Source organism: Phascolarctos cinereus, unplaced genomic scaffold (assembly GCF_003287225.1).
Source record: "Phascolarctos cinereus isolate Bilbo 61053 unplaced genomic scaffold, phaCin_HiC Scaffold_4;HRSCAF=312, whole genome shotgun sequence".
Lineage (NCBI taxonomy): Eukaryota > Metazoa > Chordata > Mammalia > Diprotodontia > Phascolarctidae > Phascolarctos > Phascolarctos cinereus.
The window spans coordinates 437,033,670-437,322,027 of NW_027555847.1; the positions used below are offsets into that span (position 1 = coordinate 437,033,670).

Below are 288,358 nucleotides of genomic sequence, written 5' to 3' on the forward strand. Positions count from 1 at the left end.
TGTAAGGGAAAATTTCCTAACAATCAGTGCTATTAAGATGGGCTACCTTGAGAGAGTGAGACCTACCTACTTTACTAGGTCTCTCAAATGTAGACTGGATAACCACTTGTCAGAGATGTTGTAGAGTATTTTAAATCAGGTTGACATAGATGGCCTCTGTTGTCATTTCCAATTTCAGCTGGCTATATAACATAAGAATCTTATTGGCACTGTTTTGATTTTAAATAGATGCTTTATTGATTTTTTTTTACATTGCTGTCACTTCTCAATAATCCCTTCCCCCACCCCAATTTACCCCTCCATTCTAACAAATAAGCATAGTTAAGCAAAACAAAACGACACATCAGCCATATTTTACAACACAGGTCTCATTTCGTATATAGGGTCTATAACATCCCTGGAGAGAGGTGTGTTTCACAGGCAGAACTCTGCATTGCACTGATCAGACTTCCAGTGTCTGCTGGGGTACAGTCATTAAGCATTGTCTTCTTTTCCTTCTGCATCAATTCGTGAAAGTCATTCCAAGTTTGTCTGAATTTTTCATACTTGCAATTTCTTATGGCACTCTAGTTATTTCATTACATTAATATAACAAAATTTGTTCAGCCATTCCCCAATTTGTGGGCACCCAGATTGGAGTATTTTTGCTATCAGAAAAACTGCAGCTATACTATTATTTGTGCATCTGGGATCATTCCTTTTTGTCTTTAACCAACTTGGTCTATATGCAAAGTAGTGATTACTGGGTCAAAAATTATACAGAGTACAGTGACTCTTCTATCACGATTTCAAACTTTCCCAGAATGGCTGGTTGGACCAATTCACAGTTATACTACCATTACTTCAGAGTGCTTTTTCCTCCACATAATATCCTCAGCATCACTATTTTCATCTTTATCAAGTGGTGAGGTACGAAGTTTCAGAAATATTTTAATTTACAGTTCCTCATTAAAAATAATTTGAAGCATTCTTTGAAATGGTTGCTGGTAGTTAATCTTTATTCTTTTGAGCACACAGCTATTGGGGAATGGCTTTCAAGCTTTACTTATGTGCACCAATTCCTTTCACTTCCTGGACATCAGACATTTATCAGGAACATCTCATGTTACATTTTTTTCACATGAAGATTCTGATATGAAACTTTTACACTTCTCCAAATCTCAGCAGCATACAATATAGAGACAGAAGCTGAAAAAAGTCACAAATAGTACAAGGAAGAAAAATGACAAGGACTAGAGAAAACATGGTTCTACACAGAACTAAGAATTATTCCTTGACACATAGCAGGCTGGTTTTATTTTCAAGACACAATGATACATAGGGACTCAGTGAAAGCTTCTGCAGCTCCACATATACTCTGTTCCCTAGGTGTCTGGCAAAATATTCCTGACATTCACTGCAGCCCTTACTAATACCTGCCAATATAATATAGAATGGGTGATTTTATCAGTGTAAGTGCTCCATCCACTGACAAATTTCAAAACTCTCCTGTAACATAATGGATGGTCCCATAAGTTGCTACCAGGCAAAAAAAAAATATATCCATTACCTGGAGATCAACCTTCAGGCAATAAGCCTCCTTGAACTTGACTAGGCTGGTCCTCAGGCAACAGATCAACAGCCTGCTTTCAGCTCATAACTGAAGCCTTTACAACTTGGTAGAACCTGCCCGAGGCTGTGCTCTGATGGCATAACCATTAAAACTCAGGACCACCTCTAGTCAAGGAGGAGGCATTACATTAGAACTTAAGTAGACAATAACTTAGACATATACACAATTTGTTAAGGTGGAAAGAAGCATACTTTAAGAGTCTGGTAGTATTAAGTAAACTTATGACTCTCTGATGCTCCAACATCACAAAGGTTGGGATAGGATAATTCCAATTTCTGTACTTGTATTCAATTTTTGGTGTGATACAAAGAACTGAGTACAGGTCTGTTGTCTTATCTTGGTGTTGGAGGGTGATCACACAGCACTCACTTCTCTGGGCCTGTTTCATCACCTGTCTAATAAAGAGATTGGACTATCTGATTTCTAAGGTCCTTTCCAGTTCAAATATTCTATAGTGAACTCTATTCAATACTGTCATAAAAAAATAAGCCACTTCTACCCCCTCCCACAACATAGAAGGCACTTTGCTGTGTGTTTTCTCCAAAGATTTTGTAATATGAAAAATATAAAGACAAATAGGCAGAATTAAGGGCCAAGTTTTAAAAATAGCTTGTTGTATTTTCTAAAGGGTTATAATTTTGCATTTTTGAAAGTAACAAATAAAGAAAAATGGGGATCTTTACTCTGGAAACAGGGACCAGGAATAATATCTTTTCTTTTTAGGGGAGCCTTAAAATACTTTTTTAACCTTTATTAGACACCAATAAAGTTAACTTAAAAACACTATTTTCAAAATCACTTTTAAACTATTTAACTCAGTTTTTACTACCTTTTTTCCCTACTAAACTCTCAAAGAATATATGTCCACTCCAATGACACTGGAATATACAGATGTCTTTTTCCCCCCTCCCTTTTAAGCTTATTATTAGAGTCTCCTTTCTACAGAAGACAAACTGCTTAGAGAGAACTGGCTTCCATGTCCATCAGATGTTTTCCAAAGTATAGCTGTCTGGCATACTGTAGACCAAAATTTGGTTCACGGACTTAATTCTTCACGTTTCACTTGTATGTATGGTGTTACCACCTGAGACAGAGAAATAGGGTTATATTCCTGGAAGGACATACTTACTGGATTCTATACTTAAAAAGAACAAACAATTAAGAATATTGTATATAAGCAAGGTCATCAAAGTATTCTTCAAAATGAAGAGAAATATAATATTTCCTAATTAAAAGACAGCAAAAACAGATGAAAAAGCCCTTAGGATAACAACTTGACTTTGTATTTTATTTCAATGGGTACACTTCATTCATTGTCTGCATGAAACTAGGTTACATCTCCAAGGGCCAAAGTCATTGTTATTAAACAACTAAATATGCCACTGCTTCCATGCCCTCCTTTATCTCCTTACTTCGTCAGTCTCATCTGGCTCTTTCTCCTGATGCTCTCTTTCCCACCTCATTTCTTTCAACTCTTGTCTGTATTTCCGTTCAATGAACCGCTTCTGATGGGCCATCTGGGGAAAGTTATCTGACACAAGGAGAAATATTTTACATTTAATAAAAAGCAGCCACCAGTGCAGAGAATACTTCAAATTGCTTTCCCCCTCTCTCTTTTGTAAGGAAAGGAGAAAAAAGCTAGTTTGTTATTTTCTCTCATTCATTCAGCACTCAAACAAATTGGGAAGTCCTGGATCATCCAACCATGATTTTAAGATGACTTTAACATCTGCTACTAACTTTGAGTATGAGAATCATCAAAGCAAATAGAAATGTTAAAATGCACAGGCACAATTTGGGAATTTTCCCTCTCACATGCTTTAAAATCACTCTTGCAACAACAAGTGCTTTACAGGGAAGATTAAAGGGCACACTGAAGTGGGGCTGTACACACGGTATTGTGAAAGACATTCTACACTAAAATCTCTGAAAAAATAAATGGCTCACACTATCATGCTGTTATCTTTGGAGAACTGGAGTTTTTGAAAAGAAAACAGCAGAAGAGCTATTTGGTTAGTTAGTCTGACCACAAAAGCTCACACTAACTAGCCAAATAACATGAAAATGAAAGAATACATCAAGATGTAAGTAAAAAAAATATCATCTTTTACTTTTGGAAAAAAAAACAGGAATAGAGTTCATTTCCCTGAATACTACAGTATAGCTCTATTTCAGTGGCTGTCCAGCCTCTGCCTGAATACCTTCAAGAAAGGGAAACCAGCCACATCTCATACCACATTGGGACAGTTCTAATTGTGAGGAAGTCTTCCTGGACATTAATGCTAAAGCGGTCTTTTTGCAACTTCCACCGACTGTTCCTGGTTCTGCTTCTGGGGCCAAACACAACAAATCTAATCCTTCCTCCAAATGATAACCTCTTTAATATCTGAAGACAGCTATCTCCCAGAGGGACAGCTGTCCTCTTAAGTCTTCTCTTTTCTAGGCTAAACTTCCCTGGTTCTTCAATTGACCTTTGTATGATACAGACTCAAGGCCCTTCATCATCTTGAGCATCCTCCTCCAGACACTCTCCAGCTTATCCAGCTTCTTAAACTCTGGGGCAAAGAATTGAGCACAATATTTCAGATAAAATCTGATGAGAGTAAAGTACAATGAAATGTTCACTAACCTGTTCCTGGAAGCTATGCCTCTCTCCATGTCACCAAGTATTCATTACCTGTTTTGGCTGTCTTGTAACACTGAGCTTATGGTCTACTAAAACTCCCAGATCTATTTCATACAAAAGGATAACTATGTCTCGCCCACCTTAAACTTGTGAGGCCGATTTTTTGTGTCCAAATATAAAATTTGCATTTATCCCTACTGAATTTCATATTACTAGATCCAGTCCAATTTTCTAGCCTGTCATTTTTGGATCCTGACTCTTATTCAGTGTATTGACTATTCCCTCCAGCTCTGTGTTGCCTGAACATGATATTTCTACCTTCTACATCTTTATCCAAGTCACTGATTAAAAGTGTTAAACAGTAAAGGGCCAAGCACAGATCACTGCGGTAGGTGCTCCACTGGTGGTCTCCTGGAATACTGACACTGAACCACAAACAACATCTTTGTGAGTCCATTTCTTCAACTTGTTTTGAATCCATCTAAATTGTCTAGTTCCTATGTCCAAACGGCTATAAAAATGTGCATAACCCTTTGACCCAGCAATAGCACTTCTAGGGCTGTATCCCGAAGAGATCACAAAAATGGGAAAAAGACCCACATGTACAAAAATATTTATAGCAGCTCTTTTTGTGGTGGCAAAGAATTGGAAATTGAGAGGATACCCATCAATTGGGGAATGGCTGAAGAAGTTGTGGTACATGAATGTAATGGAATACTATTGTGCAATGAGAAATGATGAGCAGGCAGACTTCAGAAAAACCTGGAAAGCCTTGTAAGGACTGATGCTGAATGAAGTGAGAAGAACCAGGAGAACGTTGTACACAGTAACAGCCACACTGTACGATGACTAGCTTTGATAGACTAAACCCTTCTCAGCAATGCAAGGATCTAAGACTTCTCCAAAAATCTCATGACAGAAAATACTATCCACATCAAAAGAAAGAACAATGGAGTTTGAATGCAGATTGAAACATATTATTTGCTATTTTTTTCTTCTGTTTTGTTTTGTTTCCTCTTTCTTGTGGTTCATCTTATTGGTTCTAATTCTTCCTTACAACTTGACTAATGTGAAAATATGTTTAACAGGAATGTATATGTATAGCCTATATCAGATTGCATACCATCTTGGAAAGGGAGAGAAAAATTTAAAACTCAAAAGCTTATGGAAGTGATTGTTGATAAATCAAAAGGAATTAACAAAAAATTAAAAAAAAATAAATTGTCTGGTTCATTATCTTTCCATCTTCTGCCATGAACTATAACAGATGTTCTATTAAAAGGATCCAATTGTCTATAAGCCAGGTCTGTCTTCCTTAGATCACAGGAAATATTTCCATGTTTGAGGATCCTGTGGTTGGGCACTTACAGTTTCTAAAAATTTACGTCCTGCTTCATTCAGTCTAAGTTTTTACAACTAATGAATCTGGGTTGCAACTTCATACTCTGAAAGCAGATCTAATACACAAGATACTTTACTTAGGCTGAGCTATTTGAAACCTAAATTAATTGGGCCTATAATTTATCAATTCAATTTAAAAATCTAAAATTTATATATTTAATTAGAAGAAGGTAGGTGACTCAGTGGACAGAGTATTAGTTCTGGAGCCAGAAAGACCTGAGTTCAAATCAGAACTCAGATACATTTTAGCTGTGTGACTCTGGGCAAGTCATTTAACCTATCTGCCTTAAACCACTGGAGCAGGAAATAGCAAACCACTTTAAGAAAACCCCATCGACAGCACTGGTATGTTATGGTCCATAAGGTTATGAAGAGTCACTCACGACAGGACAACAACAAATATTTAATTAGAGTAGGAGATACTTACGTATCTATGGATCAACTCTCATGTTTATTGTGGTACAGGGAAAATATATCATTGTGTAGTCTCAGAAACCCTTTTTGGAAGGAGTAATTAAATCAATTTTATCTTCCAATCACCCTATCTCAGGGCAAAGCTGATTCAGTTAATGGCTATACTGTATCAGGTTCTTAAGGCATGTAAGTAACAATCAGAAAATATAAACCAAAGTTGGTTGATTATTACACTATGTAGGCCAAAACAAATTTTTACAAGATCACGTTAAGAAAAAAATCCAGAATATGCTTTAAAAAAGCATGCTAGTATTAATACCGACTACTTTAAGCCCATACTTATGCAATTTCAATACAAACAGTTATGAAGAAAAAAGTAGGAATATACAATAATATTACTATTTGTTGTTCTGTTCTCTGCTTTCCTTTCTATAAAACATTAAGCATGTTGTGATCTTATAACACAATAGATATGGGGATCACCTTACATTTTTCAAGGGCATCCATTGCAGCTCCCATTTCTGCTTGCTGAATACTATCAAAAAAGAAAGAAAAGTTGAAGTATTATCTAAAAATTAAATAGTATTTTCTGGAAACATATGTATAGTTATAAAATAACAATAATGGCTTTCATATGTAGCTTTTGGAATTAGTTACATAGGATATAAGCATGAGTGTGTGTGTGTGTGTGTGTGTGTGTGTGTGTGTGTGTGTGTGTGTAATTTACAGTTATATAGGATCAAAGAGCTAGAGCTGGAAAGGACCATAGAAGCCCTCAAGTCCAGGGTTACATCTTTTATTAACCTCAGACATCTGCAGGTACAATATTTTCTAAAATGATCTACCATTAATTTGCATGTTGCTATTGTAACTTATCCTCTCCACTGATTTATGGTCTCATTTTCTCATTCTCAATTTTCATTCTCTAGTTCAGAGTTGAGGCTCATTGGTCTAATGTCAAACAAGAAAGCTTAGTCTGCAATCACGCATGCCAAATCTATTTAGTAGTTAAAACATCAAAATTAGGTCTCTTGAAGATGGAAAGGCGATTAGAGGTCATTTATATTTATCCCATCCCCATATTTTATAACTGAGGCAACTGAGACCCAAAAAGACAAAGTGCTATTTGCCTGGGGTCAAAAACAAATTAGTTGGAAAACTGAAGCTAGAACTCAGGTCACCTGAGTTCGAGGCTAGTGCTCCTGGACTACACTGTGTAACCCCTAGAATTGTTAACTTCGGGCTTCTCACATAAAAGAAAGGTCTTCAAAATCTAAAAGCCAAAACCAAAAAAAATTATTTTCTCCCTACCTTGGGCCTTTACCACAGCCTATTCTTTCCCCTTTGAAATACACAGCCACAGTATAAGTTCTTGCATGAGATGGCCCCACTGTCTGAAGAGTCCTGAGAAAGAGAGATATATTATTTTTAGTAAACTAGTCTCTTCCCAATTGGAAATTACATAGTACTCCAAGAGCAAACAACTACTCAGCACCTAGGTGGGGTGGGGTAGGCAGCAATAAGAGTGCTGGTGAAGGAGTAAGGGTTAAAAGTAGGTATTTGTAGGGCAATAAATTAACAAACATTCAGTGTTTTTAATATGAAATAAGAAAAATTCTGTTTGGAATGCTTTTCTCCCCCAAACTAGATCTTAGGAAATATCTCTCTTAACCATCTGAAATCCAAGATACACAGGAAATAACATAAATATATAAAACCAAAAACCTACTTCCAAATTACAAGTGGTCAAAGGATATGAACAAATAGTACTCAAAAGAAGAGTTACAAACTATTAAGAATCATAAGAAAGATTATTCCAAATCATTAATATAAAAGAAATGCAAATCAAGACAACTATTAGGTTTTACCTAACACCCAGAACTCTGGCAAAGATTAGAAGGGTCAATGTTGGAAGGATGAGGGAGGAAAAAAGACACTCTGTTGGTGGAACTGTGAATTGTTCCAACCTGCCTGGAAAGTAATCTGGAATTATACTAAGAAAATAATTAAATGGCCATACCTTTTGACCCAGAGATCCCACTGCTAGGCATATGCCACAAGAAGGTCAAAGACAGAAAGCAAATTCACATATATATCACATATTCATTCACAGCAACACTTTTTGTGGTAGCAAAGAACTGGAAACAAAGTAAATAGCCATCTACTGGACAATGGATGAATAAACTATGGTACATAAATGTAATGAAATATTATCACACAATGAATATGACAAATACACATAAAATAATGCCAGATGAAGTAATCAGAACCAAGAAAAGAATATTCACAATGACTACAAAAATAAAAATGGAAGTAACAAAATCAAACTAAATGCAGAGTAATTATAACAGCCAAGGTTGGCCATGACAAAGAGATGAGCAAATGTACCTTCCTCCCCTGCTTTGCAGAGATAGGAGGACTAATTCTGAGGAACACTGCACAGACTTTCAGACCTGGTTGCTTTACTGGTTATAGTTTTATTGAATGTCCTTTTCCATCAAACCCTGGCTGTTTTTGTTTTTTTTAAAAGCTTTATTTTTTAAGAGAGATGGCTCACTGGGTACAAGAAAGGGGGGAGATATATTCAGAAACGAAGTTGTTATAAAGACAAAACATAGCAATAAAAATTAGCAAAAACAAAATATATTAAAAAACCAAAGTTAAACCAAACAAGCAGACACAAAAAATTGAAGTTGGAAGCAAAATAGAAGAAAGAAATTCAAAATCATAGGATCACAGATTTAGAGCTCAAAGACAGGCCATTATAGATCAACATATTCATTACACATGAGGAAAATGAAGCCCAGAAAAATTAAATGATTTAACAAGATTACACAAGTACTAAGTGACATAGGCAGGATATAGTTGCTGTTTTTGAGTTTTGCCTATCAGGTGTTACATTTTCAACAAAAATTACTTTTTTCAGTCTATTTGTAAAATGTTAAATATAGGCCATAATTTTAGCAGAAGAGAATTCATTAGTAATATACTTTACACCTCTTCTGTATGATTTCACTTCCTTCTAAGGTTCTTTCAACTATCAGGACATATCAGAAAGATCAAAAAAATTTAACTTCTGATCATCTGATAACTTTTTAAAGAAAAAAAAAACAATGGCAATTCAACACATAAAATAAAACCTAAAAAAGACATAGCGCAGATTCCAAATGCAATAGAAAAGATAAACTGAAGGAGGAAATTAAAAGTAGTTAAAGAAAATAACAAATATAAAATGATCTTGAAACTCTATTCATCATCTTGATAAAACTGAATCATATCTTTTATTTTCAACACGGGGGGATTTGTGAGTAGGGATAATTTTCTTTGTGTTTATTCATGCTGGAGAATGAAAATGGCAAGCTTTCCCTGGATAAACAAAGAAAAAATGGATAAGGTCTTTAAGGCATATATTATCACAACATATTTCCATTAAATGTGATCACTGATTCAGAGCTAGAAGAGACCTCAGACACCATCCAGTCCAGTTCTCTCTTTTAGAGATGAGGAAATTGAGGTCCAGGGTTATGCAGACAATAGCTGCAGTGTAGGGATATTAACCCAGATCCCTACACTCCAAATGCAGCTTTACCAGCTTGCTTTTATGGAATCATAATCATCACTTAAATGAGAAAACATTTTAAACTTCCTATGTCATACTTTGTACTATCATTACATTCACTAGGAACAGCTTAGTTTCTTTCCTTTATCCTCAGAATAAATCAAACCCTCTTTCATAGGGACAACTTTCTGATATTGACATCCGGATTTCATTTATAGCGTATTGGTAAATAATTTTGCTGTTCTATCTCTGTACCTCAGCTTTTTCTTTATAAAGCAAAGGTCAATTAGCCAGTTAGTATAATCTTTTGTAATATCCAAATGAAAGGATATTCTATAAGTATCTTAGAGAACAATTTAAAACCCACAGATGAAGTTCTGAAATGAATTTATTTAAGCCACTTGGAGGTCTTATGGTATTAAAAATTAATGTGGAGTACTCTCTACACAAATATATTCTATTTAAGTATATAAGTTCTAGTAAAATAATAAAAAATGCTTTTAAAAAGCAGGCACACTTTAAAGTGCTTCTGTCTTTGCTCAAAATTTTTCTGGATTTTCCTTTAGAGCTTGTATATGAGCCATAAAAAGAGATCAGTCATTACTTTATAATCACACCTTTTTTTGACCAAAACCAGTACTGTGCAGTTTAAACAACAACCCATTCAAAAGCCCTGCCTTTTTTCTTTTTTCACAAAGAAAATTCACCCCAAAGGAAGAAAGATTTGTCGTCACTGAGGATGTCAATAGTTGAAGAAAAAGGAACAAGTTATATTTGACATACTCTTCTAAGTCTCAACGGCAACTGAAGAGCTACTTTAAAGTAGAAGATGAAGGCTGATTGGGGATAAGACTAAGGTTAAGTAACTGACCCACAAACCTATAAACATCTTAATAGTCAAAATAATGTGCCACAAGCCCTGAAAGTAATTCCAAAAGAAGAGTTCCAAGGATGCTCTCTAAACAACAGCAGCATCACTGAACCAGTACATGGCTTTCAGATGGGCTGAAGAGAATAATCATTATCTGGATGTATAAATTCAGCTCTGTGTGTTAGACCTGTTAAATTAATTTTATAGTTGCATCTACAATATACACAGAAGGCAAGTGTCTTTTTTTTAACCCAAGAAATTTTTATTGTTTTTATTTTACAGCCATTTATGCCATGAATTCATAGGGGATCGGTCCCAACAGCTCACGTTCCTAGCCATTGGTTCTCACAAAGTGTGCTTCTCTGGGTGGGGCAGGCTGGTGCTTCAGTTGAACCCAAGTGCCTTTTTCTTTGGCCTCCTTCTTCTTCTGATCATTTTCCCTTTACCCGCTTCAGGAAGCTATCTCTGCTCTTGGAATGCTTAATATGTTCAATACGCACATTAATTCTCTTGGCTGGAATCTTGCCCTTAACCTGTTTGTTTACAACAATGCCTACAGCGTGTTGAATAACATTATAGACCCGTCCAGTCTTGCCATGGTAACATTTGCGGGGCATTCTTTGCTGAACTGTGCCCATACCCTTGATATCTACAATATCACCTTTCTTTTATATTCGAATATACGTAGCCAGAGGGACAACACCATGTTTTTGAAAGGGCCTAGAAAACATGTATCGAGTCCCTCCCTTTTTTCCTTTTGTGTTCGTCATTTTGGCAACTCTTTGGAATATGGTGGAACCGGCGGAAAGGAAGTGGCAAGTCTCTTTTAATAAATATACATGTAATAAATAGAAATTATATGACAGTTTATAGTCTAGCAACAACTAAAAAGAGTGCAATGGAAAAGATTATCCAAAAATTAACTGGAAAAACTACATATAAGATTTTCTTATCTCTGAGAAAATTAGTTTACTGATTCAATTATTAACATATAAGAATAAGAGAATTTTAGAACATAAAGAGAACTTTAAAATCATCTAGTTCACACCTTCATTTTACCCCTAAGAGTATGGGTCAGGTCAAAAAGGTTAAGTGAGTTGACAACCACGGCAAGATGGGCTGGAGTCAGAACCCAGGTCTCTAGACTGTCCTTTCCACTGAAAAGTGACATATGATTTTACCTTGGTCACATGAAATATTTTCTAAATCAGGATAATCAAGTCTGAGTATACCATGTACAAAGACCATGGTCTACAGGTGATAGCTTACTTACTTATAGAGAGGAATGTCGGGCTCTTTTCCCTCTGTTCTAAGGGTCAGGCAGCACTGCTGAAGTTGAGATTTAGGATCATTCCAATCCTGATTCAAAATGAACTCCTGCAGTAAGTCCCCAAAAGACTATTCAATAATGGTTTTGGCATCACTGACTATTAAAATAACAAACTAAAAGAATATCTAGAGTTAAAAGTTTTTTTAAGAACTAACCTTTAGCCTTGGAAAGAAGCATACATTCATGAAAGTGTGAACGTATTCCAAATCCTTATCAATGTATAGTGCAGCAATAAATGCTGAAAAAGAGAATATTTAAAAAGATCTTTTAAGTAAAACTATGTTAACCACCATCAATGAGTCTAGATCATTAAAAGAAAATATAATAACATTCAAAAATTCTTGGCTCTCTTTTTCCATTGATGCCACTTCCTATCTCTTAGAACAGAAAGCAAGTCTGCCTTTTAATTCTAACTACAAGGAACAGTAGCATAGTTGGAGAGTGTGAGGAGTGGTTAAACCTACTCCTGTAAAAACCACCCTAGTGTATACTAGTGAAGAAAAAGGAACAAGTTATATTTGACACACTATGGGTCTCACAGCAACTAAGGAACTATTCTAGAAGAGGAATGATATTTGGGGATAAGACTATGGTTTAAGTAACAGATCGGCAGATCAACAAATATATTAACAAACATCTTAAAGTTGTCCTTCAAACCCTCATGTATTCTAAAATAGTAAGGGGAATTTATGACACTAAACATTTTGGGGATGCAAACAGTGATATTAAAGTCATTTGCTTGCTCCAGGCTCTAACTTTTCTGTTTAAAGACTATATGTAGAAATGCACAATCAATAAACTAAATGCAAACAAAAGCTTGACTCACTGATTAAAAATAAAACTAATCTTTAAAGTACAGCAATTTTACTGGTTGAAAAAATGACTTTAAAAATCTTTTAAAATCTTACCTTTACAGAATGAATATTTTATTTGGGAAAAGTAATTTTAAAAACATCTTTCACTGAGCTAAGAAAAACAGTGACAATAACTTTTCCAAATCAGTAAAATTTTAATTTTATTTAAATTTAATTATTTTTTGGCTATTTGTTTTTTGTTTTTACTTTGCAAAAGAAACCATTTCTTTTTGCGGTCCACGACATATTGTTAGTTTCAACTGTTAGCAAATCAGACATCACAAAGATACAAGGATCTCCTCGGTTCAAGCAATACTTCAAAAAAGATGGAAATCTGGCATAATGAATTTAAACAGCACTGTCACTTGAAAATATAACACAATATAAATAAATAATAAAATATTTGTTTTTTGCTCATTGGATACAAATTGCTATAAAAGTTCATCATGAGATTTTCTACCAAAATAACAATTTATTGATCACAATGTATCAAGAGGCTTCAGAACTTAGTGAATAAATAAATATTCTTTGGTGCCCTATGATGAGAACACAAATAATGATTCTTCCAGTGCAAAAGGATTATGCTTTAGAATTCTAAATCTCTATATTTTCTTACCCAACTTTATATAAAAGTGAACAGATCTAAAAAGAAAACCACACTGAAATTGTGACATGCATGATTAACATATTGTAATTCCAAATTATTCTCTTTCTAATAAACACTATGGAAAAAACATGATAAAAAACACAAGAGCATGAAAGATTATTCTAGCCATATCACCCTAAAAACAGATTACATCTGGTTTAACCTTTTCAATCTGAAAAATAAAGGTTAGATGAAAGGTTTCATTCTGAGGGGACTCACATTCCAAAAGATCAGCCAAGGTCTTAGTGCGTAGAGCAACAGGTCTCTTGGTCTTGTCATTGGTGATGGCATATTCCTGCATGCCCAGCTCTTCTGCTACTTTTGCTTGTGTTCTGTTATTCACCAAGGAGCTGCGTAACAGCTGTCCCAAAAAACAGAAACAACTTTAATGGACAGAAATATTTCTTCTTTTTCCCTTTAAGTCTGTTCTCTTATTGTCATCTTGGCCCCAATCAGCACAGTAGCATCAACGGACTTTTTGGTTGTTTTATAGTACAATCCTGACTTCAGATGTATCCTGAACACCCCCAACTTCCTTCTAATTATTAGGCTAGAATTCCTAAATCTATTTAAACTTACTTAAATTTTCAGTTTATTCCATTTACTTCTCCAGATTAACAAGCCTTTTTGTCATCACTGTGTAAAATGGAATCATCTGCTTATTTTTAGTAACAGTAACCCTAAAAACTAATTTTTAATACTACTTTAAGATTTTCTTGAGGCATTGAAGATTTGAATTTAACTGTATTCATTCTTAATGTGATGTGAACTAAGTTAAATCTTCTGGGAAGATATTCAGTGGACAAGACGTTTTTAGGAGAATTCCTAAAGGGAGGTACTTGAAGTAGGAAGAACAATTACAATACTCTATGTAAGAAGTAATGAGGACTTGGCCTGCTAAAGTAGTTTGCTGTGTGAGCAGTAAGAAGGGGAAGGATGTGAGAGCTGTTGTGGAGACAAAAACAGAAAGAACTGGGAACTGATTGGATATTAAAGTAGGGAAGAATGAAGTATAGAAGAAAATGTGGGCATCATGAACATGGGAAACTAAAAGAACGTTAGTACCTTCAACAGAAATAGGGAAATGCAGTAAGGGTATCAGGGTTTTAAAAGGAAATGAATTCTGTTTTATACATGCTGAATTTGAGAGGTCTCCAGGATATCCAGCTTGAAATGTCTAATAAGCAGGCAATGATTCAGGTACAGAGCTCAGGAGAGACTCAGAATGAATATAAGAGTCACCTAGATGAAATAACAATTAAACCTATGGGAGCTGATGAGGCCATGAAAAGAGCAGAGGTAAGAGGGCCCAGGACAGCACCTTAGATACTTCCACAGGGAGTGAGCAGGATGTGAAATGACTGTCCAGCAAAGGAGTCTAAAGACTTCTGATAGGTAGGAGGACCAGGAAAGACTGATGTTATAACAACTGAGAAAAGATGATAACAGTGTTAAATGAAGAGAAGTCAGGAAGCCCAAGGAAGCACTGAGAACTGACCATCAAATTTGGAGGGAGAAAGAGAGGGGAAAGGGGGAGAGAGAAAGGAAGAGACTCACGTGGTATGTGTGTGGGGTAGAGTGGTGGGGTGGGGGTTGGTTGCTGAAGCAACAACTGTAGAAAGCTTTTGCTAGGAGATTGACTGAGAAAATGGAGGAGATATTAGGTGATAACTAGAAGGTATGGTAAGATCTACTAAAAGATAACAGAGACTTGGACATGTTTGCAGGCAGTAGGGAAGGAACCAGTGTAATGGAAGAGAGTAAAGGCAGAGGGGGACTATTAAAAGGGTAATCTCCTAGAGAAAATGGGAAGGGATGGAATCAAAGTCACATGCAAAAGTTGCCCTTAGTAAAGAGAAGGGCTACCTCATTTTTAGAGACTATAGAAAAGGAAGATAGTAGAAAACGATGTCAAAGGTTTCTGAGAAGAGAAGGGGAGAAGGAGTTCACAGTAAATGGTTTCAATTTCTTTTTCAGTAAAGTAAGGAGAGCTCAGCTGAGGATGGAAGGGGAAGTATGGAGACTTGAGTAATGACAAGAATAGCTAACATTTATATAGAGCTTACTAAGTACCAGACACTATGCTAAGCACTTTATAAATATTATCTTATTTGATGCTTGCAACAATCCTGGGACATAGGTGCAATTATTATCCCCATTTTACAGATGAGCAAACTGAAGCAAACAGAGTGATTTGCCCAGGGTCACACAGCTACTAAGTGTCTGTGGCTGGATTTGAACTCAGGTTTTCCTGACTCCAAGAAAACTGGACCCCCTATTCACTGCATCACCTACCTGCCCTACAGATTCAGAACAGTTTTTGTGGGAAAGGGAACCAATTAGGAAAGAGTAAGGATTGCCTTGACGCAGTGAGGGCCAGGCTGAGGTTAGATAACACAAATTCTGGTTTGATACCCTGGTATGCTCAGTTGTATGACTTCTTCCAGCTCCATTTAGCAATATATACTGTTAAACTTGAGGTTTCTTTCTGTTGGCACCCTATGGTATCTATTTCAAATAGACTTGCTTTTGGTAGCAAATATTTATGGGGATTTTTCTTGTATTCTTTCCAGAAGTATGTCATTTCAGACTTTTATTTCATGATGGTTTAAAGAAAGATTCATGATCCTCAGATTGTGTCTGTGAATTCTATCTCCAAAGCCAGTCACCCTGGATTGCATAGAACTCACGTCCTTCAAATACTGTATTTTGATTTTGCCCCATCTCTTTAGTTTTGAGTTCCAAGTCTCCCACTCTTTTTCAGAGTAGCTACTGTGGGGGCAGCTAGGCGGTGCAGTGGATACAGCACCGGCCCTGAAGTCAGGAGGACCTGAGTTCAAATCCGGCCTCAGACCAAACACTAGACACTTACTAGCTGTGTGACCCTAGGCAAGTCACTTAACCCCAGGCAAGTCACTTAACCCCAACTGCCTGAAAAAAAAATAACAACAAAAAAACAGAACAGCTACTGTTCAGTGACTTTAGCTGACATGTGTTCTAAGTTGTCTATATTCATTTTAAAAAAAAATTCAGAGCTTTAATTTCCACACTAATTTCAGTCTTTGTTTCTTTTAATTCTTTTATTTCTCCTATGAACCTTCCTGCAGTTTCTTATTGTTCCATTATTATTTCTGGTGTCCCACATTTATTTCCTCGCTTTTTTTTTTTTACTCTATATAGTCATTATAGTGTATCCTTTCTAGATTGCTCATTTTTCCTTATCAGTCTCACAGTTAGTTTGTCTGTGATGCCGTTTTTGTGGTATCTTCTCCTTTTACCCACCCCCTTTTAGCTTCTCTGATACCTTTTCAGAACTGTGGGTTTATGCCAAATCTCCCTTTTAGCCTCTTTGTTCAGAGCCCCTTTCCATTAAATTGTAGATAGAACAGCTGGGCCCCTTCTCATCTATGTTTAATTGACAACTTTCATCCATACAGACTATAAAATTAACTGTTTTAAAAAAAGCAAGTCATGAGAAGCTTAAAGATAAAAAAATAACATTACAGGATAAATATGTTTTAAGTTTCAAAAAATAAAAGGTACTCAAATAAAAAGTTTACATGGATAACTGATAAAGTAAAAGAGACTATCATGGAGGGGAAAGGTATGTTCTGAAAATTGAAATATCAGAAAGCTAGTTGGCTAAATAGATAGAACTGTAGACCTGGAACCAGGAAGCCCTGAATTTACATCTGGCCTCAGATGGATTCTGTAACCCTGGACAAGTCACTTAACATCTGATAGCTTCAGTTTACTCATCTGTAAAATGGAGATAACAATGGCATCCTAGGCTTGATGTAAGAATAAAATTAGAGAATAGTTATCAATTACCTTGCAAACCTTAAAATCACATACAAAGGCTAGGCTTTATTACTCGTAAGAGAGAAAAGTAGGAAAGCCTATAAAGTTTAGTAGGTCTGGTTAAAAGTTAGGTCATGATTTCTTAATCCATTTTTGTATCACAGCAGTCTGATAAACTTATAAACTCCTTAGAAAGTATTTAACTAACTGAAGGAGATGCTAAATTTCAGTTAGTAGTGAAAATGAAAATGTAATCCACTCCCACATCCCTCCCTCCCACATATATGTTCATACACTCCCTAAAATTTATTCACAAGGGTCCATGGACTCTAGGTTAAGAACCTTTGAATTAGATGAACCAAAGAAAAACTTGATAGATACCACCCTACAAAAGTTAGGGAGAGGTTAAATGTCAAGAAACCAGCTAAAAAAAAAATCAATGGAACCACTTATTAATAACAATACAAAGGGTATATGTATTGTACTATATTATTTATAGGTTAAGAGTATGGGAAAGAACACTTAATTTATAGCTAGAAGTTGAATCTTACCATCTGTGTAACCTTAAGGAAAGAAATTTCATCTCTCTCAGGGCTTTTTTTTTCTTCACCTGTAAAATGAGACTGGCTGGATGATCTCTCTGGTCCCTTTCTAGCTCTTAGGTCATATGATACTATGGATCTTATGCATAAATTTATATTGATGACGAACTACTTTCATTCTAACATTCCAGCTATCTCTCAACTTCAAGTCAGAGGGTTCTTAATCAAGCAATCAAGTAGTAATGCAAACAGAAGAGGAAAAGGGCTTTTGAAAGGGCTTATTTAAGCAAACCCAAGGATATACCAAAGAGCAGAGTCCCTGGGAGCTGGTGTCATATAAATAATTTTTCCCATAACTCAACGATTGGCTCCAAAAGTCAAGTGAAAAGGAGACAGAAAAGTAATAGTTAAATGAGAACATCCAGCAATGTCTCACTTCAAAATAAATCTTCCTACTTAACAAATAGAGAACAGAGCCAGGAAAACATCATGATAGGACAGCAGTATATTTCATCTCCAGAAGCTGATATTATTAAGATCCTATTTAAATAAAAAAAAATAGGATACTGATGTTATCAAAAAGTTAGAAAATATATTAGACAGTAGTTAAGACTCCTAATTGAGGGTAGATATTCGATATGCAAATACTGTTCTAATTATACCAAATACACTATTTTGGGGGAATAAGAATGATAAGAATACTATTAAAAATTGAAATTTATGCAGTGCTTTAAGTTTTGCAAAACATTTCATATATATTATCTATAAAATGAGGAGGTTGGAGCAAATGATCTTTGGAGATGCATTTCAGGTCTAGATCTACAATGCTATGACCTCATTCTGATGCTCATTAACACCTTCCTCTGACACACTTTGAGAACTGAAGCAAATAATGTAACCCCTCAGTGGCCTAGACTAAATTGTATGATTATAAATTGCAGAACAGATACTGACCTACTAAGCTCGTTGAAGCCCCTTCCTCACCAGATAATCTCCTTTCTGCAGATGAGGAAACTGAGACTCAAAAAAAATTGTGATTTGCCTCACAGCCAAACAGCTACTCAGTATCTAAGGTGGGATGTGAATTCAGCCTTCCCAACTTTAAGTACAGCCTCTATTTTATCTCCTCTACAATAGTCTATCCAGACTAGGTGCTAGAGCTGTTTTTGAATCAATATTAACCAAGTATTTAGGGCAAACATGTAACATCGTAAACAACAGCCCACTGTTTGCAAGTGTCTCATTTTTTTATAGCTGTTTCAATACTTCTGATTAAATCAATTAGACTCAAATGTGTTTGTTGTTCCTTAACACTTGTGATATCTTTCTCCTGCCCTCAAGCCTGCCTTCTTTCTCTCTCGGGGGCTGGGTCTCTTTATCTTGTCCAGTCTGGAAAGTTTCTGATCAGCACAAAAGCTTTGCCTTGTCTCTGACTTGAGCCAATGTGTCTCCCTCCTTCAGCAACCAGATGGTCTCCCACTCCCTAGGGGCTCACTATATTAATTATGTTAAGCTTAGTGTGGACACCTGACTGGCTCAGCCCATGGCACCTCAGAATTCCTGAGCTCAAAATAACCAACAGCTGAAGCCTCCCAAGTAGCTGGGATTACAGGTATGTGCCACAAGGCCCAGCTTCGTGATCATCTTTTAACTAAGGCCTACCAATTTTGACAAGAAAGGAAAACTGAAAGGAGAGAAGAATGGAACTATATAATTAGGACTAGAGCAGGCTAGGATACAGGAAGCTGTTATGATAGATTCTTAGAAAGTACCTCAAATATTTCAAACAATAAATCCTAAATATGAGAATAAAGAAACATTTTTCGTGTGTGCACATGTGCGCACACGCATATGTGTGTGTTTAGTAAGTCTAATTTAAGAAAACAGTGGCATTCTTCCCTAAATTTCTTTGTGATTTCTGCTGCTAAAGAGAAATGAAAATTAAATCCACCAAAGAGGACCATCTAGTGTAGAACATGAAAACTGCATATTATAATTTGTAAGTTTGGAATCGCTAAGGAACTTAGCCCCCTAACATTATAGTTGGGGAAACTGAGGCACTAAAAGGTCACAGCATTTGAAGTGAATGGAGATCCACCCATCACCACCTGAAAGAGATCCCAGAAGGAAAACTTACAGGCACATCATAGCCAAGTTTGTTAAGGACAAAATATTGGAAGCAACAATAAAAAAAAATTAAATATAACAGAGTTACAATAAGAATTACAGAAGACCTAGCAGCTACTACATTGAAGTACTGTAGGTCTTGGAATACTATATTCTGTAGAGCAAAAGAGCTAGGGTCATGACCAAGGTACATTTACCCAGCAAAGTTAAGTATAATCCTGAATGGGAAAAAAAAAAGGGGGGGCATAAGAACTCAAAGACTTTCAGTTTTTTTGTGACAAACACCCTAGAACTTGAGGGAAAATTTGACATATAAGAAATACAAGGTAAACATTAAAAAAAAATTATGACTCAACAAAGTCAAACTGTTTACTTTGTACACATGAAAATATTAGCAACACTCTTATGATTGTCATTATTTGGGTAGTTTGAAAGAAAAATGTGGGTGGAGCTGGGTATGATGGGGTGATTCTAAGAAAATAAAACCGTGTAGGGAGAGATAAAAAAGAGTAATTATCTCATGCAAATAAGGCATAAAAGGAAAAACTGATACAGAAGACACTAGTAGGGGGGAAGACGGGTAGCGCTGGAACCTTACTTTCATTGGAAACAGGTTAAAGAGGGAACAACATATTTATATAAAAGGGTATAAAAATCTTCTAAATTCAGAGAGAAATAAGAGGGCAAGAGGATAGCATGGCAGGGTGAGAGGATAAAAGGAGGGACTCTTAGAGGGGTGGGTAGGCTAAAGAATAGTAGGCAAGCTTATAGACAGAAGTAAAGCAGAGCAGTGAGAAGGATACCGAGGAAAAATTGGAAGGAGGAAAATACACAAGTAATTGTAGCTTAGAATGTGAATGGGACAAATTTACCCATAAAACAGAGACAGCAGATTAACAATTTGAATCCAACAATATGTTGCTTTCAGGAAACATAAAAATGAGATGCACGTAACGATAAAATAAAAGGCAGGAGGAGAATTTAGTATGTAAAAAAGGCAGGGATAATAACCATGACCTCAGACAAAGTTAAAGTTAAAAAAGATTTAATCAAAAATGAAAAATAGAGAAACTACACTATGTCAGCCATAGTATTCAATATTGTTTTAGACCATTTAAAATACCTAGACAGTATAAAATATCTGAGTGTGTCCTGCCAAAACAGACACAGGAACTATATAAGCAAAAAACATTAAACACTTTAAGCTGATATAATCTTTAAAATGACAATTTTACCTAATCTATTCAATATCATCCCAACTGAAGTACTAAAAAAAATTATTTTACTGAGTTAGAATAAAAAATAACAACATTCATTTGGAAGAGCAAAAGGTCACAAACTTCAAAGAAACCAGGGAAAAAAGATATAAAGAAAGTAGATTTGGCAGTATTAGACCTTAAACTATATTATAAGTTGAGAACATTGCTGAAGTGTAAAAAGGATAATTTCGATTATTTTAAATTAAAACTTTCTTGTATAAATAAAACTTACATAGCCAAGAACAGAAGTAATGAAGATGATTAGGAAAAAACTTTTATAGACAATGCCTCAGATACGATGTGACCAGGTTGAAATATTGCTGTGGTGTAGTAAATGATGAGCTGGTTGATTTAGAAAAAACAGAAAAGACTTGGACTTACACAGGAAGATGCTATCACTTTCAGAGAAATAGATGATAGGAGGAAATAAGCCTAGTATGGTATTTCATATATGTGTATGACTGTATATGCATATATATATATATGTATGTCTGATTATAAATATCTATGTACATATATCCGCATTGAATTGTATCCTTCTTTGGGGGGAAGAATAAAGTAAAAAGTACACAGCAGAGAACAAAAAAAAAATCAACAAGGAAGCAAAAAAGAAAAGCTGAGCAGGTTTGAAAACAATGTGTAGTATTTATTATATAGGTTTTCTTGAACTGGAAATTTATTCTTTTATATTGAATCCTCTCTTATTATCTGCTGTGTACATGGCAATGTTTTTTTTTCTTCTCATTTTGTATTTAAGTTTAAAATAAAAAAATTTTACAAAAATAAAGGAAATAAAAGGAGAATATTAAAGTGAAAGTTATTTATCACAGAAAGCAAGTTTTCATACAAAGGTTGTTTACTACATCTTTAATAATTTGGAATCATTCAATAAATGCTTGATAAATAGATAATGGGCAGCTAGGTGGCTCAGTGGATAGAATGCCAGGCTTGGACTCAGAAAGATTCATCTTCCTGAGTTCCAATCTGGCTTCAGATACTTAAGAGCTGTGTGACTCTGGGCAAGTCGAACTTGGGTTGCACTTAACCCTATCTGCCTCAGTTTCTCATCTATAAAAAAAAAAAAGAGCTGGAGAAGAAAATGACAAACCACTACTCCAGTATCTCTGCCAAGAAATCCCCTAATGGGGTCATGAAGAGTCAAACCCAACTGAAAAATAACTGAAGAGAAGAAAGCTCATGCACGTGGTATAGTGGAACATCCAGTGAGTTGTGAGACAGAAGACCTATTGTAGAAAGGAACTTTAGTTCAACCTTTTCATTTTATAAATGAGGAAAAAGAGGCCTAAAAGGGTTAAGTGACTTTCCCAAAGTTATATAGCTAGTAAATAGCAGATAGAAGATTCACACCCAGATATTCTAGCTCCAAATTGAGTATTCTTTCTACCACCCATAGTATGGTATCTACATAGCTACACGATTAACAATGACTTAATTAAAGGTACTTTATTCCCTAAATCCATTTCTCACATCAATCATACACCATCAAACAATACTGTCTCTGATGGGACAGTAATCTGAAATTGATTTTTATTTACTGGAAGTACTATGAAGTATTTGAAATGGGGTATCATCTAACTTTGTAAAAGTACTCTGAAATTTACAAGTATTCAAAAGTAGTTTAGAAAGAAGACAGTTTCTTAACCAACTAAATATAATTCATCTAAAAATTTAATAAGTCATATATCTTAGGGGTTTTTAAGGGCAGTATTATTCCAACAATGTAAAGCACCACTTTGGTTTCTCTGACATCTCCACGTACTTTATTTTTGAAGTCATGAGTGGTGGGAAAATAAGTTCTGACCCCAAATTACATAAAAAATGAGTCCATGTTTACAATGAGTCTCAAAGGAATGACAATTCCAGAAATCAAGAAGAAAAAGTACTGAAAAAATCTTAAAGTGCTGCATCATGTCTTCCCCTAGATTCCTTGACCAACAGATTCTCTATCATTTTAGTAAGGATCTTAATACAAATGCTAAATTAAAAGTGAAAATCCAAAACCTATTGCAGATAGGCTTTGATATGGTATAACTGGCTACCCAATGTATCTGGTTTCATCAGTCCTCTCCAGACTTCATTCCTTCACTCCACTTCTCTACAATGCCAGATTCATGCTCCTCAACATTCATGTTCATTCTACCCCTGGACTTCTTTCTTTTCTTGGAAATACACTCTGCCCCTGTCTCCTCCTGACTGGGTGGTTCCTCCAGGATGTACATTTTAAGGAAAGGCACCACGGAAAATAAGGCCTTCAGCCTATATTCCAGATTCATTTTTATTTTTCCTAATGCAGCCTCCCTTTCTTTTATGTATTAGTTTCCCCCATTAGAATGTAAACTCTCTGGAACTAGGGATTATCTTTCTTTCTGCTTGTATTTGTATTTCCAGCACTTAGCGCAGTCCCTGGCACATGGTAAAGTGCTTAAAAAATGTTAACTGACTTGATTTGACATTACTGAAAAATCCTATGATTCCTGAAACAAACAAAAAAATCACAGAAATATTCTATTGCTAAGTGTACAATTCCCATATTAAAATTATCAAAATCTTATTAGAAGTTACCACAGCTAATGTTTAAGCCATTCATCAAATGGAGACTATACGTCATTAGCTACTTTCTTAACTCTTATTTTCTGTCCTGTAGTTGCCTTACTTAGAAATGATTTATCACAAACTCACCGTTAAGTGACCTTCATGATGATCAGGAAAATGAATGAATAAGTACTCTGTAGCTACCAACTGCATTATGGAGTCACCCAGAAATTCCATTCTCTGATTATGGCCTCTGAAAAATGAAACATCGTACAAAAAACATCAATAAGCACTTGCTATGAAAATAAAGATAAGAGATAATTTAAGAGTAAAAATGTACCTAGTCTATTTTGAAGCATAAATTGATAGTTATTAATTAAAAGAAAATTATGTTCTAGAATTTCCTAATTGAGAAAAGAATGAACTCTGTCTTTTTCTCTAGTAGTAGCTGACATCTGGAATGGAAATTTGTAAAAAAGAGAACAAACAAAACTATTTTAAAATTTAGCCAAATTCTAAAATACAGACCTGAAAATAATGTAGCTAGAATAAAAGTTCTTAACGTTTTTTGTGTCATAGACCCCTCACTGGCAATCTGGAGAAGCCTATGGATCCTTTCTGACAATAATTTTTTAAAGGAATAAAATAAAGCATGTAGAATTATAAAAGAAGTCAGTTATAGTAAAATACAGTTATTTAAAAAAAAGTCACACAAGTTCACAGATCCCAGGTTAAGAACCCCTCAGCTAAAGGAGGTGACCACTTACTTGAGAAATATACAAGAATGCAAATAAAATTTGGTGTCAAAGTTAAAACTAAGAGTAATTAAGCACATCAATTTCTTAGTCAATCATTCATTAGAATAGTTCTTAAAAATCCAGACTCTAGCTCAAAGTTAATACAGAAATCCATTAAAACAAATAAAACTTCACACTTTTTTTTTTGGTGAGGCAATTGGGGTTAAGTGACTTGCCCAAGGTCATACAGCTAGTAAATGTTAAGTGTCTGAGGCTGGATTTGAACTCAGGTCCTCCTGACTCCAAGGCCAGAGCTCTATTCACTGCGCCCCCTAGCTGCCCCTAAAACTTCACACTCTGAAGGGAGAATTACACATATAATTTTAAAAAATATTCCAAAATCTGCTTACTCCCTTTAAATATCTCAAATTCTGATGGTTATACATTGATTTAGCCTTTAATGAAATTTCAGATATGTTCTACCCTTTTACTAAAAATGAACAGATCAGAAAACAAAGTGACAAGTAAACTACATCAGTCAGGACATTTCACATGGTAACAGTCTGATGCTGCTCAGTGAGCCTTATGGTATACTTTGTAATTTATTCAAAGGAAATACGCAAAGGCTGAAGTCTACATTATCTTACTAGGCCTGCTAATGCTACTCTCCACTGAAAGGCTACTTTCAACTCACAGAGTCAGATGATTAAATCCCACAGTTCTCAATGTAAATGCTCTTGCCAGAAGTCGAACATGAGTAAAAATTACTCCAATAGCTTCCTCGAACTCTGTAAGCTTCTGTAGTACTGGAGAGGTTTCAATAAGTTGTCGATCAGTATTCGGCTCTTGTAGCTTCAGGAAAAAACAAAACAAAACAAGATACATTATATAAACTGTAGAGCATTAAAGTGTTTTGCTTGCTACTCAATCATACCTACTGGTTCCAAAAAACAAAACTTCTTTTAGAATAATTTGTATGTGTAAATCAAGCAGAAATATTTGAAATCTAAAAAAAATTTTAATTCTTCCCCACTATCCCTCAAATCTTTATTTAATAATAAGAATGAACAGATCTAGTATTTAAGAAGGTTCTACGGTAGTACTTTTCAATTCCTTACCATATTACGGGACCAAGTACTATACAAAGGGTACTCAAAATCCCAAGTGTTGTACTGGCCCTTCTGAGTAGGTAGGGTGCATAACTGCATCAATGCACTGGTCCAAGAGCAGCAGGAAGATACCATGTGACTTGCCTTTGGTAACCACTGTAGGTCACTTAACTACTCTGGGCCTCAGTGTTCTCATCTATAAAATGAAGAAGTTTGACCAAAGGATCTCTAAAACTTCTCCCAACCCTGTTATTCTACAAATAACAAGTCTCTTTCTTAGTGACCACATATCCTTGGGGAACTGAAAAAGCCTAGACCCTGCTCACTCTAAAGAGTACTAGTATTTTGTATTCAGATAGAAATCAGTTCTAACAGCGAACCTTCACCATCTGATGAAGAGAAAATATAAAAATCAAAATCAAGATTCAAGTTTTTGCCTAATCCATGTCATGTTGGCATCATTCATCCTTTGTCACTGAAATGTTTTTCAAGTACTCTGAATCACTGATAGTTATTACAAAGTCTATGTGTACCTGTGTGTGCAAAATAAACAGGAGCTAGTTTCATGAGAAGCTTTACAACAATAACCAGCATTAATCCAGAATGCTTAGAAATTTTTAATTAGATTATGTGTATACCAAAACAACAACAAAAAAAATCAAAACATCAAAGATTCTAAAAATCGAAGTAGGAAAGATGTACTTTTTATAAACAACACCAGAAGGTCCTACAGATCTCCAATAAAAGTCATTATACTACCTTATGATTTTAATTTAGCAATAATCTTTCAGCACCTAAGTTAAAGACTTGACTTTCTCAGATACAAATTAGGTAAAATTTAATCTTAAATTTGATTTACTTATTTTTCCATAAAACATATTTTCCTTATTCTCTTATCCTATACAGCAGGCAAACTGGCATCGAAATGATGTTTTAATATCACCTTGCTGCCAAACTCTTCTATATAACAAGTTATATTTGCCTTATGAAGAGGAGAAAAAGACACAGAATAGGTAATATGGTTAGCATTGTTCAATTCATCACTTAATTTCCAATACTGTCATGACAGGTGAATTTCATATCTTTGAGAGAATCTAAGGATAAAAACCCCCAAACCCTCAAATTCTAAAATAAAGCAAAACCACTAAATGAGGCTAAAGAATCACTTACTTGGAGTGGGTGTAGTGGATAATTAAGCCACACTTCCCGGAGGTCCTAAAAAATTGAGAGAAACTTTTAATTTTCAAAGGATTCATCTGATAAATTTCAGAATGCTAAATAAAATGCCCTTATTAAAATATTGAACTATTTTAGATGCTGACTGTGATTACTGCAAATTCAAAATCGTGTTGGTAAATGAATTCTTTTAAAAGTATATTCACTAACAAACTGAAGTGTCTCTAGTTATCTTGTCAAAAACAAACCAAAAAAACCCAATGAAATAAAAAAACCCCTAATATTTAAAAAGTTAATATAGTTGCTTAAACTTTTTAAAAAAAATTATTTTTCTAACCTACATTTTGTAGAAAACTTAAAATGGCTATAGACACCTCTATATAATACCTCAATTTAAACCTTTTCATTTGCAGAACTCATTTACAATTTTAGAAACCATATTAATAAGTTGGAAGGTGTCAAACAGAATGGGAAATGGCCTTGAGATCAAGCACTCTGGAATGATCTCTTGTCAAGAAAAAAATTTTTTTATATAAAACAGGAAGTCAAAAAAAATGTTGAAGATGGAGCTTGATCCCATACAGCTGAACCAGGAGTAATGAGTGGAAATCAGAGGGAGGTAGATTTAGGTTTGAAGTAAAGAATAATTTCCTAACAAGTAGTTAGCTCCTAAAAAGTAAAATAAGCTGACTTGGGAGGTAGTGATTCTCCTCTCCCAAGAGGTCTTCAAGTAAAATGCCTCTTGTTGGGGAACCTTACTCAGGGATATGTTGGTTTAAATGATCTCTGAGATCACTTTCAACTTTGCTATTTTTAGCAAAGTTTGAGGATTCCCAAGAGTGAGTCTATAGACATTCTATATGTATACTTTTTAAAACAACAATGAATCATTACTTCTAAGTCTATAGGCTCTTGACTGATTTCCTCGTCTTGTCTAATTTCTTCAATTCAACCTTCTTATAGTTGTCAAAATCATCTTAATTACAGAGAAAATATTTTCAATGGTTTGCCTCTATCTTGAGGATAAAAGACAAACTAATTAAGCTGCCATTTAAGGGTCTAGTCCCAACCCACTTTTCCAACCTTATTTGATTCTACTCCTTTCAGGAATAAAACACAGCAGCTAAACTAGACCATTAGTTATTCCAAGAGCACATTTTGTTTTCTCTTTCCTGTGTATTTGTATAGGGCATCCTCCATCTCTAGAATGTACTCCACAATTCTACTTAAATTCAAGGTCCAGATCAGAAACCACCTGTTCCAAGATGACTTACTTGACTTCACCTTTTCCCCACTCCCAATATTTTTTATAGTAATTTGTTTAGAACTACCTTTTGGGAACACATTTTACCTTTATCATACTTATCTGTTATGGTCTTATTCTACCATTATACTTCTCAAATAAGGGATTATGCCCTATTTTCATCTTTGAATCTCCTGCTTCAAGTACATTGGTCTTCACAAAATAATCACTTAATGTCAGTTTATTGAACCTGCCCTTTCATTCTAATTCTACTGTCACCACCATAAATAATCCAAGCCTTCAATATCTCACAGCTGGGTGACTTTAATAGCCACCTACCTGCCTTTTGTGCTCCTATTCTCTCTTCATTCTAAACTACCGTATACTTTCAGCTGATTAAAACTTTCTTAAAAATTATACTTTGTCATATCCTTCCTTTGCTCAAAAACCTTCAATGGTCGCAGGCAAGTCCTATTCTTTAGATAAACATTAAATAATCAATTTCTATTTTTCCCCCGATATGAATTCTCCACTCCCATCAAACCAGTGAGGTCACTTCACTGCTCCTCAAATATTCCACACTCTTGTCTGCTTCTTTTACTTTTTACTCATGCTATTCTTCCAACTGGAAAGTCTTCTTTCCACCTGTCCAAATTCTTTTCTTCTTTCAAGGTCCAGCTCATGATACCAATGTTATTACTAGTATTAATTATATGGACCATTAGTTTGGTCTATATTCATTTTTTCCTCCTTTGAAGTATTACATATAATGCTTTACCTAAACCACTAATTGAAGAATGCATACATGCAAGACATTGGGATAGGTGTTGTGGAAGATATAGACAAGAATTAGAAAAAAATCCCAGCTTTCATGGAGATAACAGACAACAATAGGAGACCCAGGGCATGTACACAAATAACTATAACATGAAAAGTGAAACAGGTGAGGAACTAAAAGTACAAGGTTTATTCAAAGAGAAAGATTACTTTTGACAGGGAAAAGGAGTAAGGAGAAGGGAGGAACACAGAAAGTATATTTCATTGAAGAGATGGAATTTGAATAAAACTGAAGAAAATGGAATTCAGAAGCTACAAGGAAATAGCAAACAGCCTAATTTTTCTGGTGCATTGGGGTATCTAAAGAAAAGTAAGAGGTTCTAAGTTTAGTGAGGTAATTTGAGGCCAAATTATAAAAGGTACTTAATTCTAGGCAAAGGAATTAGGTATGAGAGCCACTGAACAATTCTGATCAACAGGATCACAAGACCAATATTAAACACTAATCTAACAGTGATGTGAAAGATGGATGTGGAAGAAATGAAGATCACTTCTGGGGTTACTGAAATAAGTCTAGGTTAGAGGTTAAGAAGGTAACTACATAATAGACAGTAGGAGATGATTATAAGAGTTACTATGAAGGTAAGAATAACAGGATTTCACAACTGATTGGCTAAAGGAAGTAAGGAAAATGGATGGAGTCACCAAAAAATAGCTGAAGTTTCAAGCACAGGTTGACTACAAGGATGGCTGTGCCACTGACAGAAAGAGAAATCAAAAGTGGGAACTATTTTTTTCTGGAAAGAAAAGATAATTAGTTTTAAGTGTAGACTTTAAATTTGAGGTGCTGGCAAGACAATGATAAAAGAAAAAAAGCATAAATCTGGAGCACGGGAGAAACACTGGGCTGGAGACAGATCTGGGCATCATTCAAGTAGCAGTGATAGTTGTAGCAATGGAAGTGGATGGCCTGTCAATAAAATATATAAAGAGAAGGGGAACCACAAAGAAGACTGCTAGAGAAAAAGCAGTAGAGAACAGTCACAAAGAAGAAAGGTAAGAGCAACACTGAAGTGTCACAGACATGAAGAGAAGAAAGCCCAACCAAGTCTGAATGTCACAAAAAGCAAGCATGCAATATACCTCTAAGCACCTGGGCTCTGTTCAGTTTCACGAAAGACCTGCACTTAAAAACCAAAAGCAAAAAACAAACACCCGGTCTTCAGTAACCCCATTTATAAAGCTGCAGTAAGACTGTTGGACACTGAAGCCAATATAAAAGTATAGTGTAATGATTGATATTAATTAAAAAAGTTTCAAGACTGAAGAAAGCCATAAAACAGTTTCCTTCTGCAAAACAGAGACATGTTTAAAAATGTCTATGTTATAAAATGTTTATATATGCAGGAGGATGTGTGTTTCCTTCACAACATTTCCTAAAGGATGAAATACATGAACTAAAGATCTATGTATAAAAAGTGCAGGCTACTTTTTTATACTACTCATTTTTTTTTGAAGTCTCAAATATAACAGTAATGAAAAATACCAGTAAATATAAAGGGGTCATAAGGGTTGAGAACACAGGCCTACTACACATTTTCTTATAGTACTATGAAGACTCTTATAATAAATTATGATAACTTATTTCAATATGAAGTATATCCTTAACTTTTTCTTTAAATGTCATGTTAATTCTTCAGTTTGATTATAAAAGAAATATACCTTTTACATCAAGGATTAAAGACCTCTCTAGCAATACAAAATTTCCAAATATAACAATTTGCTAACAAGACTACTTTAGAATCTAGTAAATGTCTCAAAACTAAAAATTCTTCATTTTCTCATCTTGTCACGCAAAGCAATTAAATGATTACCTTTAATACAGGGTATCCCAAAAGACTCAATGCTTAAAACTTAAAGATTTATATCGAAATCAGAATGATCTGATTTCCTTTAACTCTATATTAACATGTACTAAAACAAACGCATTTTATTTAGTTGACCCCATCACTCACTAAAATATAAAAAGTTTTACTGAATTTAAAATCTTATGAAAAGTGACAATTAGGAAGGAAGAAGAAAGCCAAATGATTCAAGTTAAAATACCTTGTCATTAAAAAGCAAGCGCCCAAATAACTGTTTAGCTTCTTCAAGGCTTCCCTCCAAATAAACAGCTCCTACAGGATAGGAACAACATGTGGAAAGGAAGAGTTATATTAATTCGGAGAAAATTAGAAATCCCTGTAAGCCCTAGCCCACTGCCAAAAGGAAAAGACCAAGACCACCACCACTACCACCCACCCACCCACCCACACACACTCCATTTCTATAGCAATTTGATAGAAGTGATTATTTACAAAAAAAAAGTTTTCCCTCTAAGTAATATTTTATACTACAAAACTGACCTAAATTCAAAATAAAACTTTTCTTTTAAAAAGTATTAAAATTGGGCAAAATAAGATGGAAGAAGTACAAAATTTCATGAAGTGATGATATATTTGAATCTTATAAAAGGAACTGCAAGAGCATCAGCTTCAAAAATATAACCTTTTGTTTCTCTTTTTAATGTACACTTCAGAGAAAAGGTGTGCATCTAAGATAAATCAAATGAAAGATTAAGTAAGAAAAAAACAAAAGGCTACAGCAAATACATTAGAAATCATCAAGTCATGGCTAACTTTTCTTCAGTTTGAAAGAACTAAATGATAATAATGATACCTAATTTTATACTTCATTTTAATATTTGCAAAGAAGCACATTACATATATTATCTCACTTGAATCCTCACAACAACCTGTGAGGTAGATGCTATTATTCCCATTTGGTAGATGAGGAAACTTAAGTTGACAGAGGGTAAAATGACTTTCCTAGTAGGTGTCTGAGACAAAGTATCAAGTTTTCTTAAAAATTTATAGCTTGAAGTCTATTCAGATGAAGAGTCAGAGGCTGATGAACATGAGCCTGGGCTCAGGGGCACAATCCTGCTGTTCAACATAAACTGGACGATAAAAGTCTTAAATAAGTGTAGGAGTTCATGTCTATACAGTAACTGTTAAGCAAAGCGTTCACAATAAATATTAAACAGAATTAAGGTGATTTCTACTACTTCTAAAATACATCTTATTTCAAGGATCTGTGATATAATCAGTGTGAATGCTCCCTCTATTGATAAGGATCAAAAAGTCTTTGTGGTTTAAAATGCTCTTAAGTATAGTCTTTATGAATTGTTATGGCTGAAAAAAATTCATCATCTAATGGCCACCCTTCTGGTGATGAGTTTTTTCTAATTTCGCTAGGCTGGACCTCAGACAGAGTTTGTTGTTAGGTTTATACCCTAAGCTTTTCCAGCTCTGCAGTAAAAGCTGAAATTGGCAGTCCTGTTCAAGCTGGCAAATGCCCACCAGTCCCTGGCCTACTACAATAAAGCGTCTGAGGAGCATTGTGGTGGAAAACACAGACCATCAAACATTAATCTGTTTTCCAAGGGAGTAAGTAAAAATTAAAACATAAGTACCAAAACCTCTGAAATGTGGTCATACACACTTGATATTTATCTTACAATTTTCCAATTTTTCATTTAATGAATTACAAAAGATAAATTGATTTTTAAATATTTCAAAGCTTTCCTCATCTATTTTAGCATTAATAACCTGAAAGCTTTAGATAACCACTGATTAACTGGTACTCATGTTTTCCTGTAACTAAGGCCAATTTTATTCTGCTTATGTGAACAATGGCTTCCTTACTGTCTATCTACAGATTTTCAGACTGAGAACTTTTAAAACCCTCCATAACTTTTCCAGTCTTATTTCATATTTTTCCCTTCTACACACTTTCTGCTCAGGCTGAACTGGTCTGCTAGCTATTTACCATAAATTACTTCCAACTTCTATATCTGTCCCTTTGCACAGGTTGTCCTCCATGTCTAAAATTCACTACTTCTTCATCTTTACCTCTTACTTAAGGATTTTTAGGATCTCTCTCAAACTCCTATTGTTGAAATTCTCAAAGTTTTATTTTTATTATTTGGGTTATACTTTATATTCACGTATCTCTTGTATCTGTCCTCCCCTCCCCACCCCACTCAAAGACAGTGAGTGAAAGCTCATTGAAGACAAGACTAATTCATTATTATCTTCGTATTCTCAGAGCCAAACAGCCCTTGCTAATAGTATGCATTTAATAAATATCTGAATGTAATTAGATTCAATACAATTTAGCATTTTATATCTGAAAATGTATCTATGAACCAAAACTTTGCAAGAAAGAGCCTGATTTGTAATAAGAGATATTACCTATTAAGGCCTCAAAACAATTTGCCATGGCATGGCGAAGATCTGATTCTCTACAGAGGTCAGGTCCGTGAGCATAAAGCATGAATCGGTCCAGTTCAAGTTTCTATAAATATCAAAATAATGTAAAGTAAGAAACAAATAAAAAAATCAAATCAAGCAAAATCCATTATAGCAATCTGACACTTACAAAGTGTCATTACAAAGAATTATAAAATCTGTCACTTACAGAGACTATAGTCAGGTCAGTGCTACTGATGTATAAGGTCTTTTTTGAATGTGAGTCAGTCCTGAACCTCTTTCTCATGTAGGCTATCAAACCTAAGAGGAAGTATGGGAACCATATCTAACCAGGAACACCTCAGAAAATGGAACCGAACTACTGGGAGCAGATTAAAACCTTTAGGATGTCATAGGATTTTAGAGTCAGAAGAGACCTCAGAGGACTCAGGAAGTTTAAGTGTTTTACCCAAGGTCATGTAGTACATGTTGAGAGGTGGGATTTGAAGCCATGTACTCTGACTCTTTAGCCAGAGTTTCATCCTCTATATCATGGTGCCCAGAACTCATCCAATTACTTCCACAACACCCACGCTGAACCACAAATGACAAATTTTACATGGAATCCCTGAAGACCCTAGCCAACCCCTGCCCCAAAGTATTCTTAGGGCTACAAAATCAGTCTGGGATTCAAAAGGTCTATTCTCTTCTTTTCTCAAGCATGTGGTGCTGATGGCCTCTATGTTGAACTAAAGGGGACTGATGTATTCAATGTTAGGTTGTACTTAATGGAATACTTCAAAATGTTCTTTTCATAACATCAGCTCTAGAATTAGGACTTTGGAGAACCTTCATTATGCAGATGAAGAAACTGTGACCCAACAGATTGGATAACTTGTCCAAGATCATATGGAAGACTTTGGCAGAAAACAGCAAAACCACAAACCCAAATCTTACCTTGTTGGTTTCCCTCAGAATCAAAGTAGTGTTTTTTTTTTTTTATTAGACCAAAAGTCACAAATCTTTCCATTATAAGTAAAAGGAACAAATATTACAATTCTAAATTTTAATATCCTATGCTTCACTATTACATAACCTACTTTAAAAACTAAGTTACATAATAATATTGTTTAACAGCCTCTTCTAGTTTTTAAAAATAAAAGTTAAAATTAAACATTTATTAAGTGCTGACTTAGTACAGAGAGATATGCCGGGTACTTGGTGTCCTACGTAGTTGATACTAAGTAAGTATTTGTTAAGGGAGGTAATATGGCATAACTGATAGAGGTGGCAGTCCTGCCTATGCTATATATTAACTGTCTGACCCTAGGTAAGAAACTTAACCTTTCACTGTTCCCTAGAAACTATCTAAGACTATGTTATAAAACAGATGTGATCTGGAGCTTCTTTTATATCAATGACATCACAGGATCCATCCAAAAGCTTGAAAAATAAAAACAAAGTGTCTACTGAAGAGGGGACAAGTCACTAGCCTTTGAATCACCCAGATATAATATGACCTACCTCAGTAATTCCCAGTGTAAGTCATACTAAATTCTTGGAAATTACCATAGAAATGGTGATAAGTTGAAAGGAAGTAGAGATAGTGGCAATAAGAAGTGCACACTGTTGTACTGTTTCAACTCTAGCGATTTCTTAATATCTCAGTTCACCTTTTCATATGAAAATTATCACTTAGAAATGAAGCCACATGAAACAAACCCATTTTTGCCACTTCCAGAAAATAAAATCTAATCCTAGCATGTCATGGGCTACACTACATAATTTATTCTCCACTTTACAGTACGGAAATGTTTGCCAGCTCCTCCTGAGTATTACTTGGGAGAAGTGGATTTACTGTTACGTGAGGCTCATGAATTTCCTCACTTATGGACACATTCTTCCCTCCAATTTGATTTTTCCTTCTTTTTTTACTCTAATAGGAAAGATTTATGTGTTATAAAATTATGTCTGAGTTAATAATGGCTTTCCCCTACTGTATATCAAAGTTGTAACACCTAATAATTTTCCCTTTATCCCCTTATTTAAGAGGCAGGCATATAGAAAGAAGCATAAGTTAGAGATATATACTTAGAAATTAGTTTCAATATTTTTGGAAAGTGATGTTTTTTCACAATGCACAATTTTGTGCAAACAGATTCTCTCTAAAGGGATCATCACCTACCCAGTTAAACTATGGCAAACATGCGGCAGGTAGACTTCAGAGAAAATTGCAGAATACAAAATTCTCAATGACAGAACTATTTAGTAATTGGAAAAAATGAGGTCTACACCTGAAAATCAATAGAACTGAATCAATAATGAAGATTTAGGGGATTAGTTGCTGTGATAGTATTTGCTTTAACAGCAATGGTAAAGATCTATAAAATACATACGTCAAACAAAACGCAAGGGTCCATCGATACCAGAGTCTGATGCTTTATTATATGAAATGAGGTAATATTTGTAAAATGCATGCTATCATACCTAATACGGAAGATGTTTATTTACTTCAAATAACAAATTACCATTTTCAAGATGTTAAATGTTTACCTAATGCATCTAAAAGCTTAATATATCATATGTTTCACACAATCAAAAATAAAATAAAGATCTCAGTTATAAATCTAGTTTCCTCTAACCTGGAAAGAACAATTTTCATTTTCAATTTCTATTTCCCAGCCTGTAGCACCTATCAACAATATCACAGTCAGAATGGAAACTTCATACTTTTAGTGGTTTTAGACAACACTTACTGTACCACAGAACAGTTTCAATTTTTATGTTAAGCTAGTTTCCCATTCTATGCCAATATTTCTCAATAAATAACTGAAGAACAACTTTAAAATAGCTGTATATTAATGACAAATAAAGGAGACATATATGTAAAATGTCAGAAAACATTTAGACAAATCTTTCTATTAAATATTAAACTTTTAACACAGAGATCATCAAAAAAGTAAAAGCATTTGTTGTCACGCTGCTGTTTCTTCTTTTTGGCCGTTAAGGTAGTAGCCCCAGTTTGCAAGTAAGGATGTTTGCAGCACTAGACTCAGGGTTTTTTAGATGATCAAATAAGAAAATGAACATTAAGAAGTTAGTGAACCTTTAAGTACTGTATGTGGTACTTGTTAATCTTGCTGCTATTCCTAGTAAAAATAATTTAAAAACAAGAATGAAATAAAGCACTGAGCCACTATGCCACAATATCATGGAGAAGAATAAGTAATGCTTTGGCTAAGTCAAAATAAAAAAAAATCACAGTAGCCTATCATCAAGAATTAAATATTTTGTATCAAATTTTAACCTTTTTAAATGAATGAAAGTATTTTTTTCTGAAGGCAATATTCTGCTTATAACAGTAAAAAGTAAATGTAATACAAACACTAAAGTAAACTGTACGAAATATTCAATTTCTCCTGTACTTTTCTCAAGTTTCTATATCCCAAATGCTTAACTCTCTGACTATGTACATCTGTTCAATTATTTCCTCATCTTTTATTAAGTCAACTCACTGTGGAATTCATTAGCTGGTAGCTGAACTCACAAAGATGCTCAGAAGAGGACACAATTCAAATAAGAGCTGAAACTCCATTCTGGACTACAAATTGTTATTTCCCCCAAAGAACTTGAAAAAGGCCAAAAGAACTGCTGAAGAATTAATGACTGAGTTTCTCTTACTCAAATGCAAAACCAGCAACAGGTTGAAGAAAAAAGTATGACAGACAGCACTGTAAAGTGAGCTTAATGCTTAAAGCATTTTATATACCTTTGCTAACATAGCAAGATGTTGGTTCTGAACAATAGCGGTGCGATAGGTTGCTAATCCTCCTTCCTCTAGGCTAGGAAACAGGTAGTAGAGATGGACACTAGAAAAAATATATATATACACATATCATATATAAAATAAATACATTTCATAGATTTTATAGATTTTGAGTTGTTGCTTTAATTCACAAGGACCTGAACATAATATTTGGGTATAACTTTTAGGAGAAAAATGTTTTAGGAATGTGCCTCACAATGGTTATTAAACAGGCAAATGACAGACTCACTGGTAAACCCACACACAAAAGGACGATTCACATTAAAGGCTTTGGAAAAACTTGGGCCTGAAAAATCCCAATCACCATACTTTTTAGAGTGACAACTCCATTTGTGATAGCTCCACTGACAGCAAAGCTAGACCTTACACATGGCTCCACTGTAAGGAGACTATGGAGCTATTCCAAATCCCTGCATGAAGACAGAAGCAGGACTAGGCTTTGGGATTGGCTAGAATAAGAAAATGGAATGATGGGGAGAAAAACTTGAACCGTGAACTATTATAATTTTTTATATTTCCTAAATTTCTAAGCAATTTTTCAAGCCCTTGTCATCAACTGTTTGTCCATTGGGATTTGAATGAAACTGCTTCATACCTTGGAGTGGCAGAGTATATGTGGAGAGAGCTCAGGATGGGCCAAAGAGCAGTAGGGGGTGATTCTTTAAAAGACATTATATTCAACTTTTTGTTCGAGGGGCTCTATGATTTCATTAGTAATGTAGATGCCAGGGAGGAAACTTCTCTACCAATGCAGGTTAGCTCCTATACTGTAATTTGTCTTAGAACAGTGGTTCTCAAAGTGTAGTCTCAGAATAATTAGGAATTCCTGCAGCTCTTTCAAGTGGTTCTATGAGGTCAAAACTATTTCCAAAATAATAAGACACATTGATTTTTTGCACTGATTTATAATATAGTAAATATCAATGGATATAACCAATATGAACAAAAGTTCTGGGGTGGGGGATGGAGAGGGGGAAATTTAAGAGTATAAAGGGGTCTTGATGGAAAACTGATGTCTTAAAAGGCATCTTGGCCACTGAGAGGATAAGCAACTCAACCAGGGTCACATAGTCATTATGTGCGAGAGGTAGAACTTAAACCCAGATCTTTGACTCTAAATGCTGTCTCTTTTCATAAAGTACTTATCATCACTGAACTTTAGAAAGTGAAAGGAAAACCCTTTCCCTTCTCCCCATAAAAGTTTATAAAATACTTTGTAGCAATGAAGTTGTATTTATATATTTAAAATATAAAGGCTTTAAGACAAATAATTTTGAAGTGCTCCATTTAAAAGAATTACTCAAAATTCTCCAATAGGAGTAAATTTTGAAAAATATCCCTACCATAAGTGGTATAAATGCTGCATTATGTACAGTGAAATGTGTATTTGTTTTCACTTATAAACTATATGATAAATAGCAGTAATAAATGCAAAGGTTAGCTAGGTGCACAGTGAATAGAGTGCCAGGCCTGGAATACTCATCTTCCTGAGTTCAAATCTGGTCTCAGACACTTCTTAGCTATGTGACCCTGGGCAAATCACTCATTTAGTCCTGTATGCCTCAGTTTCCTCATCTGTAAAATGAGCTGGAAAAAGAAATGGCAAGCCACTTTGGTATCTTTGCCAAGCAAACCCCAAACTGGAGTCACAAAGAGTCCGACACAAATGAAATGATTTACCAGCAACAACAATTTATCATCAATACTAGTTGTTTATATGATATACCACTATATCAGTTATATTAGCTGTTCAGTCGTGGCTAATTTTTTTCTTTGCATTTTCTTTCCACACTAAAAACATTTTCAAATATTCAGAGTAAGGCTTCTTAAAAAAAAAAAAAAGAAACATCACTTCACCACTCATAATCACTTATCCATATTTCCCTTATGACTGGAAGGGTAGGAGTTGATAATGAAGATAAATCAGAGTAAAAAAATGCACTTAAAAATATCTCTTCCTCTACAAATCAAATCTAAGCTTGAAGGCACCTAGTCTAAGACAAGCTGATGTCTTCCAGTTGTGAGGAACTTTAATAAGAATCTGACAGAACAGACATAGCCTTTTATCTTGTAATTTTTATCATACCATCAGTAATAGCGAGGTACTAAGGCAATCAGTAGGAGAAGTGATGCTTTTTAGCTTCACTGAGGATAGAAAAGACTGAACTGTCAAAACTTGCTATTTTATTTCATTAAACTAATTGCAAAGAAGGCAATGTATGAGATGAGTACCTGGAAACAGAATTAATGGGAAACAATAGAAAAGGACACTCACCTAGTTAGAAATTCAACAACAGCATCCCCCAGGAATTCCAAACGTTCATTGTGGTTAATCCTGTACAGAGAGGATCATTTAAAGTAGCATGTATGTGCATACCTATGTATAAATGTATATGTATAATACGTATGCTTAAAGAAAAGAAATATAGGGTTTAGTTCTTACATAAGAAAATACTCCTACTTGGCTATTTCTCAAAGACACAATGTGATTAAATAGCTATTCTCAGCACTGAAGGTAGTATATGGAATATAATAACAATATTCTGGCATAGTGAAGGTTTAATTTCATCTTCTTATCATCTGGAACAGTTTTCCTTACTTGTGAACATCCCTAGAAAACAGAACTTAAAGGCCTTATCAACTTAAGACAGTTGGCGTGGTACAGTTGACAGAGCTTTTCATCTGTAGTCTTAGGTCCTGAATTCATATCTTTACAACCTGTGTGATAGGGGACAAGTTGTTTAACCTCCCTAAGCCTCTGTAAAATGAGAAGGTTAGCTTACGTCTAACTTGGAGATGCTATGACCCAACTGAGAATAAATCTTTCCACCTAGAAGACTAAAGGTATACTTTGATGCATTACATGTGCTAAGAATGACTATGATCACATCATCAGAAGGATCCTGGCAGTCACCTTTCTGTTAAAACAGAATTTTATAAAAAAAATAGTTCCTGGAAGCTTAGAAAGTGGACCATCTTTTCTTGCTTGCAAAATGTTATAGTCATAGAACGTTTCCTTGATAAGTAGACATCAAATAAAGCATAAAAAAGACCAACAATGTCATATGAGCAAAAGCGTGTTAAACTATAAGTCATCGTAATAATTTAAAATAATAAAATTGATTTTAAAATTCAATTAAATGGGCACAAATACACTGTCCACATTAAACAAGGGACCCACTGATTATTCAGTATGTGTACAAAAAATATTAAAAACTACTAGCATATTAAAAACTAACTTTACCATATCATATATTTGACTAAAAACAGCAATAGCTGCTATACTTAGGCTCTTTGAGGGTAGGAACTGTCATTTTTGCCTTTTATAACACCAGCACTTAGTACAGTGCATGACACACAGTAGGCTCCTATAATGTTTACTAATTATATACGGTATAATAACACTTATTGCTTATATTTCAGAAATACTTTATGGCTACAAAGAATTTTCATAGACATTATCTCACTTAATCCTAACAATTACTCTACAAAGTAAGGAAAAGTAACAAGAAAGCTATTGTTGTTGTTATTTTATAGGTGAGAAAACTAAGATCTAAAAGATCGAAAGGATGCCTCAAGGTCACAAAGTTAGGAAATGGTAGGACTAGGGGTGGACATAGGACTTATCCAGTGCTCTTTTCACTTTAACAGGATAACTTTACAAGTAATATGCCATGAAATTAATTTCAATGTCAATAATTCTGCTTTTCTACTTAGAATTTAGATGGTATTTAGGGAATGATGTAGAATATCCTGTTCTTCAAAAGTAATGTGGTATAGTGGACAAAACTCTGGCCTTGGAAATAGGAATCATCTGTGTGACTATCAGCGAGTTACTTAACCTCTCTCAGATTCAGGTTTTTTTTCATCTTTAAAAGGTGGGTGTTACGAAGCAGCTGGTTGGCGCAGTGGATAGAGCACCGGCCCTGATGTTCAGGAGGACCTGAGTTCAAATCCACCCTCAGACCAAACACTTGACGCTTACTAGCTGTGTGACCCTGGGCAAGTCATTTAACCCCAATTACCTTTTTTTTTTTAGGCAATTAGGGTTAAGTGACTTGCCCAGAGTCACACAGCTAGTAAGCGTCAAGTGTTTGGTCTGAGGCCGTATTTGAATGCAGGTCCTCCTGACTTCAGGGCCGGTGTTCTATCCACTGGGCCACCTAGCTGCCCCTAACCCCAATTACCTTAAAGAAAAAAAAAAGGTGGGCGTCGAACTAGATAGCCATTAAAGTCCCTTCCAGCTCTAAATATAGGATCCCACAGAATCTGAACTTCCTATTCAAGAAAATCTGAGCACCTCCTTTTTCTGTGGATGAATTTCCTTATATCAAGGGGTATCTGGAAATTATTCCACTGATTTTGATTGTTCCATTTAGAATTTGGATTATTCCTCTCAAAAAACAAAAAATGGATGCCCTTTCCTTTTTGTTTTTTTTTACATAATTGATAACACTAGTATATAAGTAAATGTGCCAATGTTCTGAAACAGTAAAAGGTAAAAGATGAATAGATACCGTAGGTTCTTTATTATAGTTGTTTCTTAGCTCTCTCTGCTTCTCCTAGTGGATGGATTAAAACTAAAGGAAGAAAAAAATCTGGAGGCTGATGGCACTCCCCTGGCATGCCAAACCTCTACTATGGCAAAGACACCTGAAATGAAGTCTAAATGGAGAATGGAAGTCATGGTGGATTGTCTTTTAGGCTAAGGTGCTCTGAGCTGCCTATTTAAAAAGTGGTGTTTCACAGGAACTACAGCTAAGCCTGTTCATTTCAGAGATCAGTTCCCATTACTACAAAGTTGGCCCTTGACTCAACAGCCCCCTTCAACTTCCCTGCCTTGACCCATCTTTTTGAATATGTGACTACCTGCCCCTTATGCTACTGTCTGACTTCTTCACTTCAAAAAAAGGAGTTAAGCCTGACATCTTCCCCAGAGCCTGACCTATCGTCACTCTGCCTAAATTACAAATTCCTCTAGGGCTGAGACTATGTTTTTGTTTCTTTTATACTCTCCACACTGACTAAGACTGCAAGCACTTAGCAAGCCCTCATTAACTACTTGTTGAATGAATGAGGAATCCAGGCTACCAGTAAATGTAGGAATAATAGTTCATTTTCTCACTGCACATTTCTTATCTGTAGCAAACATATCACTTCCATTTTTTTAATTTTAAGGAAAAATAATTTTAACAGGAAAAAATGTTCTGATGATTTTAAATGAGACCTTTTTGGAACATTTTAAGTAAGTCCAAGAAAAAAGTTATCTAAAAATGCCTTCAGGAAAAAGCCTCAGGGCTCACAGAAATGCCTCAGAAACATATTTTATCAGAAATTCCTATAAGCTGCTTACCATCTTTTTGTCCTATTAAATAAAACAGAAGAAACATCTTCTAAGGTAGAATGGAAAGATTGCTGCCTCTGAAATCAGAATATCTGGGTTCAAACCCTACCTCTGACACTCTCCATGTGACTCAGAGCAAGTCACAATCTCCTCAGACCTTAAGTTTTCTCACCTATAAAGCTGAGGAGACTGGACTAAATGGTTTATGAGGTTCCACTCAGCTTCAGATTTATGGTCCTATAATTAATCACCCATGTTACCACAAAAAATAAACCAAAAAAGGGTAAAAAAGAAAGAAAAAGTCAGCCCATAAAACCATTAGAATGACTGCACCGAAGTTTGAAAAGAGTGACTATTACTATAACATCAAAGATTGAGTAATAAAGAGAAAGGATATAAGTTTTTTAAAAGAAAGGAAAATTCTGTTTTATGGAAAATTTTAACAATCTAAACTGTAGGGGGAGAAAGGGCTTAGAAAACAAAAAAGTAATACTTCCAATTAATCACTTTTTGATTATACTGTAATTTTATTCAACAACTATATAATACCCTAGAAAATAAAAAATGACTTTGAACTATACAGTATTTTGAATAAAATCATATTGACTCAATAAGATTTTTATTGTGATCTGTTTTCATAAAATTTGGGAGGGTGAGGCTTTAACCAAGATCTTAATTACAAATATAGATTATCATTCAAATTATTAAAATACAGTCATGGGAAGACTATCAGAAAGTAAGAATTTTTCCTTTTATCAGAATATACACTCTACTGTGTCGCTGTTCGAACTAAACTTACAAAAAGATCACAGTAGTGAATTAATTATCTCAAACTTTATAATTCTGTTGAACAATTTTTAAGCTTTTTGGGACTGTTAGTCTTTGTTAAGGAATGTGCTCTGCTCTTCTGTCCCATGTCCACGGGTAAGATTATTTTTAAAATCACTATCTTTAGATGTTCTAATAGGTTTCTGATAACAAAGGTCCTAAACAAACCATTACATTGTGAAAACAGGGTTAACACAGAAGTTACCAAGTGAGACAATGTCAACAGTAACATTTACAGGGTCACTGTACCATTTACCAAAGAATAGAATTTAGTATTAAGGCCAATCTATCTTAGAATCCATTCATGTATACTTAGGTATTGAAGCATAAAAACCATGTAATCTGAGATTCCAAGTTGTAAGGGACGTTAGAAATTATCCAGTTCAACTTTCCATGCAATGTAAGAATCCGTTCAGTATTCCTAAAAAATGAGTATAAGGGAGTCTTCTCTGCAAGGTGATAGAACCTCTATAAAAGTTCTGAGCAATGAATTCAGCATTTATTAGTACAGTCACTGACCCATAAACATACACAATTTAATATGACAAAATTTTATAAATCTTTTGTGTTTTCTTAATATGTTAAAAAATTTTAGTACACATTCAATGGGCATTGGCAACATTCCTTTTTGGGGAAAAAAAGCATTATGGCTAAATTATACTAATGAATAGCTAATTTCTTCATGTCACTAAATTAGACACTCAACATTTTAGTCAGCAATAACTCATTCAATACAAAATAGGACAAATATCTGTATTACTGTTTTTTGTGCACCTCCTTTCCAAATATCTAACGTATATATAGATTACTCTTGATATATTTTTTAAAGCCTCAAACCTTAAGAGACTATTTTTAAAAGACAAAATTCCATCTTAATTTGCAAGTTAAAAATAAAAATTCAATTGAAACAGATGTGGTTAGCTTCCCTCAAAAGGCTTTAAAAATCAATGGGTAGGAACATTATTTGGTCACTGAGATTCTAGCTGATACACTGTATGAGAAAATGATTTATGCTATTCCAACAGGTAACTGGACTGACAGCTGTTAATCTTAAAAGTCTCCAACAATTTTTTTTAACTCCTTGGGATCCTAAATGAGATGTAAGAAACTAGAGATGATATATTCAAAAGATATACATTACAGTCATTCTTCCCACTCACCTGGTTTTTCTAATTCCCAATCAATAATGTCATTTTGGAACATTACCATAAAGTTAAATACCAGTTAAAACTTTTAAAGAGACCCCACTAGCTTTAACATTCTCAGGGAAAAAAAAATCACATGCAGCAAGGAATCCCACTTTTCACAGGTGCCAGTGTACAGCAGCCGTTGCTTTTGGCAGCAGGTATGTATATTTATGATTTTGTAGCATTTACTGTAAGACCTCTGAATACCTTCTGTGTTATTTAATCCAATTTTACAATAAGAAATCCAGTAACAAAAAGGAAAGAGTGAATTATTTAAAGAGAATTCACTATTACTGACAAAACAAAACAAAACAAAACATAGTAGGTAACCAACCGCCTCAAGATTCTTAACACCCATCAGACTTCCTTTGAATGAAGAATATAAACTGTGAAGGATAGTTCCAGTGTGGCCTTGCTGTGGACTGCTGAGGAACAGCAGAAGACAGACCAGCCTGGTACTTAGCCACTGAACTGAAGGTCTTTCTGAGAAAAGGCTTTGGGCTAAATCCTGCAAATAACAGCAATGGCCACAAATCAAAGAACAGTTAGAAAAGACCACTTGTTGTCTTGGAGATATCACCTTGAAATGAAAAGAGATGAAAATAGCAGTAATCTTTGGATTATAGTACTTGTAACACATGCAGCTGTAACTGTTTGCTTTGAAGGTAAGAGAAACATGAAGATCCTGAGACTTGTACAATGCTAGAAAAGGTATAGCTGAAATAGCAAGTTAGATTTGGGAAACATCAAAAAGCATTAACTGAGTGCCAATTGCATGCACATCACTATGGTAACTGCTTAGCTTAACTTTTAATATCATTAAATTATCAGCAATTAAAACACAAACTGGTCACACAGAGGTTTTCCATAATAACAAGTTTGAAAGAATCATAGTTCACAATGTCCCAGCGAGCATGAGTTGAGGACTCTGTTAACTGGATAATACTTGTCTCATTTCAGAATATTCTGGTAACCACAGTAGGAAGCTGTCTGATCACCTTTAATCTCAAGCTTTAAAATGAGATTTTGGTTTGTGATATACCTCTAGAAGATGTGGGACCAGGACAAGCCAAGTACAGAAAGATGCAACACATGAGGAAAGAGGCACAAGGAGTGGGGGGGGAAGAAATCACATTACCTAAGCTGGTAAAAGAGGTTATTACTGCACTTTGCCAGCTGAAAAGCACTTTTCATCCTAGCAGTGTAAATGTCACCCTTTGCCTCACCCCATCTTTCTTTTTTTTTCCATGCAACCATTACTAAACTACTATAAGCACTTCTCTTAAATAATCATTCTCTATAGCATGTGCTGTAATACTTTTGGAAAACACACAAATACACACACACACACACACACACACACACACACACGACCCCTAAGGCAATTTTCTCTCCTTTCCCTCAAAAAATAACACATTGTCCTTCATTTACAAATATGATACACTGTACTACTGAACTCCTCACGGGATATCACTTTCCAGTGGTGGTGACAGATTTGCGCTGATCCATCCATACTCTCCTCACCTGATCTTCCTTGCACTCAAGGGCACACATTTGTGAGACGGCTTGCTGGAGTTCGGGTTCAGTCTGTGGCTGTGGAACAGAATGATTCTAACTGGCCCCCATAGGTATTGAATGAATGACCTTAGTTGGCCTCATTAGCATGTGTTCTAACCAACTGAGCTAATCAGCCACATACCACATAACCTGAATCCACATAGTATTCCACAACATTTAGAGAAGGGGGATAGATGCTTACAGAAATGGCAGCTATTACATATGTGACTGCAGCTGAAGATCCAAAGTGAAAGAAAACAATTGGGGGAGGGGGGTGCAGAGGAGGGGAATCAAATTTTACATGGAAAAAAAGTTACACTAAACTAAAATATTATTTGTTTTCTCATATTCCAAGAAAGAAAAACAATAATGAAAATATTAAAATTGATAAAATACTGCTTTTTGTAGGTGTTTTAGAGTACTCTGTAAAAAAACACACACTAACTTTTCAGAGTACTCTTCTATAAAGTACATTTATAAAAGCATGTTTTAAAATGATACAAGCAGGAAACCAAAAAACAAGGTTTTTGTTTTGTTTTGTTTTGTTTTACCTGGAAGGAGTAGGGTCATCTTGACCAAGGCGTGACATGATATTTATTAAGGTGTTAATTCCTATTTTCAAAATAAAGAACAGAGAAAATACAAACACACATGCAAACACTGTTTGAGAAACAACCAAAAATTTTCCATCATCTATTTTGTGCCAACTTAATTTTACGATGCTTCATAGTTGTGGAGCAATTTGACAAATTTCTAGAATTATAAATGAATGCAACAGCTTATACTTATTTCTTTGTAAAATACAAAAAAAATCTCCCCAAAAGAAAAAACAAGCCAATGAAATTCACTTATTGGGAGAGAAATCACTAAAAAAATAAATAAATAAATAAAATAAAAATTAAAAAAAAAATCAAGCCTTATTATAATACTCATTTAAAAGGAACATTACCACTTTATGAGGACCCAGAGACACTAAAAAATGACTTTAAAAAAACTACAAAGTAGATCATTCCAGATTGAGATAATAATCCAAGGCCTCTTCCCTTCCCAAGATCCTTGAAATAACAGTAGAGAGCAAAGGCGGAAATACTAGCAGTGGAAGAAAGAACATCTTGAAAATAACCCAAGCAAACCTTTTTTCCTCATGTGCATGTGATGGACTTTTCTGTCTCCATATTTGGGTTGACGTATGCCACAGTTGGATAAAGAGTTACGAGCATGATCAGGATTCATTCCAAAGTTTAGGTGATGACTGGGATGAGTCATTGCTAGCTAAAATTCAGATCAAACAAATTCACTTTTACAGTCTCTGAACATAAGTATCATGTCTGTCCTTCCAAGTCTTTCCCCTAAAGAATGAAAGGGCTATTCTCTTGGTGCTGTTCCAGTCACTAGTCATGTTACAAACCCTGATGATTCCCATTCCCCAATCCAAATTTGCATATCAGAGTATACACAGGACAGATCTTACATTTAAGCATAGCAGTTTATCAATTTGGCACAATTTCAGGGGTAACAGGAAAAACTCTCCTTTTCAAAAAATGCCTCTATCCAACTAACCTGAAATTCTAAAATTAGAGATACATTCTTTAATGATTTCTATTCATAAGGTACTTTATAAGTTTACAAAGCATTTTCCACACAAAAACCCTGGTGAGTTGGCAATACATTATTTCCATTTTGCAGATGAGGATACTAACCCTTATATAATGTAAACTTAACCTGCCCATAGTCACAGAGCTAGAAACTGTTCAAACCCAGACACAGGGCTCAAAGTCCAGGGTTCTTTTTATTACAGCAAGCTTCCTTTCAAATGCCAAATGCCTCTAAGTGATAACATTAAGACTCGCCCAGTGAGTTTTATACCTTAGTAGGAATGACTTTCAGATCTTTTCAATTCACTGGGAACAAGAACACAAGAGTAAAAGGGATAACAAATGACGAAAAGAGTGATTGGGATCAAAAATAGGTTAACATTAATTATTTAATGTTATGGCCATTGGTGGGCTTTAGTTATGAAAGAAAGTATTTTAAAGTGCCAAACAGAAATATAAGATGGAAGATAAAGAGTTAGATTCTAAAGCAAGGTTATTATAAACCTTTTTTTCCATGGACTACTACTTTACCAGTCTGATGAAGACTATATACTCCTCAAAATAATATTTTTTAAATAACTGAAATAATGCTAAATTTCAGTTAAGAGTTGAGAAAAATAAGTAGAATTGGGTTCCCACTAAAGTTTATAGATCAACTGAAATCTTTTAACCTTAGGCTAAGAAACTATGCTCTAAAGATCTCCTCTACCAGAGGAGAACATATAATAAACTGTGTTCATGGAATGAGAAAACACATTGTCTTTTAGATAAGGATGAAAAGAAATGATTCTCACCTGTAGCAGACAACGATCTTGGAAAGTATAGCCAATCAACTTGTCCAGATGCATCAAGCACTGGTGGTAACGGATATGATGGGTCAAAACAGGAAGCATCATTGCATGCTAGGAAAAATACATAAAACCTTTTAAAATGTGATAAGTAATACTTGGTAAAAGGAAAAATTTTTCTTGCTGAGAACTCTTAATACAGGGGGAAAAAGAATCAATTTAAGAGAACCTACAGATGAGCACCAAGACAAAATACACCCATGTTTCAAACTCCAACACACACACAGTGGTTATACTTAATTTCAATGACAAAAAAATTTCCAAGTATCCAGGAGAAAGATAATTCTATTGGGTAGGGACAGACTACAAAAGAATGGGATGAATACTGGAGGACAGAAACAACGGGAAAAGAAGGTTGGGGGGGTTTACCCTAGGAGGGGGATGCTGTTAAAAAAAGATTTCCAGGGGAAAAGGTGTTTATCCGAGGGCAAAAACAAGTACCCTCTGGTAAGCTTAGTTCAGAGAATGAGTATGGAGAGGGTGAGGTTTCACAATGAAAGGCCACTATCTTTGGGAGTGTTGTGACTCCACAGACAGCATAGAGTAGGTACGAATGAGTCCCAAGGGGCAGCTGGCATCCAACTATTGGGAGGAAGGGATTATAGAACCAGAAATAGAATGGCATGGCTATTGGGATGGAGGCCATAATAAGGTAAGGAAAGGGGGTGGGATTTGGCTATATGATTTGGGACAGGAGTTAACTCTTACTTTTCAGCACTGTCTCCATCCAACTTTGGTTCTCTCATAAACTCTTATTTCTTTCATTAATTTTCAACCCCTCCCTAACTACAAGTTCCTTCTGTACTGCCTTCAAACATGGCCTCACATCATTAAACAAAAAAACCTTTCACTAGATCCTACTGTCCCCTATATATCTCTTCACTTTCTCAGCCAAATGCCTAGAAAAAGCTATCGACATTTCCTCTCCTCTCACTCCTTCCTTAAACTTCACAAACTAACTTCCTACTTCATAACTTAAATTACTCTCTGCAGTCAATAATGATATGCTGTCAGATCTTTACCCAGGCCTCATTCTTCTTTACCTCTCCATTGCATCTGACTCTGTTGATCACCCTCTCCTACTAGATACTATCTCTTTTCTCTGGGTTTTTGGGATGCTGAACATTTGGTTTGGCAAGCACTTTCACTCTCTTTTGCTTCAAAAATCATGGCTTTCTATTTTGGTCCTCTTTCTTTCCTTCTCTCTCTATGATCCTATCAGTTACCATGAGTTTAATTATCTATCAAGAACAAGAGATTACTTCTCAATCTCCTCCCAAACTCCTCCCAGAATGAGTGTTTAAAACAATGAATAGACTTTGATGGACTCTTAAAGATACAGCAACAGTATCTATATATATATGCAAGAAGCTAATGGAGCCAAAGTTACACAAAAAAGTGGTCTACAATATTAAATATTGTTGTTTTGTTTGTCCTTTGTTCTCAAAGAGGACCATGACATCAGGGAGATGATGACATGACTTGCAAATGACTTTGTTTTGAGTGAGGGAGGGCTATGCAAGGTCATCAGCCTCACTTTCTCCTCCAGAGTCATCTGGGTCCAGTGGCCAGATATTTATCAGGACAACTGGAGATAGCTCAGGATGCAATGGGAGATCCTGGCCCTTTTAAGCTAAGGTCTTTTCAGGTTCTCACTCTGAGTAAGGCAAAAGCCCATTCAGTAAATAGGTCTCTTTAAGAAGTGAGCCAAGCAGCTAGGTGGTACAGTGGATAGAGCGCCAGCCTTGGAGTCACTAGGACTTGAGATCAAATCTGGCCTCAGACACTTGACACTTACCAGCTCTGTGACCCTGGGCAAGTCACTGAACCCCAACTGCCTCACCAGAAAGCAAAAAACAGTGAGCCAAGGGAGAGTCCCTTAAAAAAAAAACAGGGAGAGAGAGAGAGAGAGAGAGAGAGAGAGAGAGAGAGAGAGAGAGAGAGAGAGAGAGAGAGAGAGAAATCTAGCCAGTAGATTCCAAGTTAAATGGGCAGCTTTCAGCCATCAAAATTTACAGGGGAGAGGAGGCAAGAGGAGAGGAGAGTCAGAGGTGCTTTTAAGGTCAGGGTTAGAGTCAGAGGCATTTAGGGTTAGGGTTAGAAGGTACAGAACGGGCAGCTAGGTGGTGTAGTGGATAAGACTGGGTGCAGGGCCTGGAGTCAGGAAGACTCATCTTTCTGAGTTCAAATCTGGCCTCAGACATTTACTAGCTGTGTGACTTGGGCAAGTCACTTAATCCTGTTTGCCTTAGTTTCCTCATGTGTCAAATAAGCTGAAGATTGAAATGACAAACCATTGCAGTATCTTTGGAGCTCACTGATCAGAGGGTGGGGTGACATGGTCAGACCTTTACTTTAGAAAATTCCCTTTGGTAGCTGAGTGAAGGATGGACTAGAATGAGGAGAGACTTGAGGCAGGGAGACCAGCCAGAAAATAAGTACAGTAGTCCAGGCAAGAGATGATAAAGTTCTGACCTAGGGTTGTGGTTATGAGTGAAGAGTGAATGTCTATGAGAGATCTGGTGAAGGTAAAAATGGAAAGATATGGCAGTGGACTGGATATGTGTGAGTGAAAGTGAGGAATTAAGAATGTGAACTTGAGGATCTGGGAGAATGGGCATGCCCTCAACAGTAATAAGCAAATTTGAAGTAGAATAAGATTTGGGGAAAAAGATAATAAGTTCTGATATGGATGTGCTGGGTTTGAGATGAGTACAAGGACATCCAGTTTGAGATATTCAACAGGCAGTTGGAGATGCACGATTTTAGCTCAGCAAAAAGACTAGGGCTAGATATACAGCCTGGGAAACATCTTCATAGAGATGATAAATGAACACAGCGGAGCTAATGAGATCAACAAATGAGACAGTATAAAGTGAAAAGAGAAGGGGGATCAGAACAGAGCTTTGGGGAACACCCAAGGTTAGTGTACATGGCATGAAGTACTAGCAAAGAAAGCTAAGAAGCAGTCAGAGAAATAATCAGTCAGAAGAACCTGCAGAGACAAAAGTCATGAAAATACAGAGAACAGAATATCCAGAATGAGGTGAACAGCTTTGTCAAATGCTGAAGAGAAGTGAAAAGGATTAAGATTAAGAAAAATGCTATTAGTTTTGGCTATTAAGTCATCAATGCTAACTTTGGAGAGAATAGTTTCAGCTTAATAATTAGACTGGATGCATCAAATATCTCTGATATCTGACATATAAGATATTAACATACATATAAGACCTAGAAGGATGCCACAAAAGATAAGTGATAAAGCCTGAAGAGGTCTCAAAATAACTGCAAATTATAAACTACTACATGAAGACTGTTCCAAATTCCTAAGAAAAATACAAATTAAAACAATGCTATATTTTCATCTGACATTAAACAACCTTGCAAAGATAAAAAAGCTAGAAATAGTCAATGTTGAAGAAGCTGTGGGAAGTGAAATACATTAACATGTTGGTGGAATTGTGACCCGGTCAAAATATTCTGAAAAACAATTTGGAACTGTGCTAAAAAAAGTGAACAAAATGTCCACAAATCCCATTAAAAGACCCTAAAGTATTCAAAGACAGAAGACCCAATGTAAACACAAATATATTCATTATAAGAGTTTTTGTGCTACTAATGTACTAGAAACAATGTGGGTACCCACTGACTGGGGAATGACTAAACAAACTGAGGTATAGGAATGCAATGGGATATTATTGTGCTATCAATAACAACAAATATGAGGAAATAAGAGAAACACTGGAAGAAACAAATTAACCATGAAAAAGTCCCTCATTAAAAATGATAGCAAGAAGGGAACACAGTTTGTTTCTGAAAATCACAGGGGTCCACAAGAAAGAAGGTAATTCTAAGATAATGCTAAAGACCAAAGCCACCTAACCAGAAGTCTGATAAGTGTTTTGTGGTTTTTAATTCACAACAAAACCAACCACAGTGCTAGTTAAATGAAATTTTTCTCTGCATAAGCTATTAGGAGGTTTAATAAAAAAAAACAAAAATTAAAATAATGTATTTTGGCCCAGATATTAAAATTGGTCATTAGATTTTGTATTGTCATCATCAATTTTCTCTACTAAGTCTTTCTCTGAAGTAAAGAATTGTGTTATTCTGTAATTTTAGGTGTTTTCCATTTAATAGTCATTCTGCACAGCGGTCATCTTGCTGTGTTTTTTCAAGTGCTTCTATATGTATTTCCAAATGTAGCAACAATTCAAAGTTTTGTTTTTTTTAAATCCCATGAAAATTACTGTTATTACTACCTCCATGAAGCTTTCCTGCATTCCTTCATCTAGAAATAATCATTCCTTTCCCCCTAATCTTGCATGCCTCTCTGACTCCTGAATGTACTGTTCTCATTCTAATTTGTATTACATTTATTTATGCTCTTGGAATCACCCTATACACTGTCTCAAAGTAGAAATTGTGAAATATTACCCTTTTCAATTCCCAATATTGAGCAAAGAATCTTACAAACAGTAATGCTTAAAAGATTTTTTACCGAATTGAACTGAAGCCTACCAAAAAATGGAAACCATGTTTGGTATAGATTTCCATCAATCCCAAATCAACAAGTCAAAAAAACTACCAGTTTTCAGTATGAGGATGTTTTTAGGACCCAGGTACCTGATAAGAGAAGAGATGTAAACCTAATTTTAATTTCAAAAGTATAATTACCTGGCAAACATCAGAACGGATGCCAGTTTTCCAGAATCCTTGGCTGCTCAGTTCCACTGTCACCTCTCTCCTCATTGTATTCTTCTGTCGAATTTTCTGCAGAGCTTCCTAGAAAAGAACTAATTATGAGAGCAATTCAATATTTCTAAAGTATTGTTAAGCCAGCTATCAGGCATTAAGAAATAAAATGGATTCATTCAAAACTACACTTAATCCAGATACTCGCCTATTTTCACATGAAAACTATAATACCTGGAGCACCTGAGAAACTAGGATGTTCAAAGCATCATATGACTAAATCATTCTTTCCCAGTAAATACAGAAGAGAAATCTAAGACAAAACTTGTTCAGTCAAATATTTACTTTTGGAGAATGAAAAATAAATAAGTGAAGGGCTATGATTTTAAACTTAATAAAATACTTTGTCAATATTTTCTTTAACATCATTGTGAAACATGTCAAGATTTTTCTCAGAGCTAAATGTCTTAAATAAAGCAATAAACATCCTTCTTAGATTCATGAAGCAGACAAAACCAGTAATCTGAAATATGTAGCTAGCCATGGAATAAATCTGCAGTCTCTAAAAGAAATGGCTTGGGGGCAGCTAGGTGGCGTAGTGGATAGAGCCCTGGAGTCAGGAGGACCTGAGTTCAAATCGACCTCAGACTCTTGACACTTACCAGCTGTGTGACTCTGGGCAAATCACTTAACCCCAACTGCTTAGCCAAAAACAAAACCAAAAACACACACATAAAAGAAATGGCTCTACAAACCACATCTTTCTAACATTCAATGGTACAAGATTCATTGTAAGACAACTCAAAAACCAAATGCATACTCCATAACTCCCAACAAAGTGATGAAATCTGAAGAATCCTTTTGTTTGAACATGAGATGAACTTCAGCAATCTCACAAGGCAATAACCTATCCATTCCACTTCACTCAATAACTTATTTTTGAATTGTAAAAAAAAATCAAAGATAAAATCATTTTCATTATAGAATGTATTTGTTCTTAAAACGGAAGTAGAACCAATACATCAGTACCATCTTTTTACAAGCTTAAAAAAAAAAGCATCACCTATTGGGGGATGGGGGAGACCTATAAATAAATCTACTCTGGTGGACTGTCAAAGGTATTGGAGACTGCCTTCTGCAATATAAGACAAAGGAGCAAGCTGGTAAAGTACAACATTACAGGAAGCCACTTTCATGTAGAAAACCTGTTTGGGCACTCAAAATATCAAATAGGCAAAACTATTTTTTTCTTAGAAAATATATCTGTCCCTCAATAATAGTAATCACATAAATGCCTTAACAGTAATTATGGAGAATAACGTTCTCTCCTTCAGGAAGCAAAGTAAAATGAATGAAACACAACGGAGGAAGAAGTGGGATGGCATTAATCATGGATGTTATTTTTTCCTTAGAAATGCTACAATACTACAACAACTGACTAATTCACCATCGTAAATCTTACATCCTTAATATACCTCTCTCTGTGCCAGCTTTTGCTTGTCAGCTTGTTTGACCTTGGGGCTGTTTGCCAACAGGTGACGGAGCTTCACATAGCTTTTCCATAGCTTCTGATACCTAAAGAAATTGGGAGACAGACAGATCACTTGGTCAGCATGTCAGAACTTAGGAATCCAAATTAAGGTGTTAGAACTGGAGGGGATCAAATCCAGCTCAAGAATATGAAGTGACCTGTGCAAGGTCACTGACAATTACTAGTCACTTTGGCAGGTTATACATTTATTCCAAAAAGGTAGCATTGCTCAAAACATTTTTGGGGAGTTTCTCTTTTGAAATCTTATTCAGAGCTTGAAACAAATTCTTTTGAATATCCTAAATGGTACCAAATATTTATCCTTTGTTCTGTTTTCCTAAATCAAAGTGATCCATAAAATTGCTTAGCCTAATCTGGCTAAAAAAAAAAAAGTAATCCTAATTTTGATACCAAAAAATTTTTTTAAAAAAAGGAATGAGTATGTATGTGTGTGAGTGAGTGAGTGAGTGAGCGAGAGACAGAGAGAGAGGGAGATGCTTAAACTGGCCCTGTACGTGGTTTCATAGAAGATTTAAAAATATTTTGAGCTATAGCAGTATTAGTGGAATAAAGGTAGCCTAACAAATTGACTACTTTAAAGGGGAAAACACTCATACGAATGGGAAAATGATTTTATGTTCATTACAAAGTCAATATGATTAGTTTATAATCATAATACTATCTAGTCTAAGAGTAGGATATAAGTCTCAAAGGTAGTAGTGCAGATCAATTATACTTAGACGCAGGTCATATGGCTATTATTTACATTACAACTGAAAATGATGCACAAAAATCTATGATTTTCAAGACAAAAGTAGATTCATGAATAGGCCATTACTGAGTGACCAAATACTTATCAAACCTGATCCTCACTAATGAAACTGCCAAAACTTATACTAGGAATCAAAGTAATACATGGTCTTTATAAATTATATCAATTGTCACCCATTTAGGGATCCATGAAAATTCTGTTCTATTTCACTATGGTTTCTCTGATAAAGAGGAATGTTCAAAAAAATAGTCCTCTGATACCAAGTCTTCATTTCCTTTAGTTAAAGCTGTTCCTCTTAACAAGGGGCCTCTATTATCAACAACTTCATGTGGTGTAGGGGAATTGATGCTAAAAGAAGACTGGGCAAAGTACTTTATACTTTAAAACAACAAAATGTCTCTGTTCTCCTCCAGACTGTCATCGGTTTTAAATTTTTAAACTCTCCAAAACCTTATTCTTCTCTCATTTTGACCACCACATCCTTGCTGTGTTTGATAATTTCTGCCTACCAAATACCAGTGCAGCTATCTTCACAACTAAGTGACAAGTGTGCCATGACTGTGAGGACCTAGGAACCTTCTACCTCCTCACAGGTGAAATGTCTATTTTAGTCCAAGCTACTGGCAAGTGCATGGACCTAGGCAGAGTTAAGATCAGCAAAGATTATCAGCACCTAAGACATTAACAGAAGCAGCAGGTTCTCTCATTCCCAATTACCCATTCTGAACTAAACATCTCATACATCTTGGACTAAAATTTTAATTAAAAGTTTGAGACGCAGTTAAGATGTCTCTGTGGTAAATGCCACATCCAGCTATGTATACCTATCCTTCTCTCCTTCTGTCTGGTTAGGGAAGCAACCAACCACGATATCATAGTAGATCCATTTTGTGTTCTCTGCAATCAGTTTGAAATTTAAAAAAAAAAAACTGTGGACATTTTATACTACTTTAAAGTTTACAAAGCACTTTATACCAGTTCTTTCATTTGAGCCCTGTAAGGATACAAGTCTTAACCTCATTTTGCAGATGATGAAAATGAGGCTCAGAAATTAAGTGACTTGCCCATGGACACACAATAAGGAATATACCAGAGGTCCTTAAACCCAAGTCTTTCTTACTCCAAGTCTATCTTTTATCTATATTCTGCTGCTTCTCTAAAGGAAAAGCAAGACACGCAGGAAATGAAGTGGGTTCCTTCTTTTCCCCTCTAAGTAAGTTAAACAAGTTTTGATGGTTCTTAAGGTCCCCATTCTCTGCTCCTACAGCCCAAAAAATGATCCTCAAGTTATTTTGGTACCATTATTAAGAATTTTAAGAAATTATCATAAGAGATTTCACTGTAAGAGTCCTACTAATTTCAATTAAAGTGACAGGTTCTGCAATTTCAAAAATTTTGAGTATTGAGTTAAAAAAATCAAAATGCTATACAAAGCTTCATTTCAAACAAAGAAAAAATCTCTAATACTATATAAACTAATGAAATTAGGATAATAATGTTGACAGAATTCTATAAAAAGAAACAGGACTAAGTAAGCTAGGAATTCCAAAAATGTTAGAATAAAACTTCAAACAGCTGAACATGTAGAAAACGGACTTATGCCGGTGATGTAACAACACATCAATCAACAAGCATATATTAGGTGCTTACTATGTGCAAAGCACAAGGGATACAAACAAGAAAGACAAAAACAGTCCCTGCCCTCAAGGAGCTTACACTCTAACTGGAGAGACAACAGGTAAATACAGAGGTACATACAAGATACATACAGAGTAGATGGAAGGTAACCTTAGAGTGGTAGGCTCTAGCAGCTGTGATGACCGGGAGCAGTCTCCTGCAGAAGGTGGCATTTGAGCTGAGTCTTGAAAGAAGCTAGGGATTCTAAGAGGTAGAGGTGAGGATGGAGAGCATTCCAGGCATGGGGGACAGACAGTGCAAAGGCACAAAACAGGAAATGGTGTGTCATGTGTGAGTAATAGCAAGTAGGCCAGTATAGCTGGGATTGTGGATTGCGTGGAGGGGAATAAAGTGTAACAAGACTGGAAAGGTAGGAAGGGGCCAGATTGTGAAGAGCTTTGAATGATAAATGAAACTGCAAATGTAGAAATAAGGTCTATTTTAGACAACTTTTTAAAAGGAAGGGGGAAAGGGGCAAGGCATAGATATAAAAGTCTCTCTTTAGTGGAAAGTGAAAAGACTAAGACAAACATTGAGAAGGATATCTTACTGAGGGTCTCCTGCATAACTCAACTGGGCAGGGCGTATCCCAAAGTGGACAATAATTGGAAAAGTAATCACATCAGGGTTGAATTGTTCCCGATCCAGTTGATCAATGCGTACTGAACTAGGTTTCTAGAGAAAAAAATCAAAGCTGATTACTCTGATGAGAAGTCTCACTAATAAATCATGACAGAAGGATGAGGATTGCAAATGAATCATTTTTTTCCCCTAGAAATTCCTAAATTTCCAAAAAAAAAAAAGATAATGTTATTCAACACTTTATTCACAGAGACTGAACTTTATCTCTACAAGTGAGTCAATACTATTTGGTATGATGAATGATTTTGCCCATTTTAGTACTCCACGGAGAAAGACATCTTTTAAACGTGAAGATTTCAAAAGGGTAGCAGCCAGCCATAACTTTTTCTTAACTTCTTCAGAAATTAATGATAAGTAAGAAGTACGTTTCAGAAAACAAAATACGCTGACGCATCTGCTTTAATTTCACTTTATATATTTCCAGGTTATGTACAAGTGGGAGCATGCACAAAAAATAAGCTCTCCCTTAGCTTTCAGGCTCTTTCCCACTCACAAATGAGGTGTTATGGGGCAAAAGTCAGCAAATTCAATTTATATTAAACTGTATTTATGGCATTTTGTGAAAAGAGGCTTTTTTTCCAGAAAAAAAATGAGATATATTTGTATTTTTACAGAGAAGATCAATTTTTTCCTGACAAAGTACAAATTAACCTTTAAATCACAAGAAAAACCAAGAACATTTTTTATTCTATTGTTTCTAACTCTCATGTTTTCTTTTAAAAATTTCTAAAAATTGTCCAAATACTACAGTGTCAGATAATCAACAGAAAGCATGAAATACAATTAATTTTTAGCACAAATGTAATTCCCTATGATAACTCTAAATCCTGTTATTTTTGCTAATTAATATAATAATTAATGGGGGAAATGTTAAGAAAGAAACAGAAAAGTATTTAGTTTCTAAAACCAACATTTCTTCCTTTTACAGCACATTAAAAATTGGGGAATATGGTGGTAAAGTATCTTAAGGTGTGAAAGCATTTAGGCAACCAAACATACCATGCCAGGATTGTTAACAATCATCCCTTTGCATTCCTCTGCATATTTCTGCCACTCAAGTTCTTCCCACTGGAGCATGTTAGCAATCTCCTCTTCAGGCACCAAAGCTTTGTTACATCTCAACAAGTAGAGCAGAATCTGATGCATTGATAGCACTTCCTTTCCTCCATCTTGCAAGGGAAAAGGGAAGAAAGACAGTAAAGGCAAGAAGAATTTTCATAACACCAAAGCATTAAATGGTATAGGAAAAAAAAAACAGGTCAAAAAGCTTTTTATAGGCAGTATACATTTTCAATTGCTCATCCAGATGACATATAGGAGGAAAGACATTCATTTAATTAATAAATAGTGCTCATAAACAATCTGATTTATTAAAATGGTAACATTATTAACAATTAGAAACTTTTATTTGTTAAGTTTCAAATAATAAAAACAAATTTTCTTCTCAAAACAAATTTTCAAGGAGCAGCTTAAAAAGCCACATGTCATACTTCCCTGTTATAGATTATCCCATACATACTTAACCATTCTTTTTATTACAATAGTTAAAAACCCTTTGCAAGTTATAGCACTTTGTTAAAATAATGCAAGGCTTTTATAGGACATTTATGGATGTAGTCAATTAGCTATTGTTGTGTTATGGACTAATTCTTTGTGCTAATTTGCTGAACCTGCCACAATGAAAAGAACCAAATGGGTTTATACTCATACCACTGTGTCACCATTCTATGAACTAAACACAGGAGAAAATCAAGTATCGAGTTGTACAGAAACATAAATTACCATGATCAAGCTTGCTTTATATTACAGAAGGAAAAAGCACAATAAAGGTGATACATAAGGTACTTCAGAAGAGTCAATTTAATAGTGGTGGTCTCAATATAAAAAGATTAATCAGTGTTACCCTATAGAGGAATCTTGACGACATTTTCTCTCAAACTGTGAAGAGTACATTTCTTATTGAGGAACACATCAGAAGGGGATAAGAGAAGGGGGGGAGGGCCTGCAGTGATAGAAAGGACAGCAGATTGGGGGAAGCTGTAGTCAGAGGCAAAACACTTTTGAGGAAGGATAGGGTGAAAGGGGAGAGAAAATAAAAGAGAGTAGGGAGAATAGGTAGCAATCATAACTGTGAAAAAAAATTGTGAAGCAAGTTTCTCTGACAAAGACCTCATTTCTCTAACATACACAGAATTGTGTCAAATATATGTTAAAAAAAAGGCCATTCCCGAATTGATAAATGATCAAAAGATAAATCAGTTTTCAGATGAAGCAATTAAAGCTATCTACAGCCATATGAAAAAATATTCTAATTCACTACTGATGGGAGAAATGCAAGTTAAAACAATTCTGAGATACCACCTCATACCTATTAGAATAGCTAATAGGACAGAAAAGGTAAATTGTCGCCCGCAATTACGTGAGGCACCTCAAGGCAGAGTGTGAAATGAAGAGATGTGGGCCAGGCGGAGGGTCCAAGTTTAAACAGTAAAGGCTAACAATCAGCCCTGAGACATTCCCAGGAGTCTTACATGACTAACCCCAGCCCTAATGCGCTACTTTAATTATACACACCTGCTTGTTATCAAGGTTCAAGGATCGGTCAAAGTGTTCTAACACCTCCCTGGCAGGGGAGATTGGTGAGCCAAACATTCTCAGCAAGTGAGCCCTTAAGGGTAGGAAAATGAAAGAGTTAAGCTCTGACCTAAATTCCTTATCCCATATTAGACTCCTCAGCTCTGCCCCTCAACAGTACATGACAAATACTGGAGGGCATGTGGGAAAAATGAGACATTAATGTACTACTGTTGGAGTTGTGAATTGATTAAATCATTCTATACAGCAATTTAGAACCTATGCCCAAAGGGCTATAAAACCATGCATACCCTTTGACACAGCAATATCAATACTAGGTCTGTATCCTAAAAGAGATAAAAAAACAAAAAGGAAAAGGACTTATACATACAAAAATATTTATAGATCTTTTCTGGGGGTAAAGAATTAGAAATTGAGGGGATGTACATCAACTGGGGAATGGCTGAATAAGTTGTGGCATGTAATTATGATGGAATAATATTGTACTATAAGAAATGATGAGCAGGATGTTCTCAGAAAAACCTAGAAAGACTTACATGGGTTGATGCAAAGTGAAATGTACTGGATACAAAGCAAACATTGTAAGATGATCAGCTGTGAATGACTTAGCTATTCTCAGCAAGACAACGATCCATGACAACTCTGAAGGACTTAGGATGAAAAATGCTATCCATCCCCAGAGAAAGAATTGATGGTGTATGAATACAGACTGAAGCAACTTTTTTTTCCACTTTATTTTTCTTGATTTTTTTTGTCTGCGTTTTCTTTCATAACATGACTATTGTGGATATATTTTGCATGACTACACAAGTGTGGCCTATATGGAATTGCTTGCCTTTTCAGTGAGGGTGAAGAGGGAGAGGTGAAAAGAATTTGGAACACAAAGTTTTGAAAACAAATGTAAAAAAAAAAGAAAGAAACCCATCTATATAAATAAGAAAGGCCATAAGAAAATTTCATCAAAGAACAGTGTCAACTATTATTTCACCTATACATTTGAAAGTATGCTCAACCTAATGAATTCAGATATAGTCTAGAGAAAAATAAGTTTGTTGTTTCTAGATACATTAGAGAAATAAATAGTTAAAAACACTTCACATTTCAAGGAATCACAGGAAAAAGCTACACAAAACACACACACAAAAGATCAAGACTATTCTTTAAATATCCTGAAAAGAGGCAGTTCATAACTCTAAGCCCTAAAAACAACCCACATTTGTAGCATTTAAATCCCCGCAGATGAGAGTTGACACAAAACTGTTGATTCTTTTTTGATGATGTTAACTAAAAAACAAACAAACAAACAACAACAAAACCCACAAGTCCATGAGATGTGTTACAACTGGCCCTGAAGCCATCTGTGACCATACGTAATTCTCTCAAAATATAACCAGAAAGTAGTATGTGATCTTTCAAAAGACTAAGCAAGTCAGAACTCACATTTGCAAAATGTTTCCATGTTAGGTCTGGGCATGTACAAAAGCAAGGTTCCATTATTTACACACCCACACCTGCCCACACACACATACCCACACCCCAACCTTTAAAATCTGGTTCCCTTCAAAGGAAAGCGTAAGGCTATACACACGTGACTCCAAAGATGACACAAATGCTCAAAAACATTTCTGAAACTCATCTTTATGCAATTTTAATTATGCTGCATTCTTGTGAATAATCTCAGTAGTGAAAAATTTTTATTTTTTGAGAGATTTCATTTTCTGAAGCAGTCAAGACATTTAATCAATTAATAAACATATATCAATGACCTACTATATGCCAGACATTGTGCTAAGTGCTAGAGATAGAAAAAGAGACAAAAGAGAATTCTTGCCCTTAAGGAGCTCATAATTTAATGGAGAAGACAACAAACATACAAAAACATAAACAAGCTATATACTGGATAAATAGGAAATAAGTTAACAGGGCACTAGAATTAAGAGGGAATAGGAAAGGCTTCCTGTAAAAGATGGGATTTTAGTTGGAATCTGGGGAAGCCAGTAGGCAGAGCTGAGGAAAGGTAGAGTGCCAGGAATGGGGGATAGCCAGAGAAAATGCACAGAGACAAGAGATGTAGTGTCTTGTTTGAGGAACATGGAGAAGGCCTCAGGTGTCACTGGATGAAAGAGTACAAGGTGAGGAAGTAAGGAATGAAGGAGGCTAGGTCATAAAGAGCACTGAATGCCAAGCAGAGGATTTTGCTGATGCTGGAGGCAAAAGGGAGCCAGTAGGTAGTGGAATGGAGTGTGTGTGTGATATGGTTGGACCAGTGATTTCAAAAAAACCCACTTTTACTGGCTGAATGGAGGATGGACTGGAGTGGGTAGCAAAGCTGGCTTGCCAGAAGACTATTTCATTAATCCAGGCATGAGGTAATAAGGACCTGTGCCAGTGGTGGCAGGGTGATAAGAGAGAAGATGGTACTTTTGAGAAATAGTACAAGGACATTTACAGACCATATTGAGTAATGTAGTTAAACAAAATATAGACTGTCTTTTGCTCAAAAATAAATTATGGCCATCAAGAAATACTGGTTACCTAGTTATGTATTATGAAAAAGTTTTGGACAATGGCAACACTGTTGAAAAAAAGATATTTAGCCCCTCAAAGGAGACTGCTTTTGAGGAAAACATCTAAAATATAAAAAAAGTCTAGCACATTTGTCATTCAAACTTCTTATCCCAGGGTTCTTTCCTAACAACATTCTTTTTATATGTTCTATTTAATAGATTACTTTTAAATCAGTAAAAGATTAAGTCCAAGAGTCTGAGAATTTAGACACGCTATCTCCCTCTCCCTTCCCCACAAACACTAATACTGCTTTCAAAGCTTACCCCTCGCAGTCACTGTCAAAGGCAGTAATCACTGTAGAGATGAAACTAAGCAACTGCCTCTGAACACGCTGTGGCCCAGGGCCTCCTCAGCAGCCATAGCTCCAGAAAATAAAGTTCTCTCCAAATTCCTTGGCAATATAATGGGTTTAATATATTTTTCTCCCAATGGAAATGACATTAAAGAAGATGAATTACTACTTGCTTTACTTTTGTCCCCTAAGTACCACACTGTGCCTGGACATCTGACTTACAACTGATAACTCCTACGTGTGTTGCCTTTCCTTCCCTATTTGAACATGAGCTCCTTGAAAGCAAGGCCCATCTTGTTTTTCTATTTTGTATGCCCAGTGCTTGGCCCATAGTGTTTAACAAATGTCCTTCATTCATACATTCATTCAGTAAAGAATCTATAGAGGAAAAATTAAATGAAGCAGGATTATGTGAGGAAAGGGCTCTGATGCTATTTCTAAAAAGATAAATAATCTAGGACCACTGCGGCTACCTCTAGGTATGTGTAAGAGTCCAGATTCATCCCTAGTGAATGCTGGTCCCAGAAAATAGCACCAATCTTTCTCTCTCTTAATACTTACCTAGGCACCAACAACCCTCTCTTTTCTCCCTTCCCCCAGCAACTACCCTAAGGACAGAACCAATAATATAATCTCTTTCTGCTTTTATTGCTTTTCCTCCACAGAAAGAACTTAAACTTTTAAGAATAGTTGAAGAGCTGTGAGGAGCAGTGAAACACATGTTCATCCTATTGGTTTATTAATTCATTGTCCCAGATGAAAAACAAAGGGAGAGACCTGTTTCTTAATCCAAAAGGTTGCACATTTAACTGATGTAAAAAACTTCATTAGAAGTAGCTTTAAATATTGTTTCTTGAGTCTGATAATAGTGTTCATTATCAGACAATCACTGCTAGAGTTTTGCAGCAATATATGCACCAGGGGAACTTGGCCCTCTAGCTAATTCAATAATCAAAAAGATGGCCCATGTTAAACATATACAGAAAGATATCCTACAGATTTTTAGTACCTATCTATAATCTTGGTGTCATGGAAAGAACATACAATTAGATAATAATTAGGGGATCTCACTCATAATTCTAGCTCTCTCATTAACTTGCTGGCACCAAGACACTTCTGGGCCTCAGTTTTTTCACTTGTAAAACAAGTTAGATTTGCTAAACCTCTTAAGATCTCTTATAGTTTTGAAATTCTATGATCCTATGAAACAATGCTTCAAATTATAAAACTGTTTACAAAAAATAGCTAAATTTATCAAACCAAACCTAAGAACAAATTTGCTTTTACCATAGATATGAATTCTACATGCACAACTATATTACATTTTAGTTCTTGTTTTATTACATTTGGGATTTTGTTTTGATAGGGAGCTTAAACTGGGCTATATATTTTTTATTTCAGTTCCAAACTAGGCAAAAAAGCTTAAGTGCTCAATATAATGTGCGACTGAATCTCAGAATTTCAGAGTTGGAAGCAATCTCAGAAGTCATTTAATAATATAGTATATATGTGATTAGGATACCTCCTTTATAACATTCCTTAAGAGTGGTCATCCAGTCCTTCAAGTCTGAATACTTCCAGTGTACTATTTCCACATGAAAACTCTCTCTACTTTTGGGCTTTTTTTTTAATGTAAGGAAAATTCAGGAGGAAAACTCACTACGCATTTTTCTATAACTGTCAGAAACGTTTTCCTTACTTTAATCCTCAATCTGCCTCTTTGCAACTTCTACTTACAGCTATTAGTTTATCCTTTTGGACCTAGTAAAACAAGTCACACTTGTATGTAATAGCCCTTCAAAAATTAAAAACTGCTCTCTTGTTCCACCTTTCTCCTAAGTCAAGTGGTCTTAACCCTAGAGTTAGTGAATTTTTCTTTAAATATATATTGATTATGACTAGTTTCCTGTGTAATCCTATGTACTGTATTTTATGCATTTAAAAACTTTCCTGGGAGGGAGTTCCAAGGGTTTCATCAGATTGTTAAAAGGGTACATGATACAAAAAAAGGTTAAGAACCCGAATTGTGTTCCTATGACAACTGCCAATTCTCTTCACTATTCATTTTTGCCCTTAGTGTCTGGATGGGCTCTAATTTGACAGTGTCGTTCTTAAAATACAAGTATCCACTAAAATTCAAAGTAACAAAAATTAAAACTACCCCGAGGTATCCATTTCAAGCTAGCAGAGATGGGAAAAAAAACGGGAAACCTACTGTTGGAAAAGCTGTAGGAAAACATAAACACTAAATTCATCATTATGGAGTTGAGAAGTGGTACGATCATTCAGGCAAACAACTTGGAATTCTGCAAAGAATGACCTAAGTTGTTCTATCCTTTGACCCACAGAATCTACTATTAGGATTACACGCCAAGAAATTTAATGATAGCAAGGAAAGATCTACGTGCAAGTCAGCATTCATGGAAGCATAACAAAAAGGAAACAAGATATGTGCTTGACAATTGGAGGGTGACTGAACAAATTATGGCATATTAATGTAATGGAATATTTCTGCTCCATAAGAAAGGAAAACTAGGAAAAATTCAGACAAACTGGAAGACTTATAAGAGGTGATGCAAAGTGAAGAAAACGTCCAAAATTAGACACAATAACAACCACAATGTAAATAAAGTCAACAATGAGAGGCAACAAAACCCAGCACAAATGCATTAATTGTTACTTTCATATTTTCATAGTTAAAGGACATAGCCCTCTCAGTAGTCAACATACTGATAAACTGATTTGAGGGAAATGTACATGGTAGGGAATATAAGTATTTCTTGGGAAACATCAAAACATGCCTAGAAATTTTTAAAAATTTAAATACAAGATGTGGTAGGTCATGATACACTCTAATGCTGCAGATATAGTCACAGATCAAGGTAAAAAACACAGTAGCTGTGTTCTGAAGATTGTTCAGACTCAATTATTATTACATTGTTGTATAACATCACAAATACTATATGGAACAATAAATTTTAATTCATTTGACAACATATATTCTTACCTGGAAGAAATCTTACAAAACGTGGCATGAAATGAAATCTTGGACAGCATGAACTATTATTTTCAAATGAAGGGCCTAAAACAATTGGAAGAGGAAAAAAAAAGTCTTAAAAAACACTCAAAGTTACTCAGTCCCTAGACTTTATGGTAACAAACAACAACACTAGAAAAACATGTATCTGTATATGTACATACACACATACATAGAAAAATGATCACAATTATTTCCAAAGATGAATCAATCACGTGTAACTTATATGAACAGCCAAAGACTAGGACAAGGAAGGATACCAAAAAAATAAGAAAATGACAAAATTCCATTTCACCTCCCCTATCCACCATCAGATATGTACAATTAAAGCAACGATTTTTTAAAGTCTACTTTACACAATAAAATTACTGTCAAACAACACAAAATACATTCTTATATAACATGCTTATATTTCTGTTTTTATCATTTTGTCTTTCAGAAATTTATTAAAGGACTATGCACCTAACCTTTAACAAATAATTGTTGTAGTTTAGTTTGAAAATTAACTCTAATGGGCTCCTTTTCAAAATAAGCACACAATGCCTGAGAGACATTTCCCGAAGAATAAAGTGCTTATCAATGAGAAGAGATAAATGTTTTTTAAATCTTGATAGTCTCCCATGTAAGCATTAGTATACCTGCACAGGCAAAGACAGAGAAAAAGCATGGCAGTGGCCAAGAAAAACATATACTGGTAATCATTTTTTGTTTTCTACACTTAAATTAATTATGGCATTTTATTTTTATAAATTTAAGAATTAGAAGGTTTTTGGGGGGTTTAATATAAAATTTTACTGATTTAAAATATTAACTGACAGGACTATTGTTAATGAAATTTAACTAGCTACTCTTAAAAATGAACAAGAGAACACCTTCTTGAGGCATAATGGGTACTGACATATAGTTTTATGTAAAAAGCATTTTTAAGAACCTGCTGGTGTCTAATCAATAGTGTTTGTCCATATCAATGAAATGAATTCCTATTGGGTACTTTTAAGTGACAGAACTATTTTTACTCAATTCTTCGAAAAATTTTTTTACAGTCAAATTTGGTTTAAAATCTTCTGCAGACTCTTAAATACAAGCATTATCCTTTTCATTACATCCCTATTATGATTTCCTTAATGGAGAGCTAGGTGGCTCAGTGGATAGAGCACAGGACTTAGGAATCAAGAAGACCTACTTCTAAATTCTGCCTTCATGTACTAAATAGCTCTGTGACCTTCAGCAAGTCAATTAATTTCTCTGTGCCTTAGTTTCCTCAACTGTAAAATGAGGGTAACAGTAATCTCTACTTCACAGGGTTGTTGAGAGGATCAAACGATTTAACATATGCAAAGCACTTGGAAAACCTTAAAGTGCTATATAAATGCTAACTATTATTATTACAACTTTACATGAATTTTCTATTTGCCCCAGTCTGATCTGCACAAGAGGTACATATTAGTCATCCTTTGCTGAAGTACCATACCTGTAAGATTCCAATCATAGAGTTCCAAAATGTCTCTGAATAAGTACAAGGAAAAGAGCTCAAGGCCTTTCACACAAAAATTCTGAAAAACAATAAATATTTTAGTATTGTATTCCACAGACCACAAAGACTGATGTTTCACTGTGGGGTGGCAGTGACTATAGGTTCTCAGCAGCTCTGCCAGCAGCTTAGGCTCTAGCAGGGCCCAGAAAATTGGAAAGTATTAGAGTTTGGGTCTGCTAAATTGTATGGTCAGAGGTTCGTTCAAATATGATCAACTTTTTGGCAATAGCAACAAAGTAAAACCATCAAGCAAGCCCTAAAATGGCCACAACCAGCCTTATAGATGTCTTTTAAATATAAAGTAATAAGTTTGCTATTTCAAAATAATTTTAAAACTGTAGAAACCAACTAAATAGGAGTTGCTCAACATTATTAACTTGCTAATATAATAATGATACAACAGGACAACATTGCCAACAGGGATAGAGCACTAGCCTTCGGTGTGGAGAAGGCCTGGCTTCAAGTTCTCATTGTGACGTATGCTGCCTGGTTACTCTGGGTAAGTCATTTAACCTTTCCAGTTGACTCAAGAGAACTTTCAGAGACTCACATTAATTTGGTTTTGGGATTGCATATCTCTTGCTGATACAAGTCTCAGCACAGTTTTAAACTTTAATAGCTTAAGTACTGCTGGTGGACAGCAACAATGAAAAGCCAGGAAAAAAGGTATTCAGATGACCAGTAACAGAATCTATTGCTTATACGAACTACATTAGAAACAGATTTAAAGTTACTGTTAGCTGATAGAACATGAAGAATGATATATTCAAAAAGAGATAAAGTGACTTAACAATGGCCCACATTTTACACTATAACTTCTACCTGCTTCAATAGTCTGTCAAAACATAATGCTACCAGGTTATAAATGTAGTAAAAGTTCCAATACAGACATTTCAATACTTTAAAAAAATAGAAATTTCGAACAAAAAAAGAGAAATGCCCCAAGGTGTTCTGTTAAATAATTATCCCCCTTACCTCAGGCATCATCTCTTCAATGAAATGAATTGTGTAGTCTATGTTAAATCTAATTACTTTACACAGAGGAATCTGTAATAACAATAAGAGAAGTTTAGTTCTTACTGTTCTCTAAGTGTTTTTCTACCTGATTTAAAAAGTAATAGACATATATGAAGTACAGTGTTTATAATTCTACCAATTACCATTTGGAGGTATATACTGCAAAGTTATACCATGTTGGGCAGGTTGTAAAGCTAATAAGCAGGTACTAGGTCTGCTCTCTACATATATAAGTGTACTGGTAATGATTTAGTAACAGAATTAAAGGGAAAAAGCATTAAATCATCTAAAAAAATTCCTTCACCTCAAAAGTCACTATCAGCAGAAACACAACATAACAAATTTCCTAAATCTCTCCCCTAGTCTCCTGCCATCATCCACTGCTCCCAGTAGTTTTCTTGTATATTTCAGAGAATCCATAAAATCAGAATCACAGTGGTACTTTCATAAACTATGGCATTCTTAAGTAGATAAATGACATAGAATTCAACTAAACTGCCTACATGGATAAAAAAAAGTAGAATTTAACTTCAATGGGCTACTCAAGGTTAACAATAAGCTGAAAGAAAATGGGATGAGTTTTGACCTGTTCCAACAAAAAACTGTCACCTCAACTAGATTTGGTAGGGAATTTGAGGAAAGTGGTCATCTCAAGAAGGTATGTCCTATTTGTATGACTGTAGCATTCGAGTGGACACTAAATGATCCCTTGGGGCGAAAAAAGGAGTGGAAAAACAATTCTACACCTGAAGAATTCTTAAAATTATGGTTATTAGGAAAACCATGATAATTCATGTCTCATGCTTTCCACAACTATGAAGCTGATATAATGGCAAAATAGTCTGCTAGTGCCATCTACTGGAGAAAGAATTTTGTTCGAGGAAAATACGTTACTGTTTCCCAGAAAAAAAAAAGAGTAACATTAAAATTAATTTTATACCAACTTCTACATTAATAAAGAAGGATTTTCATCTTTTGTCCAATGAACTGTACAAAGACAAATCACAACTAAAGGTCACTGCCATTTGCAAGTTCCACATCCCCATCTATCTCATTTCACTTGTACATGATCATCAGCAGACAACTGATTTTCTATTAAACTGAAATCATTATTCTCAATTCACTTAATTTTTTTCTCTTGATACCTTCTTTTTTATCCAAATATATACCACTGTACTATATACTATATTTTATCAAAGGATACATGTACTTGTCTTACACACCTGCCATGTTCTTCCTTAACTATTTCAACTCTGCATTTCTGTTGGAGTCTTAAAAGATCCAGGCTGGAATGACTACTTTAGGTTACTTCATATTGGCCCATTAAGTAATTATTTTATACTGGGTTCAAAAAGTGGCTTCCAGCCAACATTAGTTTAGGAAATAGAGATACATAACCATTTTTTTTGAATAAAGATTACTCTACGGAAAGCAAAATCAGATGAATTAAAAATCCTGAGATCTAGTCACTATTCATTTTACTCATCTTCAAAAACACAAAATTAAAAAAGATACCTACACTCAAACCTCTAAGTCAGGGTATATACTCTAAACCAGTTCTCTTTAAACTATGGGTCTTGACCCACAGTTTAAGAAACATTTTAGGGGTCATGAGTGGAAAAAGTTTAAGAAACACTGCACTAAACCACAATTTATCCAGATAGTCTTAGATTAAAATTATGATAAAGCCAAAAGCATTCTGGGTATAAAGAGGTCTTTATCTCTATACTGGGTATAAACAGTGGGTAGAATTAAAGGTCTTAACTCTCTGATCTAATCAAAGCCTAGTTCTAGCCAAAACTAAAACTGAATCTGAATTCATGGTAATTATCCTATCATCTATTAAATCCACATTCTTCAAAGGCTTTCAAAAGGATATGCACTAAAGGATGGCCTTAATGAATGTTTACAATCAATGTAGTTTAGCAAAGAGGGCTTATGTACTAGATAACTACTAAAAAAAGCACAGTGGTTTTTGATGATTTTTTAGCAGATGATGGTCAAAATTTCCTTTCATTGTTTAGAAAGTTCAATAATTTCCTCAATACATGGTAACCCTAAGTATGTCTACAAAGCTAACACTATCATACTGATTTTCACATTTATGATGTAGACAACTTCTCAAAGGGAAACTTTGGACCAAAAATATGACTGTAAAATAAGATAATCATCTTTGTCAAGCAGTAGCATCATAAATAATTACCCTAAGTACTGAAGAATGCAGAAAGAGGCAATTAAAGACTTGTAAAAGGTGGAGGAAAGAAGAAACTAGAGGCAGATAATTTCTCATCAATTCCTAATTCATTTTGTTTTAGAAAAAAATTTCACACTATGTGGGGACACCATGTATTGGTTTTTTGTTTACCTAATAGCAAAAGACTTTCAAATATACAAATCAGGAAAGAATTCCATTTGGCAGTGTTTTTGAACCAAAGCATATGATAGATAGATGGTAGAATTGTTATATTCTATACTCCAGAACACATAAGCAGCTATTTCAGCAGGTTAATATAATGAGGCCAACTGAAAGAGTAGAATAAATTATTCAATCACTTAGGTTGTCACATTTCCACAACACAGTGTTCCTTCAACTGAAATTTAGAAATTCATTTTGAACTTAGTACCAAACATGTGATGTGAGGAGTAATTAAAAAATTGACTGATTCTGTATCTCAGAGAAAGCTTCTCAAAGAAGGACAGATCTTAGGACACAAAAATAATCTGGTTTTGCTAAAATTAACTCAGGCTTGAGATGTTCTGAAGGGTTTCATTTTTTTTTTTGCACAGTTCAAAGTCTCACTCCTTTCTAAAAACTTTCTTAAAAAGAAAACTCAAAATAGCTTTAACATGTTGATCCATGTTACCATTTCTTTTCAATCTTTCACATCTTAAAAATGTTACTGTAACATTTATATATAGATATATGAATTCTTATAACCCAAACCTGGGACTCATTAGAAATAATATCACCCTCTCACACACTCTGCCAAAGCACACAATATCCTGAGGCTTTTTTAGCAATACTACATGATATCAGAGAATTCTAAGAAAAAAGGATATATACTTACATTGGTCAGAGGAGCATGTGCAAACATAGAAAATCCTTCAAAAATATATTCGTGATCATCATATTCTATAACAGTTGGTCTATCAGTCTAAGAAGCAAAATTATTAAAAAGTATACATCACATACAGGCTATGCAAAATTTGCTAGCATATACTGTTCCAGAATTGTTTCTCAATGAAAACTCAAGCCCACTAGAAGTAAAATGAATTCAACAAACGTTTACTAAGCAGTCAGCCAACCAACAAGAATTTATTAAATAATTACTATATAGCAGGGACTATGCTAAGGACTAGGGATACAAAAAAAGGCAAAAAGGCCCTGCCCTTAAAGACCTGACATTCTAGTGGAAGAGACCATATGCAAGATATATATAAAGTAATCTTAAAGAGAAAAGGCATCAGCATTAGTTAAGGTGAACTAGGAAAGACTTCTCGCAGGAGGTAGGATTTTATCTGAGACTTGAAGGAAGCCAAGGGAGCCAGGAGGCAGAGATGAGAAAGAAGTACAGTCCAAGTATAGGGGATTGCCAGTGAAAATGCATGGAATTGGGAGATGCAGTATCTTATGTGAGGAAAAGGTAGGCTCATATAAAGTGGAAATAGTAAGTAATAGAGAAAATTGGAAGAGAAGGGTTTTGGGGGGGTTTTGGGAGTTCAGTTTTGGACATGCTGAATTTAAGATGTTGCAGGTAAAAGTGTCAGTGCTGGACCACTGACAATTATTAGAACCAGAAAGTTTTTCTCTTTTAATAGAATTTCCCCCCAATTATATGTCAAGACAATTTTTAGCATGCATTTTTACAAGATTCTGAGTTCCAAATTATTCTCCCTCCCTCCCTTCCCTCTTCCTAAAATGGCAGGCAAGGGAGGCGGAGCCAAGATAGCACAATAAAGGCAAGGACTAGCCTGAGCTCTCTCCCAAACCCCTCCAAATACCTTTAAAAAATGCCTCTAAACAAATTCTAGAGCAGCAGAATCCAAAAAAAGATGGAGTGAAACAAATTTTCAGCCCCAGATAATTTGGAAGGGTGGCAGGAAAGATCTGTTGCACAGGAGTGAGAGAGGAATGCAGTCCAGTGTAGACTGGGCCTGATCAAACTAGAAGCAGACCTTGGGGTGGAGTGGGATAGAGACCACCTACCCAAATAAAAATTCAGAGGTTTCTCTCAGTAGAAACAGAAGGTTTATTCTAGAACGTCTCGCTCGAGAATTGGGTATCACGTACCCAGGGTGGACTGGAGTAGGGAGGCAAGGTACAGGCAGCAAACAAGCAGTTATATACCCTTAGACAAACAACTCTTAAGAAAAACCCTCCCCAACTTGTTTACCTCAATCTCTTTATCCTCATTGGTTGAGGTGAGAGACCTTATATTCTACCCAGGAACTAAGAGATACATTTTACCCAAAACAAGCTTGGGAGCTAGAAGATTACTTTATTTGGCAAAGATAAGGCTGGGGTGGTGGTTACAAAACAAGGGAGGGGGTGGGCAACACATGTATGACCTGATCACATGATTTACAGGAAAACGAAACTTAGGCCCAGCTAATGCTAAAGCCTTAACTAAATTTTGGAGCATAGCTTCCATTTCATATGAGAAACTTTCACTTGTCCCACACAGGGTGAATGACTCAGTGGCAGTAGTGGCAATTTCCAGAACTCTCAGCCCACAGGCACCAAAGACAACTTAGAAGGGCAACAGTAAAGATCTGTCAGACCTAGGTAAGGGTGAAATGCACTCCGACCCCAAAAAACCAGGAGCAGGCCTTGGGAGTCACTGAAGCAGTAGCAACAGTGGCAGCGGCTGCTTCTGGAGCTCTCACCCCACAGAGAGTAATGGGATCAAACAACTGGTCAGAAGGAGTTTATAGGAGTCTTTTTGCTAGCAGTGAGGCAAGACTCTGTTACTTTGTCCATACTTAGATCTGAGTGGCAGTCCTAGTTGACAGTCCCACCATGAGAAAAAGCACTAGTATAGCAAAGCTTGTAGCCACAGTGGAGGGGAGACCCTTCTCACAGTTCCAGGGCACAAAACAGTGCTTGTGGTCACTCACAGACCAGAGCACAGGCTAGCTAGGAGAGTAGCAAATACCTCTCCTTAGATCATACCACCTTGGAAGAACTGAAAACTAACAGGTCCCTAGAAGTATCTCTGAAAACAGCTGTACAAAACCTCTGAAGCTTGGGAGATTCTACTTTAACAAAGAGTTAAAAATCGAGTAACAGGCTGGGAAAATGAGCAAACAAAGGGGATAAAACTGACTACAGAAAGTTACTATGTTGACAAGGAAGATCAAAACACATACCCAGAAGAAGACAACAAAGTCAAAGCTCCTACCTCCAAAGCCTCCAAGAAAAATGACCTTGGGCCCTGGAAGAGCTCATGAAAATCAAGTAACAGTAGTAGAGGAAGAATTGGGAAGAGAAATGAAAGTGATACAAGAAAATAATGGAAAAATGAGTCAACAGGTTGGTAAAGAAGACACAATAAAATTCTGAAGAAAATAACATCTTAAAAAACACACTAGGCCGAATGGTAGAAGAGGTCCAAAAAGCCTATGAGGAGAAGAATGCCTAAAAAGCAGAATTGGCCACATGGAAAAGGAGATCCAAAAGCTCATGGAAGAAAATAATTCCTTAAAAATCAGAATGGAGCTAATGGAAGCTAATGACTTTGTGAGAAATCAAAAAATAATAAAATCAAAAGAATGAAAAAATAGAAGACAATGTGAAATATCTCATTGGCAAAACAAATAATCTGGAAAATAGATCCAAGAGAGATAATCTAAAATGGTAAGTTGATATAGGTTATACATGTGCTATCATGTAGAACTTATTTCCATATTAGTCACTGTTGTGAAAGAAGAAACAGATCAAAGGCGGGAAAAAAAACCTCAAAAAAGAATAAAGTGAAAAAAGTATACTTTGGTTTGCATTCCTTTGTAAGCTCCATTAAGAGGTTGCAAAAAAATAAAATGACCTTAGTTGCTGAGATTACAGGGATCAAATCACAAGGAAAATAAGAGAGATAGAGCCCTTTATTTTTAAAATCATATAAAGTATAGAAGAAAGCAAAGTGTGAGAATTACAGAAATGGATTCTACAATACATTACCTTATTAAATGGCTAAAATATGTTTAAGTACTTACTAAAAAGTTTGTAGGAGGTGAAACTGTAATTCGATAGTGGTAGAGTCTGCCAGCATTGTTGGTCATAGGACGACAGGGTTTGATGGGCTTGAAAAGAAAAAAAAATTATATAAGAATAATTTATTAAGAGTCAACTTCTGAGAAAGGGGGAGGAGAGGGTGTATATATGTTTTCTGGAAAAAAGTAAGGAAAGCAAAGTCTCAACACATCAAAGTGGCTGGTAACCTTAGACAAATTACTTAACCTCTATGAAACTCATTTTCTTCTGTTCTCTGACACTGCTACCACTCTGATAAAGGCCCTTATCACTGCATATCTAGACTATTCCAATAGCAGGCTGACTGATCTCTATGTCTCAAGCTTCTTCCTATTCCAATCCATCCTCCACTCAGCTGCTAAAGTGATGTTCAAAAATAACAGGTCTGATTATGTCACCCTCCCCATTCAACAAATTTCAGTAGCTCCCCTTTAAACACCAGGATCAAATGTAAAGTCTTCTCTTTGGCTGGTCTCTTCCTACTTTTCCAGTTTTCTTAAACCTTACTACTCTCTGACTGAATGACACTGAACTACTAGCTGTACTGGCTCCATCATATTCCCTCTCTTGACTCCAAGCCTTTACATTGGCTGAACACCGCTCTTGGACTTCTCTCCCTTTTCATCTCCATTTCCTGGCTCCCCTGACTTTAAGCTCCTCAAAAAAAGGACATTTTTTGCCTTTCTATGTATCCATAGTTAGCACTTCACACAGTTCCTGGCACAAAGAAAGTACAGTCTGATGGGGGAGACAACAAGCAAACATTTATTTCAAGCAAGATATGTACAGGATAAATTGTGGACAGCCTGAGAGGTAAGGCACTGAGGGTAAGGAAGACTGGGAAAGGTTTCTTGCCACAAGTGGGACTTAAGCTAAGATATGAAGAAGTCAGGGAAGCTTACCCTTTGCCTCTTTACAAAAGTCATATACATATTTTAAAAATAATTATTGTCTTTCAAAAAAATTCTTTAGCTACTGACAAATTCAAAGGAAACTTGAGGTAGAATTCTCCTTCAAAATAACTGTTCGCATTTGCCTCACCAGCCCACTGGCCTGGCACTTTAAAGACTAATGTTCCAAACCAGTTACCTCTTCACCAGGATAGATGCTGTGCCGGATTCCTGTGCGCCTCGCTTTTGCACTGCATTTACAGAGAGGGCCATCATTCATCTGTCAGAGAAAGAAGAGAATTTCATTTTCATTGGGAAAGGGGGAAAAAAAAAACCCATACAAGATGATGTCTCAGAAATGGTTTCAGTTTTCACATCATCAATTCCAAAGCCCCTGAGCGCCTGTCACGGACAGAAGATTAAAAGGAGGCTCTAAAACCCATAAAGCTGCAAAGTATCCACATATAGTCTGATAAAAGAAAGCCAACAGCAATATTAGCTCTGAGTATTATTTGGGCAACCAAGGAGGAAATACCAACGTCAGTATACTTCTTTGCCCCCATTTTACTCTAAACCTGTCTATATATTTCCACAACAACTTATTTTTATGAAAAATGTACTTTTCCACAAAGAACTAATACAATTTTGACTCTGGAACAACTAGAACATTTTGAAGGTGACCTGAAGATTTTAAAATCTGAATCACTTTCAACTAGAATTACGGATGTACCTTTCAGAACCAGAGAAACTCTGAACGTATTATATGGTGGTTGTTTTTTTTTACTCAGAGTTGGGACTTACTGCTATGCTGGGAGTACTGCCTTCTGTGTTCTGGCCTACTACCAACTAGCCTGTTTTACCTATTACTTGGAAGCCCAAACATTCAGTTTTCTAAGGACCTTCCCAGATAAGAGATTCTCATATCTAAGGCAATACCCTTCTTCGATCTGTTGGGGGTTTTTCACTTAAATTTCTTTTACTGTTTTAACAACATAGTTGAATCTTATTAAGATACTAATTTCAAAACACAAATCTTTTCCACTTATACAGAACTCCAAGTGGTAATGACCCCAAAAACTGAATAATCCTTATCAGAAGTATTGCTGTCAATTGCTATCTTTATCAATGACGCAATATGAGGATTTCACTGGTTTTCCTGTACGGATATTTGGGGATGACACTGTTAATTTGAGTGGCCATAAAACTGATAGAATTTTCACCTTATTCTTCATGCTCTTTTGGTTAAGGATCTCAGATCTTTTTTTCCTTTTTTATCACAAACGCATACTATACAATAATAATCTAGGTCTGATCTCATAATAAAAATCTTATTTCTTTTGGGTTTTTGAAATGACTTGCACTAGGTCCCTATTTTGGCCAAGTTCAATGATATCTGAGCACAAAGTGCCCTCAGACTCCAAAGGCCATGTCTGGGAACATCCTGAAAATCACCATGCGTATTATACGTTTTAAACTTATGTTTTATCTTCCAGTCTTATTTGGCAGGTAGTTTAACACTGAGCAAGGTCATTTGTACACTAAATGTTTCTAAGACTGTTGCCCGCAACCAGAACGGAAAGGTGCGAAATAAACTTGAGACGTGGGCCAGGCGGAGCAGTAGGAACTGATTCATTCATCTAAGGGTACAGGATATATAGAGAAAATCCATCCTAACTTCAAAGAGTCCTCCCCATGAGACACTCCCTGAAACATCTGCTAAGGATGTGATAACATACATTTCCTCCTTATCAGAGTTCCTAGATAGGGTTGTAAATTCCAAGGCTTTTTCCTGGCACCTGTATAGAGGAGTGAATATGTAAATCTAAGGTTCAAAGAGTGGGAAGGAATGTCTCAGAAGCCTCCTAGCAGGGAGAGATTTGGAGAGCCCTGCTTCTTAATTATTGAGCCCTTTGGGTTAAAGCCTGGGCAAAGGTCAAACTCTATCCTGGATCTTAAACCCATATCGGACTCTTAAGGCTGGCCCTCTACATGAGACATCCACTACATGTAAGGCACAATGCTATATCTACAACATATAATCTCTGTCCCCCTGAGAGTTTGTAATTTGGCTAGACAAACAAAACACAAACATGGGAAAAATTAATAAATTATTAACTGTTCTGATCATGATTATTTTCCAAAAGAAAGTTATGGAGATATAGCAATTTTGTCTCTTCTAGTTCTAAATGTATAATCCTACAAACCAGACTTCCTAAGAATTCTTTCTTTAGTGTCCATAAGGGGTTATCTATCTTCTGCTTTCAGACATGTGATTGATAAAATATTAAGTAAGGACAAGCAATGGAGGAAACTCACCAACTCCCAAAGCAACCTCCTATTTCATTTTTAGATAGATTTAAATATTAGGAATTTTTCCTTACACTAGAACTAAATCTCAATCAATCTCAAGCTCTCTCTCACATTTCCACCCACTGCTCCTAATTTTGCCCTTTTCTTTCCATCTCAAAAATCTAAAATATGATGATTCTAAGTGTAATCCCTCTTCAATGATAGTCCTTCAAATATGTGAAGACAGTATAAAGCACTTTCCTACCCACTAAGTCTTCTCTTCTAGAGGCTGAACATCCCTGGTTCTTTCAAACTATACTCCTATTCAGTTCAGTTTTTTTTTTTCAATCATGCCCAACTCTTTGTGACCCCATTTGGGGTTTTCTTGGCAAAGATAATGAGGAGAGTGGTTTCCTATTTCCTTCCCCAGCTCATCTGACATATAAGGAAACTGAGGCAGAGAAGGTTAAATGACTTGCCCAGGGTCACACAGCTATGAAGTATTTGAGGCCAAATTTGAACTCTGAAAGATAAGTCTTCCTGACTCCAAGCCTGCAGTATATCCCCTGCATCACACCTAACTGCCCTGTCCTCCTAGAATATGTTCTAAAATCTTTCTATTTTATCATTCTCACCTTCTTTTAGATATGTTTATGTCTTTCCTAAATTGTGGTACCAGAACTGAACACAATACTCCAGAAAGGATGTGATGAAGGCAGAGTATAATGGAATTATATCTGCCCTATTTCTGGACAATATATCTCTTAATATTAACTAACAGTCCATCATATCAGAGTGCTGACTTATGCTGGATTTACAATCCATTAACAATCCCAAATGTTATTCATAGCCACATCTCTTTTATTTATGTTTTATTTTACATTTATAAAATATTTTATTTATAAAATTATTTATAACTTATATTTATAAGTTTATATTTATAAAATTAACATATAAAATTGCAGACCTTTATACTTGTTCCTTTTAGCATTTCCACTTATTTTATATGATCCATTTCTGTAGCCTGCTGAGAAATCTTTTTGCACCCAAACACTGTAGTTGAAAGTGTTTGTCACTCCTCCATGGCTCATGGTATTTGCTATTTTGGCAAAAATGCCTTCTCTGCTTTCAAGTATATCACTGATAAAAATGTTAAACAGGGATAGGTCAAGTACAGATTCCTAAGATATGCTGCTAGGGACTTCCACCAAGCTGACTGTGGGTTCAACCTTTCAATGGCTTTTGAGCGTAATCACTGAACTAGTTCCAAACCTACCTAAGTCATACAATCACTTAGTATACACTTCTATATCTTGTCTACAAAGAATGACTTTGTCAACTGATTTGATGAAATTTAAATATACTATATCCCCTTATAAATGAATTCCTCTTATACATGAATCTCTATTGTAAATGAATCTATGTATTCTAGTAAAAATATAAATTAGGTTAGTTTGACATAATCTTTGCTTTGTGAAGCCACCGTGTCTTTTAGTTATTACTCCTTCCCTAAGTCTTTATAAACTATCGTGTTAATAATACATTCTAGATTTTTGGACAGGAATAGAAGTCAAATTAATTGGCCCACAGACTGCAAAACACTAGCCTCCTTTCCTTGAGACATTTGTCTTTATCCAGTCCTTGAGTCATTTTCTCAACTTCCAAATTCTTTCAAAGCTCCCTAATCACACTTTAGTAATTACTGCCAGCTCTTTCCAAACACTAATATGTAGTTTTTCTGTGCCTAGTGACTTTAATACACATTAGCTATATGCTATCTAACCAAGTCTTCACCTAATCTGGGCTTCTACTAATTGAGGAATAGTTTTCTACTATTCTTCCAGTCCAAAGATCACTCTCTATGAAAGAGAAAACAAGCAGATTTGCTTCTCATCTAGTCATCTCGTCATTGTACATTACCTTCATTTCATCCACCTCATGTAGTGGTTCTCTCTTCAATTATCCTTTTGCTCCCAATCTAGATAAAAATTTTCTTGACCTTGGCCTTCATTACCAGGCTTGGCTCCTTCTGGACTTCAACATTCCTAACATAATCCTTACAATACTTTTGCATTTATCCTGAGTTATTTGACCTTGTTTATATTTTCTGTGTTTTAAAAAATTCTCAGTTGGGGAGAACCTTCTGGCAAGACAAATGAGAAAGAAAATGGCTCTTTCCTCAGCTTACTTCCCTTCATCCCTTCAAAATAATAAACATGCCAAATAAATTAAAAGAACAACAAAAAGCAGTAAAAAGGAAAAAAAAGTATTAGGAGGAAATGCTTAGAGGAAAAAAAGCAGCAAAGACAATAAAGAAACAGGTAAATAAAAAACCCTTCAAATGTGAAGAAATAATGAGGTAAAAAGTATGAGCAGAAATCTGTAGAAGATAACTCAGTAATGACTGTAATCAGAATATTAGAAAAAAAATATAAGCTACTAGAACCCCTTGTTTGAAAACTCCAAAAAATTAAAGGAAGAGATAAAAGAACCCAACAAGCACAATCCTCCTCCCCAAAACAAAGTGTAACAAAAGACTGGATACCATATTTTTGGAAATCACAAAATAATTACACTGAAAAATTGGTATTAAAAGCAAAGCACAGATACACAGAATCAAAGCTACAGAAAGTATCTCTAAGTTTCTCCCAAGAAACGTAGCTGCCAAGCCCAAGACAAAATATTATAAGCAGCCAGAAGATAATTTATCTACTAAGGTACTTGACCAAAGTGTCTTCAAAGACAATCTAAATCACGTCTCTGCACAGTTCAGCCGTGAGCCAAATTTTGAAGGCAAAAAGACAAACAAGCTTTAAATAACATATGGCATGCCGGAAGTAGAATTTTGTCTGCACTGCTGAGTGTCCTTTAATCCAAGCATGCTCATCAGAAACATGCAGAAGAGAATAGTCACCAATCACATCAAAGCCCTCTAGTTTAAAATAGTTTCAAAATAAACATACAAACCTGTCCTGGGTCATTATACCAGAGTTCTTCATGAAGTCGATCAGGGTGGGCTTTTTTGCGTTTGATTTCAGCAATTACATCAAAAACATCAGAGTCTGAGCTGCTGGAACAGCTGCTATCATCATCAGAGTCACAGTCAGATTCGCTGGAGCTATCTAATATAACAATGGGGGAGTGGAGAAGGGTAGCCAAATAAGAGGAAAGAATTTTTTTTTAAGTGTAAGAGACTTCCAAGTGACTGAAACATCTAAACTTTAGATTTTAAAATAACATTCAATAAATATTACTGAATTCCCACCATATACATAGTACACATAGCACTATGTTAGGTACAGTGATAGGTAATACCCAGTCTTATTTCTCTCCGGTCCATACTCTTGTGGAGCCTGCAATTTAGTTGCAAAAACATGATTCATATGCATAAAGGCTAAACATAATAAAAGAGTTAATGAACAATTATAAGAGATGATTAAGCAAAGCTATGGGGCACAGTCTACTCATTTGGCATAAAAAATGGTATAGAATAGAATTAAAAAGCAAAACAAAAAAAAACCACTGTATCTGGGCTCAGAAAACCTAGATTCCAGTCTTAGAAGTATACTTAGACTAAAGAATAGAAGCCTTAAAAGGAGACATAATAGCTGCCCTCAAATATCTGAAGAGCTACAGTGGGGTCCTGATTAGTGCGAATAATGAATCTCATGAAGTACTTGCATGATCCAAATTTGTACTGCATATTTCCATTGAGTTGAAACTAATTATCATATTTTACATGATTTATCACTTTGAATAGCGTAGATTTGAATATATGTAACCATTTCAGAAGATTCATTATTCACACTAATTGGGACCTAGTTATATTCTGTGAGAGAAGAATGAAACATACTGTGCCACTATACAGGTAGCACTGGGAACAATGGGCATAATTTTGTGCAGCCAAATTTTGCTACAATGTAAGAGAACATTCTAACAATTTAAGTTGACTAGCAAAACACTATATGTATTCAATCAAATGCCAGGTGGCCATCCTAACAGTGGTGTTATACAGGGGACTACTATTCATTACTTACTATTTTAAATATAGTAATAATCAATCAAGTGTTTATTTAGTGCCTATCCAATGAAAGACACTGTGCAAAGCAAAATGGGATATAAACAAAATGAATGAAGGAGACAAGAACATATAAAAAAGTACAAAGCATAAATAACAAGTAAATGGCTGTAAATATACGCAAAGGAATTAAATATAAGGTAGTCTGAGAAGGAAGGCACTAGTTGTATTAAAAACAGACATTAAAAGCTTAGAAAACAGACTTCATTATAATTACAGATATTAATCTGTAATAATCTATAATAATCTTATGAAGTACACAGTTAGTTATTACGCCCATTTTACACATGAAAAAACTGAGGCTCAGAGAGGTTAAAGTTGCACATGAGCACACAGCCAGTATGCCACAGGCAAGATTTATATGCAGTTCTGAGGGAGCGGATTCTGGGAAGATGTCGGGGTAGGTCAGAAAATTCCAAACTCTCCAGATTTCCTCCACAAACAAGACAGAAGAACGCCTCAGGGTGAACATACAGCAGCAAAAATAATCAAGAGTTGGGGCAGAACAGTGGTCTGCTTAGGACAACCAAAGAAAATACAAAGATTCCAGGACAGAGGTTTGGTGTGAGTGAGGTGGAAACAACTCTAGGCAGGCTTAGCTGAAACAGCAAGTGGCGAGCCCTGGGGGCAGCTGGGTTGGGAGGTAGCCTCCACCTCAGCCACAGGAATTTTCATCCTAGACAGTGTGGGGAGTTGGGGGTCTGAACAGGGCAAGGGCTGTGGGAACCTTTGCTGACAAGGGACGCCAGGCCCAGCTGTGCTGCTAAGACGTAGTCCTGGGCAAGAAAGAACCATCAAATGACTGGTGAGTACAGAAGCAGTGGGGCAGGGATGCTGCTGGCTGTGGACACTTACAAGAGACCTAAGTTACTGGTCTCAGTTCTAGGCCAAAGGGGAGAACGAAAGGTTATAACCAATGGAGGGTTCTTGGGGATCTAGAGCATTTCCAACATAGTGCACTGGGGGGGCGGGCACATGCTATCTGTGGCATGGAGGGGGAAAGATGTGCAGAGGTTGGGCTCAGGACAAAGCTCAAAAAAAATCACAAGAAGAAACTGAGGCCAGAGGCACCATCTTCCACACCACAGGATTAGAGGTGATTATAATAACAAGCTGCTAAAAGCTGGAAAAAAAAAAACCAACCACCAAGCAGGCAAAGGAGAAAGAACCTAACCACAGACAGTTACTATGGGAATAGAGAAGATCAGGGTTCATGATGTTCAGAGGAGGATACTAAAGAAAATGAAGTCTCTCCTACCCCAAAGAGTCACATCAAACAGTCATCTGCCCAAAAGGAATTCACAGAACTCAAAAAAGACTTTAAAAATCAGAGAGACTGAGAGAAAAAAACAAGTAAGAATAATCCAAGAAAAACAAGATTATGAAAAGAAACTCAACCAACTGGAAAAAGAGAACCAGAATCTTAAGGAAGAAAATGACTCATGAAAATTAGAACTGGGCAAGGGGGAAGCCAGCAAAGTTATGAGACCAAGAAATAATAAAATAAAATATAAAGAATGAAAAAATAGAAGAGAATGTGAAACATCTCATAAGAAAAACAAATGATCTGGAGAACAGATTAAGAAGAGAAAACCTAAGAGTAATTGGACTAGGGGCATCTAGGTGGTTCAGTGTATAGAGCTCCAGCCTTGGAGTCAGGAGGACCTGAGTTCAAATCGGTCCCTGAAAGTTAACATTTACTAGCTGTGTGACTCTGGGCAAGTCACTTAACCCCAACTGTCTCACCCAAAAAAAAAAAAAAAGAATTGGACTACCTAAAAGTTACAATCAAGAAAAGAATCTTGATACAAAGATACAAAAAGTGTTAGCATAACAGGGGAAAGTAGAAATAGAAAACGGAAATAGAAAAAAATCCACTGATCACCGCCTGAAAAAAGAGATCCTATGAGGAAAACCTACAGGAATATCATAGCCAAATTCCCAAACTCCCAGTTTAAGGAGAAAATAATACAAGCAACAAGAAAAAAAACAATTCAAATATGGCAGTCACAGTTAAAATTACACAAGACCAAGCAGCAGCTACACTAAAAGACCGCAGCCGTTATTAATGATTTATCAATAAAATGTTAAACTGAATGGACTTTTCTGAATCCCCATCTTCCTTTAACCTCATAATGTTTTTTGACAATACTAACACTCCTTTCCTCTTGAACATCTTTCATTCCCTGGCTTCAGGGATACCATTCTTTACTGGTTGTCTGACCATTCCTTTTCAGCTTCCTTTGCCAGAGCAACCATTTTTTTGTTCGTGAAGAAAAGAGAGTATCCCCCAGGACTCTGTCCTGGACCTCATTCTCTTCCTTTTCTCCTTTCTGTCTCTCTCGTTTGGTGATTTTCTTTATCAACTCTCATGAAATGAAACTTCTCTAAACAGATGACTTGCAAATCTATAAATCTAGCTCTTTTCTTTCACTTTAACATTAGTCCTACACCACCAATTCTCTGTTGGACATTGCTACAGTGATGTTTCTCAGGCGTCTCAAAGTCAACATATCTAAAACAGAACTTACTAACTGTCCTTCTAAACCTATCCTACCTCTAAACTTCCCTACTTAAGATGAGACCACCATCCTGCTACCAGGCACAAGGTTCATAACCTCAAAGGCATCCCTCCATTCTTTCTTCCTCCTCACCCTTCATAGTCAATCAGATGCCTAGTCGTAACCATTTTAGTTCCACAACATCTCATATATGCCCTTTCTCTATACTCAAATGGCTATCATCCTTCTTAAGGCCCTCATTACCACTTACTTTACTGCAGTAAGTATTACTACAATAAGTTCCTAACTGTTCTTCCCGCATCCAGTCTCTTTTCTCTCTGATACATAAGCCATACAAGGAACAGTTCCAGCAACACAAGTCAGATACTACAGTACTTCCCTGTTCAAAAACTTCAGTGGCTCCCTACTACCTCTAGCACAGAGTACAAACTCCTAAGCTTGGTACTTAAGGTCCTTCCCAATTTGATTCCAACCCACCTTTCTTATTTCCTCCAATTTCTTGGACTTTTAAGTTCCAGAGAAAATGACTACTGAATTTCACATTTTATTTGTCATCCCCATGGCTTTACGTAAGGTAAAGTGGAGCATACTTGTTCCTCACATCTATTTCTTAGAACCTTCCTTCAGGGTTGAACAAAGGTTAATCTTTTCCGTGAAGCCATCCCTGACCACAGCAGATATTAGTGGTCTCAAATGTGCTAGTTTTTATCTCCCAATATATTGTGAAAAAAGAGACTATTTTACTCTGGACTTACTATTTTGCTGTTATAACAGCACCTTATACGTTAGAGGCACCTAAAGGTTTGTTAAATGTCGACTGAATTTTGTACCATCTCTTATAGTGTTGTTCTGAAGTAAGTATACACTATGAAATGTAATCTATTACTATTATCATTAATAATAAAAAAAATTCTCTCAATTTTAACATTAAGAAAATTTTCAAGAATTGTAATAGTCTGTTTTAGGTTTAAAAAAGATACTTTCAAAACTTCAAGTACAAATCCTTCCCAAGGACTTACCTAAATCCTCATCTAGTTTGGTCTTGGGTGGCTCCCATGGGGGTCTCACAGCTTTGGCTTTTGCTTGCCTCTTCCCTAATTCTTCTTCAAACTTTTCATACAAGTCTCGGAGCCTACTTGTCCCAACAACTGTAGAATCTCCCTTAAACATATACCAAAAAATTGGTAGTATTAACAAATTAACTTAGATAATATAATAGACCTGTTATGTGATACCAAAATATCACGGTTTCTACTTTATAAATTTAAAAACAAAATATCTTACTTCTGATAATTTACTGCTACTATTTTCTTTGGGTGACAAATATAGTGAAAAACACCAATCCTGTAAGTTATCTAACAGTGATAATGAGGAAATGCTTTATCTGTTAAAAAAAAATCTGATAAAGAGGGATAAAGATTAAAGTAGAAACTTTGGTATTGCCACCCTCCTATTCCCTCTTAGGATTTTAAAAGTTGATATACACCCAAGAGCATTATAGACGAATACATGGAAATGTCAGGAAACCAAAAAAGAAAACAAAAGTTCTTCCTGTTAAGCTATTTGCTCAGACTTTGAATTCTGGCTTCCCTGACAGAGATTCAAAAAATAACACATGAAGAGAGAAGGACTTGGGCTGAATTAGGAGGGGGGTAAAAGCACTTTGGACTTGTGAAAACGACTAGGGATTTAACTTGGGGAAAAGAAATGTGGAAACATTTGGGGGAATTTGAAAAGAAGCTGAAAGAAAACAACCCGACCAGAAGAAGAAAAGGAATTAGGATAAAGGACCTGAAGAAAAACATATACAATATCCAGGGAAATCATGGGGGAAAAAAGGGGGCTGAAGGAAGAATAGTACTTCTAGACTTCAAATTATAAAGCAGTGGGCATCAAAACCACATTGTACTGGTTAAAAAATAGAAAGACAGGGGTAGCTAGGTGGTGCAGTAGATAAAGCTCCAGCCTTGGAGTCAGGAGGACCTGAGTTCAAATCCAGGCTCAGACACATGACACTTACTAGCTGTATGACCCTGGGCAAGTCACTTAACCCTGACTGACTCACTAAAAAGCAACAAATAAATAAATAAATAAATGAAAATAAAAAGACAGACCAATGGAACCAACTAAAAAAGAGAGAATAAGAAACAATGTTACTCAATAATCTAGGGTTTGCTATCAATCAATCAATCAATCAACATGTATTAAGCAACTTCTATGTGACATTGTAGTAATCAATAAGAATATAAAAAGAAGCAAAAGATCGTTCATGTCCTCAAGTCAGGCCCTTCTAATAGGGAAGACAACATGCAAACAAATATACACAAAGCAAGCTTATAGACAGGGCAAATAGAAAATAATTAACAGAAAGAAAGCACTGGAATTATGAGGGGTTAGGGAAGGATTCCTATAGAAGGTGAGACTTTAGCTGGGATGGGACTTAAAGGAAGCCTCCTTACTCCTCAACAAGCCCTCTTCAATGCAGGGACAGTAGTGTCTTGGCTGTTACATGAACAAGACATTCCATCTCTCAGCTCCAGGCATTTTCTCTTAACATTTAAGGAATATTAAGGGGTTCCCTAAACAAGTCTTTTTGAGTTGTCATATTTTCCAAGAAACACTGGATCTGGAGAATGCAGGAGGCCCTGAATGGGCGAAGGACAAAGTCTCCCTGAGCTGACATAATTTGTTGTTTGCACCCCATGCTGAACTCTCTGTGTGTCCTTGAGAGCCAAAACAGGCACTAGTCAGTCACTAGGCTGAGAAACTGCTTGTGCAGCTGCGACCCTTTTACATAAGCAGACCTTTACATCTTTGCGGTCTAGCAGTTCCCAAGGGAAAAGAATGCCACTTTGGCCATCTTCTTGTTCTTCTCCTTTGGGAGAGGTTTTGTCCTTTTCCCACCTTTACTGCACCTTTCCTCCTCCCATGCTACTCCCTTTTAGGAGGGGATTTCTGTTTTCACCTCTTTTCTTGGTTGTACTGTCATAAATATGCAAACTTCTGTATGGATTGTAAATTCTGCTCTGGCTTAGAGTTCCACGTGTATGTTCATTTCTCTTATAATAAATCTAATGGCAACATAGTGTCTCCTGGTCTTGTGATATCGTTTTTTGTTAACACCTCCCTGCCTGAAACTTCCTCATTCTTCCTACTACCATACTGAAGAAAAATTACTTTGGCAGTAGTATATAGGACACACTGGAGTGGCTGAGAGACTTGAAGCAAGGAGACCAATTCAGAGACTCTTGCCAAAATCTAGGTGAGTAGCAGAGAGGAGAGATGGGAGATAAAAGATGGGAAACTGGATATGGCAAGGGATAGTGGAGTACAGGATAATGCTGAGATTACAAATGTGGGAGCCTTGAAGGATGGTGGTGCTTTGATTAAAATAGGAAAGTATGGAAGAGGAGATGGATTGGAGGAAAGATGATGAAACCCAGAGAGGACAAAGTATCTGGAAGACAGCGGTTAACACTATCAAATGCAGAAAACAGGGAGAGGAAGATTAAAACTGAAAAAAGACCATCAGATTTGGCAAGAAAGAGATCAGTAGAGATCTTAAAGAAGAGTACTTTCAGGTGAGTGATTTAGAGAAAACTGCAAAAGACTGAGGAGTAAGAGGAGAAATGGAAGTAGCACATATAGTGCACTGTTTCATCTTGTTTGTGCCCCTAGAAGTTTGGTTTTGAAAGAGAGGAAAGATATGAGATGATACCTTGAGATAGTAAGGCCTCGTAAAGAAATTTTTAGAATGGGAGATACTGAAAACTGTTTGAAGGCAATAAGTAAGGAATGAGTAAACAGGGAAAGGTTAACGATAGAAGAGAGAGATATTGCAATTTTCTGGACAAGACAGGACAGACAGAATCAAATGCTAACACAGAAGGTTGGCCAAGAGAGGAAGAACCATTTTTGTTTGTTTTTGTCAAAGACTGAGGGAAATGGGGGGAGTGCAGAGGATGCTACCCCAGGATTTTGAGATGAAAAAGGAGAACTGCTATGGGAAACTATTCATTATAATTTTCTTGTCCATGATCTAGTTCTAAGAGACAAACTCTTATTCTTCCTCAAGCATCCACTTTGGCAATTGTTCTATAGTTATTCTTATACAGGAAGCTGTTTACAAAATGTACTGAGGAAAAAGCAGGATTTCTCCACCTTCAAAATTATGAAATTAAGAGGCTGTGGGGTGGTGGAGAACACAGAAGTCTTTCATGTGTTAATGCATGTAAACCTTAAAATGTCTAATTCTCAAGTCTGTCTCTGGAAAAATGGCTTCTTTATAACCATCATAAATGCTTAATATATGCAAAAACATTCCCACTCCATTTTAGACATACCACTTGATCCATGGGGTCATTAGAATAGTAACTTTCTGAATGAGTACAACGAATCCAGACTGGTTTAAGCAGATCCTCTTCTTCTTCTTCATTTTTGTCAGGCATGATCTCCTCTGGCTCTTTGTCCTTAATTGAGGTATAGCTCTTTTCTTTGCCAGAATTCTGATTGTCAACCCATCGATCTCTGTCATCTTCCCATCGAGTTCTCTTCTTCTCTCTACTTGGAGATCGGCTTCATCAAGAAAGAAGGAAAAAAAAAATCTTTTGTTGTCAAAATTAACAGCATTCTGTACATTTTAAGAACTACATACTTAATCTCAGTTTTGTAAACAAATGCTCGTGGTTGTTCACTGATAATTTTGCCCTTAAACTGCCATCCCTCTATACCCCTACATTTCCATTAGAGATTAAGCCACAACTCTCATTAGAGAGAGACATTTTAAGAGTATTTAGTAACTACCACTGATTAATACCATTTTAATGCAGGTAAATAAGGGACTTTCAAAGAGGGAACAAATGCTTTACTTTCAGAATTTTCATAACAAATATTCATCTGAAAAGTTTTAAGACCATTATATTCTGATGGTTAGAGATCTCCAAAATTACTAGTTGTTCTAGGTCTTCAAAAACACCTTTGTATAGATTTTAAACTTGGACCTAATGTTGGGTTATGTTATTTTATAATATCACAAATCTAGAGTGAAAACAATTAGGTTTTCCTAGCTTATTACTGATTCCAAAGCCAGCCCCTTTAGTCTTACCTGCTGGTTCGCTTGTACTCTTTTTTGTAGGATCTGTCTGGAGATGGGGATCTTCGGCTTTCCCGGTGCCTGTGTCTGTCCCTGTCCCTGTCCCGTTCTCGCTCTCTTAAAGGGTTTAACACACACAACTGTTTTTGATAGAAAAGCTTAAAACCACCATCACATTTGTTGTTAACAATGTGCTTCCACACAGAGACCTCACTTCAGCAATTTTTCTAATTTTGCTTACCAGAGGCTTTTGCTATTTGCCATTAATTCCCCAAGAAGATAAAGCAATTTTTCACTTAACAAAAGAGTAAATCTCTTTCGCAATGTTTACTGGAGATGAAAATTTATTACTAATTCTCATAAATAACACACCTGAAACCCTAAAAATAAATGAAGTTTGATCATGGTCAATTTTTCTCAAAATCTTCCAATCACCATCCTTACTAATCTAGTCTGTCAGGTAAAATTAACATACTTCCCACTGCTGCATGGAAACACACCATTCTATCAAATTATAAGTAACTTGAAATGTAAAATTAAGAAGTATACAGGGTTGAGGTTTTACTAAAATTTATCCACAATTAAAAAAATGGAATTAAATGTTGAAGAGGATGTGGGAAAATTGGAACGCTAATACATTGTTGGTGGAGTTGCGAAATGATCCAACCATTTTGGAGAACAATTTAGAACTATGCCCAAAAGGGCTACAAAAATGTGCGTACCCTTTGATACAGCAATAGCACTTCTAGGGCTATATCCCAAAGAGATCAAACAAATGGGAAAAGGACCCACATGTACAAAAATATTCATAGCAGCTCTTTTTCTGGTGGCAAAGAATTGGAAATTGAGAGGATGCCCATCAATTGGGGAATGGCTGAGCAAGTTGTGGTATATGAATGTCATGGAATACTATTGTTCTATAAGAAATGATGAACAGGCTGACTTCAGAAAAAACCTGGAAAGACTTATATGGTCTGATGCTGAGTGAAGTGAACAGATCCAAGAGGACTTTGTACACAATAACAGCCACGTTATGTAATGACTAAGAATGCTAAACTGAACCCTTCTCAGCATTACGAGCATCTAAGACATCTCCAGAGGCCTCAGGATGGAAAATGCTGTCCACATCCAAAGAAAGAACTATGGAAGTCCAATCGCTATCACTTATTTTTACCTTCTGTTGAGTTTTGTTTCATCTTTCTGATGGTTCCTTCTATTGGTTTTAATTTTTACTTACAACTTCACTAATGTGAAAATATGTTTAATGGGTATGTAAATGTACAGGGTGGGGGGGAGGAAGGGGGAGAAAAATTTTCAACTCAAAAGCATATGAAAAAAAACAAAAAAAGAAAAAGAAAAAAAGAAAAAATGGAATTAAAGTAGCATTAAATCAACTTATTAGTGAAATCCGGTGATGTTAAAGTGAATAGATATATTTTAACTATACCTTAAATGAATATTTGGAAGCAAATTTCCAAAATGAAATTCAAATCATCAGAGGACTCTTGATTAGAAGATACCTATCAAACCAAGGGAAATAACCAAATGATTCTGCAAAGTGGAATGAGGGCTGAGAAAAGCCATGGTCTCTTTAATATAGAAAGTATAGACCTTAAAAAGCCAATAAGATTTCATCAAGAAAACACTGTCAGCCTTTAGTTTCTAATTAAGAATTCTGTGACCAAGTAATAACATGTTTCACTTTCTAAAATTCAGAACTTACAAAACAGAAGAATAAGTGGTCAATGTTTTAATATTAAAAGAATTCTTTGTTTAAGGTTTGTTACCGAGGAAATCTTTTAAATATTATGTCCCCCTGGTGAATTCAATTTGTAGAAATCTGCTTTACATATAACTTTTCAGTAACACCTATTGAACAAGAATACACTGATGCATTTTTAAAAGATTTTTCTAGTTTAAAAATGGTGCCCACCAAAAGAAGAGCATGAGATGTTAGGCTCTTTAATGTGACCCTGAAAAATTATAGCTCAATTCAGTTCTCTTGCACTATTAATTCTATATTAAACATAATAAAAGATTTCTGTTGAAAAGAAAAATACCATGATTTCTACATAAGATATTCCAAAAAGTCATTTTAAAATCACTAAAAAAAAATTGATGGAATTTAAATTTAAATATGCATTTAAAAGGACACTGATAAACCAGAGATCCAGAGGAAACTAACTAGGATGATAAAGGGCCTTGAGAACATGAGACTATGCCATACAAAGATCAGTTAAAAGAACTGGGCATATCTGGCTTAAAGTGCTTAATAACCTACAGGTCTATTCTCTGAAAAAGTATGAGGATATAAAGTGCTTGGGACCAAAGGGCACAACTAAGTAACAAAAGATAGAAGTTACAAAATGACAAATTTAGTTTGAAGTAGAGAAAAACTTCTTAATAATTAAAGCTATCTAAAAGTAGAATGTAATACTTTGGGAGACTGTATATCCATTTGTTGGGGATGTTACAAAGGGGAATTCTTGTTTGAAATAGGTTAGATTGATTGGCTTTTAGGTCCCTTCCAAAGATCCTGCAACACTACTGATACTAAATGATGTGGTCAGTTACAGTTGGAAAACCAGATTAAGTAGTCTAGTATATTTAGTTTAAGCATGTAAGCAATGTTTATGGTACTTTTTCAAAATCTTATTAGTAGGGCAAGATGTAAGCTTTTAGAAATAAAGTTCATCTTAAAATCTGTCTACGGGAAATCCTTATGGGAAGTGGAAAAGTATATATATTTTTTTATTTTTCCTTTTTTAGGCAATTGGGGTTAAGTGACTCGCCCAGGGTCACACAGCTAGGAAATGTCAAGTGTTTGGTCTGAGGACAGATTTGAACTCAGGTCCTCCTGACTTCGGGGCTGGTGCTCTATCCACGGCGCCACCTAGCTGCCCCAGAAAAGTATATTTGTAAATGAAAATGATATAAAAAAAAATTACATCAATAATTTTTTTAATTGGTTAAGCCCATTTTTTCCTTGCTATTGTTGAACTCTTGGTTTAAAAAAGAAAGGACACTTTGTGAAAGAATGGATTATTTTGTACTATACTTTCAAATTCTACTAAATAAAGGCAGAGAAAGGGATCATATGAAACTTTAGTTTAATTCATTAAAATACAATCTTATTTCTATATCTGCAAAGTTGTAGTGTTGTCTAAACTGCTTTTAGAAATTACACTAGAATTTTAGATTAAAGAGAAGTGTAAGGTAGGCCCCATCCAAGAGAATCAAATGGATTTTGTTATAAGATGTTATCTAATTAAAGGCAGTCTTACGGTGTTTTTGAGGTTATTATGTCCCTATATTATGGCACTACTTTTGTATGTATATACAAAGATATGTATAAAGAACAGCAATAATCCAGGAAGTTGTCCCATGACAGTAAAAGGAAAAAAAGTTTAGAGCAATTATGTAATGAACAGATTTTCTTTCAGTTTAAAACGTACTTACTATCCAGATATTCCTAGGCTATAGCACATCTTTATTGTCCAAGACAAGCTCAAAACAAAAACTAAATCTGTATTGCAAGTACTGAATGTTGATAAAGTGGCTTTTAAGAGTCCATCTAACAGCTTTACAAAGTAACAGGGGAAAAAAATTATCCAAAGTGTTCAAAGTCTCAGTTAAATGTTTTCCCTAAAGATTATAACATGAAATCATCTAAAAATCTGGAAAACATAATCCAAGGTCTCTGTACTACGGAAATGAACAGACATGACTGGATTCACTGATTCTTGCTGAATTAAAAAAATAAAAAGGGTTCTTATTCACTATCACTCTGTCTCCAGCACATTTCAGACTGCTAACCTAAATGAAATCCTTTGTCTCCTTATAAAAAGTCTTAATCACACTAAGGCAGTGTCCAATTTGGTGATGCCTATTGCCACCTTTTCCCATTTTTAGGTGTTTCTTTACTATTCATAGGGCTCACAGACTAGATGAATCCAGCATACATTGTAATTCTTGCATATACATACATTTTCCATAAAGAGGAAATAGACAGAGAACCTCCCTTCTTTCCTTCACTGGTGCTGTTCATCCTCTTAGTGGCAAAGAATGGCTATCATCCTTTAATTCCAATATGTTCAATAACAAATTGACAGAGTGGTGCAATGCTTATGTAGAAACAAATCTAAAAGGGTGATTTGTTTATTGGACAAACCAAAAGAAGAAAAGAATATGCCTTTGTGAGGACCTGCAACCTTTACTGGGGATATAAAGTATATTTTTCAGTGTGGAAAATGGTACAGAAAAATGAATTTAAACTACAAGGGAGAGGAGAAATAGAAGGAAGAATGGAAACATATTAGCATGACAATGAGAGTAAATATCAACCCTATCAACATTATAATAAGGCACAAATAATGTAGTCATTTTCTACTTACTGTTTTCTGCCATTTGTTTTTCTTGTGTTTATAGATTTTTGATCTTATGAAAAAGAAAAATAGCAAGTCTGGAACACAGTAGCTTGAAGAACAAGAATTTCTTCATTACAAGTAAGAAAAATTCATTAACATCATAGTAAAAAGACCTTAAGACATTTGACACAGGCAAGTTGCTTTTCAATTTGCATTACTTACCACATTTACTCTAAAACAAACAAAAAACTATGCAAAGGAAACATACAATTAACTCCCATTTATCCAGAATGGTTTGCAGTGAGAGGAAGTATGTTAGTTTTAACTAAAAAAATAAATGAAAACTATCATATCACTAATCATATTACCAATTTCCAAAGAAGGCAAGTAATACACACTTAACCCTAAAATTATACTGATACAAATGAATTTTTCTTAGATAAGTCAAGGTACTTAAAATCTTGCATTATCTTGGGGTTATTATCAGGCATATCAATGATCATTTTAGAGTACTATAAGAGCAACAGGTTACTGTTGGAATGAGATCTGAATGAACTGTGACTATCTCTAGTCCTGTATATCACATTATTTGCTTAAATAAATCAATCCCTGGGAATCAGTTTTATCCATTGATAAAAAATCCCATGTTTCAATTTTCTAGCTTAGGTTCATATAAATGGAAATTTACTTGTATATGGATCTTTGACAAATTTATCAAAAAATCCCAGACATCCTGCTTACCTGCTATGCTCATAACTTCGGTGACGAGGTGGAGTCCTCCCTCTGTCGTAATCCGATCTATGTCGGCTACTTTCTTGTCTCCTCCTGTCTGGACTTCGGGTTCTGTCCCGCCGGTCTCCGTGACTATCTGACCGGTGTCGGTCGCCATGTCCATGACTATGTTCTCGATGCCGGTGGTCATCATAGTGCTTACTCCTTTCTGGGGACCTCCTTTCACTCGAAGGCTTCTCTACCTGATACTGAGTTGGGTGCCTAAAATGGCTACTGCTGTTATTGTTACTGCTGGTCTGAAAAGAACTAGAGTTATTCTGGTAACTAAAATTAGGAGGCGGGAAAGACTGCTGTGAATAGGTTGTGGGATAAACTGATGGGTAATTAAGTTGTGGTGGTATGACTGGGGGTGGTGGTGGCAGGGAAGGAGGTGGCATCATATAGGGAAAGGTAGTTTGTGTAGCAGGTGTTCCAGGTACTGAAGTGTTAGTAGGAGTAGGTACAGGAGGAGGAACAGGAGGAAAGCAAGGTGGTACTGGAAAAGTTGGCCTTACTTGATGGTTGGGGAGAGGTGGCCTGAGAGGACACTGGGTAACAGGAGTCTGTGCTGTTGGAGGCACAGGTGGGGGGTAGGGCACAAAATCTGGCCTGGGTGGCAAGTAGCTTGTAGTTGGAGGACCTGTGAAAGTGGCTGGGGGAGCAACTGGTTGTTCATACTGGTATTGCCCAGTAGGCTGCTGAGGATGAAGCTGTCTCAAATTCTGAGGCCGGAAGGTTTGAGTCGAAGCTCTTCCACCAGATCCTCCTCGTCCTCGGGAATTGCCTCGTCCAGAGTGGAATGACATTCTTTGACTGAAATTTTAAAACAATAAGAATAAAATAAATTTCATCATATAAAGCCTTGTTTCACAATAACGTAGCCATGCAGTTATCAAATGACAGGACCCTAATCAAGCTACTGAAATGTTCACTGCCTTGCTTTCTATTCATCCCCCAAAATCCAGTTCCCTGTGCTGTCTCACTAATACAGCAAGACTACATTAGGCAGCACTAAGCTCTCCTTCTAATCCAGTCAGAACCTCCTTTGGGCTCCCCAAGCTTAACTGCTAGGAGGTGTCCTTAGCTTTCTTCTTTTTCTAGCCTTCCTGGAGATTCAGGTACCACCCCTACACCCTGTAATAAAACACTCCCCCTCCCCCATCCCCCCATTATAACACAGACACACAGGGTTCCTGAGACTTTGAGGAGCTAATGTTCAAATGTCTTTGTGCTCCTAAAAAGCAGCTGAGGCTCCAGCTCACTTTTAAACACTAAGTAAATTTGATTCAAGTCTCACTTCAAACATTTCATTAGGAAAGTCTCTCTAATGGTGTTTGATGGTAAATCTAAGAAGCAAAGGTAAGAAAAGTTAACCCTAGGGTCTGAAGACCATCTGTGCACAGGGAGAGAAGTGGGGGAGGGAATACCTATGCAACAGAAAGAGGCTGATTTGTCTGGAAAATGAACATAAAGGAAGGTGAAAGGAAGGCAGGTTACAGTCAATTTGAAAGGATTTAAATGACAGCTTAAACATTTATATATCATGCTAGAGAGACTACAGAAATTAAGATTTTTGAACAGGAGGTGATATTATCTCATAAAGTCGAGAGAGAGGCAGTATAGGATAAAGCCAGTCTAAAGAAAGCTTGGCAAAATACGCCACTAACTAAAGTCATCTCAGTGGCAGAAAGACTGTTTTAAGAGCTATGTAAAAGATGGAATTGGACCCCTCTCATTATTATATGACAGTTTCAGAAATGACAGTCATAAAAGTAATACAAGGTGATAAAATTAAGGGTATTAATAGCAGAAGAGACAAAATTATCCCTATTTGCAGATAAGATGAGGGTATACTTGAAAAACCTTAGGCAATCAGTGAAGAATATGAGATAATTAACAGTTACAGCAAAGTAGCAGGATATGAAATAAATACACAGAATTCATCAGCATTTCTAAGCCATACTAATAAAAACCAGGAAGATGGGAGAAATTATTGTCAAAATCACTAAAAAATGCATAAAATATCTGTGAATTAACCTACCAAGGCACAGGTAAATTTTAAATAAATGCCATTATAAAACATCTGACAGAAATAGTGATGACAAATAAATGGAAAACTAGTCACTATTCATAGTTGGATTATACCAATATAATAAAGATGACAATACAACCTAAATCAATTTACACATTTTAGTAATTTACTAACCAAATTACCTAAGATTACTTACTTCTTAGGACTAGACAAAAGAACAAAAATTCACCTGGAAGACTAAAAGATCTAGAATCTCAAGGGGAAATAATGAGAAAAGATATGCATGAAGAAGGCATAGTATTACCAGACTTAAATTATGCTATTAAGAAGTAATCAAAACTATCTGTTACTGGCTAAAAAGCAGAAATGTACATCAATGGAACAGACAAGAGAGGCAAGAAAAATAAAACTGAAAACTACAGCCTAATGTTTGATAAACCCAAGAACATAAACTCTACTGAGGAACATAACTCTACTGAGGGAAAGAAATCCTTTTCAGAAGAACTGCTGAAAACTGGAATGGTATATGGGAAAAACCTACATCTTACACCACATACTACAAAAAGTTCAAAATGGATGCACTATACAAATACAAAAATCATATTCAAACAACTCCACTGGCTTCTTGCTGCCACCAGGACAAAAACTAACCTCAACTTCTGTTCTTAAAGCTCTATATAACTTGGCCCAACCTATCTTTCCAATTTCACTGGACATTACCTCCCCTCCTTTATTCCATGATCCAGTCAATTGGCCTTCTCTCATTTCTCATATATGATACTCCATCTGTCTCCTTGCCTTTGAACTGGCTGTCCCTATCCATGGAATTAATATCTTTTCCTCATCTCTGAGTTCTTTTCTTCCTTTAAACTGCAGCTTGGGTACTGCCTTCCACATGAAGCCTTTCTTGATCCTCCCAACTGCTAATATCCTCCTTCCTTTCAAAAACTACTTTGTATTTAACAACTATGTATGTGTGTGTGTGTGTGTGTGTATGCACACACATATACACACATATAATTGTATTTCTATTATATGTATACGTGCACATAGACATAACACATAATCTTGTTTCCTCTATTAGAATACAAGCTCCTTGCAAGCAGGAATGGTTTCATTCTTTGTACCTGTATCCCCAACGTATGTAGCACAGGGCCTGGCACCTAGTAAGTGCTTAATAAATACATGCTGACTTATTTTCTTAATTGAATAGAATACCAGATCCCTTTACAACTATGGCTAAGAGGAGAGTTCTTAAACAAGGAATAGAAGATCACCGGGGGAAGGGGGAGGGAAGGGGGAGGAAGAGAGGGAGGGAGGGGGACAGGGGGAAAGAGGGGGAGTGAGGGAGGGGGAGAGAGAGAGAGAGAGAGAGAGAGAGAGAGAGAGAGAGAGAGAGAGAGAGAGAGAGAGAGAGAGAGAGAGAGAGAGAGAGAGAGATCTGGTACAAACAGTACAGATATATTTACTACCTCACTTGGTGATCTCATTAGCTCCCATGGATTTAATTATCATCTTGTTTTAATTACTAAAACTTAAAATAAACAATAAGAAAAGAAAAAGAAACTAAAATATCAGAAACTTAAACACTGAAACATACACAAAATAAGGGGGAAAAAAGCATGTCATGTGCACAGAAGAATGTAAGAGAGGATTCAAAATATATAGCAATAAATTTCCATTTTCAAGAAGACCTATATAATAAATACTATGTGTTGTGTTGACAGCTGTCCATCTTTTCTTTGCTTCCTTTTGAGTTTTCTTTTCTTCTCTGCTGTGCACTTTTCACTTTGTTCTTTTTTCTCCCTTCCTCCCCCTCCTGAGAAGGCTATAATTAAGCACAGACATACACACATACATACATATCCATAAATATACACACACATATATATACTTTACCTAACAAATTCTACTTTGATCTTTGTTTTTATATTTGTGCATATCTCTTATTTCCCATCCCTCCTAATGCCTTTACTTTATTTCTACTTGCTACCTTGCCCTATTAATCTACCCTGCCTCCAAGGATCCCTCCTTTCTCCTACCATTCCCATAAATCAAAACACTCTTCTATACCCTCTTTTGACCTATTCCCTCCCCTTCCCTCTAGAGATCCCTCCCTTATCCTCTCCCCCATCCCTATCCCCTTGGAGTTTTACTTCTTTCTGAATTTAGAAGATTTTTTATACTCTTCTAGATATATATATGTATTGTCCCCTCTTGAACCCATTGGGTTTCCAGAACAGCCCTTCTCCCCCATCAAATTCCTCTGTGTCAGTTCTTCCTCTCATACCTCATTTGTAAAATTACTGTTTTTAGCTGTTCCTAAATGGTTTTACTTTTTAAAGTCATATCATACTCAGGTCTACCCCCATCTTTCTTACAAACTACCCAATTACTAATAACAATTTTGGATATGTGTTTTACATTTTACATACATAAAAGGTAAACAGTCTGTCCTCATTGAGTCCCTTGTAATTAGTCTTTGGTATGCAACTTATATTTCTCTTGTATGTCAAATCTTCTACTAAGTCCAGATTTTTTTAAACAAAGTCTAGAAAGTCTGACAGCTTATTAGATGTCCATTTTTTTTTCCATTTAGGATTATGCTTAGCTTTGCTGGATGTATTTTTGGACAGAATCTCAGTTCTTTTGCTCTTCAATATATAATGTTCCAAGACCTGCAGTCTTTCAGTGTCGCTGCTGCTAGGTCTTCTGTGATTCTAATTGTGGTACCTCCATATTTACATTGTTTTTTTCTTGTTGCTTGTAATATTTTATCCATGAGCTGGGGGCTCTGGAATTTGACTATAATATTCCTCTGTGTTTTCCTCATAGGATTGCTTTCAGATGGTGATTGGCAGATTTTTTCCCCTATTTTCACCCCTTGTTCTAATGCTTGAGGTTAATTTTTAATTATTTCTTGTATTATTATATCAAGATTCTTTTTTTGGTCCTTTCAGTGGTCCAATTTTTCTTGCTTTCCCTTCTTGATCAGTTGTTTTTCTTATGACTGTTTCATATTCTCTTCTATTTTTTCATTCTTTATATTTTGTTTTTATTATTTTTTGATCTCTTATAAACTTTCCTGGCTTCCCCTTACCCATATCTGATTTTCAAGATGTCATTTTCTTCCTTAAGATTTTGGATTTCTCTCTTTTTTAAAATTAATTTATTTAGTTTTAGTTTTCAACATCCACTTCCAAAAGATTTTGAGTTTTAAATTTTCTCCCCCTCCCACTTCTCTCCAGCACCCAACCCCCAAGATGGCATAAAATCTGATATAGGCTCTACACATACATTCATGTTAAACATATTTTCCCATTAGTCATGACATAAAGAACAATTAGAATTAATGGAGGAACAATGAGAATGAAGTAATAAAACAAAACAACAAAGGAAAAGGATTGCAAATAGTATGCTTCCATCTGCATTAGGACTCCATGTTTCTTTCTCTGGGTGTGGACAGCAATTTCCACCAAGAATCTTTTGGAGTTGTCTTAGATACTTGCGTGGCTGTGAAGAGTCAAGTCTATCAGTCAGTCATCCCATAATGTGGCTGTTACTGTGTACAACATTCTCCTGATTCTGCTGATTTCACTCTGTATCAGTTCATATAAAACTTCCATTCTCCAATTGATGGGCATTCCCTCAATTTCTAATTCTTTGCCACCACAAAAAGAGCTGCTATAAATATCTCTGGATCTCTTTTTCTAATTGGTTAACTTTCTTTACATAATCTTCTTGTTTTTCTTGAATTGTCCTTTTTTAAGTTTTCCCTCAATCTGTCTCATTTGATTTTTAAAGTCATTTTTGAGTTCTTCTAGGAATTTTTTGGGGGCAAGTGACCATTTGATGTTCTCTTTGGGTAGAAGGTTTCTCTGCTGCAGTATTCTCCTCTGAAGACAAACCCTGGTCTTGCGTATTCCCATAGTAACTCTTCATGGTTGGATTCTTTCTCCTTTGTCTCCACTTTTTTTGTTATTTGTAATCTGCAGTTTTTGAAATCACCTCTAGTCCTGGGACGTGGGCGTTGGTACCTCTGGCCTCAGATCCTCCTTCAATTCTCCTCTCTGTCCTGGAACTGAAACCAAATCCTCCAGACTTCTATAAGTGCCCACAGGTAGTGGAGTCCCTGCCCCATTACTTCTGCCCTCTCCAGGCACGTGCTAGTTCCTTCTCACCCCTGATGTGTCTTTGAAGCACAGCTGGGGCTAGTGTTCCTTATCAGCAGAGGTTCCCAGATACCCAACATCCCTCACTGTTCCAGGGGTAAAAGTGTCTGTGGCTGGGGCAGAATCAGCCTCCCAACCCAGCTAACCCCAGGGCTAGTCACTTGTCATTTAAACAGTCCCTATCCTGGAGGTGTTTACTCCTCACAGGGACCAAACCTGGCCATGGCATTTTTCTTCAGATCAAGTGTGACTATCCCAGGAAGACTACAGTTCTATTCCTACTCTTATTTATGTTTATCACTTTATATTTGACCTGAGGCATTATTTTATTTCTTTGTGGGGTAAAACCTTGAGGGCGTGGAATTTTCTGACCTACTCTACTTCTTCCCAGAAGCCTCTCTCTAATCATCATCTCCATGCTGTTCATTCGCCTATCTACCCATCTATCCCTAACTCCTCTGCTGACCTCCAGTCTCATATCTTTAAGTGCCTTTCAGACATCTTCAATTCAACATACCCAAAAGTGAACTCATGAACCTTTCCCCAAAGTTTTCCCCCTTATAAATTTACTTATTATTGCTGAAGATGCCACCTAGTCCCTCAGGCTCAAAAAAACTGAGTGTCATCCTGGACTCTTCACTATTTCTCACCCCCATACCCAAGGCTTATTTTCACCTTTGCAGTATTTCTCAAATATTTCCTCTTCCCTCTTCTGACACTAACCACCATTGTATAGGCCCTCATCACCTCAGGCATGGACTGAGAGAAATGATTATAATAACTAAGGATTCAGGGAGATGCAGACCTCAATCTCAGAAAGTCAAGTTAAACATCCTCCATCTGACCCAACCCAACTCTACAAGAAATCTCTAATCTCAGGTGAACTCTATTCGATCAAGTTTGGATAGAGATAGATCCTTTTGTCTAGACAGCCCAAAAGGGGCTGGTGGAGGTGGAGGTGGGGGTGGGGTAGAGAGTAGTATGAGTATAGAGATAGTTTCTTCCTCCAAGGGTGACATGATGTCATTCTCAGTCTATCATTTTAATATAGTTCACCTACTGTGTTGACCAACCAGAGTTGACTGCCACTCCTCTTGCAAAAAATACACAGAATCTCTGAGCCCACTGCCATGACTGTCTTTGGTCTAAGAGAGATGGACAAATGACCATCCTTTTATTAATAATTTGCTGGCCTTATTACATTTACCATGACCAGTATTCAAAATCCTTTGTAACCTATCCACCTTACCACCATCTCCCCTTCAATTTTTCAGTCTTCTTATACCTTATAAGTGTATTCTAGGATCCAGTGACACAGACCTCCTTTGCTGTTCCATATACAAGACACTCCATCTCTTGGCTCTTGTTCACTAGCAGTCATCCATGCTAGAACTGCTCCCACTTCATCTCTTCCTCCTGGCTTCCCAGGCCTCTTTCAAAAACCAAGTAAAATTTCACCTTCTACAGGAATCCTTTCACAATCCCCCTTAATTCTAGTGCCTTTCCTATGTTAATTATTTCGTATTTATCCTGTATGTACCTAATTTGTACCTATTTGTCTACCTGTCTCTCCTCATAGGATCAGACCACCACCTTGTGCTTTAGGAATATCAACTCCACAAGCAACATTTTGTTTAAACATCTAAAGTTTATGCCACTTTTTAGTTATTTGTCCAGAGCAAAGTTGGAGAGTGGGTGGTATTCTGGCTTTTCACAGTGGAAAGAACCCTGAACTTAGAATCAGAAGATCTCAGGTAAGTTCTGCCGGTTACTTTCTCTGTGATTTGCTGGTTGACCCAAATGCTCTCTATGGTCCTAGCTAGTTCTAAATGCTATAATGCTATTCTTTTTTTTTTTTTGGCTAGGCAATTGGGTTTAAGTGACTCACCCAGGGTCACATAGCTAGAGAGTGTTATGTGTTTGAGGCTGGATTTGAACTCAGGTCCTCCTGACTCCAGGGCTGGTGCTCTATCCACTGCACCACCTAGCTGCCTCCTATAATACTATTCTGACCTTCCATTTTAACATTTACTGCATCTGCTTCATTGTTCCTTCAGTATTTCAATGGATACATCTTTTCCCTCCAAAGAGATGGACCATGTTCCTTAAGGGCATAAATCTTTTTTGCTTATTTGATATCCCCCAACAGCATCTAGCATACTGAGCAATGAAGTAAAGTGTTTGCTAAATTGAAATGAATTAAGATTCAAGACCCAAACTAATGCTAACTTATTAAATACAGAGACTCAAAAATATGAAAGGCTTAGATACATGTTCCTGTGACCAGCAGGCTCAGTAGGTAGAAGTAGCCTCCTTCAATGAAGAAATAAAGACCCTAAATTTCTCATGCTATCTTTACCTCTAACTTGCTGCAAGGCTCTGAGAAAAATGACTTCACCTTCCTGTGCTCTAGTCTTCCTCCTGTGTAAAATAAGGACATAAATCAAACAGTGAAGTTATATAATCAACTTAAAAATAAAGTGTCATGCCATTTTTTAAAAATTGGAGGAAAATGGATATAAGTATCTTGTGTGACTGAGGGAAATTCTTAACCAAACAAGAGATAGGCAAGATCATAAAAGCTAAAATACATAAATTTGATGACATAATATTAAAAAGCTTTTGTGCAAGAAAAATTAGTGAAGCTAGAATAAGGAAAATAGTTGATTAGGGTTATATATTGAAGATATATGTAGGGTATTAATTCACTTCCCAAAGATTCAAGTACCATCAGTATACAGATGAATCCCATTTCTGTAGACATCATTATTCTCCCCCTCCTGGGTTCTCTTCCTGAATCACCAACTTCCTATTAGATATTTCAAATTAGATGTCCATCCGATAAGTAAATCAAACTCATTATGTCCACAAGACCTACTCTCCCTTCTACAATCTCTTTCTGTGAAGGGAAACATCATTCTTCTAGTCACTGACAACTTGTATCATTTTCTCCCTCACCTTACATATCCAATCATTGGTCAAGTCTTTTTTCTATCTCCTCATTTCCTCATATCTGTCCCTTTCTCTCTACTCACATGCCACTACCCCCTTAAACTCTCAACACTTCTCACTTGGTCTATTCCAACAGCTTCCTGATTAGTCTCTCTGCTGCCTCAGTCTGTAACCCAACACTCTATAGCTGCCAATGCAGTATTTCTAAAGCATAAGTCTAACTAAGTCACTCCCTTTTTCAAGAAAATCCAAAAACTTCCTATTGTCACCAGGATCAAATTAAACTCCTCAGTTTGGGGTTTAAGCTCTTCATAATCACAGTCTATCTTTCTAGACTTATTATAAAATATGAGTGGGATACAACTAAATGGTTTCCTTGCCGTTCATCATATATAACATGCCATCTCTCACTCTCTGCACCTTTACATAGGTTGTCCCCCTCATGTCTACAAAGTATTTTCTTGGCTTTCCTTGTTAGAATTCCTAGCTTCCTTCAAAGCCCAGTTTAAACACGGGCTCCTCCAGTCAAGATTCCCCTGGGTTGCTAGTGCCCCTCCCCACCTTAAATTTAGTTTGTAATTATTTGTTTTCCCACAATAGAGTGTAAGCTCCCTGAGGGCAAGAACTGTTCATCAAGGACTATTCCTTTTTCTTTTTGTATTCTCAGGGCTTAAAATGCTACCTGGTATAATATTCAGTAAGCAATGAATAAAAGTTTATGGTTAATCTGGAAAAAAGCAAATTTTACCCTATAGTGATCACTGGGCTTTGATGGGATTAAATCCATGACTCGACTATGGCTTTGGATAAGTATGTATACCTTTCAGTTAAAGACAGTCCATAAACACTTATTAAGCTCCTGTGTGCCAGGAACTGTGTTAAGGGTTAAGGATACAATGAAAAACAAAATATAGTTCCTGCTTAATGAGCTCACAGTTTAATGGTAGAGACAACATGAAAACCATTATGTACGGAGAGGTACTTTACAGGATAAACTGGAGAGAATAAACAAAGGGAAGGCACTAAAATTAAGACGGATCTGGAAAGTTTTCCTGTAGAAGGTGGAACTGCACAGATGAGAAGGTTGAGAATTCTAAGCACTGGGGACAGCCAGTGTAAATGCATGGAGTTAAGAGACAGAGTGTCTTATTCAAGGAGCAGGAAGTAGGACAATGTCACTGGATAGAAGACTGTGTGGGCGATAGAAAGGAGGATGTGAAGTTAGGAAGGTAACACAGACTTGTTCTTGAGAAAGATCACCTGACAAATGATTGGAAAATGGGCTAGAATTGGGGAGAAAACCGTGGAAGGAAGATCAACCTGCTAGCAGGCTATTGCAACAGTCCAGGTGTTGGTTGCCTGTATCAGGGTAGGGGGTGAGGTATTATTGAGAAAATGATAATATTCATAGGAGGATACCTAAACAGAGGAGGGAGGCATAACAAAGATTATTTGGGTCAAGGTGAAAGAAACAAAAAGAAGTGATCTTGTCAGTGGATAAACTACAGACAACCTGGATCGAAAAAGGAAAATGATGAGAAATTTGTATTACAGATCACAAGCCTGGCACAGAAGCATGATACAGTAATCAAAAGGTACTGATCCAGAATCTGCCAAAAGCTCAATTGCACCCTTGAAAAGGTGGAAGAACTAACAGAGGTAAATTCTGTTAGATCTGATTCATACTATTAAGGAGGAACTGGTTGCTGGGATGGAAATAATGGAAATTCTGGGACATATCAATTATTTCTTCTAGAGTTTGTGACAGAGGAGATATAATCCGGCCTAGATTTGGGTACAGCATATTTCAAAGGATTCAGAGGAAAAACAAGTAGTACCCCATGAAGCAAAATGCTACAAGGGAAATCAATCTAGGAAGAATGGGAGATAATTAAGAAACTGTAAAAACAGAAAGAGAATAATTCCAATGGGAAGGGGCAAACGTATTTGTCTGAAGAGATCAATGTAAATGCACAGAAGTCACCAACAAACTTCAATTTTTAAAAGAAATTCCCAAAAGATGGAAAAAAGGCATGGTATAGCAAGATCATGAAAAAAAGCATCCAGAATATTAAAGCTCAGACTCAGCAGAGGCTAGCAAAGGAATCTAAGAACAACAGAAAATGGGAATTTTTAAAAATTATAATGGGAAAAAAGGAAGGATGAAATAAGGGATAGGGTCTTTGCTTCAGGGCAAAGGAGTAATGATAACTGACAGAGCAATTTTATTTTATTTTTTGTTATTTGTTCCTGCCACATCATAGCATGCAAGTACCTCTAGGTTCTCAAAAATTATCCCAGTACACTGTAAACTCTGGCTGGCTTTATCATGCCAGAAAGGCTCTAACTGAAATAACTGAATCTTCTTTCTTCACTCTAGCTCACCACAAAGACGCATCACCAGTAAGCTGGTCACTTAGCAATGATTTTTGTTTGTCCACAGCAACCTATAAAACAAAAAAAATTTTAAATGGCCTTCAATTCCATATAACCCCTTCTGCTTCTCCAGCAGCAGAGGGGGAGGAAAGGGAACATGGGGGTGCTACACCACATAACTTTTAAATCGTTAAAAAACTTAAAAATTTAACTCAATATTATCAATGTGAGATACTTGTCCAATGAACAAATGGATAGAAGGAACTGAATGGTATCAATTTTGACATTCTTGTTATATGTGATACCATTAAAAAAAAAAGATTTTACAGCTAAATAAAAGGATGGCTTACAGATGCAGCAAGGACAAAAAAAAAAGAGTTGCCTGAGTGGACTTAACCATATGCCTAGAGACAACAATGAGGATTATTTAATAAGATGTTAGTCATTATGTACTGCAGTACTAATGCTAAGTATGTGTCAAAAGACTACCCTGAAAACAGCTTATATGCCAACTTCAATTGCTGAGGCTAGAAAGGTAGAAAAATTATATGAAGAACTTGATAAGCCCTTCCATATCAAATCAACATACACCATCATTCTTGGTGATTCTGATGAAAAGGATGGATAAGATAAGGATGCTAAGAAATATAAAGGACATCATGGTTCAAGAAGAAAGAATCAGAGAGGCCAAAGATCTGTGAACGACAGAGAAACCTCATGACACTATAACATGAATCTTTTGTTTCTTCGAATAAAGAATTGATAGACACTGGACATGACAAATACCAAACAACACTCTGTGTGTGTGTGTGTGTGTGTGACAGAGAGAGAATACATTATTTTAACTAGAAAGATATTACTGATATGGAAGTTATCCAAGAATCAGCTTTCAGGAAATAGTTAAGAGCATCAACTCATCTTAGCTAAGATCAAAATTAGCAAAACAGAAGAATGAAAAAAAATACATATGGTATACAATTGAAATAAAAAAACCCACCCTTATTTAAACAAACAAAAAAAGGAGGGTTTCCTATATGAAAGCAGCAAACTCATCTTCCTCATATCAGCTTCTGCAAAAACAAAACAAAAAAAAAAAAAACAACAAACCAAAAAACTGTACCAGACTAAACAATAATCAAGGCAGCCAATGAGAAACTACATTAAGTGGCATCTTTCATGCTGTAACTGTAGAAAGGCAATAGATTAGGAAAACAGGAAAGGAGGCCACCAGAAAAACCAAAGACAGCAAGTAGCTACCCAGAATAATCAGAGCTATCTAGAGTCAACAAGGCTCTGTCTGAAAGGCAGGTGCTCAGAGGTCCCTACTATTTTGTCTCTGAGATGCCACACAGGGCTTTCCCAATGTTCTGAACCTCAAAAATTCATAGTGGAAGTTGGAACCCAGGTGATTCAAACTAAGACTAAGGAGAAAATATCAATTTACCCCAAAGAGTAACAACAGGAGGAACCTGTCACTGGCACATAGCTTCACTTCACAAACTATGGCTAAAGAGATGAGTAAAGAATTATAATAAAAGTCCAAGCTTCACAGAACAAATCTTTTTAATAAAAGTTTTTGTTCTGTAAAACTTGGACTCAGTCAAAAGGCTGCACCCAAGGACCTAGTGGGCCATACGTGGCCTCGAGGCTGCAGGTCCCCACCCGTGGATGAATACCCAAAAATCTAACCCAGAAGAGGGTAAGTCCACACCAACAGTAAACAAAGATCCAAAGGAAAAAGTAGGGTTTACATAGAAACTATATGAATACCTAGAAAAAATGATGGAAGAAATTAAAAAACAAAATAAAAGCTCAAGAGAAAAGAATTGTAAAAAGTAGCTTAGAAGAGAAATTACTCAAGTAAGAGATACCTTGAAAATTAAAATAGGTCAAAGAGATATGAATGACTTCATGAGACAAGAAATATATCAAAATCAAGAAGAATATTAGAAAATGTAAGGCATCATACATGAAAAATAACTAGCTTGAAAAACAGGTCAAGAGATCATTTAAGAATCACTGAAATATTTGAAAATCAGGATAAAAATATAGAAAAAGCTTGGATGTTTCAAGATAGCATAAATTAAAGCAATAAATCAAGAAAGCATAAATTAAAACTGTCCAGATTTATGAGAACCAGGAGGAAAAATGCAGAAATAGAGAATCAAACAATCACCTCCTGAAAGAAAATCCAAAAGGAAAAATCTCAGGAATGTCAATCAAAATCTAATTCTTCCAGGTTAAAGAAAAAAATCCTGCAAGCAACTAGAAAGAGTCCAAACAAAAAACCACAAGCAGGATCACACAAGATATGGACGCTTCCAGCATAAACCAGAGATCTTGGAAAAATATTTCAAAAAGCAAAAGATAAAAGTTTGCAATAACAGTTAACATTTATATAACACCTACTATGTGTCAGGCCCTACATTAAGAGCTTTATAATTATCATCTCTTCTGATTCTCACAACATCCACGGGAGGTTAAGTGACTTACCCATGGTCACACAACTAAAAAGTATCTGAGGCCATATTTGAACCCAGGTATTTTTGATTCCAGGCCAGCAGTCTACCCACTGCATCTTCTAGCTTACAACCAAGAATAACTTAGCTTTTTAAATAGCAAAAACATATGAATTTTTAAAGGAAGAGGACTTTTAAGCATTTGATAAAAAGGATATGAGCTTTGAAATGCAAATACAAGACTTAGGAGAAACTCAGAAAGGTAAATTTATTTGAGCAATTTAAAGCCGCATGATGATTTGGTGCTAATGTTGTAACAAAGAAAAAGCAAGTGTCCCTTGAGATCTTTAATGTCTTCAAAAGTTATTAAGAAAATTAATAAAGAAAAACAGAATATTTGATTCTGTTCTGCAGGTTCTAAGAGAGAAAAGAAAAGGGAAGGCCAAGGGTACACACTAGTTTAGAAAGAAGGAAAAAAGGAAGAACTTGCTACTTGTCATAATTGGAATGCATGAGAGAAAAGTATACAAATGGGGAAGAAAGGTTAGGGGACTGAGCATATAATAAACCTCAATCTTATTTGAATTAAATATATAACAGAAATAATCTTCTTCACCGACCCATGATATAAAAAAAAACCAACAGCCCATGAGGCAAAGCATATAGTAGGGAAATGCATTTCTAATTTAGAGGAGATACAGTAGAGTTTGGGTTGAAGAGTTTTTCTCTGTGGATAATGAGATCATCCCTAATACTGTTGCTTAAAGAAGACAATGTGATGATTGCATCAAAAGTCCTGAGATATTTCAGGGCTTCCTGGAAGAGACCTGTAATCAAAAAAGTTTGATTTATTTATCTACCCAAGAAAAACCAACTGGATGAAAAATGTGCTTCTAGATGAAATAGCAAGATGCTTGAACTGATGGTATTATTGACAGACAATGAGCTGGGTAGTGTTGAAGAGGAAGTGGCAAATGGATTGGACTGCTTTGGGGAAACTGAAAAGCTCCCTTATTTACCCCAAGCTTCTCACAGAAACAAAGGGTCATCTCTCTAATACTAACAATTTAAACTGATGTCGCTATATGGTAGCAACACATGGAATACAACTGTCTGTGAAGAACTAAAGATGAGTAGTGTATGGTGTAATATGGCAATGGAAAAGTGTATGTTGTAATAAGTAGGTTACAACAAAAACTGTGAAGAACAGTAGTAAAAGATGTCATCAAGAAACGACAGCAAGAGAATATGGGCTATTCATGAGGCAAGAACAAGGGATGATAGGCTGCCAATGTTCCACTGACAGCCTAGTAACTTCAAGTGAAATGAAGGCCTCCAACTTCTTCAGTGGACACCCTATGGAGAAACCTTTTAAAGGACATAGATAAAAGTCACATAAGACAAGCAAGGGATAGATGATTGCAGTCTGCATTGCTGAAGGGTACTTTTGAATGAATAAGGTCACAGATCCAGTGGAATTTCTCATCCAAGAATGACTTTCACACTGAATATTCCCTCATTTCAGTGTTACATTTTCAGTACCTTTTCCTAACATTTCTCATGCTTCACTACATTTGGGTCTATCACCTTCATATCCTGCACTCTGCCCTCATCACCTCTCCTTGGTTTCCACCACTCTCCTCAAAGCCTAAGATTTACTACCACCACTCCCAAAACGTCAAAACATATGTGAAACAAAATTTTTAAAGCTTAAAAATTTTAAGTGTGCAAAGGGGAGCCATAATTAATCCTCATGTTTCTACACAGGAGGTGCTAAATAAAAAGTTTTTTGGGGAGATGATAATCCAACATCCTGACTTTACAGATGAGGAAACTGAATTCTAGAGGTCACAATAATAAACAAGATTATCTCTGGTACATTTTTATTACATGCTTCTCTATGAGCATAGTATTACAGGCACATGCTTATCTATAAGCAGTGTTACAGTAGAAGGAACACTGGTCTTGGAATTAGAAGACATGGGTTTGAGTATTATCTCTGCCAATGGCTCCCTAGGTCACTAATGCAAAAAAGTCTACTAGAGGTTTAGTTTCCTCATTTGTAAAATGGAGTTAGTGATATTTACAGGATCAACCTCACAAAGCTGTCAACAAATATTTTATATACCATTATTCCGTATACCAATCAATCAATAAGCATTTATTGAGCACCTACTATGTACCAGTCAATGTGCTAGACTGAATATTAAAAGACAAAAGTGAAAGTTTTGGATCTTAAGGAGTATACATTTTAACCAGGGGAAATACTAAGCAAATTTGGCAGAAAGGCACTAGCACCTGGGATCAGGACAGGTATCATGTATGTGGTCCTTAAGATGAGCCTTGAAGAAACTAGGGATTCTTACTGTAAAAGCTGGAGATGATGAGAGAGTCTATTCTAGGCAAGGGGGCCCAGTCAACAGAGAGGCACATAAAGGATTTCAAGCACTGTATATGAAAAACAGTAAGAAGGCAGTTTGGCTTAACCACAGTATATATGAAAGGGAGTAACTTATAAGGCAGAAAGTTACACTGGCACAAAGTTGTGAAAGGTTTTATAATCCAAACAGAGTTTTAATTTGATCCTGGGGAGTCACTGGGATTTTATTCAGTAGGGGAATGACATGGTCAACACTACACTTCAGGAAAATCACTTGGGCAGCTGTGTGGAGAATGGAATGATGAATGCAAGTAGGAAGAGACTTGAGAGACCAACTAGGAGGCTATTTCAAGTCTAGCTGAGACATCATAAAGCCCTGAAAGACAACAGGAACAGGATAATTGGAGGGGAGAGGCAATTGTGGAGGTAGAAGTACAAGAGTTGACAACTGATAGGACATTTAAAATAAATGAGAGTGAGGAGTCAGTCAAGAATGACACTAGGGTTGAAAACCTGAGTAAATGGAAGGATAGATAATAGTACCAACAGAAATAGAGAGGTTCAGAAGCTTCATTAATTTTGGAGGAAGGTTAATCAGTCAACAAGCATTTAACTGTCTATTATGTGCCAAGCACTGTGGTAGGCAATAGGGATCCAAACACAAAGATGGGATCAATCTCTACTCTCAAGGAGCTTACATTTAATGGGATGAGTTCAGTTTTCCTCATGTTGATTTTGTGAACATTCTGTTTGAAATGTCAACTAGGCAGTCTGGTAAGGCAGGAATGAAGTTCAGGAGAGAAAATAAGACTGGCTATATAGATATGGAAATCACAACTACCTAAATACGAGAAATTTTTACTGCATGGTAAGAAATGCTTTTATAGCAATTTTGTATGATGTTTTCCTTACTGCCTTGTCTACAACAAAACAGCTCAACGTATAGCAACAATAATCTCAAAACAGTGTCCTGTAAGGCACTTTAAGGACTGCAAAGCATCTTACCTATGTTAATTCATTTGATCCTCACCACAACTCAGGAAGGTTAAGTACATAAATATTATCCCCATTTTATAGATGAGGACACGAAAACAGAACGATGTCATTTAACTTGCCCAGCTACTCCTTTAAAAAAAAAAAGGATTTGAACCTACGTCTTCCTGACTCTAACACTTCCATACACTACACCAACCCCTTACAGAAGGTTAGGGCTGAAGGAGGGATTATTTATGTAATACGCATGCATGCAGCAACGACACAAAGCTGACTGACTGCTTCTCAAGGACCAACCCAGCTCCGCACAGAGGCTCATCACTAGCAGGCTGTCCACTGGGTGATGAATTCTTTGCCCATGGCAACCTATGAATCAAAGAAGACAAAACGGAGGTCGCCAGCGCCGCCGGCCTACCCCACGCCTTCAGAGGCATCCCTGGGGGGGTCACTTTCCCTCGTCCCCGGATTGCGGGGCGGGGGTCCGGAGGATCACTTAGGCCGGGAGAGGGGCAAGGTGCCGCTCCAGGCCCCACCGCGGCGAGGAGAGAGCCTGGCCCCCGCCGGCCCCGTCATCCCCCCGCCCCGCCTCCGGGAGACGGCCGGCGGACGGCGCGTCCTGGAACAGACTCCCGTAAACCGGCTTCCATCCACGGGCCTCGCTTCTTACCTGCAGGGAGCTCCCGGGGGAGCCGGGTGGCGGGGGGCGAAGCCGGGGCCCTGAGAACGCCAGCCGCCGCTGCCGCAACCTCCACAGCCGCCACCGGGGGGAAAACAGGGAGGAGCCTCAAGGGCTGAAGCTGCGGCAGAAGAGCCTGCAGCTCCGGAACCGGAAGCCAGGATGTAAAGGGCAGGACTGCGGCGTGCCAGGCAGCCCTGCGGAAGGCGCATGCGCGTCAGGTCCCCTCCGAAATTGGTAAAGGAGCGTGTTGTGTCAGGAAGAGCAAAGTCTAGAAGATCCAATCAGCGCTGGGCGTCCCTCACGGGGCGGGGCGAGCCAAGCTAGGTTGGCCCGCCTTTCCTGCTTCCACATCCGGGTGAGAGCTAGTATTTCCGCTACTTCTTTGCTCTCTGTAGGTTTTGGCGCTTTTTGGTTGTCCGGATTTTTCTCCGTAGCTCTTCTTTTTCATCCTCCCATGGAACGTTCGCAAGCCTGAGGTTCCATCTCGGAACTCTGGAGACCTTGAAGTTCTGAGCGCGGACAAAAATGACTCACTCCCCCGGCGAGCGGCCCCCTCTCCGGCTCTATCCGAAGTTACCCGTGTGGGTAGTGGAGGATCACCAGGAGGTAAGAGCTCGGCTCCCAGGGCGCAGGTCTGACCCTGTCACCCCCAGACTCAGTATACTCCACTGGCTCCCTATCCACTGGATCAAATACGAAATGTTGTGTTTGGCGCTTAGAGCCGGCCCCCTCTTGCCTTCTTCCATCCCACGCTCGCCACGGCCTCATCCCCCAGATAACACTGACCCTGCCCCCGGCCGGTCCGGGAGCGGGACCCTCCATCTCTCGGCCTGGGCATTTTCTCTGCACGTACTCCCGTGGCTGCAATGCGCCCCCTCCCTGACTTCCTTTAAGCCCCAGCTAAAATCAGGCTTTGTACAGGAAGCCTTGCTCAACTCCTCTTAATGCCAGAGCTTTCGATCTCTGTTATTTGCTATTTATCTCGTGTGTAGCTTGTATATTTTCTTTTGCATGGCCTTTCCCGTTAGATTGCAAGCCCCTTGCGGGCAGAACTTATCTTTTGTGTCTTTTTTGTGGTATCCTGAGTGCCTGGCACGTAATGGGCGATTAAGAAATGTTAATTGATTGATCTGTGGTATTAATATTTTTAAGGACTACTCACAGTACTTTATCTTGAGATTTGTAGAGATTCCATGTTAGGGTCTGCGTGGAGTAATGAATAGGGAACCTGCATCAGAGTTGAGAATGAATCAAATATTTATTAGTGTCTTCTGTGTGCCAGGTATTGTACTAAGAGCTTCAGATTCAAAGAAAGGTGAAACAGTCTAGGTGCTTCCAGTCTAATGGGGGAGAGAGCATGCAAACAACCAAGAAAAAACAAAGTATAGATGGGGTTATTACAGAATTGTTCTGGGGTACATTGACTGGTAATTCCAGTAAGCAGCCAAGTAACAGAGGTAGAGGTCAGAATTGTACTTTATTCCCTCAGAGTGAGACACACCATCAGAAGTCGATGAACATGTGTCTAGAGGAGGCCTTGTTCCGTAGTAAACTTTCTTAACAGTCATTCCAATCAGTAAACATTTATTAAATATCTAGAAGAGAGTGATCCACAGTGTTAAAGACTGAAGAGAGGTCTAGGAGAATGAGGATTGAGAAAAAGTCAGTGGATTTTGCAACTAAGATCATTAGTAACTTTGGAGACAGCAGTTTGGACAGAATGATAAGGTCAGAAGCCAGACTGTAAGGGATTAAGAGAGTTGGGGCAACTAGGTGGCACAGTGGATAGAGCACTGGCCCTGAAGTCAGGAGGACCTGAGGTCAAATTTGGCCTCAGACCAAATACTTGACACTTACTAGCTGTGTGACCCTGGGCAAGTCACTTAACCTCACTTGCCTTTAAAAAAAAAAGAGAGAGTGGAGGTACCTATTGTAGATGGCCTTTTCATTCCCAGTAGATGAAAGAAAAAGGGCAGACTCCCTGCTCTGTATTTGGACCTTGATCTCAGGTTGAGTGTAACAAGTAGGACTGTGATATTGAACTTTTTTTAAAGCTGTGATTCATTCCTTCTTTTAAAAATCTAATTCGTATAATGTATTTGTTTTGTCTTTACCTCTTCAGCAGTCACCACCCTAGATCTGTAACTAATATTTTTAGGAAGCCTTGTCCTCAAATCATCAGAGTCTGTATATCCTAGAGAAATAATTGTAAGCAGAAGTTAGTTAATGAGGGCTCCAGAAGGAGAGGAGGGATGAATCAGAAAATAAGATCTTCCATTCTAGGTACAGAATCATAAAATTTTAGAGCTGAAAAAAAAGACCTTAGACATCAACCATTTCAACACATTTATTTTATAAATGAGAAGACGTAAGTCCCAAAGATGTTAAGTAGTCCTTCTAGATCACACAAGTAGTTGTTGCTAGAGGCGGGACTAGAATTCAAGTGCACTGACTAGAAATAGCAATTTGGACATCATCAACAATAAATAATACTACATCTCTCCCATTTAAAATTTAGCTGCTTATGGTGTTAAGGTTTTTTTAGTCTCTAGTAATATACGTTTGTGGTTTTTTTTTCCCTCTAAGCCAATTCAGTGCATTTATGCTTCCATTTATCTCTTCAGGTCTTGCCTTTTATATACCGAGCTATTGGCTCAAAACATCTTCCTGCCGGTAACATAACCTTTGTTCATTTTGATTCACATCCTGACCTCCTTATTCCTGTGAATATGCCAGCAGATACTGTGTTTGACAAGGAAGCTCTCTTCGGGTAACGTATATTCAATATTAGTCATTTCTTATGTGTTTGAAACTTGAGTTTTTTCTATAGATGTTCTGTAACTAAGGAAGTAGAATTGTCTTTAACTCCACTCATAGGAGTGGAGTAAAAGCTCGAGCAGATAACTGTGCCATTTGTAATGGGCTGTGTTTTGCGGAAAAGTAGTTAAGGTCTTTTTTGATTTTAGACTTATTGTGCCTTTTGTTTTTATACCCCATTTTCTCTCTGCATTTCTTCCCCATCCTCCATGAGCCCTCTTTTGTTAAAAAGAAATATATGCAAGCAAAACCAACAGATATAAGACTATATATGATATAGTGCCATATTCTTCTGCCTACCCCACTTGTCTACTGAGATAATGAAGAGATATTTTGTTACCAGTTCTCTAGGGCTGAGAGTGAGCTTTTACAAATAATCAGAGTTCCTGATTGATTCAATGACCAACCAAGATTCCAGAGAACCAGGGTTGAACAATGTTACCGACTTCCTGACAGACAGGTGATGGACTTAAAATGTAGGATAAGACATATGTTTTGGATATGGCGGTTGTGGATATTTGTTTTCCTTGACTATACACATTTGTTACAAGGATGTTATTTCTCTTTCTGCTTTCTTAATAAGGATAGAGAGAGAAAATAAGTGCTTATTTTTTAAAAAATTTTAGGCAAAGCAGTTTTTTCAACTGCTTTTTAGTGTTTTCATAATGTATACAAAATACTTTGCAAACCTTAAAGCCCATATGAGCTGCTGTTATAATTCAATTTATTATTTTTATTATTATTCTCTTTCACTCTGCCCTGGTCCATACAAGTCTTCATGTGTTTTTCTTAATTCCTTGTGTTTGTCATTTTTCAACATCAAAGTATATTCTATTATAATAACATAATAGTAATATTATAATTATAGTAATATAACACAATTTGTTTAGTCACTTCCCAAGAGATGGGCATCTCCTTTGTTTTGTGATTTGGGGGTAAAAAGATAATGGTTTTTCCTTTATCTTTGACCTCTTTGGGGTATACACCCTGTTGTAGAAGTCTAAGTCATAGGTCATGGACAGTTTGAGAAATAAAAAAGGAATTTATAATTTTCATATTACTCAATATGATATGTATAATGAATATTCCAATAATTTAGTTTTCTTAAGAGCTGCCTCTCTGGCTTGGGAGTCAGCTCACAATGCAGCCTTGAACTGATTAATCAAAACTCTGACACTACTCACAATCAGTGGACCTTAAGTGAAGGGAGTCAAAGATTGTAGAACTTGTTCTCCTCACAGAACTCTAGTTCTGTACTGTAGGGGAGGTAGTCACAACCCCCAAAGAATTGTTGTTTTGTGGGACTTGTAGTTTTCTCTTGGGAAATCTCTAAATGACTGTTTGTAATCCACCTTCCCTAGTTGTGATTTAAGTACGTAGCCTGTGCTTTTACTTCAGCTAGAAGAACATTCCTCATTCTGAAATTGATTAATTAAACTACTTGATTACTGACACTCCCATCTCTTAGGCCTACTTTGTGCAGCTCCAAGTATTCTCAGGTTAGAGACTGGCTCAGTAAAAATACTGTTAACAGAAATTTTCTTACATAAATTCACTTATGATCCTTATTTTCTGAGTTAGATAATCTCAGTTGGAAGAGACCTCAAAGGGCATAACTCCTTACCTGAAACCTAAATCTCCCTTAGAACATTTCTAAAATATGACAGAATATGTCATGACCGGGTTGTAGGAAAAAGAATGAAACTATCCGTCATAAAAATATACCTTATTATCTCATTGATTATGTGAGCTTAAATATTATGGTATTCCCTTCTTGTTGCAAATTGGAATCAATCCATTCAATCTCATCCTCTGTCTCTTGCCAATAGTCTTTAAAGATCCTCCATGGAGAATTCATCCAGTGTGTTTTGGGCCTCCTTCTAAGTTTTTGTACATTTCTGTGGTACCAGTGGAACACTGACTAACCATCTGTTATCCTTCCTTCTTTCCACTTGTCCGCTTGCTTCCTTTTCTGATCTTCCATTTCCTGATTATCTCTTATGTCACTGGGGTCAAACTCAAATAGAAACAAATCCCTACAGCCATGTATTTGCTTAGGAAAACCACAAATTAACATCATTATTTTCTGTTTTATTTATTGTTGATATATAGAAATGATGTTTGTTTTCATGTATTTATTTTGTATTCTCCTTTATCCAAGCTGTTAATTGTCTCCATTTCTTTGCTCTGTAAGATTGTCCAAGGAAACCATCATGTTATCTGCAAATAGAGATTCTTTTTGTCTCTTCTTCAGCTATGCTTATGCCTTTAGTTTTTTTCTCTTGTCTTACTGCTAAGGCTGACATTTGTAGGACTGTGTTACATGATAGTGGGGAAAGGGGCATTCTTCCTTTATTTACTTTATTTACTGGGAAAGCTTCTAGTGTTTCCCCTTTGCAAAGAATGCTGACTTTTGGTCAAACACACATTTACATACACAATAATTAAATTACCTGAATATATTCTGTTTATCTACTGATGGAATCAAGTAGTTTGTGATGTTTTTGGTTTTATCTAGACCCGTGATTTCATTGGTATTTTGAATTTCTGGTGAGGAAATTCTGCCCTTACACTTCCGTGTCCCTGTCCCCCATCACCTTGTGCATAGAGCTGTACCTACTTTGTGCTTATAGCATTAGAGAGTTGCCTTAGTGACTGAGAGATTAAATGACTTTCCTAAGGTCATTAAACCTATGTTAAATGGCACTTCAATACAGGTCTTCCTGACTCTGATGCTTGTCCTCTATCCCCTGAGCCACATTAAACTGTTTTAAAAATAATTGTTGTTGATTGCTTTCTTAGTGTTGAATTATGCTTGGATTTCTTACACAAATCCAACTTCATTCTGCTAAGATTTTATTCAACATTTTTCTGTGACTATATATTTTCTTTCTTTCTTTTTTTTTTACTTTTACAAATGACCACTTACAGTTTTCCACTACCACATTCCTTTTTTTTTTTTGGAGGGGTATTGATCCTTAGGGGAGTACTGTACTTTTTAAATTTTCATTCCTTTCAGAACAGTTTTCTATAGTTTGGAATTTTAAAGTAAACCAAGCAAATATTGATAAAAGTGTGTATCTTTATAAGTACTTCTAGCGTATCAACTACATAAAGAGTACTTCCTAGATTTAAATGAAAATTTTTGTAATTTATAACTTAAATGTTTCTTTTATTTATTTTCTAGGGAATTGAGTATTGAGAACTGGATTATGCCTGTAGTTTATGCAGGTCATTTTTCTCATGTAATATGGCTCCATCCATCATGGGCTCAGCAAATCAAGGAGGGCAAACATTGTTTTTTAGTGGGCAAAGACACCTCCACTACAACTATCAGGTAACACATTATCATTTCTGTAGGTATGAAAAGGGTTAAATGCTTCATATGCCTTTTAGTTATAGCTAAATAAGGTAATGATAGCACATGTCTTTGTAGCCTTGGAAAGTTTAGAGAGGGCCTTCCTCCTAACAGCCCTGTGATGTAAGTACTAATATCTCCTTTCACAGATGAGAAAACTAAGACTTAGATAGGTACAGTGTCTTGGCCTGAGCCAAACAGCTAGTAACTGTCAGACCTGGTATTTGAATCCAGTCTCTCCCTACCACTCAAATGCACTTCCTAAATTCACACATGGACATAATACTTTTATATTTTGCCTTTAAGTTAAGGTTCAAATCTTTTAAATTATAAGTTTTTGTTCTAAAATAGAACTCTGAATTCTAATCTTGTTTCATCTCATGAGTGATTTCATTAATTCACTTTAAGTCTTTGGCAAGCTTCCTCCCTTTGGCCATTTGATTAAATAATGAAGAACCTATTATGTGATCTTTTTTTTCTTATTTCATTTTCCTTTCCAAATGTTTTTTTATTTCATCTCACTGATAACTCATTTATCTAGTGCTTTTCAGTTAAAAACTAATTTTCTCTCACACTGCAAGGGGTAATGCAAATATTATTATCCTCATTTTAGCTATGAGGAAATTAAGGCTTAGAGGGATTAAATGTTTGAAGCCAGGTCTTCTGACTCCCATTTCATCATTCTTTTCTGAAAACACTGCCAGTGTTAAATGTTTCCTATTTGCTGATTTTTATTTTAATGTGTAAATTTTGGTGTGTTTTTGCTTTCAAGATAATAAAAAAAAACACAAAAAAGAATGTGTTGCTGTTTTCCCCTTTTTATTACTGCATACTGTTTTGTCATCAACAGTTGAGTGGCCAGATACACTATTTTAGGTAAATATAGGTCCTTATATCAGAGATCAACTTACTAAATAAAGGTATTTCTTTTTTTCCATTTGTATTTAACTATTCCAGCCATTTTCACCCAGTTACCAACACTGATTTGTAGTATTAGATTTTCTATCTTAGAATCGCATATTTAGAGCTGAAGTGGCCCTTCAAGATCATTAATTATAAACATTTTAGCGGTGTAAAATATGCAATAAATTACATCTATCATAGCATGTGGTATACACAATTAGTTTATATTATGTACACCAGTACAGTAAACTTTGCTTACATATCTTGTGTTACCAATATAATAATTTTGGAATATCAAAACATTTATGGCTAGATAAAACACTTTAAGCCATTAAAATACTACTTTTTATAACACAAAATGTAAGTTGTACTGGCAGAATTTTTATATACATAATAAAAATTGTTTATTTTCCTGTTGTATGTAGGACGACTTGTAGAACTAATGTTGTAAAATGTGAGCCTGACCTGATAGTCAACAGGCTTAATAAAAATGAAATATGATTTTCTGGCTAGAGTGCCAGGCTTGGAGTCAGATCCTGGGCTTGAATTCTACCTCTGACCTGACACTTATTAGCTTGAGTGTAATGGGCAAGTCACTCAACTTTTCTGAGCCTCTGGCAGTTCTCTTAGTTCTTTGTTATACACAGCTTATGTTGTACTTCCTCAAATCGAATTATCATACTAAAGAAATCACAGGCCCTTGATGTATTGACTTGATTTTCTGCTCCTTTAAAGCATTTAAGCTAGATGTTCAACACAAGCTTTTGGGGGGGGGGGGCGGAGATAGTACTGGCTGTTCTTACAGAATCACCAAATCTGCCAGCTAGAAGGCATCTCAAAGATAGCCAGGCCCAAATTTTTCGTCTTGCAGGTTCTGTTCTTTGTTGATCCTCAAGGCAAAATATATGTGAAGTATAGTCAGTGAAATTTAGCTGAATTATCTAAAAGAACATCAATTTAACACTAACACAGAACGTTAGAGATAGAAAAGAACCTGAGATCTCATCTAATAATGCACAGGTCACACAGATAGTGGTGTGGCCTAGGATTTGAACCCTGATCAGATTCACACTCTTAACTCCCATCTTCTTTCCATTGTACTAGGCTGCCTTTCCAACTTTTTAGTGAGAGTGGTACAGTTATATTTTAAAATATTCTCTTTTAGAACACTTAAAAATATGCTGGTATAGCTTTCGGTTAGTGTGGAAATATTATTTCCTGTTTGGACTGTAAAGATTGCTTTTATGTATGGTTTCTTATCAAATAAATCAAAGATTTATATCCATTTGTGTTCTCTTTTTAATTTAATTTTTTAGTTCAATGAACAATGCTATAGAAAAAGGAGACTTTGGTCATTAAAGGACTTAAATTAAATTCCTCTTAAAGAGGAAAAAAGTAATAAAAGGTATTGTTTTACTTGAATGACAGTTGTTCTAGGGAAGCATCTGGTTATGCTGATTAGTTGATTTTGCTTGTCTTGTTTTTTAAAAATTTAAGAATATATTGATGTTTCAAAGGTAAGAAAGACATCTACCACTCATGTTCATTGGATTTAATAAGGTAGCTTTCCATGTTAAATATTAGAAAGGTAAGCATTACTTTTAAAAAATCCATTCTCTGTTTTTAAAAACTTAAATACTAGGTTTTATTTAAAGGTATTTCTTTATAAGTTATGAAAATTTCTTCTCCAAATTTAGCTTTTCTATAATGTTTTTAAATGTCTCTTGTTCCTACTGTGCACACTGAAATTTTAGCATGTTTTCTCATTTTTCACTTTGGAAATTGTTTTCCTGTGATTTAGGGTTACAAGTACAGATCATTACTTCTTAAGTGATGGTCTTTATGTCTCTGAAGATCAGCTGGAGAACCCAAAGCCTTTAGAGTTGGACGTAATTCTGGTAAATCCTTCCCAACTGTTCAGCAGTCAAGAGGAAAGTGGAGCAGTGCCTTCTGCTAAGAGGCTGAAGTTAGCTGCAGAAGAGTCACAAAGCACTGCATTGACGAACTCTTCTTCTTCAGAAGGACTGTGTCCAAATCAAAAAGCAGAAGAAAAGGAAAAGGATACAGGATCACAGTTGGCTCCCCAAACTTGCATGGCACCAGCAATTTCAAGCTATCCTGAAATGCTGGACTGCCAAACTAGAGCCAGTGCTAGGGATATTCTCCAGATTCTGAAGAAAGGAGATGCCTTTGTTTTAGATGTTGACTTAGATTTTTTTTCAGTCAAGAATCCCTTCAAAGAAATGTTCTCTCAGGTAAATATACTAGTGTGGGTGACTAAATACATACAGGATGGAGGGTGGGAAATGGGTTTGCATTTTTCAGAGTCTCTTTCTTATCATGTAAAGTTAACTTCTTAGGTTCATGTGTCATTGTCTGTCACTAAAACAACCCAAGGAGAAACTAACTACCTAGAAACATGTGATTGTTAGGCTGCTTTATGAGATCACAGAAGCAAGGCAGTATGTGTTCTAGTTAAGATTAGGATGCAAGAATCCAAGGCATAACTACATTTATGACATTATTATGACAATAGTGACATCATCCAATCAAATGGGCTGATATTCCATGTCTCTAATATACTTTTAACCAGAAAGTATTAACCTTAAAGTGAGTGAAGTCATTAAATTTTAATGAGTTTTTTTTTTTAGGATCACATTTTATTCGTATCCCATTTGGAATTTAAATTTAGTGTTGGGGGGGGTGGTTTAATCTACACCTTGGATTGTCAGAAACCGAAAATACTCATAAACATCAGTGCTCCATTTTACTGCCTTTACACCATGCACATACATAGGAAGCAATTATGAGTCACTTAGATGACAGAACGCTCTCATGTAACATTAAAGGTCACTAAGATTTTATAATGTAGGCTATATTCAGAGTTTGTCTAATATCCATCATCCTGATTTTCCCCTTCTTGCTATAGAGCACAGTGCGTCATGCCCTCTGGAACTACAAAAAGGAGAAAATTTTCTATCTACAGCTCTCCCCATTTCTCTGCTGGAACGAGACGTATGTTGTGTTCAAGTGGAGAATCATTCACCTGGAGCCAATGGCCTCCGTGATCAGCAGCTATCAGAAATTACTAAGTAGCAATCAGAACTCCTTAGAAAGCTGTCATAGTAGAGAATGCTTGGACATGTATTGTAAGGCCTTTTCTGCTGCCCATATTCCCAAGTGGGATTATGTACCACATATGCTCTCCTATGTAAGTGGTGCGGTCTAGCAGCCTTATACATGAGCACGTAGTGGGAGGACTTTTTCTCCCTCAAAGATTTCCTCAACTGCAGTAGACTTCAATCCCTATGTGTATAGGAGCTCACTGACTGAAATACATCCTCTACTCTGGCCTTTTTTCTCCCAAGATTTCTTATACGCTCTCAGAAGTTTGGCTTGGTATCTGGAAAATCTCTATGTGATGATTAAGTATCTTGTTTAAAATATTTGTATTGTAAAATTTATGAACAGTTAAGAATATTTAAATTAAGGGATTTTATGCTTCAGAGTAATACTTACTCTTATTGCTCTGTAGGCTTCAGGAAGTATTTGTACATAACTAATTTATATTTGTTGTTCCAATAATAATCATTTGTGAAGAATCCCTGAAAAGGATTGGACCATTTAGAGTAAAAATCTGAAGATCACTTCTCATCTGACTTTTCTAGAATAATCTTTAAAGAGTCATCAGAAGAAGTTTTTCTCTGTAAAACTGTTTTTCACTTTAATATATATCTTTTTTTTTTCCCCGGGGGCTTGTTTTGTCTTCCAGGAAGAATACAAGCTCTTACAAGAACTATACAGTTTTAAAAAGCCAGATACAGAGCTGACAGAGGTATGCCAATTTTATTTGAGGGATGGGGAAGATTAAAAAAAACCTCTATAAGACCCCATGTTATGTTTAGTGATTTTTTTTTGAAGACCCTATGACTGGCAGCTTATTAAGTTGACAGCTTCCTAGGGACTGCCCAAGTTCTTTTTTTATTAATTTAAACAAATCATTTTTGTGTTGGAGTTTAGGAATCCTTTCCCTCTCTTTCCTTTTTTGTAGAACTGAAATTTTCATTGTAATGGGATTTTCTTTGAATTCTGAAATCAGTTACAGTGTTTACACTCCATTCTTAAAGGAGGGCTTGGTAGATTGTGTGGAAAGTCGGGTTCATCAGCTGGAAGACTTAGAAGCTGCGTTTGCAGACTTGTGTGATGGTGACGATGAAGAAACGGTACAGAGATGGGCTTCAAATCCTGGGTGAGAATTAAGGTGGAGGTGGGGTAGGGGGTTCTTTATTGCTACTGGCATCTTCTGGAGAACTTTTTTTCATGTTGCTTATATGTGTAGATCGTTAGCCTGGTTTAAAAAAGTAAAACTTCTTATTATAACTGTAAAAAGTAGCATTTTTCAACAACTGGAAAAAAAATTGTTTCTTGCTGAGGGAGCTGCATCTTCAAAAGTGTAGAGCAGGGCCTTCCCAGGAGTCCTGTGCTGACAAAGCCCTCACCATTCAAACATCTTGTTAAGTCCATAGATAAAAAAGGAGCCATTATGAAGTGTGTCATCAGTGTAAGGGGAAAAGTTTCTTCTTTTCATATCAGCACTGTTTCAAGCTAGAATCATGAAAATACTGATTGTTTTTCTTTAAGTGGCTTAGAAGAAAACTCAAAAGTATAAAAATTACTGGCTGTTAAATGTTGATGACATTTGTAGCTCTATTATTGGCATCATCAGCATCTTTAGTATGTATTCTGTGTCCTCAATGAACTAAGAAATATATTCTTTCATATTTTGTGAAAGTAAGTAAAGGGACCCCCAAAATATTGATTACAGTTGACTTGAGATCTGGATTCTTAACCTTTCTGATGTAGTCATTATGTAATGTTGTATAATAGTAATCTCAGCATGCATTGTTCTCACACACACACTCATGCACACACGCCCACATGCCCACACGCCCAAGATTAGAAGTAGGGAGAAGGAAGTGCCATCCTTTGCTGAGCCCCCAGGAGAGCATTGTCTTCAAACTCCCTTGCCAGTTAGGCACAAGGAGCTGTTAGAGGAGGCCTAGATGATTCAGAGCTCCAAGGGTCCAATGAGCCAGAGACAAAGATGGGACAGCTGCCATTGAAGTTTCTGTGTTGGAAATTTGGAGAAGAGATTAGTTCAGGAGGCCTGGCAATATAAATTTGACAGTCATTTGCACAGAACTGGTTCAGTGGACCCACAGGACCTGATGAGAGTGAGAAGGCTTTAAAGGGAAGATGCCCACACTTACTGGGGCTGGAGGAAGAGGATGATCAAGGGCTCAGAGAGACAGGAAGAAAAATAAGAAAGTGCAGGATCACAGAAGCCAGGGAAGAAGAAACTGTTAAAGAGGGAGGGTGGTCAGTGTCAAAAGCTGAGAAAAGGTCAGGAAAGTTGAGGAGTAAGAAAAGGTTAACATTTGTAGCAGTTAAGAGATTGTCAGTAATCTTGGAAAGAAGAGTATCAGCCTATTGATGTGTTTTAGAGCCGTCTTACAAGGGATTGAGAAATAATTATGTGAGGAGGAGGATAGATGCAGGCATAACTGGCTTTTTCTAGAAGTTTGGATGTGAATGGGGACAGAGTAGTAGGACAGTGTCTTGAAGGAGAGGTAGGGACAAGTGAGGTATTTTGTAGGTAGCACAGAAAAAGACAGTAGATGAGAAAGAGAAGGCATAAAAGAGAAGTGGGTAAGAGGAGATGAGATACAGGACATAGGCAGAAGGCTTGCTTTGGCATTGGACTTAAGCAAAAGAGGAAAATAAAGGGGTTCTGATCCCTAGACTCAGGGTTCCTTTTTGAACTATAATAAACTCTCAAGTTAACTTTACATTTAACTCCTTGTCATTTTCTTGGACCAACAGAGGAAGTTCAGGGGCTCAGTAGCAGATTGTGTAATGGATTGGAAGAAATATCTTTTGCCTGTTGAACTTTAAAACATAATTTTTATTACATGTTGAAAATCTAAGGCCTAATAATCTCATGTTTATATTTACTAAACCTTTAGTTGCTGGTTTGTTAGGAGAATGGGGGAGTACTCTGACTTTTCTTCAGCATAGCCTAACTGAAAAGAGCCCTGAATTCAGAATCAGAAAACCTGGTTAGGCTCTGAGCTATGTTAGTTATTATCTAGGCAGCCTTGGTTGAGCCAACTGTCCTCTCTGGGCTTCATTTTCCTCCACTATAAAATTAGGAGTTTGGACTAAATGACCTTTAAGGGCCTTTCCAGCTCTAAATCCTGTGATTCTGTGAAATCTACATCAGTTTCCATTAAGTTGGAAACAGCCAGTTAAATGACATTTTGCCATATAGTTCTCTGTACTCTGCCATGGTCACATCACATTTGGAATACATTTTTCTATTCTGGATGCCACGTTTTAGGCAATCGAAACATTAATAAACTGGAAAAGTTTTAGGAGAATGACCAGGCCTGTGAAGGGCCTTGAGTTCATATTATTTCAGGATACAGTTGAAGAGACTAGGGATGTTTAGCCTGGAGTAAAGGAGTTGTAACAACTGTCTTTCAGCATTTGAAAGACTGTCCCATTGAAAGGGGATTAGACTTGTTTGATTTGACCCCAGAGAGCAGAAGTAAGAGCCAAGGGGCAGAAATTGGAAAGAGGCAAATTTAGATTTGATGGAAGAAAACACTTCATTGCTTAGAACCATCCAGAAATGGAATGAGCTGCCTTTAGAAGCAAGGGTTCTTTTCCCTGCATGAGCACTTGTCTTTTGCAGATATAGGTTAGACTATAATGGCCTCTCAGGACTTTTCTAACTGCAAAGATCTTGTAATTTTCTAAAAGTGTTATTTTGAATGCAGAAATTGGGGGTATAAAGAAGAGAAAAATCCAGTATGTAAATTTGAAGTACTGGGCATGAAACTCCAAATGTTGTAATTGTTTCTAGGTAAAGTGAAGAGGAGTGGGGTATTTACCACTATTACAATACTCCGTTTTGCTTTTAGAGGCTGGGAGGGATTATCAAATAGATTTCCATCTAAATTAAATGATTAAGATTTTCACTAGTTTTTTACCTTTTGAGATTTTTCTTATGGAAAAAATAAAAGGCTGTACCTGTTGAGAGAAAATTTTTTAGGATTTTGCTGAATGTAAATTGTCATTTTAAAATATATTTTAGGAAACCTGTGTTTATTTTTCCTTGTATCACATTTGTTGTGCTTAAAAATCATTTTTAAAGGTACAATGGAATCTTAGCTTAAAGGGATTAGAAGTATAACTCTTCACCTTTCTACATATTCTGTAGTCTTAGGGTATTAAATAGAAAACAGATTTCTTAACTTTAAACATAATAGAAAGATATTAACAGCTTTTTTCCTTCATGCTACAAGCATACTATAAAATGGTCCTAATTTAAAATTTTAAGTAGAATTTGTCTTTTCCTATTGTGACATATTAAGACGTGTATGGTGTTTGTGCACTTAATGGATTTTTTTGGGGGGTGCTTTTTTTATAGAATGGGGTCCTTAACTGCACTTGTTCAGAGTTTGAAAAACCGGACGGAAACACCAGACTATGAGATGGTAAATATTTTCAACTGAGAATTATAAATTAGCCTTTTATATAGCATGGGGGGGGGGGAGGGGAGATTGGCTCTTTATCAAATGATTCACTGGTTTCTCTGCCTTGGAAGTATGGATGAATTATTGAGAGAAATTAATTAAAAGAAGTAAAAATTGAAATAGAATCTTTAATTCTTCATTAATCAGAAAATTTTTCATTATCATTTGTATTCATAATTTTTATATGATATAGAAATACAATACATTTGGCTTTGCATATCCTTTCAATATGTTGGGGATGCCTATACCACATTTTTGTTTCCCTGTAGAAAGTTTTTCATTGTAATACAGAAAAAAAGGAGGTGATTACTAGTAGGTATCTTTTTTTGCAAGTCAGTATTCTAAGCAGTGACATAGAAAATGAGTTAGTCTTATTGGTAGTTATCAGCCTCTTCCTCATCTTCCCTGCACCTCATCCCCATTCCCCCATTCCCACCCAATAAACTTCAGTTAGTCTACTTCCTTTGGAATACAGCTCAGAATGTGATTTCATTGACTAGACTTGGGCTAATGAAAGCCTCTACTCTTTAAAGTAGAAATTATTGCACACAGAATCATACAGCTTGATTGAGCCTTTAATATACCATTCTTAAAAAGTCTGAAATCTTTGGTATAGCCCATCTCAGACTTTTTACTAGCCTTGTGACCCTGGGCGCAAATCATCACTGCTTCAGTTTCCTCATCCACAGAATGAGAGAGTTGAGCTTTAAATCTCTTATCTTAAAAAATTAAAATGAATTGCTGTTGACAAAATTCCTATCACCTCTATGCAAAGACTTTAGTGAATATAAAATTATTTGAAAGCAGACCTCTCTCTACCTCTCTTCTTTGCAGATATGGGAAGTTCAGAGTATCAGATATTGCATGTGCTCTAAAACTCAGTTGATGTATTGGTTAGTTTTGCTGAACTTTTTTTTCCCCCTAGGTAGGAAAGAAAGAGGACTATGTTTAGAAATGTGTAAAAAGAAAAGTTTTAATATAACAATGCTAAAGAAAAAAGGTTTAATATTTGAAAAGATATCTTTTTAAAGGCTTTTTTTTTTTTAATGTTAGGTGCATCAGGCTGGTCTGACCTGTGATTATTCTGAACTTCCTCACCATATCAGCACAGAACAAGAAATTGAGTGTCTTGTACAGTCTCTAAAATATTTACTTAAAAACTTGCCAAAGCCTACTCTTGTGACCATTGCCCGGTAAGACTCGCTAAATTATTTTTTTCTTTTCCTAAAGAACAAATTCACAGGCTGATTAACTGCTATTATCTATGTACATGTTCCTGATACTGACTTTTACTATCTATATATATTGGTTTCATTATCTAACAAATTTTGCGTAATGGTGGAGGGTGAACAGAGTTAAGGCTAAACATGCTAGAGACCCTGATTCCTAAACTTTTTATTCAGAAGGTTTTCAGCATTGCAAACAAACTACCTGCCCAGGTAATTCCCTTGTTCCCCCCCAAAAAAAAAAAGAAAATCAAAACAAAAACCTTTGCCTGATTTCAGTTTTTGCTACTCGATCCTCTGTCATTGTGCTGTACAGCAGAAGGTAGTCGTGGGTTCATTCTCAAGGCAAGGTCAATCAGTACTGGGATAAATACAGGAAGATCATGTCATAGAGGAGCTGCTTTGTTTGAGATTTTTGTACTTTTCTTTCCACTTATTCCTTTAGTGGAGAGCTAAGCAATTTTTTTTTTAAGCTGTGAAATTCGTTACTAAGTAGCAAGTTGTATTTTCCTCTGCCTAGTTTTTTTCTCTTTGTGCTCTCTGGAAAGTTCAGACTTCACCAGCTTTTTGTCTTAAACCCAATCCATGGACCAAACTTTTAAAATCACTATTCTAATTATACTTTTTTTTTTGCTTTTTAAGTAACAAACCCGCAGCATATATGTTAAAATTGATAAAATTTACCTACCCTCCTCTTTAGTGAGTTCCAGGAAGGACTGATTTATTTTTTAAAATTCCAACAGTGTAATCACAAAGCACAGGCAGACTTTCATCATTGTAAAGTTCATTGGCTTGTTAGCCTTCTCCCTCTTCAACTATATGTAATTTTATTCAAATTTTGGTTACAGGTCAAGTTTGGATGACTACTGTCCTTCTGAGCAAGTTGATACTATTCAAGAAAAGGTCCTTAATGTGCTTCATACTTTGTATGGAAGTCTAGACATTCACTTGGAGTATTCAGCCAGTTCACCTCCTGCTTGAAAGGAAAAAAGACTCCTATTCCATCTAAAAAAATGTATTAGCAATGTCTCCTTAACTCTCCCATGCAGCTTCTTAGAATGAATATTTTGGTTGCTTAGAAATTTTAATTGGAGTTGTTTCTAATGATCTAATCTTCAGTCTCCCTTCTATCTAGGTTATTGAATATCAAATATGCCAGTTTGTAGAATTACTATTTCACTATATCTTTTTGTCTATCTTTTCTCTGTCCTCCACGTCCCCTCCCAACCCAATCCTGTTTCTCAGACCTGTAAGCTAAAGTACAATGGACCCTGCTTGCAGGATTAAGTGGTAGAAGGGGCCTTACAAGTCATGTAATCCAACCCCCTCCTTTTAAAGATGAGGTAACTAACTAGAGAGCTAGGTGGTCCAGTGGATACAGTGCTGGGCCTGACATCAGAAAGACTTTTTTTTTGTTTTGTTTTTTTCAAATCCCAAAACATTTATTTAGGTACCACTCAGAATAAATATACTTATGCACACACAAAAAATAAATAGCTACATATGAGCTTATAGTAAAAACAAGTATACCTTCCCTGTGGCATTAGAAAGATACCCCTCATTAAGGATCATGAGGTGGATACTCTCAATTTGGTCTCATTGTCTCCCTGAGTTTTCCGCTAAAGCCAAGCAGGCATAAAATTGCACAGATTGGAGATCTTTGGCTGAGCAGCTCGACTAAGTTGCTGCAGAGATTAGAGTTTGTAGTGTACTAGGAGGCTGTGACAGTTCTCAGTAGATCCTTTGAAACATTGCAGTTTTTCCATTTGTTTAAACAGATCAACCTGCCTTTTCAGAATCCTAAATCAGATAATGTGGGATGGAGGATGGGGAGTGATGGATAAATGGAGATGCCTGAATGGAATTCTCCCATTGGCCAAATTGAGTATTTGAATGTTAGAAGCACTACATCAATAAAATGTATATGACAAACCCAGTTAGGGTTACCTACTCAGTACAGTGATAAAGAGCTCTTCAAGTAACAGTCATTGAGATCTATTAACTTAGACGCTAGGGCAGCAAGGTGCCACAGTGGATAGAGCACCAGCCCTGAAGTCAGGAGGACCTGAGTTCAAATGAGGCCTCAGACTAGCTGTGTGACCCTGGGCAAGTCACTTAACCCCATTGCCTAGCAAAAAAAAATAAATAAAAACAAACAAATAAGAGGTAAAGTCTTTGTCTAAAATGTGGTAATAAGCAATTCTTTACTCACTGGAAAAAGTAGCTTTTTGGGGGACTTTTCTACAATTTTTAAAAAATATATTTTCCAAGAAATCTTCAGCAGTGAATCTTTCACATTTTGTCTACCCTGATAGTGTTCTTCAAGGCACGTTTCAAGAGATGGGTAGCAACCACTTCTAGGAGATGCTGTAAGTTATTGCTCACTTTTTGTCTATTTTCAGTTGTCATTTGTAACACCAGCTGGTATTGCTGTTGAATGTTATCCCATGCCTTCACTGAGGCCCTCATTAACTCTACTTTCAACTAAATGTTTATGTTTTTCTGGGGACTTTACTTCAGTGGCACATTTTCTGTCTTTCTCTTCAGCTTCCTTAATTTTCTTGTTGTTTAAGATCCTTTATTTTTGGATTTCATCATTTAACATTTTTATACCACTTTTCACTTCTGTTACCATACATCCGTTACCCTACCATGCATTCTGTTATCCTTGTTCTAGGGTCTCTTCTGAACCAATTTTTTTGTGCTTATTTATTTTTTGTTTTGGTTCACAACCTCCCTAAGTGGTAAATAGACTTGAATCCTTATTTGACAGGATAATTTGCACCAGCCTCAGGATTAAACTTAATTTCAACTTTTGTTCTGTCTCTAGTTCTGTGGTTAATTTTTTGATAGTTTACTGGAATTAATTTCTTTCATGATGTATTCTCTATGTTGGCAGTTGAATGCTTGTGGCTATCAATAACATTTTGTATCTGGGCTTCTCTTTATTTCTTCTAATTCTAGTTCTGTAGGAGCTTCTTTATTGAGACTAACTTCTGGTCAAGAATGGTGGAAGAAGACCCCAAATTGTTCATATATGTCTGGTACTTCTGAACATCTGCTTCTAAAGATGATTTCAAATTTTTTAGTGATACCAGACTTATTTGGCTTGTTTTTTCTCTCATTCCAGTCTTGCAGTTGCTTCAGTTAACCTTTTGTTTCTGAAGCCAAAGATTCTAGCTTGATCCCTGTGACTTTTCCAGTCTTCTTACACCATAAGGGTAAGACAGATAATGGTGCTTGGATCAAGGAGGCTAGGGTCAGGGAGAAGGGTCCTGGAGTCGCCAACAGCACCCCAGGAAAGTGTTGGTGCTGCCATCCAAGACTTATTTTCATGAGTTCAAATCCAGTCTCAGACACTAGCTGTGTGACCCTGAGCAAGTCATTTAACCCTGTTTGCTTCAGTTTCGTCATCTGAAAATGAGCTAGAGAAGGAAATGGCAAAAGACTCCAGTATCTATGCCAAGAAAATCCCAAATGGGGTCATGAAGGGTTGGGCACAACTGAAAAATAACTGAACAACAATGTCCAGAGAAGTTAAGTCATTTGCCCACTCAGATAATAGCCAGCAAAGCCAAGAATTGAGCCCAATTTGATTGACCCCAAGTGACTGATCTAACACTCTTTCCATTGTCCTTTGTCCCATATTGCTGCTCTAGATTTAGCTTTATCTTTACCACTTAAAAACGTGTCTAAACTCTTATTTTTAAACATTCTTTAATGGTGTATCAGTCTCAAAAAGGTAACTCCCTAGAAGGCTGACCAGCTCATGATAGTTAATACACCATCTCATACTTGTGTTGATTATGTGGCTCAAATTACAAGTCAGCTCTCTATAACATTGGGAAAGAGTTAATTTGAACTTTTGTTGTTGTTTCAACCCTGTCTGACTCTTCATGACCCAATTAGGAGTTTTTTTGGCAAAGATACTGGAATAATTTGCCATTTGTTTTTCCACCTATTTTTTAAAAATGAGGAAACTGAGTCAAATAGGGTTAAATGACTTGCCCAGGGTCACACAGCTAATGAGTGTCTGAAACTGGATTTGAACTCAGAAAGATGAGTCTTCCTGATTCTAAGGCCAATGTTATATCCATAGGATGAATGAAATTTTACCTTTCTTGAAGAAGGCATTTAAGATACTGTAGGGCCTTTGGGTTTTCATTTTGAACGTGTTACCATTGCGAATTTATAGAGAGTTCTGACAAATAGCATGGCATCTTTGAGTATAAGTATTAGGGGAGGGAATCAAGTTTTCACTTCTGACCTGTTATATTATTAATATCACTGAGAACCCAGACGTACCATGGTTTAATAATCATCAGATATTTAAGAGGCAGTGTCATGTCATGGAATGCAGCCTAGTGTTACATAAAGGCCACATTTCATTCCTGCCTTTTTTCTGCCTTGACAACACTCACATCCCTTCCTTTCCTCCTCTTATTCTGGGAATGGTAATTGAATCAACATTGTCCTATCATTCCTCAAAAGGATGGGTCAGTCAATTGCCCTGTGACTCAGTTTACTACCTTATGACTTCCTAGACCACAATACCCCTATATTTGTTACCTTCTGTTACAATGTAAGCTCAGAAGAAAAATCTTTTTTTTGTGTGTGCTTTATCCACTGGGTTTGGTATGTTGTATTAGCTTAATAAATGTGGAGGGTTTTTTTGTGTTGGTTCCCCCACCCTCTCCATTTAAAGCATATTGAATTTGAAATCTGGAAGACCTGGGTTCTAGTACTGCCTCTGACACTTATTATCTATGAGTCCATGGGCAAATCATTTACCCTTTCTAAGCTTTAGTTTCCTCATCTGTAAAATCAGCTGACTGCCCTACTCTGGTAGTTCTCTGACTTCTCCATCATGCTCCAGAAAACTCATTGTTGGGAAAACCTCTTCATCTTATGAGATCTTACCAGCCTAGGTACTCTGCCTCTTCACCACCCTCTGCCCTCTCATTGGAGGGTAAAAGTCCTGAACTCCAAAACCTCCATTTAAGAAAGGAGCTCAGCTGAAAACTTCTGATTTCCCACTTGGCTGCATTATTTTGGGATATCTCTGAGTTCTCACCATGTTCCAGATCATTGAATACCTTCCCTCTGCCTCTGTTTCGGCTTTCTTTTGTGTGTTGTCTTCATTAGATTTTAAACTTATTGAGGGGAAGGACTTTTTTTGGTTCTTTTTGTATTTGTATTTCTAGCATTTAGCACAAAGTAGGCACATGGTGAATATTATAAACTATTAACTCAACTGTCTGGTATTTTGAAGATCAAATGAAATGTTATGCATGGCACTTCGCAAACCTGAAAGCACTTATAAATTTCAAATAATATTCATAGTATTGGTGCTTTTCACATTTTTCCATTTATCATAATCCATAGACAGCTATTTTTCTTATGTGGTAGAAGATCCTGTGCAGTAGCAGCAGCCTTTCTTGGAAATAAATAATGCCTTTGAGGGTAAATTACAATACTGTTACAATTCAGTAGATGGTGCCATCTACCAGGCTACAAATGATCTTGTTCTCTATCTGCACTCAATGGTTTGGTGTGAATTGATTTCACAAAGCAGATAGCAGCATGTCCTGCTCACTTTCTGGTGTGAAACCAAAACTGATTTGTTTTCTATTTTGATATATCATGTGCTAAGAAATTTGGAGTGTTCTTGCTTTTTGTCATTTAAAGCCAGAACTGGAGGAAATTGAGAAAATCTCATTTATTTCTGTTTGGTTACTATTTTTTTAAAGTTCTGAAGAGCATCATATATAGAAAGTCCATAGAAAAGAAAATTTGAGTAAATTTTATGTATCAAAGGAGGCATGCTTACAGAGTTTTTAAAAATTTAAACTATAGGACTAATAAATTATCTTGGAACCACAGTGTTTTGAATTGGTTTACTGAATCTTTTATTATCCCTTTTTTTTTTAATTGTTTTCCACATTAAACACCAATGTCAGAATAAGTACTATCTTGGCTGATGCTTGTGAAAATGTCTGGGAATTATGAGCACCTGAGGTCCTTAGTGGTAAGTGTTCTATTTGAGACCAGTTGGGCTACTTCATTAGCCTCCCTGTTTTGTCACCTGGCATGCCCTTACCACCCTGTCTCTCTCCACCTCCCCTCCCCTTCCAATTCTAGAACCATAATTCAGTCTTGCCAGGAGTATCTGAAAAGGTATGTCAATCTGCTGTCTTCTGGGCAGCAGATTTTTAAACTTTTTAAAACAAAATGTCCAGCCCCCAGCCACTCTCCCCTTCTTGTAAGTTCCTTGATGGTAGGGACTGTCTTCACTTTTTTTTTATCCCCAATACTTGACACATAAGTGTTTATTAAATGTTTTTTCATTTATTAAAATGAGAAAGTGACTGACACACCAGTTTCCTCTGTAGGAGCAGTCCTTTCAAAGAGTAGAAGATGTAGCATTTGCCAGTTGAACCAGAGCAATTTAATACCCTTTTCAAATAAACATTTTGGCATTTTGGAGAGGAAACTGCCCTTCCCCATACAAATTAGGTAGCACTTCATGGAACTTTGAGTTGTGTAAAAACAATTCAGAGCCATGCCTTAAAAATTAGCTAATATCCTCAGCTATATAACGTTTCCTCTATAGAAGGCATTTATAATTTCATATATCTTTTACTAAGTGCCCCCAATCTTCCCTGCTTAACATTTTCTGCTGTGTGTACATGGAATAGAAACTATCCTGGTCCTCACCACCTGGAAAACTAGGTATGTTAGATTTTACCCCTCTGGGATTCTCCAGTACCCTTAAGGGAGTTTGGGATGTTTAGAATCTCTGCAAAGGCTCTAACTCCTACCAATAGTGTGCCCTTAATTGTAGGGGATGGTCTTTTTCATCCCCATTACATTTAATAACTTAAAAGTGATATTAGCTGTTACATGAATATTTACTTCAAAAAGTTATAATTGGGGCAGCTAGGTGTCGCAGTGGATAGAGTACCAGCCTTGGAGTCAGGAGGACCCCAGTTCAAATCCAGCCTCAGACACATAACACTAACTGGCTGTGTGACCCTGGGCAAGTCACTTAATCCTGATTGCCTCACCCCAAAACAAAACAAAACAAAAAGTTGTGATAACAGATATACAAACATACACTCCCAAATGTGGGAGGCAGAACCCCCTACTCTTTCACCCAGCCCCCTCTCAAGCACTACTTCATTCTCTGGGGAATTGAAAAGGGTTAGGTCTGTCAATAGGACCAGAACTGGCCTCCAACCTGTAGACGGCCCGAGTCAAATGGAGCAGTCTACAGACGGGAGAGTCAAGGATCAAACAGAAGTTTAATTTTCAAAGTGAAGGAAACCACTTGCAAGCGATGACACATGCTTAAGCCTTGCTCCTGGTTGGGGAGCCCAAAGTAGTGTGGGGACCTCTCAGTATTTATCAATGGCTACGAAGTTAGCTGTAGCCCTGACAATGAGGGGTAATTGCAACAATGAGAAGTTTGATTCATAGCTGGGCTTCATGACCAGAACATTGGTACTTGACTGTTGCTTCTCTGAGCTCAACACCTGGTGCTGGTAAAAGCAACACATCATGTATTTTGAATTTTGCCAGAAGGTGAGATGATCCAGAGAGTGAATACAAAGGTTTGTTGTTATGCCAAGTGCAGGATGCAGTTTGCTTGCTGGGTCCTAGCTCTGGAAAACGGTATCTCATAATATCCTGTTAATCTTTTTTTTCCCCTTAATTTAAAACATTTATTTATTTTTAGTTTTCAACATTCACTTCCACAAAATTTTGAGTTCCAAATTTTTCTCCTTGTCCCTCCCCCCACCCCAAGATGGCATGCATTCTGAATAACCCTTCCCCAAATCTGCCCTCCCTTCTATCTCCCCCCTTCTCTTACTCCTTCCCCTTCTGTTTTCCTGTAGGGCAGGATAGATTTCTATACCCCATTGCCTGTATATCTTATTTCCCAGTTGCATGTGAAAACAATTTTTAACTTTTGTTTTTAAAACTTTGGGTTCCACGTTTTCTCCCTTCCTCCCCACCCACCCTCATTGAGAAGGCAGGCAACTCAATACAGGTTATACATGTGTAGTCATGCAAAACACTTCCATAGTAGTCATGTTGTGAAAAACTATATTTCCCTTCATCCTATCCTGCTCCCCAGTTATTCTATTTTCTCTTTTGACCCTGTCCCTCCTCAGAAGTGTTTGCTTCTGAGTACACCCTCCACCAGTCTGCCCTCCCCTATATCATCCCCCTACTCTCTTGTCCCTTTCTCCCCCATTTTCCTGTAGGGTAAGATAGGTTTCCATACCCAATTGAGTGTGTATGTTATTCCTTCCTTAAGCTAAATGCAATGAGAATAAGATTCACTCATTTCCTCTCACCTTCCCCCACTTCCCCTCCACTGTAAAAGCTTTTTCTTGTCTGTTTATGTGAGATGATTTGCCCCATTCTACCTCTCCCTTTCTCCTTCTCCCAGTGTAATCCTCTTTCACCCCTCAATTTTATTTTTTAGATATCACCCTTTCATCTTTAACTCACCCTGTGCCGTCTACCTATCTATCTGTCTATCTATCTATCTATCTATCTCTATCTATCTATCTATCTATCTATCTAATTTTTTTCCCTCCAAATACCCTAATACTGACAAAGGTCTCATGAATTACAAATATCATCTTTCCATGTAGGAATTTAAATAGTTCGCCTTTAATGTGTCCCTTATGATTTCTCTTTCCTGTTTACCTTTTCATGCTTCTCTTGAGTCTTGTATTTGAAAGTCAAATTTTCTATTCAGCTTTGATCTTTTCATTAAGAATGCTTGAAAGTCCTCTGTTTCACTGAATGACCATTTTTTCCCCTGAAGGATTATACTCAGTTTTGCTGGGTAGGTGATTCTTGGCTATAATCCAATCTTCTTTGCCCTCTGGAATATTATATTCCAAGCCCTCTGGTCCCTTAATGTAGAAGCTGCTAAATCTTGTGTTATTTTGATTGTCTTTCCACGATACTTGAATTGTTTCTTTCTGGATGCCTGCAATATTTTCTCCTTGACCTGGGCACTCTGGAATTTGGCTACAATATTCCTAGGAGTTTTCCTTTGGGGATCTCTTTCAGGAGGTGATCTGTGGATTCTTTCAATTTCTGTTTTGCCCTCTGGTTCTAGAATATCGGGGTAGTTTTCCTTGATAATTTCTTGAAAGATGATGTCTAGGCTCTTTTTTTGATTATGGCTTCCAGATAGTCCAATAATTTTTAAATTATCTCTCCTGGATCTATTTTCCAGGTCAGTTGTTTTTCCATCAAGATAGTTCACATTGCCTTCTATTTTTTTCATTGTTTTGGTTTTGTTTTACAGTGTCTTAATTTCTCATAAAGTCACTAGCTTCCATTTGCTGCATTCTAATTTTCATGGAAGTATTTTCTTCAGCGAGCTTTTGGACTTTCTTTTCCATTTAGCCAATTTTGCTTTTTAAGGCATTCTTCTCCTCATTGGCTTTTTTGACCTCTTTTGCCATTTGGGTTAGTTTATTTTTTAAGGTATTATTTTCTTCGGTAATTTTTGGGGTCTCCTTTAGCAAGCTGTTGACTTGTTTATCATTATTTTCTTACATCACTGTCATTTCTTTTTCTTGTTTTTCCTCTACTTCTCTTACTTGCTTGTCAGGGTCATTTTTGAACTCTTCCATGGCCTGGGACTGATTCATATTTTTCTTGGAGGCTTTGGAGGTAGGAGCTTTGACTTTGTTGTCTTCTTCTGGTTGTATGTTTTAATCTTCTTTGTCACCAAAGTAAGATTCAGTGGTCTGACTTTTTTTGTGCTGTTTGCTTATGATCCCAGCCAATTATTTGACTTTTAAATTCTTTGTTAAGGTAGAGGTCTGCTTCCAGTGTGGAGAATGTACTGTCCCAATCTTCAGGGGTTTTGTGCAGCTGTTTTCAGAGATACTTCTAAGAGGGGGCAGCTAGGTGGCGCAGTGGATAGAGCACCGGCCCTGAAGTCAGGAGGACTTGAGTTCAAATCGGGCCTCAGACACATAACACATACTAGCTGTGTGACCTGGGCAAGGCACTTAACCCTATTTTCTAGCAAAAAAAAAAAAGTACAGTCTTCCAATATTGAAACTAGTATGTGACTCTGTTCAATGCAGCATCAATGACAGGGAAGACAAATGGATTTGTAGCTAAATTTTTAACTGGTCAGGATGAAATTGCTTTTGATAACAGTTTCATCACATTCACTGGATTATACATAAGAAAATATTGTTCTCAAAAGTAATGAAAATAGAACTGTTGAATTATGTTAAGAAAACAGTATATTTTAAGCATTATTGGGGCTTGAACTGACAATTTTCTTCATTATTCTCGGAATTTTAAAGTGAAGCAGGAAGGTCTACTTTATTATACAGAACTTTTCTGCCTCTTTTGTGATGAAGTTTTGAAGTGATTTTGGCAACATCTCCTTGAAATCAAATATTTTTACAAATGAAAGAACACCAGAAAAATTTTGTAAGAACTGACTTCAGGATTTGGCTTAATGTAAATATTACAGGGCATTTAAATGAGTTGTATTTAAAACTTCAGGATCAAAATAAGGTTGTAACATGTATGCACAACTGCACTAAAGTAATTAGGATAAAATTTGATTTTTGGAAAGGCAACTAAAAATCGTGATTTAGCAAATTTTCCTACATGTAAAAATTAAAAAGAATCATTTGGTTCTTATAATTTTAGCAAGTATGCCACAAGTATTTAAGAATTACTATTTAATTTTTTTTATTAAAAAAATAGCATTTTATTTTTTTCCCCAGTTACATGACAAGAAAATTTTCAGTATTCATTTTTACAAAATTATGAGTTCCAAATTCTCCCTCTCTCCCCTATCATCTTGTGAAAATGGCAGGCAATTTGATATAGTTTATACATGTGCTATCATGTAAAAAATGATCGTATTAGTCACAGTTGTGAAAGAAGAAGCAGATGAAAAGGGGGGAAAACATGAGAAAGAATAAAGTCAGTGAAAAAAAAATATGCTTCAATCTGCATTCAGAGCCCATCAGTTCTTTATCTGGATATAGATACCATTTTTCTTTGTACATGCCTTGGATCTTTGCTGAGAAGAGCTGAGTCATTCCTAATTGATCTTCACAAAATGTCGCTGATACTGTGTACAGTGTTTTCCTGGTTCTGCTCATTTCACGTTGTATCAGTTTGTACAAGTCTTTCCCAGGTTTTTGTGAAATCTGCCTGTTCATCATTTCTTATTGCACAATAGTATTTCATCACATTCATATACCACAAATTGTTTAGCCATTCCCCAATTGATGGACGTGCCCTCAGTTTCCAATATTTTGCCAGAATGTTAAAGGATGTTAGAAATATTTTTTGTACATGTAGGTCCTTTTCCCCTTTTATGATCTCTTTGGGATACAGGCTTAGTAGTGGTATTGCATGGAAAAAGTACTACAAGTGTCCAGAAAGAAACAATTCAAATATTGAGGAGTCACAATCAGGATTACACAGAACTTGGCAGCTGCAAAATTAAAGGATTGTAGGTCACCAAACATGATATTGTGAAACGCAATGGAGCTAAAACTATAATCAAGACTCATTTACCCAGCAAAATTAAGCATATAATACATTAAGGGAAAAAATAGTTATTCCATGGAAGAGAAGGATTTCATGCTTTCATAAAAATACCAGTACTAAACCAAAAATTGACCTCTAATAATCAGGATCCAAGAGAAGCATAAACGGGTAAAAAGGAAAAAGAAAATATAAGGGATTCAATAGAGCTAAACTATTTACATCCCTGCACAGGAAGATGATACTTGTAATTCTTAAAAATTATATCACTAAATAGTACAGCTAGAAGGAATATGGACAGGCTATGAATATAAGGTGAATTTGAGGGAATGACAAAAAAAATTTAAGAGACGAGAAAGAGAGTACAATGGGTGCAGAAGGAAGGGTGAGGTAGAATGGAGCAAATTATTTCACGTGAAGAGACACTAAAGACTTATTACAGTAGAGGCAATGATGGGAGGTTGGCCAATAAGCATCGCTTCAACCTTACTCTCATCAGTATTGGCTCAAAGAGGGAATCATATACACAATCAGTTGAATATAGAAATCTATCTTACCCAACAAGGAAGTAGGAGAGGAGGAGCTTATGTAAAGGGGGTGGGGGAACACTGACAGAAGGGAGGGCAGATCAAGGGAGGTGGTAGACAGAAGCAAAACACTGGTCCTGGTTGGGAGGGAAAAGGTGAAAGGAGAGAACAATCAGGAGGAAGAATAAGATGGAAGGAAATACACAGCTAATAGTCATAACTGTGAATGGAATGAACTCTCCCATAAAATGGAAGTGGATAGGAGAGTAGATCAAAAATCAGAATCCTACAATATGTTGTTTATAAGAAACACACTTGAAGCAGAAAGACACACACAGTAAGGGGCCGTACCAGAATCTATTATGCTTTAGCTAAAGTTAAAAAAAAAAAGGCCCTGATCCCAGACAAAGTAAAAGTAAAAAACAGGCCTAATTAAAAGAGATAAGGAAGGGAACTACATCTTGCTAAAAGGTACCATAGACAATGATGTTATACCAGTACTAAACATATATGCACCAAGTGATATACATTCCAAATTCTTAAAGAAGTTAAGTGAGTTACAGGAAGAAACAGCAAAACTATACTAGCGGGGGACCTCAACTGTCCCCTCTCAGAACTCGATAAATCTAACCAAAAACTAAATAAAGAAGAAACTAAGAAGGTAAATAGAATATTAGAAAAGTTAGATATGACAGACCTTTGGCATGATTTAGACAAAAAGATAACACAATAAGCAAATCAGAAGAGCAAGGAATACTCTACCTGTTAGAGCTAAGGGGAGGAGAATTCATGACCAAACGAGATAAAAAGCATTACTATTTGAAGTTAAAAACACATTTGAAGGATTTAAAATATGTGAAAACTTTTTTACTATTTAGTGCTTCAATTTCTTTTGATGTTGGGAGTAAAAAATAACATTCAAATGGAACTTCCTGAAATTGTAACACTGCTAAAAATGTGTAATGAAGTTAGTGACCCATGTTTTTATTTTTATTTGCTAAGACACTGTTGAAATGTGAAAGCTTGCCACAAGAATCTTTTTTTATTTGTTTGTTTGGTAGTAAATACTTATGAGAGTAGTTATTTTCAATCCTGAAGAGTATTAAAACTTCACACAGTGAAATTAACAAATGAACATCTATCCATACTGAAAACTGCGTTATCACAAAAGCTTTTAACTGATAATGATAAAAATAGTTTGTGATAGAAGATGTCTAGTTTCTAGCAAGCAATATTAAATTAATTTTGAATCTTCTTGTAGTGATTTTGAATCTATTTAATATGAAGACATAATTGGGATCCTAATTCATTGTTGGAGGAATTGTGAAATGATCCAATCATTTTGAAGAACAATCTGGAATTATGCCCAAAGAGTTATTGAACTACCTATATCCTTTGATCCAATACCACTACTTGGTCTACTTCCAAAGATGATTAGGGAAAAAGGAAAAGAACCTATATGTTCTAGAATGTTTATAGCAGCTGTCTTTGTGGTGGCAAAGAAATGGAAATTGCTGGGATGCTCATCAATTGGGGAATGGCGGAATTAAGTTGTGATATATGATTGTGATGGAAACTACTGTGCTGTAAGAAATGATGAGCTCAATTATTGTAGAAAAAACATGGAAAGACTTGCACAAAATAATGAAAAGTGAAATGAGTAAAACCAAGAGAACATTATATATAGTAACAGCAATATTGTTTTAAGAACAACTCTGAGCAAAAAGTTATTTTGTCTGTCATAAATACCCAAATTAACTATAAAGGACATATGGAGAAAGTTGCGATCTGCACATCCAGAGAAAGAAGTGATAAATAGAAGTACGTATAGAATAATTCTCCATATGTGTGTGTGTGTGTGTGTGTGTTTAATGGCAGCATCTCTAGGGTGTGTGGGGGGGGAGGGAAGAAAAAGAAATTTATGTGATAAATTTGTTGTATATTTGAAAGGGATAGCAAGTTGGACATAGTAGATTTGCTGTTTCATATACAATCACCTTTTTTATTGTACTGTGTTATAGAAATGCTTGTTTTATTCCATAAATTAAAAGTAAAAAAAAAACCACATTTTTTTTATCTACAACTGGATCTTACCTAATTTGTATGCATCTAGATTATATATGTATACATACACATGTATACATAAATGTTGAAAACAAATTTTAAATTTGTAATTTTTATGTATTATGTCTAGTTCATTTTTATGTGATTTTAATGTGTTCGTACATCAATTAAAAAAATAAATATATGAAAGTATGGTTTTCTAACTCAATATGCAGCCTATGAGAATCTTAAATATGGTTTAGTGGCCCCCATTTCTATTTGCGTCTGACACTGCTGGATTAGCTTACAGGAAGGTGACCTTTGTTTAAGACTTTGATTGTACCTTACAATTGAGGGTTTAGACATGGGCAGGCAGTGTGGTGTAGTAGAAAGCTCACTGGATTTGCAATCTGGAGGACCAGAGTTAGAAGCCTGGCCTTGCCACTTATGACTTGTGTGATATTGAGTAAGTCAGTTTACCTCTCTAGTCCACAGTTCCTTATCTGGAAAATGAAAGGGTTAGTTATTCAGTTAGTCAGTCAGTAAACATTTATGAAATACCCACTATGTGCTTAGCTTTTGTGATTCAAAGAAAAGTAGGAACAGTCCCTGTTCTCAAGGAGCTTACAGTCTAATAGAGAGACAACTTGCTATATACAAACAAGATATATACACGATAAATTGGAAAAAATCAACTTCGAGATAAATCTGGAAAGAATACAAGGTCTAGAGTGAGGGGTCCTGGATTCAAATTCAAATCCTAGTTGTTGATACTTTTGTGACCTTGGGCAAGTTACAATTTCGCTGAGGCTGTCTCCTTAGGAGGGAAGTTGGACTAGATGAACTCTGAGGGCCTTTTCAGCTCTAAGTCTATAAACTTGAGTAGTGATTCTCAAAATATGGTCCATAGGCTGTGTCCCAGATAAAAAACTGACATATGCTAAAGCTTAGTGACTTCATGTTTAAAAATACTGCCATCTAAGCATAGATGTATCCTACTGTCTCTTAGCTCTGGACTGAGATGAGGAATGCTACCCAAAGGAAAAAGTGGGGAAAGAGGCCCAGAAAGCTTCACTGAAAGAAACCATATCTGATGCTTCACCTTACTCTATCTCTCTTACTTTACTATAGCACTCTTCCTTGAGGCAGGGGTGTGCTGAAGCCTGCTTGAACAAGCCAAGGAGATCCTAATTGTTAAATTTTCTGTGTATTTATATACCTCAGAAATTGGCAAACAATATAAACCAGGGCTTAGATTTATTGTTTTGTTGATTGTCTAGAGTTAAGAAAGTGATGGAGAAAAGTTAATAATACATATTAAATTGAAAAGTGTGTCCAGCTTTTCAGAGTTAGTTGTTTAACATTTACCAAAACACTCCTGCTTGAGAGCCCAAGAATCCCTTTCTCTACCTCCCCCTCCTATTTTAGATCAGAATAACAAAGGTGGCGGTTGTTGTTTGGTTGGGGAGCAGGACTGAGAAGAAAGGGAACGAATTGGGTGTGTAGTGTTTAAGAACCAAAGTGTCTAAAATGGCTATTTGTCTCCATTTCCTCATCTGTAAAACAAGGGAGTTGGACTAGATGGCCTCTAAGGTCCTGTCCATCTTTTAATCTATGATCTTATGATTCATACTTTGTCCATTTCATCTCTGCAGTGGAAGCATGATAGCAGATTTCTGGCCACTAGGTGGAATACTTAACACAATGTACTTATCTTTCTATATCTGTGAATGTATATGTCTATAGAAACAGGTGGGGAATAGGACAATCTCATATATCCAGAATGGTAATTTCAATATTTATAACAAGGTTTCAGACTATATGATTCATTAGGATCCTTTTTGTATTATTTACCAATTGGTCTCTTTAGTCTTTATAACCTAACTAAAATAACTTCATGTTCAGTAAATAAAAGCAGAAAGAAGTAATAACCTGTCTTTGTCTGTCTATCTGTCTATCCGTCCATCTATCTATCCATCTATCTATTTATCTATCTATCTCAATAGAGAGAGGAAAGATACATTAGCTTCCAAATGACTAGTATAGAAAACAGGAAAAAAAATTTTAATGAGGTGTACATTTAATAAAAATTTAAGGTAAAGCAACTTATTGTCCATTATACATTTATTTGAACAACCTTCTAATAATGAAATGATATCCAAAAAAAATCATCATATACCCATGCAAATTGTTTTGTATTGTACAATATCAATTTCTAGTTTTATAATTAATTTGAAATATGTATTTGTACTTTCATACAATTACTTTCCTCAATATAGAAGGTATTATATAGGTAACTTTAAATATGGAACATCTTTTTTGTGTAATATAAAACTGAAAACTAGGGAACTCACTGAGGAAAGAAAAAAATACTAATTTTTAAGGAAGAACAAAAAATAACAAAATCAAACTGCAGGCAGAAAGTGGTCAAGCTGACTTCCTTAAGGACACTGCAATCCTCTTGAGGAGCTGATATGGAATTTATGGCATTTTGTGGAGTTTTTCCTGAGAGAAATGAAATCACTACTGAGGTAGAACTTTTAGAATTCAGAATCTAGGCCTTGCTAAGTTCCCTCTTCCCCACCCCTCCCCCCACATACACACATTTCTTTTCTCACTTCCCTCCTTTTCTCCTTCCTTCCTTCTTTCTCTTCTTTTGGATAAACTCTGTCCATTTGGGATTGGCAAAACAAAAGAAAACAAAAACCAAATTCAGACATTTCTATTTTCCCAGTCTTTATGAACTGGTTTCACAGGTGTATATGCCACCAACAGATTTCTCCTTCAGCCTAGTTCTTTTTTTTTTTTTCTTTTTCCTTTTTTAGTAGAGCCACCTGTAGGAATCCCATTCCTAATTCCCTTTCTGGTGCCTTGCAAGCTATCACAAATGCAATTGAGAGTAACAATTTTCATGTCAACACTGACTGTTTAGCATGTTCTATTTATATATTAAAAAAATACTTAAATAGCTGCCTTTTCCTCAGTGCCTAACTAAGGCTTTGTCTGGGAGTAAATGAGGAGTTCTGGAAAGTACATTTACTCACTAAGACTGTGCAGGCCCAAAAGAGTTGGGAAGCTGGAATTGAGTCTAGCACTTGATTTTTCCAAGAAAAGGGTTAATGAACAATTGAAGCAGGAAAGTCAAAGGTTTAGCTAAACAATGCAGATGGCCACTGCATAAATTGGATTCAAAGTCCTTTTTTTCTTAATTGGCATATGGAGCAGCATGTTTTATTTGGGGGCAGAGGAGAAGGTTTCAGTTAAATAATTTGCATTATTTTTGCAATTCATTTTGCCTACCTAGACAGAACCTGAGCTTCATGTGTCCTTGCTGCCAAAAAAGCAATGTCTTTAATTGGCATAAAGATTTCTCGATTTTATTGATAGACTTTTTAAAAAGTGGAAACATTTGCTTACTCATTCCTCCAAAGGATTCTGTTTTTATTGCAAATAACTGTTATTTTCTTTAGTCAAGGAGATTGGGGTACACAGAAAAAGTGGAGAGTTCCCCTTCCTGTATCAAGACTTGAAAAATCTGGCTGCTTCCAGCAGTCTGCATGACTCTGATTTTGGGATAAGCAAGTCTTTCTCCTTTTGGCTATTGAGCAGGGTCTAGGCCTCAGTAAAACTTTAAAATGAGTGACTCTGCCTCTGTTCCCTATCTTCTCTTCTCCTCCCTAAAGTAAGAATATTCTTTGAACCTCTTTCTGGAGGGGTTGGGATTGTGTTGATACCCTTCTCCCACCAGCAACATGGTGAATGCTCCCACAAGGTAATTAGAGCAGAAGAACTTAGATATAGTGAGCTTGATTCTGAGGCCCTGGCTGTCTTTTCTTTTTTGTGTTTTCTTTCCTGTACAGATGACTAGATATTGCTTTCCAAATGGGTACATCTAGATTTGGAGGCAATCTTCTGAGGTCAAAAGATCTACAGGCCTTAGGCCCATTGGGTTAAAATGAATAGAGGTAGGGGAGTTTCTGCCTTGGAGAGGACAACCACTCACAAAAGGAGTCCAAGCCCTAGCCTGGTTGGTCAGTAAACATGGACTTTGAAGCAAGATAGTGCAGAATTGAGATGAAATGAAACAATGACTCTTCATCAGTTTTGCAAAATGCTATATGATCTGAGGATGTTTAAGGTTCATCACCTTGATCACTGGGAAGAATGGGCTTAAATTGAATAATTCCTTCATAGCATTGGTCTCACAACATTCACATACAAATGTAGTATCTTCGTTGTTGTTTAGCCATGTCTAACTCTTCATAACCTCATAGACCATAGCATGCCAGGCCCTTCTCTCCTCCACTATCTTTCTCTTTTTTATTTAATTACTGGGTAGACCATTTGCTAAGAGACTAAACTCAGATGACAGACAAAACAAATTGACACTACAAATGGGAAGGCCTAAACTTAATTTCCTAGAAGATTTTGAAATATTACATAGAGGAATCAAGAATCAAATTCATTCATTCATTAAATTGCTCAACATTTATTAAGCATCTAACGTATGGAATGGGCAGCTAGGTAGCTCAGTGGATGGAGCGCTGGTCCTAGAGTCAGAAAGACCTGAATTTAAATCTGGTCTCAGGCATTTACTAGCTATAATGCTGGGCAAGTCACTTACCCTTATTTGCCTCAGTTGCCTCATATATAAAATGAACTGGAGAAGGAAATGGCAAAGCATTCTAATGCTTTGCCAAGAAAACCCCAAATGGTGTCATGAAGAGTTGGACATGATTGAACAACAACATATGGAATACTTTGTTTTAGGTACTGGGGTTGGGGTATATAAAGATAAATAAGACGTGATTCCTAACCTCAAGGAGAATATAATCTAATAGGAAATGCTAAAACATGTCAAATGCAGCTGACTGTAGCTGACCTTGTCTCATTCTCCAGACCCCTGAATTGATTGAGGCTGACCTTACATTATCACTCCCAACCACAGACCATTTCATAAATGTCCTAAACTTTCATCTCTTTGGATTCCCAAGCTTCCTCTATGGACTTTCAGTAATTATGCAAAACAACTTACTTTGTGAAACCATGGAATGTCCCAACCCCCTTGCACCTGCAGCTTGTCTCCCTCCACCCAAATACTTTATAAGAACCCCATGTCCAGCCCCCTCTTTAGCCTCCCCAGTACTTGCTGCTGCTTGGAACCTCAGTAGCAACTCCTGGCCCCAACTAGAGATCATAATTTTTGCCATATTTGCTGCCTTTTCATTAATTCAGTTTGATACATGTACACAAATATAAGATAGAATATTATAAGTGCATAAAAACAGCTTTAAGTGCTCTGTGGAAGATGGGGGAAAAACCACTTGTAGCTGAACTGAAAGGTATCCTATTGGCAAGATTAGAAAGCAAGTGCATTTTATAGCCAAGCAGAATTTCTAAGCTTAAAAAAAAATTCAGAGTGTACTATTTCTACAATAGTAATTACAAGGTAAATAAGTATTACTAGGGTGAATGCAATATGGAGATTTGGTGCATTAAAAGGTTGTTTTTTTTTAATAATATTTAGGTATGTTTTCCAATCCTCATGTTTGATTTATTTTCTCTAAACTGAACTACCACCTCCCTTTGTATATGTCCTTAGGAATACTGTGTGTAGTTAAAGCTAACCTCAAGGCAAATTCGTGTTGACTTCTCTGCTAAGATTATTACAAAATATTCACAAATCCATCAACTCATATGTCTTAGATGATTTCTTGGCATTTTAAGGTGACTAAGAGCATTATCCCAATTTAAAGGTGGATGCTGCAACTCCCTCCCCCCAAGTGAATGGGGGGGGGGTAGGTGAGAGAAAACATACATCTAGTAGCACAAAATTAAAGGGTGCAAGTCAGAGCTGTCCATCAAAGGATACAGAGTGCAGGGCAAATCATTATGTGAGCTGTCCGCTACTAATGTGAACATGCTTATATGAGAGAAATCAGACTGAAAGGCAAACTAAAGCCTAGAAGAAAAAAAAAGAAGCCATAAAACATTTCTGGAAATTAGGTAATAGAGAAAATGAATTCTTACCTTTTTTTTTTTTTGCCTTGATGATGAAGGGAAGAAGTGGACATTTGTCAACTCATTTTTGGTACTCTTAGTGTCATTGGAACCCAAATCTATGATTAGGTTGATTAAGGTATAATTTCACTGGGCCTCTTAGCTTATGCAGAGATGGCTGACAGTTATAATATGTGGATTGAGGGCATGAATGTGAGATATTTTTTAATCACCAATTGTCAAATCCTTTCTTAAAAATGTAAAATGCAAAGATTTTATTTTCTTTAGACAATCCTCTGAAATTAATGTAGAAACTTAGAGTACCCCTATCTCATACATACACTCACAAGTTGCCCTGACAAGACTGTTTCAGATTCAAGGTACTTCATGGAGATGCATCCACTTAAAATAATAGTTCACAAGCCCCCACCAGTTTCTTTACCTTTACTAGTTAGTCAGAGGATACAATTAGTTCAAGGTAAAGATCTTTAATGAAATATCATAGTAAGAAAAGTAGCAATAAAACATTTTACCCATATGCCTGGGGTAGAGTTTCCCATAAATACCTAGACCATCAGTGAGAAGAGTGGACAGATATAAATATAACACAGACCAGCATGAAGTGGATGAAAACAGCTTGAAGTATTGTGAGAGCAAATGTGGAATGATGTAGGCAACACACATATAAAGGTGCATATGAAGGAAACTCATGCCTCTGATGCTGCAGGGCCACTATTGTCTTTTGGTGAGGTTGTTCTCTGTTCTTACTTGGTCAGTGTGGACAGTAGTCATCTATGAAGTGTCATTCTGTCAGATATTGACCCTTGCTGCTTTCAAATGACTGCTAATCAATGTGTCTCCACAATTTCTTCTTTCTGTTTCACCATTAGACAAAAGAAGATATAAGAAATTCAAAGGAAACATGACAGCAATCTTTGGGGTGATCAGAAATCCAAGGAGGACCAAATGAAGTTATTACCACCCCCTCCATTAGCTCTACCAACCCAAGAACACACTGTTTATGAAAATGATGAAGAGGTTCTAGAATCACACTCAATATGATAAGATGCATGGCAATCATACAGGAACTGAGACTGAATGAAAGAATAGCAGATTCTTGTCTTCCATCTTATGTTCACTCTGATGGATATACTCGTTCAATGAGAGAGACAGAATTACCTCCATTACAGAAATCACTATCTGTCCCTCTCTCCAATTTGTGTAAATGTGTATATGAGGTGATTCTGTTATACATACATTCACTTAAAGATATATTTTCTAGTAGCATATTGTACACAAAAATTGGGGTAGAGCTCTAAAAAAATGCATCCATAATCTAAATGTGAGTAAACTGAGAAATCATTTACAATCAATCCTCAACTTTTGGGGAGGTAATGTTCCTAGAAAGCTGGGTGAAAGTAAAAAATGGGAATGCTGATACATTGGACCTATGAGAAATAGGGGGTTGGATTTCCAAAACCTGTAATCCTTTAGAGACTGCTGAAAATACACTCTTCTAAGTATAATTCTTTATAACAAAACATTAATTCTGATAATATGCACTTTTCCTAACACAGCAACAAAGAAATAGCCATAAAATTCAGAGAAGAGGAGAGGAGAGGCAATGCCTTAGGGGATAGGTAAGGGAGGGGGGAGGGGAAGGTCCAGAAGAACCCTGAGGTTAAAAATGGAAAGGGGCAACAACTGCCTTCCTTCTGTAACCTCCAGCTCCAGGGTTGAACTGTTCCCAGATGCACCTGCCTGGGGGTAAGTCCCCAACAGTTCTGAGGGCCTGTCCTCCCTTGGCTTCTACAAGATCAGGGCAAGTTTGGACTTACTACAGGTTGCGGACATAATTGCAACACAAAATTTCAGTTTTAAAGGTAAACAATTAAAATATGCAATGAATGAATGGAGAGCTCTTTACAATGGTAGGATGAACAAGACCAGTGGGGCACCTAGTGGGCGCTTGCTTTCTAATTTTTTTCTGTGCTGCATACAGCTGCAAATATGTGTGGTTTCCAATGTGAAAGTGTAAATGATGTTACTAATAGAATCGTGAATGTTTGAAAGCTAAATGCGAATGTTGAGGGTTGACTGTATTTGGACCAATTTAATAATAGGGAGAAAAGGTTGCATTATTCATCTTCATCTGCGATGGTAACCCGGAGGTGACTCCTCTTTTTGTGTGTGTTTGAGAAACAAAACTTAAGGACAATTAGAGGTAAACAAACAATGCTTAACTTGACTCAAGAAATTTATCTTTTTGTGAACTTTATATTCTTGCACATTAAGTCATTGACAATTTTGTTGTTCAGTTGTTTTAGTCATGTCCAACTCTTCGTGACCCCATTTGGAGTTTTCTTGGCAAAGATGTGGGAGTGGTTTGCCATTTCTTTCTCCAGCTTATACTATACATGAGGAACTGAAGCAAGCAGGATTAAGTGACTTGCCCAGGGTCACACAGCTAGTAAGTGTCTGAGGCCAGATTTGAACTCAGGAAGATGAGTCTTCCTGACTCCAGGCCTAGCACTCTATCCACTGCACCATTTAGCTGCCTTTATTGACAATACCTCTGTCTATTGTGATTCTTCTAAGATCACAGTGTCCTATGATTCACAATTTTGGTGTAAAAAAAAAAAGAGATGCATTTTTGCCACAATGAGCATCTTTGATTTATTGAAAACAACTTTGAATCCACCAAATAAAATCCAGCCAAATACTTCTTAATATTAAAATTTTAGTCCAGTCCATTTTCCATCTCCAGTCCTCAACCAAGGGGATACTTAGACTGTACTGATGGATTAACTTAAAAGACTTCCAGAGAACTCTTGGTAATGTGTTCTTTATCTACATCTGCTGAACCACCTAGCTGCATCAAGTTTTAAGGGAATGCTTTTTTTTTTCCTGAGACCAATCCCAATTTCTGTTCTTTTCTCTGATAGGGCATCACCTTGGTTTTTTTTAAACCTGATTTTCACTGCCTATTCTTTTTCTTCTTTTGACTTCATGTAGGCCTTAGATGACTTGTAGGACTTAGATGACTTAGATCGTTCTAAATTTGTTTGATTCTCCTTCTGGCTCAATACAAGAGCTATTAGAAGAATGCTTCATTGACCAGGCAATCTACTTCTTAGGTAACAGCTTTCTTCAAATTAAGGTAGACACCACTGCTTCAGAAACCCTAGAGAGAAGATCTTGTGTCCCTTATGGCACTTGAGACAAATTTTAAAATAGCCAATCATAATGGTTGCACAAACTACTCCAACTACCAATATTGAAATATGGACTTAGGAAGGCTTTGAGAGAATTAATAATTCTTAATAGTTTTTGTTTCCCCAAAATGAAATAACACCGAAAAATAAAGTATCCTGTTGAAAATGAAATTTAACTAAAGGGTAAACTGAGACAAATCTTTAGGCAAGATAACATTTATTGGTAGGGATATGTTGCTTGCCAATAGCTTGCCTCCATTTATGCCAAAGACCCTGAACAAAAGGACAGTTCCCCTTACATTGGCTTTGGAGAATACAGAACAAGAACAAAACAAGGTAGATGACATCATGAGATTGAGGGCAACATGATTGGTTACAAAGCTGAGACATGAGGAACATGATTGGTTGGAAGTTTGGTGATGAGGATTAGCCCCTCCCCCCTTTTTCTCTCATGGGACTAAGAAGAGCTCATTGTCTGAGCCGGGATATGAGATAGTGAGCTAGACATTTGGACAACAAAACAGACATCCTTGAAGGATAGCTTGTTGAAGCAAAGATATCAGGCCCAAACTCCCTTGTGTTCACATGCATTCTCCAAGATCAATTAAATTCCTTGAGGCAAGGAGAGCTAGATATTTAAACTTAACCCCTTATAGGCCAGCTGAACTCTGAACTAAGTTCAGAGACAAAGAGTCATGACTTAAGCAGTTACAGGATAAAATCAGTTTTAAATAGGATCAATAAGAAAATTATACAGGATCAATCTTAATCTTATCACTCTTTAGCTCAGCTCATAAAGTCAGATTTTTCATTCATTAATGAGAGTTTTAATGACATAAAAATTGATCATGGGTTAGCCCTCCTCATTCCCTCTACTTAACTGCCAAGGCAGAATTTCCATGATAATCCATTTATCAATAAACATATATTTCCTAATCAATCAACTAGAATTTATCTCCCATTTAGTAGTTGACAGCATTGTGTTAGAGGCTGTGATAAATACAAAAGAAATATAAGAAAATAATCACTATGGTCTAGCACCTTTCAAATTTATTGGGTATGTGGGAGGGGCAAGATAGAAAATAATTAGAGAATAGTATAAGACAATATATAAAGACCTGATGGTGGGAATAAGCATGATTTATTTGAGGTATAGTGAGGAACCCAAGCATAAGGTTTATGTTGGGGAGTAGTGGGAAATATGGACAGTGAGTACAATGGAGTCAGAATGCATAGACTGGTAGAGGAACTTATATAAAGAACTGGATCAAATTTACAAGAATAAAAGCCATTCTTCAACTGATTAAAGGTTAAAGGATATGAACAGTAGTTTTCAGAGGAAGAAACCAAAGCTATCAATAGCTATGTGGAGAAAAAAGCTCTAAATCATTAATAATTAGAAAAATGCAAATTAAAACAGGAACCATAATCTGAGGAACCATTTCACACCCATCAGATTGGCTAAAATGACAAATGTTGGAAGGGATATGAGGAAATAAGTACACTAACACACCATTGATGGAACTGTGAATTAGTCCAACTATTCTAGAAAGCAATTTGGAACTATTAAAAAAAAACTATTAAGCTATACATTCCCTTTGATGCAGTGATTCTGCTACAAAGTCTATACCCCAAAGAAACCAAATAAAGAGAAAAAGGCCTATATATACAAGAATATTTGCAGTAGCTCTTTTTGTAGTAGTAAAGAATTGGAAACTAAAAGAATGCTTTTGGAACAAATGGATGAACAAATTATGGTATGTGAATAAAATGGACTGACTGAGCTGTATCCTGAGGTGTTTTACTTTGGATTCTCCTCAGTACCACAAGCATGTAACGTAGGTTGAAGCCTTAACCCAGCAAGAGGACAGGCATATTCTCATTGTAGGAATGGGATATGGGATGTGCTTGAGTTGTAATGCACAGAATCCAGTTCACTGAATTCCAACCATTCAGAGAGAGATCTCAGAGGACTGCTCTTTTTATAATGGAAGATCTCAGAAAACATCTCAAAGATATTCTGATGCTATAAGAAATGATGAATAGAATGGTTTCATAAAATAACTGATGCAAAGTGAAGTGACCATAATCAGGAGAATAATGTAGACAGTAATAGAGGCTTTCATCTGTCCAACTGGATTTTTACATTCGAATGAATTCCCCAATGCATCTTTGGGCACCAGCTGCTTCCAAAGGAGTGGTTAAAAACAGGAACTATCTGGAAGTGTTAGTGTACCTTGATGACATTATTATCCTTGGTAAGACATTGGAGAACTATGAGGAGAGACAGCTTGTCTGGAACTGTCAACTGACAAATGCCAATTTTTCAGAGCTCTGCTAAGTATGTGGTTCACATTCTTTCCCAACAAGGTATGAACACTGACTCAGAAAAAAGTAGAAACATTTATCAAGTGGCCGCACAGCTCAAATCTGTGACAGAAACAAAAGACGTTGTAATGCTAGAGTAGATGTCAAGACTTCAGCAAGGAGATAGAGTCATATTTGAGTCCTTTTGTATTTAAGAGACTCATAAGTTAGTTGAGTGGGGAAAAGCTAACCCATAGAAAGGTTTTGGTTTTTTTTGAAAGTTATTAAGAGGCTGTGAAACATGCCTGATTACATAGTAGTCCTGGAGAATAGAGGAAGTCCTATTAGGAATATTCACCACTACTCCTATTTCCTATTGGAGAATTAGTTGGATTTTTAAATAAGCAAGTGGGGAAAAACTGATGGACACTCAACTAGCCAAAGGTTGAGAAAAAGACTGTCCACAAACACTTTCTGACTCAGAGATGGGTACTGGAAAGTGATGCATTCAGTGAAGAAGATCGTGTGTCTTATTGCAAGGCAAGAGAACTACACCTAGAGGCAAATCCTTCCCTGACCAAAACTGCTACAGAAACTCCTTGGGTATAGATTCAACCCTCACAACAGAAATATTCTGGTAGCCAACCTTACATAGACAAGGTGTAGATACACAACTCTATAGTGATCCTGATGGTCAGCCAACACCGACTACTTTGGCATAAGAATGGAAAGATCAGTCAATGAAAGAACTAGGCCTATTAGACTAGACTAAGTTATGATGTACAGATAAACCTCAAGATATAATTACACATATATCTATGTGATAATACTAGAGAATACTCATGTGAAATGTATGTAATTGCATGTAACTACATACCTTTATTGCTTGTACATGTGAATTACTGTGTGTTTCAATATTCTTGTTTCTTATTTTGCCGTTATGTTCATTTGACTATGTTTTATGTTACATTCACTCTATAGCAATGTCAATTGTTTTACATATACTCTACTGCTTACAATTAAGTTATATTTTAATCTATAAACCTGTTAATTGTGTTATTGTGGCAGGTAGCAAACTTTGCTTTGTTAGCCATGCTTTTTGATGTATACCATGGCTTTACATGTACTTTTGGAATGTGCAAGTGTTATATCTTCTTCGTACTTAGATATGTTGAAATGGTAGTATCTCCCAGGTGATGCTCTATACAGTACTATGTCTACTGCACATATTGCTGAGGTGCATTTGTTTTATTTTAGTTTCAATGATAGCAAAGATTGGTTACCTGTGATGCAAGGAAAATCACCCTTATTTTAAAGTGCTGAAATTTATATTTTTACTGTATAGTTACAGGTTTAGGACTCGTTTCCAGTAATGTTTGAAAGGAACTGCAAAGAATTTTGGCCCAGAGGAGGAATGTAATCTGAACCCTAAAGGCCAGTGGTATGGGCCTCTCTCCTTATTGGTAAAGATCGTTGTCCTGTACTTGCATGAGGTCAGGCCAGGGTTAGTAAGAGCAAGAGAGAAGAAATATCTTCTCTCTTCAGGTTCTTTTGGCCTTCAGTTTTGAAAGAGAAGACCCTAGTTGCCAATTTATCTTTTGATCACTGAAGGAAGAGAAGGTCTGTGAAAAAGCTGACTACAGAGTTGCTGCTAGTCTCTATCATTCTTCCCACCCCCAGCTTGTTACACTAGAGACTTTGGGGAATTTTCCCTTTGCGTGAAATCCAGGACTCTCTCTTTTGATTAAGCTGAGATATCTTGCTCCCAGTAGGAAAGCTCTTTTACTTTGTATTACCTGGCATATATTCTCATATTATTATTATTATTTTAAACCTGTATTGCTATCAACTTGGATAAATAGTTTCCTTTGCTATTTTCTCTGTGTGTTCATTGTGTAACTGGTATTTGGTGGGAAGGGAGTCATGCCTTGTATATAAAGCTTGCTTTGAATATCCCTTTCCCCCTTAATGAATAGTAATTAGAAGTTTAGCGTGAACCTAAAGATTACATCCCCTAGACTAATAAAATTTAAGGGAGAATATAGATATAATTCTCTGAGCAAAGCAGTGCAGTCAGACTTTGGCTCCAGCTTCCTGCTTCCTGGCAGATATCAAAGTCTTCCTTAGGGAAAGGTAGAGGAAACAGATGTTTTATACTTACCTCCCTTCTAACCACACATGAGACAGCCACACTAAAAATATATTTATAAGTTTAATTCAAGCTCACTGGGTTAATAACTATTCTGTTCTCTTTTTGAAAATCTGTGATATGTTGCCTATTCTCCACAATCTTTTAAAGATCAAATAGTGGGAGACTTTAATCTTCCCCTCTCAGAATTTAGTAAATCTAACAAAAAAATAAATAAGAAGTCAAGGAATAAATAGAATTTTAGATAAGCTAGATATGATAGATATCTGTAGATAACTGAATGGAAATGGAAAAGAATACACCTTTTTTTCAGTGGTTCATGGTACCTTTACAAAGATTGACCATATAAAAGGACATAAAAATTTTATAGTTAAAAGCAGAAAAGCAGATATATTAAAAGTATCTTTTCCAGATCATAATGCAATAAAAATTATATTTAATAAGGGATCATGGAACATAGATTAAAAACTAATTGTAGATTAAACAACCTAATCTTAAAGAATGAGTGGGTTAAGGAAGAAATTATGGAAACAATCAATGTTTTCATTAAAGAGAATGACAATAATTAGACAACATATCAAAACCTATGGGATACAGCAAAAGCAATAATGAGGGGAAAATTAATATCTCTTAAATGTTTACATCAATAAAAAGAAAAAGAGCAAACCAATGAATTGTCTTTTTGTAGACAATATGATGATATACTTAGAAAATTCCAGATGTAACTAAAAAGTTAGTTGAAGCCATCAATAATTTTAGCAAAGTAGCAGGATATAAAGTAAATCCATATAAATCATCAGCATTCCTATATATCATAAACACAACCCTACAAGAAGAGATAGTACACTCCATTTAAAATAACTCTAGTCAGTACAAAATACCTGGCAATATACTTGCCAAAACAAACCCAGGAATTATATGAACAAAATTATATAAAAACACTTTTTATACAAATATAATGAGATTTAAATAATTAGAGAAATATTTATTGTTCATGAGTAGGCAGGGTCAATATGATTAATGACAATTTTAACTAAACTAATTTACATACTAAATGCCATCTCAAGTAAGTTACTAAAAAGTATTTTACTAAATTAGGAAAAAATAATAAAATTCATTTGGAAGAATGAAAAGTTAAGAATATAAAAGGAACTAATGGAAAAAATATAAAGGAATGAGTACCAGATCTTAAACTATAAGACAGTAATTATCAAAACTATCCAGTTCTGGCTAAAAATAGAAAAGTAGATCAGTGGAACAGAGCAGAAGTACAATTTACAGTGGCAAATGAATACAGTAACCTTGCATTTGACAAGTATAAAGACAAGGTTTGGGGATAAAAATTCATTATTTGGTAAAAATTGTTTGGAAAATGGAAAGCAGTTTGGCAGAAATTGGGCATAAACCAATATCTTACACCATTTATCAAGATAAGGTTAAAATGGATATATGACCCAGATATGCAGAGAGATATTACAAGAAAATTTGAAGAACATGGAACATATTGCCTGTCAGACTTATGGACAGTTGAACAATTTATGAATAAATGATAGAGAGCAGTGTGAGGTATAAAATGGATAATTTGATAAATTTAAAATGCTTTATACAAATAAAACAATTGTCACCAAGATCAGCAGGAAGGCAGAAAACGGGGGGGGGGGAAATTGTATAAACAGTTTCTCAGATAAAGGTCTCATATCTGAAATACGTAAAGAACTTTGTAAAACCTATAAAAAATGTGAGTCATTCCCCCAAATGATAAATGGTCAAAGGATATGAACAGGCAGTTTTCCATTGAAGAAATCAAAACAATCTATAGTCATATGAAAAAATGCTTTAAATCATTATTGATTAGAAAAATGCAAATTAAACCAACCTTGAGATACCCTTTTAGACCTATCAGATTGGCTAAAATGGTTGAAGGGGAAAATGAAAAATGTTGGAGGGGATATGGAAAAATTGGGACACTAATTCACTCTTGGAAGAACTGTGAACTGATCCAACAATTTTGGAGAGCAATCTGGAATTATAACCAAAGAGCTATTAAACTACCTATGCCTTTTAACCTAGCAACACCACTACTTGGTCTATTTCCAAAGATGAAAAGGAAAAGAACTTATATATTCTAAAATGTTTATAGCAGCTCTCATTGTGGTAGCAAAGAACTGGAAATCACAGGGATGCCCATCAATTGGGGAACGGTTGAACAAGTTGTGGTATATAATTGTGATGGAATACTATTGTGCTATAAGAAATGATGAGCTCAATGATTTTAGAAAAACATGGAAAGATAATGAAGAGGGAAATGAGCAGAACCAAGAGAACGTTGTATACAGAAACAACAATATTGTTTTAAGAATAACTTTGAATGACCCCTCCCTTACTATGTTGCAAATTCTCAATTCTCCACCCCTTTCCCACCTTCTTAAAACCCCTCCCCCCCATTCCCAAGTTGTCTTTATGGACTTTTGGTTGTTATGCAAAACAAATACCTTGTGAAATATCCCAACCCCCTCTTACCTGTAGCTGGGCTGTTCCAAGAATTGTACCCCTCTTTCTCTGCTCTAATAATCTATAAAGAACCGCACACCAACCCCCTTCTTGGGCATCACAACACTTGCTGCTGTATGGCACCTGCAACTACAACTCCCTTGACTCAACTAAAGATCATAATTTTTGCTATCTTGTCTGTCTTCTCTTTAATTCACATGGATACTTCTATTCCTATTTTTTGATCTTTCCTGTTCCCACATTCTTATACTCACCTAATGTGTGTAAGCCCAGTCCTAAATTCCATTGGTATGGGACTCCCTCCTAGTAGGTAAAGGTGAATTCTCTGTGCTGCATTTGCATAATAACAGGATGAAGCCAAACCGGGATAAGCTTCTTACCCCTCAAAAAAAATCTCAACAAAACAAAATGAAAATTACATTGAAAAAAAATTCTACAATATAACCAGTAAGAAACAATCATCTACAACCTCTAAAAAAAAATTCTACTTCTTTTGAAGAAAAAGAAAAGAAAAATTCAAATAAAAAGTGTTTTCCAGAATGGGAAAACAAAATCCTGCTTCCAAAACAAAACAAAACAAAACAAAACAAAACTTGGAACTTCCTAAAATGCTTCCCAAGCCTTATACTGCTTGCCCGAGGTAATGCCCATTCAATCTTTAAGGGTTAGGTAAGAATTGAGACAAAAGGAGATAGCCTTAGGATTCATCACCACACAAAAAAAAAATTATTCTGGGCAGGAAATATCCTCCCTCCAAGTTTCTTACATACAAGCCCAAAAAATGTTGGCTTACAAATACAACATATAAACCAGACTGTTAGTAGAAAACAATTCTAATTTGCACTCATTCCAGGTCAGCAGAAGTATAAACAAAATAAAAACAATAAGCCTTGTAGAATAGACAAGTCTAGAGCTTTTCTTGGCCATTCAATAAAGGCCTGAGACAATCTGGGTTTAAGTAGTCTCTTTCAGAACACAGTGGGTTGCCTCGTCATGAGAAAATTTGCTAAAGAACCACAAAAAGGACAGAGGAAAAAAAATGAATTTTCCAAGGTTTTTAGAAAAACTTAACAAAAGCCACATTTTTTTGCAAAAATAAATGACCAGGAATTATATTCTTATGAATAAGAACTCCTGTATATAGCAAAAACCCATCATGTTTTGAGGACCATCCACCATGCTGATGGGGCAATGGGACCCCTAAAAGCCCCTGAACTTTCCCACAAATTTCAGTAACCCAGTCCCTGGCATTTCACCTGAGGCATTCAGCCTATCCCAGTCTACCTAGATACTCAGTAATCCTTTTAACTGTCCTTTCATTGTGGCCCTTCCATTTAACTCCTTTCATTGTCTGCGCTTGGCCCATCCCAGGCTATTTGCCACTCCTTAATCCCATCCACATCTTCTCACGTCTTTTCTTATATATATAAGCATCAATCTTACCCCCATTAAATGGTGCAGACTCACTTAGAATCTTGCCTGCTTCTATTGGCATCACAAAAAACTCACTACTTTGACTGGAAGGCTTGAGTGCTGTAATTCTTTCAAGGTATATCCTCCCTGTACCCTTGCACTTTGGGGTTTCCAGCACCCCAAACTGCAACAATGCCACATATGTAAATATAAATCTCACTCATTTTAGCATTGCTCCATAGAACACCTATTATTATACCCTTCCTAACCCCAGTAGGCTTCCAGTCTTTCTCCATATTTTTTTTTTTATTTTCAGCACTTGCTCACCAGGCTTAAAGACTCTGTTTAATTTCCTTTTAACTTCAGTTGAGCTCAGCTAATTTTCACTGTCAATTCCCTCAACTGAACTTCCTGCACTCCTTCCAAATTCCAAGATCCTAGAGTCAATTTCCTCAAGGGTTATGCTCATCCCAATATTTTTGTATGTCCATAAACATTTCATCCTACAAGAAAGTTTTATAACATAGTAAGTATTATAAACCAGGATTTATCAAACTCTTATTATAAGATATCTCCTGAGGGTGTTATGAAATGTTAGGAACCTCCTTGGGTGTGTTCTGCCATATACTCATTATTCTCAGGGACTGGGGAAACATTATATCTCATGATGCTTTGGGTTCAAGAGAATCCCTTATAGGGGATAAAGCTGTTGAAAGTTATGCTGACTCGGTTACCAACTGTTTCCAGCCCTACTTATCAAAGAGTGTTGGAGGAAGCTCTTGGGCAGAAGGAGACACTAAGTTTGCAGTTTTTGTATCACCTGCTGTTTGTCAGGTACCCCTACTTACAAGTTTGTTGTGTTCTTGCTATCTTGGGGAGGAACTGAGATTCGAGGGCCCCACCTCTTTTGGTGAAGTGAACCTATGCGGATTTTTTTAAAGTTACCTATAAAAGTTGTCCCAGTCTTGAAGCCATTGCTGATCTTCAGTGATTAGCCCTCAATGTGTTGCTACCCTGACATATTTATAATAAAATCCTTTTAATTCTTTTGTCTTGAGTCTTGCCTTGTTGATCAGTGTGAAAGCCCAAACAAAGAATTTTTTCTTTCAACAAAGCACTGAAGTTGAAAAGATACCATAGCATGGTAAAACATAAAAGGAAAGGGGAGGAAAGAGTCCCTTGAGAATATAAAGAGAGAGAGACATAGCTACTGAAGGTCTTTTGCTCTTCCCCAGCCAGTTTTAAACAATCAAGTATTTACTTCAAATTATCAGACAAGTCCACACCCATATTTCTGATTGGATAAGTAAGGAATGATGGATGCTATGGGAATGAGCAGAACAGTATGCAGAGGCAGCAATGAAGATCAGCCAAGATTTCCAAATATTGTATATATGCTGTGAGGGCCAGGACATTCCACAAATTGCATTTAAGTTTCTTCATTGAATTATTCTCCAAGAATGAATTATTCCATCTTCTTCAGTGCTGAGAAGCAGCAGCAAACTGTTGAAGGAAAAAAAATTTTGTTCAGATTTTCACTTTGATTAACAAGACAAAACTCAGGACAAAGAGAATTAAAAGGAGTTTATTATACATAGGTGTAGGGTGCAACATGTGGATTGGCTTGAGGAGGTGAGGCAGACAGGAGTGTTTGAGGAAGACAGAGGGAACAGGATGCAGGATATGAGATAAGATGCAGGATGTGACCAGCCAGAAAAGTGATCAAAGAAGACTATGCAGTGAAGCCCCCCACCATAGACTTATTGTGTGCTTTCACAAAGCACCACCAATTAAACCAATAGCTCTTCCCCTCCCCTTTCCTATTCTCTTTGCTTATCTGTATGGACTAAGTGATATCCTGGAGTAGTCCTTCTCCTACCCCCATTCCATAAAATTGTATTTAAACTAGACCTTTAATCTGGCCAATTGCCTTTGCCTCCTATGGGAAGCAAGGCTGAGAGTCTGCCATCTATGCTCTGCCTCCCACGTGGAGTAGAGTCCACTGAGGGGAGCAGGCCCACTTAGGTGTGTCACCCTGATAAATACTTTTCTTTGACTTGGAGAAAAGAATGCAAAAAGCTGCAGACTCTTCCCCAACAGAGCCTCCCCTCAACACTGATTGACAAGCAGGGCTGGGAACAATAGATCACCTAGTCAACGTAACTTTCAACAAAACTTCCTGGGTTTTCTTACTGTTGTGAAAAGTACAGGGAATATGGAGAGATGGTAATTGAGTGGAGGTGGGGGGTACGGTGGAAAGGATGAAAGAGACATTTGGGGGTGATGTAAAAGTAATAAGATGAAGAACATCCTTCATAATGTGAAGGACATTCTTCATAAAAGGAAGAACAGAGGGAAAAACTCAGGATTACTGAGGACTCCTGAGTATTAATTGGGGGTAGACTGAACTCAAAGCTAGAATGATTCTCTGGACAGCAGTTGAGACCTGTAAGAAAAGTCTGTATAAAATATGTTTCTAATCTTCAATCAATTAAATGAATATTAAGCTTTACTATATGATAGGCTTCGTTCTAGGGAGATATAAAGATAAACAAGACACAATCCTTGCTTTCAATTGACTTTAAAATCTAATAATTTATAATCCATTTAAGAAGAGAAGACATATACAGGAATTAGTTGAATAATAATACAAGACTATGTGATTGGGTACAAAGTAAAGGTAAAAATGTTAAATCTTTGGGGAGTAGAACAATTAGATAAAGCCTCATGATTTCTTTGAGTAGTGGAATGACATGAGGGAATTAGAATTTCTTTCTTTCTTTTTCCTTTTTTCCAGATTGTCCTGGCTGCAGTGATTAATATGGATTAGAAAGAACAACTGGAAAAAACTGGAATCAGGGAAGCTAGTTAAAAGGCTATTGAAACAACCCAGGCATGAGATACTGAGGGCTGATACCATGGTAGTGATGGTGGTGGTTGTGTAGATTGGAGATAGAAAACAGAAAGAAAGAAAAAAAAATTGAAAGAAATTTCAAAGGAAAGTTTGGTAATGACTAGATGACCTTTAAGTCCCCTCACAGCTTTAACTGCTGAATCTGATGGCCTTTTCTCAGTATTCATTCTTCTCCACCTTTTTGCTTCATCTGACACTATTGATCATCCTTTCCTCAAGGCTTTGTTTTGGGACCATTTCTCTTTCTACACTTTTCTCTGGGCAACTTTATGGGTTCAGTTATCCCTTCTCTGTAGGTGGCATGCACACATATATACACATATATACCTCTGTACATACATCTAGATATCATTTTAAACATATGGCACACATAGTTTGTATGTGTGTAAGAGAGGGCAGAGTTCCTATCAAAGATACTACTTTAATTCAGAGGACACATACACAAACATATATAATACATTAATATTTTATATGTGCATATATGTATATATATATGTATATATATGTATGTATATATATATATGCATGTATGCACATGCTTACATATATATATGCATGTATGCACATGCTTACATAATGTTCATCTCTAGTCTCTCCTCTGAGCTAAAGTAACACCTTTGATTAGAAACCCTTCCTGATTCAGTATCCTGCTTAATTGTTGTTGTTCGGTCATTTCAGTTGTGTCTGATTCTTCGTGACCCTATTTGGGGTTTCCTTGGCAAAGTTGCTGGAAAGTGGTTTGCCATTTCCTTCTCCAGCCCATTTTACAGTTGAGGTGGCCATCACCAGTTGTCTTGACCTACATTTTGCCACTGGACTCTTATGACTTTGGAACAGAGAGTAAGGCTGATGTCTTTGCACAACTCTGCCTCACTTAAATCCAATTCTCTTGTAAGTTAAGACATCATTCTCCTGATGTCACTGGTTCTCTTCAGGAACAAAGGACAAACAATAACAAACAGATGAGGAACTGAGGCAAACAGAATTAAGTGACTTGCCCAGGGTCACACAGGTAATAAGTGTCTAAATCTGGATTTGAACTCAGAAAGATGAGACATCCTGACTGTAGGCTTGACTGTTTTTTGCTGCACCACTAATTACTTTGTATTTATTTTGTATCCTTATATGTGTTTATATTGTTTCCCTGATATAAAGTAATCTCCTGAAAAGTGGGATTGTTTAATTTGTATCTCTGGTACCTAACTTATTGCCTGGCATAGGAGACATCTAATAAATGCTCACTGATTAATTGATTACTTGATACTATTAGCATTTTGGACTTTCCACAAAAGTTAAACAATTAGGACTTTTTCAGCATGGAGGTTGAGAACATAGAGGTTCTCAATGTAAGACAAGAACTTTCAATTCTTAATTCCAAAATGTATTTAATAAAATTATTAAAAATCCATGCATTTGAAAACTTTTATCAGACGCTATTTATTTTTTAAAAAATGAGTTAGACTAATCTAGGAGTTGGATTTAAGGTGTATCTTGAGACTTGCCAATTTTATAAAATCTAGTCAAATCCTCTGAAAGTTACTATGGCCCAAATAAACATTCCATGTTGATCACTCAAGATGAAACCAACTAATTTTTTTGGTCAGTTAAGATGCCTGTATATTTCTCCTTCTAAGTTAATAACAAGTTGTGAAGATATTTTATTTTACTCTGATAAAAATTATGTTGAACTTTTGTGTATAGATGTCATTATAGTAGATATCATGTTTATATTGTAGTTTACGAGATCAAATGTCAAACAAATTCTTATCATTCTCTTTCTCCTATTTCCTTTTCTTTTTAAAACAAAAATGTTTAGCCTTTGCTGGTTTCAAAGCAAAATTTTATAGGAGAAAATTCATGGTGCCTGAGAATAAGGACTGCCTTTTGTTACTAGAGGTGGGAGAAAGAAGTACTTTCTGTGGAGCTGGAATTATGGCTAAAGGATTTTGAGTCCTCTCTGAAAATTCATTTTTTTCTCATAAAAAAATTTTCCCTTAAAGTTTTTCCCTTAAAATGGATTTAGGACTTCAATCTATGTATCAATATACATTTGGTTTTAAGTTTATACTCTTAACAAAATGTACCAATTGGTAAAAAAGCATTTATTATATTTCTATGGATTATCAGGCACCAAGCTAAGCACAGGGGATACAAAGAAAAGCAAAAGATGGTCTCTTGTTCTCAAGTAGTTTGGAGTCTATTAGGAGAAAACAACATGCAAACAACTGCATACAAATAAGCTATATACAGGGCAATTTGGAGACAATTAACAAAGGCAAGGCATTAGTATTCAGGAGAATCAGGAAAGGACTCTTGTAGGAGGTTGGATTTTAGCTGGGATTTGAAGGAAGCCAGGAGGCAAAGAAGAGGAGGGAAATAATTCAGATCTCCTTTCCATTTTTAAAAAATTTCATGGCAGGTCATGTTAGATTAATAAGAAAAAGTACTTAGGACTTAGAAAATAAATTCTGCCACCCTCTACTCAGGACTCTAACTTCTTGCTACTTTTTTTGGAAAGCAAATACTGGAAAAATCTAAAATGAATGAAATGCCTTTCCCCTCCTTCACCACCTCCCCTCTCCCTCAATTTACAGGACCTTTAACCTCTAAGCTCTGGTGAGTCATGATGAATGCATTTTAGGAGGGAAGTCCATACTCATCTGAGCTGATTTAACCATTCCAAGGGGACCATTGCATTGTTCTAATAAAAATAAATTTAAAAAAAGAAATAAGAAAGTCTACTTATCTTGACACATTATAAAATCAATCCATCTGTTAGGCTTAGTCTAAACTAAGAATTCCTCTCCTACTTTTAATACAAATGGAGTCCCATCTGGGGTCTAGGGAAACAAAATGAAGCCTCCCTATGCCTGAGTTTTTAATTATAAGTTCTTTGCCAAAGGTGCTATGTAGGGATATTACCTATCCAATTAATTTCTCTTGAAAGCCCAGACAAATAAATGAGGCCTCTTTCATTGTGCTGGGAGAACTTAGGAAAGTATAGGAATGATGGCCAGAACAATTTTCTTGGAATTTTCAGGCTTCTTGATAAAATTGGACAATAGGAGATATAATGGTAGCAGGGAATGACCTGGTTCTGAAAGTCATCTGTGTTCCAAAGTCAGAGGAATAATGAAAAAGTAATGGAAGCTCCTTATTTACTATTTTCTTTCCTAATCTCACTTAATACTCACATGTTATATATGGGAAAATAAGTTACTTTGACACCAAGGAATATGCCTATTTATGTTGCTTCACTGTGTGTATGTTACTAATACATGTAAGGATGTATGTGTATGTGTATGTGTTGTTTGGCCCATGTAGGTTATGTGTTTCTACATAGATCTGGCTAGAGGTAGCTCACAGGAAGGCAAGAATCGACATCTCCAGTGTCTCCTCTCCCTATCATTTTTTAAGGGAGACTGATTCCTCCGAGGAAGGGAAATAGGAGATTGGGGACATAGGCTGGCTACTCTGCTGTTCTCAGAGAGAGAGAAAGAGAGAGAGACAGAGAGACAGAGAGAGAGACAGAGAGAGAGAGAGAGAGAGAGAGAGAGAGAAAGAGAGAGACAGCAACAGAGACAGCAACAGAGACAGAGAGAGACAGAGAGAATATTGCTAGGATTATATATATCTTCTCTTTTAAATATAATTAGTCTAGGGGATGGAATCCTTTAAATTCAAACTAAACTCCTGATTACTATTCATCAATGGGTAAGGGGTTCCTCAAGCTCTATATCTAAGCTTGACTCTATTTTCACTAGATGCCAGTTCCACAATGAACATATATAGCAAACAGCAAATAAGCCCATTAATCCAATTGGATAGCAAATAGAAACCAGATAAAGTATACATAAGGGAATATATGCCAGGTGATGCAGAGTGAAGGTACTTTCGCATCAGAAGTGAGGTAAGTTAGCTCAACTAAGGCCTCATAAAAGACATGTTTGCTATTCCCCTCTCCCCCGCAAAAAAAGGTGAGCAAAGCCCATAAATCAAGTCTAATCTGGAAAAATGAGCAAACAACAGCAACAAAGAATCTCACCACAAAAAACCAAACCAAAACAAAACTACTGTGGTGACAGGGAAGTTCAAAACACAAACTCAGATGATAATGACTTAAAAACATCTATAAGAAAGTCACAAAAAGTGCTGACTGAACACAAGCTTAATAAGAATTCCTAGAAGGGCCAAAGAAAGAAATAAAAAAAGAGAAGAAAAAATATTTTGAAAATCGAATAAGAGTAGAAGAGGGAAATTAAGAAAAGAAATGAGAACAATGCAAGAAAATTGTGAAAAGAGCACTAACAGTAAAGAGGCATAAGAAATAATGAGCAAAAATGATTCCTTTAAAATCAAAATTGCAAATGGTAAAAGAATTACAAAACCTCACTGAAGAAAATAACTCCTGTGGGGAAAATACTTAATTATTTATTACACATTGTTTGAACCTGGATTTGTGTAGTTAGATATTGCTTAACTGAGCATGTGCAGGACTTGTAGGTCATGAGGACTTTAGAGACCTTTCAGGGGAGCTAGAGATAGCTTCAAGAAATACTTAGACTTTACCCAGGGCTTGTGTTTTGAGACCTCACCCAAAAGCTGTGTTTTGGTTTTGCCCAAATATTATTGAATGTTTAGACTTACCTGCTGATATGCATCTCAAGCAACTTTTGTGCCTTATCTGGAAACTGCCCTCTTTTAGAAACCGCCTATGGGTTGGCACGCAGCTACTTATCTTCCTGCCCTTTTTTGAATTCTATATAATATAAAACTCATAATGACTGAAGGGGCATGAGCTGCACCTTTTTTTGGTCTGTCTGCTTTGCCAAATGACTTAATAAGCTTTTTTCTAAAACTTTTTCATGTTTGGGTTTTGTTCTTCACTGAAATGTCTTACAAATGAGGATTGGTCAAGTGGAAGCTAATGACTCAATGAGACATCAACAACAAAACAAAGTCAAAAGAATGAGAAAAAAAAAAGGAAACAAATGAAAATATCTCATAGGAAAAACAACTGACCTGGAAAATAGATTGAAAAAGGATAATTTAAGAATTATTGGACTACTTAAAAGCCATGATTTTAAAAAAAGTGAATCTAGGTATTGTATTTCAAGAAATTATGAAGAAAAACTGCTCAGATATATTACAGGCAGGGGCAAATGAGAAATTGAAAGACTACTTATCACATCCTGAAAGAAATCCCAAAATAAAATCTCCGAGGAACATTACAGCCAAATTTCAGAGATCCCAGGTAAAAGAGAAAACAGGGCAAGCAAACACAAAGAAAAAATTACAATACCGTGGAGCTACAATCAGGATTACCTGAGAATTAGCAGCTACTACTAAAAGGAGTAGAGGACTTAGAATACTATTTTCTGGAAAGCAAGGGACCTAGGATGATAGCCAAGAATAATCTACCCAGAAAAACTGAGTATAATCTTATGGGAGAAAATAGACATTTGAAAAATTAGAGAAATCCAATATTCCTGATGAAAAAACCAGAGCTGAATAGAAAATTTGACATTCAAACAGAAGACACAAAAGAAGCATAACAAAGTAAACATGAGTGAGAAATCATGAGACTTAAATGTTTAAACTGAATAAATTCCTTGTCGACTAGCACAGAACCAGCCTCTAACTTGTGGGTGGCCAGAGCCAAATAGAGCAGGCTAGGGACAGGAGAGTCAGGAATCAAACAGAAATTTAATTTCAAAGTGAGGGAAACAGCTTGCAAGCAAGAACAGATGTGCTGGGGTCCTGACCCTAGTTGGGGGGATCACCTTAGTATTGCAAAATCTCAATATTTATGCCAATGGCTGTGTAGTGAGCTGTAGCCTTGACAATGAGGAGTAACAGCAGCAATGTGACAAGTTTGATTCATAGCAAGGCTTCATGACCAGTACATGGGTATTTGGCTGGTGCTTCTCCAAGCCCAGAGAACACCTGGTGCTGGTCAAAGCAATACAATAATTATGTGGGATTTTGCCAGAGGGTGAGATCATCCAGATTATAAACACAAAGGAGTGTTGTTATGCCAAGCTCAAGGCACAGCCTGCTTGCTGGGCCTTTGCTCTGGAAAACAGGGTATCTCCTAATATCTTGACATTGGACATGGGAAAATGATATATGTAGCCCCAAAGAACTTTATTATCATTAAGGCAATTATAAGGAGTCTACTTAGAAAGAAGGCATAGGTCTGAGTTTATCATTTTGGGATGATCTCAAAAGAAGAATGGGAGAGTGAGAAAGATGGATGCACTGGGAGAAGGGGGAAGAGAGAGGTAGGATAGGGAAAATTATCTTGCATAAAAGGCATGCAGGAATGACTTTTTACAATGGAGGGGAAAATGGAGGGAGACAGTAGGCAGTTCTTAAACCTAACTCTAACCTGAACTGGTATGTATTATATACATACACACATAAACACATGCATGCATGAATATATACATACATGCATACATACATACATATATATTATATGTACATGAAATACAATGGAGTATGGAAATTCATCTTATCCAACAGGGAAGTAGGAGGGAAGGGGATAAGTGAAAATGGGGATAATAAAAGGAAGGCTGAATTAAGGGAGGCAGTGGTCAGAAGCAAAACAGATTTGAGAATCTGGGTTTAAAAAAAAGGATAAATTGAAGAAAATGAATGGAAGGAAATACATGGTTATCAGTCATAAATGTGAACGTGGATGGAATAAACTCACCCATAAAATAGAAATGAATAGTAGAACAGATTAGAATGCAAAATCTAACAGTATTTTGCTTTCAAGAGACAAACCTGAAACAGAAAGACACACAGAATTAAGATAAGTGGCTGGAGCAGAATTTCTTACCCTTCATCGGAAGTAAAATTGGCAGGGGCAGTAATGACTTCAGACAATGCAAAAGCAAAACTAGATCTAATTAAAAGAGCTAATTAAGGAAAGGGCAACTAGGTAGCACAGCAGATAGAGCCCTGGGCTTGGAATCAGGAAGACTCAGTTTTATGATTTCAAATCCAGCCTCATACATTTATTAGCTGTGTGATCCTGGGCAAGTCACTTGACTCTGTTTGCCTCAGTTCCTCATCTGCAAGATGAGCTGGAGAATGAAATGGCAAACTACTCCAAATAAACCATTAAAACAGGTCACAAAGAATTGGATACAACTGAAATGACTCAACAAATCAAGGAAAGTGCATTTGCTAAAAAGGTACCATAGACAATGGATTAATATCAATACTGAACATATATACACCAAATAGCATAGCATCCAAATTTCTGAGGGAAAAGTTAAATGAGTTACAGAGGGAAATAGACAATATATTAGCAGGGGACTTCAATATACCCCTGTCAGACCTAGATAAATCTAAATATAAGATAAACAAGAAAGAAGTTAAGGAGACAGAACTTTATAAAAGTTAAATTTGGTAACTATTTGATATTCTGAAGACTATTGAATGGGAATAGAAAGGAGTGTACCTTTTTCCAGTTCTATATGGTACTTTCATAGAAATTGACCATGTAGTAGAGAATTAAAACCTCATAAACAAATGCAGAAAAATAGAAATATTAAATGTGCCCCTTTTGGACTACAGTACAGTAAAAATGACATTCAGTAAAGTGACTTTAAAGCTCAGATTAAAAATTAATAGAAAAACAAATAATTCAATCCTAAAGATAGAGTGTTTCAAAGAACAAAAAATTATGGAAACAGCCAACAATTTCATTAAAGATAATGACAGTAATGAGACAACACACTAAAATTTGTGGGAAGTAACCGAAGCAATACTTAGTGGAAAATTTATCTCTAAATGCATATATCAATTAAAAGTAAAAGGACAGATCAATTAATTGGACATGCAACTAAAAACTTCCCAATTAAAAATCTCCAATTAAACACCAGAATAGAAATCCTGAAAATCAAAGGAGTGATTAACAAAACTGAAAGTAAAACAAAAAAAGTTGAATGAATAAATTAACCTGGGAGCTATGTGGACAAAAGAATAAAATAAACATTGATTAATTTGATTTTTGAAAAGAAGAAAATCAAATTACCAGAATAAAAAGTGAGAAGGGTAAATGTACAACCAATGATAATAAAATTAAAACATTATTAGAATCTATTTTGTCTAACTATATGTCAACATAACTGACAATCTAAATGAAATGGCTATATATATTTCACAGATTAACAGCATAAGAAGTGCAATACTTAAGTAACCATATCTCAGAAAAAGAAATTGAACAAGCCATAAATCAGCTTCCTAAGGAAAAAAAGAACAAATCTGAATGGATTAATTATATCAAATATTTAAAGAACAATTTCAATATTATGTAAACTATGTGAAATAGGTAATGAAGGAATCTTACCAAATTCCTTTTATGACACAAATATGGTTTTGATACCTAAACCAAGGAGAGCAAAAGCAGAAAGAATACTATAAAACAAGTTCCCTAATAAATACTCAGGCAAAAATTTTAAATAAAATACTAACAGGAAGATTACCGTAATGTATCACCATGCTGGATTTACTCCAGAATGCAGTGTTTATTCAATACTAAAAAACCTATAAACAAACTCAACAGTTCCAAAATGAAACTCATTATTTCTCTTCTAAGCCTGTCTCCCTTCTAAACCACCCTTTTCTCTCTAAGGCCCTTCCATGTTTCCAGTCACCTAGGTTTACAAACTCAGAATCCTGCACTCTTTACTCTCACTCACATCCATAATGAATCATTTGCCAAGTCTTGTCATTCCACCTTCATAATATCTTTCACATACATCTCCTTTTCCTTACATGGTCACCTCTATGTTATAACCACTTATCACCTCTTATTTGGACAATTGTAATAGCCTTTTAGCTGTGTTCCTTTTTTGCTGTCTTTCCTCTTTTCAACCCACCCTCTACAGAGCTAACAAAATAATCTCTGTAAAGCACAGGTCTAACCATGTAATTTCAGTCATTGGAGTGGGGTGTGTGTGTGCGTGTGCATTCGTGTGTGTGTGTGTGTGTGTGTGTGTGTGTGTGTGTGTGTGTGTGTGTGTGAAAGTTGGGCTACTATGCTCCTTACTCTGCCATCTTGAGGGGAAACTGTTGTGTTTATGCAATTAGAAGCACGAAGCTAGTTAACAGTTTCTGTGAGCAATTCAAACTGGCTTTTACTTTGCTTAGCTGAGGAATTAGTTTGCCCCATTCATTTCAACAAACATTTATTAAGCTTCTACTAAGTGAAAAGTACAGTGTGTTAATGGATAGTGAGCTATGGAAGTGAGCTTGGTAATTTAGGATACAAAAGTCCATAAAACACAATGCCTATCTTCTTATAGTTTGTAAGCTAGTTGAGGGAAGAAAGTATGACAAGATATATGCACTAATGGTGGAGCCAAGATGGCAGAGTAAAAGTAGTGACTTGCTTGAGCTCTCCCCCAAACCCCTCCAAATACCTGTAAAAAATGGCTCCAAACAAATTCTAGAGCAGCAGAACCCACAAAAAGATGGAATGAAACAAATTTCCAGCCCAAGACAGCTGTATAATTGATGGAAAGGTGGGCTGGGAAAGAAGTGCAGTTCAGTGTGGCACATAGGCAAAGACCAGGCCTCAGAGAACCTGGAGCAGGCCTTAGGGGACTGAATCAGAGCAGCTGTGGTGGTTTCCAGATTTCTCAACCCACAAATGCCAAAGACAATTTAGAAGGTCAGTAGGAAAGGTCTCTTGGACTATGGTGAAAGAGAAGCTTGATCCCAGCCCTAGTCCTGCTGCAGTCCTGAGGTGGCAACTGATTCCGGAGCTGTTTGCCCACAGATGGAAAGCGGATCGAGTGGCTGATCAGAGGGGGATTGCAGGGATTCTTTCTGGTGCTGAGGCATGAATCTCTTGGATATGGGTCACAGGTCTGGGTGGTGGTCCTGGGGCAAGGAGGAGCACTGGTGAAGTCGAGCTTTAGTGGAGATGAGGAGAGAATCCTCCTCATGGTTCCAAGATAGAAAAGAATGCTTGTGGTTACTCATAGACCAGATCCCAGTCCAGGAAAGGAGTAAACACCTCGCCCTTGATCATGCTACCTTGGAAGAACTGAAAATTTACAGGTGCCTAGAAGAATCTCTGAAAACAGCTACACAAAACCCCTGAAAATTGGGACAGTACATTCTCCATGTTGGAAGCAAATCCCTACCTTAACAAAGAGTTTAAAAGTCAAATAATTGGCTGGGAACATGAGTAAACTGTGCCCAAAAAAAGTCACACCATAGAATCTTTCTTAGGTGACAAAGAAGATTAAAACATACAACCAGAAGAAGACAACAAAGTCAAAGCTCCTACCTCCAAAGCCTCCAAGAAAAATATGAATCAGTCCCAGGTCATGGTAGAGCTCAAAAAGGATTTTGAGAAGCAAGTAAGAGAAGTAGAGGAAAAACCGAGAAGAGAAATGAGAGTGATACAAGAAAATCATGAAAAACAAGACAACAGCTTGCTAAAGGAGACCCCAAAAAATGCTGAAGAAAATAACACCTTAAAAAATAGCCTAACCCAAATGGCAAAAAGGTCCAAAAAGCCAATGAGGAGAAGAATGCCTTAAAAAGCAGAATTGGCCAAATGGAAAAGGAAATCTAAAAGTTCACTGAAGAAAATGCATCCTTAAAAATTAGAATGGAACAAATGGAAGCTATTAACTTCATGAGAAATCAAGAAATCAAGACATTATAAAACAAAATCAGGAGAATGAAAAAATAGAAGACAACCTGAACTATCTTGTGGAAGTGAATGTTGAAAACTAAAAATAAATAAATAACAAGAAAAAAAGATACATGCATTAATAAATTTAATACAAAAATCAGACAAGGTGAATGCAAAGGAGAGGTTACAAATGTAATATTGGGACTGAGATACAAGATTTCATTTATGTAGAGAATTCCTAGATGGGGTTATTCTCTCTAGCAATGCATATTAACACTTTCCATGATACTTTCTATGACAACCTTTACAATTTTACAAAATTTCCTAAAGCAGTGAGAGGTTAAGTGACCATGGTCAGACAGCCAATGTGTATGGGAGATGGGCCTTGAACGCAGGTCTTCTTACCTTTGAGGCTAGTTCTCTAGCCACTACTCTATGCTGCTTCTCAGGAATGCTATGCAAATATTAAAACAAATATTTCTTATTTACTTCTGAATGTAATTCAGGTTGATTTTATTCTATAAATATCAACAGGTATATGGTGAGTAGACCAAATGCTGAACCCTGAGTTGGAAAGACTAGTTAAAATCTAGCTTTGACCACTTAACAGGTTTGTGTCTCTGGGCAATTCATTTTACCTTTGTCTCTCTCAGTTTCTTCCTATGTAGAATGGAGATTATAATAGCACATATCCCTTAGAGTTGTTGTGAGGGTAAAATGAGATATTTGTAAAACATTTTCTAAACGTTAAAGTGCTATCTAAATATTAGTTGCTGCTGTTACTACTACAGCTGCTGTTACTACCACTACTACTACTACTTTAGGCATGTCTCTAAACCAGGCCATCCAGGACCATGACAACACACATTATAAGAGCTCAGGCCCTACTTTGTCTTCAGCTGATTGATCTGATGGGCAAAGACTCAGATATAATGCTACAATCATGATCTTTCCAGATGGTGTCTTCCAGGTTAATTTAATTGAAAATCATGACTCAGGGGATTGTAAATTAGTTTTGCCACCATGTATGAGGTGTGGTTCATAGCTCTTAAGTTGCCAAGTAGTTTTGTCAGGGGCAGGGGTGTTCCTGTGGGCATTTTAGCATTTTAGAATTAAATAGAGCAGCTACAGAAAAATTCAGTCCACTCCATGGATAGATCTTTTATCTTTTTGATAGTTTGAACCCCTTTAAATGTCTCCCTACAGGGGCAGCAAATTGGCACAGTGGATAGAACACTGTTCCTGGAGTCAGGAGGACCTGAGTGCAAATCTGGCCTCAGACATTTGATACTAGCTATGTAACCCTAGGCAAGTCACTTAACCCCAATTGCCTCACCAAAAAACCAATAAAAAAAAAATAAATGTCTCCCTACTCTCAACCCCCAAACTTACCTTTGAGACAGGAAGGGCTATAAAGATTATAGCTGAAGTAGTAAGTGAAGAGATGTAGTCTGATTATGCCTAGCACATAGTTAGTACTTAATAAATGCTTCTTGCCTGACTGACCCATTTTCCAAGTTTGAATGACCCAGTCAATTAATAAGTGTGGTGAGGTTTAGGTCCAAAATAGTTTAACTCTGCCACAGAAACTCTGCCTAAAAATTTTATAACCTTGTGAAAATGAACCTTTCAGCATTTAGCTAGAATGGTCTTTGGATGAAAGGTGGTCCGATACTGGACTTTTACTCAAAATCTTTCCAGCTTGCTATGATCTTTCATAACTTGAAATCTGGAGGCATGGCTTTTGAAAACCTAAAACTCTCTCCATCTCACAATGTGGCATCAAAATAATAATACTTTAGTAGAGGATTTCTTAGACTAAAAACTATCAAAATTATCTTATCAACTTCCCTTTGAATAAGAAATTTGGAAATAAAACTTACTCAGTTCAATGTAAATCCCTCAAAAATTAGCCTATCATCCGCTTTAACCAACTCTTCTACCATTTTTTTCTGAGACTCATCAAATGAACTCCTTATGGCCAAAGTGCTTATTTCCATTTTTTGTCAACATCTTAAAATGTAAATATCATTATGTAAATTCTATGTGGGAAGAATGCTAGCTCATTACTCAAAAAGACTCTTCATTTTCTAGTGGTTTTCTGAGAATACACAAATTGCTCAGTATTTTTTTATAATGGGGAAAATTACTTATGTGACAAAACAACAGATACTGAAATGAAATCTAGATCAATCCCACACATATTGGGAATTTGAGAGCTCTAACTGCAGCAGCAATATATGCCAAAGCACTCAAATAGTATTTAGAAATCATCCAATGTCACAGAGAAACTTAGTTGCATATTATATCGTTTCATAAGTCTCCCTAATAACTATAAAAGCGGAGGAAAACTTTCAAGTATCTTCACTGGCCATTTTGTGTTAGTTTTTTTCTTATTTTCATTTGAATATATTTGATAGGCTCTTTTAAGTCAAATATCTATACTAAAGTTTCACTATAATTTCTAGACATCATTTCTCTTAAGTTGCCTCCATGAAAAGCTTCCATGAATAGTATGAAAAAGTTAAACTAACTTTTAAAAAATGAGAGAAAATGTGGGGGAAAACTGATTTTTTTCCCCCTGAATGTTTTGAAAGGAAACATTTCCTTCTGTCACGCAATAAAACTGTAATTCAACCAGGAAATTCTGATATAAGGATCCATAAATGAAAAAGCCATCAGCTTTTAGTTATCACTCTTATAATTGCTGTTAAAAATTAAGTTAACTCTTTGAAATGATGTTACTGCACTGGTTGATTGAAAGACACAGGGTATGATGGTGATTATGAATTAGTTTAGGCTGGCAAACTGGGAGAGAAAAGGCCTGCTTTGGAGACTTTCTGAATCTTGAGCTCCCTTTTCATCCAGAAGAGAAGTCTAGTTTCAATGTAGCTAGAGACAATATGCTCTAAATCTGCATCAGCAATACATGAAGGGATTTTCCCAAGTGTCTGAGTGCAAAACTACAGCATTATCAGCAAGCAACCATTTCCTAGAGCATCTTCCTGAATTACCTGAATTCATCTTCCATACTCAGTCACTACCAATGGATAATTGAAATTCTTTTCCTAAAACAGAAGGGCTAGAGATAAAGCTGAGAAATGTAGAGTACTCTGCTGCCATTCATCTAGACTAGATATTAGTAGAAAAAATAGAGTCCACAGGACTGAGGGACCTGGCCATTTGGAGTTCTAGGCTATCATCTATACCCCTTACACTGAAGACTTGCTTGTAGTATCCTTCCTTATTCCCCACTCAGGTGTAAGAAAGTTAACGATATTTATTGAGCACTTAACAGATTTAGGATGCCATGAGGAATATGGGGAAAGAAAAGCAGTACCCCAAAATATATGTCTGTCATTAGGAACCTTATTATGTAATTAGAAAGATAAGACATTCATGGATAAAACATTTATGAAAAGAAAAACTAGAAAGAAATAGAAAGCAGGATAAATTAGAGCAATAAATTGTGTGGTAAGGCCCAACAGTGCCATAGGAATTCAAGAGGACAAAATGAATGTGGAAAAGAATTCTTAGGTAAGGATTCAAGAAGATACGGGACTTGCTTGAGTTTGACCTCAAATGACAGAATTTGAGTATGTGGAAAGGCAGAGGCAGGTTAGGAGGAGTAGAACAAGCAAAAACATAGAGGCAAGAAAAAGCATATTTTATGTGAGATTCTGTGAGATGATTGGAATGGCTGGCTTGTGTTGAAGAGAATAGGGAATTTGGTCAGCAAGTAGATTATTGAGATATTTAAACACTAGGCTGAGAAGTGTGGATGATTTGACTGGATGTGTTTGCAATGGTTGTTGTAGGTTCCTGAGCAAGTGAGTAACATAATGAAATAATACTATAATGATAATAATAACAATAATAAAAGTATCCTCCTCAAAGGCCAAACTGGTTTATAAGCCATGGAGTGGATAGTTGGGGGAGGGAGGAGAAGAAAAAGTCAGCAAAGTAGGGAAATTCCAGCCAAGGTGATAAAGGAGACTTTGTGTCCTGAGACTGTTTTGTAGTTGTAAAGGCCTAAAATATTGGTGAATTGTTCAGTCATTTTCAGTTGTGTCCAACTCTTTGTGACCTCATCTGGGGTTTTCTTAGCAAATGTACTGAAGTGGCTTACCATTTCCTTCTCTATCTCATTTTACAAAGGAGGAAACTGAGACAAATAGAATTAAGTGACTTTCCCAGGGTCACATAGTAAGTGTCTGAGGCCAGATTTGAACTCAGGAAGATAAATCTTCCTGATGCTAAAACCAGTGCTTTATCCACTGCACTACCTAGTTGTCCCATTGATGAATTAGGCTTTAGTGAAACACTAATTATTTTTCCAATGCTGGTAAGTGTGAAAATTATCCTTTCTGCAAAACTCAAAAATAGTGGGGCTGGATAAGATCATGATTATTGGTTTAAATGCTTCATTGTGGTACATGAATTACTAGCAAGGCATTTTACCAATGTAGCAATACTCTGGGCTCACTTTAATATAGCTAGGCTGCTACATCTACCCCTTAAGGACCTACGGTATTCCTGAGGGGTCTGGGCTATCTTTAATGCCATCAGCTCTAATACCCATTCTGATGTGTACACCCTATTGTTAACCACTAGCAATCAGTCATCCAGTTCCATTTAACCAATTGACTTTAATTAGTTCTTACCAAGGCATATTTACTGTGAACTCATAGCAAACAAGGAAGTACAAACATTTCCCCAAACATCTGGGGCACACTCTCACCTATACAATCTCAGTTCCTGGGGAAAGTAGTCTTGATGTTTTACATGGTTTCTACATAGTTTGTTTCTAAATGTGGTAAAAGTGATGGATGAGTCTTCATCTCAGCTACCCCTGGGGGAGACCCAAAGGTCATTCTCAAACTCTTGTTGCTGGGCTGGCTGACCATAAAACTCTATAAACTTTACTCCCAGAATTTCTGGCATGTTGCTCTCTTGACCTTTCAAAACTCAGAAAGTTGTAACTTTCTTAAATCTCAAGGTCCTAAAATCAAAAAGGAATAGACACAACAGAGACACAGCAGAGCCATGGACTTAAGGGTGACATGACCCCAGTGAAAAGATAAAGGTTGGAGGACTCTCTCACCACTGAATCTTATTCTTTGCCTTCTCATTTGAACACACACAGGCAGGAATAAGTACCTGTCTCACTTTGGTCAGTTTATTCCTTTTGAATGTACTTCAATTCTGGCTAAGCAGCCAATCAACAGTCTTTCTCTTCATTATGTAGTTATCAGACTGGGACTAATTATAGAATGTCTGTGCACGCTCCAAATCAAGGAACAGAGGACTTCTATTATATAGCTCAATGGCTTTCTGGTAGCAGGCTTCCCAGCTTCTTCCACACATGGATTGCATCAGCTGGGCATTTCAGGCATACTCATCAGTCCCCCATTTTACTAACTTTAAGGGCAAGCTCAATTCCACTTTTCTTAACAGAAAATATCACATATGTATTTTCTAAGGATGAATACACTAGTGGATGTCTCAAAATATGAGGCAGTTATGAGTTTATATGCTTTATACATAATACAGCTTTTATCACTTGCAAAAACAATCTATTAGCACTTTTAAGACAATACCATATTGACTAAGGAACAAAATAGGTATGCTGGGAAGTCCAAAGTGTTTAAAGAGTAACTTATTATCCATTTAATAATTATTGAACAGACTACCTGAGAGTCCCATGAACTATATTTAAATGAAAGTAACAAATCATTTATTAAGCACTTAGTATGTTCCAGGCACTATGATAAGCACTGGGGATAAAAATATAAAAGAGAAAAACACAAAATCCATACCTTCAAGGAGGTTACTTTTTTTTGAATATTTGATAAAGAATATTTTATTTTTCTCCAGTTACATGTAAAAACAATTTTAGCATTCATTTAAACATTTTTTTTGCTTCAACTTTCTTCTCTCTTCCTCACCTCCCCTCTCCCAAAGACAGGAAACAATTTAATATAGGTTATACATGTTCAATCAGGCAAAACATATTGCCACATTAGTTATGTTGTGAAAGAAGTCACAAATGCAAAGAAAGAAAGAAAAAAAGAAAGCAAAAATTATATGCTTTGATTGAATGCAGAATATTAAAAATAAGTAATATGCTCTCCTTGATATTACTACATTCACTATAATTGTAATTGTCAAGGACTATTGCTGATAAAAATAAACAGACATTCAGTTCATGGTTTTCTCTATTTTCATCCATTGAATCACTATAGCTTAGTAATATTAAGAGGCACTAATATGGTGGGGGTCATTTCTTTTGAAAAATGATCAGTTGGATCAGCATATGTGACACTTAATACCATTGAACATTATACAATAGCTATCAAACATGGAGATCTCCAAAAGACCATTTGAAATATCTAAATACTCCTCTCCTATGGTTAAAAAAATTTTCTTTTTCTTTGGTTCATGAGGTATATTAAGTTACTTTTGAAATCCTAGGATTCAGTGTCATTAGGCTATAGAAGAGAAATCTGGAACATGATTTTAGATATGGGTGAGTTGAATGAGAAGGAGAATTTCTAATGTTGTTTTGCCTTCTTGATACAGCCTTGCTACAGCCTGCAGGACAATGGATACAGTAGGTGAAAGAAGTGGCTGACTGCTCAAGTTCTAAAGGAAAATTCCTGCAGGAGTCAGCAAGTTGCAAGGTTCATACTCAAAAGTGCAAATCTCATCCCAATTTAATTTCAGGGACCAGCATCAAAGGGCAGGTACACAAAGGCGTTAATGCTCTCTTTGTTTTCCTTGCTGAACCTTTCAGGGCTCAGCTCTGGCTCTGGACAGTATTTTGGGTCATGATGAAGGACAAAGGGTGAGGCCATCACCACTGTGCCTTTAGGAATCCTCACTCTATTGATTTCAACAGGTTTCTTAACAACCCTTTCAATCCTGCAAGCTATGGGAAATAGCCAGAGATTTTCATGTATCACTATGTCTATGTACTCCATATGTACCAGGGCATCATATGTGACTGCTTCCTTGTTGGACAAAACTCTATTTATCTCCTTCTGAAGTTTCTGCTGGATCTCAGGGTTGGTTGCCAGGTGATAAAAGAGAAAAGAAAGGACAGAGCTGGTGGTTTCATAGCCAGCAAAAAGAAAGATAATAGATTGGGCCAGGATTTCCTCATCACTCAGATCTTTGTGAGAGTGCATCTCTGAATTATTAAAAGTCTGAGAATCTATCATAAGATGAAAAAATCTACCTAGTGCTTCTGTGAACTTTTCTTTCATTCTTCCTTTATTTTTAAATTGATTTTGCTAAGAAACTCTTTGCTTCTTTTGGAAAACAGTTACATTCAATGTTTTTAACAAAGGAATAAGTAACAGAAAAAGTGTTATTGTTAAGTATGAGTGGATCCAGAAAACTTTAATTAACTTCTTGATTTCTCTGACAAAGGGATCATTTTGGTTATTCAAGGAATCAACAATGATACCAAATGAAGTGCTGGTGATCACATCCATGCTGTAAGCCCCAAGAATGTCTTTCAGAGTTACAGGTTTGCTTTTCTCTGCTTCATTCTGCATGTTCTTCGCTAATATATCTCCATATTGGTTAATGATGAGAAACATCTCCTTGAGTCTTCCACTTGTAAATGTTGGGGATAACACTGAATCATCTTCCTTTGATCATCTTCAGCAATTGAGATAGCACTCTCCAAAATCCCTGCTGGACCAAAATTCCAACAATTGGTGAAGACAGAATAGCACTCTTTTACCAGCACTGATTTGATAGTCTCTGGGTCCATGATGGCCACTGTAGATTGTCTGCCATCAAAAACCCCCTAGGTTTTCCCATACTTTTTTTTAAAAACAAGTCATGTTAAAATCTGCAAAACCTGTGTGATAAAAAAAGAACAGTTCCAAAGAAAGGAAGAGGTGCTAGTCCTGGAATTCCCAGGTCCTTAAAAAGCTTGTGTGTCTAGGTCCCGTATATAATTGCAGAAGATATCCTTTTAGAGAAGACCTATATAAGTGGTCTTTGCCCCAGAGCCAGTTCAAAGAGAAAAATTCACCTAATAGGCAGGAGTCCCATCTTAGGAGCAGAGGATAGAGAAGGGATTTAGCTACTCTGTCAGGGACAGAACTTTCCAGAGAGTAAGACTTGAGCACCTATCCCCAGTGCTGTCAGGGGAATGTCTAGTCTCTAGCTCCCTGTCTTAATCTGAGCCACAAAGCACCAGTATGTTAACCTGCAGAGTTTGGTCTAAGAAAGACAAACAGGATTTAGTTTGTATCCATGTTTTATTCCTCTCAAAGTGGGTAGCAGACATGCATGGGAACAAGTCTAGAACTGGGGTCCAGTTCTTACTTTTGTAGCACCCTCTTGGGGGGCAATCAGTCAACAAAAGTGTATTAAATACTCTTTCCAAACATGCACTGACCTAGCAGGTTGGTTTCCCAGGTGGAAGAATATGACTTCTCCCCTGATGAGTCTAAGGGGTAACATTGGGAGACTAGTTTCAGTACTGTCTCTCACAAGCTCCCATCTAGTGTGATCCACAAAAGCAATCAACAAAGTAACATCAATTAACTTTTATAAAGGAGATATTTGTTGAGATATTATAGCAAGAATAGCAGCTACAAAACAATCCTTATTTCCCTGGATCAACGGGCACACTCTCCCTTTGACCACACACAAAGTCCCTGGAAAGAGTGCACTCAAACTAAAATTATACAGATAGTAAGACCCACATATGAGAACCACATGAAACTTAGGGTTTTCTTGTGACTCCTGGCCTTGAGAACCCTTTTCTCCACTCTTGGAGTTGCCACCAGGTTCACTGTGTGGTGAAAAATTGGCAATGGATGAGTTTCTCTCTTGCTTATCTGGACTGGCTCTCCTAGTCATCTAGGGCTGATAGGTCAGTCTATGGATGACCTGAGTCAGTCAGGTTGATTTACTGCTGTGCTGCCTCCTCAACAAATATTTGCCACATGCCCCACTACACTCAGCTGTTATAATTACAAACTCTGGTCATTGGTTAGACCTCAGGTGGCTTTGGTGAATCTTCAGGTCTCCGTCTGTTTGTATTCAAACTCAGTTTTGGATTTGCACATCCTGTACCTTAGCACTTTTGGATGCAAAGCCCAATAGAAAATTCTTCTGCACTGACCCCAAGTCACTTATGGCCAGAAGTAGACTCACCAACTGTAGTTCTAGAGCTAGAAGGCGTGGGTGGGAGATGAATTAAGCATATAGTAGAAGGAAGAAAGCAAACAAGCATTTATTAAGCACTTGCTATGTGCCAATAAGTGCTGAGAATATAAATTCAAGCAAAAAGATAGTCCCTTCCCTCAAGGAACTTACATTCTTCTTGTTCTTCTTGTTCTTCTTGTTCTTCTTGTTCTTCTTGTTCTTCTTCTCTTCTTCTTCTTCTTCTTCTTTTAAAGAGGGTAAACTTCCCCATTTACTTAATTATTTTTGACCTTTTCAGGTTTTTGGAATTATTATTTATTTATTTTAACATTCATTTAGGAACCTGAACCCTCCAGGAAGAACTCATCAATCAGAGAAGGTGGAGGTGACCTTGAGGAGAGATAAGCCAAGGTGAGCAGGCCATAGGAGTTGGGCTATTTCAGAATAAGGAGGCCCTAGGCACTAGGTGAAGTGAGAAGAAGCAGTGATAGGAAGCACATGGTTTTGAAATCCAGAAAGTCACGGACAGGTCCATGGTAGGGCAGATGGAAAGAAGATGATTGTGCTTTAAAGTCAAGTGTAACTGGGGCCAACTGAACATAAAGGTCCATGTAAGATAGTCATCAGTCAGGAAAGCAAGTTTTTCAAAGTTCCAGAGCTGAAAGGATTAAGTCCACCAGGACATGGTCTCTGAATTTGTTTATCATCTCAACCTCTTTTAATTGGTTTCAAACTTATGGCTTGTTCACATAATGCAAATATATAAAATAGATCCGAGTATGGTGAGATTACTAGAATATTTGATGTCCACATGGGAAATTATTTTTTATTCAAAACATTCCATAAAAACAATAATTGAAAGAATAATTTATGTAACTTCTGGCATTTTCCAGCAGTTAAGACCCTCGTGGTTCTACGTAGCCTTAAATCCATAGTGTTACTCCTAAATATAACTGAACATATATTCTAAATCAAAGAAGATGAACAAAGACAATTTATTAACCATTTGATGTCTATATATGATATCAAACTATATGACCTTATCGTGATGAAAATGAATAGTCCCTTCATCTCATGGACTTTCTCCAATAATATCAAAATGTGACTTGGACTTGACAAATGTAAAATTTTTAATATATGCCAAGGAAAAATGGATCAAAACTTAAGTTTTAAAGGCTTAAAAGGCTTAAAACTTGAGTCTAGAGGTCACATTGAACTAAAATATAAAGCCAATATCTACAAATACCATGTTCTATTCCAGATGAGCTACGTTAAACAGGAAGGTATAATATATCCAGCTATGACTCACTATATTCAGATGCTCCTTGGCTTCTTGAATTCGAAGCTAAATGGGAAGAAATATTTAAAGCCACTAACACCTATACAATGCAAGTCTTTATGTAGAACTTTGGAATTGTAAAGTGAACAATAGCAGGTTTGGAAAGCACCCTAAAAAATATCATATATCATATTAATGAAACATGCGCCCTTTGATTAACATTTCCTTGTGAAAAGGAGGAAGGAAGCTAATAGACATTCTTAGAGGAAATGATAAATAGGTAAGAAACCACACACCTGCAGAAGTAGTTTCTGAATAAGCAGGTTACATCACTGAGCAATATTAAAGGCTTATGATAGGTATACATCACTGAATTTGTTGAATGTTGTCAAATGTGGATTATTTCTGCATAGAGCCTATAAGATAGCTAATATCCAAGAACAGGATCAAAAGACCCTCCCTAGGCAATATCCACATGAACTCTGTTCACAATACGTTAGTATTATAGCTAAATTACATGGATTTTTGAAAATGGAAATAGAAGTGTTTATGAAAGCAATTTCCAAGAGAAATCACGATCTTCAAAGATCCAGGTCTTAGGAAATAATGTAAGTTATGCAAGGAAAGGGGAGAAACTATGCAATGCATAACTACAGGCTATACAAATTTATCATATATTGAAAACCTAGGAAGAAGTGACCTTGTGGCTAGTATGATCCATCAGAATCTTGTTATCAAATAACAACTTCCGACACTACAAATATAGAACTCAGAATATTCTGGACGTCCTAACCAATAGGTTGTACCAAAGGCAGACCATTATTATAGATTGAACTGTTGCTTACAATCACTTGGATATAAAATTCATCCTTAAAAACAAGATTTTAATAGATAACAGCACCCCCAAATCATAATCTCTGAGTTATATGGAATGAAAAGCTTTGGAAATATAATGACTTAGTAGAAAAGATCAAAATCATGTGTGTGAACATGATGCCACACGTATCATCCCTGTTGTCCTGTCTTCTATCAGAAAGGTACCAAGGATGCTTTCAATGTTTCTATAAAGGGTGAATACTTGGATCCTAATACTTGGATTCAACTCCTATATAGGAGCCATTTTATCTACCTGTGCAATAATACTTAAAACATTAAGAATAAAAAGTATCAGGATAGTCACTTATCCTAGGGCTATTTTGACGTGAATCTCATAAAAAAGATGAATATCTGGTAATAATAATAACAACAACAAACAATAAATAAAAACTGACAAAATAATTCTTTAAAATTTTCAAAGAACTTTACATATGCTATATTAGTTGAACCTCAGAACAACTCTGTTATGCAGATACTACTGGCATTAAACTCTGGCATACTGCCTCTCCCTTACCTCTGAATTGGGATCTTCTTGACTCCAAGCTTGGTGCTCTAACCACTCTGTCACACAGCTGCTCCATTAACAAGGCTTTCCTTGTTAATGGATCTGAATAGATCTTTAAATCCTGGGATACAAAGTAGATTCCTCCCTGACTCACCTACCTACTTTTACTGGCATTTCATTTCTCAAGATGCATTGGTATTGATTTCCTTATGAAGCTTTTTGAAGAAGTAAACAGAAATAAATAATAAGCCTATGTTTCAGGCCCTTTATGAAGAATGTTTTCGAAAAGTTGGGAGACAGTGTGGGGCTAGGGAAAGATTTGAACACTACCTCTGCTACACTACATGACCCAAAATTTGTGATTCAAACTAATTCATTACACACAAAAACAAGTCTTCCTTTAACTTGCTTTTCACTCAGTGTCTTCAAGTTTACTACATCTCCTTCATAACAGTAACGTTGCTAATAAGAATACCTAAAGTATCCACTGTTTCCCTAATGTGAGATACAACTAGGGGCATACCCTAGTCAGCTGGTACCTGTTCCTGAGAGCTGATTGTTAAATTTTCAGTGTGAGTGTTTACACCTTGGAAATTGTGTAGCACTACATGGCAGGAAGGGCAGCTAGGTGGTGCAGTGGATAGAGTGTCAAACCTGTAGTCAATGGGATTCATCTTTGTGAGTTCAAATCTGGTCTCAGATTTGAATTTTTTTTCCCTGCTAGCTCTGTGACCCTGGGCAAGTCACTTAACTCTGTTTGACTCAGCTTCCTCTTCTGTAAAATCAGCTGGAGAAGAAAATGGCAAACCACTCCTGTATCTTTGCCAACAAAACACCAGAAGGGGTCTTGGAGAGTCATAAACAACTGAAAAATGCCTGAGCAACAAAAAAAAAACCCTAATATTTCTTGTGTGTCTGAAGAGGTGTTGTATGTTTGTTTGTTTTTTACTCTATCACATAGAATAATGGGTTTAGAATTGAAAGGAAAAGTGCTTCACAGCACTCTCCATCACTGTGGGTACTCTAGAAAAAACAGGTATCCAGCTCTGACTTCAGTAATCTGGCCTTGTTTCACTCAGGGCTGCTATTTGGATGTGATACCTGCTTGTGTTCTCTTGTGACAAGAGTTGTTTGTCTTTGAGATCTACTGGATTTTGTATAGTCCATAACTGTGCACACATTCCATGTACCAATGGTGAGTGGAATTATCTTTGCACAAGTTTTTTGTACATTTTTTGTGTGTGTTTTGACTGTAGAGTACAATCCCTGCCTTCTGTGGTAAGCAGGCAGGGTTGGTTGAAGCAGAGAATTTTTAGGGCACCTTTTCTAGCTCCTTCCTCATGCCAGGAGATGAACAATGCTGTCTTTAAAGAAGGCTACTCAGACACCAAATCCCACTGTTGCTTCATTCCAATGAGAAGAAGACCCTATGGCCTGGTTATCTGTGTGCAGGGTTGTACCTACAACTCTTAATATATCTGTACCTGCTGGTTAATCACTTGCTTATTGCCACAGGATTATGAGGTAGGTAGAAATGGTAAAATGGTATGGGTGATATCTTGTCTTGTGCATAAATTGGATTTAAGTGAGGTAGAATTGCATGAAGTTGTCAGCCTCACTCTGTCTTCCAGAGTCATCAAAGGCCAATGGCAAGACAAAAGTCAGGACTACTGGCAATGGCTCAAGATGCAGTGGACAGCTTTGGTGCAACTGATATTTAACCAAGCTCTAAGTGTTCCATAGTGCTTGCATCTGCTACCTGTTCAAACAAATTATTCACAGTCAGTCATTCCACTGGGACAAGTCTTTGCATATTTGTTGTTGACACCATTTTAACTCAGCAACAGTTTTGATACCTGTTGGTTACCTTCAGCCTGGGTTAGCTCATGTGCCAAAATGGTTTACCAGGGCGTGGCCACCAAATGTGCTACAGCTTTTTGGATCCACAGGTTGGTTGGCAGGTGGACACCACAGGTGGAAGACCCCCCTGGGAAGGGCTCAGCAGCTCTCAAACCAGAGGTTCTAGTCTTTTTTTATATAATATTTTCTTTTTTTGTCAAATTACATGTTAAGACAATTTTTAAAAAAAGTTTTGAGTTCTAAATTCTATCCCTTTCTTTCTCCCTTCCCCTGTCTCTCAGATGGTGAGCAATTTGATATAGGTTATACATGTGCAATCATATATGACATTTCCACATTAGTTATTTTATACAAGAAGGCAGGAAGACAGAAGAAAGAAAAAAGAAAGCAAGAAATAAGGAAACAAAGTAAAAGGAAGTAAAAACAATATCTTCAGTATGTATTCAGGCAATATCAGTCCTTTCTTTGGAGGCAGATAACATGCTTCATCATGAATCCTTTGGGATTGTCTTGGATCATTGTATTGCTAAGAATAGTTAAGTTATTCACAGTTCTTCATCGTACAATATTGTTGGTACTGTGTATAACATTCTCCTGGTTCTGCCCACTTTACTTTGCTTCAGTTCATGTAAATCTTTCCAGGTTTTTCTGAAATCATCCAGCTTGACATTTCTTATAGCACAATAATATTCCATCACAATCATATACCACAACTTGTTCAGACAATCCCCAATTGATGGGCATCTCTTTGATTTCCAGTTCTTAACCACCACAAAAGAGCTTCTATAAATATTTCTGTACAAATAGGTCCTTCCCCCCTCCTTTTTAAAAATCTCTTTGGGATACAGATTTAGCAATAGTGTTGCTGTATCAAAGGGTATGCATAGTTTTGTAGCCCTTTGGGCATAGTTCCAAACTATACTCCAAAATGATTGCTACTACCACCAACAGTGCATTAATGTCCTGGTTTCTCCACATCCTCTCCAACATTTATTGTTTTCCTCTTTTGTCATATTAGCCAATCTAATAGTTATGAGGTGGTACCTCAGAGTTGTTTTTAATTTGTATTTCTCTAATCAATAATGATTTAGAGCATTTTTATATGACTATAAATTGCTTTGATTTCTTTGTCTTTGGGGACCTACCATGCAATGTTTTTGTTGTTGATCATTTCAGTCATATCTGACTCTTTGTTACCCCATTTGGGTTTTCTTGGCAAATATACTGGCAAAGATACTTGGCAAAAAGTTTGTCATTTCCTTCTTCAGCTCATTTTAAGATGAGAAAAGTGAGGTAAATAATGACTTGCCCAGGGTCACACAACTAGTGCCTAAGGCCATATTTGAACTCGGGAAGATGAGTTCCTGACTCCAGGCCTACAACTCTAGCCATTGTGCTACCTAGCTGCCCAAAATTCCTATCTTTCTCTGTATCTCTCATGTAGTAGCTCTGCACACTGGGAAGAAACAGACATTTGGTGACTGGCTGAATTTCACAGCTGTGAGAAAGAACCATTCAATCCTGTTCCAGAGACTACCAAAGTCCTGACCATTTTCACATTGAACAATTCTCCTTTTCCTTTGCTTATTACCTATATAGGCTTGATGCTAGCAACCAACGAGGCCATGACCCCTGCCCTGGACTAGATTGCTATGCAGTAGTTAATAAAAATAGAGGTTTTATAGTATAAGTTTGTAATAGCTGCAGTCATTATGAATTTGGTTTTTTCTCATAGCCTTTGGCAGCTTGGAAGGAGGAACTGAGGAAGTTGTTGATAGAGGTAACTTGTAAGATCAAGGAATCCGTGTCTCTCTCTCTCTCTCTCTCTCTCTCTCTCTCTCTCTCTCTCTCTCTCTCTCTCTCTCTTTCCTCCCTCTATCCTCCTCTCTTTCCCCCTCCTCTCATCTCTCTCTTCTTCCTTTTACATCTACCATTATCATCTATAACCCACAGCCTATATATCACTGCAAGAAAATCAGCCCCAAACATGTACCTGAATTTGATACTGACCCTGATCTTAGTAATTATTTCTCTCTGTGGTTCAAGTTTATATTTCCCAGAAATCTCTAATGGGAATTTAAAAATCTGGCTTCTTTTGACTCTTCCCTAGGCTTAATCATTTTGCCTCTTGTAAGCACCTGAGGCTACTGAGGCCTTTGAACTTAAAGCAAAAAAATAATATAAAGCATGGGAAAAAAGGAATGTTACAGGTAGTACTCCCTTACACTGAGCCTCCTGGTTCCCTCTACATAAGTTTAGTCACTTTCTGCGAAAGTCTCATTATGCCAACAAATGAACTCACAGTAGTCTGAGTATATTGATAATGTAGGTCCTGGAGTTGCTGTAGTTTGAGTTGCCTTTATTCTGGCTCTTGGTCTTTGATGCCACCTGTTTTGTAATAACAGTTGGCATTGTGTGTTCTGTAGTTCCTGGATTGCCTGTCAGCAACTGTCCGAGTCCCTATTCTTCAAAGACATTCCCTATTAAGAACTAGACCCCTAGGTACTCCTGTTGTCAATGTATGTGCCTTTGCTTTCTCTTGCTCTACTACAATCTTCCTTTTTCTTTCTGCCCAACATAAGGGAATGGGAATGTTCTTCTATCCACTCATGCTAACTTAAATCTACCTATTTATATCTTCCTATTTCATCTAAAAATAAATATTAAGTTAGTTTATTTTTTACTTTTAAGAGACCTGAAAAACCACCGTGTTACAAATTGGACATCAAAATACCAGGGACTTAAAAAAGTTGGTAAATAAAACATTTTAGTTGTGGTTGTAAGAGGTTGAGTTTGGATGCCTACAACGAGGTTTTGGTTATTGAGATAATACTTTCAAGTGAAATTTTAGATGTAAGAAGGACTGAAGAAAGAACTGGAAATGAGTGGGTATGCCTTAATTGATGAGTGGATGAACACATTAAGATAGGTGAATGCAATGGAATATTACTATGCCATAAGAAATAACAAAAGGATTGGATTCTGAGAAACCTCGGAGGACTCATGATACAGAACGAAGTGAGAAGATCGAGACAAAATTTATTCAGAACATTCCAAAACTCTAAATGCAGTTTAAGCTTTAATAGCTTTAGCTTAAGAAAATTTTAATAGCTTCAAATTGCATTAAGACTTTTGGGACACCCTATACAACATCTGCAAAATTGTAAAGAAAAAGGACTGTGAAAACTTAATCTCTCTGATCAGTTCAATGAAGTGTTATGACTCCAAGAACACTAATGATGATTTATGCTTCCCAGAACTTGGCAGAGAAATGATGGACCAGAAATACACAATAACACGTAAGTTTTCATACAGAGCCAATGGATTTGTTTTTCTTGACTGTATATATTTGTGGTAAGGGAGGACTTTTATTTCTTGGGGCTGGGGAATTTTATAGTGAAGTGGGGGAAATGATACTAATGCCATCAAGAGAAGCAATAGCAATAGCAGGAGAAGTTGATAATGAAGAAAAAAAATTATAATGAAGAAGAAAAATAACATAATGATGATGAAAAAGAAAAAAGATGCAGAAGAAAAATAAGATGAAAAAGATGATTATGAAGAAAAAAGGCATGAAGAAAAATATGATAAAGACAATGAAAAAGAAAAGATGATAAAAAGAAGATATGAAGAAGAATAAAGAAGAAAAAAATAAGACAAGAAAGGAGAAGAGGAAGAAAAAGATGATACAGAGGAAAATATATTAGAATAAAAAAGATGATGATTATGAAGATGATGATGAAGGAAAAAAATGATGGAGATGAAGACAGAGATTAAGCTGAAGAAGATGAAAAGGAAAATGATTATAAAGAAGATGAAGGAGCAAAAGGATTACTTGAAGAAAAGATAATGAAGAAGAATAAAAATAAAAAGCTGAATATTAAGAAGAATCAAAAGACGAAGAAGAAAATAATGATGAAGAAAATGCTAATGAAGAAACTGAAGAAGAAAATGAAGCAGCAAGAAGATGATGATGATGGTTCAGATGAGAAAAATGAAGAAGAAAAGGCCAAGGAAAATGTTGAAGATGGAGATGAAGAAAAGGCAGATGATGAATAAGAGGATGGAGATGAGGAAGCAGCAGTTTAATAATAAGATGAAAAAGACTAAGATGAAGAAAGAGGCACAGCAGCAGCAGCAGCAGCAGCAGCAGCAGAAGAAGAAGACGAAGAAGAGAAATAAAAAAAATTAAAATACACTGAAGAATCTAGAAAGAAGTTCAGGAGATAGGCAGAGAAATATTGGAAATATCATGTTAATCTTAATACATACATTTTAAAAGTTGTGTGTAATAGCAATTCATAATATTTACACAATCCTCAGTTTTCCTTTTCTTTTTTAGTAAGGAAATGTTTGTTTCTGTTTTTTGAGTTCATAATAATGATGAAAAAATTTAAAAAGAAAGAAAACATGAAAAAATGACTGTGTCAAGGTATGGCATACTAGCTAAAGTACTAAGTTAAGGAGACTAGGAAGACACTATATTTTAATTCCAGATCATCCTGTAGATTGGAATTGATGGCTAGGGTCACAAATTAACTTGTGTGTCTTTTCTTTTTTCCCTTAAATCTATTCCTTTTCCTCCAATCTCAGTAAATATCTTCTGAATTTACTGAAACGTTAAGGGCCCACTGACATGAACTTCATATCCTTTCCGTTAAGTTAGTTGGTCTTCATCTATTCTGTGTTACTTCTCTGTGGTGTCAGAGGAAGAGATTATCCTTCTACTTCCCAAAGTTATCCTTTTATTTTCTTCATCAAGATTAGGGAGATCTGATCACGCCTACTAGTGAGGGGAAGGAGCCAGTAGAAAAAGAAAAACTAAAGATAATATGAGAATCAGGAGATGATTAAAGGCAGTCAATCAACTGGCATTTATTAAATATCTACTACTTGCCATGCACTGCACTAAATGCTGATGACATAAAGACAAAATAAAACCATGGTCCCACTTCTCTTAATGGAGCATCATATTGACCTATTAGGTACTTTTGTTACAATTTGGGAGACCTCTTCATTTTATTAGCCACAAGTTTAAATGATCTCTCAGGAAGTCATTTTCTTTGAAGATTTCTCCAGATGATTCAACTTCAATACTTTGGTAGATTTGTAATGTGGGTACTACCCCTAATAATAAGGATCACATCTGTGACCTCTCATACTCTGGAACCTTTGTCCATTTTCTTCCACAAATTCTCCACAGGGGTCCACTCAACATGCTGGGGGTCTTTCTTTAGCCTTCTAGACAGTATGTGATTGTGACAGAACCTTTCAGCTTGTCTTTTATTATCTCTTGCTCCCATCATATAAATAACCTTCTTGTTTTTTCTCAATGGTCATACACCTCTCTGAGGTCAATCTTTTTTTTTTAATTTTTGTATTTATTTAATACTTTATTTTCTCCCAGTTACGTAAAAACAATTTTTAACATTTGTTATTAAACTTTTGAGTTCCAAATTCTCTCCCTTCTTCCATCCCCACTGCCCCTTCAATGACTTTTGACAAGTAATTTGATATAGGTTATACATGTGTAATCATGCTACACATATCCAAAATGTTATGAAATAAAACACAGTCAAAAAAAAACTCAAGAAAAATAAAGAAAGTAAAAAAAAGTATACTTCAATCTGTATTCAGGCACTATCAGTTCTTTCTCCGGGGATGGATAGCGTTTTTCATCATAAGTCCTTCAGAGTTGTCTTGGGTCATTGTATTGATGAGAATAGCTAAGTCATTCACAGCTGATCATCTTACAATATTGCTGTTACTTTATACATAGTACATTCTGAGGTCAATCTTTAAAAGAATTACAAGAAAAGTTTATTTTACACATTAATGACCATAAAGTGCCATGCAACTGTATTACATAATCACAAAACACTTATTTAAATCATATAGCCATTTTTACAATGCAGTTTGATAATTACAAACTGAATTTCACGACTTATAGAACTCACTCATTTAGTAAAACTTTTACTTTGAATTGTAGAATATAATAGCCTCATCATCTGATGCTTTACAGATAGTAATCTAGGCAAGATGTCCTTTTAACTTAACTAGCTTTCATTTGGCTGAACTAAAATGTGAAAAATCAATCAATGATGCAAATAATTTCAAGGTTCTGCCTGACAGATTCAAAGTCATAATGTAAAACAGTTTAAAATTTCTAAAAAATACCATCTAGTTCTACACGCTATGCATTTGAACACCATTTTCCAACTGTTTTTGTTTGCCTGTAGCAAAAGTCTAAGTAAGGTGGATATATTATTTAACTTTATGTTACTTCCTCTATCTCATGGATTCACTAGTGTGCAGAATGAAAGGTTAAATGTCTGAGGAAACAAAAGTTCAATCTTCTGAGCATACCAATTTATTAAGCAATAAATGGCAAATATGTAACAGATCGAAACCAAGCCCCTTCCTCAACTTAGATTTGGACCCTAATACAGGGGGAGACAGACTTTTATACATTAAAAACAAGTAATCAAATAAGACCAATTAATTAAAAGGAAACCACACTAACATTAAGTAATCTGATCTCTAATTGGAGGAAAAATTAGGGATTTTCCAAGTTGGAAGGGGAAGAGTAAACAGGTACAAGTCTTTGAAATCAGAAATGGAGGTGTCCCACTTCCCAAAGTGTCTGAGTAAGCAAAAGGACATGGAAACAATCACTGACTGATAAGTATGGGGCCAGTTTTCAGATAATACATTTGGGTTACTTGAGATGTACAACTGTGAAAAAACTTCTTGCATCAATCTTTGGATCTGACCTAGTTTCTGGTCAGCATAACCTGGGTCCTTAGTTAAGGGTCTCTAAGCAGCAGGTAGGGGTGGTCCAGCTTCCCAGCCACACAGGGCTAGGTTCAAACAAAACAAGAAAGTTTTCTTCCAATTGCCACAATTGAATAAAGTTTTCTCACTTATAATTCAATAGAAAGGGAACTGAGCTAGCTCCATAATGTAGTCACAAGATGGAGTCAGTGTGGTTCACTCAATTCTGACAATCAACTACTTGCTGTCCTAATTCCCTCAATTCCCTCATCAGTATATTATATAATCAATTCTGTCAGTATTTATCCATCTGAATTATCTAAAGGGTTATAGGTTGTTTCTCTGGTCTAGAGGGATAATAAATTATCTCCATTTCATAGGCTTTTGCAAATTGTATGGATGTATTTTCCCAGTGTTTGGCAAGAGAACCTGTTTTTCTGGCTTTCTTTATGTCATATTATATCATTTGGTTTAATTTCAGCAGCACATTTAAAATTTTCCCTGCCTGTCTCCCCATGTTTCTATATATTTTTGTTTTGTTCTAGATTGAGAGAAAGGGGAATTTGAGGTGCTTATTTTTTCCCTTTATGCTTTGTGGCAGAAATTTGACTTCTGTAGAAATGGGAAAAAAGATACTTTTTAGCAATCTTTGAAAAAATTTTGTGCTATTTACTATAGTCTTAAACAACCCATAGGCCTCAGTCCTAGTGATATGATCTAGTAGAAAGAGTGTTGGATTTAGAATGAGAGGTCCTGGGTTTGAATTCTGATTTTTCTACTTTCTAGCTATATAACCTTGGGCAGGTCAATTAATTTGTCTATTCCTCAGTTTTCTCATTTGTAAAATTGGGTGGTTAAAAGAGGTTTATTTATTAATTCAACAGTTATTTATTAAGCACTACTATATACTAGGCTTTGTGCTGGGCACAGAAATGAAATGTTCCCTGCTGTCAAGTAGTTTACATTATACTGGGGAGAAAGAAAATAAATACAGATAAGCAAATACCAAATATACACAGAGTAAATTATGTCACAGTGGAAAGAGCACTGACTCCAGAATAAGATGACTTAGATTCGCATTTTATCTCTAAATGTTAAGTCATTTCATTCCCCACTCTTTGAAAACAAACAAGCCACCACAGTGCTTTAGGTAACTCTTTAAAATTAAGTTTTAGAAAAGGTGCTGACCTGTACTGGTAGAGGGATTGTCCTCACCTGGGAATTCCCAGTACCAAGGAAATTACAGGTCTAGTCTCTAATCCTAGTAACAAATCTAATAGTTGATGGACAATGCCTCCTAGTATAATCTGCTGAAGCAAAGTGTTTTGCCTTCAAATTTTATTTTTTTCATTGCTTCATTATTCACCACATATTTTCTCCACTCACCATCAAGAAATTTCATCATTTTATACTTGTTATAACTTTTAGCATTAAAAAGACTATCATGAATTTCCATAGCAAACACTTCACTCTGTTCTTCTAGCTTGAAATTAGGCACATCCGTTGGAGAATGTGATAGGCTGTCAGTGTTTATGGTTTCTCTTAGTTTCTAATTCAGAATTATTTGCTGAAACATTTGGAGAGTTACAATGGGCAATACTTGGTATTACTGAGTATTAGTAATCTGCAATTATCTTCTGAATTTTGCTGGATATTTATGTAGATTATAATCTGAGGCATGTCACCTCTGATCTTTGAATTCGTTCCTTTACCATCTTCTTTATGAGTGACATTTTTTCTTTTCAATTGTAGTTTTTGAGTTATAGGAATAGTACCTGTTACCATTTAGATGTTTTCTGCCATGTCCTACAGTTGGGGTTAGGACTATATTTTAATACCTAATCGATGTTGGAAATTATTCAATTTGGTAGAAATGGATTCACTTCCTGGCCTATATTTAATAGCTTCTTTATGTTTAAATAGAAGATTTTCTTTAGCTTGTTTTTTGCCTTTCTATGTGGTTAATTCTCTCTCAATTGCAAGGAACACAGGTATTTATAGCTTTCCACTATACATATCTACAATAATTTCTCTTTTATTGATAGTAAACCCCATCTGGCAAAATGAGTTGTCTTTTGTAATGTTTGGCCTCTCTATGCTAGACTCTCTTCATATGTCACAATTGAAGTTCTTTTTATGGACCAGTGCTTTAGATCCATTGCTAGGCTTTCATTTGTCCATGCAAAGCAAATGGCTAACATTTTAATTTCTCAGTTTCATATCCTAAAACAAGAATGGGTACTATTTCGCTTTTGCATAGGAGACTCAGTTCCAACCAGTACAATAATGGACTAAATGAGCCTTTCTACACTATATTCCCTAGTTTATATGTCTGGCTGTTCATTTGATGGTCCATTCTTTAGTAGAACAATATAAAGTGAATCACATTTGTCAATGAATGTTGCTTATGCCTTGGGACTTTATACTTCTGTCTTCTCTTCCCCTCAACACATAATAAATAAAACAATTATTGGCCACTATAGGGAATAGCAATTAACATATAAATGAAAACAGGGTTCTACTTATATTTCTATTGTGAAGGAAAATAATTTACTGGCTTAAGAAACAACCAACCTATCATTCTATGCCTAGATTAAATATCTTAGCCCAAAAAATCATTGACTGAATTTGGCTTTTTGCTTTGAAATACAAAAATTTAAGGGTGAAATTAAAGCACTGCTGTGGGTCTGTGATTGTATCAATGTGGATAATCCCTTCAAAAGTGAAGATTATACTCATCCTAGCCTATCATAGAGTCTGGTTTTTGTCCATGTCTTTTTGTAAACCAGCCACATGGGCCCTACACAATGCAATGGAGGACCCTCCTTTAGCTATTTCAATTTTTCATGGAGACCAGGGGGTGATCTTTTGCTCTCACTATATAACCTGCCTTTTTTTTTAAGCCATATATTTCTATGAAAATACGCTTTCACTCATTTTTCCTTTTTAATTCCTTTTCTGTAATATGATGTAGACTTCTGAAGCCACCATGTACCCTGTGGTTGATTCTCAGTCTCAATTTTTCAGAGACTGGGGCATTCTAATATTTGCAAGCATATATCACTAGATGAATTAATATTAGTGTTAAAAAGATGGGCCTTTGTTTCATGGAGAATGGAGTCTTTAAAAATATAACAACATCCTAAAGCTAATACAGCCCACTTTACTACCCCTTTTCAATTCCATTTTAAATGTTAGTCCAAGGTATGCATATGTGTATACACATGTACATATACACACATGTACATATGCATTTATGTATATATATGCGTATATATACACACAAATCAGTTTTGGGTCTTATTGTCAATTAATAGAGGAGAAGCTTTAAGGCTATTTTTTGCTCTAAAGAGTCAAGTTCTTTTTTATTGTCAGCAAAAAACAAACACTGTGGGTTTCTATGGCTTCTATACCTCAGTCTTTATGTCTTTTAATAAATTATGTGGCTATAAAGATGTAGTCTGCTATAGAATATAATTTGAAATTGCCTTACTATTCCCATCTCACACTTCCCTAAAGGCCCTAAAATCCATGCCAGCTTGATTAAATCTTAAAAATAGAATTAAAATCAATTTTCAATTTTAGAATTTCCTTCTTCAATTCTTGGGAGGCCACACCCCCTCCCAGCTCCTCCAATCACTTAGCCCAATTAAAGTTACAAATCAAGGTGTAGTAAAAATAATGTATATGTATCACCCCATAATGTTTAGTAAAGCTGAAGCGATGGTTACAGAAAAAATGCTCTGAAAAAATGGTTAGTATTTCTGCTTATTCTAATGGTGGCACAGTGAACAGAGACTGCTAGGCCAGCAGTCAGGAAGCCCTCAGTTCAAATCGAGTCCCAGACACTAAGTAACTGAAAGTCACTTAACCTCTGTTTGTCTCAGTTTCCTCAACTGGAAAATGAAGGTAATGAACATGTCTTCTAGGGTTATGTGAGGGTCATATCTAACAATATTTGTAAAGCACTAAAGTACAGTGTCTGGCCCATAGTGGATACTTAATAAATGCTTGTTTTCCTTCCTTCTTTCTTCCTCCTCTTCTTCTCTCCTTCCTTCCTTTTTTCTCCTTCCTTCCTTCCTTCCTTCCTTCCTTCCTTCCTTCCTTCCTTCCTTCCTTCCTTCCTTCTTCCTCCTTCCTTCCTTCTTCCTTCCTTCCTTCCTTCCTTCCTTCCTTCCTTCCTTCCTTCCTTCCTTCCTTCCTTCCTTCCTTCCTTCCTTCCTTCCTTCCTTCCTTCCTTCCTTCCTTCCTTCCTTTTGTCCTTCCTTCCATAAATGATGTTCTCAAAGCATGTGCAGATTATTCTCATAAAATTATATAGATATGGGAAAGTAGGCATATAAGTCAGTGGTAAATGCTATTTCTCTGCTTTTTTTTGAGAGAGAGGAGGATAATTTCTAGTATCTTTTTTTCTAACCCTTTGGTAGCTTTCAGACACCTTGAAAATCTATCTCTTAATGCCCTCCTGTCACTCCTATCACTTTCATCATGGATTTACATTCTTTATACTTAGTTTATTTCAGACATTCTTGCTGTCATTATTTCTTTCAGCACCATTTCTCATGGAGCACATCTGGGACTGTGATGGAATCAATCCAAATGTTCTGGTTCCATCTCATTGATAGTAAAAAGAGTTTATTATAAAAAAAGTTTTACAGACATTTTTTCACTTTCTGTTTGTAGTCCTCCTTCCAGTTTTATCCTTAAATACCCTGAGGTTTATTTTACTTTGTTAAGTTCCTTGCCAAGCTTTCTAAAAACTTGTTTTTCAATCTGGTTATTTTTTTCAGTTTTATGAGCTTATTGTTGTTCATAATCTTCCATAATATTTCAAATGAGCTTAAATTATCAAGTAATCTTTCTCCAGGAAGGAGGTAAAGTATTCACTGGCTAAGTAGTTTCTAGGCTCCTTCGGCTTTATTATGGTGAATAATTTACATTGATTAAATTTCTTTATAAACTAATTATTGTCTGTGTAATGTCCATTTTCTCATCCATTTCCAATTTTCCATTAATAGCTTTTTGAAATAGGTTGGGCTGGACATTTAATTAAATTTTGTATCTTATTCTTCTGTTTTATTCTTTCTTCTTGTTTGGTATTAATTTTGATCTTTGCTTTAACAAGTTGGTGGTCTGACTGAACAAGGACAGATGATTTGGGAATGATTTTCATGTCAGCAATGACTACCTTAATTTCTGTTAAAATAAGAATAAAGGAACTTTTCCTTAAAACGACAAACAGCTTATATCTAAAATCAAAAGCTACTATTATTTGTAATAGAGATAAACTAGAATCCTTTCCAATAAATTCAGTGGTGAAACAAGCATTGTTACTACTTCCTTTTGACAGGGTACTAGAAATAGACAAGAAAAAGAAATTGATGAAATAACCATACCTAAAGAAGAAACAAAATTATCATATTTTTGTAGGTGATGATACACTTAAAAAACCCTAAAAAGAGTCAACTAAAATTAATTGAAATAATTAATAACATCATCAAACTTGTGGGATATAAAACAAATCTGCAGCATTTCTGTATAATACCAATAAAATCTATCTAGAAGAGATAGCAAAATTCCATTTAAAATGATTACAAATTGCTTTTCCTTTTGAGCTTGTAATAGATTCAGTACACAGCTTTCAAAATTGTCCTGCTTTTCTGTTTTCTTCTGGCTTTCTGTTCTTCCCTGTGCACTCTTCAAAGTGTTATTAGTATGATCCAGCAAAGGAAACAAAGAAGGAAAGGTCAGATAAGTAACAAGAGAATCACAAGAGAATAGTGTCACAAAAACCTAGAGAGTATCTCAGATAAGAAAAGTGATTGACTATGTCAAAGGCAGTAAAAACAACAAGATGAGGACTGGAAAAAGCCACTATATTTGGCAATTAAGAAATAACTTTGGAGAGGGCAGTTTTGGCTGAAGTCAGACTGTAGAGAGTTAAAAACAAAGTGAGAAGAAAGGATGTAGATAAAACTATTACAAATGGAGTTTTCAAGAAGTTTATAAAAAAAAGGAGGAGATATATGGGAGTTAACAGGGGTGGACAGGTCAAATGAAAGTTTTTTTTAAGGGTAAGGAAGATGTAGGTGGTGGGGAAGCAGCCAAAAGACAAGCAGAGATTGTAGATAAATGAGAGTGGGGCTGATAGAGGGGGCAATCTACTAGAAAAGATGAGGTGGAATGTAATAGCTTGCACATGTAAAGGGGTTTATCTGGGCAAGGAGAAGGGCCAATTTATTATGTAAGATGGGGTGAAGGAGATCATGGCAGAAGGCATCTGGGTGATGTGTGATGAGGAGGACAGACGAGGGACCTCCCTGTGAATGGTATCAATATTTTCAGTGACATGAAGCAAATTTCTCAGCTGAGACATTGTGGAGATGGGGAGCCATGGGAGTTTAAGAAGAGATCAAAAGTTTGGAAAAACCACTGTGGTAAGTGAAAATGAACTAATTAGAGGCAACAAAGTTGCAATAGTAAGGGCCCAATTGAGGTTATATAATATAAATTTGTAGTGGACCCAGTCAGCATGGTTTTGTGATTTTTTTCCAGCTTTGTTAAGTATTGTGTGTTGCAATGCAGGCAGTGGATGGTGGGAATGATACAAGGCTGCGACTTGGAGGGCAAGGATGGCAATGTGATAAGAAGTGAATGGACTGAAGAGAAAGAGGGCAGTGTAGAGTGGAACTGTTTTACTAAGGGGTTAAGATGGGAAAAGGAGGAGAGTGTTAATGCAGGGATAATAACCTGAGGAAAAACTGAAGGTGTATGGGATATAAAAGTATGTAAATCAGTATACAGAATAAGAATTCTCTAAAGAGCTGACTAGTTGGGAGTGAGAAGCAAACTGAAAGTTGAAAAGGGAAAATTGTTTAAGACAAAATGCCTACTTCACAGTTTTTACCAGTACCACTTACTGCATTTGGAAATTGGTCTTCTAATATTATAAAACTATTGCCTCTTTATTTTGGATATTTAGTTTGTTTTGAATATATTTTTACTTATGAATATGGTAAAGTCCTAATGTAAGTCTAATTTTTGAACTTCAGAAAGCTGTCAATACAGTTAAGTACAGTACTAAGGCTAGTTTAGAAGATAAGTCTTTTCTTTGGGGTGGTATTTTGGGAATGCAACCAGTAATTATTAAAACTAAATTAGCTTGGAGAAATTAACAATCTGTTGATACCAATTTACTATTCTCATTTATTCTAAGGGAGCTATGCTTAAGAGGGAATGAAGTATTTGGTTACATTTTTATTCTAATTAAGTGAATAGCTTGTATATCAACACACTATGAAGTAGATCAAACTAGGTGATCTCTAAGGATCTTTCTCAAGGTAAACAGATGGTATAGTTGCTAGGGAAATGGATCTGAAGTCAGTAAGACCTAAGTTTAAATCCAGGCTTATATACTTATTAGACTCTGGGTAAATGTTTTAATCTATCTGCCTTGGTTTCCTCATCTGTAAAATGAGGATGATAATAGCACCAACTTCCAAGGTTATTGTGAGGATAAAATAAGACATCTGTAAAGCACTTTGTAAACCTTAAAATGCTATGTAAATGTGTGAGGCAAATACAATGAACAATGTTGGCACCATATTATTTAAGTTAAAGCACATATCCTTCCTTTTTGTTAACAAATGATAAGTTGTAAAATTGCAAAGTGATGTGTTATAAATCATCAGCACTTTGTCAGGTGGTTTTGGTTGGAGGGGAGGAGATTGTTGGGTTTCTGTTAGGATATGTCTGCAGTCAACTTAAAATATATCAATTAAAACTTTAAAAATAAAGATAGATATGTCACAATAAACAACATTTTACAAGTCTATAAGAAATAGATAATATGGCATCAGAAATTCAGCATTACTCTAAAAAAGAATATGTATAGGTATAGATATAGACACACACACATGCATGCCTACACACACACACACACACACATAAAACATTTGGGAGACTAGGATCTACTTGAAAAAGCATCACAAACAATTAATTACAGTAAATTTTAAAAGGGACAATATGGTTACATTAGCAATCAAGAAATAATATACAATTTAGGATTCATCCCTAGGTATCTTAAGGGCCTAATATTGAAAACACCTACAGGAAAAAAAAAAGTCTGTTTCTATACTCATAAAGGTTATAGCCTATGGATAAATCAGGTTATAAGTTCTACAGGAGCATGAAAAACACATATAAGAAGAATATTACAAAAAGGCAAATTGATAGTAGAGATTTTAAAAAAATCATGTTGTAGTATACTTCACTTTAAGTATAAAGGTCAAGTTGTTTACTTCTTTTTCCCTAGAGAGAGATCAAAATAGGAAGAAAGGGAGCAGAATTGATGATTTAATAACTTTCATTTTCAAAATGTCAGGTCTATAAAAAATTAAAAAAGCATACAAAGAAACATCATTTATTTCATTTTAAAAATATTCTTATGGAAGCCAGTTTTTAAAATTCTGAAACTAAGATAAAATAAAGTGCTCCTAACTTTTAGAAAACATTGCTGCTTGGTTTAAGAGAGGTCCAGTTATTGTGCCATTCTTTTTTCTTTTCTTTTCTTATATCAGACATTTGGTCTAGGACAAGGTTCATTTTTAGTGGAGTCTACCTCTAATCAGGAGGATTAGCCTCTTTCTCATACTCACTGACTCATTAAAATCTCACTCCTTCTTCCTGGGGACAATATTACTTTAGGGCTCAAGTCAAAGGCTCCTGCAAAAAGGGGCAGTGAGAGAGAAGTATGCAATGCATACATGTGAATCAGGCATAGGAGAAGTCATTTATTCTTATGTAAAAAGCAATGATAACCATAAAAAGAATCACAATGCACATCAACAGAATAACTTAAAGAGGATTCAGTTAACAACTTATGATTATTAGCATTATCAACTGATAGGATACTATCCTAGCATCTTTGGGATATAATATAGTCTTCAGTACTGTAAGTAGCCATTTTTACATTGCCCTCTTTATACCGTATGAAGAGTCCTCTGGTGAAAGCCTACTGTCATAGTGGCTAAAATGGTTTAGACCTTTCTTTCAGTGGCCATTCTCTCCAATGTATGTTTCTTCCACTGTCAGCCACTTTGACTGACACTTGCCAATGGACATTACTGCTACTTTCATGACAAGAAAATGATGCTCCCATTGCAACTGAAGATTTCCAGACCTTTTGAAATTTAGAAGGTCACCTATATGAGGAAAAGAAACCCAAAGACAGGTGGTCTCATGCCAGGTGCTGGTTTGTGTATGCAGGACATGTGGCCATCATCACATGGGGCTAAAGGAGATATAGAATAGCTACCTTTCCCCTACCCTACTCTCTAGTCACTGCTCAGATTAGCACTCATGTACCAAAACTGGAAGGTGAGAGAAGTGAATTGCCCATTTTAGATATTTACTGAATTCCAGATGAGAAGGCATTTAGGGAACTCTTCATCATTTCCCATTGTAGGCCCTGGAGTTATCAGCTCTTCTGGCTAGGCAGACAGACTTTCCATGAGGGAGAGCCCATTACTTACCAAGGAAGCCCATTTCACTTTTTTATATCATTAAGCCTAAATTTGCCTCTTTATACCTTCCACCCACTGCTACTAGTTCTGCTGCTTTGGGCCAGGCAGGACAAATTTAAACATTTCTTCAAGTACTTGAAGACAGCCATTGTATCAACACCCAGCCTTTTCTTTTCCAGGCTAACTCCAGTTCTTTCAACTAATGCTCGTGTAGCACATTCTTGAGGCCCTTTGGCATTCTAGCTGAATTTCTCCATTTTTGTAGAGTATCAATGTCCTTACTGTATCTAGTTCTCAGGATGGAACACAATATTACAGATGTGGCAAGATCTTTTGACTTTGTTATCCACCATGTTAGCTTTGTTATCAGCAAATTTGCCACTTATGCTTTCTTTCTAGTCAATGCAAAAAATTCTGAACACAGAGATATAAGGAGTCTTCAGCAAAAATTAGAAATCAAGCAATCAACAAACATTTTTTAAGAACCTATCTTGTGCCAAGCACTGTACTAGGTGCTGGGAATACAAAAACAAAGAATGAAATATCCCTACCATAAGGTAACATAGTCTAATGGGTGTGAAAACAATGTATATATATTTACAGACTAAGTATAAAGAGAACAAACACAGGTTAGTTAGTGAGGGAGAGCACTAGCAGTTGATAGAATCAGAAAGGGACTCATGACAGGTGGTGCTTAAATTATGTCTTAAAAGAAAGGAGGTGACAAGAGAAAGCATTCCATCCACAAGAGACAGCCAGTTCCAAGGCACAGAGATATGGGAGAATGTTACAGGCCAGCAATAGAGAGAAGCACGCTATGGCTGGATCATAGAGTTTTGTAAGGGGAATAATATACAATGAGGCTGGAAAGATAGATTGGGCCAGATTAAGAAGGGCTGTATAAACCAAAAAAGAATTTAGCTACTATCTTTGAGTCAATAGGAAGCCAGTTGAGGTTCTTAGGTAGAGGGATGATTTTGTCAGATCTTCTCTCAAGGAAAATAATTTTGGCATCTGTGTGGACAATAGAGAGGAATGAGGAGAGATGAGTTGAGAGGTCAATTAGGAGGTCATTTCAGTAATGTAGGCAAGACGTGATGAGGGCCTGAAGTAAGATGGTAACTATGTGAATTGAGAGGAATGGTCATATAAATAAGATGTTGTAGAAGAAGAAACAAAAAGAATTGGCAACTGAGTGAATATATGTGGGGCGAGGGTAGAAGAAGAAACAAAAAGATTGGCAACTGAGTGAATATATGTGGGGCGAGGGAGAATGAGTTAAATGACTTGTCAATAACTTTTCACATTGGGATATCAACTCAGGTCTTCTGACTTAAAATATTGTAATTTTCATTATAATATGCTACAGGTCCTCTATTATAAGACTAGCTTTGTTGGAGTGAAGAGCCTTTGAAATCCAGGTGATATATTACTCTACAAAAAAAAAAACCAAACCCCAAACCCCCCAACTCCCCCAACAAACAACTGCCTTCTTACGATGAGTATATTTATAAGTATCATTGACAGAATTAAAGAGCTAATTCAGATACCGTGAAAAGGTCTCAGTTCCTTATTGCCCTAAATAAACTTCAATAAGTTGGTTTGTGAAAAGTCACAAACATTTTTCTCCAAGAATTTAGGAAATAAGAGAGGATGGAGAGAGAGAGAGGGTTTTGAAAAATTTATTGTTCGATATCAATGCCTATATTTTAACTGAAATGGACAATGTTGTTTTCAGGCACAAAACTTATTGCCCCTTCCAAAGGAGTTATGTGAAAAACATTCTAAATAATACCAAAGAAATTGTAGGTAGTGATTGGCCTAAATTTTTTAATGCTTTCTTTAAAATTCTTTCTCTTAAAGAACTATGGAGTCTGAATATAGATTGAAGCATAGTATTTTCTCTTTCTCTTTGTTTTTTTCTTTTTCATAGTTTTCCCCTTTTATTCTGATTCTTCTCTCACACCATGACTAATGTGGAAATATGTTTAATATGATTGTACATGTATTGCCTATATGAGATTGCTTGCCATCTTGGGGAGTGGACAGGGGAGGGAGGGAGGGAGAAAAAATTTGAAACTCAAAATCTTATAAAAATGAATGTTGAAAACTACCTTTTCATATAATTGGAAAAAATGGTATTAAGTATAAAAAAAATAAAATTCTTTGTCTTCAACTTAATATACTGATACAGCTTAATAGTCTGGACACAAAATGTAGCTTTGTGTTTACTAGTTACCTTAAGAAGAGTAGATCATTTTGCTGTGATCTCATTCACTTTTCTTAGAAGAGTACTTCTTTTTCTCATACAAAACATCACTATTTCTCTTCAGTCTCCTTTATTTTTTTCTTTGCCTCTTTGTTTCCCTAGACTGGTTGTTAGAAATGTTAGGGCAGCATGCAAACCTTGGACATTTCAGAATATATCCTCATTAAAGCTATTCTCAGTGGCTTGGTAACCCTCAAGGGAGAAAAACAAGGTAACAGCTATTTTTTTTTTTTAGAAAATAGATGAGAAGGTGAAGTTGAAAGAAACACTATTACTGATATCAACAGAAATAGAAAGTCTCATTCTCCCAATTTTGAGTGAGTTATTTTCAATCAATCAATCAACAAGTGTTAATCAAATGCCTAAAATGTGCCAGGCATTGTTCTTGAGTTCTGGGTAAGAAAAAAGAATGAGACTCTCAAAGAGCTCGTATTCTCCTGGGTGAGATACAACACACTGACAGCGAAGTAAATGAAAGAGATGCATAAAAAGTAATTTCATAAGGGGTAGCGCTAATACCTGGGGGAATCAGATAAGCTTCTTGTAGGAGAGAACACTTTAGCTGAAATATAAAGAGAGCTATGGGTTCCAAGAGCAAAAGTTAGGGCTAAGAGCATTCCAAACATTCAGGAAAAATGATATAAAGGTAAAGGGGAGGGAATAGTAATAATTATGAGAGAGAAAGAGAGAGAGAAAGAGAGAGAGAGAGAGAGAGAGAGAGAGAGAGAGAGAGAGAGAGAGACAGACAGAGGCAGAGAGAGAGAGAGAGAGAGAGAGAGAGAGAGAGAGAGAGAGTGAGAGAGAGAGACAGAGAGAGAGAGACAGAGACAGAGACAAATACAGAGAGAGACAGAAACAGACAAGAGAAGGCTCACATAAGTCTGGTGACATACCTATGCATTGGGGGTGGGGAATGGTTGTTGAATCTATAAAGGAGATCAAGAAGGTTCATTAAGACAAAAGTAGGAAAAGAACCATGACAAAACAGTGTCATGAATCCTCAGGAAGGAGAAATGGTCCTGTAGGAAGGGAGTGGTTAACAGCATGTAAATCTCGAACATTTCAGAATATATCCTTATTACAGACAGTCCAGAAGTATGATAACTGAGCAATAAAAACATTATTTGTGAGAAAGCTGTTTCCCTCCACTGGTGGGACCAGAAGCTGTATTTTGAGGTTTGAAAAGTGAGTAAAAGATGAGAAATTGGAGACAGCTTATTTCTCTCTCTCTAAAAGTCTGTCCATGGAAGAGGAGAGATAAAAGACAGAGTGGATAGGGTAGCCTTTAACTTAAATAGTTTTTATAGATCAGTGAGTTCATCAGTGTGGGTCCTTCTATGAAAACCCAGGTTTACTTTCACACTTCAGAGAGAGATAAAAGTGCAGCTTTATTAAAGGGCCATTACAATAGAAGATGGAGTTTGGCAATCATACCCAGCTGGGCTCAAGACCTGAGCTATCCAAGCCACAGAATGTGAGAGTTGGAAGGTACCTGTCAATGTCTGAGAGTTTGGTCTAAGAAAGATAAACAAATTAGGTTGTCCCAGTCCATGTTTTATTTCTCTCAAAGCAGGTGACATGTATATGCACCTAGCTTCAGTGTTGGAACTGAGCTCCCTTTGAGGTTGGGGTACATAATTTACATGTCCTTCGAAGAGTAGGTATTCCCAAGGGGTACCAATCAACTCTGGGAAGTGGACTATATTAAAATGAGGGTGTTAGGGTGACTTACCAAAATCTTGGCTAAAGAGACAACAATTTCCATATCACCTGTCTTGACAATAGAGAGAATCAACATTTTCCCCAGAGTGGTCAGAGCAAACACAAGGAGCTAGAATAGACCCATTAGCCCAAACAGAGTTTCTTTTACTGTCTTATTAGATCTTGGCCTGGGTTGGGGTTTGACCAAGATGAGGAGACTCAATATAATCTCATTATTAGAAATGTGAGAAAACCGAACTGAAAATCAGGACTTTGAAAGAAGGGGATTGGGGGGAAGCTCTGAATCTCCAAGATATTGGTTATTAATAATCATTTTGCACATACCTTAAAGGCCATCCAATCCACATATTTGGGGCTTACCACGGGGAAATTATTCTTCAGATTCTCCTTCAGAATGAGACAGACAGTTCAGAAAAGGGTTTGTCCATGGCTGGGTTAAGGTATTTGGGAACCAGGAAGTAATTACACAAAGTGTTGCCTTCTTTTTAAAATGCCATGCTTTAATAGCAATATTTTAAAAATTTAAACTGAAATTAAATTTCTTTCTCTCAATCATATTTAAACAAAACTGTCATGCTTTCACCGCCAATGACATTTACTTCACCTTTGTTAGCCTCTTCAGAGTAATTATGAAGGGACCATGAAGACTTCTAATACATATTTGCTCAATTCTCCCCACAGCTTCGATTGCCACTTGAACAAAGAGTAGCTGCAGCACCAAAACTTCTGAATCATTTTGTCAGCTCATGGATTTTATCTAGGACAGCCTACTCTTTCCTTCTTTTCTTTCTGCACTACTACTCCATAGTTTTTCCCTCCATTTTCCATTTACTTAATGTAGGTTAGTTAGCATTATAAGTCACCCATTATAAGTTAACTTCATTATAATGCCATTATAAGATTGTAGGAATCTGCTTCCCTAAATTAAAAAAAAAAGTCAATAATTGGTGTAAGCTCCAAGATTGGGCCAATCTGCTTGATGCAAGGGCTCTACCAGAATCACAAAATCTTAGACTTGGCATTGCTTTCAGATCTACCGGAGTAGGAATTCCGCTGGTGACATACTTGATAAATAGTCATTCAGGTTTTGTTTGAATATTTCCAGTGGTTGGGAACTCACTCCCTTAAGAGGCAGCTCACTTTACCTTTGTATGGCTTTGATTATTAGGAAATTCTTCATTATGGTGAGCAGAAATCTTCTCTGTAACTATTACCTATTGCTCCTAGTTGTGCCTTCTGTAGTCAAGTGGTTCAAATCTAATCTCTTTCCACATGTCAACCTTCAACGTTTTGAGGTTGAAGCTATCAACCATCCTTTTATCCTTTAACCCTTATCTTCTCCAAGATGAACATCCTCCATTCCTTCATCTGTCATCTTATGACATGGTTTCCAGGCTTCTAATCCTACTGAATTTTCCTCTGGATGTGTTCTAAAGTGTCTTGGGCCTTTCTGAAATGTGGTGCCTACAACTGATGTGGTTTCACTGAACACAATACCCTGAATTTGGCAAGTAGGTTGTACAGTGTAGGGTAAAGTGCTGGACTTGGAGTCAGGAAGACCTGAGTTCAAATCTAGCCTCAGATACTTAATAGTTGTGTTTTTCTGGACAAGTCATTCAGCCTCTATTTGCCTTAGCTTTCTCATCTGTAAAATGAGGATAATAATAGTACTTATCTCCGAGGGTTGTTGTGAGGATCAAATGGAAATAATACCTGGAACATAGTAGATACTATGTAAAAGTTAAATGACGATGATGATGATGATCAGAGCCCAGCTATGCTATTATTTCCATCTCTCTGTACACTGTAACTATTAATGTAGTTCAGGATTGATTTTGCTTTTTTGGCTATCATATCATATTGTTCATGTCAGATCACTAAAACTACTAAATATCTAAGTGAACTATTTTTGAATCACATGTCTCTTTTATTTGTGCAATTGGCATTGGGCTTTATATTTATCCCTCTGTTCTATTTCATCTTAGTAGAGTTGAGCCCAACATTCTCTGTTGTCTTTTGCTATTACTTTTGTGAAAATCTGCTAATCATAGTATGTATCTTTCCATCTAATTTACTGATAAAATGCTGTGAGTAAAGGCATATCCCTGGGGATGTATAGACCTCTCTTCAGAATGACCTGGTTATTCTTGAGGTCTTGTCATTCAATAAATTGAATGTCACATAACTTAGGCCATTTATTTTCATATTAACTGCAGTTATATCATAAGAAATTTTCATAGGACCACAGAATCTCAGAGATGAAAGTGATATCAGAGGTTATCCAGTACCCATACCTGACACATACCTAAAGAATCCCCTCTATGTTTTTCCCAACAAATGCTCACCCATCATTTGCTTGAAAACCTCAAGCATGGGAGAACTCACTTCCTCTTGAGGCAGCTCATCCACTCTTAGATAATTAGTAAGTTTTTTTCTTACATTAGGATTAATCTGCCATTTCATAATTTCTACCAAACATTTTTTTGAGATAATACCAGAAGAATTTGTGTCATAAAGCTGGCACACCATCTTCCTTGAGTTCTCATCACACCTATTTGTTTAAGACTCATGCGGGGTGAAACTAGCAAAACTGGGTCTGGGCATCCATCCAACATAATGAAGTCATAATGAGTCTGTCATACGCCTTGATGGACATGAGGTGCTGAAAGTGGAGCTGAGGGTATTGAATGAAACATTAAGGATGGGTCCATTGGGAGACAGAGTAAACTCTGTACTCAGCTTCCAATCTGATGGTCTGTGGTCAGGAGTCTAGCCCAATTTAGTCTAAAATAATGTATGCTGACAACATGTTTATGAGTCATTGAGTGGATAAAGCAAGATTTTCCTCTGACCAGGTCCCCAATTTTCAGTTTGGTCCACTGAGGCTGTGACCAGCAGCTAAACACAACAAGGGTTCAGAGCTACATGAGTCACCTTCTTTTTGTGAAAACTAAGATTCCACATCTCTTTGCCATCCATGTTCAGCAGGATCATATGGACCATACTATAAGTCCCTCAGACTACTGGTACATCCAATTAGTTCTGCTCTTTGGGATCAAATAGAATAAGTCTATTCTTCCATATGACCACCCTTCAAATACTTGAAAATAACCATCATGTCTCTCCTAAGCCTTTCCTTCTCCAATCTAAATATTTCCAGTTCCTTCAACTGATTTTAATAAGACATGATCTTGAAGGCGTCTGCCATCCTCATTATCTTCCTTAGAACATTCTCCAAGTTCTCAGGGTGCTACTTTTAAAAGGTGGCACACACATCTGAACATAATATTCCAAATGTCATATGACTAGGGAAAATTGAAGGTTTTTTTTAATCACCTTTCTCATTCTGGACAATACACCCCTCTTTAATTTAATAATAAATTAGTTAAAATTTTCCCCCCAGACATTTGTATCCAACCATATCTTCCCTATCTTGTACTTTTGAAACTGTTTTTTAAAAACTTGTGATAAGATAATTTCTGGATCAATTTTATCACCAACATATTTTTAGAACAAACATGTCATACTATCCAGGGTCTGTAAAATCAAGTTGAGATACCAGTTTTAGTTCTAGTTTTAATAATTAGTTTGTAAATTATACAAATATATTGCAAAGTATACAAATACATGTATATATATAATATATACATGAATACATGTATATATATGTATACACACATATGCACACATGTGTGTATGTATATGTACATATATACACATATGTATATATACACATACACACATGTATATATCTATATCTATATGTATATATATATAACACATATATTCTATGCTCTGAGTATATATTCCACATTTTTTCCACATTTCTGTGTTGTTGATGGTTATGACTGATAGCAATACCTATCAATAGATCTGTGAATAATTTCTGTCACAAATTCAAGTATAAAATTTTACATTTATCCTATTAAATCTCACCTTCTTAGATTTGGCTCAAAATTCTAATCCACTAAAATCTTTAGGTATCATGACTCATCTAATATGTATGCTGTCTGTCCTAGCTTTGTGTCATCAGCAAATATGATAAATATCATATCTATGCCTCAATCCAAATACTTGATAAATATGTTAAATAAAGCAGGGCTACACACAGATTTATGGAGTATTCCACTAGAGATATTATTCACTTTCTTGGTTAGTAGTAAGATGGTTTGACATAAAGATAACTATTAATATAACTGATTATATCAATAACAAAAGTAACAAAAATCATGTGATCATATCAATAGATGCAGAAACAACTTTTGACAAAATACAACACTCAGACTTATTAAAAAACACTTGAAACCATGGGCATAAATAGATTTTTCCTTAAAATGATAAGAAACATCTACTTAAAGCCATCAGCAAATATTGTTTGCAATGGGGATAAGCTATAAGTCTTCCCAATAAGATCAGAAGTGAAATGAGGATGCCATTATCACCAATATTATTCACATTGTATTAAAAGTGCTATCAATAGGAATAAGAGAAGAAAAAGAAATTAAAGGAATCAGAATGGGCAATGAGGTAACCAGATTATCTCTTTTTGTAGACAATATGATGATATACTTGGAAAATCTTACAGGTTCAACCAAACAGCTGAAACAGTAATTTTTAGCGAAGTAGCAGGACATAAAATAAACTCACATAAATTATCAGCATTTCTATATATCACCAATGACACCCTGTTGATAACCCTTTTAAAGAAACTGTAGACTGTATAAAATACCTGGGAGTATACCTGCCAAGACAAATCCAGGAACTACATTAACATAATTGTAAAACACTTTTTGTAAAATAGTCAGATTTAAATAATTGGAGAAATATTAATTATTTATTAGTGGGCAGAGCCAATATAATAAAATGACAATTCTACCTAAATTAATCTACTTATTCAATGCCATCCCAATTAAATTACCAAAAAGTGATTTTGAGCTAGAAAAAATAATAAAATTCATTTGAAAGAACAAAAGGTAAATAACTTCTGTGCATTTAAAGAAAAAAATATGAAGGAAAGAGGTTTAGCATTACTAGATCTTAAACTATTTTATAATGCAGTAATTATCAAAACTATCTGGCATTGTCGAGGAAATAGATGAATCAGTGGAATAGGATAGACATAAAATACATAGTATTAAATGATTATAGTAACCATATGTTTGACAGATATAAAGATTTAAGCTTTTGGGATAAGAATTCACTATTTGGTAAAAAGAAAAAGTTGGGAAAATTGCCAAGTAGTCTGGCAGAAATTGGGTATAGATTTAAACCATTTACCAAGATAGGGTTAAAATGGTGTAGGGTCCAAAATATTCAAACCACAATAAGAGAAACTGAGGCAGAGTGAGTTAATAGCACTTTATTAAAGGGACCTAGCCCCTCTAATGAAATGGATCTTAAATATTCCTCCTGATCTGAGATGCCCCTTGGCTCCCAGATTTTTACTTTCACAGGACTTGATTCCTAAACACACAAAAGAGGCTAAGTATAATCTGGAGTCCCATTGGTTGATAGACCTTGCTCTTGACCCTCTAGGAGGGCCAGAAATGATATATCATGTGAGGGTCACAGGTTGAGTGAAGCAGAGGTCATCTCTGCTGACTAAGTGATCATAAGATGGACTCCTCCTCAGGTTGGTCAAAAGAGGGTGGTCCAGAGATGCAAAAATAAGTCAAGGGACTTTCCTTATTCCACCAAAGCACCCCACCCACATTGGGTTTGGCCATCATAGATGAACAAAACAGGGTGAAGATACTCTCATCAGCTTTCTTGTGGTTACACAAGTGAACTTTATAACTGGTAAATAAGTAATGAAAAGTGAATTTATAGTTGTTTAAGTTTGAGGCTTACTATAAAGAAGAATCTCTTTTATCTAACTACCCCTATATAATATATATATATATATATGTATATATATATGTACATATATATGTATATAATATGCATTAATATTTGTAATTCTTGTACTATTGTTAAATTACTAACCTGACTAAATGTATATTAGTAGATGAATGTACCACTACTAATTGTTAACAATCATTACCCCTATGAATCACACTGAACTGATTAATACTGATTGGAATAAAACAGAGGTCCAAATAAATTATTTCTCTCAATGGACACATGACCCACATATAAAAGGAGATATCATAAGAAAATTAGAAGAACATGGAACATATCACCTATTAGACTTATGGATAAGAGAAGAATTTATGAATAAATAAGAGAAAGAGCATTGTGAGATATAAAATAGATAATTTGATTACACTAAATTAAAAAAAGGTTTTGTACAAATTAAACCAATGTAGCCAAGATTAGAAAGAAAGCAGAAAATTGGGAAAAAAACTTTATAGACAATTTCTCACATCTCAGTATCTCAAATATACAGAAAACTGAGTTAAATCTATATGAATGAGTCATTCCCAAATTGATAAATGGACAAAGGATATGAATAAACAGTTTTTGATGAAGAAATAAAAACTATATATAGGCATATGAAAAAATGTTCTAAATCACTATAGATTAGAGATATATGAATTAAAACAATACTAATTTGCTAAAATAATATAAGGGGAAAATGACAAATGTTGGAGGGGATATGGAAAAATTGGGATACTAATACACTGTTGGTGGAACTGTGAACTTATCCAACTATTTTGGGGAGCAATCTGTAATTATGTCCAAAGTTACAAAATGGTGTATACCCTTTGACCAAGCAATAACACTATTAGGTCTATTTCCCAAGGTGATCAGGGGAAAAGGAAAAGAACCTACTATTCTAAAATATTTATAGTAACTCTCTTTGTGGTGGCAAAGAACTGGAAATTGAGGGGATGCCTATCAATTGGGGAATGGCTAAACAAGTTGTGATATATTGTTGTAATGGAATATTATTGTACTGTAAGAAATGATGAGCTGGTTGATTTTAGAAAAAAAAAACATAGAAAGAGTTACATGAAATAATGAAGAGTGAAATGAGCAGAACCAAGAGAATACAACAGCAATAGTATTCAAAGAACATCTGTGAATGACCAAGTTATTCTGAGTGTCATAAATACTCAAATCAACTACAAAGGACTTAGGAAGAAAGATGCTATCTACCTCCAGAGAGAGAACTGATAAGTAGGAGTATACATAGTATCATTTTACATATATTTATAAATCTGTGTCAAATGGTGACTTTCTTTAGTGTGGGATGGAAAGAAAGGGAGGGAGACAGTCTAGAACTTAAAATTTGACAAAAAATTAATTTAATTTAATTTAAAAAATAAATTAACTACAGACAGCATTAAAACAAAAAGAAAATCAACGCCTAATGCTTCTTGAATCTATCTTTTTCCTGTTGTTCATACTTCTGAACCTTCTCATCCCATATTGCTTCCTCCACTGTCTCAACAACCTGGCCCAGTAATGTTTTGGTTAAGATAGGACAACACGTATGACATGAGATACCAATTTGAAAGCAAGACCACAAAAAAATAAAATTCTTGTTAGCTTTTGGAATGACCTTGAAACAGCTTTTTACTATAATTTTTCTTGTCACTTATTGTTATGAGTTTTAAATTAGGTCTGTTAACCTCTTTCTGAGGAACTTATTAATGAAATGTCAGCTGGAATTATGACCTTTGCTTTTGCTGTTGTACTTATTATGCCTGTAGCACTCTGGAGACCTGGATGCCTGTTACCACTTGAGCCTATCTGAATTATATGAGCTCTCCTTAATAGGCAAGGATGTCTGATATCTCTTTCCATTTCAGTGTCATAGCAGTCAGTTCTGGAGCACAGAACACTTGAAGAGGAGAGGGAATTAGCTGCTCCCGGGGAAAGAGAAAGAAGAGTAGGCAGGGGAGCTTTCTTGTGGGCATTGTGGTGATTTCACCCTATACTACTTTGTGTCTTTCTATAGCAGAGTTTATGTCTATGCTCCATCTGACGAACAATAGGTCTTATGGTTTGTGTCTTCCTGGCCTACAACATTAAGATGAAAATAATAAAAGAGCCAAAGGGGGTGCAAATGGAAATGATGTAGTAGTGTAACATCTCATTCTACCTTTATCAACCAGGGAATTGATGGGAAGTGTAGTTTTTTTTTTTTCAGCTGAAAGGAGAGACTGAAGGATTACAGGAGGTATATAAACCTTGTGTGAAACCTTGCAAATTTGGGAGCCCTGGGGGTGAGGTCAGTATTGGCTTGAACTGGAAGAGCTTTTGCTACCCAAAGTGAATGTATTATGAGCAGTTGGAGCCTTCTCTAGTTCACTGACCTGCTTAGGTAGGGACCTGCCTGGACAGGACCAGGTGAATTTATCTTTTCCGAATTTTCTGTCTTTTCTTGCTTTGTCAATGTCTTCTGAACTGGCGCCACTTACTCTTAAATCTTGCTTATTTGCTGCGTATACTTTCATTATGGATTTTGTCTTCAGGAAATGATAAACTGATTTTCAGTGCTTTCTGTATTTGTTATAAACAAAGGGACTACATTTTGGAGGGAAGGGCAAAAGGGAACCTCTGGAAAATAGCACTAGACTTAAGCCTATAGTAGCCTATAATAGTAGCTTATATTGAAGTGTTCGCTCTCTGTTTCTCTGTCTCTGTCTCTCTGTCTCTGTGTTTGTGTGTCTGTCTCTGTCTTTCTCTCTCTGTCTCTGTCTGTTTGTCTCTTTCTCTGTTTCTCTGTCTCTCTGTCTCTCTGTCTCTCTCTCTCTCTCTCTCTCTCTCTCTCTCTCTCTCTGTATCTGTGTCTGTGTGTCCGTCTCTGCCTTTCTCTTTCTTTCTCTGTCTCTGTCTGTCTGTCTCTCTCTCTTTGCCTCTTTACAGAAAGGGGCTTTAAGGAACAAACACTAAACAGTTGGACTAAAACACTAAACTCCACAGCCCATTATATGAGCAGCCATATGGGGCAGCAGGCAGAGAGCAGGATCAGAAGTATCTGCATGCAACAAAACTCTATTTGCTAAATATGGTATTTGGAATGCTTCTTGCTTCTGTCTGGAGTGAAAGAATCTGGGCATCTGAAATATGTCTAGGGACTCCTGAATTTAGGAAATGCCCACTGATTAGTTTTGGAAGGCCTGGGTCTACAGGAAATAGTGTTTAGCTTTAGTGCTCTTTATAATATTTACTTATTTTATTTCTATCCTTTGATTTTTTTTGGTCACAAGTAAAGATACTCTCAAAGTCAAATATTCATGTGCTCCATTCCATTTTGCCATGTTCATATAATGAACTTCTATTGCATAGAAATAGAGAAATTGGTATTATTTCCAAGTGCCCTCTAGTGTTAAGTGACTTACAGAACTGTCAAGCTGAACATGAGCTAGCAGCACCTGGGTCTTTATCACCCATAAGGCTGAAGTAATTCACTAGGCTGAGAGCCCCCCCTCCCCAAGATTAAAATATAATTCATTTCCCCCTTTTCTGTGGACTCAGACACTTGGGAATGGTAGTTGGGTGATGGTAAAGTAAGCAAGAAAGTTACTGATAATCTCATTTACTTTTGTTTAATCTGGGTCCCAAAGCACATTGATATGGGACTCTCACCTCATTGGTGGAGATCAATGCCCTGCACCTGTGTAAGGAGAGAGGTAGAGTTGGTAGGACTGGGAGACAGATGAGCTCTTCAGTTTTCTTGGGGTCACTTCAAGTCTCTTCAGTCTCTTTGGCCTCTGCAGGTGCTTTGTACACTTCTGACTTTCAGCTTCAAGACAGAAGATGAAAGATGCCAACCTCAATTCAGGTTGCTGAAGGAAAAGACTCTGGGAAGAAACCAACATCAGAGCAGCTGGCAGTCTCCCTTATTTCTCTATCCCCCAATTGCTACAGTAGAGTCTTCAGGGAACTTCATCTTCCTTTTGAGTGATATCTGATTCCCTCTCTATCTCTCTCTCTCTGTCTGTGTCTCTGTCTTTGTCTCTGTGTCTCTCTCTGTGTCTGTGTCTGTCTGTCTCTATCTTGTCTCTTAGTGCAGCTGAGTTGCCTCATTCCCAGTGGGAGAGCTCTTTTACTCTGTATTGTGTGGTATATATTCTCTTCAGTATATTTTTTGGGGGGGTCTCCTTTAGCAAGCTGTTGTCTTGTTTTTCATGATTTTCTTGTATCACTCTCATTTCTCTTCTTGGTTTTTCCTCTACTTCTCTTACTTGCTTCTCAAAATCCTTTTTGAGCTCTTCCGTGGCCTGGGAATGATTCATAATTTTCTCAGAGGCTTTGGATGTTGAGGTTTTGACTTTGTTGTCTTCTTCTGGTTGTATGTTTTAATATTCTTTGTCACCAAAGCAAGATTCAATGGTCTGACTTTTTTCATGCTGTTTGCTCCCAATTATTTGACTTTTAAACAATTTGTTAAGGTAGGGGTCTACTTCAGTGTGAAGAATGTACTGTCCCAAGCTTTGGGGTTTTTGTGCAGCTATTTTCAGAGATATTTCTAGGGACTTGTAAATTTTCAGTTCTTCCAAGGTGGTATGATAAGGGGTGAAGTGTTTACTCCTTTCCTGCCCTGGGCTCTGGTCTATGAGTGACCACAAGCACTCTTTTCTGCCTTGGAACTGTGAGGAGAATTCCACTGCATCATCACTACATGCTTCACCAGTGCTTCTCCTTACCTCAGGGCTGCTACCCAGGACTGCGACTCAGATCCAAGCGCAAACAAAGCAAGAGAATGCTACCTCAGCATCAGCAAAGAGATCCCTGCAATCCCCCTCTGATCAGCCACTCGATCCCCCCTTCGTCTGTGGGCTGAGAGCTCTGGAAGCCACCACTGCTTTGGGGCTGCGCCAGGACTGGGGTCAGACTGAGCTCCTTTCTCACCAAGGTCCACAGACCTTTCCTATTGACCTTCTAAGTGGTCTTTGGCATTTGTAGTTTGAGAAGTCTGGAAACTGCCACAGCTGCTCGTGATAGAGTCCCCTGAGGTCTGCTCCAGGTTCACTGAGGCCCCACCTGCACAGACCACACTGAACTGAGCTCCTTCCCCAGCCCAGGGCAACAGACCTTTCTGATCAACCATCCAGGTTATCTTGGGCTGGAAATTTGTTTCACTCTCTCTTTTTATGGGTTCTGCTGCTCTAGAATTTATTTAGAGTCATTTTTTACAGGTATTTGGAGGGGTTTGGGAGAGAGCTCAAGCAAGTTACCGCTTTTATTCTGCCATCTTGGCTCCTGTGTTATATATTCTCTTGTACATACCCTCTTTAACTTCTATTTTGCTACTGATCTGGTTGAATGGGAATTTTGGCTAAGTGTCAGATGTGTTCATTGTGGAACTGGAAAGGGGTTAAGCATTGCCTATAAAGCTTTGGGTCCTTTCCCCTCCAGTAGTGAAATAATGATTTGAAGTCAGCATGAACCTGTAAACCATATCCCCATGACTAACAACGTATAAGGAAGCAGATAGATATAGTTTAAGCCTGGCATCCCCTCTTTCTGAGGAGAGCAGAGTGGTCAAGCTTCTGCCCCCAACCTCTTGTTTCTCCTCTTGGCAGGAAATAAAGTCTCTTTTAGAGAAAGGGGTTGGGGACAAGAGTCTAGAGATCTATTCCACTTCCTTTCAAGCCATGCAATGATAGATACCCTTATGCTACATGTGGATCAATAGTCTTTGTTACATTTGTAAAATTTCAAAAATGTATGTCATGTTAGTTGGGTAAATGTATGCATGTCTGTTTGTGTATGTTGGGAGTGGTAGGGCTATTTTTATATGATTGCTCTCCTTGGATGTTACTCTGTTAACAACTTGTTTCAACCTGAATATGTACTTTTAGTGTACTAACTGTATAAGACATTCCCTGTATAAGACATTTCAATCTCTGGGCTTCTGCACAGCCTGTCTATCATGCTTGGAATACTTTCTCCCTTTATTTCAACCTCCCTCAGCTCCTCTCAAAGCTCAGTTCAAGTGCCACCTCTAACAAGCAACCTTTCCTGACACTCCACAGTGTCCACTTTTAAAACTCCTGAAAATTACTTGCAAGTACTTTGTATTTACTTATTTGTATATAAGCTACATACATGCTTATATAAGGTATGTATGTCCACATGGGTCATCTAAATGACGTTTAGGAAGAGACATGGATAAATAGTTCTAGAGTCTTGCTCACCTTTCTTCAAGGAAGATTTTGATTCTTGCCTTGAGGGATTAGGGGAAAGGACCATGAGGTTGGCTGCTCTGTTCTCTTTTGAGAAAGGAGTACTAGACTACAATTACATTTTCTGACCCCTTAAATATTGCTGGTCCGGGAGCATGATTTTCAAAATTTAAGAAAAAATGCCACAAGCTTTCCTGGTTGTTTTTCTTTGAAAGGAGGTGGGAGGTTAATCCCTTAGCTTATACATGCCAGTTTTATTTCTTCTCACTAATGCTAGTTACATGAAAGACCAACACAAATAGTAAAGATAGTAAAGAGTAAGTAAACCCATTTATCTAAGTAAATAGCAAACAGAAATAAGAGAGTTTATACAGATTGTAATATAACAGAAAATAAATGGAGTGAATAAGCTCTCTGTCTGGGAGCAAAATATCCCAGCTCAAACTGAGTGAGAAGTTTTGACATCACCCAAGGGAAAATATTCTGAAGTCTGTAGGAAGGCAAGGTAGTAATCAGGGACATGTTGAGAAGCCAACTTCCTTTACATGGAAGTTGCTTCCAAAGTCTTTTTTCTCTCCATTCCATTTGTCCAGAGTTAGTCCCTAAGGTTTGGCTGGAAACCTGGATAGCATGTGTATGCTTAACTCATTCCCAGCAGAATACAATCTTGAGGGCAGGAACTGTTTTGTTTTTGTCTTTGTATTCTTAGCAGTGTCTGGCACATTGAATTAACAGTAAAAATAAACTCTAAAAATGAAAAGTAAAGTTTGCTTCCATTTAAAAATTGTATTGCTATGGTTTTTTTTTTTACATTTTCATTTATGAATACATCTCTTTCCTATACAGTAAGCCTTCTTTTATAACAAAGTTACTTTAATTTAGAAATCTGAAGATGGAGAGAAATAATCATTTCTGAGTATCTCATGCCTGCATTTCATATTGAAGGTGTCAGAATAAAAGCAATGACTTTCTCTAGCCAGTGTCCTGTGAAGATAGGGCACACATAAGCATAAAGAAGTGGGTGACAAATAGGGGTTTGCTATACTTGGAGTTTGCGATAGTGTCTGTTCTAATCAGTCTCCATTCGGGTAGGGAAGGAAGGAAAGGAAGTTAGGAGATAAAAGAACTAGTGATATGAATACATAAACATAAGTATTTTGTTCCCTCAGTGCCCAAGAAATCACATACTTATCCATTAAATGGGGAGAATAGAGCTGTTACAGCCTTATATTAAACTTTTATCTCAGAAAAAAAAGACTTTTTACCCTGAAAAATTTGAATCAGAACATTAGAATTAAAAATTGTATTCAAGACAATAATTCAAAGTGGAATGATTTTGAACAAATTATGGTCCAAATTCCATTTTACGTAAGTATATACTGCAACTTTTTTCTCCCTTTTTTCTGAGCTATAATTTGATTGTGATTGCCATCGGTTGCACCTTCTCTAAATCTACAGAAAAGGAAATGTCACAGGAATAAAAATGTTGAGGTAATGGCCCTTCTTTCTATGCTTTTAATATAATAATGACATATCCAGTATTGCTTGCAAAGGCCAAATGTGAAAAGATGCTTTTCTCACCTGTAAGTTACAACTAAAGCTTTTTTTTCCTTTTAACTTATTTTCTTTTTGTTGTACAGCAAGGGAACTATTAGGATACAATCTATGCAAAGGAAGGGAGGACAGGGAAGTTCAAAGTAGCCAGATTCCAGCATAGGGCTGCAGAATCTTAAGTAGAAAATAATTCTGATGGTGTAAGATCTCCCTACACGTGCAATTTTCTGTACTGGGCAGGGGGTTAAATATTATATGTCAATATAGGTCAGGGATGAGTTGGAATTGGTGACCTAAACTATTCTATTTTTTTCTTTTTTTTAATATAATTTTATTGATGCCCTTTGCATTTAACACCACGGTTATTAATATTTATAAGTTTCCTCCCCTTCTCCAATCCCACATTCTTCTCTTAAAATAAAAAATGAGTAAGAACAGCCCACACAGCTACTATGTCTGATACTGTATGCAACTGTAGTCCTCCCTTCCCTCCCCAGTCTCTCTGAGGAAACCAAGAAGTAGATTTTGTCTTATCTGGGGTCAAGATTGGTTATTCTAATTACAATGTTCAGTTTGCTTTTTAGCAGTCCATTCATTTACTTTATTGTAGTCATTGTGTACATTGTTTTCTTGTGAACTGAGCTATTTTTGCAAACCAAAGACATCAAATTATGAGCAGAGTAGAGGGATATAAGTCCAAGTTAATAGAATAGCACCAAGCTCAGAGAGAAGAGAAGGGAAAGGTCTGAAATGAAATGTGGTTAGAGGCAACTGAGACTTCTGGCATTATTGCAGTAGTGGTTATCCTTTAAAGGACCTTGGCAGCTCTGTGCTGGGCACTTTGCTGAACCCTGAAATAATGAAGCAGACTGAATTATTGCAAAAAAAAAATGAAACTTTTGCTTTTTAATGCTAAATTTTATTTAAGTAAGAATACCCATGGCAGGAGTTTTGTGAATTTTTTAGTGTCTGTCTGTAGCTTCCTAGGTCTTGTCTGTCTGTCTCAGTTCTGCAGAGATTCACCTGGCCAGTAACCTCATGTCAATAGTTTGCATAAGGTGAAGTGTCATCAAGTTAGGAAAATCACGACTGCCTTCCCATAGGCATATTTTAATAATCCTCAAGCCAAATCTGGCTGCCTGAATGAAGCTATTATTGTTATTGATACTGGCTACATTTTTGGGATGAAGACAATTTTAATGAGCTTCCTGAAATACTTAAAGTAAATTTAGTGCCAAGAGGAGTGGTATATATAATGGAGTGGATTATTATTTACCATTTATTACATTGTTTGGAAAACTTATTAATTATTATACTATTTAAATCTAACTTTATGTGATTAGAGATTTTTTTTTTTTGGTGAGGCAATGGGGTTAAGTGACTTGCTTAAGTATCATGTGTCTGAGGTCACATTTGAACTCAGGTCCTCCTGACTCCAGGGCCGGTGCTCTATCCACTGCACCGCTTAGCTGCCCACAGAGATATTTTTGAACGCAGAATGCCACCTAACCTCTGTAATTCTCCAGGAATGCCAGAGATGACTACAAGGAAATTTGGGTTCCTCAGGTCCTGGATCCACCCAAGATTGTATATTGGCTTTGTCTAAATTTTATTAAATATTTATATTTACTCATATCTGTCTCAATCCACCTTGCTTACAAGTTACTCTCTTGGCAAAATTGCTTAACTTCATGTTCACAGTTTGTTTATGAGTTCCTTTGACTAAATCCTGATACAAACCTTCCAGAGCCTGAATGAATGGAAGCCACACTTTCTTTCCCACTTGCTCTCCTCTACCAAATTACCTAGGAAATTTCATTCTAAAAATATTTCAGATTTTGGGGGTCTCACAAACAACAGAATTTACCCAGTAGACCTCTCATAAAGGTCCTATTCCCTTCATATTTGTTCCCTCCCAAAGTCCTGGGGCCTAGGGACATAAAGAATTTTGATCCAAGAATTCCTCATACCCACATTCAGATTTGGGGTATCTTGAGTTATAAGGGGTCCCAAAGGACCTACAATCCAACCTAATAGTTAAGCAAGAAGCCGCTCTACAACATAACCAACAAGTGGCTATGTATCTGATGCTTGAAGCCTTCTAGTAGGGAGAACCCACTACTGGTGAATACATTGCTGCTCTGTTTACCATTTAAGCAGCATGAGGAACAAAATTATACCATGTGACAATTACCTAATGAAAGGTTATAAGTCAATTTTTGGACTGGAAAAAAAAGGGTGCGACAATTATGGGGTGATTCGTGGTATTATATTGACAGAGATGCCCAGGATACTCCAAAACAAATACAAGCCGTTGGAAAATATGTTATTAATTCTTATTGACTAGTATTGTTTGGACTTAGCTTTATTTGGCTAGAAAATTGTTTAACCCAAAGTTTATAGTAGATGTCAACCTGACCTCAGAGAAGCTCTAGGGAAGCTAGATGACTGGAGGAGGTGCAGGGAAAATAGTCATTAATCTACTAGTGTTTGAGCTATCAATTGCTCCAGACATTTTTGGAAGCAATTTGGAGTTATGTCCACAAGGTTACTAAACCTACCCTTTGACTGAGAAATATTACTAGGCCTATGCCCTAAAGAAATCAGAGAAAGAAGAAAAGAACCCATATATATGATAATATTTATAGCAGCTCTTTTTGTAGTAGCAAAGAACTGAAAACTATAGGATAGCCCCTGTCAACTGGGGAATGACTGAACAAATTATGATATATGAATGTAATAGAATATCATTGTAATTTAAGAAATTATGAAAGGGACAATTTCAGAGATATCTGAGAAAACTTGTGTGAACTGATACAGAGTGAAGTGAGCAGAACCATCAGAAAAAATTATACAACAGCAACAACACTGGAAAGATAAACAACTTTCAAAGACTCAAGAATGTTGATCCATATAATGATAAGCCATGATTCTAGATCACTAATGATGAAATGTGCTACCCTTCACCTGAAAGAGAAATGATGGAGTTCATGCAGATTGAGACATATATTTTTGGAAATTTGTTTTGCTTCAAAATGCCCATTTGTAAGAATGTTTTCTTTTTCTTTGAGGAGGAGGTAGAAGGAAGAGAAAATGGATGTTTGATTAATTGAAAAAGATAATATTAAACTTAAAAAGGATGTGGTCAGTATCCTACCTTGTTGTTGGCTTATTGAATCTACGCTTTCTTAGCACTTTTCATGTAGGTAGGTGTAAAATGTGTCAAACAGGTTTTGATGATTTTTGAGGTTAATGAATCTTTTTTTTTAAGGCCCTAACATTGCAGGTGCCATAGCAGTCCTCCCAGGCACTTCATCTGTATTCATAGATTTTCCTCTCATGACACATTTTGTCTACCACCACATTTTGGCCAGTCTTGTCCAAACCTACTCTCTGGCTCCCTGAAAACCCTTGTAGAAGTGCCAGTACAGAAGCATCACAATGCAATATCCCATATCCTGTAGGAAGGTCCCACTAGCAGATTGCAGAAGGAGGTTTAGTTAGCCATGGTAAGGGAAGGATATTCAGAGGAGTGAAGGGGTGTTCCTCCAGGGGATTGCCCTAATTCAGCTAAGCATAGTTCTCATCACTATTGGTTTTCTTGTTAGTCTGGTGTGAAGCCTGGGAGATGAGCTTCAAATCCTTTTAACCTGGCTGGCCTGTACTCTAGTAACCCTGAAAGTTATGTAAATGGCCTGAGCTTTGGTGCCCTGAGACAATTAAATCTCAAGGACAGTTTTCTGCTCCTACTACATATGCTCAGGATATATTCTCTGGTGGGAAATAGGAAGGAGCCAGAGTCTGTCAGTGAGAGAAGACAGAAGCTGTAGGTTAAATGTGGGGAAGAATAACTGTTGGTGCATACCTGGGTCATAAATTGACCCCAACTTGAGGATAACGCTTTCAAATTTAAAAGGTTTGATTATCATGTTTTAAGGCAAACATATCTGTTAAGTATTATATCTCTTCCATTAGAGGGTAAGAGTTTGTCTCTTGAAGTTTGGTTCCTAGCAGAGCCAAAACCTGAACCCAGGACATTTTTTCAGGCAACAAGGACATGAATGTGGGAAATAGAATGCTATTTTCAGACAAACCAAATTTGATCCATTTGATCAAGCATGTACCTGATTCTATTGGGACTTCAACCTTTTTTTTTTTTCTGCCAGAATCTCATTCTTATCTTTGCCATTATTGCTTTGCTTCCCCAGGGAACTTTCTCTAGGATTTAAATCCTAAAAGAATTATGTCTCTTGTTAATTATTTGAACATTTTATTTCCTATAAGCTTGACAAATCATCAGTCTAGGTAACAAAACTTAAGTTGCATAATAAACTACAGCTCCAGAAAGCTTTATTTAATCTCTGATGCATACAAATTCAATTTGTTTCTTGGAATCAGTCCTTTCCTTTGAGGCCAATGTTTTACTTTTAAAAAATGTTCAGTGTTTTTTTCTTCCTTTCTCTGTTGTGCCATTCAAAAAATTTGGTATGTTCTTCAAAAAGAGTACTTTTATGTCACCCATAGATATTCCAAGACTACTTTTTATACTTAATGCTTCCCAAGAGAAGTTTTATGTTTTGAATGTATTTTAGTGCTTGCTTGCTAAAGAATTTATGCCTCTAGTCCAGCACCTATCATCTTTTTGATCTCTCCAAATTATAGTAACTGTATGTGGCAATTATTGTACCCAAGCATTGAGCCAATTATTAGTGTAACACAAGTAGTATAACCAATGCAAGCAGCCCAAGACTTACCTTGATCACCTATTTTACAACTCGAGTAGAACATACTTTCTTAACTGACAAAATAAAGATTCATCTCTGAGATTTAAAGGTTAGCTTTCCATACATATAACACAATTATTGGGATGATTGATTTGTTTATGGGGCATAGTGAGAATTTAAGTAATGGGCAACAACATCTGCAAAATATGAAACAACAGAGAAAACAGTATTAGAAACAGTAGTGATGTTTACCAACTGAGAGAGAATATATTTCATTGTTAAATTACAGTGCTTTCGAAGCGCTTCGGATTCCTTGGGGGTCTTGGTGGAGATAAGATTTATTTGTTGTGGGAGGGGGGAGAGGGTGGCTAGTTTTGGAGACAATAAGGACATCAAATCAAATCAGATCATGAGGAGAATCTCACTCTCCCTTTCTTTACCTTTTTTTTTTCTCCTTCATTCCTTCTTTGTGTGTTAACCCAGTGTGATACAGTAGAATAAAAAAGGCACTGACCTTGGAATCAGGTGAAACCTAGGTTCACATTCTACCTTTAATGCTATGTGACTATTGTTGAGTCACAACCACTCTGAATCTCAGTTTCCTCCAATGTAAAATGGGGATAAAAATACCTAGAGTACATATCTCATGGAGTTGTATCAAATAGACAAAGTATAAAAAATGTTTTATAAATATTAAAATGATTAATGGACTGTTTTTTTGGCCTATCCTCCCCTTTCACAAGTCTACACCAATTGTTCTTACACATTTACTTTGTAATAGCAAATTGAAGAAGAGGGGTAGCAGAAGAGTCTTCCCACCGTAGTTTCACACAGTACATTCACACAGAACTGAAATGACAGATTTTCTGATTTTGTGTGTTTGTCTTAATATACACATTTAATTGCATGTCCAAAATATTTTTGCCATCCAAAATATTTTCTCAGTGATTATAATTTGTTACACACAGGAGAAGAAGTTCTAAATGAGTGATCTAAGTAAGTCTAATCAACTAACATCATCCCAATTCCCCATAATTATTTTCTAATTTTTTTGATCAAGTATGATTTTCTCTGCCAAATTCATCAACAATTTGGCTTCCCTTAACAAACAGTGACTTTTTCTCTTCCTAATAAAATTTTGTTATCTACAAAAATATATAACAATATTTTTAAAGAGAAAGATTAAAAAAAAGCCTTGTAGTCATATTTAAAATTTTGAATTATTTGGTTTTTATAGTTTGAATAAGCTAATTTATTGATGTCAGTGAACATTCTGCTAGATCTTTTGAAGGGAAAAGGATGAAATGGACGTTATAGACAGTTTCTAGACTAGAGGAATTTGCAATTTTGTTGGAAATGCAGAGCAAGCCACAATCCATATTCACAGAGTCATCTAGACTTTTCTATCTAAATATGAATGACTCATACCAAACCTGCAGTCAGTTAAATATACTAAATCATTGCCCTCCAGCTGCTACTAAACCAATCCTCACCATCTTGTACTTGGTCTATTAACTTTTTAATCATTATTTTGATCCAGTCTTTGAAAGAAGTAAAAGATATAGATTCAGGAAGACCTAAGATATTTTAATATTCTTCCTATACAGAGACACATGTACGTGGAATTATTCTCAGTAGAATATTATGATGTCTTTTGTCAATTAGTTTATTCTCTTTATCTCATTCTCCTTAATCTATTCACTCAATTATTTAAATGCATTTTTGTTTGTTTTGTTGCTATTTAAAAAAATTAATTTCTTAATATTGTAGTAGGGAAACAATGTGGGTCCTGAGAGCCATGCTAAAAATGACCTCAAAGTTTCATACATCCAAAGTTAATTAAAAATGGAAGATGGTGAAAAAAGAGGTTTGCATTAATACCTCTCCATTTGTTTCATAGTTTTTTTTTTAACATGGATGAAATATGTTGGCAATGTATCATAAAAATAAGAAATGACTTTAAGGAAAGTTAGCAACAAAGAAAAAAATAACTTTTTCATAGTCGTTATCCACAATTTCACAAAATGTAGTTTAGTTTTTCCAAGGTTAGTATTATATTTAGCATCAGTTCAAGGGCTTTCATTAAGTATGAATTACTTTTTGACTCCTTTAATGAAATCAGTGTACATTTTGGATTGTATTTTATAGGGATGAGTCATTACATATTATGTTTTTCAAAATGGGACAATCATGAAGAAGGCTTATCACTAAATTAAAAAAAAATCCTTCTTACTACAGGCATTTTTTCTCAGTTTAATAGTGTTGACTGACTACAACTTTTCTAAGCAAACCACGAGCCTGTTGAGAATCCACATGTGATCTAGAGTCAAACAATTCTAGCAGCCACTGAACTAATAGGAATTATCATTGTCCTTGGCTAAGTAAAAAAAAAAAATGGAAGGAGTTGGAGAGGTTGATAAATATGTGTTGTAGGGGTTGATAAATGTGAATTGGGAATTAGGAAGGTCACCTGCTGTTCTCCTAAACATAATCTGTTATAAACTTTAAAAATGTTATGCCACCCACAAGGGGCAAGAAGTTTAAGTTGTAGCTAAGTATGTGGTGATAAAAACATCTTTTGGAGAATGATGAGTCAGATGTGGAGAAATTTTCATTTGGCATTACTTTTATAATTCATATACTTAACCAAGTGGGAATCACGAATTTTAAAAATTTGGAAAGAATTTAATTTTATTATGACTTGAATTAATTTCCATTTAATGTTACTTTTCTTTTCAAAACTAATAGCACATGTTCAAGATTCATATTAAAAAGCCTCAAGTCCTTAATGTTCTTTTCTTTCCAGAAAATCCAACTGCTTTCCACCCTCTGCCATTACAAAGGAACTTTGCAGAAGAAAGAATGGTACAGCAAAAAGAGCACTGAATTTGGAGTTTGAGGACTTGGGTTTGAATTCTGACTTTGCTACTTACTATCTGTGTGACCTCGGGTAAGTCACTTAACCACTCTTTGGCTTGAGTTTCCTTATCTGTAATATTAGAGTTGGACTAATATTAGAGATGAACTGTATGACCACTAAAACTCTACCTAAATGATTCTATGATAATACTCAACTTTCTCCTCAAGTTTTACATCTAGTGGGGGATGAAGTGATATAGCAAACTATGATGTAGTCATTATACTATTTTAAGATAATATATGAACATTTTATATATATATATATATATGTGTGTATGTGTGTGTATCTATATATCTATATCTATATCTATATCTATATCTATATCTATATCTATATCTATATCTATATCTATAGGCTAGGCAATGGGGTTAAGTGACTTGCCCAGGGGCACCCAGCTAGTAAGTGTCAAATGTGTGAAGCCAGATTTGAACTCAGGTCCTCCTGACTCCAGGGCTGGTGTTCCATCTGCTGCGCCACCTAGTTGCCCCTATATTGGTTCTTAAGAAATATCTTAAGGAAGGTTTTAAAAGACAGGAAGTATCAGGCTTATTTCATAAATCCAAATGAATCATTTTCTACTTTAAAATGAGTTGGTATGTGAGGTCATCATAAGAGTTAGGACAGTTTTCACAGAAGTAGAACCTTAAATTAGTAATAAAGATACTCAGAGAGGAGGAGACAGTAATAGAGACAGAAAAGAGCAGACGGTATATGGGTTTTGTGGCTTGTAAGTAGTAGCCAACTAAAACTGGATAAATATTTGCTTTCATTTCAATATCAACAGAATTATCCCAATAAAGTTATGTAAATTATCTATCACTTTGGTGTTTTAATTATATTGTCAATTCTAGTGGTATAAGGGATTCTGGTCTATGAGGAAATGGTTTTTAATTTGTATGAGGGTGGATACAGCTATCATTAAAATGAGTCATGGATGTGGGTATTTTAACTTTAGTATCTTTCAGAGGAAACTATGTTTACTTAACATTTATTATTTATGTCCTGTTTGTGTGCCAAATGAACTACTCTGATTATTGTATAATCTATCCAAGTCAGTCACCTGCTGGACCATTTTGGTTAGCATCAGCTGGTGGGGAGAGGTCATTTTAAAAACTGGAACGGACCTCTGCATATCATTTGCTACATTTATTTCCTTTCTTGGCACTTCTATTTCCCCTTACTAGTCCATTCAGATTAGAATCTGTCCTATTTTCTGTGACCTCCCAAATTAGGGATCCCATATTCTTTTTTTATTATCCTGTTCTTTTGAAAACTTCTGCATTCATGCTAGTGCTAATGAAACACATTTCAGTCTTTTGTAGAAAGATTTCTAAGCTTTATAATTCCAGATAAATCTCAACTAAATTGGCATTTCACATTTAAGGCCACAAAACACCTATGTTTATTGGGTTCACACTGCTAGATAAGCCAGACATAATTTCAAATTTCTCAAAACTCAATATAGATTTACTCAGAGATAATATGCCTCTATACCCCATTCTCAACTCCAACAGTGACTCCTTATGCTCTTGTCTGTCATATGTTTTCACCTGATATTTCTCTACTACAATCAATTCTTTTTCCCAATGTGCATCTCACAAATGCTGAATAATATTCTGAATCTCCCTCCACCCTTCTAATAATATCACTCATTGGCATAAATACCTTCTTTAGTGTCTCCTCATTATATGCTGAATAAACTGTGAACCTTTGATCCAGGCATTCAAAGTCTGGTACAATCTGGTTCTAACTTACCTTTCCATCCTTACCTCGTGTTACTGTCCTTCATGCATTCTGTGTTCCAGCCAAACTTGAGTATTTTCTCATTTAAGTGGTGCTATTGAGCATGGACCTGGAATTGGGAAGACCAGAGTTCAAATCTTGCCTCAGACACTTACCAGCTGTGTGACCTTGGGCAAGTCATTTAATGTTGGCTTGCCTTAGTTTTCTTATTTTCTCATCTGCAAAATATGGAAAATAATATAATTTATCTTCTAGGGTTATTGTGAAGATAAAATAAGATAATATTTGTAAAGTGTTTGGCAAATCTTAAATGCTATATAAACATTATCTATCATCATTTATCATTATTATTATTATTAATTATTATTTTTGTGTGGACTTCTCCCAGTTTTAAGTCTTTGCTCCCATTTTTCTCCATTCTTGAAATGGGCTCCTGTCCAGACCCATCACCATTTATCTATTCCTTTTTTTTGAGGTCTGACTCAGGTATCATACATTCATTGAAGCCTGAAAGTATTTGAAATAGAGCTATGGAAAACCAGACTTTGATAAAGCCCATTGGGATTCAAATGGAGTTACCTGACCATGCCTTAAAGCAACCCATGCCTCATTTGGTCTTTGTTTTGATAGCTCAGAGTGATTGCAAATAGCAATTATTCCTGTTCTGGCCAGAAATCCTGAGGGTATTCCTCTCTGTTTGCTTTTTTTTTACTTTGAGTAGGCAAACTAGGCCATCTTTTGCCTTATTTTTACCTAACCTTGGATCACTGAAAGAGTGTTGCCTCAGACAAAATGAGACCTGGAAAAGACCTTAACTTAAAAAGGCTAAGCTCTCCCATTGCATCTGGGGTTAACTGTGGTCATCCTGACCTATGTCTTGCCATTAGACTCAATTGACCCTTGAGGAAAGAGTGAGGCTGATGACTTTGCACAGCCCACGAGTCAAAACATCAAGTTCCTAGAGAACAAAAGATGAACAATAATAATAAGCTTTCCCTCAACTCTTCCTCCTGTCAATTGAAAGTGATCTCTCAATCTTCAAATTTTTTCATATTGATATTTGAAACTCTCCTTTGCACTAATCTCAGCTTCCTTCATATCATAGTTTGTGCACATTTCTTTTCTTCTCTATTAAACTATAAGGTCTGACCACAATCATGGATGCAGGACATTTTATCTATGGGGACATAAATGTAGGGACTGTTATTAATAGCTCTGATAAAGGGGTCAGTCTATCTCCCTCTTTAAGGCTGCCTATAGATAGGTTACAAAACCAGAACTAGTCCAGACTGCTAGGCTAATCTTTCTATATTAGCTCTCCACTCAGCTAAGCTCAACAGAACATTATTATGAAGGGGAAAAAAAAGAGCCAGATGAGATTGCTTTGTGACAAAACAGTTTGACTTGAGGAGGATGTTTTCTCCCTCAAGGCTCAACTCAAGAACTACCTTCTATACAAGGTCTTTCCTGATTCCTTCCATGTGCTAATGTCTTTTCTCCCAAATCACGTTATATCTATTTTGTCTGTATGTACACACACATATACATACATATATATGTATATACACACATATACATATGCATATAAATATGTATATATACAATGCAATTTAAAAATGTGCAGTTATATACACATATGCAAAATATAAATATACAATATATAAATATACAATTCAATATATAAATATATATAATATATATACACACATATACACATATATGTTATACATATACACCCACACCTATACCCACACCTTCCTCTTTCTCTCTCTCTCTCTCTCTCTCTCTCTCTCTCTCTCTCTCTCTCTCTCTTTTCTTCTTCTCTGGCTAGACTTAGACTATCTAACTCTTCAAAATCAAGTAGTGTTTTCACATTTTTCGTATAGTAAGCACTTAGCACAATTTATACAGATGCCACAGTAGAACTTTACCAATGTTTGTTGAATAGAATAAATAGATAATATTTACATTTTGTTGAAAGTTTATCAAACACTTTATATACAAAATATCATTTAAGCCTCACAAATACCTTGTGAGTTTGGTGCTTTAGGTTTTATTATTCCCAATTTAAAGATGAAGAAATAGAAGTTTAGAGAGGTTAAATCTCTTGCCCAGGATAATGTAGCTAGTAAAAGTTGGAGGCAGGATGTCAATCAGCATCTGCTTCATATCCAGTCAAGCAGATGTACATTGAAAGTAAATGGCAGATAGTGTAGTTATACCATACTATCTACTATACTGTATATAACATACACACTGTATATAGTATAATAGTGCTATATAGTATGTATAGTATATATACTATAGCAGATAGAGTACTGAATTTATAGTAGAGTCAGTATTCTATTTCTTTTACCACACTGCCATTCATATCTGAAGAAATGAAAGATTTTGAAATTTGGTTTGGGGAAATGGGCCACCTACATAAATAAGTATAATGTGAGATAAGTAATGAGTTCCACAAAAATAGTACAAGTAAATAAGTAAAAATAGTACATTTGTTTTGTTAAATTCAGTTCAGTATCATAGGATGTCAAAATCATTTTTAATCCTGGCTCCGTTACCTAATGTATTAGCTATCCCTTCTAGACATGTGACATCTGCAAAGTTACTAAGCATTCCATTTATGCGCTTTTCCAACACAAGTTCAGAGAAAGCAAAAAATGCTTTTATGATAAAAGAAGGTCTCATGGAAGAAGCAGAATTTGAGTTGGCTCTTTAAGGATGTGTAATATTTCAATGAGTAGAGACAGGAGGGGAGCATATTCCAAATGGAGATAGAAAGTAGTAGGAGTAAAAGAGCAGAGCTGGAAAAGGCAAGGCACATTGAAGTTAAAGTAAACATTATAGCGCAGATGGAGTAAAGTATATGTTTATGGTATGAGTAGGCAAAAATCTTGGAAGGAAAGAATGAATGCAAATGGTAAAGGATCTTTCAAAGAAAAATAATTAATAAATTATTTTACCTCTATCTCATGCCATTTGTTACTCCACCTCAAGGAAATGGCATTTTTTTTTTTTAGAGATAAATGACAGGGAGTAAAAAAAAATTATGTAATTTAAAGTCTGTTCTAGGACCCTACAAATAAATCCCTGAGCTGGTTGGCAAACAGTGTTTTGAATTAATTTCAAGGCTTGTTAAGTAATGGGGTTAATTACTCAAGGGAAATCAACCTAATCACTTAGTAAACTACACCAGTGTTGAGGTAACAGGAAAAGATTTGAGATAAGGAGAATGGAAAAATTATATGGAAGGAGAATATATAAAATGCTTCCTCGTAAGCCTTCTCCTAACTTGAGGATTCAGATGGCTGAATTAGTGAAATATGCTTTCATATGATAACAACCATGTTCATTCAGAAGAAACACATTTTAAAATACTTAGTATTTATAAATTGATCAAATGGTTGTTTCACAAATATTAATTTTTTTAACTATAAAAAAATCCCATAATTTTTTAAAAACTGCAAATACTCTAGCATCGCTTCTTAAACTGCAGGTCATAACCCCATATGGGGTCCTGATCCACAGTTTAAGAAGCGCTGAAAGGGTTGAGAGTGGAAAAAGTTTAAAAAGTCCTACTCTAGAGAAGGGCCAGAATGAATGAATCAGATTAGAAAGAATATGTGATTAGGAGAGCAGATCCACAGCAAAAAGAAGACTTTATGGGAGAGTTTTAATTGAGGGGGGGGAACCTATTAGAGAGAATGGGAATAGCTCTCCTTGTCTTTAATGTTTAATGGCTAAATACACTGTATCTTGAACTATCAATGTTGGATCTAGAAATGAAACTGAGGAAGGACCAAAGGGATGACATGACATAAACATGGCATGCTACTGATCTCAAGGAAAAGGCTAATATTGTTACTGGCTTGGATTAAGCTTGCAGTCTACTAAAGCTTCTATGTCTTTTTCAAACAAATTTCCATCTTCATCATTGTCATCTTGCTATCTCTTTCCATCTCTCTCTCTCCTCTCTCTCTCTCTTCTTGTGCTTATGAAGTTGATTTTTTAAGTTAACATGAAAAACTGTACATTTATCCCCATGAAATTTTATTTTGTTAAATTTGGTTCAGTGTTTATAGGCTGTCAACATCTTTTTCAATCCTGGTTCTATTAGTTAATGTATCAACTGTCCCTTCTATTACAGCAAGTGGAGAAATTTTGAATGCTGTGGATGAATTCACTTACTTTGGCAGTATAATTTCCAGGGATGTACATGTGATGATGTCAAGGTTGACATTGCCAGAGGTAACTCAGTGTTTGGGAGGCTGTGAAGGAAAGTGAGGAGAAAATAGGTGTTAGACTACCTAATTGAAATTGAAACTGAAGGTCTACAGAGTTATTGTGCTGACCTCATTGTTGTAAGTCTATGAAACCTGGACAGTATACCAGTGCCATGCCAGGAACCTGAATCTCTTCCATTTGAATTGTCTTAGGAAGATTCTGAAGATCACCTGGAAAGATAAGGTAATGGACACTGAGGTTCTTTCTTGAGCTAAACTGCCAAGTATTCAGTTTCAGAGAGTGCAGCTCCAAGGGGCTGGCCGCACTATTCAAATGCCAAATATATGTTTGCCTAAACGAGTATTTTACAGAGAGCTCACACAAGGTAAATACTCACATAGAGGTCAGAAATGATATGAGGACTGTTTCAAGGTTTTTCTGAAGAACTTTGGAATTGATTGTGAGACATGGGAGACATTGGGACAGGACCACCTAGCATGGTGTGTTTGCATGAAAGAAGGTGTTCTAGGAGCAAAGCAGAATTTCAGTAACTCAAAAGAAACATCACATGAGGAAATTTAGAGACATCTTTCTGGCTGTTTGCAGTATTTTCTCTTTGACCTGGTAATTTTGGAATTTGGCTATTATATTCCTTGGCATTTTCAATTTGGGAATCTCTTTCAGGAGGTGATCAGTGGATTCTTTCTATGGCTATTTTAGCCTATGGTTTTAGGAGCTCAGGGCAGTTTTCCTGTATGGTTTCCTGAAATATACTGTCCAGGCTCTTTTTTTCATCGTGATTTTCAGGTAGACCAATAATTTTTAAATTGTCTCTCCTGGATCTATTTTCCAGGTCAGTTGTTTTACCAATGAGGTATTTTGCCTTTTCATCTATTTTTTCATTCCTTTGTTTTTGTTTGACTGATTATTGCTCTGACAGAGTCATTTGCTTCCACTTGCCTAATTCTAATTATTAAGAAATTGTTTTCTTCTATTAGATTTTGTACTCCCTTCCCCATTTGACCAATTGTATTTTTTAGGGATTTGTTTTCTTCAGCATACTTTTTTTTTTCCAGTTGGCCAGTTATATTTTTAAGGACTTGTTTTCTACAGTTAATTTTTGTCCTTCCTTTTCCAAGCTATTGACTCTCTCTTGCATACCTCTCATTTCTTTTCCCATTTTTTTCTTCTACCTCTCTCATTTGACTTTTAAAATCCTTCTTGAGCTCTTCTAAGAAGGCTTTTTGGGCTTCAGACCAGTTCATACTCCCTTTTGAGGTTTCAGATGTGGGTTTGTTGACAATGTTGTCCTCTTCAGAATTTCTGCCTTGATTTTCACTGTCCCCATAATAAGAATCCATGGTACATTTCTTTCTACGCATGGTATTTGCTTATTTCCTGGCCTTTAAAAAAAATTGAGGTCTCCTGCTGAGGAGCAGGGGCACTGACCCAAGCTTCTTGTGCTGGAAGCTGGGGCCTGGTCACTGGCTTTGTGTGCTGGGGCCTCATCTGCTGGCAGTTGGAGGCTGTAGGGTTCTGGCAACTTACCTGGTGTTGGGTTGGAATAAGCAACATTGGAGCTCTAGGGGTAAGGGTGGGTAGTCTGGCCCCTGGAGGTTGCCTGCTCACTTGGGCCTTTCACTTTCTTCAGCTCTTTGCAGATGGATATTTCCCTGCTACAGGATGTCTCTCTGCCTGGGGCTTTCTCTCTTGGAGCTGCACTTCCCAGAGTTTTGCTGAGGCACCAGGAGACTTGCCTGTCAGAGAACCCTGTGGCATGTGTGGTTTCCAAACCCAGTTTCCACTGGTTCCCCTGCCCGTACTGAGGCACTAGGGGGATCTGGTGTTGGTGTTTGCCCGTTCCACCATGTGGGCTTCAGGATCTCTTCCTGGTATGCTGACGTGGGGCTTTCCACTAGCTTGCCAGGATGCCTCCCATTCTGTACTGCTCCCCTTCCCCTGGGGTAACAGGGGCCTTTCTAGTTAATCCCTCAAGCTACCTGGGCTACTGGACTGCTGCATCCTGTCTTTCTTCTGGTTCAGCTGTTCCAGGGTTTTTCCTAGAGTGATATTTTCTGGACTTTCAGGGGTTAATAAGGCACAGTAAGAGAGACTCACCTCTTATTCCACCATTCTGGCTCCCCAGGTAATCTTATTTTTTAAAACTAAGTCAATATGCAGCCAACAGGGATCCTTATGTATAGTTTAGTAGCTTCCATTTCTGTTTGAGTTTGGCAAACCCTTGGTTCTCTCCTTACTTTTTTGCAAGCCTCAACTAATATTGAGCTTTAACATTCCTGTTAGTTTTATTACAGGACTATGCCCTACTTTTGTATTTATACATTGAATTTCCTAGGATGCATTGGCTCCAGATCAGGAATGCTCATTGGGAAAAATAAGAATTTCAATTTCTATGAGGCTGAGAGGGTTCATGCCTCAGATTAATTTTATGTGAAGGGATATAGGGAAAATAGCCATGAGATGCATGGTAGGTGTTGAACATATTAAATGTTTTAAAATGTTATTAAATTAAATTTTGTCTGTGCCTTGGAAGAGAAGCAAGATTTATAGGGACAGAAGTGGAGGAAATGGCATTGAACAAAGGCAGGAAGACAGAAAGTATGTCATATTTAGTGAATACTGAGTAGACCAGTGTGAACAGACAAAATTATCTGCAGGAATTTGTGACCATAAGGGGAGGCAAATAAAGGGCAAGAGCTGCTTTGGAGACCAGAAATGGCACTTCTGGAGGTGGAACAGAGATGGCAGAGTAGAGGAAGCTGATCTGAGCTCTTTCAACATAGCCCTCAAAACAACTTTAAAATAGTACCTTAAATTAAATTTCGGGGTGACAGAACTAAGAAAAGGTCAGATTGAGATATTCTTCCAGCTCAAGCCACCTTATGAGATAGGAAAGAGAAATTTGTGACATGCAAGTAAATGTTGGCCTGGAGCACATATGGATAAAATATCAGTGATGGGACTAGGTGGTAGTGACAGAATCAGCAGCAGCTTTGGAAGCTCTCAAGCCAGGGATGGTAAGAGGACCTGGCAACTGGTCAGAAAGAGATTACAGAGGACCTCTGCGCTAACATGGGGTGAAAGACCATTTGGCAACCCCATTGTCTATACTTACTTCTGGGTCATAGTTCAAGGGTGGAGAGGACCACTTTCAGTCAAGAGGGACTGGAAGCCCTGAGAGGGAGTATCCCTTTTGGTCCCAAGGGATCAGGGACCCTGAAAAACAGTATCACTTCCAGTCCCAGAGGCCTGAGGAACAGTATAGATTGTAATTCCAAGGGATCCTGGGCCCTTTCTGGGTAAGGACCAGAGTACAGGCCAGAAGAGCAGTGACCACACCTCTGCTTATATCATGCCATCTTGGAAGCACTGAAAACTCCCAACCCTAAGAACTAGCTTTGAAAACAGCACTGTGGGGAAAACAAAACAAAACAAAACCTGAAGCTTGAGATAATGTCCCTCTGTCCCCTACCCCACCATGTTGGGAATAGAGCCTAACTTTAACATAAAGTTCAAAATCAAGAAATAGGGTAGAAAAATGATCAAACAACAAGAACCTGACCACAAAAATCTCTTATGGTGACAAGGAAGATCAAGACAGTAACTCAGAAGAAGATGTTAAAATCAAAATAGCTACCAGCAAAGCCTCAAAGAAAAAAAGAAGGTAAACTGGACACAAGCCCAACAAGAATTCCTGGAAGGGCTAAAAAATAATTTTCAGAGGCCAGAAATGGCTCCGCTAATGATAAGCATTGTCTGAAATAAGGCAATTCAATCCAGAAGATGCATCAGAGACTGGTGAGTGACAAGTAGCCAATGGCAGAAATTGTCAGGAGCCTAGCTTCAGAGATAGAAGGGACCTTCAAAGTCACCTAATTCAATCTCAACTCCCTCCTCTCAAAGTCTGTGAAAGATAAATAATTTACCTAAGGTCACATGAGTGGTAAGGCAATGTGTGCCTTTCTTTTAATTTGGTGATAATTTTGACCTTTGATCTATCTAGTCAATGGTCTTATTTTACAGTACAGAGATGATTTAGAAATGCCTCTTGTGTCAGTAAACATAGTATTTAGTATGAAATAATTGAATTATTATAATTTCCCAAGAATATCTATAATTCCAAGGAGAACACAGGTAGAGGAATTTAAGCCGGAGCTATTTTCCAATAGCAATACCAAGGCTTGTCTTAGTGAAAACTTAGACCTCTTACTCCTTTGGGCAGAGCTAGTTTCCTAAAATGCTCTGGAAAAGGGAATGAAATTATCCTTGAATAGAAATCTGACTGAGATTACTTTCTATTGCTTTACTATTCATTTCTGATACTATTTAATATTTTGCTGCTTCAATATTATTTTTTTACCCTACTCTGTTAGCATGGTGAACAACTGCTTGCGTTAATCTGAGCTAAGCTCAGAAGGTCTAATTTTCATAATTGATTGGGGGCAATAAAGACAACAGGTAAATGTGATTAGAGTCGAGTCTGACAGAATCTAGAGCAGGTGAGTGACATAGAGATCAAAGGCTGAATGACCTAAATTGGAGAGAAGTTGAAGCAATTGGATTGCAAACTTTAGTGGAAATCTGGAGCTAGTTCAAATTAATCTGACATCACAACAGAACTAGATTTAGAGTAATAGCATTTGGAAGAAGTAGTATTTAAGAGGTAGAAAGCTCATTGAAATTCATAGGTTAGCTTTGTTTAAAATGTTTTTCATCTTATTTCCTTTGTTCTAGCCCAGTTATATTAATTCCTTCAATAAATACTTCATGAGTCGTATGGTTCTTTGCATTAATAAAGAGTTTTTAAAAAATAACTCATGGATTTTAATGCTGATTACTGTAAATCTCATTCATCTGAAGTGATCAAGGCTGTCACTGTGTGTTAACTAATTTTAAAAAGTGTCATCTACTAGTGGTTCCTTCAAATCATGGCCAGATTATCCAGAAGAGTACTCCAGATGCTCAGAGTTTTAATTTAATCTTTCATATCAGTAATGACTATAGCAGCACAGGAGGGAGCAAATTTTTTTTCTTTTAATGGAATAGAAAATTTCTCCTTCCTCTGTAGAAAAAAACTCCAACAACCCAGCATGTGGGTGTCAGATTGTTGCCATTGAAAAGAATATTTGTGGTAGTTGTCTCTCTTTCTGCTTTGATCATATGAAAAGACAGGATGATGAACAGTGAATATGCATGGCAGAACTTTCTAATTCATAAGGTGACTCAGTGGACAAATTAATATTATTCACCTAATTAATAGCTAAGCAGGATAATACTCAAATGTCACTGAGGCAGAGAAAAGCTATGAGCAGTCAAAAATTTTAGAAAAATTTTTTTTAGTGTTTTTTTGATGTTTAAGTGGCCTAAAGATCTAGAACCCAAACCCAGAGAGGGGACTCTCACTACAAGATAAGGGTTCAGGGCAAGTTAGAAAGAAGCTGATTTCCATGGCCCTTTTGCATTTCTGTCTAACACAGGCATGATTCTGGTTTCACTCTCTTAGAGCCAAGTGCATTACATATTACCTTCCCTGTTCCCCTCCTCCCCAAAAAAGTTTTTCAGTACCTTGAGGGTTTTGGGAGTTAGCCCCCACTGAATGTATACTCTCTCAAGTTTTAGGGACCCAGTGACTAGCACCCCATTTCAATTTAACCTTGTAAATTGCAGCAGCTTTTATGAAAGGATATATTTACTTCAAGAACAAATCTACTAATGCTTTACCCAATACCTGGGAGAGCATAATTCCTCCCTATACTATCTCAGTCTCTGGATGGTGGGGGATGGATTGAACTTGGCAGTTTAACTCACTTCCTACTCAGCATCAGTTTCACCGAGTTCAAGTGAAAAGCCCTAGTGGACTAGTATCTTAGATCTTTGATCCTTGGGACTTCCCTGCCGGCCTAACTGCAATCCTGCACTAGTATTCCTGTCTCCCAGAAGCAGGTCCCCCAGCATTTTCCACAAGGATGATACAATCTTTGGTGGTTTAGACATGAGCCAAGCCCTCATTATGTACCTATGAACTTTCTTTGTAATGCATCTCATCTACTCTGAGGCTTTACCTATAACCTGTATATTGATTACTGCGAAATCTTTATTTCAAATCTTGACCTTTTTGATTTGAATTCTAGCTTCCTGGTGTATATTTCCTGTTGGTACCTCACTCAAACTCAATATATTGAACCTAGTCATTTGCCTTCTCTTGACCAACTAGTTCCTCCTCTTCACTTTTCTATTTTTGTTAATGAGGTAATGAGGGTAATGTTTTCTCAGTTACCAAGGTTCAAAATCAATGAGTTTCTCTCTCTCTTTGTGGGTCTCTCTTTTTATACTATTATATTAACAACTAATTATTGAATTTTGATCCATCCCTTTCTTTCTATTTGGCTATTGAGGCCCAGCTCCTGAAAAAGTCAGTTAATCTCTGAAACGCATGGCTGACTGAAGAGATTGCTCCTGGCCCTCAAGGCACATGCCTGTTAATTTTGTCTGTGTGGGATCCCATACAACTAGGAGACCAAATTTCTGTTTAGAGTATAAACAGAATCCAGTCTGTGAAAGGTCTTACCCTGAGGAAAGGAGTCCCTGTCCTTGATCTCCTCCATTAGAGTTTAGGGTGACCCAGAGAAATCGAGATAGATATGGCTTCTTTTGCTCAGATGCCTTGAAGCTGCTGAGTCTCATGATCAAACCACTTTCTCAGCAGGAGGAGCTGAAGACTTTTAGCCTACCCCCTCATTAAATGTCCACCAATCAGGGTTGATTTTCACTTGTCAGAGGAGTTCACTTTTGGAAAGGATTTTAGACATTTTATGGTCTCCCTTGGCATCTTTGGTTGTGGAGAGAAACCACTGACCATCTCTTTATTGATTGCTGGATAGCCTAATTAATAAATCGATTATTAATTACCTAGAAACTCTCTCAGCATTTTCATTTATCTCCCTTCTTTTTCATTCATTCATTCATTCATTCATTCATTCATTTACTCACTAATTTATTTTTCATTCATTCATTCATTTATTTGTTTGCTTGTTTATTTATTCATTCATTCATCTATTCATTCATTCATTTGTTTGCTTATTTATTCATCCATCCATCCATCCATTAATTCATTTATTTACTTACTTATATATTTATTTATTTGCTTACTTACTTATTCATTCATTCATTCATTCATTCATTCATCTATCCCTTGATCTATTTATTCATTCATCCATTCATTCATTTACTTATTTATTTATTTATTCATTCATCTATTGATTCATTCATTCATCTATCTATTTATTTGTTTATTTATTCATTCATTCATTCATGCATCCATCCATCCATCCATCCATCCATCCATTCATTCATTCATTCATTCATCTTATTCATTCATTCATTCATCTATCCACTTATTTATTAATTTATTTATTCACTTATTTATTTATCTATTTATTTATTCATTTATTCATTCATTTATCTATCTATCTATCTATCTATCTATCTATCTATCTATCTATCTATCTATTTATTGCTACCCTGACTCTATTTCCCCTTGCTCTGCCCTTCTCCCCTCCACATATTTGGAAAAATAGTCCTTTCTGTTCAATGTTGTCTGGACTATTGTCTAGTTGTATAAAATGATTGCTTTTTTTTGGTGGCTGATTAAAATATTAATATACAATCTCATTGCTTGTAGATTCACTAGAAGCATCCTCTGTACAACTTTAGTAGCTGTCAGGATGAGAGGGATAATAGACACCTGAACTGGTTCCCTCATGATTTTGATTTTCTCAGCCATATAACACTTTGAAAACTTTTTGTTCCATTTTGCTTGGAGATGATGTGTTTTGGGAATGAAGGCATCTATTAAAATTTTGTTCTTAAAGTACTATGCTCTTAATTAAGGTTTTATGTATGCTACATCCAGGACAATGTAGGTTCAGTCTATAATAATCATCTGGTCCTACCACAGTTTCTTAGTTGAGTTCTGTAGGATATTTTAAAATCTGTCTGTATTTGCAGTACAGGTGTTGTCTGTCAGTCCATGAAAAACATTGAGTTTCTGATGAATAATTGTAGTTATCAGGTTTTATCTTCTTAGGCATTCAGTAGGTGCTGAGTTTTAACATCCTATAGGGATATATTGAACATTTTCTACTATTTCCTTATATAATCTGTGATGCTCACTAAATTTGAAGTTCTAAAGGACAATCGTTCTGTAAATTCTGAAGGCAATGACCTGGTCCTGAATTGTCATCATAAACACTATGTTTCCATCAGCAAATCTGTATGCAACACTCATTTGTTCAAAGGTGAATTCATGTGGATATCTGGGAGGGTGGGCTTTGTATGGGTTCTAACTAGAGCTAAGCTACTTTTGGTTATATTCAATAAACCCAATAACATGTGCCTGCCATTGATTTATTGACTGATTGTTTGAGTAGCCTTTAGTATTGTTGCTTAGTAAAGTGATGTCTGCTTATTCCAAAACAATTTTTCCCCTAGGTTTTTGACCTGTCATCATATGCTCTGAGAACATCTATCAGTTCTCTTCTTCGTTTTTGTTGTGGAAATGTTCATCTTTCTATAGCTGACTTGGGGTGCTGGGTCCCATGTTTATTAACATTGCACATGTTTTTGATAGGGTACTCTGTAAATCCTTTATGGGCCATTTAACAATTCCAACTTTGAATAGTAAGACTGTTATTGAACAATGTTAATTGTGTTAAGCATATTCTTTCCAATCAGCTTTGATTTCATTACACCAACAAGTCTCAACATATTCAGTCTCATGCTTCTTCTTTAATTCAATAATTCAATTCGTTAAACATAAAATGATTAATACGTGCCAGACACTTTGCTACATCTTTATGTGCTCTTTCTCTTTATCATATGTATATGTATATGTCTTGGAAGAAACCAAGGTATCTAACTTTCTATGGTGTACATCCAGAATTTTACACCTATAGCATCCAAATTGAATTTTAATTTCATTGGAGAAAAACATTTCATAAGCTGAAGAAACCATTTAGTTTGCTTTTTCTGCAGCAATGTGGCTTGATGTCCCTCATATACATGAAGTGCCTAATAGCATGTTATTATTTGACTCCTTTAATTTGGAAATGATACTGAGTTCCATTTAGGAAAGATACAAAAAGACTTAGGCTAAACAGAATGATGATGGGCTTAAAATCTCCCAGAAAAATTTTACTTTTTATATGAATTATAATTGGCATTATCATGCGTGTGGCGTGTCTTAGGTAGAGATTTTTTCACTTGGACACTAAATATTCTGGTGTCCTCACTTTACCTAGGTCTATTTTATACATTTGTAGTACTCATGAATAAATCATGAGTGTAGAACTGAGTGAAAGACTTTGGATAACAAAAGTAGGATATATGTTTTGGTGCTTTAGAGAAGCTTGTTCAGTAATTACTGAATCAATAATAAGTTTTCTCATTGTTCTTTATGTCCTTGCTACTTTTTGGCATGCTGATCTGATCTGTCTCCTTTCCTAATATACAAGATGTTCTAAAAGCTTTAGTTCAGTTTTGAGTATTAATAGTTTAAAACTGCAATAAGAATTTTGGGACATGCAGTAATGTTTGTATGTGTTTATAGATATATTTCATGGTTCATGCTATCAATCCTTTAAATAAAGTTCATAAGCTTGTAAGTTACCTGTACATAAATACACACACCTATACATATACATATATACATATAATATATACATACATACATACATATATACATATAATCCCATCTTTTAAGAAAGGTGGAATCAGGTTAATGTCTGATGGGAAGAGGATAAAATGTCTTGCTAGTAATTCAGGTAAGACTTGACCTTTTCAATTTTGTAGAGAGCCTAGAGTTTCGGTCACCTCTTGATGTAAATGTTTTGTCATTCATTATAGTAATGGTGCACAATCTTTTTGTTTATCTTTTAATCCAATTTGTATTTTTGTTGTGTGACTTTTAAAAAAATAATATGATCAACGAGAAATTTTTCACTTTTTTTGTCTTTTGAGGGCTCAATATTACTCTTTATTTCTTTCATTCTCAAGCCTCTGTAATGACATTTTTGATGTTGAATTGTTTATTTTGTTCTTTGTGATACTTTGACTCAGAGGTGTTGTGAGGTTAAAATGAGGTAATGGATGTAAAGAAGAGGTGTCATATATGCTTCCCATGGGGTTAAACTAGATGAAAATGTATTTGGGCAATATTTAACCAAATAAATAAAAGTATAATAAAGCGTAAATAACACTATATTCAAAACTAAGTCAATATGCAGCTAGCAGGGACCCCTGTTTATGAATTAGTGACCCATTTCTATTTAAGTTTGATGCCAGTGATGTAAAGCACCTTGCAAATCTTGTAGTGCTATATAAATGCCAGCTATTTATATTACTGTCACCATTTTTAAGTCTTTTCAATAGCTTTCTCAAGTTTCTTCTACCACTACTGTGTTTCACTGGTCAGCTTTTTTTTTATCTTCAGCTCTTGTGATGGAAATGTCTGCAGGATACATTGCTGTGTGCAGGTCCTTAATTGCTTTTGTTGTTGTTGTTTCAGCCAAATATCATGGGGAATGTGTGCATGACAGCTATCACAGACAGCAGTGTTTTAAAATTATTCTTTGTTGGTTTAATTGGTCTGAATAGATTCATGTTGTCAAACTCAATGAGTGCTTTTCAGAATTTATCTAAATTTACCTATCTCATTTTCAAAATCATTTGAGATTGATGTTGTTTTTGTTATTTGTTTTATTATGAGGTATAATTTCTTTTACTAGCATTAAGTAGATATTTTCAATGACCTCAAGGTTTGCAGCTTTATCCTCTTCAGATTTTTGTAGCTCCTCAATTTAATTTCTTATTTTGTTTAATCTAAGCTTAAAGATGATGATGATGATGATGATGATGACATGTATGTATGTATGTGTATGTGTGAGACAGTGATTGCCCTATACTGGTCATAATATGTTATGATGTAATTTTGACCTGAGAGGACTATTGACAAAAAAAAGTATGAAGCCCTTGCTTATAATTGGTGAGATCTATTTTTGTTTTTGCTATGATATAGAACTAACACATGAAAATATTAATATCTTTGGTTAATTTCATGCACATTTGTGGTGTGCCCATGTTAGTGGTCAGTGCCATCTTTATTAAAAGAATTTCAGCAGGTGGTACATTTGCATTTTTATTTGTTCTGATTTATCGAATCTTTAAATTTTTTTATTATCACAAATTTGACCAATATCAGCAAACATATACTTATATATGGGTAAACAAAAAGAAGATTGCATATAACACTGGGACTCTGTTATATATAGCTTGTTTTAAAAAAATAAATTAAATACAATAGTTTTAATACTACCCTGCTCATCCGTCACCTTTAGACTTCTTTGTATTTTTAAATATTTCATTGACACTTTAAAATTTTTATTGACACTTCCCTTCCCCTCCCTACTTTTCCGTTCCTTTCTCTTTTTCCCTTTCCATCACTATAATAGCACTCATCAATCCCTCCCACAAATTTCCTCCCTCCTCTAAAAGAAGTTTTTTTTTTTAACATTTCATTTATAAAAAGTAAGTGTAGTAAAGCAAAATAAATCTACACTTTGGCTGAGACTGAGAAAGTCTATCTAATTTTTCCCTTCTGCCAAGAGGTAAACATTATGTTTCATTTGCAAGTCTTTTGGAGACATGATTAAGCATTGCTTTGGTCATAGTTAATGTTATAGTCATTGTACAAATTCTTTTCCTAGTTCTGATAATTTCACTTTATATAAGTTCATACAAGTATTTCAGCCTTCACTGAATCTATTCCTTTCATCATTTCTTACAGCAAAATAACATTCCATTGCATTCTTATACAATAATTTATTCAACCATCCCCTAAAGTATTTTGTCATTTGGGGTACTAGAACATTAAGAAGTGGTATTCACTCTGTCCAGTTTATAAAGGCTAAGCTTTAACTCTATATCTCCTCATTTTTTTTTATTCATAGGAGCACTTTCCTCATACTAGGTAGGATACTCACGTGATAGCTGGTATCACCAAAACCTAACTGTCCAATCTTTCAGGGATCCTGCCAGGCTTTCTCTGTTACCTTGGTAATTTCAGAGCTCATAAAATCTCTGCTGTACTTTATGTTGGCTGGCATACAATATACAAAGGCATGAGTGAGTAGATACGCTATTGGGACATTGCATTTATTTTATTTATTTATTTTTACCTTTGTTTATTTTGAAAAAGCTCTTTCATCCAAACAGGTTGTAACAGGTAAAACTGCAGAACATTGAACAGACTTGGAGAAGGCTCATATACTTCAGCAAGACAAGCTGCTTTCTTGTGATGTTTGTAGAAGCATCTTTAGGAACAGATCTGTCATAACCACGGAACAATTCAATTTCAGCTTCTAAATCATCCAAGAAACTTTAAATTTGTTGGCAATGATTCTTATATTTTCCCTTCCAATGTCTAATCTCAGCAGTTTTCCTAATGTTGTCCCTGTTCCACAAGCCTTCTGTTTAAATTGCTGGCCACTGCCAATATCCATCCAGTCCAGAAAAAGATAAAAGGAAGCTACTTTCTCTTGCTCCAATTTTGGATAAAAATGGTGCTGATACTCAAAAACATCATTAATATTTTTCTCTAACCGGACCTAGTTCCTCAGTATAAGAAACTGCTGAAGGGAAACTCTAGCTACACATGTAAATCAGAGAATTGCTTGGAGGAAATGAGAAGTTAAAAACAGGTCATACAATCAGCATGTGTGAGAGATAGGACTTGAACTCAGGTCTTCCTGGCTTTGAAGCTACAATGCCTCTCTTATGAAAAGATATTATAATAGAAATTGGGTCAGAAATCAGAGATCTTTGTAAATTGATTAAATTGATATTATTTTCATTGTATTATATTCAAATAATTCAGTTCAGTCATTTTTCAGTTCTGTCCAACTTTTCATAACCCCATTTGGGGTTTTGTTTGTAAAGATGCTAGAGTGGTTTGCCATTTCCTTTTCTAGCTCATTTTCCAGATGACAAAAGTGAGAAAAATAAGATTAAATGACTTGCCCAGGGTCACATAATAGTAAGTGTCTGAGGCCAGATATGAACTCAGGAAGATGAGTCTTCCTGCCTCCTGGCCCAGCACTCTATCCACTACAACAACTAGCTGCTCAACCATTTGTATATCTTTCCAAGTATATACCTTCCTTTATTTCTATAAAATATGTTTTGTAATTCCATACTCATATGTCTTGAGTATATTGTGATAGTTTGAATTCCACATATTCCATGTATTCCACACATAAATGACAGAAAAATCCCACTCAAAGTAAGCACCAAAAGCACAAGCTTTTGGTGCTTACTTTGAGTGGGATTTTTTTGTCATTTTCTCCTGGCTTTTGTTGTCCAATACAAAAATGGTAATGATTTTCTCAATTGACAGGTTCTTTTTTTTATCCTAGCTGCATTTAATTTGTTCACACACAAGCAATTGATTTTCCTGTAATCAAAGTCATTCACTATGACTAAGTTGAAAATAGGTTGATTGGTTGGTTGGTATTAGAGACACAAGGATGATTCAACATCAGAAAAAAAAGTTCTATTTGTCTTTTGAAACATCCTAGAATTTCTTTCTGATTTCCATTAGTTACAGTGTTTACCACATTCTCTCCCTCTCTCTCTCTCTTTTTTTTTTGCTAGGAGGTTTTTAGTTTTTCCTTTAAAACAGGATGCTTAGTCATTGTGTTGTGGCTTTTAAAAATATCTTATTTTTCTTCTGCCTTTATGAGTGTCACTCTTGGTTTCCTTGTTTGAGACCTAGGCTTTTATAGAGCCTTTCTTTCTAATATTTTTTTTTACTTTTAGCCCTTTTCTTTTTTCCCCTTTAGACAGTCTCTTTGGTTTCTCTCATTGCCATTTATCCCAATCCAACCCTCTGTGCTATATGTTCTACTCATGTCCACTTGATGTTAAAACATCTAGAGGAAAGTTCCATCCCCTTGGTTGTATGCCCTTTGGAAGATTTATAGGAAGGCATGTACAGGAGTTGTACAGCATGAGAGGATGAGAGGATCTGCAACCCTGGAGGGAGTGCCCACACCAATCCAAAATGTACTTTACTTTTTTAAATTAAATTTTGTTTTTTTTTTCAATCAGTAAACACCTACCCTCTCTCTCTCCCACTCTTCTCTCAACTAATAATGAAAGAAAACAAATCTCCTATAACACAAATATAAAATCAAGCAAAAAAATTTCCTCATTGAACATATTTAAAAAGAAAAAGGATAAATAATATGTAGATATTTGTACTATATATATATATTATAATAGATGTCTATAGACAGATCTCTAATCATAGATCTATCATTCTGCACCCTAAATCTTTCATATTTCATCAGTAAGTGGGTAGCATGTATCATCATTAGTCCTTTGGCTTTGTGGTTGATAATTATGCTTATCAGAGTTCCTAAGTCTTTCAAAGTTGTTTAACTTTATAGTATTATTGTTATATAAATTGTTCTCCTTGTTCTGTTCACTTTGTGTCGTTTCATGCAAGTCTTCCTCAGTTCTCTAAAAACCATTTTCTTCATAATTTCTTATGGCACAATAGTATTCTACTGCATTTGTATACTATAAATTTTTTTCAGACATCCTTCAATTTATGGGTACTCCCACCCCCCGGTTCTCATTCTTTGCCACACCAAAAAGAGCTATAAATATTTTTGCTCATTCTTACTTAGTTTGTTTTGCTTAGGACTAAGCCCTCCCTTAATCAATCTTCCCTCTAATTCCTCCTTCTCCTTTAATCCCTTTCCCCAGCTATTTTCCTGTTGAATGAAATGTATTTCTGTACTCAACTGTGTGTTTATATTCTTCTTTCCTTTGACCAGTTTAGATGAGAGTGAAGTTCAAATGTCAGCTGCTACCTCTCATCTTCCTCTGTGTTTGTATAGATTTCTAGTTGCACACCCTGACTATGTGAGGTAATTCCTCCAATCTTCCTTACCTTTCTTCTCCCTAGTGTACCTCTTCCCCTCCTTTTCCATTCTTCTTTTATGATAATCAAGAAATAACAGTACTAGTTGTGTGACTCTGGGCAAGTCACTTAACCCCATTGCCTAGCCAAAAAAAAAATAATAGAACCAATCTCAAGCTTTCTGTCTAATTGGACTCTCTCTCTGACCCGTGATGATGATAGAGTTCAGAGGAGGGGGACACATGCATTATCTCCCCATATTTGAATGTAAGCAGTTTATCCTTTTTTAGTTCTTTGCCTTTTTTCATTTGCAATTATTTTTGTTTCTCTTCTTCCCTCCCTCCCCACTTACTCCTTTTTACCTTCTTTTTATATGTTGTCTTCCCCTTAGATTGTGAGCTTCTTTAGGATAGGGACTGTCTTTCGCCTATCTTTGTATCCCTAGCACTTAGCACAGTCTGGTACATAATAGGCATTTAATAATTGTTACTGACTTTGACTCTTAATGGAGCCACTCATTTCTATTTGCTCTATGCTGATTTTCAGGGAATTTATTGTGTGGGCAAGTTTTTGTACTTCTTGTGCTAAGCTATTAATTCCTTTTCCATTTCTTTCTTCCTTAGTTCTCATTTTTTTTCTGTATTATTTCTTCTAGTGCTCTTAATGCATTTACAACACTTAAAACCTCTTTCAAAAACCTTGTTGAGTTGTTCTTTGAGGTTTTGCTCTTCTTTGGTTTTGTGTCTTGAGAGTCCATGTCAGCATAATTGCTTTTTGTGGTGGATTTTCTTTGTTCATTTTTCCAGCCTACTTTCTGACTTAGAACATTATGTTAGGGTCAGGCTCTGGGTGCTTCTGCAGGGAAGGTCTGGGCTGGTCCTATTGCTCCTTTCTTGGAGTTTTGAGAGTTGTGTTATTCCAAATTCTTGGAGAGACCTGAGGCTGAGGTCTTGCAAGACTTCAAAAATGGTTTGATCCAGGACAAAGTCTGATCACTGTGCCCTCTGCTCTCCCATCATTTGAGTTTGTGAGTTTCTGACCAGGGCCAAAGCAACAATAAATTGCTTCTGTAGTCAGCCCCTATCAGTCAGATAGAAAGCTCTACTGGTTCAGAGTGACAGAACTGCAGCCTCCCCTTTGGTCTGGAATTCCTGTCCTGGCCATTCTTCTGTAGACTATAGATTGGACCAGAAGCCGCCACTAAGACCCATTCTGCTCCTAGGATCCAAGTACATGACCTATTGTCTACCAGTGCTATCCACCAGCATAGTCCAACTATTCCTGGGTATAGTATTCTTCCTCATTTCACTCTGGATCCTTGTCCTGGAACTGGGCAATAAATGACAAAACTGCCTATTGACACGTGTTCTCACAACCTGCATAAGCTTCTAGTGTCCCAAATGTATCTGGTACTTTTTTGTTCATTCATTTATTTGTCTATTTATTTGCTTTTTGGTGAGGCAATTGGAGTTAAGTAACTTGCCCATGGTCACACAGCTAGTAAATGTCAAGTGTCTGAGGCCATATTTGAACTCAGATCCTCCTGACTCCAAGGCTGGAGCTCTATCCACTGCACCACCTACCTGCCCCTGGGACCTTCTCTTACTCTGGGGCACAGCCATGCCTATTCTGGAGCCTTCTCCTCCTGCTCAGACCTCTCTTATATCTTCAAACTTCTGTGTACTGTTTCCTCCTATTCCAAAACTTGGCTCCACCTCCCACAATGCACTTTAACCATTCTGCCTTTTCATAACATACAAGGATTTCTCTCTCTCTCTTTACCGTTCAAGCAGCTAAAAGAGATCTCAGTGAAATGTTATTTAGAGCCTGTAGCCTAGATGGTTTATATATTGTAAAGAATTATTTAGAGGTTAACTTTCAATCTGTAACAGTATCCTCTTCTGTGGATCCAAGCTCACAATGAAGGATAATTTCTTGCTATGTATTTCTAGGTCTGGTTAGTGTCACAGTAGGTCACTACCTAAACTTTAGCACTGCAATAACTAGAGTAATCCAAGGGAAAAAAATGGCATATTAAAGGTAAAGGAGAGGGGCTCTATTTTTTTTTATTTTAGATTTATTTTTAGCTTGCATTTGTACTATTAGGTTGTAACTATCCCCTTCAATAAATTATAGCAATTAAAAACATTTGCCTGTAGTCTGAGAACAGGCTTTGTACTTGAGTATGGTCTCCTAAGAGAAGGGGTGTGCTTTGAAAAGTTCTCAACAAATATGCCATATGCCATTTGCCAAAAGGTCATGAGTCTTGGCAATTGTCAGTAGTGTTCCTTAATGTTAAGGACTTTTTTTAATCTTTTGAAGGAGAGACAACCTGAAGGGAACTGCATTTTCAAAATCCCAAATAAGGTCACAAAGCATTGGACATGATTGAAAATGACTGAACAACAAAAACAGCCAAGCTGGAAACAGTATAGGCCTTAATGATGGACCACATATCTTTCAACTGGGGACTGGCTTTGCTATACTCAGAATGGTTCATCACCAAAAGTTTAGTCACTAGGCGATTAATATTTTTGGTCACAGAAATTCATGGAAACTTTTGACTAAGATACAGATGGTTTCTAATCTGCATTAGTTGGGGTACATACTCACATTGATGAAATCATGGATCCACAAAGTATTGTAGTAAATGATTAGCTATGATTAATTCTCTTAATAAATTTCTTAACTATAATAAAATCAGTTTCTAGCCTGGCATAGAGCATTGGACTTGGAAAAAAGACCTGAATTCAAATCCTACCTTACGCACTTGCTAGCTATGAGACTCTGGGTGAGTCACTTAAATTCTTTCAGCCCCAGTGGTAGCATCTGCCTGGTATATATATGTTTGTGTTAAGGATAAATGAGGTATTGCAACATATTCAACGTGCTTTGAAAATCTTCAAACACTAAATAAATACTAGCTCTTGTGATTTTTATGTATAACTGAGACATATCTGGAAACTAACAGCTAGTTCTTTAAAGCATTTTTGAACTTATTCAGTTCCGTTCAGTTTAATTCAAAAATATTCTGCGGGCACTGTGTTAGATTCTAGCACGTTCAAATGGCTATTGAAAATCACCTTTTATCTATTTTGTAGGTGTATGTATGTGTATATTTACATATATGTAAACAGATGTATATGTGTTTATACACACACACATTTCTTCCTCTAGTCAGAGTGTAATCTTGAGAACAAGGACTGTTTTCAATTTTGTACTTGTATTCCCAGAAGCTAACATATTGCTTGGTATATAGTAGGTCCTTGCTAAATACTGGTTGATTGATTGATTCAAAAATAGGCTCCTAAAGCCCTCATTACAATGAAATCACCATTGCATAAACTATTATTGAAATTCCAGTTTTGGAATCACCTTCAGAAGCATCAATTTTATTACTCTATATTGTATGTAGTGCCTTTTTTCTTTCCTTTCAATCATAAAATGAACTTTCTACCTTGCTTTACTACTCATTTCACTTGATTTGGCTTTGAATGACTTTTGGTCATTTCAAAAACTGAAATCTGCTCTTAAAAGGTGAAAATTTGCATCACTGAGCATATACAAAAGAATGTGATGCAGTTTCTAAAGGCAATTCTTACAAAGGCACTCCAAAACTGTTTTGGGTAATGTCAACATTGCTATAATAAGTCTATATAGCCTCTTAGAGTGACCATATTGGAAGAGATTGTATTTACTTCCATGCATGAATTTGAAGACATTTGTTAAAATTGTCACATTAGTAAATGTTTCATATAACATATTAGGGTATACATAGACTGTATGTCTGACAGTAACGGGGTGGAGGGAGAGCAGGATACAGACAGGCTGAGACATCATTTATATTCCACCTAAAGGGCTGATGGAAAGGAAGAGATCCAGAGGCAATCTGTCTGCTGGTCTCCCTGAGAGAGACAGCAAGAAGACAGGAAGGAGAATGGCCTGAGGGTCAGGTAGATCATTAAAGAAAGCAAGAGATGTAGTCAGAGGCCTGGCCAGAAGCCAAAGAGAAAAGTTTAAGTCATGTGTGCATGTTCTCTGTGCTCTACCCACTGCTTCCAGTGTAGTCAGGGCACATGTAAGAATCCAATAAAAATTACCTTTTCTTTCAGTGAGTCTAGCCTGCTATCCAGCTCACCCTGAGGGATGAAGGCAAAAATCACATGGTTATCATGAGGAGCAAATATAATGATGTATATAAGTTCTTTCTATCATAGTATATACATATCAATTATCATTTGGCTATGCTTCTCTAATGACAGTCACTAATACTGCTTTGCATTGTAGTTATCACTACACATGTCACTGTTGTTGTTGTTTAGTCGTTTTTCAATCGTGTCCTATTCTTCTTGGCAAAGATACTGGAGTGGTTTGCTACATTCCTTTCCAGCTCATTGGAAACTAATGCAAACGGGGTTAAATGACTTGCCCAGGGTCACACAACTAGTAAGTGTCTGAGGCCAGATTTGAACTCAGGAAGAGGAGCTTTTCTGACTCCAACTCTGGTGCTTCATATCCACTGTGCCACCTACCTGCCCTACATATCACTGTAGCTACAATCTCTTAAGAGAATGTATGAAGTGTATGGGATATTCAGGGAAGACTATTACTTCTTGTGGGGTGGCTTGTGGAGATCTTTTCAGGGATGCCTCTTCATCTTTGGGGTTTACCTGGCACTCAGCTCTCACCTGTGTCACCAAGAAGCTGTAGCATGTGTAGTGGCCACACCCTAATAAAATCTTCTCAGCAGATGAGCTAAACCAGGTTGAGGGTAACTGAGAGGCCTCAAACCATTCTGAGTTAGGGGAATGTCTACCCCAAATATGTGAAAACTGACTCCAGAGAATGGGCAGATGAGAACAATTTGTTCCAATGGCCATGAAGGAGGCTGAAGCAGGACCTAAGGAGTAATTAGAGCTGGGTCAGACATTGAAGATGCCAATGTCTTCCACTGCATCCCAGGCCATCACCAGTCATCTTGACTTTTGACTTGCTACACTTTGATGATTCTTGAAGAGAGAGTGAGGCCAATGCCTTTGTGCAACTCTGACTCACTTAAATCCAATTCACATAGGAGTCAAGACATTACCCCATGATGTCATTGATCCTCTATGAAGACAATGGACAAACAATAATGACTAAGGGAATAAATATTTTTATAAAGGAAGTATTATGAGATTAAATTACACTATGGATCAGGAAGAGCTCTTTGGCATATAAAGTGGATTAAAAGGTCCTTTAGGGTAGATACTGTCTTGTTTTGGTCTGTATTATCAGCATCTAATACAGTGCCTGGCTCATAGTAGGAATACAATTACTTGATCAATTAACAAATATCTCTTAAGTGTCTGCTGCTGAAGATACAGACAAAAAACAGTTCCTGCCTTCAAAATGCCTATATTCTAAAAAGGGAGACAACAAGAATATACATGTGCATAAGCAGAATAAATGGAAATAAATTAAAATTAGCTAAATATAATACAGTTAAGAAGGCGACTCTAACACCTATAGTGGTGGAGGCAATCAAGAGAGATTTCACATAGGTGGTACTTGAGCTACTCCTTGAAGGAAGAGAAGGATTTTAGGATGTGGACATAGGGAGTGCATTCCACTCACGAGGGATGACTAACGTAAAGGTGAAGAGATGGGAGATGGAGGCTCTCCTATAGCAATTCAATTCAATAAACATTTATTAAGCTCCTACTATATTCCACGTACTATGCTAAGCACTGGGGACATAAAAAGAGGCAAAAGACAGTGCCCAACATCAAGGAGCTTATAATCTATTGGAAGAGCTAACAATCTAATAGAGGAGCTTACAGTCTAATGAACCTCCTGATACACAAGACACTGTGAGATAATAAGAAAAGACCGGTTTGGCTGGAGAAGAGAAAGACTATATTTGGTTCAGCTATGCACAAGTTAGACAAACTACAATCATTACATAGGATTCTATATGATTTATGCACAATTAGCATAACAGTGATACTTTGTTATTATTGATAACTTATTGAACTGATATATATTGAATATAATTTCTTTTTAAAAAATTAATTAATTAATTTTTAGTTTTCAACATTCACTTCCATAAGCTTTTGAGTTTTAAATTTTCTCCACCTCCCTCCACTTGCCCCTCCCCAAGATGGCATGCAATTTAATATAGGCTCTACATATACATTTTTAGTAAACATATTTTCACATTAGTCACATTGTAAAGAAGAATTAGAACCAACAGGAGGAACCATGAGAAAGAAGAAACAAAACAACACAGAAGGAAAAGAAAGAGCAAATGCTATGCTTCAATCTGCATTGAGACTCCATAGTTCTTTCTCTGGATGTGGACAGCTTTTTCCATCACGAGACTTTTGGAAATGTCTTAGATCCTTGCATTGCTGAGAAGAGCTAAGTCTGTCAAAGTTAGCCATTGCACAACATGGCTGTTACTGTGTACAATGTTCTCCTGGTTCTTCTCGCTTCACTCAGCATCAGTACATACAAGCCTTTCCAGGTTTTTTGGAAGTCTGCCTGCTCATCATTTCTTATAGCACAATCATATTCTATTACATTCATATACCACAACTTGTTCAGTCATCCCCCAATTAATGGGAATCTCCTCAATTTCCAATTCTTTGCCACCACAGAGAGAGCTGCTATAAATATTTTTGTACATGTGGGTCCTTTTCCCATGTGTATGATCTCTTTGGTATTGCTAGGTCAAAGAGTATGCACATTTTTAAAGTCTTTTGGGCATAGTTCCAAATTGCTCTCCAAAATGGTTGGATCAGTTCACAACTCCACCAACAATGCATTACTGTTCCAATTTTCCTACTTCTTCTCCAACATTTATCATTTTCCTATTTTGTCGTGTTAACCAATCTGATAGGTGTGAGTGATACCTCAGAGTGATTTTGATTTGCATTTCTCTAATCAATAGTGATTTAGAGCATTTTTGAATATAATTTCTTTTAACATATTTTATTGATGCCTTTTTCATTCTACTGCTCCTTCTCATTAGCCTCTCCCTTTCCTGAAAGCCTCCCTTCTACCAAAGAAAAAGAGTTAAGCAAATCCAACCTACAGAGATTGCATCTAACATTGAATATACTGTTTCTCTCCCATAGTCAAACATTACTTTTCCTCTAATGAGCATTACATTTAATCTGAATCAGTTGTCTTTTAGTGTAGTTTTCATTTGCATTATTGTAGTCTTTTACAATGTATATATTATTCTCTTGGTTCTATTTGTTAGATTACTTTGTATACATTTTATTTTATTACTTTGGTTCATAGGATTAGATCTTGAATATACTTTAAAGATAATAATTGTTTATTATTTTGCTTATCTTTATGTAGGCTCAGCCATCCTAGCCTTTTACTATTGTAGCACGGTGATGTTTTTTACAACTTCTAAAAATTAAAGGGAAATTGTTCCTTTTACACTTGTGGTTGCACATTAGACAAAGAAAGGCTCTTTAGCAATCTTGGGTGGGACTAACAATGCATGAGAGAAACTTTCTTAGGAATATCTATACATGGAGCTTATGAAATTGTAGTAGCTAGTTGAGCATGGATATGTAAAGAATATTTTCTTTAGTAGGTAACAATTTGATGGGGAAATTTGAGAGGAAATGGAGAGATAATTAACTAACATTTCCATTTCTTCGTTAGTCTTTAACCAGAAGATGTCATAGGTGAATATTCATAAATTACTATTAATATGGAAATTCCAAATATTTTTGAGGCTTTAAAAATAAACACACATTGATCAACATTATTGTCAGTATTAGAGATTGGTGATAATTAATACTTTTTTGACATAACACTTCTCCAGCCCTTTCTACTTAGTCTTTAAACAAGTCAATATCAGACCTTTCTAAGATAATAAAAATTAGCTAATAGATGTTCATATCTAAAATTTGAATAATATAAACTATATCAATAGCTATTTATTAACTTATTAATAAAATTTATTTATTTATAAAATTTATTAATAAAACCTATAAAAGCATACTATTTTCCAATTTCCTATTCCAAGCAGAGAAATCCTCTTTAAGGAACAAGGGTAGGCTTGTTCAATTTCTTTTTCTAAGATTGAGATTACAAAATTTTCTATTTACTCTTCTGTTAATTTGGACATTTTATATTTTTGTAATGATTCATCCAATCTACAAGAAAAATCTAACAAATAATCAAAGAATAATCAATTCCAATATTACAGAAATTGTAAAAATAGAAAATAGGTATGTAATTTTTTCTATGATACAAATAGAGTCTTGATACATAGATCCAGGAGAGTCAAAACAGAGAAAGACACAATGATATGTGTGGCTAACTTGTCCCAATACTATATCACAAGTAAACTACAGGTATGGACTTCTGGCCATGTGAAATTTGTCTTTACTTCCAGTGACCATACTTCATTTACTTTAGACTGCTTCATATTTCCTGACTTCTGGCTTTCCAGTCCAATTGCTCCATCACCTTCTCCAATTGGTGTTTGGCTGCTCTTCTTAACATTTTATTGAACTTCAATCTGATTTACTTTTTGATTATTACTGCTACCTACTTTCTTGGCTGTCTCTGACAGAGTTTAGGCTAACCTCCAGCTACCATGCCTGCTCCACCCTGCTGGCTATTATGCTTTCATCTTTTTTTTTTTTTAGTTAGGTAATCTGGGTTAAGTGACTTGCTCAGGGTCATACAGCTAGTAAGTGTCAGGTGTCTGAGGCCAGATTGGAACTCAGGTCTTCCTGCCTCCAAGGCCAGAGCTCTATCCACTATACCACCTAGCTGCCCCTGTGCTTTCATTTCTGACCAACTTAGTAATTATCACTTAAATCAATTTTAATTTACATATTAGCAAAGAACTTTCATGTTGTGAAACTATATTTTTTTCATGCTACTCTCTTGAATTTTTATGTGTAACCAATAATAATAGAATTTGTTTTAATTTTAGGTAATCCAGGAACTACTATCATTTTCAGTTTCTTTCATTCTGCTAAGTGATAGATCGACTTTTTCTTTCTTTATATTATTTCTCTTTTAGATTAGCAATCAAGGCCCAATATTCAGGTCACTTTTTGCCATTAAGAAAGAAAATAAAATATGGGGAAAATGGAGAAACATGGCCAAGATAATGTGTAATAGCATTTTCCATTCACATATGGGCAAATAATTCTGAGTTAAAAGAAATGTTGTCTTTTGCCATCCTTATATATAATATTCCAAGATCGAAAAAGCATCATTATTAAATCAATGGTGCTCAAACTTGGTAAATATACATTGTTCAAAAGATACTTTGAACACAACTTACCATCAATCCATCTTATTCACCAGGCCATCTCTGGTTCAGTGAATAGTCGAACTTCAGAGACATGAGAGAATGGTGAAAATTACCTTTGGGTCCCAAATCAGTCATTGGGAGCCAGATGACCCTTTGGTCTTTGCCAGAAAATTGCTTTTCTGCAGCTGGGAGCAGTCTTCCTTGCCAAGACATGAGTTGAATTAATGTTTTTTTTTTCATTTTTTTACCCACCTAAATCCTGCTAAATTCTGATCCACAGCATCTTGTCTTTAACGCTGTTCTACCATCTGAACAATGTGGGAGAATTGCCTTCTCTAATTTACTGTATGTAGCAGACTACAGACTCATTAAGTGGCAGTGGAGACAGAATTAGGTAGTAGAGAAAACATCAGACTTGGAGTCCTGAGAGACAACATAAAGCCCTGACTCTGACACTTACTGGCTAATTAGGCAACTCATAAATCTCTTTAAGCATCAGTTTCTTTATCTATAAAATGGGAATACTTTTACTACCAGCCTCAGAGAGTTGTTGTGATGAAAACCCTTTCCAAGCCTTGTAGAATTCTATTGATTATAGGTATAATAAATTGTTAGACCTGAAAGAGACCAGAGGTACAATAGAGTACATTTTCCCCTACTCCCTTTTACAGATGAGAAAACTCAGCCCTGATGGGTGAAGTAACATACTGAACATCACCAGTATAGTACCAGAGTTTGGACTCAGACTCTGATTTCCTAACCCTCAGATCAGCATTCTTTCCACAACCCCACACTATCTTCTATTTGCTGACTTAGGTTCTAGTTTCCTGATTCCCCCATTTACTAGCCATTGTGACCTTAGAAAAACCTGGATTCTCATTTCTTCATCTGTAAAATGATGATGCTAGATTAGATGATGACTAAAGGTTCTAAAGGCCCATCCAGCTCTAATGACCTATAATTCTAAGCTCCAGCACCAGGACTGGTTTGTTCATTTCTAATCAGTTGCCCCTTTAACATGAAAAGCTACTAGAAGTAACTTAACTACTGTCGATTTCAGCAAATATGCCATTCACATTTTTATGATACAAAAGTATACTAAAAAGTTTAATTATCATAATAATAAGCATTTATGTAACAAAGGTTTGCAAAGTACTTTATAATATTATCTCACTTCATCCTGACCCTGGGAGATAGAAACTATAATTACCCTCCATTTTATAGATGTGGAAACTGAAGTTAAATGATTTGTCCAAGGTCCCATCACTAGTAACTATCTGAGTCAGTATTTGAACTAAGTTCTTTGTAACTAGATCCGACAGTCACATTTCTACTCTATCCCTCTGCACCACTTTCATGTTTCTAAGTAAAATTTCTTTTTATATGTACAAACCCCCCCCATAAGTTTGAGTTCTAATTACTCCAATTACTAATTGTGTCATATGAGGCAAATCACAAATTCTCTGAATCTCACTTTCTATTTCTACGGTCCAGATTTTCTACCTTTTGAATTTCATTGTTCTCACTGGGTACAACGGGATAGTAATATTGTGCAAAAATTTAGGGAAGGTGCTTGCATTACTTACATAATAGGATTTTTTTTGGGGGATATTAGTTTTTAAATAAAAAGTACTATTATATAAATATGAACTCCTATTCTTCTAAGTGTCATCAAGGTACAAATCAAATAGTATAAGAATTGGAGGAGGGAGAGATCACATACAATCCATTCACATTTATATTAAAGAACAATAATCCTGGATATATATATATATATATATATATATATATATATATATATATTTAACAGAGGCTGAAATCCTAGAGCTAAGAGGAAATTTAGAGATCAACTAGCTTATTCCCCTTATTTTATTTAGCTTTTACAAAAGGAATATTTACTGAGATTTATTTACTTTTTATAGCAAAAACAGAATTACAAATATGTCTTTTGAAACCAGGGGCACATTCTTACCTATACCTTTTCAGTCCCTGGGGAGAGTGGGTCCAGACTTAAGGGGGGAAGGTTGCTACAAAACATTCACCCTGCAAAGCTCACTTCCAAATGTGATGTGGTCAATGGATGAAGCCAAGAACAGTCTTGGCTGTTGAATTCAATTCACTGCTGGGCTGGATCCCAAAGATCTCCCCTAGGGCCTGGGCTAGTGGCAAACTCATGTATACAGCAATTCTTGGACTTTTAGAGGACTCACAAGATTGTAGCCTAGTTTATTCTATCTTCAACAGCCATTTATCTAAAAGGGAAAAAGAAACCCAATCCATAGAGGCAAAGAAATCAGAGGTTCTATGTTCACAGTGACCTTAGTTGGGGAAATAGGCAGCTGGCAGTGGGAGCCTGCTACTGCAGCTGCTACTCTCTCTCCACTCAGAGGCTTATAACAATTATTAACATCAGGAAGGAGGCAGTGCCCTATTTCACAAAAGAGAAAATGGAAGCCCAGATAGTATCCAAGGTCACATCATTACTTGATAGCAGAGCTGAGAGTAGAACTCAGCCCCCTAATTCCCAATGATTTTTTTTCGTAGGCTGTGCTACTTCTGGGTTTAGGAAGGTGACAAAGGAAGGAAAGAAGATACATGTAATAGGGGACTGAAGGAAGATAATGATATAAAGGCTGTCCATAAAGTTATATCCCCAACCCCAAGTTGACAATGCTATGGCATAGTGGTTTGTTTTTGAGCCACTGTCTTTTGAATGTGTTTTATCTTGTCACTGTCTCTCTTAGCATGCCAAACCAGGACTGAGTATAATCCTTCAGATTCAGTCTTAATACAATATGACAACTCTTAATCTGTGCATCATATTTTTTTTAATGTAGCCAAAAATTGCATTAGTGTTTTTTTCTTTTTTTGGCAGCCATATCGTATTAATGACTCATGTGGGAGACAAGTGAGAAATGAATAGCATTAGTTAATGTCCAGAGTCCCAATTCTGGAATATCTATTCAAGTCAGGTGAAGGTAGGGGGACAGTACAAATATAAACAGAATTCACATAATGGGATTTCCAACAATAACATTCAGAACTCACAAGGATTCTGGGAAATAGAGATAGGGAACCTAGGTATTAGAGAACTAGGATAAAAGGGAGAGACTCAGTTACCGGGCGCTAGGAAATAAAGTAGTGATTTTAGTCACTAGAACATTTAAGGTAAGGACAAGGAAAATAAAAAAAATGTACTCAATGCATCTGTTGAAAGCTATGTTGACTCAGTATCCCATTATTCCCGGCCTTGCTTATCAAACAGTGCTGAGGGAGGCTCTAGTGGGGAAGGAGACACCAAGTCTGCAGCTTTTTGTATTACCTGCTCTTTGTCCCATACCCTAACCTGCAAATTGTCATGTTAGGGATGAACTGAAGTGCAAGGGCCTAACCTCTTCTGCTGAGGTGGACCCCTCTGAATTGTCTTAAAGTTACCTATCAAACCCGTTCCCACCTTGAAGCCACTGCTGATCTCTAGTGATCAGCCCACCAGTATGTTGCTACCTTGATGTATTTATAATAAACTCCTTTTAGTTCTCTTTGGCCTGAGTTTTGCCTCATTAATCAGAGTGAAAAGCCCAAATGAAGAATTTTCCTTTCAACACATTCATGAAAGACTAATCTCATTCCTTTTATGTCTCTTGCTGAAGTCCAGATTAGCCATTCTTGAGTGTGGCTGAATCTAAATGTGCAAATTAAGAAGGCTCAGTTACCAGGGTGAGAATGATAGATAAGTGAGGGTGATGGGGTTGAGGAACCAAACAGGCCATTGTAAAGTAAACATCTTTACCGCTCATTGTGAAAGATATTGTTGAATTTCTGAAGTATTAGCATCAAAGTAACCTAGAGGAACATTTAAAAATGTAATTAGCATAAAAATAACTTGAATCTTTAATAGTATGTACTTATACAAGGATCAAAATAAATAGAATTCTACTCACATCATCTTTCGTACTTATTACTTCAACAAAAAGGCAAAAGGTAAGAAAAGTTTAGCCATGGTCATCAAGAATGTTTCACATTCTACATTTTTCCAAATCCACTCTTTTTCCTAAGATGTCCTTGTTTTCCATTCTCCAGCCACTCAGCCAACAAAACTGTTATTCAACATAGTGATTATTCTGCAAAATAAAAGTGGTAGAGAAAACATAAACATCAATTAGTACGCATGCACATCTTTTCCACTGCTTCAACATTTTCATTGAGAAAGAAAAAGAAAGCTTCTTTGTTATGATTTTTTAATAAGGCCAGCCTTGCTAAATATAATGGTTCAGCTGTTATGAACCAAGGGTCATTCTTATTGAAATGATATATGAGCCTTTAGTTATGTCATTTCGTGTGCTTTGGGTATATATTACAATAGCTAATATCCATCAATAGCTTTGGAAGCCATTACTTAAATACAATTAAATTCAGACCTTTATTAAGTACACACCATGCACAGGAACCCTACTAAATACTGGGGATTTGATGACAAAAATAAAACACCTTTTGCCCTCGATGAACTTTGATTTTCCTTTTTTTTTTTTTATTAATTTATTTATTTTTAGTTATGCTTTCAAATTTTAAATTTTCTCCATCTCCCTCTCCTCCCCGTTCCCCAAGACAGCAGCAATCTGACATAGGTTTTACATATACATTCATATTAAACATATTTTCACATTTGTCACTTTATAAAGAAGAATTAGGACCAATGGGAGGAACCAAGAGAAAGAAGAAACAAAACAACAACAAAAAGACAGCAAGCGGTATGCTTCAATCTGCATTTAGAGTCCATAGTTCTTTCTCTGGATGTGGACAACATTTTCCATTGTGAGTCTTTTGGAGTCGTCTTAGATCATTGTGTTGGTGAGAACAGCCGAGTCTATGAAAGTTAGTCATCACACAATGTGGCTGTGTACAATATTTTTTCTGGTTCTGCTCACTTCATTCAGCATCAGTTCAAATAAGTCTTTCCAGGTTTTTCTGAAGTCTGTCTGCTCATCATTTCTTATAGCACAATAGTATTCCATTAGATTCATATACCACAACTTGGTCAGCCATTCCCAAATTGATGTGCATCACCTCAATTTCCAATTTTTGGCAACCACAAAAAGAGCTGCTATAAATATTTTTGTGCATGTGGGTCCTTTTCCCCATTTTTATGATCTCTTTGGGATACAGACCAAGAGGTGGTATTGCTGGGTCAAAGGGTATATTCAGTTTTATAGCCCTTTGGGCATAGTTACAAATTGCTCTCCAGAATGATTGGATCAGTTCACAACTCCACCAACAATGCATCACTGTTCTATTTTTCCCACATCTTCTTCAACCTTTATCATTTTCCTGTTTTGTCATGTTAGCCAATCTGATAGGTGTGATGTGGTATCTCAGAGTTGTTTTCATTTGCATTTCTCTAATAAATAGTGATTTAGAGCATTTTTGAACTTCAATTTTCTTGGTAGACTATAAATATGTACTACAGGTAAGTCGATGCAGGTAGTTTGATGGAAGAGAGGGAGATTATCGACTGAAAAGATCAGGGTTAAGATTTCATTGGCCAGGTAGCATCTGAGCAGATTTCAAGAAAATTCATGAACCAAATAAAAATGTAAAACTACTCTTAGCCCTGTATAGCTTAGACTTCCTTAGGGATAGAAATGATGTTGTGCAAAAAAGGGCTAAAGTTAAGCATCAAATAGTTCTTAAATGAAAACCAAAAAGAGTCATTTTAATATTAATTGTGGGCATTTACATGACACTTTAAAGTTTTCAAAGTACCTTACAAATATCTCATTTGATTCTCCCAGGAACCCTGTAAAGTAGGTGCTACTATCATCTCATTTTAAAGAAGAGGAAACTGAGGTAGAAGGAAGTTCAGAGGCTTGCCCAAGGTCATACAGGTAGCTGGTGTTTGAGGAAAGATTCAAATTTACTTCTTTCTGACCCCAAGCCCAGCCCTCAATCCTTTGAGATACCTACCTGCCTCTAATTTAGTACTCAGAATACAGATTCTTTGTCCAATGATCAATGAATATATATGTATATATGCATATATACATATGTGTGTATATATATACATTCATATATAGAGAACAACTCAACCATATTCATATTAACATCATTTTTAGATGACATTAAAAAGCAATATAAAGATATTTCAGCTAAATGGGATGATTGCTCACAGATTCTCATTTGAATGGTGGATAACTAAATTGATAGGTTTTGCTGCATCCAGTACCTCAAAACAAACACAAAGCCCATTTTATGGGATATTTGGTCACTTTGTCCTCACAAATTCATGATAAGCATCATCAAAATGCTATGGATGTAATTGCAGCTGATGCACCATTTTATGTTTCAGAGGATAAAAAAAACCGGAGAAATTCTATGAAAAATTTGACATAATCCTACTAAGTCAGCATGTATCTTTATTCTTTGGTGGCTCTTATATAAGGATGGGCAGGAATAGAATGGAAAAAATTGTCAGAAAATATAGTTGAGGAATTCAAGGAAAGAAAGAAGACAAAGAGTTATAGATAATTCAGAATCTTTTTGCTTCTATATGAAGAATAAGTTCTTTTAAATAATTTCTAAACTCAGTAAATACAAGTCAACATTCAAATAAAATACAAATGTATGTGAAACCTCAACTCCATTGCTCACAGTTCATTCAAAACTGTGCATATTAATATCTTGGCAGGAACAGAAATGCTATTTTCTTCCATGTCCTCTTCTGAACTCTTCATTGGAACTTAACAAGATTTAGTTGCCATTTTTATTACTTTTTTTAAAAACAAAGTTGCAGTTTATATGTTTCCCCCTAAGGGGACCTATTTATTACAAGTATCTCAGCAATAAATTTGATAGATGTCTCCCTCATGCTCTCTAACTGGGCCTACTTGCCAAAATCTGTGGAACCTCGGGTTGCAGCATCTGCTCTTTTATACCCATTACTTTAGTTTAAACCTCAGGGTGTAGGGCAATAGGTTCAACAGGATTAAGGTAAGGAAGAAGCAGGGAGGCCCAGGGAGGAGAGAGGGAACCCTCGAAGGACCAGACACAGCTGGTTTTCTGATGGGAGGAGGGGCCCACAATATGGGGGAATGTAATGTGAAAAACTAGGGTAGGTGGAGCAGGAGCTCTATGACCCTGGAAATACTGCAAAGGAACATTGTGGAAAAGCACCATAATGAATGAGACAGCAATATTTCATCTGATACTAAGGGCAATAGGGGACCCATGGTGAATATGAATAGGCTATATATTTTCTATGTATCATTCAAGAGAAGTATGATTGAAAAAGAAACAGGGGCTAATCATGTAGAGAAAGCAAGGGATAGCCTGAGTTCTACTTTCACCGAATGTTAACAGAATTAGAAAAAAAAGTCCTCCAGCCTATTAAATAGATCCTCTCAATTCAGTTCAAGTCAGGTGCTAGAATACATGGCCCAGCTAAGTGTTAGGGATAAAAAGAAAGGTTAAAAAAAAACCCCAATATGATTCCTGTTCTCAAGGAGCTCACATTATAATGGGAAGACAAAATGCAAATAAATATATACTGTTAACAATGATTTCTCTTGGTAATCTGTATCCTAGAGACTCAGAGCTTCTCCCCCAACCCTGCCCCATGCCCTGCCAGCCTTCTGACCAAAGTTTTTCCGAAGGACATCTCTGATAATGAGATTGCATTGAATCTTCTTATCTTGGTCAAACTCCAATCCAGGTCCTAATTGATTTTATCCTACTCAGATATGGGAGGAGACAGACTTCTAAGATTGAGGGTGTTATTTCCTTTGATGACAGGCAATATTGGCCCCTGTGGACTGAATGATCCAAGGAAACCCACCCACCTCCTAGTATGTCAACCAATCACAGTTCGTTGGCACTCCCTTGGGAACACCTGCTCTTTGAAGGGTACATAAAGCTGTACCCTAAAATCCCAAAATGAACCAGTTCTGAACTGGTCCCCTTAAGGGGCCCAGTTTTGGACTGAACTCCCATGCAATGCATGTGAAGCCACTTTGAGAAATTAAATTGTGGACACATGTGCCACAATTTTGTTTGTCTCTTAGAGCAGGCTCTGTTTCAAACTGGGTTTTGTGAGGTTCATGGGGGTCAGGGTTCACAGTATATAAAAGACATATAGTGTGTAAATGGAAGATAATCTTAGAGGGAAAAGATTAGTAGCAGAGGAGACTAGAAAAAGCTTCCTGTAGAGAGTGGGATTTGTGCTGAGTCCTGGAGGAAGCCAAGGAAGCTAGAAGTCAGAGTGGGAAGGGAAAGCATTCCAAGCATGGGGATGGCAAATGTAGATACATGGATGGGGGAGATGAAATGAGGGGCCCCAAGTAGGTCCATATAGCTAGATCAAAAAAGCCATGGGAAGGAAGTAAAATGTAAGAAGTCTGGAAAAGTGTAAACTGTCCAAGATATGATAGGTTCAAATGCCAAATAGATGGCTTAAAATTTGATCCTGGAGGCAATGAGGAGCATGGAGTTTGTTGAGTAGAGGTGGTAATATGGTCAGATCTGCACCTTAAGAAGATCACTTCAAGAGATGAGTGGAGGGCAGATTGGAGTGGAGAATGACTTGAGGCAGGGAGGCTAATTAGAAAGCTACTGAAATAGTCTAGGTGAGAGATAAGGGCTTATACAAAGGTGGCATCAGTGTGAATAGAGTAAAGGGGATGTATATAAGATATGGTATGAAAGTAAAAATAAGAAGATTTGACAACAGATTTCTTTTTTCACAACAATACATTCTTATGCCACAAATTTGTTCAGCTATTCCTGGCTCATTGGATACTGTTCTCAGTTATTTGCTACTATGGCTATGAATCACTGCCAGGATTTTTTTTTGTACATAGTCCTTCTCTTCCTGCTCTCCCCCCTCCCATTTCAATTGTATCTTTTGTTTGAGTCCTAGTATTGGGAATCATTGAGTCAAAGGTTACAACTCTTATCTTACCTTGTCATACTGCTTTCCAAAAAGATTGCACCAATTTACAGTTCTACCGGTGGTATAATAATGTTTTTTTTTTTCCTACAGCTCATTGACATTGAATTTTTATGATTTTAATCTAATGTTGCTAATTTAGTGGCATCTCAGTGTTGCTTAATTTATTTCTTTGATTATTAGAAAATCTGACAGTTTTCTATGTGGTTGTTGATAATTTGCTTTTCTTCTTTTAAGAATTATTTGTTCAGGTTCTTTGACCACATATGTACTGGAGAATGGATCTTATGCATTTGGGTTAGTTCTCTAGGCCTTTATGTTGTCATATTTTTAACCAGAAATATTTTCATTAAATTTTTTCTTAATCTGTTTCTTTTCTTTTTACTCTGGATGCATTGTTTTGGAGTAAAAAATCTATTTTAAAAGACTGCCATGTGTACTTGGTAGATGTCCCAAGGATATTTGAAATCTTAGACTAATAGCTCACAATTGTCTTAATTCCTCCTTCCCTGCAGAGGGAAGCAGGCTGTCACTGTGTTAATTAATCAGTGATGGAGACACCCATAGGCATGAGAACAATTTATACCTAGGGACATGAAAATGTAGTATTATTCTAAACTATTGGAAAATTATAAAACATTCTTTGTAAACTCATCCAGTCAACAATAAATCAATAAGTACTTATTATGTGCCAGCTTAATTTATCAAGTGCCAGATTTTGCTAAGTGATGGATATACAAAGGAAAAAGAGACCTTACCCTCAAAGAGCCCACAACATAATGTGAGAGAACACATGGAAACAATTATGTATAAACAAGCTATATACAGAAAAAAGTGAAGATAACCAATAGAAGGAAGGCACTAGAATTAAGAGAGGTCAGGAAAGTCTTTTTGTAGAAGATGGGATTTCAGCCAGGAGTTGAAGGGAACCAAAGAGGCCAGAAGGTGGAGATGAGGTGGGATAGCATTCCAGACATGGGGTACTACCTATGAAGATGCATGGAGCTGGGCGATAGACTGTTTTGTGCAAAGAACAACAAAGAGGCTGTTGTTCCTGACTCATAGAATATGTTGGGGAAATAAGGTGTAAAAAGATTGAAAAGGTAGGAGGGGGACAATTTATGAAGGGCTTTGAATGCCAGATGTATATTTGATTCTGGAGGTGATTGGGAACCATGGGAATTTATTGATATGCAGATGAAATGGTCAGACCTGCACTTTAGGAAAATCAAATTGGCAACTGAGTGGAGGAAGGACTGCAATGGAGAGATGGTTACCCACCACTCTGCTGAACTTGTTTTGTCCAAAGTTACCAATAACATTTTACTGCTAAACCCAAACTTTTACTATTTTTGGTTCTGCTTGACCACTGCAGGTTTTGGAAGTGCAGAAGACACCCATCCCCATACTATCTCTCAAGATCTTCTTCTGTGTGTTAAGTAGTGTTTCAAAACACACAAACATTTTCTCGGTCTTTCTGTCTCTGTCTCTCATTAATTCTCAGGGTACTCTTATCAGTTCACACAAGATCATTTATAATCTCCATGCAGATATCATACACACACATATACACATACATATACACATACATATATACACATGTACATATATGTACATATCCAACCCTTAGTTGTTTCCTAATTTTCAGGCCCTAAATATCTGTGGATACCTCCACTTGTATGTTCTATAGGCATCACTAACTAAATATGTTTGAAATGTAGTTAATTATTTTCCCATTAAACTAACCTCTTCTGCAAATTTTCCTCCTTCTGTTGAGGACACCACCATCCTTCTTAAGCACCCAGATTTCTAATCTAATCTAATCTATCCTTCACTCTTACCTCTACCTCCCCTCCCCCATATCCAATCAGTTTCCAAGTTTTATTGAATATACTCTTCCAACACTCCTTTTATCCATCTTTTTCTCTCCATTCACATATCTACTACTATACAGTTGTTTAAGCCCTTGTACTTCTCTCCTGGGCTATTTCTGCAATTTTCTAATTAGTCTCCCTGCTTTAGATATATGTATAGATATAGGCAGGGATATGTTGAGCTTCTTGTACAACTCCTTCCACCATCTGGCTCCTGAAATCAATTGTTAAATGTTTAGTGTGAGTATTTAAACATTGGAAATTGCAAACACAATAAATTGAAGTTTGATTTATTGTTTTGTTTATTATCTAGCCTTAAGAAAATGGTGCTAATAAGGCAGATTCAACTTAAAAGTGTATATATACATGTATGTTTTCCAAGAAAGCTGGTTGTTAAATATTTACCATCATATCCCTGGGCACAGGTATAAGTATAGGTATAGGTATAGACGAAAAAAACTTTCCTCTTTTCAAACTACCATCTATGTAGCTGTCAAATTTTTACTGTATATCTAAGTAATACATCTTAAAACAACACTCACCTTCCTAAAAATATTCAGAAAGCTTCCTGTTAACTCTCTGATAAAATAAAACTCCTCAGCTTTGTGTTAAAGCTCTCTATAGTCTTACTCCATGACAACAAACCTCAGAATCTGAAATAGTTTTATAAAGAAATTTATTACGGAGAAGGAGGGAGAGAAGAGAGAGAGAGAGAGCTGGGAAGAAGAGATGGCTCCTTCTCCCAGATTCTGGAAGGTGTATATATATATAGGATTCTTTTTTGTATGTATTTTGTTTATTTTAATTTTTCTCAATTACATGTGAACTTTTTAAAACCTTAATTTTTTAAAAAAAATTTTGAATTCCCAAATCTTTCCTTTTCTTCCTCCTCTCCCTCCTAACTCCTTGATAAGGCAGTTTGATAGACATCATACATGTGCAGCCATGCAAAACATTTCCACATTAGCCATGTTGCAAAAGAAAATACAGAACAACAACAACAAAAAAACCCAAAAAGAACCAAACCCAAGAACAATTAAAGAAAGTTTTTAAAAAAAGTGTACTTCAATCTACATATCAGTTTTTCTTTTGAGGTGGATAGCATTTTCCATCATAAGTCCTTCAGATCATTGTATTGCTGAGAATAGATAATTCATTCATGTTGTACAGTATTGCTGTTACTGTATAAAACATTCTCCTCGTTCTGCTTACTTCACTTTGCATCAGTTCATGTAAGCCTTTCCAGTTTTTTTTCTGAAAGAATCCTGCTTATCATTTCTTATGGCACAATATTCCTTCACCACCATGTCCTACAACTTGTTCAATTAGTCCCCAATAGATGGGCATCCCCTCAATTGCCAATTCTTTGCCACCACAAAAAGAATTGCTATAAATATTTTTGAGCATGTATATGCCTTTCCCATGAAAGGGGATACAGACCTAGTAGTGGTATTGCTGGGTCAAAGAATATGAACAATTTTGTAGGCTTTTAGACATATTTCCAGAACAGTTCACAACTCCACCAATTTTTCCACATGCCCTCCAACATTTGTTATTTTATTTTTCTGTCATATTAGCCAACCTGCTAGGTGTGAGGTGGTACCTTGGAATTGTTTCAAATTTGCATTTCTCTAATAAATAGTGATTTTGAGAATTTTTTCATATGACTATAAATAGCTTTGATTTTTTCTTCTGAAAACTGCCTGTTCATATCCTTTGACCATTTATCAATTGGGAATGACTTGTATTCTTATACATTTGACTCAGTTTTCTATATATTTGAGAAATGAGGCCTTTATCAGTGAAATTTGCTGTAAATTCTGTAAATTCTCTCCCCCCCCCCCCGTTTCCAGCTTTCCTTCTAACCTTGGCTGCACTGGTTTTGTGATCAAAATTATTCATTTAGCATTCTGTAATGTTCTCTATCTCTGGTTTGGTCATAAATTCTTGCCTTATGCATAAATATGACTGGTAAAATATTCCAAACTCCCCTAATTTATTTATGTTATCACCCTTTCTGTCTAAATCATATACTCATTTTGAACTTATCTCAGTATATAGTGTGAGATGTTTTTCTATACTTAGTTTTGCCAACTGCTTTCCAGTTTTTCCAGCAACTTTCGTCAAATAGTGATGTCTTATCCCCAAATCTTGGATCTTTGGGTTTGTCAAATACTACATTACCATGGTCATTTACTAGTGTGTATTATGTACCTAATATATTCCACCAATCCACTACTTTCTTTTTTAAATGATACTTTATTTTTTCCCCAGTTACATGTTAAAACAAATTTTTACATTTTTTAAAAAGTTTTGAGTTCCAAATTCTATCCTTTCCTTCCTTCCTCTGCTCCCTGCTCCCTGAGACAGCAAGCAATCCAATATAGGTGCTACAAGTGTAATTATGTAGAACATTTCCATATTAGTCATTTTGTACAAGAAGACTCAAACAAAAAAAAAGAATGAAAGAAAAAAGCAAAGAAAGTAAAAAATGATATGTTTCAGTGTGTATTTAGACAATATCAATTCTTTCTCTGGAAGTGGATATCATGTTTCATCATGAGTCCTTTGAGATTATCTTGGATAATTGTATTGCTAAGAATAGCTAAGTCATTTACAATTCTTCATCTTATGATACTGCTGTTACTATATATAACATTATCTTGGTTCTGGTCATTTCTCTTTGCATCAGTTTATTTAAGTCTTTCCAGATTTTTCTGAAATCAGCATGCTTTTCTTTTCTCTCCTCTCCTCTCCTCTCCTCTCCTCTCCTCTCCTCTCCTCTCCTCTCCTCTCCTCTCCTCTCCTCTCCTCTCCTCTCCTCTCCTCTCCTCTCCTCTCCTCTCCTCTCCTCTCCTCTCCTTTCCTTTCCTTTTTTCTTTGTAGGCCTTTGAGGCAATTGGGGTTAAGAGATGTGCCCAGGGTAACACAGGTTGTAAGTGTCTGAGGCCAGATTTGAATTCAGGTCATCCTGACTTCAGAGCCAATGCTTTATCCACTGCTCCATCTAGCTGCTCATCTTGTCATTTCTTATAGCACAATAATATCCCATCACGATCATATACCATAGCTTGTTCAGCCATTCCCCAAATGATAGGCATTCCCTCCATTTCCAATTTTTAGAATTGGAAAAGGAAAGAAAGAAAGAAAAGCTATTATAAATATTTTTGCACAAATAATTTCCCCCCCTTTAATCTCTTTAGGATCTTTATCTCTATTTCCTTCTTTTCTTTAAATCTCTTTGGGATACAGACCTAGCAGTGGTATTGTTGGATCATAGTTTGATAGCCTTGTGGACATAGTTCCAAATTGCTCTCCAGAATGGTTGAATCACTTCACAATTCTACCAAGAATGCATTAGTAGTCCAGTTTCCCCACATCCCCTCCAACACATATAATTTTCCTTTTTGGACATATTAGCCAATCTGAGAGGTATGAAGTGGTATCTCAGAGTTGTTTTAATTTGCATTTTTCTAATTAATAGTGATTTAGAGCATTTTTTCATAGGACTATAAATAGCTTTGACTTCTTTGTCTGAACACTGCCTATTCCTTTCCTTTGACCATTTATCAATTGGGGAACGATTTGTATTCATATACATTTGACTCACTTCTGTATATATATGAGTAATGAAGCCTTTATCAGAGATACTTGTTGCAAATTCCCCCCCACCCCCAGTTTTCTGCTTTCCTTCTAATGTTACATTGGTTTTGTTTTGCAAAACCTTTTTGATTTTAATATAATCAAAATTATCTATTTTATAATTCATAATGCTCTCTGTCTCTTGTTTGGTTCTAAATTCTTCCCTCATCTGTGGATCTGACAGGTAAATTACTCCATGCTTTTCTAATTTGTTTATGGTATCACCCATACTTGTAAATTATCTACCTATTCTTCTATTCATTAGCAAGTACCATGTTGTTTTGATGATTACTGCTTTATAATACAGTCTGACATCTGGTCATCCTAAACCACCTTTCTTTACATTTTTTTTCCCTACTGATTCCCTTGATTATCTTGACCTTTTCTTCTTCCATATGAATTTTGTTATTATTTTTTTGGCTCTATAAAATAATTTTTTGGTAATTTGATTGGTATGACATTGTATAAGTAAATTATTTTAGGTAAAATTTTCATTTTTATTGTATTGGCTTGCTTATCCAAGTACAATTAATGGTTTTAGGTAGATGGTAGTCATCATTTTGAGTAAAGCTATCACTTATTTCTATGCTTTCTAGTGTTTTTATAGGAATGAGTGCTGTGTTTTGCCAAAACCTTTTCCTTCATCTATTGAGATAATTCTATACTTTTTTGGTATTTTTATTGATATGGTCAATTATGCTGATAGTTTTCCTAATATAAAACAAACCTGAATTCCTCATATAAATCCCAACCTGGTCATAGTATATGATCTTTGTGTTACATTGCTGCAATCTACTTAATAATATTTTATTTTATTTTGCATTAATATTCGTTAGGGAAATTGGGCTATAGTTTTCATTCTTGGATTTTGCTCTGTGTGGTTTGGGTATTAGCACCATACTTTTGTTACAAAAGGAATCCAGTAGAGCTTCTTTGCCTATTTCCCCCTATAGTTTATATAGTATTGGACTTAATTATTCCTTGAATGTTTGGTAGAATTAACTTGTGAATCCATCTGGTCCTGGAGATTTTTTCTTAGGGAGTTAATTTATGGCTTGTTCAATTTCTTTTTCTAAGACAAGATTATTTAGGTATTCTATTTCCTCTTCTGTTAATCTGGGCAATTAATATTTTTGTAAGTATTCATCTATTTCACTTAGATTGTCAGATTAATTGGCATATGATTGGATGAAATAACTCCTAATAATTGTTTTAATTTCCTCTTTATTGGTGGTGAATTCATCCTTTTCATTTATGATACTGGTAATTTATTTTCCTTCTTTATTTTTTTAAAATCAAATGAACAATTTATCTATTTTCTTGGTTCCCCCCCCCCTTAAACCAGCTCCTAGTTTTATTTGTTAGTTTAAATGGTTTTCTCACTTTCAATTTTTACTACTTTATCGATTTTAATTGGGGATTTTTAATTTTTTCCCTAATTTTTGTAGTTTGATACCAAATTTATTGATCTACTCTTTCTCTATTTTATTGATGTAAAATTTTAGTATGTTTTTTCTTCTGATATTTTCCCTCTGTTTTTTCAGTTCATAATATTTGTTCATCCTGCCATAGCTGTGTTCAAGATAATGGCTTACTTAAATATTTTAAAATTTTTCTTTTGAAATTTTCTAAGAGTTTTTTTTTTTATGGTGGAAGAGAATTTCTTCTAAACCTCTTGAAACCATTGCACCTCTTAGTTAAAATGCATTCCTTCCCCACCTCCACAGTTATGAATACTTTGCTTCCTTTAACACTCAACTTATGTGACATTTCCTTCACCTGATTCCTGGGGGTCAATCCTCTCTCCCTTCTCAAAGAACCTTATTGCATTTATCTCTGTGCGTGATATATTATTCCAGAAGAATGCAAGCTCTTTGAAAGTAGAGAGTATCCTATGGTTTTGGACTGTTGGGGAGTTTGACTAGGAAATGCCTCTTACTTGCCATAGTACTTTGCATTTAATAACCTATCATAAGTGCCTGATAAATTGAATTGAATCCTTTACTTCTTTTGAATTCATCATTGTTTTTCATTTCTCATTTCCAATTTTAGTAATTTGATTTTAATTCCTTTTAAAATTATATGTGCTAGGGGGCAGCTAGGTGGTGCAGTGGATAGAGCACTTGCCCTGAAGTCAGGAGGACTTGAGTTCAAATACGGCCTCAGACCAAACACTTGACACTTACTAGCTGTGTGACCCTGGGCAAGTAACTTAATCCCAATTGCCTAAAAAAAATATTATATGTTCTAATGGCTTATCAATGTTTTTAGTTTTTTAAAAAAATATCTATTTGGTCAATTTTTTTTTCTTTTACCAATTTTCATTTGATTATGATATTTTGTTGTGAACTTGTTAGTGTTATATTAATGTATTCATTTTCCAGTTGCTTCCCATTTAGCTGTATAATATCACTTCCTGCATTACATTATCTGTAATGCTTGTAATTAATTTATTCCTTTCCTTCTTCCTCTTTCCACTTCTCATTTCATTTAGTAGTTAACTAAAACAATATTTCTCTTGTAATCCACCCCCGCCCTCACCCATGGGGATTGTACTGAGACAGTGAGTAGTTACTCATGGTTCTAAACCATCTATTGATTAAAGTACTTTGCTTGATGATCCAATTCTGTCTTACAGACTCTAAGTTCTTTTTGGTTTTACAAATTAAAAAAAAGTTTTAAGATTGACTGATAAGTCAACAAATTACTTAAATTCATGTAGATTTTGAATCAGAATCCCTTGTCTTTAAAAAGAATTCTCAGCTGTAGTGGGGAGATGATTTTGGGGATGGTGTCCTATTTCTCTTACTATTTAGTATTTCAAGTTCCAGATTTCTTTACTATTTAGCAAACATGTAGAAAAATCTTGTGACAAATGAGTATTTTTAATACATCTTGCTTATTGGTTTCATTTAAAATCATGGTTTTTTTTTTGGAACGTTCACTGTATTGTGTAGATCATTTGGATTTGGAGTTCACTGCTTCTCATGTCCCATGAATTCTCATTTTCATTTGACTCTTCATTTGCAATGTTCATGGGAACTTTTTAAATATAAATTCCCAAAATGTAGTGGTAAAGTTATTTTTTTCTTCACACCTTTGAAGAAGCCTGACAATTCTTAAATTATCTCTTCTTCTTCTGTCCTTAAGATCCATCACTTTTGCCTGGATTGTCTAGAAATCTTTTCCCAGGTGAGTAATTTTCTTGCTCTATTTTTGTGCTTCTTCTCTTCCTCCAGACATTCTGTTCCCCAACAATATAATTTTGTTTTTCATCAAATCTAATAGCCACTGATATTTATCTACCACATTGGTTCCCATTTAGTGATTTAGTGGCTAGTTATGATATAAAATATTTACTTTTCTACTGGCTAATGACAAGCACTCTAGTAAATGATAAATTAAAGTTCAATTGCATATGTTGTTATTATTTTAGACAACATTTACATATAATCTAACCTTTTTAAGGAAAGATTCTCTTCAAATTTGAATTTGTTCTTTCCTGCCACAAGCACTCTGGCTATTCTTTCACAGAAACTCTAGTGAATGACTGACTGGTTTTGCTTACCAATTCAGTTGATAATGCTCTAGAAAGAATAATGACATAAGTAGAACATAAGTTTAAATCAGAAAATAATTTTAATATTGCAGTAAGAGGCAATATAAGGTTGGTGTCTGGAAAACGTTTGTGATTATCTGTGACAGTTTCAAGATGGCTTGAAATACACATGCCCATAGGTCATAGTTTTTAAAAACCTTACATTTTTATTGATTGCTTAGGTGGTTAAAGAAAAATGAATCTCCATTATCTCAGCAAGAGCTCTTATAAGATTTTCCTGCTGTTTTCTACAAAATATATCTATGAATGAACATTTATACTTTTTTTCTTGTTTTAAATCAAAATGTAGAAATAAACTCAATGCAGAACCAGATTCAAGACTGTGTTTATCTGATGTTGAAACAAATATTGTAAATGTTTGTTCAACCAAAAAAAGTCCAGCACTGAATATGAGTTTATATGTGATTATTATATCACATGTCATATTAAACGTCTTCCAACTTTTAGCTTATTTCACTAAAATTATATTCACAGTCAATATTTTTTAAATGTATTTAATATGAAGTCTGATAGACAATATTAAGGACATGAGGAGGTCTTACTGGATTATGTTTTTTACAAAATATCCCATATAAATTATTCAGTATTATTTTATATTATAATTTTCTATTTAAGGTTTCTATGATTATAAGTAGAATAAGCTTAACATTTTATAATAACAATTATATAATATAACTTTTAATTTGGAGCTTTTGGCAGCAATAGCTATCATTGCAGTTTTTATAAGTACTTAAATAAATTTAAAAGAATATTATGAGTAGAATATTAAATTACCCTTGGAGTTCGCAACATATTTTGTTGTTGTTGTTGTTGGAATGGGATGATGGAACAAAAGCTTTTGCAAACCACTGATCTTCTAGCACTTTAAGTTTTACATGCACTATACACACATATATACATGTATCATTTATATCTATGTGTATACATATTTATGTGTGTGTATATATATGTGTGTATATATGTATATATGTATACGTGTGTGTGTATATGTATACACACACACACACACATACATATATATCTTCTCCACCAGAATAATATGGGATGCTTTATCAAAGATTTTGCTGAAATTTAGGTAATCTATATCCACAACATTCCCTTCATCTACGAGTCATTTTTCTGTCCTGTCTGACTCTTCATGATCACATTTGGGACTTTCTTGGCAAAGATACTGGAGTGGTTTACTATTTCCTTCTCCAGCTTGTTTTACAGATGAGGAAACTGGTTTTCTTCTCTTTAGGGAAAAAGGGGATTTGAAGCTTGAGAACTGGCCTTTGCATTCTCTGGGTTTTTTACCTCTTTGGGAGAAAAGGAGATCCAAATTCCCTAGAGAAAGTGTCTGTCTCAGGTTACAACTGCCTCTTGAAGAAATTATGGGATGGTCCACATGCACAGGGAAAGACAAAAGTTGCAAACAACTATCATGGGCTGGAGTAGGTTGTGAGGAGAGAATTTTTAAGAATATCATTCTGGTGGGAAGAAAAGAGGGATTATAAAAGATCTTGCTAGACCTCTGTTCAGGAAGTTTGACTGCGGTGCTATGAAACCTGCTTTCCTCAGCTTTCTTTGCCAGGATAATACAGGCAATAAGGTTTCTTGATGTAAATAGTTAAAGACCCAATCTCTTTGTTACCTCGTGACCCCATTCCACTATGAGGGAATGATTGAAAATGTAATAGAAGGCTAATCAAATTAACCTAAAATATAACTTTCCTGTGTCTTATTCCCTCAGGATCCTGTTCTCAGAAAGATAATCACATGAGCTAATCAATCCATGATGTACCTTTAAGGGTCACTGGTAGGTTAATATGTTAACTTTCTGATGTAATATTTGCATTTTAATAGTAGTCTGTAAGCAATATTTTAATTCAAAGGAACTGATGTAATGGAAAGAATTTTAGGCCTTATAGCAAAACAATGAGGAGAAATATATTAGGCAAAAAAATGTTTCAGTGTTTCACAAATTATGCCACGAAGGCTACCCTCTACATTGTCTACTAATAAGACAATGTATGAACTTGGATGAAGTCAATATATGTGATGAAATATCTTTGTTTAGCTATTGGGTGACAGTATGGAAGTAAGAATATATTAACTAGTCATTATGCTCATGAATTCTTTTGTAATTATCAGTAACAAATATTTTTCAGGATCTATCAACTATCCTGGGGGATGGCCCAAATAGAGTTAATGATTTATGAACATGAGATAAACAAGTAATTTGACCCTTAACCTGAGAAGTAGTGTGGGAAAAATTTAGAAGTCAGGCTTCCAAAGCAGAACAAAGCAATACCAAGATCCTGTGGATAGTCCCTCGACCAATCAGAAAGTGACCCAAACATTCTGCAAACAGCTAGTTCCTTAAGAAAGAGCCCCGGAAGTTAAATCGGTTGCAACCTGTCGGGGTCAAGGACAGGGCAAAGGCTTTTCTCCACTGTGCTTGCTTAATAAGCTTATTGAATATTAACTGATACACCTCAAGGGCAGAGATAGCTGCCACTTTTGAATATGGGATGCATGAATTGGGAGGTCTTAGCATGAGGAGGAACATGGGATGAGGTGGTTCAGGAAGAGTGTAACTCGAATGAGCTGGACCTATCCTAGCCCTTAAATGAGGAGCAGGATCATACTACAGTATAAAAGCTGGCTCTCACTTCTGCACAGTGTGCCTTTCCCAACAGAGAGTGCACTCAATTCTTGCAAGAACCATCATAAACGATTCTTCTTTCACTCCGGACTTAGTTTTGTGATTAAGTGCAAGACTCCACTCAGCATTGCCACTGGGAAAGCAATAGGCTGCAGCAGCTCACCTGGGCTAACTTCCTAACCCTGCTGAGGGGATGCAAGGGGCTCTATTTCTAACAGTAGGAAAAAGTGCCTATGAATCAGCTAGGAATAAAACATTTCAAATGAGAGAACAAGATAGACCAGGATGAAGAGATACAGAATTAAGGACATAGAGAGATAGGCCCTGTAAAGCCAGTTAATATGGCTTTTGTGGCTTTGGACTTTATTAATGTACGTGGAAGAACTTTTATTGTTATAAATCAGCCAAAAGATCTAACTTGTAGAATCTATTCAAGGTACCAGTCAACATAAGAGGTGAGGCAAGAGGGTAAGACCCAGGTGGAAATATGCACACCTTTCTGGGGCCCCAGGGAGAATAGTATACCCCAAAAGGCAAAGTTTGGGTTTTTATAGGGTTGTTTTCTGGGTCTATTAGGGCAAGGCATTGGGAGAAGATCTTAGACCTGAGGAATGGTACTGATTCATACTGACTTGGGGATTTTGAGCTTTCCTTCGACTTCAGTTAGTAGGTAGGAAGGCTACTGGGATCATTATATATACTTAGGATCATCTGAATAATTTAAGCATATGTAATAAAATTGGATTACTGCAGTCCTTTAATGAATTTACAAACATATCCTATTGCTTCTTTGATATCCCCAATCACAAATGTGCTTTTGATTTTGCAATGGCATTGGTTTGAGACAGTAGGGCAACTTCATAATTCTGGCTTCCCAAATATTGTAGAGTCCTTTAAATGACCATCCCTAGAAACATTCTATACCCTGGGAACTCCCCTTCTTGTAAACACTCAGATTACACTGAATGGTTGCTTATGCAGTGGCTGGGCCTATAGTATCAGTCAAACCCAATATTTTCCTCCTAAGTCAAGCCAATTATTGAGAAAAAAAAACACTTGGGATAAAAATGCCATGATATTACTTTCATTGACAACCAAAAAGTTATTGAAGTTGAGATCAAGTAATTTGAGGCTACAATAGAAGGTCAGGGGATTTGGAATCAGGAAGACCTCAGAGTCCTGTCTCTGAACCTTGTCAGCTATGTGACTATAGGCAAGTCACTTAAACTTTCTGAACCTCAAATTAATCATCTATAAAATGAAAGTCAGATAATACCTGTAATAGTTAACTCAGAAGGTTATTATAAGGGTTACATAAAATACTGTTTGTAAAGCACTTTACAAACCTTAAAATGCTAGATAAATGTCAGTTACCCTTATTAGTACTTTCCTTAACACTTTTTCTTCCTTCAAATTTTTCTTGAGATTACAGAAAAGTAAGACTTTTGTAGGCATGTTATAATCTTTTATTCACTTTAATCTTTGACTCAGCATTATCATTATATTTGTTTGCATGGTAGGAGTTCAGGAACGAGGTATGAAGTGGAATAAAGCTAGAATAAAGAGATGTTGTTAGCACAAGGGAAGTATTCTCAGAGCTTCAGGAACTACCTTGACCTTCTGGTGCTTCAATCATTGGAATAACATTTGGCAGGAAACATTTGCCTCTGTGACTCTAGGAAATTATGGTAGTGAGGAAATCCCTAGGGATCCTTAGAGCACCATTATTTGACCTTTCATTGTCTAGAGTGCATTATTAAAACTCCAAATTGCAAAGAGACAGGAATTGTATCACTTTTTATCTCTGGAGGCCTGTGGCATTATATATAATACCTTGCACATCATAGGCTCAATAAATATATGTTGAATTCTGAAGGTGATCTTGCTGTAGGTGTGTCAGGGAGCTAGCATCACAGAAATCACCTCAGATTATAGTTGTTCCTAGTTACCAAAGAAAGCCATTTGTATGCATGTGACTGCGTGTGTATGCAAATCTCCAAATATGCAATAATATATAATCACCAAAAGATTCAATCTCTATAATATAAAATAATTTTAGAATTGTACCTCCAAAACATGTATATAAGTATATATATGTACAGAGAAAGAGTAGAGTGTATGTAAATGAATACATACATACACGCACACATACATATACATATGTATACACACACACACACACATATATATATGTATATATATATATACATACATATATATATATATATATATATATATATATATATAAAATTTTTTTGAGAAACTTCCCTAGTCCAGTGCTCCTAAGATTATGGGTAATATGGTGGGTCATCCTGGTCAATTTCTATGTCATTAATAAGTACCTCTTCCACCAATATCATATCTTTACCTTCCACTGTTGCTCCCATTGCCAGTGATTATCTTGACCTCAACTCTCCTGCAATGAGTTCCAAACTCTTCTGGTCACAGGTAAGTACTTACTTGTGGAACAGAGTGAATGGAGAAAATATCTGGTCCGGACAAAAAGCTCACCACCACTATGTTAGCCTAGCATCTCTCTGTCTTTGTTTGGGGTGCCCTTCTTTTGTCTGGTCTCCTATATATGTTTGATTCATTCCTTTCCAGCTTCCCCTCCTTATAGCCAATTGATCTTCATAGAAAGTAGAGTACAAGACAGAGGAAGGACAGTCAAATATTACATGTCCTGAAACTGCTAGGTTTTAAGTAGCTTATTTCTTCCATTGGCACTGTTGGGATCTGGGAGAGAATGCCGAGGCATAGGTAAGTGTAATATGTTTTAGTATGCATTTTTGTTGTAATGTACTGCTTATTTGCTTATCAGTTCTACACTGAGTAAAAAGAACCATATGCTCATTAAACAAAGTTTGTAACTCTTGAATCTATTAAGTCAAGGTCACATGACTAGAACTTAGGAAATGCAGAAAGTTCAGATAAAACAGGGGTAGAGTCATCCAGAGGTGAGAACTTGATTTCTGATTGGGTAAATCCACAATAATTCATATGTCCCCAGCTAATGAGTTAACATCACTATGAAGAAAGGAAGAGAGATGTATTATCTTTTCTTTTAGAATCATAGAGAACTCAGCATTTAATAATTCTATCCATCAAGATGAATACACATAAACCACAGGCTGAGTATGGATCCACGAACCTTGCTCTGGATCCTTCCTGTTGAATAGAATCAGGATAGTGGTTAGTAATACCACCTTGTAAAATTAAACATTTGTAAACATTTTGAAAAGATTTGTAATTTTTTTCTCTCCTATGTAGCAACACAATATTACTGGGTATTTTGGAGGAGATTCTTCCACTTGTGCGTAATTAACGCTAAACGCCCTTGTAGATCTTAGATGGTAAGACAGGACATCCTTTAACATCTCCTCCATCACCTTTCTTCCATCTACTAGTATTTCTCTCTATAGTCTGATATATAATACAAACCTATTCTCACCTACATGATGATTGAATAGAAGTCAATCATCAAATATTGGAGGAAGTAAAAAATTAAAAGAACACAGAACTGGAAATAAAATATATTTGGGTTTTAATACTTCCTACAATGATTAGACACCTGTCAGTGATACTTTGAGGGATCTGGAAAGGGAAAAGCAGATGGCTTTGTAAATTGTTACTAAAAAAATAAAAAAGGCCTACAGGTCATATAAAATTAACCAAATTCTTGCACTATACTCACTTCCCCCTAGTCTGTGAGAGGTACTTTTTCTTCCCCCTTCCACAATGTAGAGACTCATGTGTACTCTTTGAGGTTATGATATGACTCAACCCTTAAAAGTATCAGGTGGCCTTGATTAGACATTGGTAGTATGGAGTTAGTTTGAATACTTGTCCTTGGTAGGCCAGGTAGGCTAAATAGTGAGTGAATGGAGAAAACATCTGGTCTGGACAAAGAAGCTCACCACCACTATGTTAACCTAGCATCTTTCTGTCTTTGCTTATGTCCCTGAAATAATGATTGATTGTTTGCATTGCTTCAGGCTAATATGTCACTTTACTCTTCTCAATATCTTCACAACCTGTTTCAAAACAAATACACATCTTTTATTTCATCATACTCTGTTGTGACTTATGTTCCATTTCAGGGTTGTCCTTGATCTTCAATTAACACTCATTTTTCATGTATACAAATGTCAAAGGTGGAGGGCCTTGACTGCTATGATATCAATGATATTAGTGGTTCTGTCACTAATTGAATGAGAAACAGGTATGCTCCTAACAGCGTATTGATCCTATAAGCATGAAGAAACTATTGGGCCCAACAAATACTGAACTTTTCACTTTTAAATGACCTTTTTTCAGGTAAAAATTAGTAACAAACAAACATTTCTGAGAGGAAAAATATCTCTTGATACCATTTCAAATGGATTGTCTTTTTAGGTGATTACATATTCAGTTAGAATCTTCAATTTAGGGAATTTTTATGACAGTGTCTTTATTAACATGTCAATGATGCCAAATTTCTCTCTTGTCATTGAAAGCTCTGTAATCTGCCTTATTGTTTCAAAAGAAGTGGCAGCTGATCTCTGAAGGGATGCAAATTTTGTTTGAGAGTACTGAACTGAAGAGATTTCTTCACAAATTTATTCTAGATTCTTCACTATTTCTTGATGTAAACTCCTGAGCTCTGAAGAGGATCACAAAACAGTTTTTATTCTAGAGTAGGAGGCTTTAACCTTCTTTGTGTCATGGACCCTTTTGACACAGTCTAGTGGAGCCTATGGATCTTTCATTAGAAAGATCATTTTAAATAAATAAAGTAAAATACAAAAGATTAAAAAGGAAACCAAGTATATTGAAATACTCTTAAAAGTTGGAAAAACTTTAATCATGGGGTCCTAGTAATGATGATCTATCAGCTAGCTAATCAATCATATAGCATTTAGTGAATGACTATCACGTGCTTGGTACTGTGCTAGTCACTAGGGGTATAAAGATTAAAAAAAAGGAAACAATTCATACTCTCAAAGAGTTTATGTTCTATCAGTGAATAAAACATATACTCATGGAAGTATAAATATATGCATAATAATGGATGGGTGTGGTTTCGTTGGTATAGGCAACTCTCTATTGAGAAAACCCTCTCAGGTTAGTACTTCTTTACAACTTAATATCTTAGAGAGTTGACTAGAACTTTAAGTGACTTACCAAAGGTCACAGAGACAATGTGTCAGAGACAAGACTTGCACCTGGGCTATCTTGGCTCTGCCTCTCTATATGTAATGAATATATATCAATACAAAGGAGAGTTAGACTACTCAGGCTAATTTTAGAGAGGTGCATCACTGGAGTTTTGGCCACCAAGTGATTTTTTTTTTCAGCAGCAGAACACATGAAGATGATCTACTCAATATAAAGAGGATATGAGCTCAGATAGTAGAGGGAATGCCCATATCAATGACAGCATAGATTTTTGAAATACCTGACCAATAACAAATAGTATCAATAACTTATTAAATTTTGAAAATGACATTTTATTTGAAATCAAGCCCACAATCTATTGAAAAAAATGAATATTCTTTTTATTCCTTCTCAGGCTTCTATAGCTGCTAGCAAATCTGAAGTGACTGTCACAGTCTATTCCTTTAAAATACAAAATTCACAAGTCTCTTCCTGTGTAAATCAATAGGAAAAGGTCACGGGAAACAAAATGTCCAATCCATTTTGATGTGCTAGTTAATATGAGCTCCCCATTTTTTTCACATAAGGAATCTTAATCAAAATATACACAATGTATTGAAGCCTTTTATGTAAGTAGAATTAACCATTCCTAGGTGAACTATAGCTATTGATGGTTTAGTACTCTATCCAATGTTTTGTATTTAGCTTTGAATCCTTTAATGGATCCACTATGGTTTCAGCCAAGTAAATTTGTATTTCATATTCCAGCATACATTGTTTTTTTTTTTCCCCATGAGGCTATATCTGAATCTTACTTTGATTCTTCAAGGAACAAAAGTTTATTCATACAGCTTGACCAACAGCCTGTCTACATTCATTTTAAAGTTGTAATTGTTGTCCTGGACATTTTTACTAAGTTTCTAATGTTCTAAAATACAATGGGAACAAGGTGAAATGTCATTAGGTACTGAATGTTTTATTTTTAGCTCTTTGAGATGACACTAACTTATTTTCTCTTCTAACTCTGCCTCCTATTCAGTCTCATAGTACTTTGGTAGAAATTATTTTTATTTTATTTCCTTATTTTTGAGACTGTATTTTTAGTTAGGTCTTTATGTATTCATAACAACATTATCACACCCCTTTCCCTCTTCTCCATTAGGCAACTCCTGCTAGTTCTTTTCTGTTTCATTCTTCAATAAATAGCTTCAGAGGAGTAGAAATGACTTCTAACACTGTCTTTGGCTTCTTTTACCGATGCTGAATTGGTGGCATGTATAATATACCTTCTATAATTCAATTCAATTAAATTACATGAACATTAATTAACCATCTATTCTGTGCAGGGCACTGCTCTAAACAATGGACATACAAAGAAAAGGACATTGGTTCTTGTTCTCCAAAGATTTACATTTTCCTAGGAGAATGAAAATGGTATAGAGAAGTGAATTCAAGGTAATTTGAAGAGGGAGAGAAATAACAAGTTGGAGAAGGAGGAGGATCAAGTAAGCCTTAATTAGGAATTTGAAAAGAAGATGCAATATCTGATAGGCAGAGAGAAAGAAGAACATTCAAGGCTTGGGGGATGTGTTGTGTCAATGCATAAAAGCTAGAAGTGGAATAACAATTTTGCAGAACCAATTCCAATTCAGTAAGGATATAGTATCTGGAAGGAAGTTATGTGAAATAAGATTAGACAAGCTGAATCTAGACTGTGGAGGACATTCAATGACAGGCTGAGGAGTCCGTATTTTATCTAAGAGGCCAAGGAAACCACTAAATGTTTTGGAATATGACAGTCACATAGCCAGAGTTATGCCTTCAGAAGATTATATTGTAAGCTGTGATTAGAGAGGGAGAAGGAAGAAGCATGAAGTTCAATTAGGCAACTATTTTAATACTATGTTGATAGATGATGAGGGCCAGAACCAGAGTAATGGTTCTATGAATAAAGAAAAGGGGTTGAATGGAGAGCTCTTGTGCAGATACAATCAATGGGACTTGAAAGCTGACTATACATGGCAGACGAGAGAGAGAAAAGGACTAAGGGATGACTCTGAGGTTACAAACCTATGTAAATAGGAAGATGGTGGCATCTTTGAAGGAGGGGGGTTACAGGAACAGGAACTCTAGTCTAGTGATAGCAGAATGTACAATAGAGGAGAGACACAGCATTCTACTATTTTATGCCTGGTCATGCTGGTGACTTTACCTATGTGAGGTCAGTAGAAACCAGTGTTCTGTGACCTTCTACCTAGTGTGAATGACATAGTTAAGGCTACCAGGACAGTTTGTATACTAGCCCCTCAGTGTGAAGCAGCCTCAGCAGAACATGCACCAATATTCATATTTCTGGTAACTCTAGTTTCTTGTGGACAACTTAAATATTTTTTTTCCTGGAATTATAGAATGTTAGTTTTCTCATCCATGCAACTCTTATATCAAAGCCCAGGACTTACCAGTAAGCCTAGTAGGAAAGGAGGAAATTAGAAGTGGGGTGAAATACAGTGGAGGATTCAGTGATTACTAAGTATCCTTAGGGAGAGTAGAGGAGGGGTGTATAATAGGAAATTCATGCTGCTGTAAATAAAAAGTGAAAGCTGTTGGGGACAGATTAAGCCGTCTTGCTGGGCCTCTATATATCTGGAATCCTCGGCTAATTTTAGTTTCTTAGGTTTGAATGCATAGTTTCCTGACCCATTTTAGTCCCTTGGATGTTGGCATTTCAGAGAAACCTCAAGTCCTTTTGGTTTGTGCCTTGAATCCCAATTTAGATCTCATCTCTTTTCTTCCATGGAGTGATTGCTTTATTTCACTTTGAGTCCTTTTAATTGTCTGAATCACCCCAATCAGGTTGCAGCCAAAAAACCCTGATTGATACCTAAGGCCTGATAATAAGCTTATTTTATTCATTACCCATAAGTGTCTGCCCAAATAAGGAACTATATAGCCTGTGTTTATGCCATATACTTCTTTTTAGAAATTGTCTG

The 288,358-nt window shown here is 36.1% G+C and overlaps 2 protein-coding genes and 1 pseudogene across 16 annotated transcripts; 1 reads left to right on the top strand and 2 right to left on the bottom strand.

Moving 5' to 3' along the window:
• Nucleotides 1-212: 212 nt before the first annotated feature.
• On the bottom strand, nucleotides 213-112,909 carry DROSHA (drosha ribonuclease III). 10 transcript variants are annotated; one of them, XM_078153329.1, is made up of 37 exons: nucleotides 112,765-112,908; nucleotides 112,395-112,463; nucleotides 103,297-103,358; nucleotides 98,475-98,593; nucleotides 94,704-95,546; nucleotides 89,608-89,712; nucleotides 88,847-89,078; nucleotides 85,523-85,664; nucleotides 80,871-81,025; nucleotides 75,814-75,894; nucleotides 74,688-74,774; nucleotides 71,543-71,629; nucleotides 68,433-68,504; nucleotides 67,395-67,476; nucleotides 65,894-65,968; nucleotides 58,431-58,600; nucleotides 57,340-57,464; nucleotides 54,285-54,384; nucleotides 52,792-52,899; nucleotides 48,061-48,168; nucleotides 46,805-46,943; nucleotides 46,223-46,283; nucleotides 45,639-45,707; nucleotides 39,031-39,090; nucleotides 36,699-36,798; nucleotides 32,933-33,035; nucleotides 30,744-30,814; nucleotides 26,612-26,656; nucleotides 25,027-25,184; nucleotides 23,743-23,848; nucleotides 13,533-13,674; nucleotides 11,969-12,051; nucleotides 11,757-11,860; nucleotides 7,365-7,457; nucleotides 6,542-6,588; nucleotides 3,025-3,143; nucleotides 213-2,696 (listed from the first exon to the last, which is right to left on the bottom strand). In XM_078153329.1, the coding sequence occupies exons 2-37, from the start codon at nucleotides 112,414-112,416 to the stop codon at nucleotides 2,649-2,651; spliced, it is 4,323 nt and encodes a 1,440-aa protein (XP_078009455.1). In that variant the 5' UTR covers nucleotides 112,417-112,463; nucleotides 112,765-112,908; the 3' UTR covers nucleotides 213-2,648. The 10 variants fall into 10 exon arrangements, 9 of the variants coding, with proteins under 9 accessions (XP_078009455.1, XP_078009456.1, XP_078009458.1 ...); XM_078153330.1 differs by lacking the exon at nucleotides 45,639-45,707; XM_078153332.1 differs by lacking the exon at nucleotides 112,395-112,463 and having other exon boundaries at nucleotides 112,765-112,907.
• A 65-nt stretch (nucleotides 112,910-112,974) lies between these two features.
• CUNH5orf22 (chromosome unknown C5orf22 homolog) lies at nucleotides 112,975-134,563 on the top strand. 6 transcript variants are annotated; one of them, XM_020995803.2, is made up of 10 exons: nucleotides 112,986-113,382; nucleotides 115,401-115,546; nucleotides 118,781-118,930; nucleotides 121,656-122,109; nucleotides 122,784-123,065; nucleotides 123,627-123,689; nucleotides 123,982-124,103; nucleotides 127,350-127,416; nucleotides 128,509-128,648; nucleotides 129,530-134,563. In XM_020995803.2, the coding sequence occupies exons 1-10, from the start codon at nucleotides 113,302-113,304 to the stop codon at nucleotides 129,660-129,662; spliced, it is 1,638 nt and encodes a 545-aa protein (XP_020851462.1). In that variant the 5' UTR covers nucleotides 112,986-113,301; the 3' UTR covers nucleotides 129,663-134,563. The 6 variants fall into 6 exon arrangements, 5 of the variants coding, with proteins under 5 accessions (XP_020851467.1, XP_020851466.1, XP_020851462.1 ...); XM_020995804.2 differs by lacking the exon at nucleotides 112,986-113,382 and adding an exon at nucleotides 115,937-116,053 and having other exon boundaries at nucleotides 115,457-115,546; XM_020995806.2 differs by lacking the exon at nucleotides 122,784-123,065 and having other exon boundaries at nucleotides 113,096-113,382.
• A 46,066-nt stretch (nucleotides 134,564-180,629) lies between these two features.
• Nucleotides 180,630-186,499, bottom strand: LOC110214726 (cytochrome P450 3A4 pseudogene; annotated as a pseudogene).
• Between the last annotated feature and the right edge of the window lie 101,859 nt (nucleotides 186,500-288,358).

Coding starts and splice junctions, on each gene's coding strand:
- DROSHA (XM_078153329.1), bottom strand. CDS start 112,416: ATGAGCCTCTGTGCGGAGCTGG. Junction 39,091..45,638: donor TTGAGTGCAAGGAAGATCAG/GTGAGGAGAGTA, acceptor CTCTCTGTACAG/GATTAACCACAATGAACGTT. Junction 3,144..6,541: donor AATGGATGCCCTTGAAAAAT/GTAAGGTGATCC, acceptor TCCTTGTGTCAG/ATAACTTTCCCCAGATGGCC.
- CUNH5orf22 (XM_020995803.2), top strand. CDS start 113,302: ATGACTCACTCCCCCGGCGAGCGGCCCCCTCTCCGGCTCTATCCGAAG. Junction 113,383..115,400: donor TAGTGGAGGATCACCAGGAG/GTAAGAGCTCGG, acceptor TTATCTCTTCAG/GTCTTGCCTTTTATATACCG. Junction 122,110..122,783: donor TCAAAGAAATGTTCTCTCAG/GTAAATATACTA, acceptor TTCTTGCTATAG/AGCACAGTGCGTCATGCCCT.